The following is a 288358-nucleotide window of genomic DNA, read 5'->3' as shown; positions in this document are numbered from 1 at the left end:
CTCTGATGTTGATTTCCACATTCTTGGGTGTTTTGTCTCCTTTTCTGAAAAATCACCTTTTCTGTCTTTGTTATGTTTATGCGTAGTTCGTGTTCACTGCACCATTTGTGTATTTTCTCAGTTTTTCTGCAGCTACTGTATATCTGTTGAACCTACGGTTATGTCGTCAGCGTATGCATATACGTGTACATCTTCTTCATTTTCTCCAATTCGCAGTACTTCTTCAGTGGCAAGAATGTACAGTAAAGGGCTCATTGGGTCACCCTGTAAGACTCCGTTCGATTGCAGAATGAGGTTCGAAAAAGAGAGGTTGTCTGATATTGTGATTAAGTTGTATTTGAGGATTGACTTTTCTTTCCCATACGCTATCTTCTCCCATTGTGTTTTCCAGTTTTCGGACTATGAGATCTCTTTCCAGTAGGTCAAAGTCTTTGGTAAAGTCTATGAACACTGTGTAGAACATCTGTTTCTTTTGTAGCGCTTCGTCGATGTTGTTTAGAAGAAGCATGACTGCCGTAAGTGTTGATCCTCCAGATCTGAAACCCATTTGTCGTTCTGGGATATGACTGTCGGCACAGGCTTTGATTTTTTGTGTGATTATCTTTGAAAACATTCTGAACTGAGTATTTGCAGGGCTGTGCCTCTGTACTTGTTTGGGTCCGTTGGGTGCCCTCTACCTCTGTAGAGAACTTCTATTGTCGAGTGTCTCCATTGAGTAAGAGTTCTTCCAAGTTCCAGGCATTTGTTGAATAGTTTGATCCATACGTGTTGGAGGGCCTTTTTTGCATCTTTGATATGTTCATTATATATATTATCGGGTCCTGCTGCTTTCTTGTTCTTCAGCGCTTTTATTACTTCTTTTACTTCTTCTTCATTTAGAGGTTCCCATTGTCTTTTCCCTTAGTTTGATGTTGTTTCTCTTTCTTTGGGGGTATTTTGACTCCTAGTTTGTTCAGTATCTTACTGAAGTGGTCTTCCCATTCCTTCATGTCTATATTTGGTGTATGAGACAGGTACTCCATTGTGAATGGCTGTCAGGGTGCTAAACGTTTTACCTATGAACCAACACCTTCCTCATCCGTATTGACTCTACATGGAGATGATAATTAGCCTTTCACCACTTGCACTTACTTTTTATGTTCTGTAGTTACTGCTGTAACTTTCTGCAACAAATAAACATCTTTCAGTTGCAGTATTTACTGTTAGTCAAACATAAATACATCTTAAATCACTGGATCCTTCTATCTGAAACAAAATCCAGAAGAAAATAAATAAAACAGAAAGGGTTGATGCTTGAAGTTTCATCTTTTCAGTTTCTGTCACAGTGTGCAATCGGTGACACGTGAGCAAGTTTTCAGGGTGTTTCACGCGACATAGACCACAGTAGCACAGATATCCAGAGGAAATGTTTCCGATTATACTTCCTGAGCTGTGCTAACCTACAGCAGTAGAATAGAACGACGAATTTGACAGTTCAGTGGAGAGGAGCGGTGTCGTAATCAAGAGTCCATCGGCAGTGGTAGCTAGCGGGATCTGTTTGAGGCGGCTGCCTGAAGGGATCACACAACGGCCGGCTATAAATGGCTATTTCTGTAGCTCTCCAAGCGGCTCGATTGCGTAGCCTACGATCACTTGGCGTGTATGTGTATGTGTGTGTATTAATCCAGGGACCTATAAACGGCGGAGAGGCTTCGTCCCGCCGTAGCCCTAAGTGGTTCACAACCCCACAACAGGCCACAGCAGTCCACCCACCCTAGTGCCACCCCACACCGAACCCAGGGTTCTTGTGCGGTTCGGCCCGCAGTGGAATCCCCCCACCCCCACCCCCTCGGGAACGTCTCATACCAGACGAGTGTACCCCAAATGTTTGCGTAGTAGAGTAACTATGGAATACGCGTACGTTGAGACAGTGTTTGCGCAGCAATCGCTGACATAATGTAACTGAGGCGGAATAAGGGGAACCAGTCCGCATTCGTTGAGGCAGATGGAAAACCACCTAAAAATCATCAACAGGCTGGCCGGCACACCGGACCTCGACACTAATCCGCCGAGCCGATTCGTGCCGGGGACCGGCACGCGTTCCCGCTCGGGAAGCAGCGCGTCATAACGCGCGGCTAGCCGGGCGGGCTTCACTTGGCGTAGTTACTGTCCATTTAGCGGTATAAGGTCTCTGCCGTCGACGTGTTTTCGTCTATCGATAAGACCGCCTGTCCAAAGACGAATGGTCGGATGTCAATGTAACTTCGTATACGTACACACCATCGATGGCTATGTAAATCATTAGCGTTACACTTCTTTGGTAGAAATACCACGAGAGTGCATTAGTTGTTCGTTTTAAGTATTGTTGCAAGGCCTGGTAGAATATATAAGCCGGCCGGTGTGGCCGAGCGGTTCTAGGCGCTTCACTCTGGAACCGCGCGACCGCTACGGTTGCAGGTTCGAATTCTGCCTCGGGCGTGAATGTGTGTGATGTCCTTAGGTTAGTTAGGTTTAACTAGTTCTAATTTCTAGGGGACTGATGACCTCAGCTGTTAAGTCCCATAGTGCTCAGAGCCATTTGAACCATTTTTATAATATATAAGCTGCGTGAACAGCGCCAGATGTTGAGTGATCACTGAGAAGAACAAGGAGCTGCCTCGTGAGACAGAGTTCTCAACACCTCATAGAGTTTGAAAGGGGCCTCGTTGTATCTCTCCATTTGGCCAATGTCTAATCGTGCAAAATCCAGATTTGTGGAGTATTCGGATGAGCCAGTGCCTTGATGCTGGACTGGATGGGAACATGAGGGTAGCCATTCTAGTCTTCAAGTATCCGATCGACCTCGTCATGTTGTGTATCGAGCATATCGTATCTCCTCCACATCTGCACCTGCCATCCGAGAACAAGTATTGGATTCTCTGCAACATTTGGTGTCGCGCAGCCGACTAAGGAGTTAACGTCTAATTCGTTAACACCAAAGCACAAATGGCTGCATTTTGGGTGGTGCTATGAGCGAGAAAAATGGAGTGTTGGTGAAAGATGTCGCATTGCAATCAACGGTGAATCCTGTTGCTGCGCTACCCCGGCTGCGCTCATCGTTGATGACTATGGCGGCGACCTGGAGAGGGGTTCAGTTTTCCAACGTTTTGGAGAGAGACAGCAGTGTTATTCCTGTACCGTTGTCTGAGGAGCCGTCGGGTTTGACTTTAGCTCACGACTGGTAGTGACTGAGTTAGCTCTGACGGTCCAGCGCTACGCCACGGACGTCCTGCGTCCTCTTGTGGTGCCTTTCTCAGACAGTATTAGAGCGTCATTTTTAAACAGGACAATGCTCGCTCAGACATGGCACTTGTCTCTATGAAATGTCTGCGCGATGTCGGGACACTGCCGTGGCAAGCTAGATACTCACTTCCGTCTCCAATACAACATGTGTGGGACCAGCTTGGACGTCTGCCCCAGTGCGACTATCTAGGATATTAAGGACCAGTCACAACAGCTGTGGCCAGAGGCCGGCTGGCCTTAGGAGAAGAGACGGGCGTTATGACACCCTTCCCTTCAGTGCATACATCCAAACAGATGAGATGCTACCTCTTACTGATAAGTGAGCTCGTAATGCTAAGTTCTTTGTAAAATTGACACCATACTGTAATCACTTCACTTACCCTCTCAATCCATTAAGTTTCATTTCGTTTCCTCTTCCCCTTCTCTGTTCTTCGCCTTTGTCAGCCAGTGCATAAGAGACATGACTTTCAGGGAAGCTCACAGTACGTGTTTCAACATAATTCTGCAACACTAAACATACAAGAAGCTCCTTTCCTTCAGCCCCAGTTCTTCTGAATAAAATGTTTTCAGTATTCAAGCTGTTTCTTTTCGGATAAAACTGTCGAATTTTCGACAGCTGCATCGGTCGTCATTTTTAGGAATAAAGAAATAAGCAGAATAGTCGCAGCAGTTTTGTTCATCTGCTCGTATTGTTTAACGTGCACCACGGTAGCTTGCGAGACAGCGAGGACTCGGCTCGAATTCGCGTGGTGAATTAACGAGGATGGTCCGGCGCACTGACCAGCCTCAGTTTGGTTTTTAGGCGGTTTTCCACGCTCGTTTAGGCAAATGCTTGACCCTTCACCTCAGAAAATCCTGCATACACAGCGATAAAATACGTCAACATGCATAACCTATTTACACAATTCACATATAGACGGCGCACACGACTCCCTTCCTTAAGTTCAGTGACGACAGCGGTGACAAGAGGACATCCGGTCAGTGACTTAAATTAAAATTTACCAAATCATGAAAATAGCGGACCACGTACAACTGAATAAACGCTTGAAAAGAGAGAGTGATTCTGAAGCCCATGACGCTTACAGCTGTCGAAAGCTTGACAACTTTATTCGAAACGACACGACCTCAGTGCCGTGAAAGACTGCAAGGAGTAGCGTTATGATAGGCTTAACTAAGATTACGTTCGCGGCTGGTCCCGGTGGAGGTTCGAGTCCTCCCTCGGGCATGGATGTGTGTGTTTGTCCTTAGGATAATTTAGGTTAAGTAGTGCGTAAGCTTCGGGACTGATGACCTTAGCAGTCAAGTAAGAAAAGATTTCACACACATTTGAACAAGATTACGTTCACGGCACGTTTTGGATATTTTATGCGCCTGCTTTGGTTTCCAGGGCTGCTTTTCTGGAATCTGACTCCACGCTTAGTCCAGGAACGATTTAGAAGCATACACTTTTATTATATACATACTAATGATACTAAGAAATGAGCAACAAGTGTATGATTTACATGAAAACGTATTTATAATAATTAATGCTGAAATTGATTTTTAAGAAAAGTATGCACAATATGAGTTATGGGTGGGCAACGCCATAGACGGATACGTGAAATGGAAGCAGAGACTGAATTGTCTACGTCGTCGTGACATTGCCAGTGTGATAATACAAAAGACAGCTGCGTCATAAGTGCAAAAATTCATGAGGTATGCATCACAACAAGAAAATAAATATGAAGCCGAAGGTACAATTGAAAGTAGGGTCCGCCACTCACACACTGCTTTTTGTATCAGTACTTGGACTTACAATTATTAACTCTGCTGTCTTGATCACTAAATTTTTTGACTCTCACGAAGACCTATAAACGAAAGGTTCTGAAAGACTTACTCCTATGTTTTTATGCCTCTGTACGTTTGTGAAGTTCATTAGGTCACGAAAAAACTCCTGGCTCTGTTCGATTATCTTTATGCTTAATACATTCTTTCTCTTTTATCGCAGATCAAATAACGGTGCTACCTAAATGTCATGCATGGATTGTAACAAAAATTTAAAATTTGAAGTTAAAGATGTATCATCTCGTAACTTCCAAAACAATAAGATCGCGAACCTCTACATGGACATTTTTGCTATATCGTAAAGCACTTGAACTGTTCAGTAATTAAGAATTTTTAGCATATTGCAGCCCCGTCATCAACCGTGATAGACTAATATTTTGAAGAATCAGCCTCAGTTGCACAAATTTTCTGGTCTTTACCAGGTTTCTGCTAAATTATTGTAGCCTTCTTCAGAAGCATAAAATTACTATAACATGCCTGAGTGAGGCACAGTTAACATTAAGAGTAAAACCTTTAGTACCGTGGTACCATGTCGAGTTAAGTAGTTTTCATTCGACATGGTATCACGGTACTATAGGTTGTAATTTTATTGTTGACTGTTTCCTTACTCGGACATGTTATAGTAATTTTATGCTTCTGAAGAAGGCTAGATTAATTTAGCCGAAACCTGGTAAAGACTAGAAAATTTGTGGAACTGAGGCTGATTCTTCAAAATATTATTGTTCAGTAACTAGTCAAAAATGGCTCTGAGCACTATGGGACTTAACTGCTGTGGTTATCAGTCCCCTAGAACTTAGAACTACTTAAACCTAACTAACCTAAGGACATCAAACACATCCATGCCCGAGGCAGGATTCGAACCTGCGGCCGTAGCGGTCGCGCGGTTCCAAACTGTAGCGCCTAGAACCGCTCGGCCACTCCGGCCGGCAGTAACTAGTCAATACGCTTCTCAGTTGATTACATCCTTTGGCTCCACCGAAGAGGAAACATACAGGCGTTGGGCAAAAATATGGAAGCAACAAAAACACAACACATTACCATGCTTAATATGGTGTGGAAAACCCGTTGGCGTCCAAAAGTGCTTGCAGCCATTTCGGAATGGGTCGTTACCAGTCCTGTATGTTATTCAATGGAATCTTATACCATTCCGCCTGCAAAGTAGTGTCTAGTCCAGCTGACTATGATGGAGGTGGATAGCGATAACGCACACTTCTCTCCAGCGTAGATCACAAAGGCTAAATAATACTGAGATCTAGTGACGGAATGAAATGTGACATAAAACAAGCCCTGAATGATGTGAGTTGTGTGAACACGGGCCCTGTAGCCTTGGAACACAGCATCACCATTTGGGAACAAACATTGTACCATGGGATGGACCTGATCAGCCGGAATGATCACACAATACTTGACAGTAATACGACCTTGAAGAGTAAGCCATGAGACCCGTGGAATACCGAGATATGGCTGCCCTACTCGTCAACGAACACCCGCCATGTTGCACAATTGGGACGTAAACGCGGTCAGAAGTTCGAAACAATGTGAAACAGGACTCATCCGACCAAACAGTCTTCCATTACGCCATAGTCCAGGTTTTATGGCTTCGGCAACAGATTTTACTGTTATGGGCGTAATTAATGAATGTATTTGGAATTCCAGTTCGTCTTGCAGTTCCCTTCATGTTATTTTGATGCTGCCAGGTTTCGTGATTGCGACATTCAGTTCTGCGGCGACTTTTGCAGCTGTCGTCCTCTTATTTTTCGCCTCAGTTCTCTTTAATGAAATTGTGTCACGATCGCTCATCACTCACCTTCCTCCACGTTGTGAGTTAGCGGATGATGTTTTCCCGCATTCCCTGTACACGGTGTAAATCTTGGATACAGTGCCTCTTAAGACAGCGAACATTTCGGCTCCCTTTGAAACCTGGTTAGTCAAGGGAAGAAAGGATTCGGTTACGATTGTGGACGGGGCCGTAATCAATTGCTATTGGTTGACTTTTACAGTTACCCACATTTATTTTTAAAACAGTAATTCCAGACTCAACGATAAATTAAAAATACCACACGTTATTAATGAAGAAATAAACGACTGCGTAAATAAGTGTTTTCAGTGCGTTACAATTTAGCAAATAAGCATAAAATACAGATACAGATCATGTTTAAAAAAAACAACCTACTGTGATCACGGTTGAAGGCCTTACACGCCAAGAATGGCTATAAATTAAGAATGTTCAAGAACTTGCTGCAATTACAACTTACAGCTATTGAAATATTAAAAGTTAAGTGGCCACAAACACAGTAGAAGGTATCAGACGCTAGGAATGGCAGTAAATAAGGTTTTAAAACTTACTGCTAAAATACAAATACCGAACTATTTTTTCAAAGCAAATGACCACTATCACGGCTGAAGGCCTTGCACACCAGGAGCGGCAATAACATAAAAAATTTAGAAACCTGCTGTAAATAGCAAATACAAGCAAATTTTAATTAAAATGTTAATTAAAATGTTAAAATGTTAATGTTAAATGTTAAAATGTTAATTAAAAATTCACCAAATGGGTGAAATAAGATGATGGTAACTTTGTAACACAACCCTTAGACCGCTAGATTTATTCCAGAAGGCGACCGGAACTGTTAACTAGGCATACATACATAACCTTGAATGTAGGCATTACAAGGTATGGTAATAAATAATAAAATAATAAACACAAGGACCAGTCACAGACGGTGCTACAGCAATCGACCTCTAAGAAGGTTCGACAACAAACACTTTCGCGAGCGCTGAGATAGGCAGCCAAGACTTGCATTCACTTCACCAAATGGTAACTCAGTGGCAATCTAACGAATGACTAATGATAATCTTCCTGAAGATACCTGATGTCCAATAAACCAAATGCGAGAATGGAACAACACGCCAAAGCCGGAACCGGCGGACTCCACTACGCCCCAGAATACTGTGCTTAGAGCGCCCAGAACGAGAAAGGAATCAATACCAACAGAGTAGAAGAATCAGAAACGGCCTACAATCAAGAAAGCTGTCAAAACTACACGCCTTACGGGACATCAGTAGCAAGGCGAGGAAACGTACACTGCCGTTACATACACTAACCCCCAGGGCAGGTAACTGGGGCTTTAGCGGCCACCAGGCAGGAAAAATACCGCCGGTTGAACCTAAAAAATTGTACCAAGCTGAACGCAGTAAATAGTTATAAGAAGTCGAGGAAAGCAAATCAGATCCGCTTTCCCCAAGCACTCTACTCGCTGCTCTTTGCCTCGGCGACACTACGAGCAGCAACACGAACCCAAGTCACTGGAGAATCGCGAGATGTCACAATGGTGGAGGTTACTCTAATTGAATTGAGACGCATTCATCTTAAAGCCTGCAGGATCTGGTTTACGACAAAGTCGTGCACCCTCGTGACCACAGCCATTCCATCCGGCAGTCCATGCACGCCACAAGCGGTCCCAGCGAGTTCGCGCACTGCACGGACCTGCCGCCTCCTAAGGCCCCAACCGAAATGCCACACTCACATGACACGGAAAAATAACGACGTCACCCCAAAGATAGGGCAACAGTTACTACATATGGATGACCGCCGCTGCTGCCACTAGTAGACAGGCAACGATTGCGAAACGAGTGGCGCCAGTCAAGATGAGAAGAAGACAAACAACCGCAACCATGCCAACTGAAGGCTATTGTCTGGCCTCCAACAGAGGGTGGAAACCTACAAACAGCACCAGCGCGGGCCACAGCATGGCTCACCCTTGGTTATGGAATTACGGATGCACCGAACAAAGGAGCGCCAACAATTTTCCGACGTTCGAATTCACTTAATTCTTAATTGCTGGTAAGGCGGGTACCAGGTTGAGATTCATTGGGAGAGTGCTTAGAAAATGTAGTCCATCAACAAAGGAGGTGGCTTACAAAACACTCGTTCGACCTATACTTGAGTATTGCTCATCAGTGTGGGATCCATACCAGATCGGTCTGACGGAGGAGATAGAGAAGATCCAAAGAGGAGCGGCGCGTTTCGTCACAGGGTTATTTGGTAACCGTGATAGCGTTACGGAGATGTTTAATATACTCAAGTGGCAGACTCTGCAAGAGAGGCGCTCTGCATCGCGGTGTAGCTTGCTCGCCAGGTTTCGAGAGGGTGCGTTTTTGGATGAGGTATCGAATATATTGCTTCCCCCTACTTATACCTCCCGAGGAGATCACGAATGTAAAATTAGAGAGATTAGAGCGCGCACGGAGGCTTTCAGACAGTCGTTCTTCCCGCGAACCATACCCGACTGGAACAGGAAAGGGAGGTAATGACAGTGGCACGTGAAGTGCCCTCCGCCACACACCGTTGGGTGGCTTGCGGAGTATAAATGTAGATGTAGATGTAGAACGGACTCACAACTACACAGAACACTGTTGTGACCACGACTTAGAGTTCTAACGTATTGAGGACATAGCGCAGGTACTGATCGGGGTCAAATACAACAGCGCAACCTGAAGATGGGAGATGTGGCTATCATCTGCATTTTTATTAAAGTGTGCATTTCTCGCGGTGTCTCCATGTTTTGTCCAGCCCCTGTACCATCAGTTTCCAACTTAACGTAAACCTCCGACTACATTACAGACAACTTTGGCTCCACAACCAAGATTTCATATTCACATTCGTTGGTTGCGACAACTTACAACTTAGCTATCATATTACAACCCAATCTATAGCCTGGCTGCATATCAGTAACCACAGCGTTAGTTTTTAAAAAATCGAAAAAAAATATTGCTTTTCTGGTCTTCGTTCGCATTCAGAAACGCGGTCAGCGAGACGAAAGCGTATGACAAATCAAACATTTTCCAGAAGAAGTCTTACTGCCCCTGCGTAGATGAATCAGCTGTTTTTTTCGTCAAATATGTGCCCCTTTCCCAACCCGCCACCCGCCCCCCCTCCCCCCCCCTCCCCCCCAGTCCGCTGAAGTCAGTCATTTTTCCTTATGTGATGGTGATTGTTATATCCACAGATCAACACACATTTGCGAACAAAAAATTTTCATTAGGTGGAGCAAGACCACCGCTTAATTTTACAAAAAGATAAACTTCCTTGGAAAACAAAGCTTCTTCTCCTAGCAAAATTTTATAACAAACCAAAGAATTATGCCACCTTATTGAATTGCAATATTTGCAACTGAACTGAATTTACGTTCCTTTGTCGGGTTTCCTCTCGACGCTTTCCGGCGGATGTCGAGGAAGTAGACGGTCGCAGAGTTCGGGTTCGGTGGCCGGCGTAGCGAAGACATGGCACCTGGACGTTCAGGCTGTATTTTCGAAGTATCTTCCGGGCGGCAGTCCGCGGAGGGTCGAAAGACACCTGCTTTTCTTTCTTCCGGCTATTTAACATGGCGGCTCCAGTCTTCCTCCGCTGATTCCGGAGTGATGATTGGCGGCCGTTGGCGATCCCTGATTGGCGGATGGTGATATCACAGTGTGAACACCCGCGCCGGAAAAAGGCCCGTGCGCGTGCGTAATTCGCGGCTGATTAAATGTTTGACGGGAACGCCTCTAGCGTCGGCTGGCGCAACGTGCCGGTACTAAGCTGCAGGCGCCGCTGAACTCTGCCGCGGTAGCCGACCGTTGGAATTTGTGTGGCTGTGCGCGCCACGGTAGTGATCTCCTGTCATTTCGTTCTCAGATTGTCTGTCTGTCCTACACGCTCCTATCCAGGAGCAGCCGATAGCAGAAACTTCCTGAAACTAACTCGAGCCTCCAGAATGAGTTTTTCCTCTGCTTCATGGCGGAAACCTGCGAGCGCTGGACGTGAGTCCTACTTGTGCTCAGTCGGTAGAGCACGTACCCGCCAAGAGAGGCTCCGGTCCAGAACGTATTTTTAGTCTTCCAGGTAGTTTAGAACAACAGCGAAGTAAGTACGGTAGTTGTGCGAGCCTCACGTGAGAGTCACTGGACCTATTCAGCCAGTACTACGAGATTCTAACATAAGCAACCACGTAAAATTGCCAAACTTTCTCCCTCTGACGCCTCCACACTCCCCCCCCCCCCCCCCACTCTCCCTCTCCCCCCTTACCAATACAACACTTACCGCTTCGGAAAGTTGCTGACCGTTAGTTAACCGCAAACAATTTCTTTGACTTCATTTCTTACAGTTGCGAAGTTAATATTTTATGTTATTACCATTATTTGTTACGTGTTGTGTGCTGCTGAAGAATGTCAAAAGCACGGTTGTCAATTGTTATTCAGTGGAAATGGTCAACATCGCTCTGTTGCCCAGGTGACTGGTCGACAGATACTGTTTCCGAGCTACGTCTCTGCACTGTCAACAATTATTGTTCTTAATAACGCGCCGGACTATTGTGTTGTTATTGGCTAAACGTACGTGTATCACGACAAAGCTAAAGGCGGAGACGGTTGATTGGCTTCAGTTTCGCAACATCGAAATAAGTGATATTCCTAAACAAGTGGGTTATCGAATTAATACGCTGAGGAGCCAAATACATTATCATCACTTGTTTAAAAGGTTACTGGATCACGTTTGGAAGGCAATAGAGCGGCGATTCTGTGTGGCATGACGGATCCTACAAGTACTTGGTAGGTTTCTGGATGTTTGAGCCACCAGGTGTATGCACAGGTCACGCAGTACTTGTCAATTACGGGCCAGTGGTATGTGAGCGCGCACCTGGCGTCTCAGATGTGTTCCATGGGGCTGAAATCAGGTGAATTTGGCGGCGAAGACATCGACGTGAGTTCACCTTCATGATCCTCAAGACCACTGTAGTGCGATAATGGCCTTGCGAGACGGACAGTTATTCTGACTGCAGAAAAGTCTTCGAAGGAAGAATTCACGACGTCCAGAAACAAATGGCCCCAGTATGCCTATATCGATAACTTTTGAGAGGTGCATGTGCGGCCTGAAGATGACATATTGGATTGCCGAAATTGGTAGCGAAAATAAAATACACTACTGGCCATTAAAATTGCTACAGCAAGAAGAAATTCAGATGATAAAAGGGTATTCATTGGACAAATATATTATACTAGAACTGACATGTGATTACATTTTCACGCAATTTGGGTGCATAGATCCTGAGAAGTCAGTACCCAGAAAAAACCACCTTTGGCCGTAATAATATGCGGATGACTTAGTTGTGATGGCAGATTCGATTGAAAGTTTGCAAAGTAATATTTCAGAGCTAGATCAGAAATGTAAGGACTATGGTATGAAGATTAGCATCTCCAAAACGAAAGTAATGTCAGTGGGAAAGAAATATAAACGGATTGAGTGCCAAATAGGAGGAACAAAGTCAGAACAGGTGGACGGTTTCAAGTACTTAGGATGCATATTCTCACAGGATGGCAACACAGTGAAAGAACTGGAAGCGAGGTGTAGCAAAGCTAATGCAGTGAGCGCTCAGCTACGATCTAGTCTTTTCTGCAAGAAGGAAGTCAGTACCAAGACTAAGTTATCTGTGCACCGTTCAATCTTTCGACCAACTTTGTTGTATGGGAGCGAAAGCTGGGTGGATTCAGGTTACCTTATCAACAAGGTTGAGGTTACGGATATGAAAGTAGCTAGGATGATTGCAGGTACTAGTAGATGGGAACAATGGCAGGAGGGTGTCCACAATGAGGAAATCAAAGAAAAACTGGGAATGAACTCTATAGATGTAGCAGTCAGGGCGAACAGGCTTAGATGGTGGGGTCATGTTACACGCATGGGAGAAGCAAGGTTACCCAAGAGACTCATGGATTCAGCAGTAGAGGGTAGGAGGAGTCGGGGCAGACCGAGGAGAAGGTACCTGGATTCGGTTAAGAACGATTTTGAAGTAATAGGTTTAACATCAGAAGAGGCAGCAATGTTAGCACTGAATAGGGGATCATGGAGGAACTGTATCAGGGGGGCTATGCTCCAGACTGAACGCTGAAAGGCATAATCAGTCATAAATAATGATGATGATGATGATGATGAACGGCGTTGATACGCCTGGGCATTGAGTCAAACAGAGCTGGGATAGCGTATACAGGTACAGCTGTCCATGCAGCTTTAACACGGTACCACAGTTCATCATGAGTAGTGACTGGCGTATTGTGACGAGCCAGTTGCTCGGCCACCATTGACCAGAGGTTTTCAATTGCTGAGAGATTTGGAGAATGTGCTGGCCAGGGCAGCAGTCGAACATTTTCTGTATCCAGAAAGGCCCGTACAGGACCTGCAACATGCGGTCGTGCATTATCCTGCTGAAATGTAGGGTTTCGCAGGGATCGAATGAAGGGTAGAGACACGGGTCGTTAAACATCTCAAATGTAACGTCCACTGTTCAAAGTGCCGTCGATGCGAACAAGAGGTGACCGAGACGTGTAACCAATGGCACCACATACCAGCCGGGTGACATGACAGTATGGCGATGATGAATACACGCTTCCAATGTGCGTTCACCGCGATGTCGCCAAACACGAATGCGATCATCATGATGCTGTAAATAGAACCTGGATTCATCCGAAAAAATGACGTTTTGCCATTCGCGCACGCAGGTTCGTCGTTGAGTACACCATCGCAGGCGCTCCTGTCTGTGATGCAGCGTCAAGGGTAACCGCAGGCATGCTCTCCGAGCTGATAGTCCATGCTGCTGCAAACGTCGTCGAACTGTTCGTGCAGATGGTTGTTGTCTTGCAAGCGTCCCCATCTGTTGACTCAGGGACCGAGACGTGGCTGCACGATCCGTTACAGCCATGCGGATAAGATGCCTGTCATCTCGACTGCTAGTGGTACGAGGCCGTTGGGATCCAGCACGGCGTACCGTATTACCCTCCTGAGCCCATCGATTCCATATTCTGCTAACAATCATTGGATCTCGACCAACGCGAGCAGCAATGCCGTGATACGATAAATCGCAATCGCGAAGGCTAAAATCCGACCCTTATCAAAGTCGGAAACGTGATGGTACGCATTTCACTACGCATTTCTCCTCCATACACGAGGCATCACAACAACGTTTTACCAGGCAACGCCGGTCAACTGTTGTTTTTGTATGAGAAATGGGTTGGAAACTTTCCTCATGTCAGCACGTTGTAGGTGTCGCCCCCAGCGCCAAGCTTGTGTAAATGCTCTGAAAAGCTACTGATTTGCATATCACAGCACCTTCTTCCTGTCGCTTAAATTTCTCATCTTTAGCACATCATCTTCGCGGTGTAGCAATTTTAATGGCGAGTATTGTATCTTCTCAATTTGACGGCTGTTTGGCGAATTTCTCTGTTAAATTATTCCACATTTGTCTCTGCTCCACTTATGCACTTCCACTGCCGTATAATGTGCCCGCAACGTTACCTTTAACTACTCACTCCGGCTGTGGACAGTGGTCTTAATGTTTTGTTGTTTAATCGAAGGTGGAAACACTTTTCTTAATTTTTGGATTTCATGTCACACGTGTGTTATCACGTATGTACCACCCGCCTGGACGTGTGTGGCATTTCAATTCGTCCATTTTGTGCACTGATGATCTGAGCTGGCCAGACATTTTTGTACATCGACGGTTGATGACACATCGTATTTCGAAACGATCGGGAGGAACAAACGCTTTGGCTGGCTGCGCCGCCGGGCGCCTCTCGGCGCTGTTGAAACTGCACGGGAAGCAGAACACAATGGCGTGCATTGGCCACATCCTGCCCGCCGGCTGCAAGAGCCACTCACACGAGCGCGGCACGCGAGCCGCCTATTACCGCCAGGGCTGATAGCGCGGCTCGCCTGCCATCGTCACATTCCGGCGAATCTCTCAGGCTAATCTCGGCACGGCGTAAGACGGGACACATAACCCGTACGTCACAGCAAACACACGATCTGCTTGCCGTATCACTCCACATCATGCTGCCTGTCTAATTGAACGCCCAACTCTCCGTACTTCAAGTCGATTACACACGGTGTTTGCTGTTCTGCTTCTACTGCAGTAATCTTTCTGCTCCCTGTTCCCAGAGTTTCGTCCACTACTCCGCGATTCGTGGTGCGCGTACCATACATTGCCATTATCATGTCTGTACATGAAGTGGATGTCAGCCATTTCCTCATTTCAAGGTATATGTGGAGCTATGGCTCAAAAATGGTTGAAATGGCTCTAAGCACTATGGGACTTAACTTCTGAGCTCATCAGTCACCTAGAACTTAGAACTAATTAAACCTAACTAACCTAAAGACATGACACACATCCATGCCCGAGGCAGGATTCGACCCTGCGACTGTAGCAGCAGCGCGGTTCCGGACTGAAGCGCCTAGAACCGCTCGGCCACAACGGCCGGCAGAGCAATGGCAACCGCTTCCGATGCTAAACGTGCACATGACGTTTGCTGCTCAATTACTGACTTCCAGACTTACGGTTATTAGGATTATTTGTTTGTCTCATTGTCGTCTATTAGCCCCTGTTGTTGTACCTACAATATAGTAAACGTCCCGTATTGAGTGGCCATAAATGCCCCAGCCACTTCTATTTGAAGTCATTTAGAGATTCCTAGTTTGGTTTCTATCTTTTGGATCTCAGACCATACTCTTTCATGTGTATAGAAGTCACTTCTGACCTTTGCACAATATGCGTGGCATTGCCTAGTTGTTCACTCTAGAGTTCCCCCTAGTAAGAAATCTGACCATCAAAACTGCAAAAGGCAGAAGGGATAGATAACATTCCATCAGAGTGTCTAAAATCATTAGGGTAAGTGGCAACAAAACCACTATTCACGTTCGTGTGAAGAATGTATTAGTCTGGCGATATGCCATCTGACTTTCAGAGAAATATCATCCACACAATTCTCAACACTAAAAGAGCTGACAAGTGCGAGAACTATCGCACAATCAGCTTAACAGCTTATGCATCCAAGTTGCTGACAAGAATAACATACAGAAGAATGGAAAAGAAAATTAAGGGTGTGCTAGATGATGATCAGTTTGGCTTTAAAAGAGGAAAAGATACTAGAGCGGCGATTCTGACGTTGCGGTTGATAATGGAAGCAAGGCTAAAGAAAAATCAAGACACGTTCATAGGATTTGTCGACCTGGAAAAAGTCTTCGACAATGTAAAATGGTGCAAGATGTTCGAAATTCTGAGAAAAATTGGGGTACGTTATAGGGAGAGATGGGTAATATGCAATATGCACAAGAGCCGAAAGGGAATAATAAGAGTGGACGAACAAGAACTAAGTGCTGTTCAATCTGTACATCGAAGAAGCAATGCTGGAAATAAAAGAAACGTTTAGGAATGGACTTCAAGGTGAAAGGATATCAATGATATGATTCGCCGATGACATTGCTATCCTGAGTAAAAGTGAAGAAGAATTACATTATCTGCCACGACGTCCGTCGCCACACAGGCACAACCTCTCGCTTTGCATCGCTGAGCTCCGTGCAGCAGCCTGCTCACAAATCCGGAGCTTTTATTGCTTCTGCGCCGCTTCCTTCAGCGCGTCGCATACGTCTGTCGATAGAGTGGACAGCGGCCACAGGGAGCACTGTCAACCACGAATTACATTGCTTCCGCCTTGTAATGGAGACATAATAATCCTCCCGTAGACAGGAACCAAAACGCGGTACTCCAAAGACAGACAATTACCATTCAGCTGCTTGACCAGTTCAGAGCCTGCAGCCAGCTTAGTATTCCGAGGACTACCTTCCAACTTAGCAATCACCATTTACAGAGTAATTGGACTATGAAGAGTGTCCGCTATCACTGCTATTTCTTGTGACAATGTAATGGACTGCCAAGAGACAAGAAAGTTATGTAGATATTATTATATTAAGTAACAGTACATCCGGTGCCACGCGCCTACTTGTACCAAAGTTAAGTTCAGTTTTGCAACATATTCTTATTAATGTGATTCGTTATTTCTCATTCTGTTGCCACATTTCTATTATAGTATGCCCTGTCAGACAAGTGTTTAATAAACACAACGGGCAATGGTTACCTTTAAGGAACTGTAACAGGGAAATCCTTTCCTGCTACCGTCGACGTTTGAGCTAAATTGATAGCAGCATTCAGTTACTACATTCACAACAAACCCATTAACGTAATAGCTTATCAAGATCGGGGTTCACCATCATGTAAATTTTTTTAAAGCACTTCATATACGCCGTTGACTGTAGAAATTATTTATCTCAGAATAGTAATTTTGGCCTTTGGGAGATTTTCAAGTGGTTCTGGAAAAGGTTTTGCTTTAGCACATGCCACACTTTAAAATCTTCCGACATGTAAACATGACATAGTAAAGGTCATGTAAAATAAATAGTTGTAAAATAAATAATTTCTACAGTCAACGGTGAATATGATGACCTTAATAAATGTCTTAATAATGTCAAAAAAAAATGGCTCTGAGCACTATGGGACTTAACTTCTGAGGTCATCAGTCCCCTAGAACTTAGAACTACTTAAACCTAACTAACCTAAAGATATGACACACATCCATGCCCGAGGCAGGATTCGAGCCTGCGACCGTAGCGGTCGCGCGGTTCTGGACTGTAGCGCCTAGAACCGCTTGGCCACCCCGGCCGGCGAAATTGAAATTAACTTTTTTTCCAGCTTCAATCGGTTCCGCATTAACGCATTAGCAAATCTGCTGAGTTTCGTTGCCATACGATAATTACAGCTCACAATGGACCTCTGAGAGTAGTTGCACTTCATTATAACCACCCGGTATTTCACGCTCTTTAAGATAGACAACCCAGCTCATATCATCCGCAGCTGAGGTGGATAATGAAAGTTGGGTTGCCTGCATTAAGGTCCATGAAATGTTCTCCATACCCTGAATACATAGTGTCTCTCCTAAGAGTCATAATCCGTATTTTCTCTGGTATTTCGGCAGATATTTGCATCTTTGGAATGTGTAGCTGGACTTATCCCAAACAAATCGGCTCATCATGTCTTTCAACCGCCGGCCGGAGTGGCCGTGCGGTTGTAGGCGCTACGGTCTGGAGCCGAGCGACCGCTACGGTCGCAAGGTTCGAATCCTGCCTTGGGCATGGATGTGTGTGATGTCCTTAGGTTAGTTAGGTTAGTTCTAAGTTCTAGGTGACTGATGACCTCAGAAGTTAAGCCGCATATTGCTCAGAGCGATTTGAAGCCATTTGTCTTTCAATCGACGCCCAGAGTCGATGGAAAGCGTAGGTTTGTTTCTCGTCACAAACGAAATGATTCTTAAATCGGAATTTTACGTGCCAATTCGACAGAGCGGTCTCAAATTAGTCTAGTAAAATATTTCTTTTATCGACATGTATTAAGAGGGTCAGTAAAACACGAGGAATAACCAGTGTTCCATCATCCACTAGATAGCGCTGCTGCATGGCGGTTGCAGTTAAGAGCTGGCTAGGGCGGTGCTACCGCTGCTTGATTACTGGTAATGGAAATGCCGTGTGTCTAGGGCCTCCCGAGGGGTACACAGTTCGCCTGGTGCAAGTCTTTCGAGTTGACGCCACTTCGGCGACTTGCGTGTCGATAGGGATGAAATGACGATGATAAGGACAACACCAGTCCCTGAGCGGAGAAAATCTCCGACACAGCCGGGTTTCGAACCCGAGACGTTAGGTATCACATTCCGACGCGCTGACCACTCAGCTATCAGGGGCGGACAGTACTTGCTATTCTCCGTGGTTTACTGTTTATCTGTGTGGTAGCGGGTTTTCGTCCTGCTATCTCGCATGTTGGGCGCCAAACTTGGGGCGTGTGGTGGAGGTAGGACGATGTTGTGAAAACAGTTATAGTATTACCCATCACACGAAGTTCTAAGCATGAAGACTCAGCATCCTCTGAATACCTCTATTCCTTAAAACTATGTCAGTTGTTTCTTGAGACAGGAGACGGGCTGGAGGGGAAGCGGTGCAGTCTGAAATCTGTTCAGTTAGTTAGAATGGGACGGGGCAGCAACAGACTGGTCGAAATATTGACTAGGGCAGCGAATCACCTCAAGTTGCTTTAAACCTCAGCGAAAATTAAGACGGCGGGAGGTTTCTAAGCCGATTCCTTCCGTGAGTGTCCGAGGTTACACAATGGTTGCCGGGCTGTCCAAGAAGCGACCAGTACCTAGCTCGTCTGGGAGTATTTACTCCACGACGAATTTTCCTTCCTATGCGTTCTCTGCATCTCCTTCATAATCCAAATTATCAGTTCGAAGATCGTCGTAAATACTTACTGAAATTCCTGGAATACGTAGTTTCACTTAATGCGGTAAGTTTCCCGAATGTGGTTCAAAGTAAACCTTTCGTTGCATTGGATCTTGTTTCTACAGGGTGAAAAGTATTTAAACCGACAGACTCTGGGAGGTTGTAGGGGACATCAAAACAAATATTTTTCCCTAATGTCATTTTTTCCTACGAGGATTATTTAAACCGTTGGAGGCCGTATTACGCTCTTCAGTTGTTAGAGGCCGTAATACGATCTTCAGTTATTAGAGGACGTATTACGCTCTTCAGTTGTAGGCAACTGCTGTCCACCAGTGTGGTAGTGCATTGTCTCTGTTTACTAAAGGAGCGATACACCTGGAGTGAGTACACTGATATGGTTGGTGCGTACTACATAGCGCACCACAACGGACGAGCTTTACAGCGGGTTTATCAACAACAATATCCTAATCGCCGTATCCCGCATCATATGACCTTTGATGGTGTGTACCAAGGTCATTTAGCAGACTACCTCGACATGGATGCCGTCGCACGGTAAGAACGCTGCAATTTGAGGAAGCTGTCTTGCAGCATGTTGAGCGGGATCCCTCAATCAGCACTCGTGCAATTACACGTCACATGGGGACGAATTAGACGAATGTAAGAACAGTCCTTCGAGAGCAATTCTTACGTCTATTTCACTTACAGCGTGTCCACAACCTGGAACCAGTTGATTATCCGCCCAGACCACAGTTTTCGCAGTGGTACCTGGAACAGTGTGAAATGCATCCTACATTTCCATCCTCTGTGTTGTTTATCGATGTAGCAACGTTCGGGCGTGATGGAGTCTTCAATATGCCACAGTTACTTGCGCTCATCAAGTGCGGTTCTTCGTTAATGTCTGAGTCGGTGTTGTTGGAGACTGTTTAATTGGGTCGTATCTGATACCTAGTTGTTGTCTCTTGGTCATAAAAAAATGTAAAAGTGTTTGTTGGTTTAATTAATTTGCCTCCAGAGAAATCTTCCTCTACCGGTTTAAATACTCCTCATAGGAAAAAATGACATTAGGGAAAAATATTTGTTTTGATGTCCCCTACAACCTCCCAGAGTTTGTCGGTTTAAATACTTTTCACCCTGTATACTTACTCGGCTCTTGATAATTTGAACCTCGATGAATCTAATTTCTCGATTAATCGAAATATATTTACCGATTCACTGAAAAAATCTTGATTATTCAAGGAAATCGCATGTGTTTTGGTAGATTCAGTAAATTGAAGCTATAGTCGTGACACATCGCCCGCAAACACGCAATAATTCGAAGTTAGAGACTATGTAACGCTAGGTAATTCGAATTCCTCCGTCAGTTGGTTCAGTATTTGTTTCGTTATTCCGACCTTTGTGACTTTTTGTTTACTCCAGAGGGTCATATCGAAGGGCGCAGAATCATAGGCAAAACTGACCACAAAAATAACAAAGACGGTTTAAGAATTGACCCGGGGAGGTGAGTGAGTTGCCCTACCCTCGTGTTCCTTTCTTCTGTCTACAAGAACAAACCTTTCCCTCGGTCTTCAGCTCTAATCGCACGCTGTTGTCACACTGTCATCTAGTCCGAATAGCAAAATAAAGAAACCACTACTACCTAACACACATGTATCGCTCACGTGGCTTACGCGGCAACAGTGCACTTGGTTCACACAGCTGTCGCCTACACACGCCGCTCAAGTACATCAGTGGAGTTCTTGGTGCTACTTCATTACGCTACTGTAGGTTCTCGTACATTTGGAACCGGTTGCTGGAGTAAATAAGCTATCTCACTGAAGACTTCAAACTTTTTGCGGTTTCTGCCAGCTAAGGACTACGCGAGGCACTTCCTTGGACTGTAGAGCTTGGAGGAAACAAGCAAAAAACGCGGAGAGGGTACGTAATTGACTTTCGTCTCCAGCTAGTACTTTTGCTGCTCCCAAATCAGTTAGTATGATCTTCTGTGTAGATAAAAGAGAATCCAAGAAAGAACCCTCATTGACTTATAAATAATACAGTGCTTTTTAGTCGTATCTACAGACAGCTATAATCTGTTCACCTAAGTATAAACCCCGTGTAAACAAAGGAAAAGGGACATTTCTCTTAAACCCTTTTTCTTTAGTTCTACGCAGTTAATAACTGATGCACTACTAAAAACTTACCAGCATTAAGTAAAATCTGTTCTTTATTACACATCATAATAAAACTAATGTTCGGTAACTGCTATAAACTACAAGGTATAGATTGTGTTTCACTTACAATTTTTTATAAGTAACATACAAATTCTAAAATTCTTCAGGCTTTCTCGGCGAGACGCTGTCATGTTGAATAATCGGGTTTCTGTCGGTTATTCGCGTCTTTATTGCAGAAAAAAAAACGCGAGTAACTGGCAGAGACCAGATTATTCAACATGACAAATTGTGATTTATTTAGTACAGTAATACATTTAATTTGTTTTGAGGATTATTTTTCACCAATATAGTTCATTTAAGTAATATTTTTCAGTAATTCTTCATTTTTATTACAGGTAAAATTAAAATTATAAAATAAGTGCTGAAAAAGTTGCAGAAAGCTTTATGCAAGGGGGAAGGTGCGGCTCAGTTTTGGCAACACTGCCGAGGGGGGCGGGGGGGGGGGCAGTGTGCAGAACGCCTCTGTTATTCAACAGTGCATTATGTACAACAGTGTATAAATCAGTTGTAAAAATAATCTCACACAAAACCAAGTGTTTGACTCCCCCAGAAAGAAGGTTGTTAAGGCTGTCGAATGTGGAGTAAAAAGGAAGAATTAGCGTAAAGTTTTGCGGTCCTGCCATCCACGCTGTTAACAGTGCTGAATTGGGAAGATCAGCTTGCTGAAAACGGATTGAGGAGAAAGAACAGCTGACAACATTATTTTGAAGAAGGAAGAGCAGAGAGGATTCCATCTCAAACGAGGTTAAGTTGTCAGTGGAAATGTTCCGCGTGTACATCCTTACAATGGAAGCAGACGGAAACGTACAAGATGATTGCGAGTGTAATAAAACTTTCGCTACTTGAGATGGGCCCCCCGTGAAAGTCGGGTGAGTATAGGACAATAAATATTTGTGGAAACATTTGTGAGGACATGCGGAAGACAAATAACGAATAAACCATTGCAAGAAACACATTTTAAATTCCTCATGAAAGGCTAACATTTGTCACGTATACCATGTTTACGTTGCAGATCACAAATGATGCTCAACGGGACGACCATGTGCATCAGAAAGTTATGCGAATACCATGTCATTATTGTTCTGAGCACATTTAGAACAGTGGACCATGGAATGTTCGGCTGTCGTGACACGGCTCGTTCAGTTGCTTGAATATCGCATATTGCATCCAGTATTCACAGCCACGGCAAGAATAACTTCTTAAACAACTATTGGCGCAATTGGCCTTCCATCTCTCCCAGGAGCACTTCCCAAATCGCCAGTTAATTCGAACTTTAGAATCACGCTCTTCAGCCCTTGTGCGGATACAGGACCTCTCGGTATTCCTTTCATGCGTCGATTCTCACAAATAGCAGCAGCACTATTGCTGTTGTTTTGATGACACAGCTTCGCGAGTAATGCCTTTCTCTCCTCGTCCAGATCGTAGTTGCCTGTCTGCAATTACGCTTGCGATTGAACGTTACGTCGCCTTACCAGTTCCATAGCGGTAAGTGATGACGCTAACACTACCAGCAACGGAAATCCTGCAACGCATAGTCTGAACATCATTCCTATAAAGATGGGTACCCGCACGCTAAATAGTTTTCCAACCCGTCCCGGCTCAAGTAGCGAAAATTTAAATATAACTACCTTGTATTTCAGGTTAGTCACTACAGAAAACGCTCTTGATCATGCATCCTGGAGGGCACTGAAGCAGAAAAACTTCATGGATTTCTTGGCAAAGTGAAACTTGACATTTGTTCATTTATTTTAACAAATTTGTAATTACTTTTCGTTTTAAGACAACTAAACATTATTGTGTTGTGGTTGGGCAAGACAGCCAACCCACTATGAGAGGAAGCCGAAAGGCACGCGTTTTAGCTCACGCAGGCTGGCGTAAGGTCTGGAACAGGTCAAGGAAATGAGACTAACAAAAAACGTACGTAGCTACTGGAATACTTAACTTTAATCCATGACTGGTGAACATCGCTCTTGACAGTACATGTTTTACAGCATCAATAGTAACTGGTAATGGCGCCTTGCTAGGTCGTAGCAAATGACGTAGCTGAAGGCTATGCTAACTATCGTCTCGGCAAATGAGAGCGTATTTTGTCAGTGAACCATCGCTAGCAAAGTCGGCTGTACAACTGGGGCGAGTGCTAGGAAGACTCTCTAGACCTGCCGTGTGGCGGCGCTCGGTCTGCAATCACTGATAGTGGCGACACGCGGGTCCGACGTATACTAACGGACCGCGGCCGATTTAAAGGCTACCACCTAGCAAGTGTGGTGTCTGGCGGTGACACCACATATTGAACGGGAAAAAATGAGTTCTAGTTGTTGCTGCGTAAAAAATTACGAATGTTATTGAAAATATATTAATATTTTTTAATATTTGATCTTGCTTGATTCCTCCTTCATCAGTTACACTTTCGTTAAATCGAACTCTCAAATATTCGAACTTTTTTTTTTAGGTCCCTTCAGCTTCTAGTTATCGAGGGTCGACTGTGTTATAGTGCGATGAAGCGCATGCGAATCGGACGTAGTGAAGTAATTCTGCAATGTAACGGGTAACAGACGGAGCATGGAGAACACAGCAGACATACAGCCAGAGAGGACAGACACAAAAATTCACAGGCGAAGGGGGCGCAATTTCCAGCCATTCTGCGCATCCCCCTGTAGGCAGTCAATAACATTTATGTATTCTCTTTCGGAGCGCATAGCGGAGAGTCACGGTTAGACGGCGAAAACTGCTGTCCGTAGCCGACCCTTTTCCCGTACATCGCAACAGTCCATGGAGCAAAATTATTCATTGTGGCTGACTTGTTAGTGACATTTTCTGGGGTATCGGTTTAGCCGTGGAAGTGTGCCTGCAGTGTACAGCGCTAAAGCGACGTGTAAATAAATATATCGGGTGACGTTCATAAAAGTGAAGTACTCCACGAGGAGGCGAGGGGATCATTTGCAGTGTTTTCAAACGTGACTGAGAGAGAGAGAGAGACTCCTCCTGTTGACATTCTGAAGACACACAAACAGACTTCTGAAGCGTTTCGTGTCGGAGAACTGTACAACGAATTGCAAATAAAAGTGTCAAAGTTGTGTAAACGTCGGAAATAATTAGGTTCGTGTCGCCTGGAAGGCATCCAACTTTCTAGAAAGCTGTAACACGAGTGGATGATTTTGAAGAGAATGTTTTACTGCCTTCCCTTTTCGATATTTTGTGAATGGTGAATACCCTACGTTACAAAATCTTGTTTCGATGACGTATGAGAAAATTTACTTTATCGCCAATATAAAGTGTTTTAACAGACATTGGTTCAGTTAAAAGGAACGATGTACGGAACACGTTAATAGAACGAAGTGACGTAGCTGTCCTATAGTACAGGGTCAAAATTTGAGTATCACACAATTCCTCTTGCTTAGGCAAATGGAGCAAATCATCGGTTCTTTTTGTATTTTATATGGTCTACGGTGGAGCTTAAGGAGTTTATGGAGACATCATTAGTTCACGGGTGTTTCCTTAGAAATCATTTTTTACCATTTTCAGTACCAAAACCAAGCAGCAGATTCCAATAAGGCTATGCACAGAAAAAGGGTGAAATTTTTATGACGTATTGCTGAGATCCCGATCTCGAAAAATCTTGAAAATTTTATTGATATGCTCATCCTTTCCGAGATATAGATGGTCAAAGTTACCATACATACACACTTAAAATACGCTCGTGAAATCCGATGTGAGGTGGAAACTAAATAATAAATAACCGCAGCAGATTTCTTAAATTTTAAGTTTATTCTCTACCCATTTGCCCAGAAGTGCCATCTTCCCATTTTCAAAAATCTTAAATTGTAATCGAGAAACATCCCAAAAGCATGGTTTTTGGATACCAAAGCCAAGTAGCAGATTCCAAGACGGCTATGCACAGCAAATTGGTGCAACTTTTGCGATATATATTTCCAAGATACGATCTCGAACAGCCTTGAAAATTTTATTGATATCTCTATCCGTTTCCGTGGTACAGAGGTTCAAAGTTACTCTTCTTGTACCCGTAATATACGCATGTAAAATCCGGTGTGAAGCGAAAATGTTGTTTATAAAGTGACGTAGCACTGATAAATATGCTGTCAAGTGTTTCTGTTTCCGTCAGCAGGGTTCTGAAAACCCCTTCTTGTAGTACTGAAACACATGCAAAATTTTTCTGTACATAAAATCCGGTCTGAGGTGTAAAATTAGTTTTGCATTATTTCAGTATCATTTAAATAAACTATAAAAATTCTACTGACCAATATACTTCTTTCCATATGAGTGAGAGGCCCCGCAGTGGCAGAGAAAAGAAGGTAATCAGCGGGAAAATGCTCCTGTCAAAACAGAAAAAAGGCTAGGAAAAGAGTCATGCAGACCACGTCAATTGAAGAGGAATAAAGAAAACGAGAAAGTGGATGAGAGCCAGTGATATTGAAACATAGAATTTATGACAATGACAATGTGAGAGATAGTGCCAGTGAGAAGAGACAGCAGCAGTGGGAAGGAATGAACAAGATAGACACAGTAAGAGGAATCATGATGGAGACAGTGACAGTAAGAGGAGATAGTAGTGGTAGGACAGAATTATGGAGACTGTTGCTTAGAGACAGAAGACAGTGATTGTTAGAGAGACACACAAAGAAATAATAACAATGAACTGAGCTGAATGGGTAAGTGAGAACAGATCAGGAGGAATGGGTGGGTATAAGCGACTAACAGTGAGGGAGTAGTGGGTGTGAACGAGTTACAGTTAAAGGAGCATGTGGGAGTGAGAGGAGAGTGCGAAGAGCGTGAATATGTTCACATGCCAAACTTTTTGGGAAAATTTTTAACGGTGCTGAGGAAGATGGTCTGAGTCAGCTGATACCTCATTTAAACAGAAGTATATTCGCCTTTGTGCTCCGACAGCAGCATTTGTCCACATTTAGTAGTGTGCACACATCAATGTAGCTAGTGGGCTGCTTATTATGGAGTACAGACATTCAAGTTCATATTGATAATCAGGGACTTTGAAAGCGTTTCGCAGAAATTATAAAATTCAAAATTTGACAAGTAGATTAATACTTATATTTTGTATACATTGCATACCACGACAGAAGCAAGGAATAATTGCATAGATGTCCATTTGCTATGGATAAAAGGACGTCATGGTATGTTTCATAACGAATTAGTGACATCCTAGCAAAGAGGAGCATTTAATAGGTACAATTCCATTGACGCCAATCATACTGTTCAGGACATCGGTTCGCAACTGGAGTTTATTTTTCTCCTGTACACTCTTCTAGCTGCAAACTCAACTGTGGAGGGAAACTTATGTCTGAAACCATCATCCTCAAAGGCAAGGGAGAGTTCCATCTATAGGAAACAAGGCCTTTCTACACAGCAGCAATCTCCATCTTCCCCACTGGCGATCATGGAAATCAGTCGTGATCAGTAAACTACAAACAACCATGGTCCATAAGCCAACAAAGTCACATTTGCTGCAAAAGGTGTGCTCTAGTGGCAGGCGCCGCCCCCTATAACTCTGACGCACTCTACCGTCGTTGGATGACGATTCTGAACACGGCTTCCTATCCTCTGTTCATCAAGACACCCCTTACAACCCCTCGAATTTTGTCAGAATATTTCTGGCAGATCCTGTACATATATTGCCATGTAGAAGAAGGTGTAATTAGATGACTGACGAACCGAACACTAACATCACTTAACGAAGGTTTATTCAGCACTTGCACATAATAGAGCGCAGAGCGAACTGCCTCCAGCCAGAACACATACAGTATATATACAGCTACAGAACATTCCAGTACAATGAGTCTTGACATTTGTGGATACTTCTAGAATGTACTCGAACCGAATATAGAAATTAAAATTGTACAGTCCAGGTGATTTTTGTACTCACGACCCCCATGCAACAGTTTAGTATCATAACCCCTACACCAGACTGCTACTCAGCTTCTTCTGTGACAATATGTATGACATATTGCACGCTAAGATCAGTTTGCAACAAGTGTGGGGCATTGTCAGAAGAGAGTACATGTTCTATGTTTCCTACAGACTCAGTTCTGCTGTGGTATTGATAATACATGCACCACAGAATCCACGTGAAATGTCGTGAGAACTCCAAAGTTAAAGTAAATGGGACAGTACGATTATAGTGACAAAATATCTAAATTTCACACAGATTCACCATGAAATCCTGGCAGTGTATGAACTAAATCCAATGTTGCATCTAGCTGAAGGAAAATGGCGCCAATAATTTGACCATAGTTCCCAGATGTTTACGATGCTGATTGGCAAGTCCAGATCTCATGTCTTGCTATTTCCATGCTTTTGGCAAGCTGAAAGAAACTCTAGAGATAAAAGAAATTTTGCAAAAGTTACATAAAGGGAGAAGTTCTCCAATGGCTCTGTGACCAAGCTGTGGATTTCTATCATTGAGGAACTGTACAATTAGTAGAATGCCCCAGCCATTGTTTACAGAGATATGGACACTCGTCCTCTCATATATATGTGTTAAAAACTTATATTTGGTAGGCAGACTCCTGTCTTGAATAAGATACTATATATGTAACCATTCTAATAACAGGTTTGTGTGTGATAATATATATATATATATATATATATATATATATATATATATATATATATAATTTGTGCCGTATGAGAATCAGCACAGTGGGCGCTAGAAGCTTCTAGCTCTCGTTGGTGCGGTGATACAGGCAAAATATGGTTTCCCTGACATATAGAGTGCCCTATATGACAAGGGTGTTATTCAGGTAGTGTCAGCATGCCTTGCATGGGCTATATGCGTGAATGGGCACAGCTGAGTAGAGAGAGGCAGTAGAAGGAGGAGGATGGTGAGAAAGGTAGGATTATGAAATAGGGGAAGGCGGAGACACGAAGACAGAGAGGTTAGAAACAGAGAGCATGGGGAGATGTAGAGATACTGGTGGGAAGATGAGGTGGTCAGAGAGAAGGGGCACTTAGGAGATTCAGGAACGGGGCAGGAAAAGATACAGAGAAGAAAGGGAATAGCAAAAGATGAGAGGAGGAGATGGGCAGTGGGAGAAGAGAGTCTGAGAGATTGGGGAGGAGGAGTTTCGAATGTTGAGTGGGTAGCAGTAGTTGGGCATAGATAGGTGGGAGGAAGAGGTGAACAGAGAGAGGGGATGGGACGAGGCGTGTGCATATATCTGTCGAACATATATGTGAACGAAGCTGTTGGAGAAAGGATAATCGAATATGATTCGATTTATTTGGTACTGTCCATAATGCTGATTTATTGTGTCAGCTTATTGTAACTCAAAATTTTGTGTTAACTCTACGCCGTTCAATTACCGCTGGAAGTATGGTCATCGTTTCCTGAAGCCAAAACAAAGAAATGAAAAATTAACAACTGTTGCAATGTGCAGTCACAAGGAGCAGTGTACTGTATGACAGTTAGTAGCGTAGTCCTCCCACGTCTTATTGTAGTGTGCACTTTGGCGCGCACGTAGAATATTTAGCGTCGATTTTCATGCTAGTTCAGCTATGGTGGACGTTTTTAGCCTCTGTAATGTTCGTTATGGATGGCATAAAGCAAGAGCAACAAGTATTACATTAAGAAGCGAACTCCACCTTCGTACTTACACACCACTACTAGACAGGGGAAGATAATTTCCTTCGACAGAACAAATTTGTTGTTCCCAAATAGCTTTCAGAAACGTTTAACTGTAGACTGCCCTATGCATATTGGGAGTAGATGGAAATAGTAGAATTTGGCATAAAATGCTATGGACGAATGCCAAAAATTATTTTCGAACTCTAATGCTTATTTTTGGCATGAAGTCAATGAATGAACTTTGCAGCCGCTTCTACATACTTCCAACAAAATACTGCTCCCACAATTCCGCTGCATGACTTCGGCTCACTAAACGTTTTATCAGCGAATGTGGATTAGCATTGTCCACTTCTATGTCTACCATCGTCATAAAGGTCACCTGCCTCGCTCCAATAGACTAAGAAGGATTAATTAGTCTTCAGACATGTTATACGTACTTGAGCGCTGTATATCTATCAGACTCATATATCATGTTGTTACCGACCATTTTTATTAATTGTAGCAGTCTAAATTCTCTTTAAAAGGATTTTTCACTTTTTGTCTTGTTTATCACACATAAAACTATATGTAAATGATGGTCCATTGATAGTGACCGGGCCAAATATCTCACGAAATAAGCATCAAACGAAAAAACTACAAAGAACGAAACTCGTCTAGCTTGAAGGGGGAAACCAGATGGCGCTATGGTTGGCCCGCTGGATGGCGCTGCCATAGGTCAAACGGATATCAACTGCATATTTTAAAATAACAACCCCTATTGTTTATTACATATTCGTGTACTACGTAAAGAAATATTAATGTTTTGGTTGAACCACTTTTTTCGCTTTGTTATAGATTGCGCTGTAATAGTCAAAAACGTATAAGTACGTGGTATCACAGTGCCATCTATCACAAAGCGAAAAAGTGGTCCAACTAAAACATTCATATTTATTTGCGTACTACACGAATATACAATAAAAAATGGGGGTTCCTATTTAAAAAAACGCAGTTGATATCCGTTTGACCTATGGCAACACCATCTAGCGTGCCAACCATAGCGCCATCTGGTTTCCCCCTTCAAGCTAGACACGTTTCCTTCTTTGTAGTTTTTTTCGTTTCACGCTTATTTCATGAGATATTTGGCCCGGTCACGATCAATGGACCACCTTGTATATATATGTTGAGTTGATCTATTTTTGTTATGGTGTGTAGCACTGTGAAATATTCATTTATGTAAATTATTGACGCTGTTTAATCTAATATTTAATTTCAGTGCGTTGTTAAATATGCAATGTAGTTTATGTGCAATGATGTCAAAGTAGGCCATTTTAATTCTGCCAGTTGTTTCTTATTAATGGACTATGAATTACGTATAATAATTTACACTCGTCTTTATTTCATGTGAAGTATTTCACTTGTCGACATGGCAGCGATTTGCAGTTGAATTGTTCATCACTGCAGATTATAGATAAATTTAAGCATAGCGTGCATCAGTTGATAAAAATAATTCAATATGGTATAAAGAACAGAGAAATGTGTAAAACGCACGGAAATGATTTGAGAGTAAAGATAAACGGAAATAGGTAAATAAAAGACGCCATCAGAACAATATTTTTAGTGACTCTAAGCAATTAAGATTATCATCTCAGGGCTCTTCTGTTTAGTGATTTGTGCTGTTTACATCAGAACATTCAACACCTTCAGACCTGTGTTTTAACGGATGAACCTGTTGCTCTGATATTGTTAATCAAGTAAACACAAATTATCTCACTGTGATGGATTCTTCCTTCGTTGCTTAATATGAACAATTTCTCATTTATCCATGACCACTCCAACTGGCAATGTTCTATACTACGGTATTTATTTTGAAAACAATCTTCAGCTCTACAGGCGAAACGATGAGTTTGTAAACCGAAAGCTAGTTCGAATAATTAATGAGTGTTATAGAACAGTCACAGTTTCGATTTTCAATCATAAATAAATGTTATCCGATTTCTTATTTATGAAATACAGGTAGCTAAGTACTGTTTTTGGGCGCCTAGTTAAACTTCCTCTTAGAGATTCTTTCGTCTAGTCAGATCACCAGTTACTACAACCAACACTTCGATTGCTTTTGTTCTAGGAAGGAATCTAGACAGTGTCGCAAAAAAGACATACAGGTTTTGTTAGAATGATTGAATATCATGGTTATAATTTTGCTCTACAGTAACACATGTTAATGGCCCCTTCATATATTCCATTATGCTATTTCATTGATAGAAGTCAGAACCAATTCTAGTTCATTTATGTTTCTAAATTTTGTAAAGGAAGGGGAATATTTTCAGGGCAATAATATCGTAATGAGGTTAAGGACTAAACAGCAGCAAGTTTGAGACTTAACATCGAGACATTTGGCATACAACAATTTTCGAATCGTGAATAGAACAGGTGCTTCACAAACGAGGAATGGGAACAACAATGGAAGAACGGCTTGTTCCAGACGACGATACAAAATTTGTTACGTCCACGACATGTATGTTGGCTCTGCCTGTAATCTCTTTATGGAGTATCACGCAAATATCTTTCTCCGATATCTGAAGTTCATTTTGAAACTTGCTATTACAATGTTCAAGAGCTAGAGTGAAAAAGAGCATTTCCGAAACCAGATCGTATGTCTGCTTTGTCGTGACAATAAGAGAGAGCTTGTGTTGTTTTGATAGTGGCTACAGTATACTGATTAAGCAACTGTTCGCACTGACTAGTAATGGTGACAGAGAAACTAAATCCAAGAAAAATAAAACGAATGTTTATGAATCGATCGAACTGAATAATAATATTTTTGTGTTACAATGAAAAGGAATACATCAAGGAATGAGATTTCTAGTAAGAAGCTCAGTGGCAATAAACAACGTGGTAACATAAGTAACTAAACCAGGATTTCACAGCAATTCTGCCTCCAGTATACCAAAGCGAGCGTGAATCGTATGAGAAAACTGAATACAAATGCTTGTGCAAAGACATATATTCCCTCCATGCGATACAAACCTTGCTGAAATAGAAAAGTTGAAAAGAAGAACGACAGTGGGTTTAAACATAGTTTACTCAACTGAACAATGAACCAAACTCAAACAGAAGAACAAATAATCTGTACAGAGCCATCGTAATGAGAAACGAGAAATTTAAATATTTTATTAGTGTAAGTAATAGGTAGTGAAAGGTAGTTTCACGGTAGATCAGTAGAAATTGTGCTTTAGGCTCAGTTTCGATTCTCATGGATTATTGTCCAATGCAAAACTAGTACGCAAAAAAGAAAGGAAGGTTCCTGTTCCGCGCGGTATTGACGTTCAGACGAAAATACGCTCTAGGTGTCCGAGCGATGAAGCGTAGTGGTTAGCATTCTGGATTCGCGTACGGGAGGACAACGGTTCAAACTAGCGCCCGTCCATCCTGATTTCGTTTTCCGTGATTTCCCTAAATTGCTTAGTGCAAATACCGGGATGGTTCGTTCAAAAGGCAAGGCCGCTTTCCTTCTCCATCCTTTCCTAATCCGTGCTTGTGTTTCGCCTCTAATGACGCCGTTATGGATGGGGCGTTAAACACCACTCCCCTCCTCCAGTCTTTTAGTAGGTCAAGTAAAAATTGTACATATTATGGTATTATGTCCTTCATGCAATTTATACAACGTGTGAAACAAATGTTGTGTACAAATTTCAACGTAGAACCGAAAACTTTTGATCTTTAAAGATGTTGATTGCGATATGGGGATAAAACTGATGGTCAAACGACGCTTTATGACTTTCCTCATTCGTATATTGTTTATCTGGTGTGTCTGTTCGTTGGGTAATAACATTAAAGAGCAGCAGCCATAAGAAAGAATTTTAAGTCGATAAACCCCACATGATATTTGTCCATTTCCATTTTGTACAAGAGCTTTGAAAGGTACAACACAGAAGAATAATTGTGGAGGAAACCTCCTACAAATTTCCATGTACAAGGTTTGTTTAGTTTTATAATTCTGTGCCGAAGAGAATTTCGGTAACACTTTGTAAGTGTACTGTCACACCCACTCGCTCATTATTTGAATGTTTAAGTAGCGCTCCGGCGCTTGAGACATTGTCGCCGAAGCTGTGCTTTGTCTCCAGCACGAACAAGGGTGAGATAGTGTGTGTAGTGACCAACATCCGTAGACACACAGCGCCGCACCGGAACGTAAATAGCGTTATGCGGAACGTGGTAATGGTTCAAATGGCTCAAATGGCTCTGAGCACTATGGGACTTAACATCTGAGGTCACCAGTCCCCTAGAACTTTGAATTACTTAAACCTAACTAACCTAAGGACATCACACACATCCATGCCCGAGGCAGGATTCGAACCTGCGACCGTAGCAGTCGCGCGGTTCCGGACTGAACCGACTAGGAACCGCTCGGCCACCGTGGCCGGCGTGATAATGCTTCTGCTAAAGTAGTAACGTCTAAACTGTAAACAGATTCAGCGTGAAATTCTAGCGGTAAGTGGATGAAATGTAATGTCGCATCGAGCCGTAATGAAATGGTACCAACAATTTGACGCCACTCGGATGTGAGTAATGCTGATCGCGAAGGAAGATCACCGATGTCGACTACCAATAATATCCAGGGATTCGAGGAGCTGATTCGCAGTAATCGCAGAGTGCCTGTCGCGGACATGTCTTTGCAGGTGAGCGTTTCAACAGGCAGTGGTCATTCCATCGTCAGAGACCGTGTGCAGTATCAAAAAACAGTGCTCTCGCTCGGTTCCGTGAGCCTCGGTCCGTGGAAGGCAACGATTTCTTAAGCCGCTGCAGCTGCAATAGCTCCCGGGAACGGATTAAATCATCACGCAACCTAACTGTGGAGTCCCTTTTGAAGACGTATTAATAGAGCAGTTGGCCGCGCTGCAGTCATGGACTGTGCGGCTGGTCCCGGCGGAGGTTCGAGTCCTCCCTCGGGCATGGGTGTGTGTGTTTGTCCTTAGGATAATTTAGGTTAAGTAGTGTGTAAGCTTAGGGACTGATGACCTTAGCTGTTAAGTCCCATAAGATTTCACACACATTTGAACAATAGAGCAGTTACAGTATGACCACGTTTATTCAAGGTGAACCGGAACTTTAAAAAAAATGGTTCAAATGGCTCTAAGCACTATGGGACTTAACATCTGAGGTCATCAGTCCCATAGAACTACTTAAACCTAACTAATCTAAGGACAACACACACATCCATGACCGAGGCAGGATTCGAACCTGCGACCGTAGCAGCGGCGCGTTCCGGACTGAAGCGCCTAGAACCGCTCTTCCACAGCGGCCGGCACCGGAACTTCACCGACAAGCTTTCATAGGTGGTAATATGGATCAAAACAAGAAAAATGAGTCTGGTAAACATGGACACTAAAATACATCCTTGTACTTCAAGAACTATGAGCATTTGTTCAGTGGAAGAGGTTTCACAGCAGCAGAGATGAACAAGTGCTCATAGCTCTTAAGGTATGCTCTTTGGAGCCCATGTTTACTGCATACTTTTTTCCTTGTTTTGGTCCATACCACCGCCATCGAAAGTATGTCGGTGGATTTCTAGTTCACCGTGCACATCGCTAAATTGTGAGCTACTTACGAGTGTTGACAGTTGTAATTACTGCAGTGCAACGATACGCTTTTGTTTCTATTTCACACAATAGATCGATCACTAAAAGTAACTAAGTTTTGTTTTGGGTTGTTTGTGGAGCTGATTTTCACTATCTCATAAACACAAAACTCGAAACAAAAATAACAAACTAACATGTAAAAAAACGAACAAATTTTGTAAATCACTTTGCTTGTAGCTTGAATTTTAAGTCAACACCATTGTTAACAATGACAATATGTATGACGTCCCCTCGTATAAAATGTGTCACATCTGGTAAGGCATTAATGAAAATATAGGTGCACTACGCAGATTTCTTTTCGTAAATTCGCCATGTACAGGTATAGGCAATGCAGTGAAATATTACAACAAATGGTTCAAATGGCTCTGAGCGCTATGGGACTTAACATCTCAGGTCATCAGTCCCCTAGAACTTAAGAACTACTTAAACCTAACTAACCCAAGGACATCACACACATCCATGCCCGAGGCAGGACTCGAACCTGCGACCGCAGCGGTCGCGCGGTTCCAGACTGTAGCGTCTAGAATCGCACGGCCACCCCGGCCGGCAATATTATAACAAAACAACACCGGTACACAACAAGAGGCGCTGTTAAAAGATGAAATTTTCTAAAACTCCATTTTTCACTAAAATAATTCCAGATGGGAAGGGTGCTTGTTTCGCTAAGAAAGTTAATGAGTGCCTGTACTAGGAGAAAAAAACTTGGCGCATCTCTGTTCAGCACTTGGGACATTCTGCAGCTGTTAAAGGCAGACGGCCTGCTTTGCGCTCTCTAGACGGGGCAAGGAGCAGGCGACAGAAGACTGCGCGCGCCACACCGCAGGTATTTTCGTTGTTCCTTCTCCCACTTGTCGCCCCGCCTTGTCTCGTCTCGTCTCTTCTTTACTTGCACTCCATTTCGAGGGTCTAATTACGCGGCCCGAGAGCTGCGCAGGTAGAATGCGGCGACGAGAGAAGCGCTCGAGGCGCGTAATTGGCAGCTGAGTGCGAAACTCCCCTGTCCCGTCTCGTCCTGGCTCAACTCTCGCCTTCTTTCCAGCAGCGACGACACGTCTCAGGAGGCAAGCCGACGTGGGTAAAGGCCGTCGATCAATCTGTGTCACAACAGCAATGCAGAAAACTATTGTTTGTAGCTCAGTGGCACAGTGGTAAAGTTCTGGACTACTGATTCAGCCGTACTGTCTTCGATTCCTGGTCAGATGTAACATTTTTTATGCCACTTATCATTTGTTTCCGCCGTGGCTAACTTTGATGGTGTGGAAAGTGCCGAGCTATGCTGTGGTTCGAAGTTTACGTTAAACTGTAGGTCCTCCTAAAACTGGTTAGAATAAAAAATGGTGTAAGACAGGGGTGCGGCCTTTCGCTCCTTTTGTTCAACCTATACACCGACGAAGCAATGACGGAAATAAAAGAAAGATTCAAGGTGGGATCAAAATTCAGGCTGAAAGATTTTAATGAAAAGATTCGGTTTTGACATTGCTACGATAGGCGTTCAATAGGCAATGCAACTTTTTTTTTTTTCTCAGACAATTTCTGTTGAAAAAAAATGCGGAATTTGTTTTGGGCCATAGTGAAATATTCCCGCTTCAACCATTATAGTTTTATAAGTTCCGATAGGTGGCGGTGCAATATGTGGACTTCAAAATGCCGTCTGTAAAGGATGTGCGTTTCAAGCAGAGAGCTTCAGTTAGTTCCTTTTGGCGGAAAAGCAGAGCATTGTAGAGCTTGCAAATGGCTCTGAGCACTATAGGACTTAACATCTATGGTCATCAGTCCCCTAGAACTTAGAACTACTTAAACCTAACTAACCTAAGGACATCACACAACACCCAGTCATCACGAGGCAGAGAAAATCCCTGACCCCGCCGGGAATCGAACCCGGGAACCCGGGCGCGGGAAGCGAGAACGCTACCGCACGACCACGAGCTGCGGACGTAGAGCTTGCAGAATGTCTATAAAGACCAGATAGTGGCCAAAAGCATGGTGAGTCGTTGGGCGAGGCATCTGTCAACATCGCAACGAGTTAGCGCAAACCTGACTAATCTCTCACGGGCCGGCCGACCGCACCCAGCTGAAATGTTGGAACGTGTGGACACTGTCATTGAAGGTGGTCGACGGATCACAGTCAGACAACCTCACGGCTCAATTGGACGTCTCTGTTGGCGGTGCTGACACAATCATACACCAGTTGGGATACTTAAGGGTGTGTGCCCGCTGGATTCCTTGCTACCTAACTGAAGATCATGAAGAGCAACGAAGGACTATCTGTGCGGAACTGCTTGCACGTTACAACGTTGTTCGTGACAATTTTTTGTCGCACATCATCACAGGCAATGAAAATGGGCTCACCACTTCGAACCGGAAACAATACTGCAATCTATGGAGTGGTGCCACACCAGCTCTCCTTTGAAGAAAAAGTTCAAATCTGTACAATCAGCCGGTAAAGTCATGGCGACTGTTTTCATAGGTGGTAATATGGGTCAAAACAGGAAAAATGAGTCTGGTAAACATGGACACTAAAATGGCTCTGAGCACAATGGGACTTGACATCTTAGGTCATCAGTCCCCTAGAACTTAGAACTACTTAAACCTAACTAACCTAAGGACATCACACACATCCATGCCCCAGGCAGGATTCGAACCTGCAACCGTAGCGGTCGCGCGGTTCCAAACTGAAGCGCCTAGAACCGCTCGGCCACTCCGGCCGGCCTTCTAGGACTCGGAAGGGGTTATTCTGTTTGCTGTGTTCCAAAACGAGCAACTCTAAAGTATACTGTGCTACTCTCAGTAAATTGGAAGAACCGACTTCGAGTTCTTAGGAAGAAAGATGCAAACGAACTTCCCTTCTCAATGCGAACGCAAGGCCTCATACAAGTCTGTGCACCCGAGAGGACCTCACAAACTTCTTTACACTGTCCTTCCTCATTCACCCTACAGCCCGAAATTCTCACCTCCGACTTCCATCTGTTTGACCCAATGAAGGATGCACTCCGTGGGAAGCAGTACGTGAATGGTGGAGAGGTTATTGATGCAACAAGACGATGGCTCAAACGTCGACCAGAAGCGTCGTATCATGCAGACACAATGGTCCTGACAGTGAGGTGGCATAACGCCGTCACATTGAACAGAGATTATGTTCAAAAATATGGTTTTGTAGCCAAAGGAGTGAGGAATAATATGGTGTATTGGAATCCCGAAAAAAAGCACCCTAGCTTCAGGAGAAAACGTGTAGCATTACTTGTTGAACGCCCCTCGTATCTTCAGTGAAAGCGAAAGTGAATTGGGCATACAGAATATTGATTTGTAGTAAACCAAAGAAAGAAGAAAGCAATAAGCTGTAGCAAAAATCAGATTAGCGGTGAACTTAACGTGAACGCGAAGTAGAGCAAGTGAAGGAATTCTGCTACTTTGGAAGCAAAATAAGCGATGATGGACGAAGCAGGGAGGACATATAAAGTAGATAAGCACAGGCAAATACGGCAGTCTTGGCCAAAAGAAGTCTACTTGTACGAAACACAGACTTTAGTTTCAGAAAGAAATTCCTGATAATGTCCTTTTGGAGCACAGTATAGCACGGTAGTGAATCACCGACGGTGCGGAAAACCGGAATAGAAGAGAATCGGAACGCTTGAGATTTGGTGCTACAAATGAATGTTGAAAATTGGGTGGAATGATAAAGAGTAAGGAACTTCTCCATTGAAACGACGAATAAACAGAAACATGGAAAACGTTAACAAGAGGAATGGGCAAGGTGGAATAACATCGATTGTAGAAGGGAAAACTGCGGGCGAAGACAGAGACATATATCCAACAAATAATTGAAGACGTATAGTGTAAGTGCTACCTTTAAATGAAGGTGTTGATGCAGGGGAGGAATTCATGATAGGCTGCAGTAAAGCAGTTAGAAAACTAGTGACCCAAAGTCAGTCAGAATGTCGGAGGCAGGCCCCTTTCTCACCCCATCGACGTATTTTTCAGGAATTGTGTATTTAAATGAACATTTATCACGTTTAATCTTCTTCAGTCTCTTACACATTGTACTCCTGTTCCATCACGTAACACGTTTAAAAGCAGTTCATCATTGTTCATTATAGGTCCTCTAATGGAGTGGATTTTTCTCCGTCCGAATTAACAAAATGCTTTGAAATGTTTCTCTCCCTTCCTATGCGTGGTATGGGAAGACTGCTCGCCGCCTCCATCCTTAGGTTTGAGCATGCAATGCATGCATGGGACTCCCAGTTTTTACGGAATAAACTTTTTTTAACAAACACTTTTTGGCTGCACTGAAATGTCTCGGATTTTAATCTTCTGTAACGTCCCTTCCTTTCTACTCCCAAGCTGTTCACCTGAAGTAGGATGTTTTGTTTCAGAACACTGGACTCATTTCCCTTGCGTTACTCTAGTTATAGCATAAATTTGAATAAAGTATACATGCTGATTCAGCTAAGCTGTCCATGTAAAATATTTTCTGAATTGTATCCATTATTAGAATTCTACTTTCACTCAAATAAATTTTTAAACATGTCTCACTAAATGACTTGTAGTCTCTTCTCTAAGTTATATTAATTACAAAGATAGCGGTATCAATTTCTTTTTCTTTCAATGTGAAACTATAGTAATTCCTACTGTTAGTTTTTTTATTGTAAAAAGAGATATATTCAATGGCGTTTCATTCAAAACGATTAGTAGCTTTGGAAAAATTACAACATTCAGAACTTAGGATTTATCTGATTTGAAGATGAAACCTGTTGCTGTATTATGGAGATGTTCGTGTTGTTATGTGTAACGATCACGTCAGTGAGGTACTCCAGGCTGACTTAGTTAAGAGAGACTACTTACAGAATCACACTTGACTACATGTAATTGGACATGGCGTGTAAAGGTACCTTCACACAGAAAACCAACTCCAAAAAACTCGGTTGAGAATTGTTTTCAACTGTAGCCAACAGTTGTTTGAAGTCGCGACTCTGAACAACTAGCTGAGGGAAGTTTCGTCTCGAGTTTGTAGTTTATGGTCATGAGCGAAAAGACGACAGAGTTGTGTGACTTGCGCATGCGCATTTGCTGTGTCGTCTGCTGTGTGTCTTTCTTCGTGTGCTGTGTTTCTTTCGAGAATGGCAACTCACGAGTCGCCAACAACTGAGTCTTTATTAAAAACTGAAATGAGGAAACCTCTGTAGGATCCTCCTGATTCTGCATATAAAGACAGATATAAAGGGAAAGATTTGTTGAAAGAAGTTTCGGATAAAATTGGTGTACTGCTGGTGGAGAGTGAAAGGAAATGGACAAATATGGGAAAACAGTATAATCGTGAGCATTGCAATGTAAATCGGTAAAAATTAAATGTGGGCCTGTGACACCTGAGATCTACGTTCCGAAATGGATATTTTACGAGCATTTCAAGTATTTGCTAGACTTGAACAAGCCAGGGAGAAAAACATTTACAATCGTAAGTAAAAAGTCATCCACTAGCGTAACTGAAGCTGCAAGAGTTTTGGTCGGAAACTGTATTTTCACCGGAAATTTATTTATTTGTCTTGTCATACCATTTTGTCAACATCTGATAAAAAGTAGTTTGCAAATTAATGGCTTACATTGTTAATAACTAAAGCTATAAGGGTTTGTTCGGAAGTTTTAAATTATATTTGCCTTTTCACTCAATATTTATTTATTCATATTTCTCTTGCCATTTCGCTTCACCAACATCCGATAAAAAGTAGATTGCAAATTCATCCCTTATATTCCTTGCCGTTCTTCCTGCGTTGCCTCCCTTTCTCTGAAGACATTTATTTTGTGCATCATCAAAGAAACTCTCACTATTTCAAGAGAGTTACAACGAATTTACTGTAAGTGACAAGGGGTGCAGTAACATTATTCTAAAATGGTTCAAATGGCTCTGAGCACTATGGGACTTAACATCGAAGGCCATCAGTCGCCTAGAACTTAAAACTACTTAAACCTAACCAACCTAAGAACATCACACACATCCCTGCCCGAGGCAGGATTCGAACCTGCGACCGTAGCGGTCACGCGGTTCCAGGCTGAAGCGCGTAGGACATTATTATAAATTTGAGAATATTATCAGATGTAATTTCTAAATTTGTACAATGTATACAGTGTGGTGTGTCGCAAAGTGTGAAAATTTGTGAGAGTGCCAGTGGGAGAAAAGGCGCAGTAATTGCATTGGATTTAATTTGCACTAAATGCTCAGCTGTGATATCATTTATGAGTTCTTCAAAACCAGATGCAAGTGGCCCTTATGAAATCAATACTAGTTTATGCCTGCGATCCATTGGCAAGGGAATTGCTGCAGGGAGAACATTTTGTTCAGTGATGAACTCACATCAACCACCAAATAAATTTGAAAAACTGACTGCAATATTAAAGCTGTATGTGAGATCATTGAGGAAAGCATGAAACTGGCTGCTAGGGAAGCAGTGGAAGAAAATGTTTGGATATTGCAGTTGCACTTGAAGGAAGTTGGCAAAAAAGAGGACACACTTCTCTGAATGGAGTAGTGACTGCCACGAGTGTAGACACCGGTAAAGTGTTAGATGTGGAAATAATGTGTAAATATTGCAAATGTTATGAAGTCAATGAACATAAAGAACACAACTGTGTGGCTAATTTTAGAGGAACCAGTGGTGTGGAAATTCATGGAGTGCAACAAATATTTCATCGCTCCGTAGAAACAAGAGGCGTACGGTACACCAAATATTTGGGCGATGGTGACAGTAAGGCATACAACAATGTGGTGAACTCTATGGAGATGCCATTATTATCAGAATAGGATGTGTAGGCCATGTTCAAAAACGTTTGGGAACAAGGCTGTGAAAACTAACTTTTGATATGAGAGGAAAAAACTTAGATGGAAAACTGTTGACCGGACAGGGTCGGTTAACTAAAACTGAAATATAAAACTTGCAGGTATACTATGGGCAGGCAACTAGGAAAAATAAAGAAAATCTGGAGGCAATGAAGAGAGCTGTATGGGTCATATTTCTCCATAACCGAGCGAGGTGGCGCAGTGGTTAGCACACTGGACTCGCATTCGGGAGGACGACGGTTCAATCCCGTCTCCGGCCATCTTGATTTAGGTTTTCCGTGATTTCCCTAAATCGCTTCAGGCAAATGCCGGGATGGTTCCTTTGAAAGGGCACGGCCGATTTCCTTCCCCATCCTTCCCTCACCCGAGCTTGCGCTCCGTCTCTAATGACCTCGTTGTCGACGGGACGTTAAACACTAATCTCCTCCTCTCCATAAGTCCTCTACTGATGATAAGGCATGTCATGGATTGCGTCCACCAGGAGAAAATTCGTGGTGCAAATACAATAGGGCTCAGGCAACTGGAGACTCTTATTCTGACCAGCATTTTCTTCTTGCTGCTGTTATTACAGTAATTAAACCTATTTTCAGAGACTTGGCTCATCCTGACCTTCTAAGGAAATGTCTGCGTGGGCAAACACAGAACCCAAATGAATGTTTCAACAGCATAAGTTGGAACCGCCTTCCTAAAACTGTATTTGTGGGCATGCAGACAATGAAACTAGGCGTTCATGATGCTGTTATTACATTCAATTGTGATAATATTGGAAAGTGTTGGGTACTGAAAAATCTGGGAATTTATCCTGGTGAAAATATGATCACTGGGCTGCAACATTGCGATAAAATGAGGATAGCCGATGCAGACAGGTATGCATCTGATATGGCCAAGAAAACAAGACAAACATCCAGGAAGGTGAAAAAGAAGCTGGAAGATCTACTAGAGGCCAAAGAAGGGCCATCATATGCAGCAGGACAGTTTTAATTAACTGTAAGTAACAAATTTCAAAAGATTTTTCTTTAAAGTCAATTTCCTGCAAACTACAATTTTCAGTACATATGCCTCATTATATCAGAAACTATCACAGATAAATGAACGAAATTTTCAAAGACTCTGCGCAACATAACACGCCACCTCTAGTACTACATTCATTAATATTCTCCCATTAGGAAGTACACAAAAAATATTTTTTGCAGGAAAATTCTTAATATTTTTTGTTAATAAATTTAAAGAAGTGTTTCTTAAACCTATAAAATGTATAAAGTAGATTTTAGTACATCTGACTCTATTAGCATCATGTAACATACAGTAAAAATTTTAAGGTCCTGCATCACATAGTTTTTTTTCAGAAATGGGTCAAATACTTGCCTAAATTAACATGGGTTAGATAGGTAGGGTGTGGTCCGCTTAAGAGTGTGGCAACTACTGCTATCTTGCGTCTTCGTTTTTCATATTTTAAGACCATGTTCAACGCAATTTAACCTTTATATTACTGTTCATCCTGTGACTCAGTTATTTTATGGCTGGAAAACATGTTTACTACCTGTCCGCCATACATTTCGTTGACTGTGTGTTTATCTACACGCTGGGAGACCCAATTCAATAGATCTTGACGATGATTTCACTTAACAAGCTCTAATTACATATAAAATGGTTGTACTAGGTAATGGATTGAGGACATAAGCGTGATAGAAATGTAAAAAAAGAAGTTATACAGTCAAATGGCAGAATTATCATTCAAACATAAAACGGATCATTGGTGTCATATTAATGAAACATATGGTTCATCTCAGTATTTAGATGCGGACCATAAATGAATAAACCAAAATATTAATAATAAATGTTGCAAGTTGTCCGTAGCTGACGATTCCTGCTGTGGTTACCATTTTCGTGACTTTCAGTACTAGGCTGTCATTTTATACTAGCTCTCGTTGGAGACGATCGCCGTTGTTTGATGAAGTTCACCATTAACTGCTTGGTGTAAGAATCAAGGGAAGCCTTCCATCAGAGGTAAAAGCGCTCCATTTGAGTGACTTACTGCCTACAAGCTAGACAAACATTCTGCCTGTACTTCGGACCAGTTACTATAAACATAAACCAGTGGCTCGGAGGATACTATGCAAAGAATTGTGGTCTGTGAAATCGTAGTCAATTACTGTTCCAGGAAAGCAATTAAAAATGTTTTGTTCAATACTAGCGTGTCTGTCAGTAGCGTAGACCAAGTGCTTTAGCGTACAGCGTAGAAGTTAACACAAATGAATTTGGTTTGAGACCCTGAACAGCGCGGTTTGAACGCTCACATCCACTTGGGCGAATGCGGGACCACCGTAAAACGAGGCTAAGTGTCTTCATCCTGACCCTAATGGCCCCTTCGTGCAAAGTCTACTCCAGTCCCTATCGCTAGAGACAGAGCGGTAACAGTGCCTCTTCGTGTCCACACCCGTAAAATCACCAACACTCAAGTCCCCTCCCCTCATCGATTATTGCACAGGAAATTCTTCGGAATGCAATAAGTAATTCATTCATCGGAAAGGTAAGTTATTGAACCTAATGGCAGCTGCTGTCAGCTGGTGCGATTCTTTAGCTGAAACCACCGCAGACCCAGTCGTGGTTATATCAAAGACGACCCAGAAACGGTTGACATCGATATTCGTATTGTATTCCGTTGGAAATCAAATGTACTTCCAACATTCATGTCTAGTCTCCTGCACTTAAACGTCAATATTCAGGGATCAGTAGGATACCGAAGAGAGCTTCTCAGATGGATTTAATGTACTGTCTTTTACAAATACTGAACTACATACTGATGATGCAAAGTGGTGTAAACGCTGGATGGCGCACACAGTGGCAGTCCTGCATTCACCAATAGTCCTACAAACACTTTCGTAGTTCTAATTCGTCTTTTTTAATCTGTTATGCGAGAAGATTGATTTTGTAAAAATATATACAAGGAGTCCATGGTATGTATTTTGAACAAACTCTCTAATTTTGGTGACGACCACGCTGAGCTAGGAAAAAATACTGTGTCGAGAGGTGGTACATTAAGGAACAGAGTGAACACAACACGACACGCACTTTATACTGCTCTCTTTTCTGAGACCATTTCTAAAGAATTCAACGTCACGCAGTGGCCAAATTCTGTCTCAAAATGACATTTGTATCGCCAAATTAAACACTAACTGAGGACGTACTGCACTACTTCCCTTTTATTCATTCTCTGAATGCTACTCAAGCTAATGTCACTAATATAAACAGGGTCGGTTCGAAAACATTTTTGCACAAAAGCGACGAAAACTAATATCCCCTCCCCCTTTCATCAGTTTTCCCTTTTACACGTTAACTCAGATTACGCTACTGTGATACGACCTGTACGGAAATCTTACAGCAGTGGCAGCTCTCGCTTTGTGCTTAAACTGGTCCTGAAGATAAGTCCAAACAAGAACTATCTTGGAAAGTCACACACTTCAGTTCGAAGCCATAATTCTTTCTCTAAAAATTGTAGTGGCCTCAGGGACTTTCAGTTTCGTGTTATTGTGCTTACAAGGTAGCAGAATTCCTTAACTTCGTCTACTTCGTGGTCCCCAGTTTTGGTAAGTTTATTGTTAATTTCAGTTCTGCTAGTTTTCATCAATTACGTCTTCCTTCAATTTACTCTGAACACATAGCATGTTCTCCCTAGACTGTTTGTTGATCCACTTAATGCCACTTTTTCACCTTTCTTTTATTACCGCAAACGCTTCTAGGATGTATAGACTGAACAGTAAGGGCGAATTGTTACAGTCCTCTTACACTCATTATAATCCGAGTACTTCATTATTTGTCTTTCATTCCTATTTTCCCTCTAGGTCCTTGTACGTTCTGCATATTTCCAGATTTTCCCTATACATTACTCCTCTTTTCCTGAGAGTATCGAATATTTTTCAGCCGTTTACTTTATCCACTGCTTTTTGTAGGCCGACAAATTCTGTGAAAGTGTTTTTTAATAGTTCGTAAGTCGTGCTTCCATTATCAAGTGCAACGTGAGATACACCTCTCTGTTGTCAAGCTAATTGATAGTCATCTAACAGCTACTTATTTTCCACAGAACTTACCTCTCAATATGCACACATCAAAAAAAGTTTTACATCACCCCGGTTCCCATAACTCCTGAAGACAGACGTTCACTGTGGATACTGTATCACAGACACAGTCGCTTTGTTCAGAGATGTCACTAAACCCACCCAAAGATGCAAACAACCGTGCATGAGTAGCGCCTATTAGACGGGGGTCCGACAATCGATCAGTTCCAGTCATTCCACCAGGAAGGAAGTACACGGTTCGTGTTGTCTGTAGTTCAACCATGCCTAGATGGTCAATACCGCGGTTCGATCGCGTCCGCATTGTTACTTTGTCCCAGGAAGGTCTCCCAACAAGGGAAGTGTCCAGGCGTCTGGGAGTGAACCAAAGCGCTGTTGTTCGGACATGGAGGAGATACAGAGAGGCAGGAACTGACGATGACATGCCTCGCTCAGGCCGCCCAAGGGCTACTATCTGCAGTGGATGACCGCTACCTACGGTTTAAGGCTCGTAGGGACCCTGACAGCTACGCCATCACGTTGAATAATGCTTTTCGTGCTGCCACAGGACTCAAACTGTGCGCAATAGGCTCCCGACGTCCATGGCACCATGACACAATGCAGTGCGGTACAGATGCGCCCAACAACATGCAGAATGGACCGGTCAGGATTGGCGCCAAGTTCTCTTCACCGACGAGACTCGCATATGCCTTCAACCAGACAATCGTCGGAGACGTGTTTGGAGGCGACCCTATCAGGCTGAACGCCTTAGACACACAGTCCAGCGAGTGCAGCAAGGTGGAGGTTCCGTGATGTTTTGTGGTGGCATTATGTGGGGTCGACGTACGCCGCTTGAAGTCGTGGAAGACGCCGTAACGGCTGAACGATAGTGAATGCCATCCTCCGACAGATAGTGCAACCATATTGGCAGCATATTGGCGAGGCATCCGTCTTCATGGACGACAATTCGCGCCTCCATCGTGCATATCTTGTGAATGACTTCCTTCAGAATAACGATATCGCTCGACTAGAGTGGCCAGCATGTTCTCCAGACATGAACCCTATCAAACGTGCCTGGGATAGATTGAAAAGGGCTGCTTACGGACGACGTGACCTACCAATCACTCTGAGGGGGCGGCTTGGGTGGCCGAGCGGTTCTAGGCGCTACAGTCTGTAACCGCGCGACCGCTACGGTTGCAGGTTCGAATTCTGCCTCGGGCGTGGGTGTGTGTGATGTCCTTAGGTTAGTTAGATTTAAGTAGTTCTACGTTCTAGGGGACTGATTACTTCAGAAGTTAAATCCCATAGTACTCAGAGCCATTTGATCCAAATCTGAGGGATCTGCGCCGGATCGCCTTTGAGGAGTGGGACAATCTGCACCAACAGTGCCTTGATGAACTTATGGATAGTATGCCACGACGAATACAGGCATTCATCAATGCAAGACGACGTGTTACTGGGTATTAGAGGTACCGGTGTGTACAGCAATCTGGAGCACCACCTCTGAAGGTCTCGCTGTATGGTGGTACAACATGCAATGTGTGGTTTTCATGAGCAATAAAAAGGGCGGAAACGATATTTGTGTTCATCTCTATTCCAATTTTCTGTACAGGTTCCGGAACTCTCGAAAACAAGGTGATGCAAAACTTTTTTTGATGTGTGTAATATTAACAAGTGACATTTAGGCGCATACAATTCACCTAATGCAAATCTATTTTTCTACAAAATAATTTTTACATATTCTACCAGTTCAGTGGCTTCTGAACACTGTATTCATGATTTTTCTGAATGCATTTTAAGTGAGACGTCAGAAGTGCCTCGCTGGTCTCAACATTTTTTCTAAAAGCTAACTGATTGTCATTTAAAAGCTAGATAGTTTTGTTATCCATACAACTTAATCTTAATGTGGTATTAACAAGTAACATCTAGGCACATGCAACCTTTAAAAGCTATTTTGCCACGGAATAATTTTTGCATATTCTACCAACTCAGTGGCTTATAAGAACTTGATTCATAGTTTTTCCGTAAGCATTTTAATTTGATGTACTTTTAAGACATATAAGAAGGAGCGCTTCTGGACTAGTCTACTTTTGTCAAGTACGGTACATCCATTGGCATACTCAACCTCCAGTGTCGCCACTGTTCAGTCGCAGTTCATCTAGTAGCAACATGGTGGTATCTATCGTATTTCCAGTTCATACAACACGTTCTACGTGGATTGCAAGAAAACATGGCGGCGTCAGTATGTGCCTTATTGAGCAATCGTAAAAGTTAAATCGTTTATCAAATCTCGTGCTTTAATACATCTCTCAAATCACGAGTTGGAAGCTCATCAGCACGAAAATTAATAAACATGCATATTAAACGAAAAAAGATTTCTAAAGTTCTGTAAAAAGAGCCTGGTCTTGTACTGCCATTCTAGTATAGTATTCCTCTGTGTATAATAATGATTAATAGTTGTCATTGGTGACGAATTGTGCAGTGGTTTCTTCAGTCCTCTGCGATCTCGCAGTCTGAAGTCCTGAAACATGTTCAGTGAATATGTGACGTAACAGGAAGTGGTATGGCTGGATTTGCGATGAGTAATCATAATTTTAAATCTTTTATTTAACGATATGGCAGAAATTTTATGTTACAACGTCTTAAAGAAACTTATAAGAGCAATGCCTTTTCAACAAGTGGCTGAATAACAACAAATATGCAGTAACCGAGCAATGCCCTCTGAATCAAGGCAAAATAAAATTACCATTACAATTCACTAAAATCCAAAAGCAGGTAATAAGCCTTATAGATGATACCGATAATATTAGAAACAAATATTAACAAAATTATACTGCAGCGACCCATGGAATGAGAACGATTTAGAGACATATACCACATTCAAAAATGAGTTGTATGCACACTGGCCAGAGCACCAAATACAGTCTTACTATAACAGTGAGAACATATATTTGAATGTTTGCTCTGAATAATCGTCCTCATAGTCTCTACTAAATAACACAGTGATAAGAAATATAACCAGGCACAAGGAATTTCGTTACAATTCAAAACACAAGTTCCAAAGAACTTCTCAAAATATCATTTGGCTGTGTACTCAAAACTGGCGTTATGGGCAACTACATAAACAAGAATATGCAAGGTTCATAACTCATGCGTTGCAAATGGAACCAGAGAGGTCATTACGACAACTCTAGAACGAAGGCACAAAATATACAATGGGTTTGCTTTACTGAGACGTGCTTACGTCGCCTGGAAAATGTTCAACTACATGAGATGGTGGTTGGTTGAGCATTCCTCCACAACTGATCGAAATGATTACAGAGCAAATAACCAGAGTTTGGGCGTAATCTATTACAAAAACGCTTACGAGCCTCGCAATAATAAGTATTTACCACAAACTAAGAACCTATGTACACGCCAGTAACATTGTCTGCTCTCTCCTATAATAAAATCGTTTTGCTCATGCTCGGAGCTCCTTGAGTCGTGTCCAGCTCGCGTTCATGCCGTTTGTTCTTTGACATTTTGTCACATCGGGTGGCTTCTTGTTTCTTCCTACCGTACTGGCGTAACGAAGTTGCTGGCTTGCCTCCTTGAGTGGCAACAACAGCGCTTATAGATACTAGTACTGTCGTACTATCTTTGGTGTGACCGCTGGTATTTCCGGGTGTGGCGGTGTGTGTGGTGGTCAGTCGGTTGGGACGGAGCAGCGAGGAAGTGTCCGCAGCGCGAGGCCAGGCCGGGACTACTGGCGGTGTGCACGCACAGTTGGATCGTGAGGCGCTAGCTGCGAAAGCGACAAAGTTCGTTGCCCACCGAACCTGAACGCTGAAGTTGAATTATCAGTTAACCTGTTATGAAATCTCAACTATTGTGACACCTCTTCGTTCATTTGTAGGTTGTTGCTCCCTGGGCCGTTCGTTCTAGCAGCAACGTATGATGTGTTGGGAGTCAGCGAAATCTTGCAGCCGTCTTCTATATTGTGCTTAATTATTAAATTGACTGTTACTTTCCAGTGAAGTGTACCAGCGGTATTTTCTGCCCTGTGGTCGTTAACGCCCCAGTTACCTGCCCTGGTCGTTAGCGTAGTTTTCCGGCAGTGTGACTTTCCTCGTCGTGTTGATGCTGTCCAGCACGGCGTGTAGTTCGACAGTCTTTTAAGTTGTTTGGTTTATTTTTGCTTAGAGTGGTAATTGTTCCCTTGGCTGTTTTTAGACGCCAATTTATGAAGTTGTAGTGCTGTTCATATCCTAGTCCTCAGCCGATATTTTCCATCGTTGTGCTGTTGGTCGGACGGAAGAGAATTGGTTAAATTGTTGGTTGTTCCTTGGGCCATCCCTAGTTTGGGTAGCCATCCGATTATTTCAACTCTTGGCTGCCTGTCTCACCTCGCCTTACGTTTGAGCTACCTTCTCAGGCTGACCCTTGGAACACTTTTGAGCACCACCTGTTCTCTTTGTTTTAGATTGTGATTTTCATTTTAGTTTGAAGTATTGTGCGAGGCCTTCGGCCGTGTATTAATTCAGTTCTTTTCAAATTGTACATACAGGCCTTCAGCGGTGTTAAATTAAAATTTTGTAGGTTGGTTTTATTTTTTTTTTAATTTTTCCTTAATTTCGTCTATCTGAAATTGTTTGTAATCCAGGCCGTAAGCCGTTAGTTATTCGATGTGTTATGTGTGGCCTTCAGCCGAATATTTACGTGAACCCCTTTTAATAAGGCCTTCAGCAATGTGTATTCTTTAAAGGAAAATGTTTTATAAGAAGGAAGGGGTTTATTTTAAATTGCTTGTCTGACTTGTTGTTGAGGCCTTCAGTGTTGTTTCAAATTTGTTTGTGGCCTTCAGCCATGCAATAAGTTAACATATTTCTTTAATTAGGCTTCTGGCTGTTCTGTTGTAAATTCAAAAAGAAGTTTCTTGGTTGGAAAAATTGTTTATTAATGTGTCTTAATTAAATTTGTCCCTCAGACGTGTAGTGTAGGCCTTCAGCCGCTAATTGTTTTCAATTGCATGTTTTTTTTAATCTTACCTTCTATTTTTGATTGCCTTTGATTTTTAAGCCAGGCCTTCAGCCATTGTTGTTTTTGGTGTGGTTTTGGACCTTCAGCCCAGAAAGAATCTCAACTTCTTTAACTAGGCCTTCAGCCGTATTGTTCACTTGTGATCTTTTAAAGCAATGTGTAAATGAGTAGTTCTTAGAAAAATAAAGTTGTGTGTTTGATTGTGCAACTCACAGTAACTGTTTACGGCCCCATCCACAATCATAATCTTATCCTGTGCGCTCTCTGGGTAGCTACCAACCTAGTTTCATTCCTCTTGACGTTTCCCGTATTTACGATTTAATTTATTTTAATCCGCCTTATGCTAAACTCTATTTCTTTCCATTCATGTAGACATGTATACACACCTATAAGTCATCTTCTGTGGATTGAATTTATTTTTGTAAAGTGTAACACAAAGTTTACAATCGTTTATCTGCTGTAGACCTAAAGCTTATAACACGCCATTTTTTGGTAGCTTTCGATTGCTCACCTGATGGTTGCATTACTAGTGAAAACTCATAATTGCACATTGTTTTTGTGTCTTTTTTATGTCGTTTTGACAGCCTGTCATCTGCAAAGTAGGCACCTGTGTAACCACTACCCACGACAACGTAGGCTTCAAAAATGCACAAATTTTGTTCATAGACTTCAGAAACGTGCAACATCACGACACAGAGCGAGACGTAAAGTAAGAGCATAGACCCTGAACACACTGGAACTTCGTGGCCTAAGCGCATCCGCGTGAGTTCTGCGTGGCTATGCAAGACGCGCGGGAGGCTGTGTTATCAGGCGTTGTCATTCCGATGATCTTCTGCGACTTCCATCAAGCTATGACGCGGATTGGGCACAAGCTTACAGTAGTCTGCTGACCACGTCTTTCTGGTATTCATATGATGATGTGAAGGACGATATCCTGTGATTGCAAAAATAACATGAATTTTGGGAACTTAACAACTCATGAATCCAATTTGGAAACAAGAATAATATATAGAAGGAGGGAAGATAAAATTGAAAACTGGTTAGATAACTATCTACTTCGCTTTACAAAAGGTAAAGGCACGAGGCAATTTTGACATTTTACTGGGTATAGAAGCAAGACAAGATAAAAATCAAACCATAGTTTCATAGAATTTGTCGATCTAGAAAATCCCCCCTACTGTTGAAACTGTGTATCGATCAGCAGTAATTAAAATAAAATAAATGTTCAGTATTCAGATTAAAAAAGAGGGTCAAAGGATATCAGTGATAAGATTTGCTAGCCAAGGAGCATGAGAACTGACGACTAGCCTATGCACAAAAAGTAAACCGAAGCAAACGAGAAGAAATCTAAAACTACAGTCTTCTTGTGAAAATGAATTCTTCTGGAGGCTCTGTTGGAAAGGAGGAGTATTGCGATTTATGCGAAGAAGATCGAATTGATAAAATGAAAGGAAAAACGTGAATTCATGGAAAAAAGTGGAAAAGTTATATTCTGATGCCTGAGAATAATGATGTAAAAACTAAAATATGGAACATTCCTTAAAGCTAAACTAATACATATCTTCAAGCCCAGGAACAAAGTTTGTAAGGATGGTACACTTAATCCACCCACTAGTGGAAACTAGGAAACCACTTGCAGATGTTTAGAAAATTAACTGTGGCTCGGTCTTTTTCTCAGAATGCCCATTATTTATATCATACACCAAGAGGAACATCCTGTAGTTGAGGATGGCATTGTTTAAATAATTTTATAGCTTATTGTTTAGGCTACAATAAACAAAATCTCAAAAGCGGTACAATTTATAATGTATTCAGTTTTTCACACCAGTTATCTTGGTTTCTGTGTATATACCTTCACATCTGTGGAAAAGCCTGTGATATGGAGTCACTTAATCTAACAGAAGAATCCAGTGTCTCGTAGGAGCCTATGTACAAATGAATAAGTACAGTGATGTTGCTGAAGCCATTGTGTTGACAGCTCGACATGGTGTCGTTGTACTGCTCTCCCATTGTACTCAGTGATCCATACAGGAGTCGCGTATCGGCCTATTCTTCGTCAGTAAAACTATCCATCAATGTTAACATACCAGGTAACTATAACTAAGCTGTCAGTGTCCCGAGTGCTGTAGTGCGGGCTGTATACATCACAGTAGCCAAAACGTTGTTACTGTGTTCACCAGTCGGTGCACCCGCGAAGTATGCTGAAAAAATAATAGTTCCACATTCTGCCGCCAGGTGAAGATATGGGAGAGTAAGCATTCAGAATGTGGTGTGGGTGTGGGAAAAGGGGAGGAACGATCAAACACATGATAATGGTGGCTCTGGCACGTCTACTAGGATACGGTCACAAGTCACAAGATGCGTTCCGTATGGTTTCCTGAGACAGCAACATGTTGAATCCGCAACACAGCATGGTCGCCAGTTGCTCGCAGCATATCCGGTATAAGTAGAGCAATATGTAGTCGTATGCTATCCTCCAGTTCACAAAGAGTCCAAATACATCCCTGAAAGTACGATCTTTCAGTTATTCCTACAACCATTATTCACATAGATTTAAGTCAAGGGATATGGAAGTTCTCTAAAGACGATGTAGCCGTTACCGAAGGTTTTCTCAAAGCAAGTCTCTCACCTGGCAAGCGACATGTGGTGTCATCCCATCTTGCACGAAAATAGTTGTGTAGACACAGCTGCGTTCTTGCAAAGTTGGAGACAAGTGTTGCACATGGAGGTCTTTATAACGCGCAGATTTCACTGTAAACAAGAAGAAAAACGGAACGGAATGAGAATTAAGGAGCTTGCGAAACCACAGCACACAGTCACATAATCCGAGCGCAGTACACGTTCCTGTACTACATGTAGCTGTGTACAACCCCGTATGCGACAGTTCTGTGTCTTCACATCACCGCGCATAGTAAAAAGTGCCTCGTCCGTTCAACGAATATTCCCCTGCAAGATGTCACCCATTTCAATGCGTGCCAAGAAAACGAAGGGCAAAGTGACGGCTTTGTAGCCTATCTTGGAGCTTCATTTGGTGCACAATCTGAATCTTGTAAGGATACCAGTGTAAAATGCGCCGAAAAATGTTTTGGACTGTTGAACATTGGAGAGACACTTCCCGTGACGCAGCTCGAGCACTGACTTCAGAATGTGGAGCATGTACTGCAGGTCGGCCCTAGCTATAGCAACGACATCAACAACAGCCGTGGGAATGGGCCGACTCCTTCTCCCTGCTGCACTACTAATTCACCCGTTTCTTCAAATTTCGTGATAGTGTTCTGTAGCCCATCTATTCACATGCAGGCTCTTTGGGGCCGTTTCCGTCGGCGATATTCCCGCAATGCAGCGCTGCTATTCCTGTCGTTCTGATATAATAACTTTACCAGCAGTGACAGTCTTTCATCTCAATAACTATTGTGTTTCGTAGGGAAAAGTTCAACCTTCTTAATCCTTTATACTTCACAAAAGGCATCAACACACGTTACCAAGCGGCAAGCATCATGCTGATATCAGAACAGGAAATATTTCCGATTCTGGCTGCTTACAGTGCCATATTTTTACCTAGTGGCAGAGAGCGGAACTATTATTTTTTCAGCATACTCTACCAGCGTACCAATTAACGAATGTACCTACGATGTTTCAGCGTCCTGCAATGTATACAACCCGCACTGCAGCACTCTGAACGCCTTCAGTTTAATTATAACCACTCAGTACAATTCACACTCGGAAATCCCAACGCGAAACAGAAACGAGCAGTACTGAATACATGCTCGAGGGGGAAGATTAAAGCGGCCACTACAGTTGTTAAAAAAAAGTACCATGATTCAATGTCACAAGTTTGTTTCCAAGAAAAACAAATAGCACATGCTGTCGACGTTTGCCCTGTTGTACTGATATTTTCATTGCAAAACAAAAACGAAGGTAAATGGGGGCATGAAATTTAACGAACTGCAGTTGCTATGTAACGAGCCAGTGGATGCCATGGGTCCCTTATAGCGAAATACTCAGAAAATATTGCTGACAACCTCTGAAAATTTGTCGATGGAATACTTTGTGGGTGACAGTTAGAAGACAGCATCACTATTATAACAGAATTCTCGTTTAGCTACAGAATCCGCTGACGAGCCAGCATATTATGATCACCTTTTTTAATGGCATGCACCGTCCACATTTGGAACACTATACGTCAGCGATTCTGTGCAGCAAGGATTCGGCAAGTCCTTGGTAAGTTTGCAGAGGTATAAGGCTCCAGTTTCTACATATGGGTAACGCTATTGGTTTTTGGCCGTGGAGCTGGTGCGCAACAGAGTGCAGTATGTGTACACGTCAGGTGAAGTTGATGCACAAGACATGAACGCGAGTTCACAATCATACTCCTCAAACAACTGTAGCACTATTCTGGCCTTGTGATACGGCAGTACTGCTGGAAGATGCCATCGACATTGGGGGAATATATCAAGCAATTACACCATAATAATGTTCATGTAGTCCACAGCTGTCATGGTACCTTTGAATAGTTCCACAGATCCTGTGCAACCCTTGGTGAATGTCCTGCATAGCATAATACTGCCCCAATAGGCAGGTTTCTACATATTCCTGATGCAGTCTCGATGATCACGCACCCAAGGAAACCGCAGTTGGCTACGCCATTGGGTCAACAAGGGAACACGTAGGGATCGTCTTCTATGAAGCCTCATTATGAACTTGGTATGCTAAATGGTGTGCTCCGAAACATTTCCGACTGCATCAGCATTGTAACTTGTCGTCAGATCAGCCACATATCACTGCGTAACCTTCTTGACGGAGCTGGAAAGCCCCCGATCTCCATGTCGTGCCTGTTCATGGTTTCACCGTTCTTCATCCACTTTCCATGGATGCTCATGACAGCAGCACGTGAACAACCGACCAGCTTCGTGGCTGTCGAGATGCTCATTCCCAAGTGCCGGCCATAACAATGTCTTTCATGAAAGTTTTTTATGTCAATCGATTTCCCCATTTGCGGCTCTTATTGTCGTTAGAATGAGTCCCCAATCGTCTGTGCTCCACGTGTACAGGTGTTAGGAATATAAGTGGAGGTACTGTGATCACTGGTACTCTAATATGTATCCAGTTCGGTGTATCATTTGTTTTTTCTTTTTGCATCTAACAGTCTTCCCACCAACACATCACATAAGTTTTCTGCAGAGTCCCAACAACATACTAAGTGGACTACAGGTGTCACTATAGACGAACTGTTTCGCGTCTATTCGTCCACACTTCACTACCTGGCCTGCTGCCCATGGGGAAATAACGATTAATGACTTGCTCTTGTCACGTGTACTTGGAGGTACTAACTGACTTAAAAACACACTACTCCTAATAGCTGTAATTATTAGACTGCGAATGAAGGAAATACCGACGTAACATTGTTCAGTATACTGTCCTCAGTCACCAATAAAAATACCCTCACTTACACTCCTAACACGCTGCGTAATTTTCGTACTGTGTCACGTGTCCGCAGTGACTACACTTAATTTCGCGGTGGGCAATGTCCATAATGTCTCGACTCAGCAGTGTATGTGCACGAACTTTCCTGAAGTGACGCTGCACGTCGGTTGCAGGTATTGCTTAATACTTAGAAATTGTAGATATTCTGCTACGTTTGCAAGCCTGGGTTCAGAGACATTCTCCTCCCCCTTACCACTTCAGCTTCGGACTGTGTTGACGACACTTTGTTTTATGTGCAGTCTGTGAAAGATTTCCTTAACACATCCCACGGTCGTTGGATTACCTACCTGCGGTGTACCAGTTGTGAACTTTCTTCTACCGTCGGTTATTGTTTGTAGTCCTAGAATCGAGGGATGAGCAAAAGCGTACAAGAAACACTTGCGTTTTACCGCTTGCTATAGTTCCTATTATTTTTCCGTGGTATATACTTTTATATTTTAAGTTTCACGAATTTTTTGTAACGTTTGCAAGACAAGTTGTCCGAGGTATGAACGATCTGGATGCGTTATTCGCGGGAATAGCCGAGCGGTCTTGGGCACTGCAGTCATGGATCGTGCGGTCGATCCCGGCGGAGGTTCGTGCATTGGTGTGTGTGTTTGTCCTTAGGATAATTTAGGTTAAGTGTTGTGTAAGCTTAGGGACTGATGACCGTAGCAGTTAAGTCCTATAACATTTCACACACATTTGAACACTTTGATGCTTATCAGTTGGGCGACGTACACTATGAGCGTCGTATACATCGTGGAAGTCTAGGTTTCTACCCGCTACAACAGCAGTTCACAGATTGACAAGCTTCAAGCAGACAGGTAAACACACAAAACGTATCTTAGTTACGTGGCAGCTTCCAGTTGGTACAGCAGGACAGACGTTAATTGTAGATCTTCTTCTGGAAGGGCGCCCGCATTTTTGTGGCACTGTTGCCTTGTTACGGCTTGATTAAGTTCCACACATGTTATGTCAATGGCCTCTTCGATGGCTGTCTCGAATACCACATAAGAAATGTATAGCTCAATCAAATAAAAAGACAAATTCATGTCATGAACCGGCAGCTATAAAAATTAAATCCGTGCGCCAAAACTTTTCCACAATGTCCGCTACAACTCTGTGAAACCCTCAACTCCATATACACCGCCGGGAAAAAGTGCTAGACCTTCAATGACGAGGTCGTTTTACCGACAATGAGGTAACAGGCGGATCATCATTGTAGGATTGTCAAATTCAGACAAAATGAAACACAGATGTGACGCCAAAGGGCCCAAACAGTTTTATCAGTACACAGTGCACTCCCAACACAGGCATGTTGTGAGCGTGTGGGGTTGCTATTCTGTCATTCTGCACAATGGATTAATCTGAGATGTACCCTTTACCCTGTGGCTCCTGCAAGCTGCAATTTCCACCCCCACACTACTACAGACGTGAGACAGACGCTCCTAGCGTTATAAAGAGAAATGCCGGAAAAACTTTCAGCAATAAATATCTTCTGGAGTCGTCCGCTGTAAGGAAATGACACAAAAATTCACAAAATTTCTTACGTAACTATTGGGATACTTGGGTACTGGAGTAGTGCTAGTTAGTGTAAGAAAAACATGAAACTAACGAAAATTATTATTTATTTTGCCAAAATTCTGAGAAATCACAATGGCACCTTTAGATATGAACTGAACAATTTCCTGGTTCTTTTCGGAATGTGAAGTTACCTCTCAAGGATAGGATTCGCTTATGAAATTTCTATACAGAGTTTAAGACTGTTATTGACTTTGCAGAATGGCTGAGAACTGCGCCTACTCAACTTGAATAATTATCCGTTAGAATGCTGCTAGGTATGGTCGAGGCTGTCACATGTGAAATGCAGTGCAGTGTACTGTTGTGGAGGAAATATGGGGCTCTCCAGAGCTGTAGCGCACAATACCGTAGGCTGTGATGACTGCTGTCTGCGCCGCTCGCTGCTGACAAATAAGATAACTCTCGTTCTGTCTGGATTGACCTTCGCCAATCAAACTCTCCCTACGTCTTGATGAAGTCAAGGACTCCTGTTCACCCCTAGTCTAACTATTGGTGTGGTGCACTGGTCAGATAATCAGTCCACCGCGATGCCACTCAAAAATTCGCTCGCAGGCGTTTAACTATAACTCTGTCCATTCACACCGCACAATAAGTGTGGTGGCCAACACAGTGAACAACGTTTAATCGAAAGGACTCAATATAGAGTCGCACTCCAATTTGCTCTCGACAGAGGTGCTCTCCCAGTGAAGTACTGAGGAGAGACTTGTTCCTCGCTCTTTGAGTACATTTAGGAGCGCTCGCTCTCGTTACGTGTTCTCGCTCCAAGAGCAACAACGAAACGGCCCCTCTCCACGCCAGACGTGAAGGGGTATATCTTTCTGTCTCTTCCATTACTCCTTCAGCTCAAGGCGTCAGAAATATCGTCCGCCGATCAGCATTGCTCTTCTAAAACAGGAGAATGACGTTTCGTTTAAGACGACCAATCCAGAAATCTGTAGCATCGGCGATTGGCGTTTGCTGTCTCCCTGTGAAAATCTCTGAAACTACGTACTATATTTGTAAAGAATGCGTAGGTTGGGCGCTCCCACACAATGTAGCGGAATTTGCTTTTAAGCCGAACACGGAGTCGTTGCCCCTTTCACTCGGGCACACGCTGTCTGCTCCACAGGCGGTCGCCGGCCGACGTAGATAGCTCCCTGTGAAAATCTCTGAAGGGACCGGCGTCCTGGCATGCGATGTCTGGCTCTCCTGAACTAAAAGCTTTTGTGACTGTCGTGTCCAGAATGTGTGTGTGTATGCCAGCTTCGATTATTTCAACCACGGTGCGCTTACTTATTATTTGCACATCATTTACATGAATTCATACAACATTGACTTTATCTTATCGAGTTTGGGTTCGAATGAAACGTCTTGATGTGTGGAATATAATTGTGAGGGCGGAATATGTAAGCAATGAAGGTCAGGAGACCACGACGTCTTACAATGTTTTCTGGTATGCAAACGCTCTTAAGGGTGCCGAATGGCATCTTGACAAACACTGTCGTAAGCATCTTGCGCCTTTTGTTATAATTCGGCAGTAGTTCTTGTGAGCCCTGGGGAACGAGTAAGTTCCCGCTTCATCATGTCCCGTACGCATTCAGTTGGCGAGAGATTTTGTGATCTTGCTGACCACTAGACTTTTTGCACACAACAAAGAGTAATTGCCGGCCGGTGTGGCTGAGCGGTTCTAGGCGCTTCAGTCTGGAACTGGGCGACTGCTACGTTCGCAGGTTCGAATCCTGCCTCGGGCATGGATGTGTGTGTCGTCCTTAGGTTAGTTAGGTTTAAGTAGTTCTAAGTTCTAGGGAACTGAAGACCTCAGATGTTGAGTCCCATAGTGCTCAGAGCCATTTGAACCAAAGAGTAATTTGCGTTGCAACAGTCGTATATGTACGTGCAATGTCCCTCTGAAAAGTCACATCACCTTCCTGTCGAAGAAATGGCAGCAATAACGGGGATAGCAATCTGCGCGATGTTCTGGTTACTTGGCCCTGCAGAAACACCAAATCTAACTGCGAGTTGTAACTGATGGATTCTCTCAACGCGAAGCCTGGGGTGGAACCTGTATATCGTGGGCGAATGCACTCTGGAATAGATAGCTGACCAGGTCTAAGCCGTACTCGTGTACGATCCTCACTCGCATACAGCTAGTACATACTCTCATAACTATCGACATAGAGAGGCATTCCAATGTCTACTCTTTCGCGACACCAGAATAGCCATGCTTGCGGTGTCGTGGTGTCAGTAGTAATGTGGCCAGCGACACATGTGTTCTTAGTCCTGCTGTAAGCAGATGGTTCCCGGTGACCGCTGAAGATATAGCAGGCGCAACATGTGCTCGGATTTATTCCTTGGTTGATGGTCGGTCGACCACCGCTGAGGGTACATTTGCACTACGCGGACATTCAGAAACTTGTCTACGTGTGTGGGAGTGTTTCACAGACCATTGCTGAAGTTAGCGACAGATCACCGGTTCATTCTCCTCAATATACACAGATTCCGACCATACGTCCATCTAGCTTTCCGCAGGACCACAATACGACCCTGTTCAAATGGTTGAAGTTTTTCAGCACTCGTCGGTGTAGCATAAGTTTTACCCTAAAATAAATGTTGCAAATACTGTTCACACCTAAACTCAGCCCAGTAACCGCCGGAAAAGAGAGGCCATCTGATCGCTGATAACCGTGACAAACGAATCACGCTACAACGTCTCGTATGCACATATTCTCTCCTGATGCCACTGAATATAGTCGTTAATGGCGCTGATATTCTTTACCGGCAGCGTATTTACTCTTTCTCAATAAATTAGTGATGGGCTACCTTAATTGCCTGACCCCCATGTATTTACATATGCTCACACGTATGACTGCTATATCAGAGGCACGAAAAGTCGAGTACTTGACCACAGGTGCGCTCGAACAGCGCGCAAAATGCCAAACAAAACAGAGAGAAGGTAAAGGTCACTGGGGGAACAATACAATCAGCGCGCAAACGGACAGGCAAAGCCACAGGACGCAAACAGCGCGGTGGATAAAACCTCGTAATTAACGCGACAGCCATGAACGCGACGGGTACAAATAAATCCAGCAGCGCGTGGCGAAACGTTACACGGCCCGCGTCCGCGTTTCTCCCCTGTCAAAACTCAGTACCATTTTCGTCGCTCTCTTGCCTACTATCTAAAAACAGTCCAGCGCGAATCAACATCACGTATCCTTACCATGATTTTCAAGCTGGTAGTGGTCGAAATAAAATTTCTTTCGTGTGAATTGTCCGCTGGAACTAATCGTCTTGCTTAAACACCATTCACTTTTAGCAGACTACTGTAGAAGGAAGAAATCAAATTACTGCTTAAAAGAAACTTTATCTATTCGTATTCTGCGGCATGAGGTATTAGCGTGAATCTTTCTTTCTTTTTTAAAAAAAAGGAAGGACTGACTATCGATTTCGATCGTACTGAGGAAGGAAATCGACGGCTGCCTTTTCAACGAAAAGGTATATTTTTTAGATTGTAACTCTTATTCTTTCAACCCTTGCTCCTCGTGAATATAAGCTCATACACTTTTCCAGATAGTCGTGTGCTGCAGAACATTTTTTAGTGTTTACTATGATACAAATAGTGCCGATTCGTTCTATGGGGTATGACTGCGATTCTTTTTTATGTCATCAGTTTTTCGACTACATAAATCTTTCCTGCCTTCTTTTAATATTTTCATATCTACGTAACCATTACTCAAAACCCAGTCTATAATATTTCTTGCGTGTTATAGTATTAGCCTGCTCCTACTATTTTTCCTCTTTACTGCTCCATTCAGCACCAAGTAACTCCACCTAGTCCAAATAACTTAGGGAATGCAGCCGGGTGATGTCGTTGATAACCAGCGGTGTTACGACAGGTAATCACTCTGTCAATGTAAAATTGCAGCACGCAGGCGCTGTGCAAGGGTCTTTAAAGCCTCGATTTGCAGAACAATTCTGGAAAGACGCACACACACTCTGTAAACACTAGAACAACCATTCAGCCAAAATGACCGACGCCAGAAGTTATCCATAGTGAAAATTGCTAAACAATGGTCCATGTGGCATTAACTCTGTCCCTCAGTTTTTTGAAAAATAAGACAGCAAGATTCCACGCAGAATTTAAACAAAAAACTCCATCTCTATTTACAAGGTTAATTTCAACTTCCTTAATAGCATTATCCCAATAGCTAGAAGTGCAGGCCAGAATCTCTGAGTTAAGCCATCCTGAGATCACCTTTCATCAGAATGTATACACTGAAAGACAGACCAAGAGCGTTGCGCTATCTACCAACCGTGCACCAGCTGATGATCCGGAGTTGCACCAAGGTATGCGTCCTTTCTGCTTTACGCAGGCAGCATTTCCAACCAGATGAATCGTATTTCGCGGAAATGTGGCGTGAAATGTGTTTTCCGACCTCCATTTAAAATTAGGATCCTTTTAGGTTCCGTTGTTTTGCGTAATGCGGGTGTCTACCGTATTCCTTGTAGTTGAGGCGTTCTGTTTATTGGTCAGATAATGAGGACAGTGGAAGATCGGTGTACTGAACATAATCGTCACACTCGCATACAACAGCCGAGTACATCGATTATTGCAGAAAACTGTCTTGGCCCCGGCTATTCAACGGAATATTTTAACTCAGCTGAGAGACTCTTAGGGTGTAAAATGACGTGGGCCCTATGAACCAAGGTGCGAAGTACCCCATCACCCTGAGCCGAATGGTGACAACTACCAGCCTGTAGATACAAGTAAGAGTGAGCAAGCTTCATATAAACAGCATGTGCTAACATACCATCAACCTTGCTCCTAACCAACACATCAAGAAAGGAAGGCAGACGTCCTTTTCCACGTGAAACGAATGTTCGGATTGATTGAATTTAGGTGTTCTAAAAATTCGTTCATATCACACTGCCATGAGGCCAAATGACGAAAGAATCGTCTACGTATCTGAAAAAAAAACGCAGGTTTCAAAGCCGTCGTCAACCAGCTACATTCCCGTAAGTTATTTGAAAACTGTATACGCCGGGAGAAACTCAGAAGTCTGAGTTTTTCTTCTTTCAGATCATCAGTCATATGACTGATTTGATGGGATCCGCCACGACTTCCTCTCCTGTGCCAAACTCTTCACCTCACAATAGCACTTACGTCCAACGTCCTCAGTTATTTGTTGGGTATAGTCTAGTATCTGTCTCTCCTCCCTCCACCGCTTTTACCCTCTACGGATCCGTCTAGTACCAAGAAAGTTATGCCCTGATGCCTTAACACATGTTCTAACACCCTGTTCCTTCTTCTTGTCAGTGTTTTCACAAATTTCTTTCCTCTCCGATTCTACGGAGAAGTACCTCATTCCTTATCAGCATTTCTCAACATCCTTCTACAGTGAAATGACCGACACATGAGGAATTGCCAGAATGTCAGCTTAGGTAGAGACGTAAAGTGCCAGCCGCTTTCGTCAGTTCGTTAAGAGGTCATATGTATTGCGAAACCTCTGATTTCACGCTCACTGATTGTGAATTGGAGGTAAAAAGCAACACCCACGTGACGTCCCATCTGTAAGTAAACAGTCCCAAACTTCCTATATGGAGGTCCTCAAAAGCTAAGCGACGCACGATTCAAGAGTTTGAGAGTCCAGCGATCAGAAGATTTCTTTCCTCGGATGATCGACAGCCCGTAGCAGATAACATCTGAGTGATCATTATCTTCAGTTAAGCTTGTACACTAAGAAGCGCTTGCAAAAAGCACGTCTGTAGGTACTTCTGGCCTAGGATTATTGACTTCCGTCGTAAATTTCTCTACATGTGGCTATTTTATGTGTCACTTACATTATGAGGAGTACTTGAACCTAAGAGTTCGATTGAATCTGGCTCTCTCATATTTCAAGGTCTGTAGTGCCAGACGTTGCTGTACATACCGGAATCTTAGTAAAATTATAGACCGGAGTGTCCATTTGTTGTGGCAACCTACTGGAGAATCAAGTAAGCATCTATGCTTTTGTAAACAAATGTATGTGCTCTTCTGCTTGTTCATTGCAAAACACATTAAAATGCATTAAATAGCAGGCCAGTAAACCAACCCCGAGTCTCATTCCTAACATCCCCATATCAACTTCTTAGCCTAACATCCAAGTCTTTCTATACTATCTGCAGCCACATACATCTGCAAAATCTCTGCCTGACCCCATCGCCGTTTCTCTTCCGTACGCAGCGACTTGCGTAGCAAGAACCGGATGACCTTAAATTCTGCGGACCCACTAATATGAGTGTGAGCTTCTAAAGTAAGTATGTCATGGTCCACGTCGAGTTACGACACCAGCAGCATATCTCAAAAGCTCCGATTATCATGTGTTCCCACAGTCCAGGAATCACTACCATACAATGCTATGCTCCAGACATCTAGAAAGGAGCCTTGTACGGAAGTGAAACGTGGACAATAAACAGTTCAGACAAGGAGATAATACTAGAAGCTTTTGGAAGGTGGTATTACAGAATAATGCTGGAAATTAGAGTAATATTTCGAATAAGTAATGAGGAGTACTGAATCGAATTGAAGAAAAAAATTATCATACAATCTACCTTAAAGAAGGGATCGTTTGGTAGAGCACATGCTGAGACATCAAGATACCGTTAGCTTCAGAAAACGGGGTGGGGGGGGGGGGGAGGAGAAGAGTTCAGACCAAATTGTTAGTTTGATAATTTAGAAAACAGGGGGAGGGGGGTTAAGACCAAGGCTTGATTATAGGAAATACGTTCTACGGATGTTGGTTGCCCTAGCTATACAGACATGAACAAGTTTGCACGGGTCAGACTAGAGTGGATTGCTGCCTCAAACCTGTCTTTGAACTGAAGACCGCGACACAGTCTCCCAGTTTAGTCCATTGCACATATAAATATTTGTGTGACATTTGAGCTAAATCAGAAAAGAGGACTCTACGCGTGACATAAACGTGTAAAGGTCTTTCTTTTTTTATTTTTTATCTCAGAAATATTGTCCAGAGTTACCTGTTTAAATTAACTTTCTTACTTTCAACTTGATTATTAATATTGTTGTATTAACTTTCATAATGCCATCTGTGAAGCTGTCATGTTTCTGATGCAAATTTTCTTTTAAAAGTTGTTATTTTTCGATAAATTCTGTTTCTGTGTCCTGGAAATATATGGAAATACGCAGTCACAGCCTGAAACACATAATGGTTCTATTTTTGGACCGCTTTTTAAGAAGTCCTTTGTTAGCTTGCCGTTTGTCGTAGTTCGACCAATCAAGACTTTCGGTTTAATAACTAGTGTAGAGTGTTGGTCACATTTTTTATTTACATGCCACTCGATCTGTGTCATTCAAATCTAGCAGATATCAGTTAATTCCCACTCCTTCGTACTACTAAACCTGATTCATTGTCCATTTCACCTTTGTTAAACTGTGCTCCATTATAAATGAATGTGCCATTTGAAATCTAGCATTCTGTGATTTTACTGTTTTGAATATTTAATAACATGATTCTAAATTATTTACTCTGTTTATATTTGTACCTGTGTACATAATAAAATATTTTCCAGTAACGATGGACAGTGGGCAACCCTAACCCCGGTTGCAAAAATAATAATTTTTTTTTTGACAGATGGTAGTTTATCTCAAATTGCTTCATGTTGGTAATATCTGAGCAGATAAATGATCCCCCTACACCAAATATAGACAGTGTTTCCTACAATTGCTACCCTCCTTCCCTAGAATGTGTAAGATTAGTCAGGTGGTCTGCTTTGATTCATCATGTCACTTGATTAGTATGATATCTGTAATGAGACCTCATCTGCTGCATCACACCGAAGACTCATCTTGCAAACCTCCAACGACTCCACAATAAATGTGCTGTGGAGTGTAAACCTCCCAGCTCATTATGTACGTAAGCAGCTGAAGAAAAACTTGTGTTCCAAAGATTTGGAGAACACACTACGCGGAACCAACAGAATAGTAGGCAATCCTGTCAGGCCCGCTCAGTGAACAGAAAAATGCTGAGAAGACGCTAAAATGGGTAAAATGAAATCTCACTGAAGTAAACAATTTGAAGAACCTTATGATTAACCACCAAGAGCTGCTGATAAATTTCTTCATTGAACAACCACTTTCGGTGCACGGACGTCATCAGGTTCAAAAATCATTCACAAGATCCTACTAGGCGATATAAAATCATTGGTGACAAAAAATAAACTCAAAAAATTCTTTATTGTTGTAAAACTTTAATACAAATTACATCAATTGCCAAAAAAATAATAATCCACGATGCAAATATTATTACGTATTTTTATGCTTCTATAGCAAATTTTTGTACTACTTGCCAACAATTACGAATTCATGTATTTAATTATCTCATGGAAATAATTTTATAATGTAAATGAGTTATGAACCTGATGGTCTCAGGACCCAAACTCGTTGTTCAATAAAGAAATTTTATCAGGAGCTCTTGGAGATAAATCATAATGTTCTTCAAATATTTACGAACTATAGGGCACCAGCTGTTAAAAAAATGTTGAAGTAAACAACGTGGCTACAAGTGCATGAGGTTATGAATAATTTTTCAAGCAGATATAATGTTTTGCGAACTCAGTAGGGGTCTTTTTTAATTTCATTTGTCGATTTTTAAGGCCCAGCGGTACCCGTTCCCCACAACCGACAGCACATTTCCGCTTGAAATGGAACAAACGTCGAGGGGAAAGGGACAGAGAACTAAAGAACAATTTTAAAAAGTGCCGTATAAGACCACCGCACCTTGCGACAGCGGACGCGTACGGAAGCTGGTCCCCACCTGCCCTGCGCCGGCGCCTTCCGCCGCGGCAACCCGCGACTCTGCGGGATTTGCCGCCCCGCCTTGCCGCCACCATCTGGCCCGCCTTCTGTCTCCGTCGTTTTATTTTATTCGGTAGACTCCCAGCACTCACACGCGGCTCGCTGCTATTGTGTCGGGAGCGCCGCGCTCTCCTCGCGCAGATGACAGACGCGCCGGCAGATTGGAAACGTGATAGGGCCCTCAGTCGACGCCCTGTCCCACCCTCTTCTATTCCACTCTGTTCTCTTCGGAAGGAGATGGCGTGTCCGAGTCAGTCCTCGGCGATTGGAGCGTCTGTTCCATTCTACGGTCCTACAGAAATCACATTACGAGGGGCTGCCTGCCTGAGAAGACGCGCAGCAACGCGCTGAACTGTTTACGTTTTTACGACAGTGCTGAAAGCATCGGCGCATACGTGGACACACTCTCGGGCAGCGTGACGTGATGATGACGTACGCCGATCAGTCATCAGTCTTCTATGGACAGGGTGGTCCATTGATAGTGACCGGGCTAAAAACCTCACGAAATAAGCATCAAGCGAAACAACTACAAAGAACGAAACTCGTCTAGCTTCAAAGGGGAAACCAGATGGCGATACGGTTAGCCCGCTAGATGGCGCTGCCATAAGTAAAACAGATATCAACTGCGTCTTCTTTCAATAGGAACCCCCATTTTTTATTACATATTCGTGTAGTACGTAAAGAAATATTAATGTTTTAGTTGGACCACTTTTTTCGCTTTGTCACAAACGTTTAAGATGTGGTATCACGTAACATTCCGCCAGTGCAGACGGTATTTGCTTCGTGATACATTAACAGTGTTAAAATGGACCGTTTACCAATTGCGGAAAAGGTCGATATCGTGTTCATGTATGGCTATTGTGATCAAAATGCCCAACGGGCGTCTGCTATGTATGCTGCTCGGAATGCTGGACGACATCATCCAAGTTTCGGGACCGTTCGCCGGACAGTTACGTTATTTAAGGAAATAGGAAGTCTTCAATCACATGTGAAACGTCAACCACGACCTGCAAGAAACGATGATGCCCAAGTAGGTGTTTTAGCAGCTGTCGCGGCTAATCCGCACATCAGTAGCAGACAAATTGCGCGAGAAACGGGAATCTCAAAAACGTCGGTCTTGAGAATGCTACATCAACATCGATTACACCCGTACCATATTTCTGTGCACCAGCAATTGCATGGCGACGACTTTGAACGTCGTGTACAGTTCTGCCACTGGGCACAAGAGAAATTACGAGACGATCACAGATTTTTTGCGCGCGTTCTATTTAGCGACGAAGCGTCATTCACAAACAGTGGTAACGCAAACCGGCATAATATGCACTAGTGGGCAACGGAAAATCCACGATGGCTGCGACAAGTGGAACATCAGCGTCCTTGGCTGGTTAATGCATGGTGCGGCATTATCGGAGGAAGGGTAATTGGCGTCCATTTTATCGATGGCAATCTAAGTGGTGCAATGTATGCTGATTTCCTACTTAATGTTCTACCGATGTTACTACAAGATGTTTCACTGCATGACAGAATGGCGATGTACTTCCAACATGATGGACGTCCTGCACATAGCTCACGTGCGGTTGAAGCGGTGTTGAATAGCATATTTCATGACAGGTGGATTGGTCGTCGAAGCACCACACCATGGCCCGCACGTTCACCGGATCTGACGTCCCTGGATTTCTTTCTCTGGGGAAAGTTGAAGGATATTTGCTATCGTGATCCACCGACAACGCCTGACAACATGCGTCAGCGCAATGTCAATGCATGTGCGAACATTACACGTATTGAAAATGCATTGAGATCGACGGACATCATTTTGAGCATTTATTGCATTAATGTGGTATTTACAGGTAATCGTGGTGTAACAGCGTGCGTTCTCAGAAATGATAAGATCACAAAGATACATGTATCACATTGGAAGAACCGAAATAAAATGCTGAAACGTACCTACGTTCTGTATTTTAATTTAAAAAACCTACGTGTTACCAACTGTTCGTCTAAAGTTGTGAGTCATATGTTTGTGACTATTACAGCGCCATCTATCACAAACTAAAACATTCAGATTTCTTTACGTACTACACGAATATGTAATAAAAAAGGGGGTTCCTATTTTAAAAAACGCAGTTGATATCCGTTTGCCTTACGGCAACGCCATCTAGTGGGCCATCCATAGCACCATCTGGTTTTCCCCTTCAAGGTAAGCAAGTTTCGTTGATTGTAGTTTTTTCGTTTGACGCTTATTTCGTGAGATATTTGGTCTGGTCACGATCAATGGACCACCCTGTTGGCTGATTCAAATGGCTCTGAGCACTATGCGACTTAACTTCTGAGGTCATCAGTCGCCTAAAACTTAGATCTAATTAAACCTAACTAACCTAAGGACACCACACACATCCATGCCAGAGGAAGGATTCGAACCTGCGACCGTAGCGGTCGCTCGGTTCCAGACTGTAGCGCCTAGAACCTCACGGCCATTGGACCACCCTGTATATGTTCATAATAACAGCAGACACGACAGTAAGTTGTTTCCAGCGAAAACGATGGAGGAGTTAGTCGAAAACTCGAGATTTTAATTAGATCTGACGCGACAAGAAAAAAAGAGGACATTTCAGTAAATGATGTATACAGCCAATCGGCTGCATGAAGTTTAGCGTATATTCTAAGACAAAAAACGAAGGAATTATCCGAATGGGACGGAAATCAGTTGATGTGTAGTACGTGTACAGACAAAAAAATGGTTGCAATTTCTGTAAAATTGGATAATTTATTCAGGAGAAACAGTTTCACAAATTAAACAAATTAATAACGTGTTGGACCACCTCTGGTATTTATGCAAACAGTTATTCGGCTTGGCATATATAGTGTCGTTGGATCTCCTCCTGAGGGATATCGTGCCAAATTCTGTTCAGTTGGCGCATTAGAGCGTTAAAAGCCCGAGCTGGTTCGAAGCTGTATCCATAATCCACCAATCGTTCTTAATTGGGGACGGATCCGGCGATCTTGCTGGCAGATGTAGGGTTTTACGAGCAAGAAGACAAGCAGTAGAAACTTTCAACGCGTGCGGGCGTGCATCATCTTGCTGAATTGTAAGCCCAGGATTGCTTGACATTAAGGACAACAAAACGGGGCGCAGAATATCGTCAACGGGCCGCTGTACTATAAGAGGGCAGCGGATTACAACCAAAGTGGTGCTGCTATGGAAAGGATTTGCACCCTGAACTATCTCTCCTGGTTGTCGGGTCGTACAGAGGTCGATAGCCATGTTGGTAGCCGGCCGCTCTGGCCGAGCGGCTCTAGGCGCTTCAGCCTGGAACCGCGCAACTGCTACGGTCGCAGGTTCGAATCCTGCCTCGGGCATGGATGTGTGTGATGTCCTTAGGTTAGTTAGGTTTAAATAGTTCTAAGTCTAGGGGACTGATGACCTCAGATGTTAAGTCCCATAGTGCTTAGAGCCATTTGAACCATGTTGGTATCTCAGCGTGGTCTTGGACATCACCAGACACGTTTTCCGCCGGGAATCTCATGAGTGGAGTAGAATTGTCTTTAGTGATCAGTCTCGCTTCGAACTGAGCTCCGATGACCAGAGAATACGTGTCTGGAGACGTCCCGGTCAGCGATGGTCGCCATATGGCACATCAGTCAGAAGTGATGGTCTAGAGTGCCATTTATTTTCACAGCAACACCCCTTTGATGTCATCCGTGGTACACTTAACCCACAGCGGTACGTCGATCATATTGTTTTGCTTGTTGCCCTCTACGGTAAGCTACCCTAGGCTTAAATTTCAGCAAGATAATGCCAGACCGCATACGGAGAGACCTTCTACTGCTTCTTTTCGTGATTGCCAAATCCTGTCTTGGCCCGCAAGGTCGCCGCACCTCTCTCCAATTGAGAACGTTTGTAGTGTTATGTAGTGGGCCCACCAATCGTCTCGAGATTTTGACGATCTTCTGCGCCAATTGGACAGAATTTGGCACGATATCCGTCAGATGGACATCCAACAACTCTATCAATCAGTTCCAAGCTGAATAATTGCTTGCATAAGGGTCAGAGGTGGTCCAACGCGGTGTTGACGTTCTGAGTTTGTGAAGCCCTTTCTGTTGAGTAAATCATCCATTTTTTTTTCTAAAACTGTAAATATTTATTTGTCTATATTTGTACACCACATAATTCCCTCGTGGTGCATGGCATTTTTTAAAAGTGTATTTGCAGATTGGACTCCACCCAGGCAGTTGACTAGCTTGGACTGGACTTTGAATCAGGAAAATATAATTTATCCTGTTTGGTCTCTTCCACCAAGTGATATCTCGTTATGTTGCGTATTTTATCCAAACTCTCCACATACTACACGAACTGTAAATGTTGTACCTTGAATAAATGTGGTGACGTATTAATACATTCATTTGTAGCTGTACACTGGCGTGACAAAAGTCGTGGCACAGCGATATGCACACATACAAATGGCGGTAGTATCGCGTACGGTAGGTATAAAATAGCACTGCAATGGCGGATCTACCTGTCGCAGGTGATTCAGGTGAAAAGTTTCCGACGCGATTATGGCCGCACGACGGCAATTGACAGATTTTGAACGCGGAATGGTAGGTGGAAATAGAGGCATGGGACATTCCATTTCGGAAATAGGGAATTCAAGATTCTGAGATCCAACCGTCACCAGCAACAACGAAGTGGCTGACGATCTTCACTTAACGACCGAGAGCAGAGGCGTTTGCTTAGGGCTGTCAGTGCTGACAGACAAACAAAACTGAGTGGAATTACCGAAAAAATCAATGTGGGACGTATGAGCAATGTATCCATTGGGACAATGAAGCGAAATTTGGCGTTAATGGGCTATGAAAGCAGAAGACGGACGCGAGTACCTTTGCTAACAGCACATCACCTGTAGCGCCTCTCGGGCCATGTGACCGTGTCGGTTGGACCCTAGACGACGTGACCTGGTCAGATGAGTCCCGATTTCAGTTGGTAATAACCGATGCCAGGGTTCGAGTGTGGCGCAGACCCAACGAAACCACCGACCCAAGTTCTCAACAAGGCACTGTGCACGCTGATAGTGGCTCCATAATGGTGTGGGCTGTACTTACCTGGAAAGGGCTGGGTCCTCTGATCCAACTAAACCGATCATTGACTGGAAATGATTAGGTCTGGCTGCATTGAAGCCACTCACACACCTCAAGTTCCCAAACAACGAAGGAATTTTTATGGAGGACAATGCGTCGTGTAACCGGACCGCAATTGTTCAGGATTGGTTTGAAGAACATTCTAGACAAATCGAGCGAATGATATGGCCACAGAGATCGTTCGGCATGAATCCCATCGATCATTTATTGGACATAATCGAGAGGTTAGTTCGTGCACAAAATCTTGCACTGGAGAGACTTTTGAACTTTTGGATGGATTTCTGCAGGGGCGCTCCAGCGACTCGTTGAGTCCATGCCACTTCGAGATGCATGGGCAAGGGAGATCCGATACGATATTGGGAGGTATGCCTTACTTTGCCGGCAGCGGTGGAAGAGCGGTTCTTGGCGCTTCAGTCCGGAACCGCGCGACTACTTCGGTCACAGGTTCGAATCCTGCCTCGGGCATGAATGTGTGTGATGTCCTTAGGTTAGTTAGGTTTAAGTAGTTCTAAGTTCTATGGGACTGATGACCTCAGATGTTAAGTCCTATAGTGCTCAGAGCCATTTGAACCATTTTGCCTTACTTTTGACACGTCAGTGCCATGGAGAAAGTGGCATTTAGTTAGTTTAAAAACAGCATTCAGTGACTTGTGTTACAACAGACACAGACAGAATGAAAGCTACACTTCCTCGGTGCCTCTTTCATATCGGTATCGCAGCGGTGCAACACTGCATCCTCATTATCGGACGTTATTTATTTTGGTTATGAAACCTCGAACTTCCGCATAACACAGCTATCGGTTTCACGTTTAAAATAGACAAAATCTTAAGGCGTAAATATTGTAATTTCTTTCAAAAGTATAACAGGACTTTGGAGAATGAAACGCCGTCTCATTTAGAAATACGATACTACCAGCGGAAATTACTACAGTTCCAATTGAGAAAAATAAGTTGCTATCGATATCTGTGGAAGTACTATAGCTTTGACAAGAGAGTGCATGCTGTCTAGTGATGGCTTTCTCACAATTCATCCAGGTGAAAATAGAATTACGATGCCGCAAACGGTTCTGGAAATATTTGAAATGAGCAGCTTAGCTAAATCACCGGGAACATCCCGCAAGTACTTTACAGTCCATGCAGAAAAGATACTTCGGCCCCTTATTAGCATTTTCTATTCTTCTGTAATCGTATATTAAGCAAATAAGAGTGTCCACATGCCTCAGTAAGAACCCTAATGTCTCTTATTCAGTTGCGAGAACTCAAAGAAAACTGGTACTCTGCATGCTGGGATCCCTACGCACCTTTGCGCAGTATGCTGTCTGATCAAAAGCTTCCGGACACCTATTGGTGGACATTAATATGGGTTGTGCGTGTCATACTCCTATACGAGGGCTTGCGCTCTTGCTGGGGACACACTGGACTCGCATTTGGAAGGACGACGGTTCAATCCCGTCTCCGGCCACCCTGATTTAGGTTTTCCGTGATTTCCCTAAATCGCTACAGGCAAATGCCGGGATGGTTCCTTTGAAAGGGCACGGCCGATTTCCTTCCCCATCCTTTCGTAATCCGAGCTTGTGCTCCGTCTCTAATGACCTCGTTGTCGACGGGACGTTAAACACTAATCTCCTCCTCCTCATCTTGCTGGGGACTGTTCTAGCGATGTGCCTGAAAGCCGGTGGAGTGATGAGAGCCCTTTCTTTCTTGAAGGATGCTCGGTTCTGGAGAGAAGTTGACGTTCTAACTCATCATACATCGGGGCTCTGGACAGGCCAGTCCATTTCAGGGATGTAACTCTCCACAAACCATTGCCTCATAGACGATGTTGTAAGACGGGATGCACTGTCATGCCACTGTAAACATCATCGTCTCCAAACTATTCTTCTACTGGACGCAGGGCGAAATGCTGTAAAATTTTTTCATATCCTCCCGCATGTAGCGTTTTCTTAAGCACAGTAAGGGAGCCCCATCCTAACCACGAAACACCCCCCCCCCTCCACTCACTCCGCCCCCCATACCGTAACACCACCTCCTCCGCACTTCACTGTTGACATTACACATGATGCCAGGCAACGTTCTCCAGGTATTCAGCAAACCCAAACCCTTGCCATAGGGCATTGCGTGGTTCATAGCTCCAAATCGCTCTTTTCCAGTCATCCACTCTCCAGTGGCGTCGCTCTTTTCACAGTGTCAGGCCTCGCTGAGCATTGCCTACATAAGTTATGTGGATTATGAGAAGCTGCTCGATCGTTGTATGTCATTCTCTAACTCCTTACGCATGGACACTGTGTTAGTTGCACTGCCAGTAGTACTTTGGAACTGACTAGTAATTCCTTTCTCTGATTACTTGCGATTTTTTTACTACCACGTTCTGGAGCACTCGAATTCCCCTGTCCCTCTTCGCTTCAAAACCACGTGATTTCTACAGTCGCGGAATCTACACTCATGCTGATAAATTAAGGATAATGCTGATACATGGTGAAACAACGCTCTGGTGGGCGGTTTGTAGTTTTAAATCACCTCGGGGTATGACCATGCGGTGCATTTGACCTGCGGTCGTTGTACTGTGGCGCTGTCAGCAGTCCACATACGCAGACTTGTGTTGATGCATGTCAGAGTACGGTGCAGCGAGTAAGTGTGCAGACGTTTTCAGACGTGCTAATGGTGACTGTGTGTTGAAAATGGCTCAAAGAACACATATTGATGACGTTATGAAGGGTAGAATACTAGGGCGACTGTAGGCTGGTCAAACACAGCAGGTCGTAGCATGGGCCCTCCGTGTGCCACAGAGTGTGATCTCAAGATTATGGCAGCGATTCCAGCAGACAGGAAACGTGTCCAGGTGCTACATTACGGGACGCCCACAGTGTTCAAAACCACAAGAAAACCGATACCTCACCATAAGTGCCTAGCTCGGGACCTTACTGCAGCCACTGGAACAATTGTCTCCAGACATACAGTCTACAGACAACTGAACAGACATGGTTTATTCGCCTGGGGAACTGCAAGGTGCATTCCACTGATCCCTGGTCACAGGAGAGCCTGTAAAGTCTGGTGTCGAGAACAAAGTACATGGTCACTGGAACAGTGGTCCCAGGTTATGTTCATGGACGAGTCCAGGTATAGTCTGAACAGTCATTCTCGCCGTGTTTTCATCTGGCGTGAACCAGGAACAAGATACCAACCCCTTAATGTCCTCGGACCTGTATGGAGGTTGTGATTTGATGATGTGTCCGCCTTTTCAGGGGTGCAGTGGGTCCCACCTTCCTCCTGATGGATGATAACGTACTCCCCCACCGAGCTGCCGTCGTGGTGGAGTACCTTGAAACAGAAGATATCACGCGAATGGAGTGGCCTGCCTACTCTCCAGACCTAAACCCCATCGAGCAAGTCTGGGATGCTCTCGGTCGACGTATGCTGCACATCTTCAAACCCCTATGACACTTCAGGAGCACCGACAGGCACTGGTGCAAGAATGAGAGGCTATACCTCAGCAGCTGTTCGACCACCTGATCCAGAGTATGCCAACCCGCTGTGCTGCCTGTGTACGTGTGCATGGTGATCATATCCCTTTTACATGTCGGGGTACATGAGCAGGAAACAGTGACGTTTTGTAGCACATGTATTTCGGGGCGGTTTTCTCAACTTATCACCAATACCGTGGACTTACAGATCTGTGTCGTGTGTGCTCCCTATGTGCCTATGCTATCAGCTCCAGTTTTGTGTAGTGCCACGTTGTGTGGCGCCACATTCTGCAATTATCCTTAATTCATGAGCATGAGTGTAAACGTCACCCCAGCGTTGGCAGGCTGTTGTAAATACTGAAGGAGACTGAATAATTGATTATTTAAATCCGTGATATGTTGTGTTTTTTTTATAAAACTTATGGAAAAACGCTACGAACTTATACACCTGCCCAATAATTTCTCTATGGATAGTATTTTCACATTATAAAATGTAACTTTACAATATTTTGTATATGAGTTTACGTAGTTCATATAACGTAGGTGGTATAAACGAACAGTAAACAGTTAACCAAAGAAAACTCGTAGAATCTCCAGTCTGGAATACTTTTTCAATTTTTATAACATAACCATTACACTGCAGGTTCAAAATATCTGAGCAGTGTGTACTGCTGTCACTTAATGCCATTGTTTCTTGAATAAATTCACCCCCATTTCATTCTGTGGTGTGTGCTTGTGTGTTGCAGAGGAGGCGCCCTATGGGCAGACGGCGGTGCTAGGGGGGGCAGCATGGTCCTGTGGGCCGCGCTGCTCGTTCTGCACGGAGCTGGCTGCGTAGGTGAGTACGCCGCCAGGCAGCCCACCCACTACCTGCTGTTCCTGTCAAAGCACGGCTCTCGTACGGACGATTCAGAATTATTCACATCCTTAGGACAACCAGCCACGACAAAATTATTCCGCCTGGTAGAGCCGGCGCAAATTAACGTGGCCCCTGAGGAGAAAGGCGTTCTCGCAGCGTGCGCTTGGGGAGTCCACCACTCTGCTCCGGAAGGATGGTCGCCTGCTGACTTGCTTCAAGCTTTCTCATTGTTATATCTTCGCTACACCGGATGGCAATGCAGTCTGCACCATAGGTGCCTGTGATGTCATATGCAAAACCATTAAATTTATGAGTGGGACACAAACGAGGAAGCACAAATCTTTAGGATGTACTTGGGAGGGTAACAGGACCCCCTAGACATTCCAGCCGCAAAAATAAAGAGAATAAAGAAAGAAAATTATTCAGTACTTTACGAAATACACGGGAGAAGGAGAAGAAAATTTACAATTAGGTAATACTGACGAACAGTTTGTTAGAAGACTGACTTATAATTGCCGAGTGACACACTATTTTTATTTTACGTTGTGAGTACCATATGAAACTACGTTGTCTGCTACACAGTGTTTTAACTCTTTTTTATGACATTACCTTTTGTCAATGCACTGTCGATCTTGTTTCGCTTTGTTTGATCCTTTGTTTTATTTATTTATTTTATTTACACGTCAAGTTCCGTAGCACCGAATTGAGGAGCACATCTCCGAAGTCATTGAACGTGTCAGTACATGAAATTACAACATAAAAGTAATAACAGATAAAAATAAATGTTTACGAACACGAAAAAGTGACTCCATAATTTTAAGTAAACGCAGTCAACAATACAATAAGAATCAGCTTAATTTTTCAAAGAACTCCTCGACAGAATAGGAGCGACCCATGAGGAAACTCTTCAGTTTCGATTTGAAAGCGCGTGGATTAGTGCTAAGATTTTTCAATTCGAGAGGTAGCTTACTGAAAATGGATGCAGCAGTATACTGCAGACATTTCTGCACAAGAGTTAAGGAAGTCCGATCCAAAGGCAGGTCTGATTTCTGCCGAGTTTTAAATGAATGAAATCTGCGTTTTCTTGGGAATTAGCTAATATTGTCAACAAGAAATGACAGTAACAAATAAATATATTTTGAGAGTCCTATGTCAAAATATCCAAGACTCGTGAAAAGGGGTCAACAAGAGGTTCGTGAACTTACACCACTTAATGCCCGAACTGCCCCTTTCTGAACCAAAAATATCCTCTTAGAATGGGAAGATTTACCCCAAAATATAATACCATAAGACATAAGCGAATGAAAATAAGCAAAGTAGACTAATTTACGTGTCGAACGATCACTAACTTCAGATACCGTTCCAATAGTGAAAATGGCAGCATTAAGTCTTTGAACAACATCCCGAACGTGGGCTATCGACGACAGTTTACTATCTATCTGAACACCTAGAAATCTGAACTGTTCAGTTCCACTAATCATATGTACATTCTGTGAAATCAAAACGTCAGGTTTTGTTGTATTCTGTGTCAGAAGCTGTAAAAACTGAGCCTTACTGTAATTTAGCCTTAGTTTATTTTCTACAAGCCATGATCTTAGGTCGTAAAGTGCACTATTTGAAACCGAGCCAGTGTTGCACACAACATCCCTTACTACCAAGCTATTGTCATAAGCAAACATAAATATTGTAATGTCATTTATATAAATAAGGAACAGAAGTGGCCCCAACACTAATCCCTGCAGCAATCCCCCCCCCCCCTTCACTGTACCCCATTCACACTCCACATCACAGCCATTCTAAACATAGTAAATATTGACATTTTGCTCTCTGTTGCTAAAGTAAGAGGTGACCCAATTGTGAGCTACTCTCTGTATATCATATTGGTCCAACTTTTGGAGCAATATTTTGTGATCAACACAATCTGATTCCTTACTTGAATCAAGAAATATGCCTAGCGTTTGAAGCCTTTTCTTTAGCTCATCCAGTACCTCACAGAGAAAAGAAAATATAGCATTCTCAGTTGTTAAACAGCTTTAAAGCCGAACTGTACATTTGATAGTAAATAGTTTGATATACATACACTGCCTTTTCAGTAACTTTTGCAAACACTGATGGCATAGAAATAGGTCTAAAATTATCTACATTAGCCCTTTCCTCCTTTTTATAACGCGGCTTAACTACTGAGTACTTTAATCGTTCAGGAAACTGACCACTCCGAAAGCAAAAAGTGCAAATATGGTTAAGTACAGGGCTAACAGGTGCAGCACAGTACTTTAATATTCTGCTAGACACTCCATCATAACCATGAGAGTCCTTAGTCTTCAGTGATTTCATTACTGGCTCAATCTCCCTCTTGCTGTATCACAGAGTAGTGATTCAGACATCAATCTCGGAAAGGTATTTGCCAAGAGAGTTATATGATTACCTATAGAAATTAAATTTTTATTTAATTCACCAGCAGTGCTCAGAAAATGATTGTTAAATACTGTGCATATATCTGATTTGTCAGTAACAGAAATATTTTTACTATAAACTGACTTTATACAGTCGACCTTGTGCTGCTGACCAGACACTTCCTTCACAACTGGCCGTATGGATTTAATTTTATCCTGTGAATTAGCTATTCTATTTGCATACCACATACTCTTTGCCTTCGAAATAACATTTTTAAGCACCTTACAATACTGTTTGAAATGGGCTACTGTAGCGTGATTGTGACTACTTCTGATATAATTCCCACTAGTCAGCCACCCAGGTTACCTATTACTGCTAGTACCCGGTTTAGAACGTTCTAATGGAAAGCAACTCTCAAAGAGCATGAGAAATGTGTTAAGTAAAGCATTGTATTTATCATCTATGTTATCGGCACTATAAACATCCTGCCACTCTTGTTCCTTGACGAGGTTTAAAAAACTCTCTGTTGCCATTAGATTAACTTTCCTACATAGTTTGTAATTAAATATGACATTGATTTGAGTGCAAAAGACTTTTAATGTTAAAATTTGTGCATCATGGTCTGAAAGGCCATTCACGCTTTTACTAACAGAATGCCCATCTAGCAATGAAGAAGGGATAAAAATATTGTCTATGGCTGTGCTACTGTTCCGCTGCACCCTAGTTGGAAAAATCACAGATTGCATCAGATCATACGAATTTAGGAGATCTACCAACATCCTTTTTCATACACCATCATATACAAAATTAATATTGAAGTCACTACATACAACTAATTTCTGGTACTTCCTACAAAGTGAATCAAGAACCCCCTCTAGCTTGAGCAGAAATGTCCTGAAGTCAGAGTTAGGGGACCTATAAACAACAGCAATTAGAAGTTTAGTTTCACTAAATTCAACTGCCGCTGCACAACATTCAAATATCTGTTCAGTGCAGTGTCGTGATACATCTATGGACTGAAATGAAATGTTGTTTTTTACATACATAGCCACTTTCCCACCCCGCAGGGAACTCCTTGAGCAACAGCCAGCTAATCTGTATCCTGGTAAAGGAAGCCTCTGAATCGTCAAATTATTTAAGAGTGCTCTGATATACCATTAATTTCAGAGTCTTATATTTTGATGAAATATGCTAATTCCTTCTCTACTTGGAAACATTACATCCTCGGAAGGTGAGCCCTCAGTTAGAGGGACTTCCTTCAAGCAGGTATACCCAAGCGACTATTTCTTTGTCGATACTCTAGTGAAAAACTGTTGACTTTGAACGTCTATATTTGCAGACTCACTAGCTGTATCTTACGAGGGCATTCAATAAGTAATGCAACACATTTTTTTTTTTCTGAAAGGAGGTTGGTTTTATTCAGGATTCAAGTGCACAATATTATTCCCCACTCTTTTGTTACAAAACCTTATTTTTCAACATAATCTCCGTTCAATCCAGCGGCCTTACGTCACCTTACTAGCAGGGCCTCTACGCCCTTATGTTACCACTCTACTGGTCGACGTCCCCGAGCCAATGTGCTTCAATCAATACCATCCCCAGTATCCACCTACTGCTTTACGCAGAGTACATCCTTCATTGTGCCAAACAGATGAATGTCGGAATGGGCGAGGTCCGGGCTGTATGGTGGATGAAGAAAATGAATCCAAAGAAGTTCTCTGAGCCCTCTCTTGTGTGCAAGCTTCTGTGAGGCCTTGCGTTGTCATGGAGAAGAAGTAGTCCGTTTCCATTTTTATGGCAACTAACACGCCGAAGTCGTTTCTTCAATTTCCTGAGAGTACCACAGTACACGTAAGAGTTGATCGTTGCACCATGAGGGAGAACATCAATCAGAATAACCCCTTCAGAGCCCAGAAAACAATCACCATGACTTTACAAGCTGAGAGTGCGGCTTTGTAATTTTTCTTCGGCGGGGCCGTGGTGCGGTGCCACTCCATTGACTGCCGTTCAAAGTCGTAAACCCATGTTTCATCGCCTCTGACGATGTTCGACAAAAAATTGTCACGATTAGCCTCGCAAAGTGCAAGCAATTCTGCACAGACGGTCCTCCAATGTTCTTTATGGTCCCAGTGGGCATACACCTTTTGGTACCCCAACTGGTGGACGAGTGTGTCAGTATTTACCAGCAGAGACATCCAGTTGAGCAGTGAGGTATCTGTCATCCGTCGATCGCCTCTGAGGAGAGTGTCCACACGTTTCAACACTGCTGCAGTCACAACTGTCTGTGGCCGGCCGGCACATAGGAGATACGGTAGGTTTGCGCGACATTGTTGCGATGATGACACACCCTTGCCCAACGACTCTCAATGCTTTTGTTTACTGCCAGTTCTCCTTAGACATTCTCCAAGAGCCTATGAATTTCCGCGGTGTTCTAATTTTCCACCAAAACAAACTCAATGACAACACTGCTCGAAAGCAGCTCCGGCCCAGACGCCATTTTGAACGCTGCGTATAGCGCCGCCAAGTTTTGGAACTTTATGAAACTATAGGAGCTGAAGTGGGAATATTCCGCGATATCCCAGAACAAATTCCGCATTTTTGCAACCAAAAGTGGCTGAGAAAAACTGTATTGAATTACTTATTGAACCCCCCGCCGTACAAGTTATGTGAGATATGACTTTGGTTTGGCTTCAGTTGTCGAACTACATCTTCCCACCTGTCCAGTAGCCCCCCATTACCATTCACCCCTCTGCTATTGCCCCTTCTGTACAGGTGGAGACCAAATTATTTTGTCCATACTGTATGCAAATTATATGAGACAGACGGAAACACCTCAAGAATTCAAGAAGAATTTCAAGCTCTCCATCTACATCAAACGAATTGCTTCGGATAAAAACCCGTTTGTACAGTGTAACTTAAAATTTTAAGTACCATAATAGAAGTTAGTTCTGTTGAAACATAATGTGTGTGTGTGTGTGTGTGTGTGTGTGTGTGTGTGTGTGTGTGTGTTTGCCTTTTATGGGCTCTCAACTCCTGTACGAAAATTACAATGATGTGACTCAACAGACACTTTTCGTCGCGAAGCAAAATTGCTTGAAATTATCCATCACTTTCCTATTCAATCTTTTCAGTTGTATTTACTTTACCAGCTTTCTTCACGTTGTTCAAGTTGTCTGTTTGGTTTCTCTTTAGAAACTACGCCTAGCTTCACCAACATGAGTTGGTAGTTCGAACCAGTTCTTATTTGTAGTGACTTAATAGGTTTTGTGGGGATAGCTTTCACAAAGTAACTCAGCATATCCAGTTTTCTCGGATCAGGATAGATTTAGCATACCAACGAACCACTGCTTTAATATTTTGACCAGTTCCACCACAAACGAAAACGATATACACTACTGGCCATTAAAATTGCTACACCACGAAGATGACGTGCTACAGACGCGAAATCTAACCGACAGGAAGAAGATGCTGTGATATGCAAATGATTAGCTTTTCAGAGCATTCAAACAAGGTTGGCGCCGGTGGCGACACCTACAATGTGCTGACATCAGGAAAGTTTCCAACAGATTCATCATACACAAATAGCAGTTCACCGGCGTTGCCTGGTGAAACGTTGTTGTGATGCCTCGTGTAAGGAGGAGAAATGCGTAGAGAAATGCGTGCCATCACGTTTCCGACTTGATGAAGGTCGGATTGCAGCCTATCGCGATTGCGGTTTATCGTATCGCGGCGACTTTGCTGCTCGCGTTGGTCGAGATCCAATGACTGTTAGCATAATATGGAATCGGTCTGTTCAGGAGGGTAACACGGAACGCCGTGCTGGATCCCAACGGCCTCGTATCACTAGCAGTCGAGATGTTAGCATCTTATAGCATGGCTGTAACGGATCGTGCAGCCACGTCTCGATCCCTGAGTCAACAGATGGGGACGTTTGCAAGACAATAACCATCTGCACGAATAGTTCGACGACGTTTGCAGCAGCATCGACTATCAGCTCGGAGACCATAGCTGCGGTTACCATTGACACAGCATCACAGACAGGAGCGCCTGCGATGGTGTACTCAACGACGAACCTGGGTGCACGAATGGCAAAACGTCATTTTCTCAGATGAATCCAGGTTCTGTTTACAGCATCATGATGGTCGCATTTGTGTTTCGCGACATCGCGGTGAACGTACATCGTCATACTGGCGTACCACCCTGCGTGATGGTATGGGGTGCCATTGGTTACACGTCTCGGTCACCTCTTGTTCGCATTGACGGTACCTTGAACAGTGGACGTTACATTTCAGATGTGTTACGACCCGTGGCTCTACCATTCGTTCGATCCCTGCGAAACCCTACGTTTCAGCAGGATAATGCACGACCGCATGTTACAGGTCCTGTACGGGCTTTTCTGGATCTAGAAAATATTCGACTGTTGCCCTGGCCAGCACATTCTCCAGATCTCATCAATTGAAAACGTCTGGTCAATTATGGTCGAGCAACTGGCTCGTCACAATACGCCAGTCACTACTCTTGATGAACTGTGGTATCGTGTTGAAGCTGCATGGGCAGCTGTACCTCTACACGCGATCCAACCTCTGTTTGACTCAATGCCCAGGCTTATCAAGGCCGTTATTACGGCCAGAGGTGGTTGTTCTGGGTACTGATTTCTCAGGATCTATGCACCCAAATTGCGTGAAACTGTAATCACATGTCAGTTCTAGTATAACATATTTGTCTACTTGGTGTAGCAAATTTTAATGGCCAGTAGTGTACATTTTATCGCCTATCATACACTGTGAAAGTATGAAGAACTATATGAGCTAGTTTTCTGATCGCTACAACAGCATATCACAGACTGTTACGCTTCAAGTGCAGAGGTAAATCCACGAAACGTACTGGAGTTACGGAGCTGCGCGTTTGCTTACATTCGATATAGCAGGGCAGACGTTTCGAGCATGTTCTCCTAACGATGGGACAGTGGTTTGCCGCGATGTTATCTTTTTACTACACTCTAAGAAATAAAATGACTCACCACCAAGGAGTTATGCAAGCAGATATTCACAGAAATATCGACGTAAAGAGCAAAACTGTAATCTTTGGCTGGCGATGGATGAATGTGTGACGCTGCAGCGCAATTTCACGGTCCAGCTGGGAAGGATGGTAAACAGGGGACAATGTCGATACTAGGGCGTAAAGTCTCTGCGAATTTCATTGGTTCAAATGGCTCTGAGCACTATGGGACTTAACTGCTGTGGTCACCAGTCCCCTAGAACTACTGAAACCTAACTAACCTAAGGACATCACACACATACATGCCCGAGGCTGGATTCGAACCTGCGACAGTAGCGGTCGCGCGGTTCCAGACTGTAGAGCCTAGAACCGCTCGGCCACTCCCGACGGCGAATTTCGTTGCTTATACTCAATCGGACAGTAAGTGCCGGCCGAAGTGGCCGCGCGGTTCTGGCGCTGCAGTCTGGAACCGCGAGACCGCTACGGTCGCAGGTTCGAATCCTGCCTCGGGCATGGATGTGTGTGCTGTCCTTAGGTTAGTTAGGTTTAACTAGTTCTAAGTTCTACGGGACTAATGACCTCAGCAGTTGAGTCCCATAGTGCTCAGAGCCATTTGAGCCATTTGACAGTAAGTATGCCTAGTAGATCGGCACATGAACAATATACGTAGATGTCAGCATTCGAAAGAGGACGTGTAGCTGGCCTCAGAGAAGTCGGTTCGAGTAATCGGCTAATCGCTCTGCATTTGAATAGGTGAGATGCCACTATTCGACGATATTGGTAGGAATGGGAGAGCCAAGGCTGAACACAATTGCAAGAAGAAGATGGTCGATCTAAGACGACAGAGCTCGAAGCCCGAACAATCGTCAAGGAAGTACTCAAGAGCCCCGGATTCATCATTATCATCTATCCGACATACAACTAGTCCTCCGATAACCACAAGGTCAATCCATGGGCAGCTCACAGGGAGGGGATTTACAGTGCCCATTGCGCCAACTACCATTGACCTCTGTAGATCAACAAACCCGTCTGCAATGATGTCGGGGACTTTCCGACTGGAATCTCATTGAATGGAGTAGAATGGTCTTCAGTGATGAGTCCCACTTCGAACTGAGCCCGGATGGCCATGGAATACGTGTCTGGAGGCACCCCAGAGATCTGTCGGATACCAACTTGCCATACCGCCCGACAACCAGGAGTGATGGTCTAGGGTACCATTTCTTTTCATAGCAGGAGCCCTTTTGTTGGTCATCCGCGGCACCCTTACAGCACAGTGGTACGTCGACGGTATTCTACGCCCCACGGTGTTGCCCTTTATGGCAAGCCATCCCGGGCTTACGTTTCAGCTAGTTCTTTGTAATCGCCAAGCCTTTCTTTGGCTAGCAATGTCGCCGGATCTGTCCGCAGTTGAGAACGTCTGGCCCTCCAACCACCTCGGGATTCTGACGATTGGGCAGAATTTGGCACGATATCCCTCAGGACATCCAACAACTCTATCATTCAATGCTAAGCCGAATAACTGCTTGTATAAATGCCAGAGTTGGACCAATGTTTTATTGAATTGCACAATTTGTGAAGCTCCTCCGTGGTGCATCGGTTTTTTTCCGGTAGGGTTTTTGATCAAGTGCCATACACGTTATGTCATTGAAGTCGTCAGCAAAGGTTCTAACATCAAAGGAAAAGCGCATTGTCTCTTTTTAACATTTGTAAAGACTCTGTCTGTCCAGTACCAATTTTGCAATTGATTTTAAACTAACTTCCCGATGAACTAGAGGCTTGAAATTTTAAATATAGCTCAAAACGGATGACAATGGAATATTAATTCGTTGTCTTGTCTGTCTGATCCCCGTAGTTCCCACTCGGGTGGGGAACGGACCAAAAAGGTTGGTAACGCCTGACATATCAGCTGATCGGCATGTTGTGTCGGTGGAATGCGTTCCAGGTGGCATACTTGGAATTCGATGATGGGCGCTAGGCGACGCTGCTATATCTGCGAGCATTAGAATCGTCTCTGCAGCGCCGGTCTCAAGCACCACAGGGTACGCACACCTCGCCGCGCTATAAGGCTAGCTATGGCATGACTCTACCTTCAGTTGTCCAATCGCTGTGCTCTGGTATGGTTCTCGTTACAAATCGTTGGTTTGGTCTTAGATTTCGCTATGCCTTAGGTTTTAGCTCTTATTCTTTGGAACTTCTTTATCCTCCCGTGCAGTCTCCATTGTCCGTTTTCGTCTTCTTGTTGTCCTCCTGTTCACTCACAGGTAACTGCTGTTGACCAGTCGGAGAGCTAAAAGGACCAGCGGAGATATACCAAGGTCCTTGTCAGATTCTGGTCACAATTTGTACAGTCATAACATAATCTCATCGAAAAGTTTAAAACTGTTGAGAAATTTCGCACACAGACATACACATAACTATAAAATAGAAAATAATTATTTAAATAAAAGTAAATGTTTAATATAATACACTAATTGCACTAACAAGGCTAAAATAATTTATCCTAGGCCTATATGGATTCCTGACCCATACAGATAGTTCTGAAAACATATGACCGATAGCTATGAAAATATTTGTAAAATTTATAATGAACTAGCGAACCCACATAGCTTCGCAGTTGTAATATATGTGTGGGAGTTGGATATATATCCTTAACTACTCCCCCACCCCCTCCCCCACCCCCTCCCCTACCCCCTCCCCCACCACCACCACAACCAACTTCTTTACTCATCCGCTCCTCACGTCTCTCTTTGTTCTTCACCACCTCCACCATTCTTTATCCTCCACCCCCTGGCGGTGGGGCGGGAGGCAACTTTAAATTTTCAAATGGAAATCCCCATTTTTAATAAAATATTGCGTTTCAGTCTTCGATCGCTATTCTTTATTTTCAATTACCGGTTTCGGGCTAGCTGCCCATCTTCAGAACATATGTTGTAGTTACAGAGTAACTTGTCCGTACAGAACACTCGGTTCGCTGTCATAAGCTGTTCTGTACGGACAAGTTACTCTGTAACTACAATATATGACCTGAAGATGGGCAGCTAGCCCGAAACCGGTAATTGAAAATAAAGAATAGTGATCGAAGACTGAAACGCCATATTTTATTTAATGAACGATCGCGGAATTCCCATTGAGACAATCATGTCTAGTTTTGATCCCCATTTTTATTGCAGAATGACATTCTACATTAAAAACTACGTACTTTTTGTCTTAAACATTTCTTTTGATTCTTGGTAGTTGGCACTGTAATTCAAGAAAATCTATGTTCTCATTTTTGCGTGGAAAATGGTTACGGATAAATAAAAAATACTTATTTACTTCGTAAATTTTGATTCGTTAAAACTAAAACTCTAACTCTCTCCCCATAGGGTGAGAGAGAGGAATTAGAATTTTACAAATGTTGACCCAAATATTAATTTTTTCCGCAGATTCGGATAAGTTTTGTTTGTTTCGTGGTCATGAGGCCACACAACTTTTAATTATCAAACAAATCATCTGACTAGCTAACTAACTAACCAAACGTCCTACTTACTAATGAGTGAACTCATTAACTAAAAAACTAACTGGATTCACAAACCTAATTTTTTATCAGATTCGGAGTAATCACTCTTGTTTGTCGACAAGTCTCACAACTGGGGCGCTTGTCTTTGAGTCTTTTAGTTTCGTGTGGAAAAACGTAGAAAACGACATTCATAAATTTATTGATTTACATCACATTGTTCACACCTTTATTTTATTTCGGAATAACGCGGCTGTTACATCGTTTACATTTTTAGAATTATGTACGATAATTGATATCCCGCTTAGCCCTGATCGATAATCGATGCTCTTATCCAGCCCTTGCTGGAGGGTTTTGCTGCGAAACCGCATCGGGAGAAAAGTGATATAGGTAAGTATCATCGTTAAACTATTTCGTGTGTGTGTTCTAGTGGTGGCGCTTTTGCTCGAATGTGGGCATTCAAAGCTTGAAACAGCGTTAAGCAACAAATGCTTTGTGCTCCCTGGCGAGAGCTCATCATCTCAATGAATAAATCTCCATTTAGTAACGAAAGTTTGAATTAATTTCGTTACTTCAGCTTTATTGTATTGCAGCCACAAACTACATAATGACACACATTTCAATAGTGACATAAATGAAATCATCTTCCACATTCGACAATACATTGCTTCACTGTTCACTATGATTGATACCGACCAGATTTAAATACATTTGTCTTGCCATGGTACTTTTCCAGCATCGTTTATGAAGTAAGCAGCGAAAACATTTCTTCTAGAATTAAGTGAACTTCCTCCTTGGGATGTTGGAACTTCATTACCCAGATCACAAAGGCCCTGGAACGACAGTAGTTGTGAAAGACACAGCAACATTTGATGATGGTAACAGTGAAGTTCAGCTTAACATTGATAGGTCTGTGACATATTCGCCATTAATTCGGAAGAATATCATATGCGCACTCCACATACCTCCGAGCACGACTTAAATGATAGTTAATGGCTCGGAGCGCTATGGGACTTAACTTCTAAGGTCATCAGTCCCCTAGAACTTAGAACTACTTAAACCTATCTAACCTAAGGACATCACACACATCCATGCCCGAGGCAGGATTCGAACCTGCGACCGTAGCGGTCGCGCGGTTCCAGACTGTAGCGCCTAGAACCGCTCGGCCACCCTGGCCGGCAAATGATAGTTAAAGATGCGTTTCTAGTAGGAGAGAAAAGTTCCGGTGTACGGTCTCATTTCGAAATTAATCAGAGAAAACTCTTCATCCCCAATAACGTAAAGGGTACAGAAGGTTCTGTAGTTCCTGGTAGAGGTTGTCCTTTTGGTAGGCTTGCTTGGCCAATCTCTAGTAGTTTATACAGCATAGAGTTTACGAAGATAGTGCTATCCGATTCTATGCCACGAGATCCAACTTCAACATAGTTGAACAAAGAGTTTGCATCTGCAACCACGAGCAGAACTACAGAATGGAATTTCTTTCACTTGTAGAACTGAGAACCACTGAAATCTGGTTTAACTATTCTCACGTGCTTGCCATCAAAGGCACCTAAGCAGTTCGGGAAGTCTGCATGCTTTTCAGATCTCTCGGCATTTTTGAGCCACCTTTCTTCTGTAAATTTTGGTATACACTCTTCACGCAAGACTTCCCACACAGCTTTGCAAGCTTTCCTTACAATTTTACATAGTGTTGTGGACCGATTCTGTATTGATAATGTAGGTCAATTAGATTGCAGCCACTACCCAGGTACCTGCAAAAGATCAATATTAACTTAATAATAATAATAATGTGTCTTTAGTAGCACCCCGTTACACAAAAGTTTGTGTTATGTTACAGGTTCAAAATTCATGAAAAGGTGGAAGGGTATTAAAAATTACTTCATTAAATGTGAAAAGAAACGCACAAAATCAGGGCAATGAGCGATTTCGTCTAGAAGGTATATATACGCCCGTCAACTGTCGTTCCTTGCGAACACAGTAGATCCAGGTCCCACGCAAACTAATGTCGATGATAATGGAGTGGCTGGTAGTGAAACTGCGGATGAATTGACAGCAGAAACACCATCACCTGCACAGAGTGAGCCTTTGAAAAATTTAGATAATGCACCTGCTTCCAAACAACGCAGTATAATTGAAGATTCTTCATTAAAATTCACGAATACTCCAGTACGGTCAGCTTCACTCTAAGCACCGGATGATGGCAATTTATTTTTTGAGTCACCGGTTCCTGCATTTGCCTTTCGACGTTATATTGGAGTTTAGATGCGAGACAATGAAATTATTGCGAAAGTTCAGAAACATGAACGAGGCTTTCTAACTTAGTGCTCCGCAATGTCCTCAACAAAGGCAATCTATTGACCGTTCTGCACACTGCAACAACCAAGCGAGTGTGTTGTCTCGTGATTCGCCTGCCCACACTCACGCACGTGCCAATTCCCAGCAACACCACTACACAACGGCTAGCTCTTCGTCCTACAGCAGTACATTTGTGACAATAGAAAGTGAGGATTCTGTGGACATTTTTGATATCCATACTCAACAAGTGTAGAAAAGAATGGTATTTCTAAGTGTGTTTGTAATTAATTTTCTAAAAAATATTTTGTTTTGAAATGTGTGACTGTTGTTCGACTGCCCTTTACATATTCTTGTATTCCATTGAAGTTTCTGCACAACGTTGTTTAATTACTTTACAACTATTTATGCAAAATATTTCGACTACTCCTAATCTACTGATGTTAGTTATGACGCTTTATATCAAAATACATTAGTAAAATCCCACATTCAGTAATGCGATAATAGAATATCGTTGATATAAGAACACCGTTTACAGTTATAATCCAGTTCACTTTATTTTAGCTTTTGATTAAAAATAATTAACATGGTATGAATACTTTAATATTCTCTACTTATTTCAGAGTCACAGCCAACATTTCTTGAGGTGAAACTGAAAAGCTCATCGCAGAGTCTATGCTTTTGATGAATGACTGCAGTTTCACTGTACAGTCATTCGAAAATAATTAAAGAATTTACTTTCATCTTCTCGCAAATCTGTAAACAGAGTCACGAACGCTCCTTTCAGCAGTCGTGAACAAACGAGCGGGTGAACCCAAATCCTCCTGTTGCATTGCTTGATGCATTTGTAAGCGAAATAAGCAAACACTGCCTGCTTTCTTCTGCGTACGTCCATACTGGTTCGCTCCCAATCTCGTACTGCTGCGGAATAGTGCAGCGCGCAGTCATAGCGTCGAGTATGGCGCGTCGTAATTCGTCGCGGCCACAAGACTCGAGACTGGAAACAGGTACGGCTTTCCTCCCATCATTAAAAACAATTTGGATATCTAAGCTATATTTCTTACGTAGCATTATAAGCCGTAAAATGCACCAAACGCAAACTGGCTATCGACTACATTTTTCACCGCAAACTTTTCAAAATATGCGCAGTGTTGTACTTTGCTTTGAAGTATCACAATAACTACGAGAAATAATGAAAAGAAAACCAGTTCATTGTCAAGCTGAGATTTCTAGCTACAACATACGAAAAAATCATTTCGTTTTACCTAATATTTTTCTCAAAATCTGGTGAAAAAACTGTATGGCGGAGAACGTACGCAGATCTAAAACTGGTTTTTATTTTTTTACTCGAAAAGTAAAAGTTTTATTGAGAAACTAAATACAGATATGGGTGTCGGATGACTTGAAATTCCCCCCCCCCCCTACCGCTTCACCGCGGCACGATCTCGCGAGGACGCGCGGCTGTTTCTCGCCCGTGTGCATCGAGCCGTAGTACTGCTAGGCTGAATTAACGCCGAGCGGGCCGCTTCTCGCTCATAAAAATTCTAACCCTGTCTTTCTCGACGCCCCTTATCTTTTCTCTCTTGAGATTAATAGGTGGCATATGCCATTATGAATGATCTCTCTGTGGAAGAAAAAATTGAGATGGTGTACTTTTATGGAGAAAGTGGGAGAAATTTTGACGATGCAATCGCGCTTTATGCGCAGCGTTTTCCTGGACAAGTACGATCACGTTCCTATTTTGTTCGAATTAATAAACAATTTACAGCGGAAGGTAGTGTGAACCAGAAAAAAACAACCCGTGCAGCGTCTGTTTGTGGAGAAAACAATCAAGTGGCTGTCCTAGCTGCTGTGGCTCAAAATCCACATGCGAGGACAAGAGAAATATCAAGGCAATCAGGAATTTCACACAGGAGTGTTTGGAAAATCCTGAAGCTCCACAAATTTCATCCATACCACGTATCCATGCATCAGGAACTGCATGGTGATGACTTCCAAAACCGTCCTAACCTTTCTTCACTGGGCAGTTCAGCGGATGCAAACAAACCAAAACTTTTTTGCCAGAGTACTTTTCTCCGATGAGGCAACATTCACAAACCACGGCGAAGTTAATCGCCATAACATGCATTACTGGAGTGAACAGAACCCACACTGGATTCGAGAAGTCAACCATCAGCGGCCTTGGTCAGTTAATGTTTGGCCTGTTATAACTTGCGAATAACTGCTCGGTCCATATTTTATTGACGGTAATTTGAATGGCAACAACTATCGAAACCTACTTGAAAATGAACTGCCAGATCTACTAGAGGACCTAAGCATCGAACATCGACAAAACATGTGGTTTCAACATGATGGATGTCCAGCGCATTATTCATTAATAGCGCGCGATGTACAAGATCGACTTTACCATAGTCGCTGGATCGGCAGGGCAGGTCCTGTCAATTGGCCAGCCAGATCGCCTGACCTTCCCTCGCCAGATTTTTTTCTTATGGGGTTATCTAAAAGGTATCGCTTATCCGCAAACGGGTACCACTCGCAAAAACGTGATGCAAAGAATAAGAGATGCTTGCGCTGCAATTACACCATCTTTAGTTAGCGAGTGGGTTAGGCTGCGTTCACACTGCCGGCCGGGCCGGGCCGGGATGACGCATACTGGCTCGGCTCGTGCCTAGGCCGACGTGTAGTGCATTCACATTGCGCGCCGCGCCGAGCCGGGACGGCGAAATGGGGGAAAATCCACTTCTCCGATTTTCATGTTTTAAAAATTCTTAGCGGTATATAAGACTTCGCCACATCGTTTTATGAACTTATTTTTTCCTTAAAAGCGTTACTTACGTCGTGAAAAAAGAAAAAGTCTACTTCTTGTTTCGCGTGATTTCTTAGTTTCGTAACGCTTCCCAATCGATTTTGAAGAAAGTATACGGCTTAAAAATCTGATTATTGTACATGTGGTAGCGTAACATCTTAGCTTCGTATTGAATCATTTATCTTTCCATATTTCTTAACAGTCATTGTGAAATGTTGCTATTTGTCAACGTTGTGCACTTGATTTACAAATCTTGCAGTGAAAAAGTTATGTAGCGGGTAGCTTACTGTTAGATCTGTTTTAGACCATACATTGTTGGGAATGAAATGTAGCTAAAAGTACAAAAAAGTTTTTGAAATGATAATGACACTGATATCTGTCTCTGGTCACAAGTAATGCGAGCTATTCAGTGGCGTCAGTGCCGCGTCCGCAAGCGACGGAGTTCGCGCGGTTACAGCTTGGTTTAGTACATGTACAGGTAGAAGTGTCAGTGACATAGATCTGATAAAATTTGGTGTAAAACTAATCACAAAAACAAACTGGAGATTTGTGATACGTTTACTGCAGAAACTGAAATAATGGAGAGTTAATGAAACTACTGTAGATCGGCACAGATGTGCGTTTCATTGTTCTTCATTGATTTTTTTCTTCCCTGGCGGGCTGCGCTGCACTGTCAAGGTAATCCCCACTCTTTGGCTAAATGGCTGTTAGCTGCCGGAGGACAAATAAATAAATTTTAAAAAAATCCCCACCCTTCGACAGCTGACAAGCAAGTCAGTAGAAAACGCAGCTGCAGTCAACAGTTGCTCGCCTTTAGCTAGTCTGTGCTGTCGTGTAGAACAATGTCTTCACTCTTTTATTGGTATTGTTTTGACTCTGCAGTAACTCGTCGAGTTTTGAAGTACAGAAGAACTAGGAGGTTATGGATTCATCCTATAAATAGCGACAGACATTTAGGAGAGTTTTTCTTTACATGAAGAACTTAAAAACTATCCTGAAAAATTTTATTCGTATTACAGAATGAATCATAATACATTTCAGTATCTGCTGCAGAACATTCAAGACAAAATTTCGAAACAGAACACAAATTTTCGCAGAAGTACAACAGCAGAAGATAAATTGTGTATAACGATAAGGTAAGATTCGTTAGTACACAGTTTTTGGTTTGCAGTAGAACTTTGTACAGCATTCACTACCTCCAATTAATTGTAGTCATGCTTTTGTATTTTAAATTTCACAAACGCTTACCTCTGAGGGGAAGAGAGTTTATAGGACTCCTGAGAATTATTTGTAAGTAATTAGCTTCGTCATTTTGGGTAATGTCTTGCTGTGCCTTCAACGAAGAATCGCAGAAATACTCCTTCATAATTTTCCAACTTTTTTCTTCTTTTTTCTTCATGATGAAGCGCTTGGCAGTGGTGATGGTTCATCATGTGGAGCCACTGATGACCTCACAGAATTCTTTTCACTACCTTGTAAGATAGACAGATTGATAGGCGAAGAGTTTTGATATAATGCCCTTTGACTCAGTGGTTCTATTTCCACTGATAAGGAACTGTACATAGCTCTTGGAACTTAGGAAAATCATATGACAGAACAAAGCCCGAGTGGAATTACATTTTAATATACTATTCCCTGGATCACATGACCTTATTTTGCCAAGTTATACAAGTTATTCTCTGTAACTGTCTCTCAGGTCTTTGCATTTCGATTTCATTATTTTAATTGAAAGAATATAGAAGGGTGCAAGAAAATATCTCTTTAATTATTTATTGTTGTATAACTGTGAAATGACATGGACTAAGTAAATATCTACGGTGCAAACAAAACTGTAAAAACTTCGCCCAACACCACACTTGAGTAACACATTTTTCTCAGGTATCTGTCCACTGGCATCTCCTTTCATGCACTAGCATCGTCATTCCGATTAGGAGTGTCCACCATATCAGTGGTGGTGAAAGACGTTTGTATGGCTATATGGCAGTCACTTTCTCCCATTCATTTACCAACGCCAACTGTTTCTCGATTTAAAGAAATTGCCAGTGAAATGCATACGAGATGGGGATTTCCAAACTGTGTTGGATGTATAGACGGGAAGCACATACGTGTCCAATGTCCTAAACTTTCTGGTAGCATGTTTTACAATTACAAACAGTATTATTCGATTGTACTCCAAGCAGTTGCTGATGCAAATTACAAATTTATAGCTGTAGATGTTGGTGCCTACGGTAAACAGTCTGATGCAGGCGTGTTTAAAGAAAGTATGTTATATAAGAAACTTACAAATGGGGAGCTGTTATTACCGCCACCAACAAGACTTGAAGGAATGTGTCAGGAACTACCGTACGTCATTTTGGGAGATGAAGCTTACCCCTTATTAGAGAATTTTATAAGACCTTTTCCTCGCAGAAATTTGGACAATGAGTAGATTCTATACAATGATATGCATTCCAGAACAAGAAAAGTTGTTGAATGTGCATTTGGTATAATGACCAATAAATGGAGACTACTGAGGGAGGAAATTGAAACATCCATTGACGTAGCTGATCACATAGTCAAGTGCATATGTCTACTTCATAATATTGTCATTGACAGAGAAGGATGCAATGTTGAAGCTGAAAAGTTTTGTAACAATGCTGATATGCAGACAGCTGGTGCCACATTCAACAGAAATTCCACATTAACGTTCGAAAACTGTCAGGAACACTTTTGTTGAATATTTCGCTAAAAATGCAACTTAAAATAATTAAAAAACCTTTCAAAAATAAATTAGCTATTTACTGTATTTTTGTGTATCTCATTTCACTGTAAATAAAACAAATAAAATTATAAAGGAAAATAATTTATATTTGTGCGTACTATCTGAAACACACTCCTTGGTTACTTCGTTCCATAATCTGGAAACTGCATCATTACTGTCATAGTAGCCGAATTTCTGATATCAAATTGATGTACACAAGTTAATGTCATGTATATGCTACTCTGCATTCATTAAAGTAAGAACGTCGCAAAAAGATGTCACAGACAACAGCTTACAGTAACGTGCCACAGCATGACTTTACAATGCATTGTTATCTGGTAGGGACACATTTCCGTCCCACAGTGACACTCATATCTGTCTCCGTTTACAGGTAAATGCGAACTATTCAGTGGCGGCAATGCCGCGATCGCTGGCAAGCTATTGTTGTAAATGCATGTAAATACGGTAGATTAAATAAATGAAATAAAAGTAATTTCACATGTGTCGTTATAATAAACGTAATTTTTCCTCACCGATTGTGAAATGTGAGGTAACATCTTAAAATAAAAGACGTGTGCAGTCACACTTGTGATGAAAGCAGAAGGGAGACGTGTGATGCGTGTACTGCAGAAGCTGTAGTGCTGCTCCACAGGCTCGCGCCTGCGGTCGGCTCGCGCCGGCAATATTAAACACTCGGGATGTCGCCGGCTCGGCTCCGGGAGGCTCAGGCCGTGTCGGCGCGGCCCGGCCGCCAGCGTGAACACCGTAATACAAAACCATATGTTTGATATCAAAGCGGGCGGCGCGGCGGCCCGGCCAGGCTCGGCTCGGCCCTGCCGGCAGTGTGAACGCAGCCTAGTTAGTCTTTAACTTTGTTTACTCTGTTAGTTAATGAATCCACTCGTTAGTAAGTAGGATGTTTGCTTAGTTAGTTAGGTAGTCAGATGATCTGTTTGATAATTAAAAGTTGTGTGGCATCATGACCACGAAACAAACAAAACTTATCGGATTCTGAGAAAGAAATTACTATTTGGGTCAACATTTGTAAAACTCTAATTCTTCTCTCTCAAACCCCACCCTATTGGGAGAGAGGGAGAATTTTAGTTTTAGCGAATCAAAATTTACGAAGTAAATAAGTATTTTTTATTTATCCGTAACCATTTTCCAAGCAAAAATGGATACATGGATTTTCTTGAATTACAGCTCCAACTACCAAGAATCAAAACATATCCTTCAGACAAAATGTACGTAGTTTTTTAAGTAAAATCTGAGAAACGATCACCACGATAAAATAAGGGAAATCAGAGCTCGTACGGAAAGATATAGGTGTTCGTTCTTTTCGTGCGCTACACGAGATTGGAATAATAGGGAACTGAGAAGGTGGTTCGATGAACCCTCTGCCAGGCATTTAAATGTGATTTGCAGAGTGTCCATGTAGATGTAGACTGTGAGAAAGAAATGAAAACCGCAGTTTAATAGCACAGCACAGAATTTTTTTCCTCGTAGTCGGTTTTAACAGAAAACTTGTTGGTGTCATTTTAAAAAAATATATAGCCTATGTCCTTCCGAATGATACAGGAGCAGTGTGTAAAAATCTGAAATAAATTGTTCAGGAATTTTTCGAGATTTTTGGTGAAAAAGTTACCCAGTGAAGACACACAATTCCAGTATAATCGAATAAACAATAATCATCGCTTTGAAACTCGATTTGCTCATTCGAGTTGTGTTGGCTCTCGGTGAAGTTGGACCATTCCAGTGCACGGACTGGCGCTTAGTTTCTGGATCACAGGGGAAAAAACCACGATTCGTCGCATGTGATCATTCCTTCCAAGAATTTAAGATCATTATCAACGGTATTAAAAATGTCAGTAAAAGCGTTTTCACGAGCTTCTTTTTGTTCGAACGTGAACGTGAGAATTTTCGGCTCTGGTTTATCATGTTAAACGGTTATATAACATTGTCTTAAACACTCTTTTCTAATTACTACAGTTTCATCAAAATCGTACTAATACTCAACCGACGGTCGGATCAAATCAGATTACCTACTTTGTCGATATTTTCATCTGTTTTTTATGTTGAAGGGCGACCAGGGCGTGAGTCACTTTTTCTAGTAAAAGACAGGTTTCAGTAGCAGCTTTTCCAAGTTTCACGAAAACACAAAGTGGTCATGACGAAGATTTCTTTAATATAATTCATTTGTTTGAGAACGTGCACGTTCACAGTAAAAATGGTTCAAATGGCTCTAAGCACTATGGGACTTAACATCTCTGGTCATCAGTCCCCTAGACTTAGAACTACTTAAACCTAGCCAACCTAAGGACATCACACACATCCATGCCAGAGGCAGGATTCGAACCTGCGACCGTAGTAGCAGCGCGGTTCCGGACTGAAGCGCCTAGAACCGCTCAGCCAGTTCACAGTAAAGTCATTTCACTCGGTACTATGCCCTCACAATTTATCTGATAGTTCTTATCGGATTGTCAGTTCGAATGTTCACGTAATACAAGGGGCGATCAAAAAGTTTCCGTTCGAAGGCCATACAGCCCAGAATCGGTACGTCCATCAGACAAAATCGCCGTGAGCATTGATTGAATCATCCAACCGACGCACCAAGTTGAAGACATTTGGTAAAACACCGTGGCCTGCTGCGTGAAAAAGTCTGTTAACTGTCTGCTGCACATCTACGTTCGAAAGAAATCGTCAAACCTTCAAGGGACCGAAGACGTATTCGCTTGGGGAGACATTAGGACTGTTGGACAGGTGCTCGAGAGGGTCTCACTTGAGCTGGCGTAACTTCTGCGTTACGACGTTTGTGACTTAGGGAAATGCGTTATCATGAAGCGGCAACATCCCTTAGAGTACCGTTCCACAAATATGGTTTTCGACAGCCATTTTATATTCTCCGATGGATGTCTACCGTTGTTTGTCCCTTGGTAGCCACCAAAAGAGTAACAGCACGTTGGCCCAGGTTTGAGACGCGAATACCACACTAATTCCTTGCAGACATGTCGCTGCTTGTATTCCCGCGACAGAGTCGAGCTACGTTGCGTATACGCTGCAGTAACGCCGTAAAACGGAAACTTTTAGATCGTTCCTTATATAATAACTAGCTATAAACAAAACGTTTAATATCCACATTCCGTTCACACGTTTAGCTCCTTTTCAACAAGATCGTAACAGTTGTTCTTAACATTTAATGCACACTTCTTTCACTCGTCCCGTTACAAGGTCCTTCAGCTGCGAAGCTTCTCGAATTTCACAAACATCGATGTTTGCAAATCGCCCCAGTCTGTGTAGCCTGGCCACCAAGAGCTGTTGCATAGCAATTTGATTCACGGATCCAGTTATATGGCTCCTTCCGTGTATAGCGATTTTACGACTATGACGTGTGGGGCCTGAAGATGGCATCAATGTAATGCCGAAACTGGTAGCACGTAAGAAGTTCATAAAATAAATTTCTACAATACATACGGCTGACGGTAAATCATTGCATCAAGAAATACATGCCAGCCATTGTCCCACAGTTCATAATGGATTAACAAAGATAATGACGTCGCTCGGACACTTTTTCACTTTAATCAACGGAGTACAAATTACATCTTCGCCACTGCTCTGCCCTTTCATACCCTGTGTGTGCAACATACCGCCATCGGTATATAAGCATACCACTATTCCATGACGTTTGTCACCTCAGTGCAAGTCGATATATATGAAAATAATTTATGGTCAAAAAGAAGACAGTTAATTAACCAAGCATATCACATAATCAGAGCGGATGATTTAGGATTAATAAAATTTTTGACTCTAATGTTTTGAGACTATTAAGAACAGCGGATGAAATGTATCAGTCTGGAAACTTCCCATTAGATTAGTAAACCCGGCAATGATTCCAAATTGTTAAATACGCAAGAGAATTGGATATACATCCCAATCTCTCTGTCCGTCACCTCATGCCACCTTTCTCTGTGTATCTCTTTTTTTCCCTTACCGTCTCAAATTTCTCCCATCCTCCTCTGTCGACCTCATCTACCCCCTCCTTCCCGCACACACTCTCTCTCTGGCACTTTTTTATTGTTATTGCAAACGAGCGGCATCGACGGAATAGGAAGAAAATAAAGAAAAGGGATATTAGGATTCCTGTCAGGCAATCTAAACATCCCTGATCCGGGATTCGAACCTAGCTATTGCTTAAATATTAAATAAAAATCGTCAGCATTGGCGGCCGAAGACTTCCAGCATAAGAAGTCAGCCTCTCTCTGCCAACGATCTTGTCAAAGAGGGCGGAGGAGCGGACAGAGTTTCAGGGCACTCTGTTGTCCTGGGGGTGAGAAAATGCCTCTAATAGTAGGAAGAAGCAGCAGTGGTTAACGGCATGAAGGTGCAAAGGCAATGGAAATCACTGCATTAAATACACAGTGTGGATCCACAAACGTGTGACCGACAACTGAAAAAGTATCGTCAGTATCTCTCCACTGCGAAAAGATTCAGGACTAGTCCACCATTCGGATCTCTGTGAGGGGCCTGCCAAAGGGAGGTGATCAGGAGACTGAATAATAACCGAAAGTGTTGCATTATAGGAATCTGGCTGTGGAATGTCAGAAGTTTCAGAAGTTTTAACGGAGGAAGGAAGCTTTTTTTTTAAATTTAGGATCACCAGTCTTCTAACTGGTTTGATGCGCCAGCCACGAATTCCTCTCCTGTGCCAATCTCTTCATCTCTAGCATTTGCGACCTACATCCTATTTGCTGGATGTATTCACATAGCTGTCTTCCTCTACAGTTTTTGTTCTTTATAGCTGCCCCTAGTACCATGGAAGTCATTCACTGATATCTTAACCGATGTCTTTTCCACGTATTGCTTTCCTCTCTGATTCTGCGCAAACCTCCTCATCTCCTACCTTATCAGTCCACCTAATTTTCAACATTCACCTGTAGCATCACATCTCAGATGCTTCAATTTTCTTCTGTCCCGGTTTTCCCACAGTCCATGTTTCACTACCAAACAATGCTGTGCTCCAGACGTACATTCTCAGAAATCTCTGCCTAAAATTAATGCCTATGTTTGATACTAGTAGACTTCTCTTGCCAGAATGCCCTTCTTGTCAGGACTAGTCTGCTTTTGATGTCCTCCATCCTCCGTCCTTCATTGGTTACTTTGCTGCCTAGGAAGGTACAAAATCTAAACGGGAAATGCTGAGGCTCAATCTAGATATAGTGGGAGTCAGTGCAGTTAAATGGAAAGAAGACAAGAATTTCTTGTCAGATGAGAATAGGTTAATATTAATAGCAGCAGAAAATGCTATAACGGTAGTAGGATTCGTTATGAATAGGAAGGTAGGGCAGTTGAGTGATAGGGTTGTCCTTACCAGAATCGATAGCAAACCAACGCCGACAGCAATAGTTCAGGTATATACGCGACATCGCAAGTAGAACATACCGAGCGAGGTGGCGCAGTGGTTAGCACACTGGTCTCGCGTTCGGGAGGACGACGGTTGAATCCCGCGTCCGGCCATCCTGATTTAGGTTTTCTGTTATGTCCCTAGATCACTCCAGGCAAATGCCGGGATGGTTCCTTTGAAAGGGCACGGCCGAATTCCTCCCCCATCCTTCCCTAATCTGAGCTTGCGCTCCGTCTCTAATGACCTCGTTGTCGACGGGACGTTAAACACCAATATCATCAAGTAGAACATGATAACGAGAATGTATATGAAAATACTGAAACGGTAATTCAGTACGTAAAGGGAGATGAAAATCTAGCGATCATGGAATGTGGTTGTAAGGGAAGTAGTAGGAGAATGGGTTATGAGAGAATATGGGCTTGGTACTAGGAGTGAGAGAGGAGAAAGAATAATTGAGAACAGTAGTATATTTCAGCTGGTAATAGCGAATACTCCGTTCAGGAATCATAAAGGGAGGAGGTATACTTGAGAAAGGTCAGAAGATTTCAGTTCGATTACATCTTGGTCATGCAGAGATTCCGAAAACAGATACTGTATTTAAGGCGTATCCAGGAGTCGAAGATAGACTCAGATCACAATTTATTATTTAAGGTTAAGAGACTAGTCAGGAAGAAGCACGGTGCAAAGATCAGCCCTGGTAGCTGAGTGGTCAGCGCGACGGAATTTCATACCTAACGGCCAGGGTTCGATTCCCGGCTGGGTCAGAGATTTTCTCCGCTCAGGGACTGGGTGTTGTGTTGTCCTTATCATCATCATCATTTCATTCCCATCGACATGCAAGTCACCGAAGTGCCGTTAACTCGGAAGACTTGCACCAGGCGGTCTACCCGACGGGAGGCCCTAGCCACACGGCATTTCCATTTTACTGCGCAAAGAAGCGGGATACGGAAGTACCGCGGAATGAAGAGACACGCTTGAAGTTCTCTCAGGTTGTCGATACTGCGATAATGAATAGCTCAGTTGAAGAGGAATGGACATCTCTAAAAATGGCAGTCACAGAAATTGGAAAGAGAAACGTAGGTAATAGGAAGGTAAATGCGAAGAAACGTTGGCTAACAGAAGAAACATTTCAGTTGTTCGATGAAAGTAGGAAGTACAAAAATGTTCAGAGAAATTCAGGGATACAGAAACACAAGTCACTTAGGAACGAAATAAATAGGAAGCGCAGGGAAACTAAGGCCGGCCGTTGTGGCCGAGCGGTTCTAGGCGCTTCAGTCCAGAATCGCGCTGCTGCTACGGTCGCAGGTTCGAATCCTGCCTAGGGCATGGATGTGTGTGATGTCCTTAGGTTAGTTAGGTTTAAGTAGTTCTAAGTCTACGGGACTGATGACCTCAGATGTTAAGTCGCATAGTGCTCAGAGCCATTTGCACCATTCTTTGGAAACTAAGGTAAAATGGCTGAGTGATAAATGTGAAGAAATCGAAAAAGAAACGATTGTCGGAAGGACAGACTCAACATACTCGTATAGAAATGTCAGAACAACCTTCAATGGAAATGAAAGCAAGTGCGGTAACACTAAAAGTAACATTAAGAGTGCGGTGGGAATTCCACTGTTAAATGCAAACGGGAAAGTGGATGGAGGGAAAGAGGGCATTTAAGGCCTCTATGAGAGGAAGAACTTCTCTGACGACATCGTACGAGAACAAACAGGAGTCGACAGGGAATAGGTAAGGAATCAAATCTTAGATTCAGGATTTTAAAGATCTTTGTACGACTTAAGATCATTCTATCGGAATTTCTAAAATCACTGGGGCGAAGTGGCAACAATACAACTTTCATGTTGATATGTAGAACGTATGAGACCAGCGATACACCATCAGAAATTCGGAAAAACGTCATCCTCACAAATCCGAAGAAGACCGACAAGTGCGAGATTTCTCGCATAATTAACTTAACAGCTCACGTATCCAAGTTAATGACAAGGATAACACAGGGAAGAAGGAAAGAAAACTGATGATCTGTTAGATAAAGATTGGTTTGGCTTTAGAAAAGGTACAGGCATCAGAGAGGCTATTTAGACGTTGCGATTGACAATGAAAGCAAGAAGAAAGAAAATCAAGACACGTTCATAGATTTTGTAAATTTGGAAAAAGTTGGTTGGTTCAAATGGCTCTGAGCACTATGCGACTTAACTTCTGAGGTTATCAGTCGCCTAGAACTTAGAACTAATTAAACTTAACTAACCTAAGGACATCACACACATCCATGCCCGAGGCAAGATTCGAACCTGCGACCGTAGCGGTCGCGCGGTTCCAGACTGTAGCGCCTAGAACCGCACGGCCACTCCGGCCGGCTTGGAAAAAGTGTTCAGCAATGTAAAATGGTGCAATATTTTCGAAATTCTGAGAAAACTAGGAGTAAGGTAGAGGGGAAGATGGGTGATATACAATATATAGACAAGAACCAAGGGGGAACAATAGAGTAGGAGACCAAGAACGAAGTGCTCGGATTAATAAGGGTGTAAGACATGGATGTAGTCCTTTTGCCCCCACTGTCAATCTGTACATTCAAGAAGCAATTACAGAAATAAAAAAAAGATTCAAGCGCGGGGTTACAATTAAGAGTGAAAGAATATCAATGATAAGATTCGCTTATGACGTTGCTATCCTCAGTGAAAATGAAGAAGAATTACAGGGTCTGATGAACGGAATGATCACTTTAATGAGTAAAGAATAAGGACTGAGAGTAAATCGAAGAAAGACAGAAGTAATGAGATGTAGTAGAAATAAGGACATCGAGAAACTAAATGGAATGATCACTTTAATGAGTAAAGAATATGGACTGGGAGTAAATCGAAGAAAGACGGAAGTAATGAAGTGTAGTAGAAATAAGGATATCGAGAAACTTAATACCAGAATTGGTGACAATGAAGTAGACGAAGTTAAGGAATCCTGCCACCTAAGCAGCAAAGAACCAATGATGTATGGTGAAGGAAGGACATAAGAAGCAGACTAGCACTGGCAGAAAGGGCATTACTGGCCAATAGAAGTCTACTGGCGTCGAATACAGGCCTTAATTCGAGGAAGAACTTTCTGAAAATGTACGTTTGGAGCACTGCATTGTAAGGTAGTGAAACATGGACTGTGGGGAAACCGGAACAGAAGAAAATCGAAACATTTGAGATGTGGTGGCACAGATGAATATTGAAAATTAGGTTAACCGACAAGATAATGAATGAGGAGGTTTTCCGCAGAATCGCCGGGAAAGAAAAATATGGAAAACGCTGTCAAAAAAAAGTACAGGATGATGGGACATCTGTTAATATTGTGGACTGAGTGCGTCCACTTTGATGATAATCTCGCTGCCGCTGAGAAAGCTAATAAAGGTGTTCTTCAGCAAGCGTGTTGGTTCTAGAGCAGCATACACACACACACACACACACACACACACACACACACAAAATGAAGGTCACACAGAATAGTGAACAGTGAATTACGAGGGCTATGCCAGCCGTAGTGGCCGAGCGGTTCTAGGCGCTTCAGTCTGGAACCGCGCGACCGCTGCATTCGCAGGTTCGAATTCTACCTCGGGGATGGATGTGTGTGATGTCCTTAGGTTAGTTAGGCTTAAGTAGTTCTAAGTTCTAGGGGACTGATGACCTCAGCCGTTAAGTCCCATAGTGCTAAGAGCCATTTTAACCATTTGAACGAGGGCTATTCGGAAAGTAAGGAACGATAGGTCGCGAAATGGAAACCACGGTGAAAATCAAAACTGTTTTATTTGCAACAGTTAGCTACAGTTTCCAGCTACTTATCTCAGTAGTCGCCGATCTGACTTAGACATTTGTCGTAGCGTTGTACTAACTTTCCAATACCCTCGTTATAGATGGCAGCCGCCAGTGCTTTCCGCCATTTCTCTAAGCTGGCCTACAGCTCGTTGTGTGTGCCAAAATGCTGTCTTCATAGCCAGCGGTTCATGTGAACAGAGATGAAACCCAGAGGGAGACAATTACGGGCTGTATTGTGGGTAATCAAACATTTCCAATTGAAAACGATGCAGGAGCATCTTCATTGCCCCTGCAGAATGTGGCTAAGAATTGTCTTGAAGAAGAAAACGCACGACAGTTATGTAATGTTGGCTGCATAGCTTCAGGCGAAATTTTTCACCATGCCCTCGTACTTGGCGGGAGACACTATTGTTCTAGGTATCTTTATGTGCTCCCTGTGTGCTCATAACTAAAAAGAACGACGTAACGCGATCAGCGGGCATACTAGAGACACTGCCCAATACACCGGTGCAAAACGTCATCGGAATTTCACTGTGGTTTCCATTTCGCGACCGATCGTTCCTTACTTTCCGAATAACCCTCGTATATTACTCACTTTTGATAACATTGGTTGCAGCAATTGTAGGATGCAAGTTTAGCCTTTCTGTCCTGCGCTGAATACAGTTCCATGAACACAAACTGAATGATTTTCTCTGAACTAAAGTCGGAAGAAACTAATTTTCTGTCTTGATGTGCTATTCGAAGAGCAGTTCCAAACTAGCAGTACTCAGTTAAATCTCCAGGCCGACAGTCTCCGTCCATACACAATAATTCTATTCACTGTCCTGTTTCTGCTGAAGATTAACCCCTGTCTGTCCATCGGCCACTGTTTGCATCTTGCTCTACGACCTGAAAACACGACGAACGTTCTGCAGGAACTCCCTAGCAAGACTCGGACTGCCTTACTACTGTCTGACCACTTCCGATCGTGCACAGCTAATGTAGTGCGCATCCCTCTTGCTGGTGGTACTGCCGCCCCAGGGGGCGTGATTTTTGCGGGCAGCGTGATTGGATTGTGCGCAGCGATATTTCTCCTGCTGACGGACGTCCACGGTACTTCTGATGCCAACTGTCGCAAGCTCTTCTTGTGCGATATTTCAATAGACGACAGTTAAAACATCAGGTAATAGCTTCCATGGTAGTACAGGGACCTGTAGAGGGTAAAAACTTAGAGAAGGACGGAGACTGGCACACATCAAGGAAATAATTGAGTAGTAAGCTGCATGTGATACTCTGAGGTGAAAGCGATGGCACAGGAGACGAATTCGTGGCGGGCCGCATGAAGCCGATTGGAAAACTGATGACTCAAAAATAAAATTTAAAAAAAATCTTGCCAATCAAATCTAGACTGGAAAGTGAAGTCACCTAAAATGAATAGGTAAATCGGTTGGGACCTTTCCTGTTTCTGCATCTCTGAGGATAGTAGCTTCAATGACAGTATTTTGCGCAGTTTTAGCTAGCAGACTGGTAGGATTACAAAGCTTCGGACGGTTCAGAAATAAAAAATGGCGCTAAGCACTATGGGACTTAATATCTGAAGTCATCAGTCCCTTGGGCCGCATGAAGCGGATTGGAAAACTGATGACTCAAAAATAAAATTTTAAAAAAATCTAGCCAATCAAATCTAGACTGGAAAGTGAAGTCACCTAAAATGAACAGGTAAATCGGTTGGGACCTTTCCTGTTTCTGCATCTCTGAGGATAGTAGCTTCAATGACAGTATTTTGCGCAGTTTTAGCTAGCAGACTGGTAGGATTACAAAGCTTCGGACGGTTCAGAAAAAAAAAATGGCTCTAAGCACTATGGGACTTAACATCTGAAGTCATCAGTCCCCTGGGCTTAGAACTACATAAACCTAACTAACCTAAGGACATCACACACATCCATGACCGAGGCAGGATTCGAACCTGCGACCGTAGCAGCCGCGTGGTTCGGAACTGAAGCGCCTAAAACCGCTCGGGCGCCGCGGCCGGCTGACGATTCAGATTCCGCAGTAGCATTCTAATAGGTGATAAGCTGTAAATACAACTTTCCTGTTTTCTGTTAAAACGGACTGTGAGGAAGAAAACACAACAGCTCTTATATACAGGTGGAGCAGAGGAAACGCATGTTTTTCACTATTGAATGACTGGGACACGGTTCGATAAAAATAATAAAAAGAAGCATTAAGTGATAGATTTTGTAATGCAGTTTTCAAATATACATACTTTAATACGTCCTTCTTACTGGACACAAATTTGGATCGTCTCCCGTAAGTTACGCATGGCTCTCTCCAACATTTCATTCGGCACGGCTTCAATTTCCTAACGAATGGAAGTCTTCATCATCGATTGTGCGAGGCTTGTTCATGTAGACTTTTGGTTTTAAATGTCCTCACAAAAAGACGTCGCATATCGACAAATCGGGTGAGCGAGGGGGCCAGTAAAAATCACCATATCTCGAAATAACATGTCCTGGGAACATTTGTCGAACCACTTCCATGGATTCTCTCGCCGTGTGAGCTGTGGCACCGTGCTGCTGAAACCATCTTTCTCTCATCTTTCTCTCATGTTCACTTGACTCCTGTCAAGTTCTGGACGAAGAAAGTTTTAACGTAGCGCGCTGATGTCATAGCAACTGCAGTTCCTTCCTCTTCAAAAAAATATGGTCCAACAGTCCCCATCTCTGAAATGCAGCACCACACTGTTACTTTTAAACTGTGGAGAGGTCTTTGGTGTAATTCATGTGGGTTCACAGGCGCCCAATACCGACAATTTTGAACATTGGTCTACATGAAAATGTGCTTCATCACTCATGAAGATTGTAGCATCTGCATCTTCCGTAAAAATTTCGTCCTTTACGCGACGAAACTCTCTTCGCTGCACAAAATCCCCTCCACTAAGCTGCTGGACGATCGTTATCTTGTACGAGTGAAACTAAAGATCATCACGTAAGATGCGGTGAAGCGAACGACGTGACATACCCAGTACTACAGCCTGTCGTCTAGCGGATCGTTTCGGACTAGCAAGAAATGCCGTTCTCACTCGGTCTACTTTTTCCGGAGTACGAACTGAATGGGGAAGACCAGGTGGTTTCTTTTTCATTACATATCCAGTACTTCTAAACGCTGCAACCGATCGGAGCACAGTATTTCGATCAGGCACTGCACCTCGACGACCAACTCTAAAATTTTGACAGAAAACACGTTGCACTGTGACTACGAAATAGTTGTTTCTAAAGTACTGCTCGACAACGAACACACGATGCTCTTCACACCAACGCTCCATTTTTTTTTTTTTTTTTTTTTTTGTCATCAGTCTACTGACTGGTTTGATGCGGCCCGCCACGAATTCCTTTCCTGTGCTAACCTCTTCATCTCAGAGTAGCACTTGCAACCTACGTCCTCAATTATTTGCTTGACGTATTCCAATCTCTGTCTTCCTCTACAGTTTTTGCCCTCTACAGTTCCCTCCAGTACCATGGAAGTCATTCCCTCATGTCTTAGCAGATGTCCTATCATCCTGTCCCTTCTCCTTATCAGTGTTTTACACATATTCCTTTCCGCTCCGATTCTGCGTAGAACCTCCTCATTCCTTACCTTATCAGTCCACCTAATTTTCAACATTCGTCTATAGCACCACATCTCAAATGCATCGATTCTCTTCTGTTCCGGTTTTCCCACAGTCCATGTTTCACTACCATACAATGCTGTACTCCAGACATACATCCTCAGAAATTTCTTCCTCAAATTAAGGCCGATATTTGATATTAGTAGACTTCTCTTGGCCAGAAATGTCTTTTTTGCCATGGTGAGTCTGCTTTTGGTGTCCTCCTTGCTCCGTCCGTCATTGGTTATTTTACTGCCTAGGTAGCAGAATTCCTTAACTTCATTGACTTCATGACCATCAATCCTGATGTTAAGTTCCTTGCTGTTCTCATTTCTACTACTTCTCATTACCTTCGTCTTTCTCCGATTTACTCTCAAACCATACTGTGTACTCATTAGACTGTTCATTCCGTTCAGCAGATCATTTAATTCTTCTTCACTTTCACTCAGGATAGCAATGTCATCAGCGAATCGTATCATTGATATCCTTTCACCTTGTATTTTAATTCCACTCCTGAACCTTTCTTTTATTTCCATCATTGCTTCCTCGATGTACAGATTGAAGAGTAGAGGCGAAAGGCTACAGCCTTGTCTTACACCCTTCTTAATACGAGCACTTCGCTCTTGATCGTCCACTCTTATTATTCCCTCTTGGTTGTTGTACATATTGTATATGACCCGTCTCTCCCTATAGCTTACCCCTACTTTTTTCAGAATCTCGAACAGCTTGCACCATTTTATATTGTCGAACGCTTTTTCCAGGTCGACAAATCCTATGAAAGTGTCTTGATTTTTCTTTAGCCTTGCTTCCATTATTAGCCGTAACGTCAGAATTGCCTCTCTCGTACCTTTACTTTTCCTAAAGCCAAACTAATCGTCACCTAGCGCATTCTGAATTTTCTTTTCCATTCTTCTGTATATTATTCTTGTAAGCAGCTTCGATGCATGAGCTGTTAAGCTGACTGTGCGATAATTCTCGCACTTGTCAGCTCTTGCCGTCTTCGGAATTGTGTGGATGATGCTTTTCCGAAAGTCAGATGGTATGTCGCCAGACTCATATATTCTACACACCAACGTGAGTAGTCGTTTTGTTGCCACTTCCCCCAATGATTTTAGAAATTTTGATGGAATGTTATCTATCCCTACTGCCTTATTTGACCGTAAGTCCTCCAAAGCTCTTTTAAATTCCGATTCTAATACTGGATCCCCTATCTCTTCTAAATCGACCCCTGTCTCTTCTTCTATCACATCAGACAAATCTTCACCCTCATAGAGGCTTTCAATGTATTCTTTCCACCTATCTGCTCTCTCCTCTGCATTTAACAGTGGAATTCCCGTTGCACTCTTAATGTTACCACCGTTGCTTTTTCTAATGTCACCAAAGGTTGTTTTGACTTTCCTGTATGCTGAGTCTGTCCTTCCGACGAACATATCTTTTTCGATGTCTTCACATTTTTCCTGCAGCCATTTCGTCTTAGCTTCCCTGCACTTCCTATTTATTTCATTCCTCTGCGACTTGTATTTCTGTATTCCTGATTTTCCCGGAACATGTTTGTACTTTCTCCTTTCATCAATCAACTGAAGTATTTCTTCTGTTACCCATGGTTTCTTCAAAGCTACCTTCTTTGTACCTATGTTTTCCTTCCCAACTTCTGTGATGGCCCTTTTTAGAGATGTCCATTCCTCTTCAGCTGTACTGCCTACTGCGCTATTCCTTATTGCTGTATCCATAGCGTTAGAGAACTTCAAACGTATCTCGTCATTCCTTAGTACTTCCGTATCCCACTTTTTTGCGTATTGATTCTTCCTGACTAATGTCTTGAACTTCAGCCTACTCTTCATCACTACTATATTGTGACCTGAGTCTATATCTGCTCCTGGGTACGCCTTACAATCCAGTATCTGATTTCGGAATCTCTGTCTGACCATGATGTAATCTAATTGAAATATTCCCGTATCTCCCGGCCTTTTCCAAGTATACCTCCTCCTGTTGTGATTCTTGAACAGGGTATTCGCTATTACTAGCTGAAACTTGTTCTCCTCTTTCATTCCTTGTACCAAGCCCATATTCTCCTGTAACCTTTTCTTCTACTCCTTCCCCTACAACTGCATTCCAGTCCCCCATGACTATTAGATTTTCGTCCCCCTTTACATACTGCATTACCCTTTAAATATCCTCATACACTTTCTCTATCTGTTCATATTCTGCTTGCGACGTCGGCATGTATACCTGAACTATCGTTGTCGGTGTTGGTCTGCTGTCGATTCTGATTAGAACAACCCGGTCACTGAACTGTTCACAGTAACACCCCCTCTGCCCTACCTTCCTATTCATAACGAATCCTACACCTGTTATACCATTTTCTGCTACTGTTGATATTACCCGATACACATCTGACCAGAAATCCTTGTCTTCCTTCCACTTCACTTCACTGGCCCCTACTATATCTAGATTGAGCCTTTGCATTTCCCTTTTCAGATTTTCTAGTTTCCCTACCACGTTCAAGCTTCTGACATTCCACGCCCCGACTCATAGAACGTTATCCTTTCGTTGATTGTTCAATCTTTTTCTCATGGTATCCTCCCCCTTGGCAGTCCCCTCCCGGGGACTGAAACTGCATTCTATGGCCAGTCTGTCAACATTCATTCAAGGTCAATACCCCTTCTCGTCGCCGAGTACTAGCGGTTCAAAAACATCGTTTCCTCTGCTACACCCTGTGTATAGGAAACCAATTCTCTGAAGGTTTTACTTTCACGCAGTCGATTTTAACGGACAAAGTGTACACAATTCATTAAAAATACACGTAGCTCATGTCTAGCTCAGCGTTTAGATGATAATCATGTAAAAATTTAAAACAATTTGGTTAAGCACTTACGACAGTGAAACTACGATTTGGCGTTATATAGTAGTATAGATACTGATAATCACCAATGAGGACTTCATCTGGATTGACATACCTGAAGAAAATTGTGGACTTACTTTTTTGTAAAACTGAGGCTATTATCAAGACATACTTCGTCCATTCCTGCTTTGTGGTTCGCACGACTGGGTTCTGTCTGGTTCCACCTCTACTGCAGCTGTAGCCTCCTTGTTTTCCCATTAGTGTCGTCTGAGTCCTTGTTCGTGTCGCACCGTTGTTTGTCTCTATGTCCCGTCAGCAAGAATCGATTTTGACGCGGCATTGCCTTGCGTCGTGATGTCCGTGGCTCCCAAGAACATACCATTGGTCCACTCGTACTTCGCCAGTCGTGCGAGTAGGTTATACCTGGTTCCACCTCTACTGCAGCGCCGCAACAGCTTCTTTGTTTTCCCATTAGTGTTGTGCGAGTTTTTGTGTTGCGTCGTTGTTTGTCTCTTGGTGTCTCGTATTCATGAGTCAATTTTGAGGCGGCTTTGTCTTGATACGTGATGTCCGTGGCTCCCAAGAACTTACCATTGGTCCACTCGTACTTCGCCAGTCGTGCGAGTAGGTTATACCTGGTTTTCACCTCTACTGCAGCGCCACAACAGCTTCTTTGTTTTCCCATTAGTGTTGTGCGAGTTTTTGTGTTGCGTTATTGTCTTGATACGTGATGTCCGTGGCTCCCAAGAACTTACCATTGGTCCACTCGTACTTCGCCGGTCGTGCGAGTAGGTTACACCTGGTTCCACCTCTACTGCAGTGCCGCAACAGCTTCTTTGTTTTCCCATTAGTGTTGTGCGAGTTTTTGTGTTGCGTCGTTGTTTGTCTCTTCGTGTCTCGTATTTGTGAATCAATTTTGAGGCGGCATTGTCTTGCGCCGTGACGTCGGCCGCAACACACAAAAACATTCCATATACGGGAACCGTCAGTTACAGTTTTGACAAATTCACGCGGAATATGCCGCCAGGTTCGTTAGAAATTGATGATTGGCTTTTAGACATAATCAAAGTAACGTCAGAAGAAATTCGTATGCCTTACTTCAATTTTGAATTGTTTGTATTTTATGTCAAGTTTCTAGATCCGCTTCAGGTTGACAGGCGGCTTCTGTGGCATAACAAGTCTCTTTAACTCATCACTATGGTTCTAATAGTATAGTTACTCCGGCAAATACTGCTGTGGAATATACGAACGTCGAGGTTTTTAACCTGCCGCCTGCGTTGTTGACATTTTGCTCAAGACCATTCTGCTTCTCTTTAGGGACATACAGAATTTACGACGGGAACGTTCATCCACTCCAACATCCTTTTCTAATTTGATAGTGGTATTTGACCCGTGGTCGTGGTGGTGTGTGGCTACTGAGTACATATAATTTACACAGGGAAAGAAGGGACCAGTTTTATATGTAATGAGAGTGGATACCTCCACACGAACTTCCCCCGTTGTGTCAAGCTCTTAACATCCAGTTAAGGAGATCGTAAAAGGCTAACTTCAGCGGCCACGTTCCTCTTGTGCCTGACCTAGTTCCTGAGCGGCAACATGAGACATTGCTTGATGGCTCTAGTGAATCTCCGCCGTTAAGCTCACGTAGTGTCTTTGCCGCTGTAGCTCCCGCATCCCTGCCACTTCCAGTTCAAAACAAACGTAGACGGAGGCAAGATGGTGAAAAGATTTCATTGCAGTATGCCTCTCCCCTCACCGAGTTCATCTGCTGTTCAAGAGCTGAAACCGTCCAGCAACCATTTTGATGTGACTCCCGAGATCGAGACTGCCTCTCTGGTATTGTATGAGGATGTACCTGTTCTGGAGCTTCTTAATGTATCGACAGACCTGAGGAGCATCCCTGAGCTTGACACGCATTCCCACCCTTCTTCTGCGCCCGCGAATGGGGAAAGCATGCGATAGGTCACTACTGATTAGATGCAGATCGGCACAAGTGGCCCTGTGGAGCACGTGGTGACGGTAAAAGCCGTACCGTCAACTTACTTCTCGGTAGCCGTCCTGCCTGCCTATGGAGGAGTGGGGTGTACCAACTTATTCTTCTGGACCTGATACTGTATTTCAGCAGGACCCACCACTTTACCGCACGCAGCAGTCCCGTTCCTGCAATGCCGCAACGAACAGCATTTTCAGCCTGAGCATGCGGCGTCTCGACAAAAGAAATAACGCAGAGAGGGTGGAGCAGAGACAGCCAGCACTTCACATCCAGATTCATCCATGGATTTTGATACACGACCTTAAAGGTACTTGTAAGTAATCATCTGAATGTTTTTGCCAACAACTGGATGCAGCGCTACACTTTTCTTACCTTGAATGTAGACATAATTAGTCCTGATCTTTGACTTGCGGCACCGCGACATTTTATTTGCGATCAAGTGCAGGCGTTATATTTTTGCAAGAACTGCTACTTAACCATTTTTCTATTGCCGGCTTTGTACCTTCTAACCCTCCGTCGCTCGCGCGGGTGACACTCGTCATCCACACGACTTTCCCGCTCAATTTTGTCTGACAGAACAGGATTGAGATCGCGCCATTTTCAGTACCTTTCTGCTAACTCTCCAGCAGATAGCTCCAATCATTGTTGGCTTTCAGTTACGAAAGATACACTGTTTATGAAACATTATAATAGTCTGTATCCTCCCCACAAAAAATGAAATGATATTATTTTAAATGTGAATAGTCATTGAGCTAAGTGTAAGCTCCCAGCAATTAAATTTAAAGACAATGACAATTAAATGAAAACTAGCTATCTGACCCAAGTATAAGTTCCTCACAAAAAAAATGAAAGTCAATTCCGTGATAAAAAAATCTCAGTGACAATGAAAACACAAATAGACCGAAATGTCGATCTTAGGCCCTGTTCACTAATTAAACTGTAATTCTTACCTTAGTAAAACTGCATCTGCTCTTATTTTTCGCCATAGCTTGGAGGAAATTCATTGCAAAAATTTTGAATTCAAGGGAAACTTTTCTTTAAGGAATAGCAAGGGAAATATTTCTTTCATTAAAGGATTCTTTGTTAAAAAATTGCTTTGAAAACAAAATTATTATTGGGGCGATTCTTGGACAAATTAGTTACAGTTAATTTACATCATTAGCTGAGCGCAATGCTGCTTCATTACCTTATTTAAAAATAATATACCTCGTCCTGAATCTTGACCAGAATGCTATGTCGACGCCCGCCGACTGCTCACACACAACTGCTAACCCGCAACTGAACTGTGTCGTAACTCGACTGCCACAGAACTGATCTCTCGCGCGATCAAGCGCAGACTAGGAACTCTCTGGTCAAAGATTTTATCATGCCTAACCATCGCTGCTACATAACATACGTGTTTCATAACCCTCCACTGGGGGGGAGGGGGGGGCAAAAATTTGGCTGCGATGGTGAGTCATTTGGACTTGCCATCGCAAGATTTTTTTTTTAACTAAATAACTTTACAATTACAGCATATATACAGATATAGAATATGAAGGAAATATGGTGCACATGCATCAAGTACAAAACATATTAGATAATGACAAAATGTGAGTACAAAACATATTAGCAAATCAGAAAAATGTCTATACAAATTATTTGATAGATAATAAAGTGCACATGCACTGAAAAAATTCTTTAGCATTTTCAGAACAAATAAACAGAATGGCAAAAAATCATGTTGACAAGTGACATAAGTGTACTTGCATTGCAGTTGAGAACATATCAGCAAATGACGAAATGTATATACAATGAGTAACAAATGACATAAGTGAATACGCATTGAAGTAATGAACATATCAGGAAATCATAAAAAGTATACAGAATGAGTACAAATCATATTGAAAAATGAGAAAAGTGCACAGGCACTGAAGTTCAGTAGAAAACATATTAACACATAACATAGGTGCACATGCACTGTATATGACTTTTTCATTTTACAAGAATTAGGGAAGGAATAGGAAGGATTGCGTCATGGTTGTAGCACTTAGGTTGCACGCAGCTGCACTGAAAGTCCATATCTTTCCACAGAAGTACAACACCAAGTGAGACAATTTGCAGTTCTTTTCCCCATAAGTGTTTATCAGCGTAGCCAAGACACTGAAATGTCGTAGTAATATTCCATGTTATCATTTTGGCAGTACATCAGGTACACCAAACAGTGGGACCATAATAACGTCTTCATTGCTCACGGTGGTGGACATCATGTCGTGTCAACACCACGCTCTTTCAAGGCACACCAACGTAGAATTAGTGCAAAAACCAAATATAGTGCTCCATGATCAGGAGGATGTACAGGACAAATGGATATTGCAGTAATTCAGGGTAGTGAAGTCAGAAGGTGAAGGACATTACGTCACATACTAGTCTTCATTAGGAATTACATTAGTAGTTTGCGGCATTCATAGCCTAGTTATTGAACATTTCTGTACCATGTATTTAGTATTACAGAATAATGTTCATAAAATTAAATTGTTGGCGTCATGGGTAATCGTATTACAATAAACAGCGGCAGTCTTTGGCCAGTTACAAAACATATTTAGTATGACAGAATAATGTTCATCAGAAGTCTTCACTGAAAAAGAGAGTCAATTATTGGCCTAGCATTTACATAATACATTGAGTTATACAAATTATTGGCACTCATTGGCCAGTTACCAAAAACATGAAAAGTCATAATTGAAAACGAGCTAATTAATGGCATTATTTATAACATAATTAGTCATAATTCATTTAGTTACATTAATTATTGGCACTCAGTGGCCAGTTAGCAAAACATGAAAAGTCATAATTGAAAACAGGAGATAATTAATGGCGTAATTGATAACATAATTAATTAATAACATAATTCATTTAGTTACATTAATTATTGGCACTCAGTGGCCAGTTACCAAAACATGAAAAGTCATCATTGAAAACAGGAGCTAATTAATGGCAAAATTAATAACATAATTCATTTAGTTATATTAATTATTGGCACTCAGTGCCCAGCAAGTATCGAATAGTATAAAATATTGTTCATCATTCAGTATTATTCAGAATTCATTAAGAAGTCATTATTAAAAATCAGTTAATTACAGTCATACTCATGGGCTTTATAAGTAGTCTCATTACAATAAACAGTGGCAGTTATTAGCCAGTTACAAAGCATTATTTTATATTTTTTTTTTTGTATCACTAAGAAGTCATTACTGAAGTGACATACTATTCAGAGCTGATCAGTATTATTCAGAATTCTCTTAAACTAGTAGCATTATTTGGGACTGGTAATACATTTTTTTTTTTTTGTTTTTGTGCTAGCAATGCATTGCCTTGGGATGAATAATTAATTGCTGAGGCATAACAATATTTGCTTTTGACCTATTGCTGCAAATGAGGATAGGTCACGTCATTCGTCATGAGTCAGCTGTAGCAAGGCTAAGTAACAAGGCAGTATATGTGATCACATTTATAAATTATAGACACAAATGGGTAAAAAATAAAAATGCAAGTACTAGAACACGTATAATAAGTAACAAGTTTAGTAAGTATCATGAAAAGCTTCTCCTAAAAAAAAAATACAAAATGGATTATTGAGCTGAAAGAAGAAACGCAGACTATGGTGAAAAGTAGTGAACTTCGAATTAACAGGTAGTGAAATGTGTATAAAAAAATGTGTTCCATAGCTGTCCTTTCCAAAACCTTCAGTCATCATACCATACGATATAAAACATACTGTCAAAACAAACTGCAACAAATACTTAAATAACTACATAGCATAAATACATAAACTTCAACATCATCCTCATCTGTAAAGAAAAAGTACGAACACACTATTTATCCAGCAAAATAAAAGGTAGGTGCAGTAAATTTGAACTTCTATACGCAGGTCCATATCGGATTCACAGTATTCCTCACCCCAATGTTGTACACGTCGAAACTCTGAGAACCAGAAAATCGAAAGGAAACCACCACTTATCCAACATAAAACCCTTTATTGAGTGAACATACTTTACGATTTATCACACTGTAATGCTATTTACTGATTTTTATGATCATTTCTGCAATTATATTTATGTGACTAATTATTGATGACTATCGTATTTTAGGTAAGGTTAGCAGGTCGCTTTACTTGTCGATACACATCGGACCGTGCACATTTTCCATTTTTTTTGTATGTATGATTGTTTTTTTGTTTTGTTTGTATGCACTGTGAAATAGTAAGGTATAACACACCAGTTGACTTTGACATTTTTTGCCCTATGATATCTCAACATCGTGACTATTTTATATTTTTCTTTTTTTTTTGCTGCTGCATTGTGATATTCTGGGTACACTTTTTGCGTCTGAACACTGTCTATGCTTTTGACATATTACGTTTTCTGTCGTGTTATGCTGTATGCTTAATTATGTCACCATTAACCAGTCATTATTTGGTGGGTATATGATTTAAATGCAAGGCATTAATCTTTGTTCATCAATTTCAGAAAGAAATGATGCGTAAAGGAAATAAATTAAACAGAAATGGGAATTTCAACTACGGAATAGACAAAGAAGATACAAAAACCTTATGAGGAAGAGTAAATGGATCAGAATTAACAAGCATTAACAAGAATATACTATACACATCGTAGAATAGCGGTCTTAACTAATTTTTTCTTTCAGAATACAAGGCGATTGATGCAGGCTGTCAGACAGAACTACACATCTTAGTTTTAGTGATGAAATATGCTAGAGATAAGGAAAGTTGTGTAAAGAGTAATGTCCAATGTGAAAGTCTCGGCGCGTACAAACCTGTTTTTGCTGTCTTCTCCGGCGCTCTGCGGCACCTTTGATGTTGTTCAGCGCAATGTCAATTATTTCGTGGTGCCGTAATCGACGAGATGTAGGAAATGTCACTAATTCTTTAATTTTGTTTGGTGGTTCAACGTTTTTCAGCATAACAGTCGGAGATAGCATAGTGCATTCATTTGGAATGGAATTAATTACATCTTGGAATGAGAATATGTGTGTGTCCCATTCAATATGTCTTTTGTGGCAGTATATTCTACACAGTTTACCAATTTCTTTCATTAATCGTTCACAGAGGTTCGAAGAAGCATGGTACTTGGATATATAAATCGGAGAAATGTTTCTAGCTCGTAACATGCGTGTCCATATAGCAGAACGAAATTGTGATCCATTGCCAGAAATTACTTTTAACACATGCCCTACATGAAATAGAAAATGTTTTACAAATGCTTTCGAAACAGTTTTAGCAGTAGCTTTTCGTAACGGAGTGAAGGTAACAAATTTTGAAGTGAGTTCAACAGCGACAAAGATGTAGCAAAAACCTCTATTAGTTCTCGGAATTGGACCAAAAATGTCTACTGCGGCCATATGTCTTAATTTAACAGGTATAATGGGATATAATGGAGGAATATGTTTCTGGCAAATTTTACATGACGCTAAAACTCGTCGTATACGTTTTTCCATATTGGCAAAATAACAGTTCTGTCTCAGTATAAGAAAACATTTTCTGGCTCCGTAATGTACGTAGCTTAAATGAGTATTCCAGATTAATTTGTTAACTAGTTCGTCAGGAATGCATAATAACCAATTGTTGCTGTCTGGATGAGAGCGGCGAAACAGAATGTCATTGCGTACAGTGTAGTGGTTCCTAATCGTAACATTATCCTTATCTTGCCAGAGGTGTTTAATTTCTTTCCACACATTGTCTTTATTTTGCTCTTTTGCTATGTCCTGTAATGACGACGAAATAAAATTTTCAAATGCAACTTGCTGAATGTACATGACACTGAAATTTGCTTTGCAGAAGTTGGTTGCGACGTCTTGCTGATTGTTGCTGACAGAACGAGAAAGTGCGTCTGCTATAACATTTTGTGTGCCGGGAATGTGAACTATTGTAAAATTAAATTCCTGTAAATAAAGTTTCCATCTGCTTAATCTGTCACGAGTGAATTTAGCCGAAAGTAAGAATTGTATTGCTCTGTGGTCTGTGTAAACGGTGGTGTGTCTGCCATAAAGAAAGTGCCGAAATCTCGTAAAAGCCCATACAACACATAATGTTTCCAATTCTGTAACGGAGTAATTTCGTTCAGCAGGTGACAAAATGCGGCTTGCAAATGCGATGGTTTTAATTACTGTTGAGCCATCTTCTTCAATTTCCTGAAAAATATGTACGCCTAAAGCTGTGTTGGAACTGTCGGTGGCAATGGAAAAATTTCTGGTAAGATCTGGGTGCGATAAAAGTGGAGCATTCAACAAAGCATGTTTCAAGTCCACGAATTCAGAATGTGCTTGCTTATCCCATGACCAAATAGTATTTTTACCTGTTAATTGGCGTAATCTAGGTGTGTCTAAAGCAGAGTGATGAATAAATTTGCGAAAAAAGTTAATTAAGCCCAAAAAACTGCGTAATTGTTTCTTCGTCGTGGGAACAGTAATGTCACGTAGAGCTTGAAGTTTTTTTTTCGGATCAGGTGCAATGCCTTCTGCTGAAATTACGTGTCCAAGAAATTTTATAGAAGTTTTGCCAAAGTGCGATTTACTAAGATTAACTGTAAGTCCTTGTGCATGAAAAGTTTGTAACAGACGTTCAAGAATCATATTGCGTTCAGACCAGTTAGCTTCTGCAATAAGAATGTCGTCTACGTACGTTGTGATAATGTCTTTCATGCAAACGTGTGTCGGATGGCGTCAAAATTAATAACATTTTTGTGAACAAGATTCTGCATGTCAAAATTATTGCTTACGTTACTGGAATATGCAACCTGTACTGTGTCTGGTCAAATTTTATCGTACGTGCTGTTATTTACGGGAGAATGTTGTGGCATATCCACTATATAAACAGCTTTGTTATTTCTTCCTGACGTATTACGCTATAGATGACACCTATTGTCTGGTTCATTCATGATAATATGCTGTTGCTGAAGTTGTTGCTGCTCATAAGATCGACTGTTATTAAATGTACGCTGAAAATTGTGCTCATCATTTTTACGTCTGTGACGATAGTCATTTCTATACGGTGCATTTGCGATAGGAATTGAAATAGTGTGTTTCTATATGTATTCATTTCCTTGCTGCTGTGCGTTACTATTTGTTGTACCTGTGACTATACGTGCATGCGGCGAAACATTAAACTTTGGTTGACCTTTAGACTTCATTGTTGGTTACGTATGCTAAGCGGCTGACTTTGATGCTGTTGATGTGAAAAACATCTATTGTTACAAAAATGTGGTTGCGACGGCTCAAAATTTTGTACATACTGATGATTAAAATTAATTTTATCTGATATTAAAATTACGCTGGTAGTTCTGGAGTGCCTAATGAAAATTGTCACTTTCGGTAAAAATTTGTCTTATCGGGTTTTCTTTAGTCATTTTTCTTAATTCTAGGTAGAGCAATAGTTAAAGAGCTGTTTTGATAGATATAAAGGATAGTAGAAGAGAAAGCAGCAGTGCAGAAAACTAAAGATGAAACAGCACTACTACAGCTCGAGGCCCTATGCACGCTACGGCACATATTCATTAAAGCGTAATGAATCCCCTGAGGTCTATTACGCGCTGCAAATAAATTTTAGCTTTTGCGTTACAGGCAATGACGGTAAAAATTCACAAAGAAATTGCTGTATCCATGTTAATTGTAGTTTCTGCATTACACGAAATGTTGGTAAAAATTCAAGAGCAAATTGTCGTATCCAGTTCAAATCGTGTATCTGTGTTCTGTCACTATTAAATTCCTTAGATTTTCTTACAGATAAAAATTGCTCGTAATCTACGTTCTCGTCACTGAATTTGAGAACACGTTCAGGTTTGTGTGAGAATCTGTTTGTCTGTGTCTGTTCGGAATCTAAGTCCCGTACTCTCTGTAGATTACCCAAATTATACGCGCTGCGTGAGTCTGACAAATGTTCGCAAAGTGGCGTCTGCTGTGATGTGTTACTAACTGAAATACTTTTTATCTCTGCTACCTCTTGCTGTAAACTTGACAATTTTCTATGCAGGGTGTTATTAGACGAATCGATCTCATTAATTGTCTGCTGTAGATTTTGAAATTCAGGTGTTTGATTAAATGAAACCGGTGAAGTATCGTCTGATTTATTGTCATTATTACTTTCAATGACGTCAATACGACTGGCCAGTTCATCACATTTCTCAGTCAGTATTTTTACCTGATCATCGGTTTTAGTGTCAGTGGCATTAATCTGTTTTTGCAATTTACGTGTAGTTTCGATCAGTTTTTTAACGTCAGCTTTGACGACATCGGAATCCTGTGTTAGTTCTAATAGTTCGAGTCTGTCGGTCACTGTTTGAAAATCTACTGTGTGTATATCTGTTTTTGATTTAAGATCAGAAATTTCGTCACGTAATTCTGTGTTCGACTGTTTGATGGTATTAATTTCGTCGGACACTGTGGCAATATTATTGTCTACATACGTTTTTGCCTTCGCAAACATTTTACGTTTGTCTTCTTGTCTCTGGGCAGTGATTGTTTTCATGACTTGACGTTTGACTTTATTTTGATCCTGAATAAATTTGCGGAAACGCGTATCACTGTTTTGTATGTGAAGACTAAGACGTTCGTTAATTTGAGTGTTCTGTTGTTCGAATTTCGCGTCAATCTTTTCATCTATTGTGCGCGAAAGTTCTGCTGTCATTGCTTTAAACTCGTCGCGTAATTGTGTAGCCTTTTCAGAGCATTGTTTAGCGACTGCGCTAATTTCTTCTCTAAGTGTTTCTGTTGTAACTGTTTGCATATCCCTTAATTCCTGAGCAACAGATCTAATTTCTTCGCTACTTTTCTTTGAACAAGCCTCAATTTCCTCGCGTAACTGTTCCTTGGTGTCATGACACTGCGCGGCAACGGCTCTAATTTGTTCACTAAGCTGCCTAGAATTGTTGTCTAATTTTTCATTTAACTGTTTGGAATTGTTGTCTAATTTTTCATTTAAGTGTTTGTTCTGCTCACTAAGTTGTTGTTTGAGATCTTCTTTATTTTCATTAAGTTGTTTACTCATTTGTAGCAAAAATGCCATAATTGGATTCGACACAAAATTATCATTTCTATTCTTCGTGTTGTTTAGTGGTGTACCTTGTCTCGCTTTCCGTAACCATTTGGTTATTCTGAGATTCACAAAAAGGTTTGTCATTCGGATGTACACTCTCAGACATTATTTTGGAATTAAATAAATCCGTCGTACTTTGTGTATCCTGTTCATTTTCATTAGACAAATTTGTGTGTTCGTCACGTGAATTTAGTAAACCGGTTGTGTTAAGCTGGGCAGAGCTCATTACAATAGAGCGCCCCGCGTCATCAATTGTCGTCAAATCAACAGAGGACATAACCGAGATCGTTTGTTCATCATGAAGACAAAAGTCATCATTAGAGGTTGGAACGCACTGATTGTCGGTGAATGCAGGATTGTCATCATTACACTGCGTGTCATAATTACTATCGGTCACGTTGTTTAAGTCGGTAATTTCATTCAAAATACCTCGCGATACACTATTCACAGTCTTTCGCGGCATTTTTACAATAGTCACAATTATCCACAAAAGAAATAAGCACAATGCAAAAACAACACACAAATACAACAGAGCAACGAATTGCCGATGATCTGAGGAAAGAAAATTAGTAAAAGCGTTGCGCCAAATTCTGATTATATTTAAGCAAATAAGAGCAGATATCTGACTGTTTTTCAAAAGATTCTCAACGAAATACGATCCTGGACCGGATGTCGCCAAGTGTATCCTCCCCACAAAAAATGAAATGATATTATTTTAAATGTGAATAGTCATTGAGCTAAGTGTAAGCTCCCAGCAATTAAATTTAAAGACAATGACAATTAAATGAAAACTAGCTATCTGACCCAAGTATAAGTTCCTCACAAAGAAAAATGAAAGTCAATTCAGTGATAAAAAAATCTCAGTGACAATGAAAACACAAATAGACCGAAATGTCGATCTTAGGCCCTGTTCACTAATTAAACTGTAATTCTTACCTTAGTAAAACTGCATCTGCTCTTATTTTTCGCCATAGCTTGGAGGAAATTCATTGCAAAAATTTTGAATTTAAGGGAAACTTTTCTTTAAGGAATAGCAAGGGAAATATTTCTTTCAGTAAAGGATTCTTTGTTAAAAAATTGCTTTGAAAACAAAATTATTATTGGGGCGATTCTTGGACAAATTAGTTACAGTTAATTTACATCATTAGCTGAGCGCAATGCTGCTTCATTACCTTATTTAAAAATAATATACCTCGTCCTGAATCTTGACCAGAATGCCATGTCGACGCCCGCCGACTGCTCACACACAACTGCTAACCCGCAACTGAACTGTCTCGTAACTCGACTGCCACAGAACTGCTCTCTCGCGCGATCAAGCGCAGACTAGGAACTCTCTGGTCAAAGATTTTATCATGCCTCACCATCGCTGCTACATAACATACGTGTTTCAAGTCTGAAGGACACCAGTAATCCGCGCGAGCTCTGCTGCCACAATCTGAAACAAAGCAAGTCTGTATTACGTTATTGCTTTCCTAGATTCAATCGATCTTTCATATGCGTAAATTTGGACTTATTGAAACTAACTGCAGTTACCTTCCGTGTTACCTAGTATTCTCTTTAGTTTTAGATTGTGGATGTCAAAAGCAAAAAAACCTGGGACATAGTAGAGATCCTAAAGTATGGTTGGAATGGTTCAATGAACTGAGTGATGAAGATGCTCACAGTGATAGCGCTGACTCAGACTGAGGACTGTGTTCATGGAAGCGGTCATGATTCAGGAACAGAACAAGAAGTGCCAGAGAACGATGAATATGAGTCACAGGAAGAAGTAACTCAAGAGGATGCATTTCTTTTAGGGAAAGATGGAATAACTAAATGGAGAAAAAATAAATATCCTACCATTGTTAGAAGCAGATCTTTTAAAGTTATTACGCATTTGCCTGGACCAAAAAATCAAGATCGTATAAAAAAGACAGAAATAGAAATTCTGAATTTGTTCTTGGATGAAAACATAATAAGCATTATCGCAACATGCACTAATATATCCATCAGTGAAGTTCATGGTAACTTCTCTAGGGAAAGGGATGCGATAGAGATCAGAGCTTTCATTGGTTTGTTATATCTGTACGGATCTTTGAGATGTTTTAGTAGTAGTATATCGAAATTGTGGGATAACTCAAAGGAAAACGGAGTTGAATCATGTTAATTATACATACGTGAAAACCGATTCAAGTTTCTGTTGGGATATTTGATAATATCCGTGATAGAGGTGTTCGCAGAGAGACTGATAATTGGCCGGCCGAAGTGGCCGTGCGGTTAAAGGCGCTGCAGTCTGGAACCGCAAGACCGCTACGGTCGCAGGTTCGAATCCTGCCTCGGGCATGGATGTTTGTGATGTCCTTAGGTTAGTTAGGTTTAACTAGTTCTAAGTTCTAGGGGACTAATGACCTCAGCAGTTGAGTCCCATAGTGCTCAGAGCCATTTGAACCATTTTTAGACTGATAATTTGGCTCCTATCAGAGAGGTACTTGAACTATTGACGAACAATTGCCAAAAATATTTTTCACCTAGTGAATATCTTACTGTTGACGAATATCTTTTGGCGTTTAGAGGAAACTGCCCATTCCATTCAGGCAATATATCCCTAGCAAACCAGCAAAGTATGGGTTAAAAGTGTTTGCTTTGGTTGATGTAAAAACAGTTTACACTTTGAATTTAGAACCGTACGTCGGCAAGCAACCAGAGGGACCATGTAATGCCAGCAATTCAGCTGAAGATATTGTTCTTCGAATGGTCGAACTGTTTGAAATGTTAGAATATATTATACTGTGTATGAATATTAAATGTATTATATTTATGTTTAATAAAAAATAAAATCAGTCATAAAGAACGTTCAAAGTATACAAATAGACCGCTTGCTTTGTGGATGACACCTGTCATCCGCGCGAGTGACCATGTCACGAATTTTCACGCGAGTAACGGAGGATTTTTGTGGCTCCTGAACTATCTACTGGCATTATGTTATTTTACAGAGAGGGAATACCATTAACCGATTTCGTATTTGTTGATAATGGCGAAGGGATAGGCTGTATTTTTTGTGACCTTACGTCAATTCTTCTTTATGCTCCTTGAGGATCTCAACATTCAACAGATCGAGCGCGTTTTTACAAATAGGATATAGTTTATTCATTTCGTAAAACTCTGTTAGCCGGAGAGTTTAGTTGTGTTTTGCGTGCTGTGGATCAGACCTCCAGGTTTAATTTTATTAAGGAACTAAAAGATTTGGTGCGCTCTTCGCAAATAGGAGGTGCATGGATCTGCCACTGTCCCACTCTCGTCAGGTATACTCATTTTACAACTACTTCTAGAAGCAGACTCGGTCGTTTTTATCTCTCTGGTTCTTTGTTTAGGCAACTGTTAGCTATTAATACGATACCCACTTGTTTCATTGACCTCTGTGCCATAGCTGTAACCTTAAATCATGTGCCGCAACCAGTAAAATTGTACCGGCCCCTTCGACGTTGAACACATCTCTCTTAAACAACCCTACCTCGAGATTATCGTTCGAGAGGTTTAGACCCGGATCGTTATCCTTCTCCTATCTAATGTGGTCAGGGCATGCAAAATCGCTGCTCAGGAAAGCTTTAATGAGTTACGATGTTGACAGGGCGAGGGATCTCCGGCAGCCTTAGAACTTCTGTTATTCTATCTTACGACAACTTCATGAAAGTGCCAAACAAGCTCCCTTACGGGTTATGGATGATCGCCTTGTTAAGGTGAAGTTTCTTCAGTTAATGAGACAACAAATAGAAGGACCCAAGATGCGCTCAAAATCCCAGTCATTCCTAAAGGATGAATTGACCTCCTTATATCATCTCATCCAGTTGTGAGTGCGTCGAAAAAGACCATGTATCGCGTCTTTCACTCACACCAATGGTGACGTACTGACATCCCACCATGACATTTCCAGAGCGATCTATAATTACTTTACCGAGCTTTATGACACCCGTGCTACTGATACGCTTTTCCATGATGTATTTACTCTTCTCGTGAATTGCGTGGTTACTCGTGCATTAAATGATGAATTTGTAAGTGACTACTCGAGATGATTATATCACCTTATTGCTGGTTCACCATCGCATAAATCGCCAGGACTCAACGGTATTCCTAAGGTAATTTATATAGATTTTTGGCCTCTTATAGGTGATATCATTACGTCACTGTTAAATGAGGTAATACGGGGGGGTTTGATTCCTGCCGCATTCAAGGTTGGTAAAATCGTTCTAATTCCAAAGACAACCGGATAACTGACATCGATAAATTCCGTCCGATCACACCCCTTAATTTCGACTACAAAATTATCGCGCGGGCAATTAAAAGCCATTTTTAGATATTGCGAGAGAAAATTCTTGCAGTTTACCAAAGCTGTGTGTCAGGGTGCACTATCCTGACTTCTGTAGTTGAATGCTGGAACGTCGTCTCGGTCGCTGCTGTTACTTCTGTTTCTGGGGCCTTACTTTTTTTTTACTTTAATGACTCGTTTGACCGAGCCAGTCACAGTTTCTTGATGGAGGTGTTCGAGGCGACCGGTCTCTATTATACTGCCTGATAGGTATTATCCAAACTTTTTATGGTATGCAAGCGTCTGTTGTAGTGAATGGACAATTTACGTCCCAGATTACAGACCTACAGGACTAACAGCAGGATGCCCGTTCTCCATGTCACTTTTTGTCTTGTCCGTAGAACCTCTGCTTTGCTATATTGCTGCTTCGTTATGTGGCTGGAAGATGTTGCGAGAAACCTTCTCCGTGCGAGCGTACTTGGATGATGTTATGGTATTGCTACGTCATATCGATGACACATCCTTGCGCAAGGGCATATTGGATTCCTTTTGTTCTCACTCTGGGGCCTGCATTAATGCACGGAAATGCATCCTGTTACCACCGCGGAGTTTTTGTCAAGTTGTCGTTCCATGGGCAACGGTGGTTGCTCGCCATAAATCCGTAAGGATTACAGTAAATCGCTGCATTCAATTGAAGAGAGGTGACAGATCGAATTCACAGGGCGATTGGAGAACACGAGCGCCGTTCCCTTAGCCCTCGTCACGAAGTATGGATATTAGATTCCTACGTTTTTAGAAAAGAGCATCATGTTGCACAAATATTCCCAATCCCTGCGATGATGGTGCGCAAATTGATGCTATCATCAAGACGTTTACTATAGAAAAGTCGTATTTTTAGACTCCGGTATGAAGAGTAAGGTAGGCCCCATCCCCTTCGAGAATAGGGGCTTCTTGATTTCAAAGTAAAGGCTTCAGTATCGTTTATATTGTGAATAACCTTCACATGTACTCGAGCTACTCATTCCACTACATCTCGCCTATTTAGGCGTCTTCGACCGGCCAGTCTGACTCCTCCTGCAGGTGTTAGCCGGATTAACTCTGAACTGTGGCACATACGTGAAGTTTATATTATAATAAATTTTCTAAGTGCTGATATTTCATCAGTGATACGCTTTACCACCAAATCCTTGCTTTCTCGTTGGGGAGTACAATCACCCCTTTCCCCAGTTGAAATGGTCGCGTCATTGGTATCCTGGTTTCACGCTGGTCTTCCTATCCTCCCGATGGAAGTCGCCTCATCGTGGTATAGGGTCATTCACAATCTGATCCCGACCAACGAACTCCTTCATTGCATTGGTCTTCGTCTGACTGGTCTTTGCGGCAAATGTATCGACTTCATATATTACCACACAAGCTTGTCTCTTGCAGACGATAACACTGGCACTGAATTCACCAACAACTGGCTCTCGTTACCTGACCAGCTGAAGCTACTTTCTGGGTTGAACGTCTTCTCTATTCGAACTTTTCTATTTTCTCTCGGTAGAGGACTAATACGATCGTGTGGCTCCGCAGACACTACGCCCACTACGTAGTCGGGTATGACAACAATCCCGATCCCGGGTAGCGTCTTTGATTACTAATAAAAAAGTCCACGGTCCCTGGTTCGAACCTCACCTTGTAATCCGTGACACAGTACTCGTTAAAGCCTGTGCTATGGTAAGTGAGCGGGATTCACCTTATGAGAAAGGATTTTCGTATAGTTATCGACCGCGTATACCTGAATGGTGGCAAATCAGACTTACATCCACTCTGTAATAACAATGGTCCGTCAAGTACGTTTGAAACGCAATTACACGTCAGGATGGATCAAAAGCAATCCAGAATATGCTACCAATTAGATAATTATGCGTTCGCCAGCCTAATTAGGCATTAACTGAGTTTCTTCCCTATACAAGTTGGTATATATTCATGCAAAACAACAAGTTGTAACATTGCATAATATAGTCGAATTTTAGAACCAGAAAATCTATTAAACTGATAGTTTCACGTTCTGTCCTGATACGGATGAATACATAACACTACACTATAATGTATACTACAAAACTTTATTAAACTGATTAAAATCGGGCATAGGTTACCCTAGAAATTGCACTTTCGTGCCACACACAAAATGTCAATTTTGATAAAGATAAAACACTGATAAATTTTGACTTTTATATTGACTTTAACTTTTGCTGGTCAAACCAATTTAGAACACTTCAGAATTCAAATGAATGAGGGGCGACCCTGAAACTGTTATGATCGCTGTATTTAAAAAATTGATTACTGAGTTTATTATGCGTTCAAGACTTCCAGTATATAAGTTACCACTCTTTTCATCTTATTTACTGCTCATTTAAATGCCTTTAAATCTGTCTCGAAACAATAAACTTCATTACTATATCAATATTAAAGTTACCTTTCAACTTCGTTAGACCTTCGTTATTCATTTACTGATTCACTAACAAAACATTTCTTTAAACACCATTCTAACATAGCTAGTTATGCAAATAATTATTATTAACACAAATTTTAATTTTCATTTTGGGACACTCGGATTGCACAACATTTGGAAAGGACCCTGTCTAGGTTAGTTGTGAGGGTAATTAAATGATGGGAAAGTTCTGGTAAAATTTTGGTTATTATTGCACCAAACAAACACAGTTCACTCTCTGATCCACAAGAATACAGTACTAAAAGTTTCAACCTGCTAGTATCGATGCGGCGGTTGGCGGGCGGTGAGATGGCGAGGCACAGAGCACACATACAACCACAGCTATGGCTCTTGATGTATCGGCACTTTAATTCTTCTTAGCGTCGCAATACTTCTCCATTTAGTGCCTATGCAATTTTGCCATGCTGTGTGGGCGTTGGAACAGCATACCCGAGGCTCAGTGAAGCTATGTCTTCCAGGAGAGCCTCCTCGCTCCAGGTGTTGCTCAACCAATGCCAAACTCCAACAACAACTGAGCCCATTGTGCCGTGCAGTGCCCGCGTGCATTTTCCCGCGCTCGCCTGCCTTCGACCTTTTACTGCTCCCTGACAGACCGAGTATTCACCCGAGGTTTTGCATTCTAATTATCCTAACACATTACCTACGTATGGACCAGACGCACAGTTACAGTTTTAAACATCTTACAACAGTTTCAACATTCGTTACATTTCAATTCTATTACAATATTACTTGACATTTGACATGAACATTAATATTCACACTGAAACGTATTTACAGTTTTCTTAAGATAATGGCATGAAACAAAAAGAAATGAAATCAGAACATCAGTTACACAAGTTTATCGTAAATCAGAAGAAAGGAAGTACCTCTATGTACAATAGTACAGAGTCGTTGTTGTTACAACCATTGCTTAAATTTTGAATAAAAATCGTCACCAATGGCGGCATAAGAAGTCACCGTCTCTCTGACAACGACCTTGTCAAAGAGGGTGAAGGAGCGGACAGACGTTCAGTGCCCTGTCTTGTCCTTGGGGGGTCAAACTGCCTCTGAAAGGCGGAAAAATCAGCAATGATCAACGCATGATGGTACAGTATGCAATGGAAACCACTGCATTAAAGACACGCAATAAGGATCCAGAGGACGTGTGACGTGCAGCTGAAAAAGCATCGTCGTGAATTCTACATTGGCAAAATTTTCCAGATTAGTCCCCCATTCGGATTTCCGGGTGGGGACTGCCGGCGGGAGGTGAGCATGAGAAACAGACTGAATAACCACCGGAAGTGTAACGGCCTGGGAACAGCACTGTGCAATGGCAGAAGTTTGAATGTGGAGGGGAAGCCAGAAAATCTAAAAGGGAGGTGCTGGGGTTCAATCTAGACACAGTGGATGTCAGTGAAGTAAAATGAAAAGAAGACAAATATTTCTGGTCATATGAGGGTAGGGTAATATCGACAGCAGCAGAAAATGGTATAAAGGGGGTAGAATTCGTTATGAACGCAAAGGTAGGGTAGAGAATGAGTTACTGTGAACAGTTCAGTGATATAATTGTTCTTATCAAAATCGACAGAAAACCAACACCGACAACAATATTTCAAGTATACATGCCGACGTCGCAAGCAGAACACGAAGAGATCGAGAAAATAGGCCACATGAGGATACTGAACAGGTAATTTAGTACATAAAAGGAGCTGAAAATTTAACAGTCTTGGGGATTGGAATGCGTTTGTATGGGAAGGAGTAGAAGAAAGTGTTACGGAACAATATCAGCTTGGTTACAGGAATGAGAAAGGAGAGGGACTAGTTGAGTTCAGCAATAAATTTCAGTTAGTAACAGCGAATACCCTGTTCAAGAAACACGAGGGGAGGAGGTAAGCTAGGAAAAGGCCGGGAGATACGGGAAGATTTCAGTTAGATTACCTTATGATCAGCAGAGATTCCGAAATCAAATATTGGATTTTATGGCGTACCCAGCAGCAGTTATAAGCTCAGCTCACAATTTAGCAACGACGAAGAGTAGGCTAAAGCTTGGAAGACTAGCCAGGGAGAATCTATGTGCAAAGAACTGGGATACGCAAGTACTAAGGAATGAAGAGACTAGCTTGAAGTTCTCTGAGGCTATATATACAGCGATAATGAATAGCACAGCAAATAGTTCAGTTGAAGACGGTTGGGTATCTCTGAAAAGGGCAGTAACAGAAGTTGGAAAGAGAAGCATGGGCAGATGGAAGGTAAATGCGAAGAAAGCATGGATACCAGATGAAATACTTCAGTCCATTGATGAAAGAAACGAAGAACAAAAATGTTTAGGAATAAACAAATACAGTACAAGTATCTTCGTAACGAAATAAATAGGAAGCGCAGGTAAGCTAAGGCGAAATGGCTGTAAGAAAAATGTGAAGGACTGGCTCAGCATGTAGAAATGTCAAAACAACCTTCGGTGAAACGAAGCTAACGAAAACGTGCAGACTGAAAAACTAACAGCACAATTGCGGCAGTAAACTACAACTATAGCGCCCAAAAATACTTCACAACGTGTGCAGCTGCACAAACGTATACCTCTACATTTCTGCTTCGCAAGATACTGTACTGTACGTGGCAGAATGGCTCTAAGCACTATGGGACTTAACATCTGAGGTCATCAGTCCCCTAGAACTTAGAACTACTTAAACCTAACTAACCTAAGGACATCACACACATCCATGCCAGAGGCAGGATTCGAACCTGCGACCAGACTGAAGCGCCAAGAACCGCTCGGCCACACTGGCCTGCGGTGAAATTAGAAGCAACGGCGGTAACATTAAGAGTGCATTGGTAATTCTGCTGTTAAATCCAGAGGAGAGGGCGGATAGATGGTAAGTCTCTATGAAGGGTAGGAATTGTCTAATGTCGTCATTGAAGGAATCGAAAAGGAACAGATAGGGGATACAGTGTTACAACCCGAATATAAAACATCTTTGGAAGGCTTAAGCTCAAATAAAGCAGAATGGATAGATAACATTCCATCGTAATTTCTAGAACCAATGAGGGAAGTGGCAACAAAACGACTATACACGTTGGTGTGTAGAATGTAGGAATCTGGCGATATACCGTCGGGCTTTGGGAAAAGTATCAACCATGTTTTTCTTTCCAACTTCTGTGACTGCCCATTTTCGACATATCTAGTCCTCTGCAACTGAACTGCCTACTTTGCTATTTATTATCGTAGCATCTATAGCCTCAGAGAACTTCGAACATGTCTCTTCATTCCATAGTGCTTTCGTATCCTACTTCTCTGTGCACTGATTCTTCCAGGCTACTTTTTTAAATTTCATCCTACCCTTCTTCACTACTGAATTGTGAACTGAGGCTGTAACTGTTCCTGGGTTCTCCCTACAATCCAATATCCGATTTCGGAATCTGTGCTGACCATGACGTAATCTAACTGAAATCTGCAAGAACCGACAAGTGCGAGAATTATTGCTCATTGATTCAGGTTGCTTACAGGAATATCATAGAGAAGTAAAGAACAGAAAATTGAGGATCTATTACATGACTATCAGTTTGGCTTCGGCAACGGTTCAGGGACGAGAGTGGCAGTACTGACGTTTCGATTGATAACAGAAGCAAGACTGAAGGTTTTGTCGACCTGGAAAAAGCGTTTGACCGAAATCTGACAAAAATGATTTAATCTGTAGGGAAATATGGATAATATACAATACTAGCTGAGTACCCGTAGTTGTCCAGGTCAGTATTTATTCCAGTCTTCTATTAGTCCATCTCCTGATTTCCAGCTTTCTCTACCCATCCCCACCAACCACTCTGTCTATCCAGCTCCTCCTCCTCCTCCACACACTCTGTCCATCTGCTGCTTCTCTCTCTGTGCATCTGCTCCTTCCCCTTCTGTCCATCTTCTCCTCCCCACTCTAATTCCATCTCCCCCTCTCTTTGTCAACCTCCTCCTCTCCCTCTCCCCTTAGATCTTCACCTGCTGTTCGCTTTGTCCATCTGCTCTTCCCCTGTTTCTCCCTATTCCTTTCTGTGTCCATCTCTCCTTTCTCTCTCTCTCTCTCTCTCTCTCTCTCTCTCTCTCTCTCTCCATCTCTCCATCTCTTCCTATTCCTTTCCTCTATCCATTTCCTCCTCCCTCTATTGATCTCCTCCTCCCATATCTATTCCTTTCCATTTCCTTTTCTTTCCTTTCTCTGTCTATCTCCTCAACCCCTCTGCTATTATGCTCCTCCCCCTTATGCCCATATCCTCGTCCTTCCTCCTCTCTCGACGTTCTCACACTCACCCTAATAGGAGGCTGGTGGTTCCCACACAGTATTTCTCTCGAAGTTGTAATTAACGTGAGTACCAAATTTGATTGAAATCGTTCCAGGGGTTTAGAATGACTTCATATTTCCTGAACTATGAATCGTACAATGATATATTTTTGTAGGTACATTTAGCGACAGATGTGACAACCGTCTGTGAAAAGCGTTGCGAATAGAGGTGTAACAACAAAGCTATAAATTTAAACGTATTGCATGATGCGACAGTTTCTCAGGCTTCCCAGTGTTTATGACGTCATAACTCGTGAGCACTTCCTTAGCTGTGTGTCATACAGTGATATGAATATGCCAGCACATTTAGTGGTACATGTGTATACAGTATGCAAAATATGTTGCGAATGTAGTAAGCAAAAACGAAGTTATATACATTAAAATGTCATGTCTGATGCTGCAGTTTCACGGCATGTACAGTCAAAATGTCGTAAGCGATAACCGATTTTTCTTTTAACATTTTGTGGGGAGTGTCAGCGAGAAAAATTATAGCAGAAGTTTGAAATTATAAATTATTTTATGATTGTTGCCGATCGCTAAGTGGTCTCATCCTGAAATACTGGACGCATGAATGCGGATATTTCCGCGCCGTGCCATATCAATGTTTATGACCATATCTCCTGAATTATATGTCATATTCTTTTTTTGGGGGGGGGGGGCTATAAACCTTCGCGGGTGTACGGAGAGCAACTCATCCAAGTTCTATTGCAGTCGGATCTATAGTTTAGGAACGCATAGAGGACAAACATACAAAGATACATTGCTTAGATGTACAAGAACCAAGAGGGAATAACAAGACTAGTAGATCAAGGACGAAGTGCTCGGAACAAAAAAGGTATAAGGCAGGAATGTAGTCTTTCAGTCTTTTGACCCTTTCAGTCTATAAATCGAAGCTATACATAGAAGAGAGGTTCAAGAGTAGGATTGAAATTCATGGTGAAAGGATATCAATTATGAGATTCGCTGATGACCTTGATATCCTGAGTGAAAGCGAAGAAGAATTACATGATATTCTGAAGGGAATGAACAATATAATGAGTACAGAATATATATGGAGGTATACTGAAGAAAGACAAAAGTAATAAGAAGTTGCAGAAATGAGAACAGTGTGAAGCTTAACATCAGGGCTGATGATGACGAAGTAGATCAAGTTAAGGAATTCTGCTACCTAGGCAGCAAAATAACCAAAGATGGACGGAGCAAGGAGGACATCAAAAGCAGACTAGCCCTGGCAAAAACGGCATTTCTAGCCAAGAGAAGTCTACTAGTATCAAAGGTAGGCGTTAATTTGAGGATGAACTTTCTGAGAATTTACGTCTGGAGCACAGGACTGTATGGTAGTGAAATATGGACTGTGGGAAAATCGGAACAGTAGAGAATGGATGCATTTGAGATGTGGTACTACAGACAAATGCCGAAAATTTGGTGAACTGATAAGGTAAGGAATGCGGAGGTTCTCCGCAGAATCGGCGAGGAAAGGGAAATATACGAAACACTGAGAAGAAGAAGGGTCAGGATAACAGAGCTTCTGTTACGACCTCGGCGAATAACTTCCATGAAACTACGGGGAGTTATGGAGGGTAAAATTGCAGAGGAAGACAGAAATCGAAATACATCCAGCAAGTAATTGGGGACGCAGGTTCCAAGTGCTACACTGAGATGAAGAGGTTGGCACAGTGGCACAGGAGGGAGCTCGTGGCGGACCCCATCGAACCAGCCAAAAACTGACGACTAGCTACAGTTTGTGATTTTGTTAGCGTGATGTCGCCTAGACGTGGCTAAATTTTTGTCAGGTACGCTTATCCTTATTTCAGAGGTTGATAAGGTTAAGAAAGCCAGTCTTTCATTAATTTACGTACTCCTTGTGCCTATTCGTCTATGTGAAAAAAGTTTCACAACTTCTTTAAAGAGGCAAGTAGATACCCTAAATGAAAAATCGTTGCTCACGTCGCAGTCCCAGAGTTCCTCGCGGCCCGGGCCGTCTGCCCCCTTAGTGTGGCTGCAGCGACGCCGCCTTTATCCAGTTTCTACTGGGAGCAGACACAGCAGCGCCCGTGGGCACGCGATTTCTGCGCAGTGCGGCACTCTGTAGCCCCGCCTGCCATCCATCACTCTTTTATTTTAAGCTCTCAGACAATTAACTCCACGGAAAATGTTGTGGCAGAAAACAAAAGCCTAATAACGCCGCCCCGTCACGAAAACTGGGCCGATATTTCTGTCGACTTCCTGGCATAAATTTTAGACGTCAGACGCCCCCGTTTCCTACTGACGGGCCACTGCGAAATATAAACACTGAGTAGTGCTGTTAAAATGACCACTCGTACTCAACAAACCGGACAGTCAGTATCCTGATCACTGTGCTGTGCAACAATAAGGAAGTGCCAACATGAGAAGTATTAAACAGCGTCTTCGTCTGACAGAGAATACAAGTTTTAAGAGAGAACTAATATTTTTTTAAAGGTGTCATATAAATTCGCGTACAGGCTTGCAACCATTCCAGTAAATACGAGGGTGAGTCAAATGAAAACCTTAAATTTGTAGTAACAAATTGAAATTTCGCGCCGTTATCCTCTAAGTTTGTGCTACAAACAGCGTTCAGAATGGCCTGTAGGTGGCAGCATAGTGCAGATGCACACATACTGTCGCAGTATCAGTATAAAGATGGCCGCCCCACTTGCGACTTGTACCAGGGAAGAACAGCGTTCTGTTATTCGGTTTTTTCGTAGTGAAGGTGTGAAACCTATTCAAATTCATCGACGAATGAAGGTTCAGTACGGTGATGCATGTTTGTCACAGCAGCAAAGTCTACGAATGGAGTAGGAAGTTCGCAAATGGTGTGACTTCAGTGGAAGATGCTTCTCGTCCAGGTTAGGCACAACGAGTTGTGACTCCACAGAATATTGCGGCCTACGGTCGCAGGATCGATTCCTGCCTCGGGCATGGATGTGTTATGTCCTTAGGTTCGTTAAGTTTAAGTAGTTCTAAGTTCTAGGGGACTGATGACCTCAGATGTTAAGTCCCTTAGTGCTCAGAGCCATTTGAACCAATATTGCAGCAGTTGAAGCCATAGTGAAGGAAAACCACCGAGCGACACTGAATGACATCGCAGCATGTTTACAGGTTAGTCATGGGTCAGCACACCACAGTGTGCATGATGTGCCGGTTTCACAAAGTGTCTGCAAGATGGACGCCACGGCAGCTAACTCCTGAAATGAGAGAACGACGTGTTGATGCTTGTGAAGAACTCTTCGGCGCTTTTAACGAGAAGGTGATGGCTTCCTTGCACGCAGCGTTACTGGGGACGAAACCTGGGTTTACTTCCACCAACCGGAAACGAAGAGAGCGAGCAAGGAATGGCGCCATTCCTCACCACCAAAACGAAGGTAGTTTCGAACAGAACCATCAGCAGGGAAGGTTATGCTGGCTCTCTTTTGGGACGAAAAAGGCGTCATTTTGGAGCATTACATGCCTAGAGGGATCACTGTCACCATTCCACCATACACAGATCTCCCAAAAAAATCATCTGCGGCGTGCAATCAAATCAAAGCGACGTGGATTGCTGTCAGCGGGTGTCCTTTTGCAACATGACAATGCAAGGCCTCACACTGCCCGTACAACAGTTGCAACAATCACAGATCTGCATTTTGAGTGTCTTCCTCATCTACCATACTCACCAGACCTTGCCTCAAGTGATTGCCATATGTTTGATCCACTCAAAGACGCAATGGGAGGAAAGAAGTTCCGTTCTGATGAAGAGGTACGCCACGCGGTGCATGAGTGGTTGCGTGGACTACCAAAAGAATTTTTTTGTAAAGGAATTTACGCACTTTGTAAGCGCTGGAGGACTTCCATTGAGCGTGGGGGAGATTATGTTCACAAGTGATACATCTTGGTAACAACTTCTGCACAATAAATAATATTTTAAAAAATATTTAAGGTTTTCACTTGACTCACCCTCGCATGAATAGATCTGTAGTTAAGCTGACTAGGTTATATCAAAAGTCATACAGCGGGTGAAGAATGACTTCATTGATCATAAAGTGTTAATGACGCGTTTCGGCGTTATTTGCATCTTCAGAATGCCAAGTATATCGGCAGCGCGAGAACAAGAGCGTTACCAGTTGCAACACGAGATGACAGTCTTGCTCTTATCCCTGTGCTATTGTTGCACTTGGATTTCTGAAGATGGAAATAATTCCGCAACGCATCATGCTTACTTTGTGATGAATAAAGTCATTATTCATCTGTTGTCTGACTTTTAGTGCGACCAAGCCGGCTTAACTACAGAAACACACATATGTATATTTTTTTAATAACTGATCATCCATGTTGTTCATTTATTTATTTATTTATTTATTTATTTATTTATTTGTTTACTAGCGGAGAAACACGACGTTGCGCAGGTATTTATTTATAGCTGTGCATCCACGCCCATACCACGTAGCATCTGGCTTTGGGCTTAATGTTTACGACGTCATATCTCCTGAACTATTTCTCATACGCCGGCCGGTGTGGCCGAGCGGTTCTAGGCGCTTCAGTCTGGAATCGAGCGACCGTTACGGTCGCAGGTTCGAATCCTGCCTCGGGCATGGATATGTGTTATGTCCTTAGGTTAGTTAGGTTTAAGTAGTTATGTTCTAGGGGATTGATGACTTCAGATGTGAAGTCCCATAATGCTCAGTGCCATTTGAACAATTTTTTGTGTCTCGTACAATGATATAATTTTGTAGATTGCATTCAGCGGCATACGTGGCTACTTTCTTCAAAACGTGTTGCGAATGGAGTCAGTAGCGACGAAGTAATCATTTTAAACGCCATGCATGAATCGGCAGTTTTTCACACATCTCACTGCTTATGACGTTATATCTCCTGAAGCTTGGTATATGTGCATACTGTTTGTAAAATGTGTTGTGAATACACTTAGCAGTAAAGAAGTAATAAATTATAACGTCATACCTCATGCGTTACCTTAGTGCACGAACAGCGGGAAATAGTAACTGATAAATATTTTGATTTCCATTATTTTCTAGGGCTTGTCCTCGAAAAAAAGTTTGGTAAAGGTTTTAAATTATGTGCAAAGTTTGTTGCAACTTGCTAAGAGTTTTCATTCATAAATACTGGGCGAATAAAGTCTGACAATTTAAGTGTCGCGGGCTACGCTACCTCTTCACCCCCATCCCTTTCATAGATAGGCGGTTCTTACCCTCATTGCGATTCTCGCGTGGCAGTAAGTCGTATGTGTGTCAGGTTTGGTTGAAATCGATCCAGTGGTTTAGCAAGAGATGTGAATACACACAAACAAACAAACACACATGCGCGCACACCCAGACACACACACACACACACACACACATACACACACACACACACACACACACACATACGCGCGCGCACGCGCACATCTATTTGCTATGTGTTAAATTTTTTATTGCTTTCTACTATTTTCATGTCATCTCCCCCACAACTTTTCGATTTTCTATCGTCCTCTAGCCTCACAACATGTCGTCAAACGCCGTTGACACTTAAAAGGTTACTAAAATTACAACACTGATGAAACCACCTTCTTCTTCACTTCATGTAAAAGTCAAATTGCCTGATATGGTTCTCCATCTCTTGTATGGTCTTTCTACATTTAATCTCCCAGTACACTGTTGATTGAGAGCCTTTACTGGGAGACTCTCAACCCATACGATCCACTTGTTCCTTCCATGTTTTCCTATTTTTTTCTATTTTTTCGTTTAGGTTACATTTCCAAAATCTTTCCTTAAGTCCTCATTTCTTTTACTAGCTTCTCTATTTCTAGGTGTCGTTGGTTTGGTAAAACTTCAGCTGGGTTTCTTTCCTGGCTTTGTTCTGGAAAATTTTAACAGTAGTTCCACATGTGGAAGTAAATTAATTTAATTTTATCTCCACGCCATGGCTATGTTCATGTGTGCTGTCGCATCCTAGGTATTTAAAATGTTCAACTCACTCCAAGATTTTATTATTCAACATTGCTTTTGAGTTTACTGATTGTGTGCCCTCAAATGCCATGCTGTCATTTTACCTGCAGACAATTTTAGGTTCTATTCTGAAGCTGTCTCCGGGAACTTATAGACTCTCGTCTGAAGGTTATCTTTATTACTTTAGGTTGTATTCTGAAGTTGTCTGCTGAAGCTTACAGACCCTGATCTGAAGGTTATGTTTATTACCTGCAATCCCTGATGGGGTCGTCCGCTTACACAAGGTGTAATTAAATTACCTTTACCGACTCTGAGAACTTGTAGTGGGGACCAAGATGGTTAAGTTTAGCACAGGAACTCATGTCTGGAAACATACCGTTTTTCCCACTGCACGTATAATACAACAACGTGCTCGTAAGTTGCTCTCTGACTCCTGTTGCTTATCACCTGGGTCCACTTACGACCACTGACGTCAAAACAGATACGGTAGCTCCGTACCAAGCTCCGCTACGCACGATCATCACCAGTCCCTGACCATCCAGCGCCTGTGCAGGCATAAACCGTGCCTATAGGTCTTTCTCGTATGCCAAAGATCAAGGATTTCATATGGCTCCACAGATAATAGTTTAGCTGGTTGTAGTCGGGAGAACGTACGTGCCAAGCAATCTAAGCACTACGAACTGTCCACAGTTGCTCAAATACTTGTCCCAGATGATCTCGGACCGCACATGAAAAGTGAGGTGGTGCGCCGTCGTGCTGAAACCACATGTTTTGACGCACATGCAGTGGTACCTCTTCCAAGAGCCCATGCAGGAATCGCAAGTACGCGGCGGCACCCGTAAGATGAGGTGGAAGAAGGTATGGCCCTATCACACTTCAGTTGAGGAAGCCTGCCCAAATATTCAGACTGTACCGATCCTGAACCTTTGGGGATGGGGGAGGGGGAGGGGGTATCTGCAGCATACGGACTTTCATCGATCCACACATGACTGTTGTGAGAATTTAGAAAACCTTCCTTGGTGAACTCCATCGGTGAAAAGGATCCGCCGTGGGTTGTCGGACTGGTCTGCACAACGGTACAAGAAACACCTACAAAAGTGGGCTCATGACGAAAAATCCTATGGTCACATTGCCTGTACATTCTAGGGGTGCTACGGGAGAAGCTGCTGCTCATGCAGAACACGCCAGACAGTTTGGTAATCTATGTATGTTTGCAGGTGGGGATATTCAGTTGCCAAATAATTGTTAAAATACATGGTGAAATCTTCAGCTGTCCTTTATTTTGCACAATTCGCTACTAGTTTCGGTCAACGACCATCCCAGCTAAGCTTGATAACGGTCATTGACCGCAACTAGTAGCGAATTGCGCAAAATAAAGGACAGCTGAAGCTTTGACCGAGAATTTTAACAGTTTGGTGATCCACATTTAGTCTTCTTGCTATTTTTCTGGTACTCGTCGTCGCGTGCTCTTGCATTGCATGTAGTACACGGCGTCTACAAATTCGGGTGTGCGGCGCCGCAGTGGAGCGCTACATTATGCCCTGCTGGTGGTGGATATAATCTCTGCGAATGATTACTACTGTAGATTAGTACGGTATCGACGAAGACCACAAGCACAATAGCAGGTAAAAACCCCTCTGGGCAGATCACAAACTCAACGGAACGCCATGTAAACAAACCTATAGTGGGTATAGGACGTAAGGTGATCGGTGAATGATGTACATAATATCCTAGTAAGTGGATGCGGGAGACTTGAACGTGGGCTGTGGTGTTTTACATGAAACGGGAAAACATTACGTTTCAGGACATAAGTTCCTATGCTAAACTTAGTCGTCTTGGCCCTTACTACAAGTCCTGACCATCTGCAAAGGAAATTTTGTTACACCCTGTAGTATTAATGTCAGGATCTAAAAATACTCCTTTTTTATTTATCATTTTCTATTTAATGATCACTTCCTCTATGCTAATATTGAACAGTATCATGGAAATGCAGCATCTTTGTTTTACCTCTTTGCATCGGGTCTTTTGTTTTGTCATTATCTGTGTATGTGGGGAAATGACCATAATACTCCATAGCATTTCTCTGCTGCCATTTTCAAATGTCTTTTCAAAATCTATAAGAGCAATATGGGTTTGCCTAGTGAATTCTTGTCTCCCTTCTATAACTTCTTGTCAACAGTTGATCGTCCGTTTCTAAAACCTGACTATTCTTCAGATATTAATTCCTCCATGATAATTTAGTGTTCTATTCAGGATTCTCGTATATACTTTATAGACTGAATCCAGCAGGCCTATACCCCTACATTCATTACTCGTATTTTTGTCACCCTGTTTAAAGATAGACACAGGGTGTCCCACTTAAACCAGTACGCCTCACGTACCGGTTAATCATCTCTAGTCGAACTGCTTTTGAAGTGGCAACACTGTCTCGAAGAAAGACTTGTCAGTAGAAGCCTCTTGCGCCAGAGGTCTTCGGACTTAACATCACTTGATTTTATTTATGGAATCCACTAAAAAGCAAAGTGTATGCTGACAGTCCTCGCACAATACATTATCTTAAGCGGAACATTGATGGAGAAATTAACATCACTCCAGCAGAATTGCAGCAAGTTGCTGGTAACTTCATCACACGAATTCAGCGATGACTGGACACCCATGTCAGCCACTTCAGCATCGCTTATAAGCAAGTAACCACATGTTTTTTAACGTTACTGTTATCTATTCTTTTGTTATTAGTTCATTGTTACTTGGATGTATGGCGTGAGTCGTGCCGGTTTTATGTAGGACGCACTTTATTACTTTGGCTTTTAGTCAGTCTTTTGGTACCTTCTTACTTCTCCAACTTTTCTTAAAAATATGAAGAAGTGTTAGATGTAGCAATGATACTCCATGTTTTCGAAGAAGTTCCATATTAATACAGTCTAAATCAGTGTCTCTCCTATTATTTGTAGTTTTTAGAGCTTCCAACAGTTCTCTCATATCTGTAGAGTCCAGGTCTTTTATGTTATTTAGTGCAGGTGAAACTATTTTTAATGAATTTTATATGCGAAAATAAAACAAGGACTACTATAAACACTGAAATGACCAATTATTAATCACAGCGTCTGTATTAAAGATCATTAGCCATGGATTTAGGTGGCCTCCCGAATGGACAAAAATTTCAATAGTTCGCAAGTTGTATAGCCATCGTTATTCAACGCTAAAGAATCTATCAGTGCAGAGCACTAGAAAAAAAATGTTTGTGTTCATGGGAGGTCAAACCACAGACTTTTGGGTCCCTAATCCAGCACGTAACCATTGGTCCACAGAGTCACAGTGATATCTGCTTACTGGCTAACGTACATGCCATTGTTGATTAGGCTACATACGCTTACCGCTCCGGTTCATCGATGTGTAAGCAGCTGCCTTCACAGTTTAGGCACGACATGGGCGTTCAATAGTTAAATCACCGTCCTTCTATGAACACTGACTGGAGTAGTATTCAATGTGAATTGCGTAGTTACTACTATTCAAGCGCGGAGAGCAGTTTTGTAAGAGATGTTCGGGCTTTATTGGTCGTTATAGAATTCCATAGTTAATAAGTCTGCAGGTTTTCTGGAACTTTGTCATTGATGCCAAGGTGAATTCCGATCGTACTCCTTTTAAAACATCTTCGGGCGATTCAGTCCTACCGCTGGGATTGCACGGTGTCCCTGGATGTACGAACACTGTCGAAAAACCGTGCTCGCAATCTTCACTTATTGTATAGGGATAGTGCATTGCTTACCTGCGAGTATTGACTGCTACTTTATCTGGACAGTTTTCTGGGTACTTCGTGGGTTTAACATGCCTATTGGGTGCGTTTGGTGTTCGACAAATGAGTTGTCTCCTGATAGTTTTATTTATCTATCACACGAGGCTATTAGCCAATTACAGCGATATCGGTTGTCATTTCTTCTCCTGTGTTGCTGTATTAATTGGTTGTCTGGTCTCCTGGACTTTCAGCAGAGTTTCTTTGCACTCTTCTGAAATCGGACCAGTACTTGCGCTTCTTCCGCGGCTTCATGCAAAAGTTTTGCTCGGAAGTTGGCTGGGATGCTGTAGCACCTTCTTCTTCATTGTTTAGGGTTAATGGAGACGCGATATGGCCACATTTCCACATACAGTTGAGGCGTAATACGTTATTGGGCGGTAGAAGAGCCTGCAGATCAGTAGCAGAAAAGAATTAGGCTCAAAAGCCGTGTCATGGCTCGCGTGCCATAGCACTCGCCCCATCGCCACGCTAGTCCGTCTGAGCTTGAAGAGGAAAAAGAGGGGGAATCTGCGAACAAACTACTGCATACGACTTAGTTTCATATTTCTCAACAACATACGCCAGAACTTCCACCTAAACACGGCATAGCGGTATTCCTTCTATGAGAAAGTTTGCCGTCAAAGTCTACGCTCTCCCCCAGTAGACTTTGCGCAGAGAAATGCACGTGCATTCAACACCTGCAGCAGAAAATGCTCTCCTTCCCAGAGAAAATCATAAAACTCTGTCGGTCGCCCACCCGAGGTGGACAACGCGCCTCTGCAATGCAGTCCACTGGCCATTGTCCTGCTGAAGACCGGACCGCCGTCGTGGGCCGACTTTATGGCGAACGGTCACGCTTTTGTAGATCCCCGGACACATTCCTGGAAGAGCCTGTTTCTTTCACTTCTGCCACCCTGGCCACGTCTCCTTGCCGTCCTCACCGACACAGAAATAATCTAGTGCCACAACTATTATTGCTATCGGCAAACAAACTCTGTTATTCCCTGTCATATCTATAATTACTCGTCCTGATAGCTCGTTACTTAGCTAAGATGGCTGCAACGTCACTGCAGGGACACCGTAATTAACAATGGGCGGCATGTCCAAAGAGTCGCTACCTTTCAGTGTCACCGATGCAGGATTTTGAGTACGAAATGACCTCTCGATTATCTCCCATAAATGTATGATGGAATTCATGTTGGGCAATCTGGGCAGCCAAATCATTCGCTTGAATTGTCCAGACCGTTTTTCTAACTAGTCACGAACAATTTCCCAATGTCTGGGAAAAGAAGTCCATGTATAACTGCAAATGGTTTACAACTAGCCGAACATAGCCATTTCCGGTCAATGATAGGTTCAGATGGACCGGAGAACCCAGTTATTTCCATGTAAATACAGCCCACACCATTAAGGATATGTTGATAGAAATACTGTAGCACAATGGCAATCTCATTATGGAGACAGCTTGGGTCCTTGGCTTGCGGGCGCTGGGCCACACTCGAACCCTACCCCCGCTCCCGCCAACTGTAATCGGGACTTATCTGACCAGGCCACGATTTTCTAGTCGACTAACGTCCAATCGATACGGCCCCGAACCCAGGAGAGGCGCTGCAGGCACCGTCTCACATGAATCATCTGATTGCAAATGACAGTTCCACCAGTCCACTGCCGTTTCGTACCTTGTGTACGCGATAATAGTGACATCTGTATATGTGCATATCGCTGTCCCTTGATAGCAATACTGTAGCAAATTTGCAATCTCTTTATGGAGACGTGGCACCTCTCACTGAGTAAAATAATTTAGACGTGCTGGGCAGTTTTAAGGTAAAAGGGTTTGACTTTAAAACTGGAATTACATTGCAGATAAATCAGTCCCCGCTGCATATACACAGGAACGCTTTCAACTGAAACGACAAACGATCTCGAAAACTGTTCGAAAACAGACGTAAGACTGTCAGTTTCTTCAAAAGCGTTAGAAAACTACCCTCGTAATTCTTTGAAAGTCACAATGAATTCATCAAACTCGGGTTTTCTTTAACGCCAATGAGTTTAGCTAAGTGAACTGTTTTTTGTCAGAATTTGTCCCTTCTACAATGCGATTTTATTTCTAAATGCATCCATATCAAACCACAAATAAGTTGTTTCTCATCTTGTAATGTCTTACTGTGGGCAGTATGCAGTCACTTAAAATGCGACGATTGAAATCCATTCCAGATTTTCTAATTTTCGTTCCTGCTCTCAGTTTTCCTCCATAAATTCAACAATAGCGGGTTTTAAGTCGGAAAATCAACCAATATACTTTGCTATGAATAGAATTGGGGAAAGGAGAAATTTGTGGCACGACTGGAAGAAGGGATTGGTTGATAGGAGATGTTCTGAGGCATCAAGGTATTGGAGGGCAGTGTGGAGGGTAAGTATCGTAGAGGGAGACCAAGAGATGAATACACTAAGCAGATCTAGAAGGATGTAGATTGCAGTAGGTACTGGGAGATGGAGAAGCTTGCACAGGATAGAGTAGCATGAAGAGCTGCATCAAACCAGTCTCTGGACAGAAGACCACAACAACGACGACAACAACAACAACATGAAGCCTCCACTTTCTTCGTACAATTACATCGAAAACTGTTGTAATTGACCGTGGAATAATGCACGCAATTTCAGAAATGTTGTGCCACCCGTTCCTTCACGTGCCCCATGCCTAAACATTTAGCACGAAGTGCTTCTTGATATCAGAATAATGTATCCCATCTATCGATCGTTGGAAGTTTACGTTCTTTCATTGTCAATTAAATCTGTAAATTGTTTCTGGACGGTGTTGTATTGTCGTTTCATAGCAAACCGTTCCTATCCGTCGTTTATGTGAGAGTCACTCATTTTTATATTCTTCTGATGACAGATAGCTAGACTGCCTCTTTCTGTGCAATGTCTTTCGTACCACGAATAAATAGCGAAGGGTAAACAGCACTGACACCACGGTTCTGCCGAACGCAAGAGTGTCGCGCCGATCGAAAAATACCGCAACGCAATACTTAACGAAAAGTGGCGCTGTATCGACTACTTCCGAAAAGGATCGAGCAAAGATGAAACAGGCCGAGACTCGGTCGCAAGCGGGCCACACATCCGGCTAGTGTGCGGTTTTGCACGCTGTGGGCAGCCCTGCTGTAGTTCTTTAAGCTGTATTCAATAGATAGTGCCCAGTTTTGATGAGCGGAGATGCACAAGTCCTAGTGCGGTAAACTGATGCGACCTCAGTTTTCTGTCCAGTATGACTCCAAGGCATCAGGAATATAGAGTCCATTCGCTCGCCGAGCTGTTCTAGGAGCTTCAGTCCGGAACCGCGTTACTGCTCCGGTCGCAGGTTCGAATCCTGCCTCGTGCATTGATGTGTATGTTGTCCTTAGGTTAGTTAGGTTTAAGTAGTTCTAAGTTCTAGGTGACTTATGACCTCGGATGTAAAGTCCCATAGTGCTCAGAGCCATTTGAACCATTTCCATCCTGTCGGTACCGAAAGAGCTAGACAGTTTGTAATGCTGGCTTGCGGCGTTCAGCGAGCAGTAGTCCTTGGCTTTTAGCTGCGTTAAATCCAGTCTGCCCCCGAACCGCCCAAGCTTAAGTATTAGTTCTAGCCTCTGAGGCCATCTGTTTCTGGTGTTCGAAAAATGGTTCAAATGGCTCTGAGCACTATGGGACTTAATTTCTAAGGTCATCAGTCCTAGAACTTAGAACTACTTAAACCTAACTAACCTAAAGACATCACACACATCCATGCCCGAGGCACGATTCGAACCTGCGACCGTAGCAGTCACGCGGTTCCAGACTGTAGCGCCTAGAACCGCTCGGCCACCACGGCCGGCTCTGATGTTCATGGCAATGTCATCTATGTGAGTATTTCTGCAGAGTCTTGGCGTTGTTATCAGGTCTGATGTGTAAATAGAGCACAGTACAGGGTCCAGCACCGGCCTCTTGATTTGTGTGATTCATATTGTGTGTATGTGATACAGAAAGGGGCAAAAATCTCGAAAAGTTCTCAACCAGTTTACTTCAGATATTTATAGGATACTCTAATGAACATTCTGATGGACATAGGCTATATATTTTTAATGGATACCCTGTATGAGTATGCAAGTAATAGAGTAATTGGAAATGGTGTCACCAAAAGTGTCGAAAACTTCTTGACCAATTTACTTTAAATTTTTACACAACAGTGTAAGGTCCATTTGGACGGACGTAGTCTATATACAGGGCTAGTACAAATGATTGAAGCGATTTCATAAATTCACTGTAGCTCCATTCATTGACATATGGTCACGACACACTACAGATACGTAGAAAAACTCATAAAGTTTTGTTCGGCTGAAGCCGCACTTCAGGTTTCTGCCGCCAGAGCGCTCGAGAGCGCAGTGAGACAAAATGGCGACAGGAGCCGAGAAAGCGTATGTCGTGCTTGAAATGCACTCACATCAGTCAGTCATAACAGTGCAACGACACTTCAGGACGAAGTTCAACAAAGATCCACCAACTGCTAACTCCATTGGGCGATGGTATGCGCAGTTTAAAGCTTCTGGATGCCTCTGTAAGGGGAAATCAACGGGTTGGCCTGCAGTGAGCGAAGAAACGGTTGAACGCGTGCGGGCAAGTTTCACGCATAGTGATGTGAAAGATTCAGTGTTTAAACCTCCTCTACCAAGAAACGTGCCAGAACTGCGAGCTCGCATCAACAGTGCTTTCGAACTCATTGATGGGGACGTGCTGTTCCGAGTGTGGGAGGAACTAGATTATCGGCTTGATGTCTGCCGAATCACTAAAGGGGCACATATCGATCATTTGTGAATGCCTAAAAAAACTTTTTGAGTTTTTGTATGTGTGTGCAAAGCATTGTGAAACTATCTCAAATAATAAAGGTATTGTAGAGCTGTGAAATCGCTTCATCATTTGTAATAACCCTGTATACTTTTTAATATATGAATATACATGTAATACATAAAGGGGAAACGCTATTGCCAAAATTATCGAAATGTTCTTTTTACATACTCTAACTGAAATTCGGACAGACATGGGCTACATATTTGTTAAACAACACTGTATAAACTTGAAGTTCATCGTGAAATACTTCTTCTTCTTCTTCTTCTTCTTCTTCGTTTCACCCAACTTTGGGGTACGTTGAATCAATCACTTCTGTGTGTTCTGTGCCTTTCTTTTCGCCCAGTACTGCTTCATTCTTTCTGATCTTGCTTTTCTTTCCTCATCAGAGATGACAATCGTTCTTTTCTTTCTATTTTGGAGCTGGAATCCCTCTTTTCTGTCTTTGCTTATCATTTTTGCGGTCCTGTCTGTGAGCATTTTTTCTGTGATGTGTAGTTCTCTTAAGTCTTTCTCTGTTTGGATAAACCAATTTGGTTTGGATTTTTTATTCCTGAAGTAGTCAAACATTCTTTTTGTAAGTCTATTTGGGTTCATTCTGAGAATGTGCCCATAAAACTCAATTTCTTCTTTTCCTCATTGTATCCGAAAGTTTTTCTGTGGTTTTGTAGAGTGTTTCATTTTTGGTATGAATTAGTTTGTCGTTATGAAATTTGGGGCCTAAAATTTTTCTCAATATTTTTCTTTCTTTGATCTCTAGCCTTTCAATTGGGCCATGGTTAGTGATAGATAATGTCTCAGCTGCATATAGTGCTTCTGGTTTAATGACAGTGTTGTAATGTTTTATTTTTGAATTCCATGAGAGGGACTTTTTATTATAAGTATTTTTAGTAAGCTGAAAGGCTAGTTCAACTTTGTTTCTTCTTAATTCTATTGCTTTTTTCTCAAGGGCGTTCCAGCTAATCCATTCACCAAGATATTTGAATTCTTTAACAATTTCGATCTTTTGGTCTCTTACTTTAAGATATTTCATTGGCTTTTTTATATCTGTGATTATTTTGGTTTTTTCAAAAGAAATTTTAAGGCCTATTTTCTCTGCTTGTTTCTGTAATTCGAGGATCTGTTCTTTGGCTTCTTCTCATGTTTCAGCTAGTAGGGCCATATCATCTGCAAATGCTAGGCAATTAACCTTGATGCCTTTGTTTTTTGTTCCTAGTCGGATTCCACTATTGATTTTCTTGTTCCATTCTCTTACTATTTTTTCTAGGGCACAGTTAAATAACAATGGAGAGAGTCCATCACCTTGTCGTACTCCAGTTTTTATCTCAAATAGGTCTGAGAGTTCTCCCATAAATTTAATTTTGGAGTATGTGTTGGTGATGGTTTCTCTAATTAGGTTTGTAGTTTTATTGTCTAGGTTCAATTCTTTTAATATGGAGATTAGAGATTCCCTGTCTATGGAGTCGTACGCCTTTTGAAAGTCAATGAATGTGATGACATACGCTTTTGCTCTCGATTTTTGGTAGGCCATAAGATTTTTGAGGTTTAGAATTTGTTCTGGGCAGGATCTTCCCTTTCTGAAGCCTGCCTGGTATTCTCCAAGTTGACAATCTAGCTGGGGTTCTGCTCTGTTCAAAAGGACTTTAGACAGTATTTTGTATGTTACGTCAAGGAGCGAAATCCCTCTGTAATTGTTGGGGTCTGTTCTGGATTCCCTCTTATGAATTGGGTGAATGAGGGCCATCTTCCATTCATCCGGAATTCTTTCTGTTTTCCATATTTCTTCAAATATGTTTTGGAGAGATTCTATGGCATTTCTATTGACATTTTTCCACAGTTCAGCTGTAATTTGGTTCTCTCCCGAAGCCTTATAGTTTTTGAGATTCAAAATGATTGATTGTAGTTCCTCGACGGTGGGTGGTTCTGAGTTAGGACTTGTTGAAGTTGAGTTGCTGAAATCCATTTTTTCAATTGGTTCTTTACAGTTGAGAAGGTTTCTGAAAAATTCCCTCAAAATTTTGCAATTATCCCTGTTGTTGTGTGCAATATTACCATTTTTATCTTGTAATTGGAGTGTCGGTGGGCTGTACTTGGTTATTTTTTGTTTAAAAGTTCTGTAAAAGCTCCTAGTCTTGTTTTTGTTGAAGTCTTCGTTGATCTGCAAAAGAAGTTGATCTTCTTGTGCTTTTTTAATTCTTTTGAGGTTTTTACTCACTAGTTTTCTCACATTCAGGAAATTTTGCCTATTATATTCATTTTTCTGAGATTGCATCTGTTGCCATGCTTTCTTTCTTTGCTCAATAAGTTTGTCACATTCCTCTGTCCACCATGCGTGTTTTTTGATTTTGGTTATAGGTGCTATTTGTTCAGCTTTGGTTAGTAGGCTTTCCTTCATTTGATCCCAATTTTGGTTCCTTATATCTTGAGTCGTGAGGGGAAACTCCTTTGAATTCATTATCTTTTCTGGATCGTATCTTCTGCTTTTGGGTTTACTGTTTCTATCTTTCCTTTTGGGGATAATTTTGAGTTTTATTTTAGAAAGATAGTGATCAGAATCCAAGTTTGCTCCTCTGAGTACTTTGACATTTTGTATTTCTGTATGGTGTTTCCATTTTATCGCCACATGATCAAGTTGAAATTCACCCAAGTGTGGGTTTGGTGAGGTCCATGTCTTCTGTTTTCTGGGTAGTCTCTTAAAGGCTGTGGATTTCAGGATCAAGCCATGCACTTGGCAGAGTTCTACTAATCTGACTCCATTTTGGTTAGTTCTATTGTGCGCTGGGTAGTTTCCAACAATATTTTTGTATTTCTTCTCTTTTCCTACTTGAGCATTGAAGTCCCCCGTAAGTATGATGTTGTGTTTGTCTGGGATCTTTTGTACCACGTCATCTAGTTGTTCCCAAAAACGTTCGACCTTTTCCTTATTTTTCCTATTGTCTTCATTTATGGGGGCATGTGCATTCACAATTGTGTATACTCTATTAGCAGATTTAAAAGAGAGTGTGGAGAGTCTTTCCGATTGTGATTGAAAGCTGATAATGGAGTCTAAAATACTTTTATCTATTATAAAGCCCGTTCCGAGGTGGGGTGTGTTTTTCATTATTCTTTTGCCTACCTTTCCTTTGTATATTCTGAAACCTCCGGAATCAAAATTGTTTTCATCTATGTATCGAGTTTCTTGTAGTGATGTTATGAGTATTCTATGATGTTTGAGGGTATCTGTAAGATGTTTTAATTTTCCTGTTTTTAAAAGAGAGTTTACATTGAAAGTAGCTATGTAACTTGTTTTTTTACATTTCAATTTGCTTGATGTCTTATCATGTCCCGATTCATCTCTGTGCAATGCTGCAGACTCCCCAGAATCCAATAGTCTGCTTGCGCACCTTGGTGCGGTGGATTGTCCACCTGGGGTAATTTGTTTCACATTACACTCTTCCATGATTGATAGTATTATGTAAGGGGTGACTCTTCGAGCCACGAATTTACAACCACGGTTGTTAGCCCTGGAGGTTTTTCCCAGCCGCCCCTAACCTGGGGAACAGACGCTGACCAAAGACCGCCCAATGTGAGACAGTCGCCTTTGGATTTCTGGTCCTGTGTTGGTCCACGGGTGGTATTTTGTTTCCCACCTACCCTACATATCTGTAGAGCTTTCCCCTATCCGCCACCTGGGGACGCGCCCGGTAGGGGAACAGGTTCCCCCTCGGGGTGAAATACTTCACTCCATTGTTTTTTTTTGTTTTTTTCTTCTTTTTTTTCACGGTCCAGGCAGCTGCTTCTTCCGAGGTTCAAGTCCTCCCTCGGGCATGGGTGTGTGTGTCGTCCTTAGCGTTAGTTAGTTTAAGTTACATTAAGTACTGCGTAAGCTTAGGGACCGATGACCTCAATAGTTTGGTCCAATAAGACCTTACCACAAATTTCCAAGTCTGTGCACGAGTGCATATGTTGTTAAATAAAGTACTTCAAAAATTGTTTAACTGAATATTGGAGTAGTTTGTTAAAAAACGCATTTTGTAATCGTTTAACATCGTATTAACATAAATCTTAGGGCAGAGATGTGGGTGTTTGAGAATTGGTAAAATTGCAACAAATTACATAAAACTTGTAGATAGGAATTAATTATGAGAGGAAGGGGTGTGTGTGTATTGTTTATTGATCCGGGGACGTAGAAACGGCGGAGAGGCTTCGTCCCTGCCGTAGCCCTCAGTGGTTCACAACCCCACAACAGTCTACAGCAGTCCACTCGCCCCACCGCCGCCCCACACTGAACCCAGGCTTATTGTACGGTCCGGCCCCCAGTGGAGCCCCCGCCCCTCCCCCTCCAGGAGCGTCTCATACGAGACGAGTGTAGCCCCAAATGTTTGTGTGGTAGAGTAACTATGGTGTACACGTACGTGGAGACAGGCACACCGGACCTCGACACTAATCCGCCGGGCGGATTCGTGCCGGGGACAGGCACGCCTTCCCGCTCGGGAAGCAGTGCGTTAGACCGCGCAACCAGCCGAGCGGGCAAAGGAATGGGTACTTACAAGCCTTCTTATTCATTTTATTCTGCTCGATGCAGTGCCTTCTCTCTGCTTGCACTTCATGAATATCCTTTATAGCTGGCAGAACAAGAAAGGCAAGCGCTACGCAATTGCTCTAGTAATAAAAGGGATGGGAAGTTTGATGCCTATTGGTCCAGAGATATACGGCGAAGGGGAAGGGGGGCCTTGACTGTACCATACAGGTTGAAAAGTATTTAAACTGACAAACTCTGTGAGGTTGTAGGGGACATCAAAACAAGTATTTTTCGCTAATGTCATTTTTCCTGTGAGGATTATTTAAACCGGTGGAGGCCGTATTATGCTCTTCAGTTGTTAGAGGCCGTATTACGATCTTCAGTTGTTAGAGGCCGTATTACGATCTTCAGTTGTTAGAGGGCGTATTACGATCTTCAGTTGTAGACAACTGCTGTCCACCAGTGTGTTAGTGCATTGTCTCTGTTTACTAATGGAGCGATACACCTGGAGTGAGTACACTGATACAGTTGGTGCGTACTACGTAGCGCACGACAACGCGCGAGCTGCACAGCGGGTTTACCAACAACAATATCCTAATCGCCGTATCCCTCATCATACGACCTTTGATGGTGTGTACCAACATCTGCGTGAGACCAGGTCATTTGGCAGACTACCTCGACAGGGATGCCGTCGCACGGTAAGAACGCTGCAATTTGAGGAAGCTGTCTTGCAGCATGTGGAGAGGGATCCTTCAATCAGCATTCGTGCAATTGCACGTAACATGGGGACGAATCAGACGAATGTAAGAACAGTCCTTCGAGAGCAGTTGTTACGTCCATTTCACTTACAGCGTGTCCACAACCTGGAACCAGTTGATTATCCACCCAGAGCACAGTTCCTGGAACAGTGTGAAATGCATCCTACATTTCCATCCTCTCTGTTGTTTACCGATGAAGCAACGTTCGGGCGTGATGGAGCCTTCAACATGCACAATTAACATGTTTGGACTGAGGACAACCCACAGGCCACAATTACTAGCGCTCATCAAGTGCGCCTCTTCGTTAATGTGTGGGTCGGTGTTGTTGGGGACTGTTTAATTGGGCCGTATCTGCTACCTAGGCCATTAAATGGCAGGCACTATTATAATTTTCTCGCCAGAGCATTGCCAGAATTGCTGTAAGATGTCCCGCTCCCTACAAGACAACGCATGTGGTTCCAACTTGACGGGGCACCGGCACATTTCAGTCGTCGTGTGCGTCGATTCCTGGACCGACGGTTCCCAGAAACGTGGATTGGCAGAGGTGGTCCCGTACCATGGCCCAGATATGTCCCCTCTGGACTTTTCTGTGTGGGTAGAGATGCACAACCTTGTTTACGCAACTCCTGTTGCATCAGAAGAGGATCTGGTTACCCGGATAGTAGCAGCAGCAGGAACAGTTCAGAATACTCCTGGGGTTGTTATCCGTGTCAGACAGAACATGATCCGACGGTATAACCTTTGTTTACGTGTCAATGGAGGCATTTTTGAAAATCTACTGTAATTGAAGTTGGGTTGTGTTAATGTGTGACCTCTTGGTCATAAAAAATGGAAAAGTGTTTGTTGGTTTAAGTAATTTGCCGCCAGAGAAATCTTCCTCTACCGGTTTAAAAACTCCTCATAGGAAAAAATGACATTAGGGAAAAATGTTTGTTTTGATGTCCCCTACAACCTCCCAGAGTTTGTCGGTTTTAATGCTTTTCACCCTGTATAAAGTTGCCTTGGGTGCGTGGGCTGTACAGCGAGTCACCAGGGGGACGGGATGGATTTCGTAACCTTAGAGGTAACAAGTCCAATTGCCACGGATGTAAAATCACATCAAAAGTGACCTGGAAATAAGATCTTTATCTGGCCCATTATGACAACTGCCATACTCTTAGATATCCTTTAAAGAACTTATCAACAAATTTATTGGCAACAGCAAAGATCATTACGAGAATTTGTAATAAACATGCTGGCTAGCTCTAAAATACTTGATGCCTCAGTGAGCTTCAAATTGCAGTTTCTGGACTCACATGCCAGCTACCTACGCGTTGTGAGTGAGGAACAGGGAGAAAGGTTCTACCAGAATGTAAAAGGAATTGAACAGGGGTGCCAGCACGATAGCAGACTACTGCTGGATGCTGCACACCGAGTGTCTTTAGTCAGTGCACAGAGATTTGAGGGGAAAAAGGAGAAACATTAACATTTATGCCTCTGTATTAGACCTAAATAAAATAATATTTCATTATAATAATAGGAGTCTCTTATTTTGTCATTTTGTTTTCTTAATCAAATTATTCTGAATGTATGTGTTTTGTATGCATTTTATGAATTTCAGCAACATTTTGTCGACAACTCAAATGTGATAGAGGGAAATATAACATTTCTAAACTCTGCATTTAAAAAAAATTAGGATCACCTAAAATCACTAAGAAACAATAATGAAGTATAAATTTTTAGACCTGTGTGATTACATAAAATACTGAAAATTAAATTTTGTAGCCTCTGGAAGCCGTTAGATAGACAAAATGCAATTGGAACTATGCACCGTTATAGCTGTTCAGAGAGTCTTTTTTGTCGCTAACTCATAACACGACATAAGGTAGAGGAAGGTCTGTTCCTAATTAGAGTTGTGCTCTACCAAAACTACAATTCGGTAGTTATGGTACACTACACACATGATGAAGTATTACTCGTAGTATTGGTAGCACTGCTTAAGAGATAAACTTGTAGCTAACGATTCCTCTTTATTCTTTTATTTGTTTGGTTGTTTGACTTGCACATAATTCTAACAGCCCACCATTGAGTGTTAGTCCATTGTGTGTTTTATGTAACTACAGGATATAAACTGCATTTTATAACTACTAAAAATTAGTTGATCATGGAACTTCTGTGCTTTTACGTAAACAAAGCAATTACTATTGATATATATAGGCAAGAGTTTTCTGTTATTACTGATAAAGATACAAGTTCGACGAAGTACTGAAACGATGAAGCGATGTTTTATATAGTTTATTCCACCTTTTTGTTGAGGGAATTACCTTTTCTAGCCCTATATGACTAATTTGTATCGTTTTATTTATTTTACTACAACATCCCTCTGTTGTACGTTGCTAATCAACAGTTTTTGAATAAAACCGAATTAAACATTGGTAATTCGATTTGCCATAAATGCTGTTTATTTTCAAGTAATAGACAATAGCAACACAAAAATGTTCCCTAAGATACGCAACCCCTGTAAATTCAATGATAATAACTGAATTGCCTTTGCAATCTTCTGTATAATGTCCTCTTTTTCAATTGGAATAATTTCTTTTGGGTAACTACAAAGCTCCTGCAAGTATTGTTTCCATATTCTCATCTTATTTTCTGTTTCCATGACCCAGTAACCCTTCTCGCATCCAATCAACGCGCTTCTTGGTCACGGTCACCAAAATGACTTTTATTGGAGTGTTTGCAGTATTTACGATATTTTGTTTCTATTTCTAGCTAACAACCAACCGATGTTGTTCTTGTTTCTGTTAAACTTTTTTCACGTTTTCGTCAGTCCTTTCTTAATTTCAGTATTCACTATGTGTGGCTGCCCCTGTTTGCCTTTTCCAATCCTAGTCCCTTTTCTGCTTATTTCATTCCTAGTACCTTTCTGTTGCATTTGCTACTCTCTTTAAAGGCTGTCCCTTCGGTTTTCCGCACCAGTAACTCCGTGAAGCAGTTTGTCACATTCTATGGTATCAACATATAATTAAATGAAACGTGTACCTATGTTCTGTAATTCTCGGAGAAGGCATCTATTCCGAAGAATTTTGTACCAGCAGACTGCGAACAAACGTTCAGTTGAAAGTTATTATGCCAACAAAACACGTTGTTGTGACTTCTGACATTTTCCCGGCGTATTTCTTCTTCTAATAATTTCCGGGTATGCAGCCGGATCCCGTCGACATTCTGCCACGATATTTCGGCCCAGAGACGTCCGGCCATCATCAGGTGAGTACACAACTACTGAAGAGCCCAGGTGCAGTCGCGGTATTTATGCCGAATCTCGCGCATGTGAAATGTACTGGCATCCTACAGCGCATGCGTCAGGTGTTGACATGCGCAGCATAGCCGAGTTGTACGTGCTGCCCTCGGTGGTGGAAATAAAGGTTCATCTAGTCATTGAGTATCGAATGACACTGTCGATTCCGCGACTGCACCTGGGCTCTTCAGTAGTTGTGTACTCACCTGATGATGGCCGGACGTCTCTGGGCCGAAATATCGTGGCAGAATGTCGACGGGATCCGGCTGCATACCCGGAAATTATTAGAAGAAAACACGTTGTGCTAATAACGATCGAAATTAGAAAAATGTATATTTGTGTCAATTTCTTTTCCGTAGATAACGAGAATTTTAGTAATTATGAGTTGAAATTCAACGAAACTGAGGGCAGCACGTACAACTCGGCTATGCTGCGCATGTCAACACCTGACGCATGCGCTGTAGGATGCCAGTACATTTCACATGCGCGAGATTCGGCATAAATACCGCGACTGCACCTGGGCTCTTCAGTAGTTGTGTACTCACCTGATGATGGCCGGACGTCTCTGGGCCGAAATATCGTGGCAGAATGTCGACGGGATCCGGCTGCATACCCGGAAATTATTAGAAGAAAACACGTTGTGCTAATAACGATGGAAATTAGAAAAATGTATATTTGTGTCAATTTCTTTTCCGTAGATAACGAGAATTTTAGTAATTATGAGTTGAAATTCAACGAAACTGAAGTTAATGAATGAAACAATGCGGTCGGCAGCTCGTGTTTGAACAGCAGTTATAAAAGTAGTTATGTTAAATACAAATGTGAATCTACGTAAAAAGTACCGAAATTTTTGTGAACATTGACGCTCAGTTCAAGAAAGGGAGCTCGGTTAAAAATTCAAAAGCCTTGTAAACTGTCTGAAAGTTGATTTGCATTACACTGAACACTTTTCAATAATTCAAACTCGATTCATATATTAATTGTGACACATAACGCAGTAATGATTGAGATGAGTTACTTCGCTATAACGCTTGCTATCTATAGTATTCACTAATATTTCTTTTCAATAAACAAAACTCATTATCAGAAATATTACTTATAACTGAACACTGAATCAGTCACAATCACCAGCAATGGAAACACGCAAGAAACACGCAGCATACAGATAAGCGCTTAAAGTTACACAACACTATTGAAATACATTATGTTTTATTATTTTGCCAAAAAACTGGGTTAAATGATTCATGAATATGTGTTTTTTGTCAAAAAGGTAACGAAAGCAATTAAATTTGCAAAAAGTTAATCAACAGTGGCAGATAAATTGTCATGTCTCACTTTTCACTGAACTAACAAATTCCAAGATTTACTGTCTAGTTCTTTCATAAATTTAAACTGCAAGTCTTTTCTTTTAAGTTACGCCCCGTTAATTTATGGTGGGAATAGGATCTTCCTATTAGTAATAATTATTTGGGATAATTACTAACACTAACAAAAACTGAAGTTAACGAAATATCTGTCACGTTCAGTTGCTGATTCTAATACACTGGCAAGTCTTTTACACCTCTAAATTTCTGAAATGGCACAGTCTTACTTGGACGTGGAATTGCTGCAGGTAGGGTCTACTGAAGCAGGGGATACAACCCGCCGGCTTTGAACAATGACGTCATTCCTTAGTCATAGATAGTAATGTCTTCACTTCGAGGCATAGATAATAAAGCAGTTCTGTGTTCTAATAAGCGCTACCATTAAAATAATTGAACGTGAATCTAAAAGCGATCGTTTATCTATATTTCACTATTTTACCATATTTCACTTTCTAATTCCACCAATATCCTTCAGTAGCTGATAAGTGTTTTTTGGCGTCTTAAAAAAAAAATCTCACGAGATAGAATAAACTGATCCTAAGATACAGATGCTTCAGTAGCTGATAAGTGTTTTTTGGCTTTTTAAAAAATAAATCTCACGAGATAGAATAAACTGATCCTACTTCATTAAGCAATCAATAAACAAACTAAACTAAAACATAACAGCAAAAGCTGTTATGTTTTAGTTTAGTTTTTTTATTGATTGCTTAATAAAGTAGGATCAGTTTATTCTATCTCGTGAGATTTTTTTTTAAAGCCAAAAAACACTTATCAGCTACTGAAGGGAGCTACAACACTAAGAAGAATCGCTTCTCGGCTTTTGACAAGATCAATGTTTATCTCTCTCGCATTCCTTTGTTTCTCAACATTCTCCTCAGCTCTTTCATCTTTGTAATACATGCTCTCTGGCGACTTGTGACGTCATTGTTCAAAGCCGACGGGTTGTATCCTGCTACACTAGACCCTGCAGGTACGGCGTGATGATTTGATGACGACGGTTGTTAGACAACAGGCTCTTCCTTTCACTTACGAGCAGAATTAAGTGCATTTAGCCAAACTCTACTCTTCCTCCATTAATATTTTTGAAACTCTTCTCAAGTAATTGCTGTACCGTGACTCATACCACTGCTTGTTGCATTCATAATGTCTTGCCCAACATTTTATGCCCACGAAATTCACATGCTTTTGTCCTTGTACACATTCAGTCTCTCTCACTGTCTACTTTGCCGAGTTTATCTTTGGTTAGAGACTGTTATTACCATGGAGGTAAAAAAAGAAGGTCGGTGGCATTACAGAATTACACTGTACGTTGTTTTGAAGTTAGAGTGGGCGCCATTTTAAGTAGCCCAAAACATAGCAGACTGCTGTTTACAAATGCTTCTTGTTCATTATTTCTGTCGTGTGCACGCAATAACTGTTTTAAATACTAACATAGTGCCAGGAAGGCAATTTCGAAAGTTTTTATGTTCTTGAATGCGTGTTTACTCTAATAATAGGACACAGCCAGAGTGACGTCACTGGGAAGTGTCACCCAGGTAACTATAGGGTATGGGTGCGGTTAACCAAAGTTTTTGACTAGTTAAGATGGCGGACATCTGCTTCCAGTTTGTGACGTAATGCCACCTCCCCTCTTTCTTTTACATCCATGGTTATTGCACATAGCAAAAACTCTGACTTTGCCATCGTTTTTACTACATTCTTTTACAAAAGTATTTTTAAATGATTTACAATAAATTTGCGTTACAATATTCTACAGAACTGTTACTGACAATAGAATGGCAAAATATGTACACTTATAATATGAAATTATTATTAAAATTGTGAAAATAAAAAACATGAAAGATATGAGGTATTGCGTTGTAGTGTTACAACATGTTCTTAGAAGTCTGAATTTTTGGTTGCTTCGACTCCTCCACGATTCAACGTTGAAGCTGCCTTCTCTATAATTTCCTAAATTTCAGTTAGCATTTCATTAGTACTGGGTTATCATCACCATCAATATGAGCACACCTAAATCTTTATTTCACGAAAATATAGTCAGCCTGATTTTTTTTAATCCTCTACTATCACCTCCTCAAGTGATTATCGAAAAGTGTTTTCGCATGACTAACCCCTGCTTAGCACAGAATTCTGTTAAATTTTTTCGCCCCTCATTTCCCTTGCTAAGTTTAAAATGTCCCATTGTTTTCCATTCCGTACATCCCCACCAACGAATGCTTACCGAGCTCCCATTATAATTAAATTCTCAGCTCCCTTGGCATATTTTACGAGTTAATTAATATTAACACACGCTTCTCCAATTTAGCTGTCATCCGCACCTGTGGTTGATACATATTTGGCTGTGGTTAAAATTTCTGTACGAAATTCATTCTGTTTCACTATGATGTCCACTATGTTTGCTACCAGTAACCCATTACTCTACTGCCTGTTTCCTTAGTCATTATCATTCCCGCTTCTGCTCCACTGCTATCTGATATAATATCGATGATCTTGTTATGTCCACTCTATAGTTCCCACTCATACGGTTATCTCACATTTTTGATTCCTAAAATATCTATCTGCATCCTTTCCATCTCTACCTTTGACTTACCTAGTGTTCCCCACCCTTTTAGCCTTCCTATAAGCGTTGTGCTTACCCTAATCACGGTTCTGATTTTGTCTGACTGATCCTCCAGGACAGTCCCTACCCGACGTTACACGTGGGGTAAACTTCACTTCTGGAATGTTTTACTCAGGGGGAAAACATTATGAAATTATTAACAGAGAACTGCATGTACGCGTGGAGATATAATATGGTAGTTTTCAGTTATTGCTACACCCAGCTTTACGATAAATTTTGCACGAGACTGGTGATGTACCTTTGCAGTTTTAATTCACAATTAAGAACGGCTCATCTCTTGTACCGCAGGTTCGATGCCCGGAGCCAGCATGGTGCCCGAGAACATCACGGTGATGTTCCTCAGCCCTACCACCATCAAAGTGTCGTGGGCCACCACGAGTGACGTCATGGCCGACAAGTTCGACGTCATGTACAAGCCGACTGACGCCAGGTGAGTGTAGGTCCAGCTGCCCGCTTCTCTGCATTTTAATATTTTCGTAGACTATTAAGCGACCATTACGTTTCGAACGTGCAGCAGCAGTCGCCGATAAAATTTCTACATTATCATACAGAGTACAGCAGCAAGTGTCGATTCTGGGACTCAGTAGTGTGGGAAGCACTGGAAATTCGTTTGACGAGCGGTTTAATTAAAAGAGATAGCGGATTTATTCTGGATAACGCACGTAATTCGGTACTTTCTTTGATCAATTTGCAAAGATGTCACTACAGAGTAGCTTAGGGTGTCCATTCGTCCCGTTTTTCCCGGGACAGTCCCGTTTTTTACCAAAATGTCCCGCTGTCCCGAAAGTTTTTTTGGGGACGCTCAAATGTCCCCCTTTTTATGATTCCGCTTGGCTAGAGTATTTTACGCTACTGGTTGTTTGACTTGCTATTAACTGCGCAATTATTTACGCTAGGAAGCGTGTGATGACTTTCAGCATACTCCAAACACATACCGAACTAGAATGAAATTTTCACTCTACAGTGGAGTGTGCGCTGATATGAAACTTCCTGGCAAATTAAAACTGTGTGCCGGACCGAGACTCGAACTCAGAACCGAGTTCGAGTCTCGGTCCGGCATACAGTTTTAATCTGCCAGGAAGTTTCATATCAGCGCACACTCCGCTGTAGAGTGAAAATTTCATTCTAGAAACAACCACAAGGCTGTGGCTAAGCCATGTCTCCGCAATATCCTTTCTTCCAGGAGTGCTAGTTCTGCAGGGTTCGCAGGAGAGCTTCTGTGAAGTTTGGAAGGTAGGAGGCGAGGTACTGGCAGAATTAAAGCTGTGAGGACGGGGCGTGAGTCGTGCTTGGGTAGCTCAGTCGATAGAGCACTTGCCCGCGAAAGGCAAAAGGTCCGGAGTTCGAGTCTCGGTCCGGCACACAGTTTTAATCTGCCAGGAAGTTTTATGTACCGAACTGTCAAATATCGCAAGTAATTTTAAACGCACTATAGGTTACGAATAACAACGAAGATTCTTCTCTTCTAAATCGATCCACTGAGTCAGTCCTTTCGGTCCAGAGATACTCTACACCACTGACACTTGCTCTCTGGCTTTCGTCACCACACTGTTAATGTTTTGCACTGTGCAATCACTGTTTCATTACGCCAAAACGAAAGTGTAATTTTAACAGCAATATAAAAAGCGACTTTCCTCCACTGGTAGTGGAAAAACTGTAGAATGTACGTTGTGCAGATCAAAATTTGCTATTGGTCGTGGTGGAAGGTCTGACATTGTGAATCACATTAAGACGAAGAAACATCGCATGAGTGATCAAACGAAAAGAGCAAATAAATGCGTGAGTGACTACTATGTAAACTATTTCTCACACCTTTTAAAGCATTTGACTGGCTTAATACTGAAAAGGAGCAGCTACATTGGAAGGATATTCAGGACTGTTGTGTTTTTGTTAAAAGTATTGTACCAAATTTTCCTGTTGATGAAGACGAACTGTTCGATGGATTTTCATGTGCACAGAACTTCATAAAAAGTGAAGAAGGAGACAAAGAAAGTTTTAGTGCAACGTGGTGTAAAATATTTGCTCATTTCAAAAGTAAAAACATTAGCATGAAAAAGATTCATTTGTGGGTCAAATGCTGCTGTGGAACGTGTGTTCTCGTTAGTGAACTCTTTGTGGTCAGACGAAAAAAAAACAGAATGACAGTTGAAACAGTGAGGGCCTTGCTCATTGTCGAAACACACTTTAATGGTGTAAATTTTCGTTTGAAATTGTATCATAAAAGTCAGTACTTTTATGATACAATTTCAAACGAAAATTTACTTCTTGATAAAGTACATAAAAGTGAAAAGTACGGTGATAGTGTGGCAGAATAATTGTAAAAAGTGATTTGGGATCATCTGAGTGCACGTTGTAAAGGTAAACTTGTATGTGTATTAAATTTAGTCAATACAATATTTATGTCCCGTTTTTTTTCTTCATTGTCCTAGGTTTTTCTCTAATTTATTTTAAATGTCTCCTTTTTCAATTATAATGAAATGGACGCCCTAGACTAGCTCCTAGTGATGCATCGATATCCCACCATGAATCGAGTGTCTAGCCCCTGATTCAGTTCCTACAAAACTCTTTGCCACGGAACAACATCTCTGGCCAAGTGACAAAGCTGTCGTGTTTAAAATAACAGATGCGAGTGCTGTAGCTTCATTCTGTCAGTACACTTGGAAGAAGGCGGGAAGATATAAGGCCGAAATATCAGTTGGAGAAATATGGGGTCTCAGCTCCCAAATATTAGATCAGTATTCGCACAGTCCAAGCAGACATTCGGTGCGGTGGCAGATGGGAGCTACCGTAAATGCTTTTCCATTTTTACAGTCTCTCCCATCAGCCACCGCGCCGAGTGTCGGCTTGGACGGTCGAACAGCACCTGCTCCTGACTTGTGCTTGCCGCCAACTGTCAGCGCTTTAGTAGCATTTCGTACGAAACGGCACGATGGTCAGTTACGTGCTCCACACGGAACGAAAACAAAACATTTCCCTATTTATTGATAAAGGAAATGAATTTCCTGAATAGGTCTGTGATAAATCTGCATATTGTGTGAATAAAGCCGTCTAGATCACTTAATATATTTCTTTATTAATAATTTTTTTTTGCTGCTCCCACTATCAGCTCTAAAGATTAACGGAATGTAAGGATAAGAGGTATTTGCCACACAATTAATTTTGTAACCTCTTAGTTTTTCGTATTTTGCAGCCTGCTATGAAGATGGCAGTAGCCGAAACGATTTTATAAACAAAGAAATATATAGAGCGTGACCTGGACGGCTTTCTTCCCGAAAAATTTCCGTTACGGAAGTACTGGGAGAGCAATAACTAATGTTCCTATGTAACGCTTAGGAAGAGAGAGCCGGCCGCAGTGGCCGAGCGGCTCTAGGCGCTTCAGTCTGGAAACGCGCGACCGCACACGGTCGCAGGTTCGAATCCTGCCTCGGGCATGGATGTGTGTGATGTCCTTAGGTTAGATAGGTTTAAGTAGTTCTAAGTTCTAGGGGACTGATGACCTCAGATGTTAAGTCCCATAGTGCTCAGAGCCATTTTTTAGGAAGAGAGAGAAAGAAAGACAAAGAGAGAGAGAGAGCGATTTTATCAATATGGATCTCTACTAAAAGTTAGTATCTACATCTGTAGTTTGTTGACAATATCCTGAACGAGGGATCCTCATTTCTGGATCGTCTGAAACTTTGCCACCACCTCGAAAGCGAGCTGACTTCGGGTTACGAGTATTCTGTGGCTGCCTCTGTCAACATTGGCGATCTAATAGTACAGTACTTATGCGTACCGCAGCGAGGCCCTTGTAGAACTACTTGACCTGGCTGCTTGAACGGACAATGGACATGACGTCATAGCCGGAGGCCGGCCAGAGATCGTTTACGTAGTTCGAAGTGTTTGTTATCTGTTGTTTGTGGACTATTGTATGTAATGGATCCTTATTCAGTTTATTGTGCAATCTATAGTACATCACGAGTAACAATTAACTGGTGTTTAACATGAAGAAGCTAAGAGTATTTCCTGCAGCAAATTAATTACTCTTCTCATTAGCATCTGTGAAGCTATTGCCGTAAACCGTGTGTACATTTTGGTTGCACATATCTGAAGAACACGTTAATTTTTTTTGCAAAATTCTTCAAATGGCAACTAATTGCTGTGTGCCTTACTACACTCCCAATTATAGATCGAAGAAATAGTGTTATCTCGTTCGTTTCCTGTAAGGAGGATTTTCTGTGAGCTAAATGGAATTTTCTTCACGTAACAGGCTAGTTTCTGAAGCAGAAGTTCGCCTAAAGCATTTACCGGAAAACGATATTGTTCGAGAACACAGCATGATGAGCGACGACGGCAGTCAACTTACGTCACCTCGAAAACCGCCGGTGTTAGCACCATTTCAGCCATCCTACCTGTGAGTCCGCAGCTCGTGGTCTAGTGGCTAGCGCTGCTGCCTCTGGATCACAGGGTCCCGGATCTGATTCCCGGACATTTGAGGATTTTCTCTGGCCAGGGACTGTGTGTTTGTGTTGTCCTCATCATTTCGTCATCATCATCCGTAACAGTCGCTAGATTGGATTGATAAAAAATTGGACTGTGTAAAAATTGGGACTCTGTATGGGCGCTGATGACCGCGCAGTTGAGCGCCCCACAATCCAAACATCATCATCATCATCATCCTATTTGAGTGTCAAGCTGCCAAGAAAAGGAAATGCTCTGATGTGTGTAGCAGGAATTAGAGCAATGTGATGAATTACAGTTCAGTCAGTGGTGCGACGAAATAAAAACATTCACAGGTTTCAGGAATATTCGTTATGGCTTTACTTTTTTGTTGCTGTGCAGTAAGCTGACAAAATGTTTGGAAGCATATGGATTTGACTGTCAATTCTCTTGTTACAACAGTGACTATAGTTTTATTTTTGATTTGTCTAGCTTGTGTGGCATGGACCAGACTAGTCTTCATACAAGTTTGACACATCAGAACTACTCCATTGTAAGACAGCTCAGTGATGGCTTTGAACTGTAATTACACGCATTCAGCTCTTAAAATGTCACAGTTACGTGAGTAAAATGCTCCCCTCTTACCTTAAGCAGACTGTGGAAGGAAGCAGGAATGAATAACTGAATTAGTTCATATGAAACGTAAACTAACTCACAGTGAAAAACAGTCTTCGAATTACTATCCGTTAACACAAGCATACATGTTAAATAATCACAAATTCGGGAAAGATGTATATCCAGCTAAACCAGGCAGACTTCACGTACTGAGAGACAGTAACTGTCGAACATTGTGGAACGTGGCAGTAAAAAATGGATGTTCGGATATTGCAGTTGCACTGGACGGAAGTTGGCAGAAAAGAGGACATACTTCTCTGAATGGAGTAGTGACTGCCACGAGTGTAGACACCAGTAAAGTGTTAGATGTGGAGATAATGTCAGATAATGTCTAAATATTGCAAATATTGTAAAGTCAATTAACATAAAGAAGACAACTGAGTGGCTAATTTTAGAGGAACAAGTGGTGGTATGGAAGTTCATGGGGTACAAAAAATATTTCATCGCTCTGTAGAAACAAGAGGCGTATGGTACACCAAATAGTTGGACGATGGTGGCAGTAAGGCATACAACAATGTGGTGAACTCTAAGCCATATGGAGATGCCGTTATAAGCAAAATAGAATGCTCAAAAACGTTTGAGAACAAGGCTGAGAAAACTAACTGTTGATATGAGAGGAAAAATATTAGAAGATGGAAAATTGTTGACCGGACAGGGTCGGATAATTAAAACTGAAATAGAAAACTTGCAGGTATATTATGGGCAGGCAATTAGGAGAAATAAAGAAAATCTGGAGGCAATGAAGAGAGATGTTTGAGCCATATGCTTCCTTAAGTCCTCTCTCGATGATAAGCCATGTCATAGATTGTGTCGATCAGGAGAAAATTCGTGGTGCAAAGACAATAGGGCTCAGGCGACTGGAGAATCTTTTCTCACCAGCATTCTCTTCCTGCTTCTGTTACTACAGCAATTAAACCTATTTTCAGAGACTTGGCTCATCCTGACCTTCTAAGGAAACGTCTGCATGGGCATACACAGAACCCAAATGAATGTTTCAACAGCATAATTTGAAACAGCTTACTAAAACTGTATTTGTAGGCATGCATACAATGAAACTAGGAGTTTATGATCCTGTTATTACATTCACTTGTGGTAATGTTGGAAAGTGTTGGGTACTGAAGAAGCTGGGAATTAATCCTGGTGAAAATGTGATCACTGGGCTGCAACATTGCGATAAAATGAGGATAGCCGAAGCAGACAGATCTGCATCTAGTATGACCAAGAAAGCAAGACAAACATCCAGGAAGGTGAAAAAGAAGCTGTAAGACCTGCTAGAGGCCAAAGAAGGGCAACTATATGCAACAGGACAGTTTTAATTAACTGCAAGTAACAAATGTCAAAAGATTTTCTTTACAGTCAGTTTCCCGCAAACCAAAATTTTCAATACATATACCCCATTACATAAGAAAATATCATAGATAAATGAATGAAATTTTCAGAGACTCTACATAACATAAAAAGCCACCTCTGGTACTACATTCATTAATATTCCCCAGTTAGGAAGTACACAACAAATATTGTCTGCAGAAAAAACTTAATATTTTTGTTGATAAATTAAAAATAGTATTTCTTAAAAATTATAAAATGGATGAAGTAGATTTTAGTACAGTTGACTCTATTAATATCATGTAACAAGCAGTAAAAATATTAAGGTCCTGAATCAAACAGTTTTTTTCAGAAATGGATCAAATACTTGCCTAAATTAACATGGATTAGATAGGCAGGGTGTGGTACCCTTAAATGCGGAAGGATTGAACATATTTTACAACGTTGTATACTGTTTACATATAGCAGAGGAAGAGTTAAAGTCTGTGAAAAGTCTGAGGACGATAACATTCTCGTAATCGACAGGCCTGTCCAAAGTCCCAGAACCTCGAATTACTGGAATCAGTTACAAAGTCGACTTCCCTGCAGACCCCAGCGTCCAACATCACTACCTTCTGTGGTTTTTTGTCTCTGGGAACAGTAGGCTGCCATTCTTCTACAGACATTTAGACTCGTCATTGAAAGTGTCTCCAGCAGAGTTCAAACCGTCATAAAGACGAAGGTTGGGCGCACCCTATATTGAAGTCCACCAACAGGTGTCCGGAAGCATTCGTTCAATAGTGTACCTTTTTGTTGACATCAATATCTTACCCCTTACACCAAATACAGCGCGAGCGCTTTAATGTAACGGCGTGCCGCGAGCATAAACAAACGAGAAGTTAGACAGCTCAATGGGAGAGAAGGTTGGTTGGTTGATTTGAGATAGTGGGCCAAATAGTGAGGTCATCAGTCCCATCGGATTATGGAGGGATGGGGAAGGAAGTCGGCTGTGCCCTTTCAAAGGAACTATCCCGGCGTTTGCCTGATTTGGGAAATCACAGAAAACCTAAATCAAGATGGCCTGACGCGGGTTTGAACCGTTGTCCTCCCAAGTGGGAGTCCAGTGTGCTAACCACAGCGCCACCTCGCTCGGTAAGGGAGAGGAGGGCTGTGGGTTGTTTCCCCAGGCTGGCTACCAATATGAGTGACTTCTGTGTCCTCTGGTGTCGGTGGGAGGCGTACTCCAACCCAGTGATGGACTAGGATTGGTCTCTTCAGTCATTTCAAAATTATATACGACAACAAAGAGCAAAGCCAGCACAACGCAAAGTGGAGTATACAAATCACACGGTAACGGCTGCAGTGCAATTGCTTTCCAAGGTTGGCAGTATCGTCCACTCTGGCCGCTACCGGTATTTTCCACCATCATAGTTGAAAACATTGGTCCCTCCCCCGCCCCCCCCCCCCACCCCCCACCTCCACCGCGTAAAACTACCACGTTAAAGAGCCTCCACAATAAAATAAGTTTATAGCAGCTGCTCAAAGTGACGGACTGCCAGTCTAACTGCATGCATTACAACGGCGCCTAACATTTTACCGCACTTTCGCAAGCAGTCCTTATCATTGTAAAACATGTTACATAGCACTGATATATTTTGTTAGCTGGTTTCCAGCTTAATAGGCCATAACCAGACTTGAACTGACTAAAATCGTCAAAGAGGGTGCAATATTCGTAAACAACATCGAAAAAGACGTTAAACAGCAAGGAGGACAGCGTTATAGTCATTGACTGAGGAAATAAATTTTACAGCGTACAGCTCTGCTTTGTAATTATGTTTAGACGAGGAAACAATACTGGCAGAAAAAACCGCGACACCAACACGGACTTATGCAACATAAAGGATAGTTATTAGGCGTTTTTCTACATCTGAAAGATGATATCTACCCAAATCTCGCGCCAGTCGCATAAGAATGGCGCCAGTAGCGCCACTATGAGGGTGCAAATCAGGTTTGCTTTAAACACACACACTGTAAATGTCGTGAACCTTAGTTACATTTGAGATTGGACGTGGTGAGTTGATGTCGGCAAGAATGCCTTTAAGGCGACAAGGAGGCCATTATCAACACCTGATTGATCTGTAACGAGGTCATATAATTGGGTTACGAGAACCTGGAAGTTCTTCTGTGATATTTCAGAAAGACTTGGCTGGAATAATAGCCACTGTACATGACCGCTGGCAGAGGTGGTCACGAGAGTGGACGGACGCAAGAAGAGCGGGCTCCGAACGCCCACGTGGCCCTACCGAGAGGAAAGACCATCGTGTTCGGCCAATGACTGGAGCATCGTACTGCATCTGCAGCAGCAATATGAGTAGCAGTTGAGACCACAGTGTCACAACGAACTGTTACAAAGCGGTTACTTCAGTTGGCTAGAAGGCAGCTAGGAGGAGGAGGTATTTAGTTGTACTTTGCATGTATGCAATGGATTTGACCAGTTGTCAGAGATGAGTGGAGAGGAGCCTCTTGTAGCCGTAAGTATAGGAAACATGCAGCAGTCCTCAGCAGTTAGAAGGCCTAAGTCAGTTGCGAAGACTAACAGAAAGAAGAAGGTTCTGCTGCTAGGTAGTTCAGACGCTAGAGGTGTGGGCCAGCAGTCGCAGAAAGTGTTGGGGAGTGAGTAGGTCACTAGCATTTTGAAGCCTAGTGCAGGGTTGGCTCACGTGACTGACAGCGTAGGGCAGTTCTGTAAGAACTTTGCGAAGGAGGATCAGGCAGTGATAGTGGATGGAACAGGGAACAAGAATGTGATGTAGGTGGTGACCTGGTAAAAGTAGCTACTTCAACTGGTAGCACTAATGTGCATTTCGTGCAACTGTTTCAGCCTCATGATCGGCCTCATCTTAAAGCGGTTGTTAGGCGTGTTAACTTGAGGCTGGAGAAGGCACTGATGGCAGAGGGCATGGGTCACATTGCAGTGGTGCCAGTTGAGTCTGTCAGTAGATCGGGTTTCACTAGACATGGCCTGCACCTCAGTAGGTACGGGAAGAGGAGGCTGACAAAGCTTATAGCGGACAGTGTAGCGTGTGGTGGTGGGAACACACACAGAAAAATTCCTGTAGTAGTTGGTGTTAGAGCTGCACTTTTTTTATATTTAAGTCAGCTGAGTGGTATACCTGCTTAAAGGAAGTCCCTCTAATTAAGGAATTACCTTCAGAGGACGTCATGTTTCCAAGTAGAGAAAGATCTAACATATTTCACCAAAATATAAGACGTATTAGAGATAAAGTTAGTGAACTGCTTATAGAAGCTGACTCTGAAATTATTGGTATATCGGAGCACCACTTAAATAATTTGGCAATGCAGAGGCTTCCTTTACCTGGATACAGATTAGCTGGCTGTTTTTCAAGGAGTTCCTTGCGGAGGGTGAGAATGCCCATGTACGTAAGAAAATAGTATTCCGTTTGAGTACATAGGCGTATCACGACGCTGCACTGAACACACATTAAAATATTGTGTAGGTGCAGCTGAATTTAGTGAAACAAAACTTCTAATTTTTGTTGTTTATAGGTCCCCTAACTCACTTCAGAGCATTTCTGCTCAAGCCAGAGAGGGTTCTTGATTCACTTTATAGGAAATACCAGAAATTAGTTATATGTGGTGACTTCAATAGTAATTTTGTATATGTCTGTGCAAGAAAAACGATGCTGGTAGATCTCCTAAATTCATATGATCTGATGCAGACTGTGTTTTTTTCCAACTAGGGTGCAGGGGAACAGTAATACAGCAATACACAATATTTTTATTCATTCTTCATTTCTAGATGGGCATTCTGTTAGACAAGGCTAAAAGGCTTTCCAGACTATGATGCACAAATTTTAACACTAAAAGGCTTTTGTACTCGAACAACTGTCACATATAATTACAAATTATGTAGCAAAGTTAATCCAACGGCAATAGAAAGCTGCAGGATGTTTATATTCCCGATAACATAGAAGACAAATATAATGCTTTCCTTAGCACATTTCTCATTCTGTTTGAGAGATGCTTTCCATTAGAATGTTCTAAACAGGGTACTAGCAGTAAAAGGCAGCCTGGGTGGCTGATTAGTGGGATAAGCATATCACGTAGAACAAAGCGGGAATTATATCAAAATGTTAGAAGTAGTCACAAACAAGCTACAGTAGCCCACTACAAACAGTATTGTAAGGTGCTTAAAAATGTTTTTAGGAAGGCAAAGTGTATGTGGTACGCAAATATAATAGCTAATTAACAGGATAAAATTAAAACCATATGGTCAGTTGTGAAGGAAGTGTCTAGTCACAGGCACAAGGTCGACGACATAAAGTCAGTTCGTAGTAAAAATGTTTCTGTTACTGATAAATCAGATGTATGTAGAGTATTTAACAACCATTTTATGACCATTGATGGTTATTTAAATAAAAATTTAGTTTCTACAGGGAATCATATAACTCTCTTGGCAAACGCCTTCCCGAGATTGATGTCTGAAATATTCCTCTGTGATACACACAAGGGGGAGATTGAGTCAATAATTAAATCACTGAAGACTAAGGACTCTCATGGATATGATGGAGTGCCTAAGAGAAGTTTGCATATCAATCTCCTTCACTAAGAACGTGTCAGCACAGAGCTGCACTAACACAAGAAGTCTCTCCCAAGGTACGTAGGAAAATGTCTCTTCATCTACATTTCTCATATTCGAATGATGCCCATGCCTTAATGCACGAGCCTCCGCCGAGCTCTCATTGGCCGAGACTTTGCTCGCCAAAGAAAGTGTCCCAGATCTCCCTTCACAACTGGCCAAAGACAACCCTCACTGCAAAAATCGCTCACTGTACACAGAATACGTTAGCAATGTGCTCACAAGTTAGAAAGCCAGGTAAATGATAAAGGCTGAAAGTAGTCATTTGAGACGAGCAACTTTAAAACTTCAACAGGACATCTGACCCACAAACACTATAAAAGAAAATATATAGGGGTTGTGCAGAAAAATGTAGACGCCGCTAGAAATGCATGCTTGGTCAGAAATGCAGATGCAAGCCAAGCCTGCAGGTTGCGCTGTTGTTTTTAACCACGAACGGCACCTCTGCAATGTCTTTGTGGTCTGAATATGATCTGTGTAGGTGTATTGTTGGTGCTCACACGGTGGGCGCTTCCGTAACCATGGTAGCCGAACTGTTCCGTATGTTAAGTGCTCGTGACAGACCTTCGTTGAAGATAATTGTGACGAAAAATAAGAGTCCAACAGCTGAAGAAGTCACTGCAGAACTGAATGTCGCACTAGCTATTCCTGTTAGCTCCAGAACAACGCTTAGGGAACACCACAAGCTGGGAACTTCAGGGCGGGCTGGGAATCCGGAACCACTCATCAGTGACGCAAATGCGCATAACAGGAGAACGTGGCGGCGAAGCCATAAACCCGGTCTCTGGAGCAATAGAAGAAATTCGTTTGGTCGGGTGAGTCTCGTTTACACTCTTTCCAATTTCGGGCCGAATTTACGTCCCAAGAGTGAAACATGGCGGTGATTCAGTGATGCTTTGGAGAGCTATATCATTGGTACTTTATGGACTCCAAAATAGCGATTTTAATAGTGAAAAGGCTATATCTGATTTATTCGAGATAATTATCGTAATTAGTTAGTGGCTATCGACAGTTCCCTAGCCTGGTACTCTTGTCAAGTCTAACTCAATAGAGCTAATTAAATACGGACTAAGATCATTAAATTGCAGTTCATTGAAGTTCGTTATATAGATCTGTTCGAGTTGCTATAGTGAATTGAGAAAACAGTAATTAAAGAAATAGATCTTCTTTGATAGCACTTTGTGTTTGTTGGACATGGTGGTCGGTATCTCGTAGAGCTGAAAATATTAACAAGACGGTCGCCGTAGAATCCTTCATGTTCCACGCCGCTACAGTGCCCAAGGATCAGTTCTCTCACCAGTACTGTTCAATCTATATCTATCTGATCTACCTGACACTTCGTCCAGAAAATTCTGCTATGCCGGTGACCTGGCTCTACCTGTACAACACCAGGAAATGAAGACAACAGAAGAGATTCTAACCAATGACCTGTCTGCACTAGATAATTACTTCAAGTCTGGAGACTCCAACCTAGTGTGAGTAAAACAGAAGTGTGTTGGTTCCATTTAAATAATCGGTTAGCGAACGTAAAACTGGAAGTATGTTTCAGAGGCAGAATTCTTCGTCATTATTGGAACCCAAAATATCATCCTAGGCCGTACACTGTGCTTCAAACAACACCTTCTTAACTTAGATCAAAAGTTGAGGACTCGAAACAACACCCTCCTTAAGCTATGCGGAACTACCTGGGGATCTTCAGCAACCACCCTGCGATCTTCAGCTCTGGGCTTGGTATACTCAAGTGCTGAGTATTGTGCACCTGTTTGGATGAACAGTCATCATACAATTGTTGACACCCAGCTGAATACGACAATGAGCGTAATATCTGGCGCAATCAGATCTACTCCAATTTATTGCCTTCCACTGTTAATCGGTATAATGCCTCCTGATCTAAGCAGATGTACTGTCCTTATGAGGGAATTCCACAAGATCTCCAGGAATTCTAACCTCCCCGTGCATAGCGACCTGCCACTTTTAAATTGTAAGAGACTGAAATCACGCCACCCAACTCTGTGCGATGCTGCTGACATGGTTGCTGAGGATTTACGGTCGGTGGGAAGTAGTGACGGATGTGCGCCTGCACAACATCTTCTCAGGTGCTAAACTTCCAAGTGGACTCGACCTACCACGCAAGACCTGGACTGCTTTCAACAGAATCCGTACCGGCCGTGGCCGATGCAGGGATGCTCTCTTTAAGTGGGAAAAGCTGTTTAATCCGGCCTGTGACTTCGGGGCTCCATACCAGACTGTTCACCACATCGTCAGTGAATGCAGCATTCGAGCCTATCACCGTGCTGAAGAGGACTTCCTGCTAGCAACTCCGGATACAGTACGCTGGATTGAAGGACTGGATATTCAGACGTAAAGACAAACCTAAGATTCTTGTACGTAAATATGAACATACGTACATGTAATTTAATTTTATGATATGTCTGTATTAGCCATAATATAAATAAAATAACGGTTGCTATTTCTTGTGACGCTGGAAGTTGAAAAAGAATTCATGGGAGCACTTAAGACACATTGGAGACTACCATGCAATGTAGCTCTCTCCACGAAGTATTGATCATTGGTATCCAAAAGTCGAAAATTTGTATATGCTGCAACGACTTAAACAGAGCAAATTCTTTCATATATAGAGCCAGACCACAAGCAGGCTCGAACCCACTATCATTCCTCAAGGATCCCAAGTGTTATAATCCTGTCTGTCTGTAGCAGTAATTATCTCAGTAGGTTTTGTCTAAGAAAAGTTGTTAAATATCTTGGATTTATTCACAGAAAATAGCTTGCTGGCTAACTGAACACTTTTACGCCTATAGAATGCCGTAGCCTGATCCACAACAAAAGTAAAATCATAAGTAATCCTCTCGTTGCATATGATGATACACAGATAACTTAGCATTCGCGAGGAATGCAGAACTCATAAGAATTTATATTATTATTATTATTATTATTATTACAGGAGCTTGCGACAACACGTGTTCACTTATGAGAAATTAATACACGCACATGCCGCCATTATATTTGATCCGTTATAGCTCCATGATTACTCTACAAGGTCGCGTTACTGGCAAGAATTATGTGACCATTTGGGATGGTCAGTTCCATCTCATGATACAGTGTTTGTTCCCCAGTGGTGACGCTCTGTTCCAAGACGACAGGGCCCCTGTTCACAAGATCCGCATCGGACAGGACGGATATCGCGAGCACTAGGATCAATTTGGCCACCACAGTCACCAGATATTAATATTGTGGAGCCTTTGTGGTCTACTTTGGAGAGAAGGATGTGTGATCGCTATCCACCTTCATCACCGTTCCCTGTGCTGTAAGCCGGTCGGAGTGGTCGAGTGGTTCCAGGCGCTTCAGTCCGCAACTGCGCTGCAGCTACGTCGCAGGTTCGAATCCTGCCTCGGGCATGGATGCGTGTGATGTCCTTAGGTTAGTTAGGTTTAAGTAGTTCTGAGTCTAGGGCACTGATGACCTCAGATGGTAAGTCCCGTTGTGATTAGAGCCATTTGAACCATTTGAGGTTTGGACCTCAAACGTAGTGTGTCCCAACAGTTGCATGCTGACAATCCCGTTCTTTCGCCGTGTCCAAATACTTGCGCAAATACATTGTCATGCAGCTTAAATTTTTGCGACTGCTCTGTATATGGTAGGTTGCCGTATTCCACCGGTATGAAATAGACAGTGGAGTCGACCATGTAGTTTCTCAGCTGGACATTTATCTGCTATCCGCCTCTATAGCTCGGTACTGAGCGTGTGAGGCTGCTGTGCGGAGGAGCCAATTCCCAGCACTACCAGGGATTTTTCCTTGAGGAGATGTTTGGTGCGGGGTGCACTCAGCCTCGTGAAGCCAATTAAGGAGCGGCGGCTTCCAGGTCAATAAACCGCAACCAATGACACAATTGGCAGAGGATGACACGGCGGTCAGTCGGTCCAGATTGACCCACCACTCACAACGCCGATCTTTGCATTGCTTGCTTAAATTTGTATTCATGAGGTGTGTTGCGATGTGTAGAGAACATAGTTAAGGCATCAGCTTGATTATATTTATGAATTAACTTGGTCATTTGCGCGTTGAAAGTTCTCGCGAACGTTTCCGCCTAACCATTTGATATGAGATAAAATGGTCTTGATCTACCATGTGTGACGCCGTTTGCTGTACAATGTTTCTCAGATTCTTCTGTAAATTAAAGTTGTAAGCAGCCCTTCTGTTGCAAATATTCTCGATATTACTAAACGGATCCATGACAATGAGCATTTCGGCACCTAAATTGGTCCCGCAAATTCGAACTGTATGCTGGTCCAAGACTGAAAGGGTTGTGGCCAAGGAAAATGTTTTCTAGGCTGTGCTGCTCGGTAGCGTTGAAATATTGTACAATTTTCTAAGGTTAGCTCAATATCTTTGTCGATCCCTCTCCAAAAAACCTGTTCACAGGATATCCTTATAGTGTAAACAATGCTCCAACGACCCTGGTGCAGCAAACTAAGTACCATCTTCTGAATGTTACAGTTCTTGTTATTTCCGTGTTGCTACGAAAATTGGAGAGAAATTCCGCCTTATGCAAGACAACTTTGTAGTTTCGTTTTCACCCATACATGTTTCAGCACTTTCTGTACTATCTTCAGTGGGTTTATTAACTTATTTTCCTTCTCACATGGGTGTTTATGCTGGTAGCTTTAAGTATACTACGCAATCTAACACCTTGTCATAGTTTTTGATGTTGTGGTGGTTTTAGTTTGTGTGTATTGAGATATCACTCTTATGTGTTTCGCTTTTGTCGTTACATATGTATTTTCTGCTATTCGTTCGCCAAACACAGAGGCGGCGAAAATTCTGTGATTTGCAGACAAATCCTAGAAAGTGCACGTGTAACGACAAAAGCGAAAGAAATAAGCGTTTTACCTCGACACAAACAAATTAAAAACACCACAACATCAAAAAATATGACAAGGTGTTAGAGTGCGTACTAGACCTAGAGCTGCTTGCATGAACATCCAATAGCTTCATGTGAGAAGGAAAATAGAGCAATAAAACCACTGACTATAGTACAAAAAGTGCTGCAACATGTCTGGGCGAAAACAGAACTACAACGGTGTCTTGCATAAGGCGAAATTCCTCTATAAACTAAGTGCCTTGGTTGTAGGGGCTCTAGGTATGATGACTCCAGTTTTGTCATTTTCAGGATCTACAAGGAGAACTCTATAAAATGTAGTTACTTCATTTCTTCTGTTCCATTACGTATTGCGAAGCAGTTTTTAATCGACAAACCAATGTGTTGCGTCGAAAAGAATCCCTGACAAGTTTGTTTATGAAAGTAGGAATGTTACTTCTCTCATAGAATACCGAGAGCAAATATTTGTGATCATTTAACAGACTAGATCTTTACACACCAGATTACCTTAAACTAAAAATTTTAACAACCCACACAAACACAAACTATGCACCCTGTAGGAGGGATGGAAATGGTACAAAACACTCACATTAAGAAAAATTACTTGCCACCGAAAGTGCAACTTGTTTATAAAAGAAAACTCTCACGGTGGAAGGGTGGCAACTTTATAAACTAAAATGACCATTTAAATAAAAACCCATGAAATGCAGTCTTACATAAAATATACAAACATGCTCTACATTACACATATAACATATTTCAGGAATTCGGCCGTTACACTTCGAGCAATAAATTCGTTGACAGCGAATCCGACAAACATGACAGAGGCAGCTATTAACGTACGGCAGACCGACAGACAGACAGACGGACACTAACTGCCTAACAAATGCGGACGAGAGACAGACGAGCAAGCTGGAGACGAGAGACTGACCAAGAACACAAACAGAACTGAACAAGTAACTGAAACAACATATCACGAATCACTTAACTTCTAATAAACTGCGATGTCTGGCGAAGACCTGGCGGAGCACCCCCAAAACGCTCTCCCGAACCGTCCTCTGCCAGCCGCTTCAACGGACGCAGGAAGTCGCGCCGATCTCCCGTCTCACGGCGTCGCAGCTCGCGCCGGCGAGACCGATGTCGTAGGTTGGCTCCTGTTGCTCTCGTGTCGGCCGCGAAGCCACTACTACTCGCTATACGGCGCGGCCCACTGGACTGACGTGGCGACCTCACATGCGCCGACGCTCAAGACGGACAAGTCATCTTGCGTCCCAGTGCGCGACCGACCAACCGATCGATCCAACCGCCAGTGACCATTGCCTGAACAAACTCAAGCAGACTAGAGGCCTAACACATACTAGCACTCCGCCCCACACTGACGCGGCTCACCAACTGACCAGACTAGCCGCCTAGCGAGCTCATAGCGCCCCTTAAATGCACGTGAACAGGCTACCTTTCCCCTTTCCCACCAGAGGGAGACACCTAAGCTGAGACTGCCACAGCGGCGCCACCGCCAGAAACGGAGGGCGACTGCTTCACACTACGCGATGCGGCGCGCTCTTTAAAACAGCAATTTTTACCACGGCTCAGCCTACATACTAAAGCTTAGGTGTCAGCTTCGCAAACGAAATTTTGCTGCATGAGATGAAGATTTTCTGGATCGTGTAGTCTTTAGTGGTGAATCGACATTTCAAAATGGTTCAAATGGCTCTGAGCACTATGGGACTTAACTTCTGAGGTCATCAGTCCCCTAGAACTTAGAACTCCTTAAACCTAACCAACCTAAGGACATCACACACATCCATGCCCGAGGCAGGATTCGAACCTGCGACCGTAGTGGTCGCACGGCTCCAGACTGTAGCGCCTAGAACCGCTCGGCCGCTCCGTCCGGCGATCGACATTTCACCTTAATGGAAATGTGAACACACGTAATGTGTGTATCTGGAGGTAAACAAATCCCCGCGAGGTGGTACAGTTGCAACGAGACTCCTCTCGACTTCTTCGGTGAAGCAACTGTTACTGGTGTTTCTCAGCAGCAAGATGGTGCGCCATCTCACTGGCATAACTCAGCTCGCGACTGGTTAAACGACGTTGTACCCGACCGCTGGATTGGCCGCAAGGCGCTGGATGACAGAGCTAGTTTTATATGATCTTCATGTTCGCACACGGTCTGACCCCATGCGATCTTTGCCTTTGAGGGTTCATAAAGGATGATGTGTGTATGTCTCCGCTACCAGGTGATCTCTCCGACTTCAGAAACAGCACTGTTGCAACAATTACTATAGACATAGTGATCAAGGCTTTGGAAAAATTCGCCTATCGACTCGATGTGTGACGATGGTGCTCGCATTGAACAATTTTAGGAAAAACTGTTGTAGTTGCTCTTTCATTTTATGTATTATTTATAATTGTAAGTTAAATGTAATAAATGCTACAAAGCCTTAAAACCCGTATATTCATTTTGAAACACCCTGTATATACCGCAAAACTTTCAGGACTGTTGACTGTGGGACAGAATTATTTTGTGATACTGCGCGAGCACTAGCACCACGCGGAGCACGTACTGCATGTTCAGTTACAACAACAAAATCCTCGTCAATAGAAGTTCGCTGAATGGTTATGTGTTACTGAGCTTGAAATCATCGTCTTCAGTGATACGTTGGAAGCATTAAAGACTGTTTTGTCTGCTAGTTGAGGTTAGTAGCGGCCGGAAAGCATTCAGTACGAGTCAGCGTATTTCGATTTCTATCGATTCAGCTGCACCCATCAACCACGTCGTCGAGTATGTTCTTTGACTGTAGAGATGGGTCGAACTCGTTCATTCCCGTGAACTACTTCACTCATTTCACTCTTTGCCGTGAAGCGTTCAAATGAAATAGTTCATTCCTGAAGTACGGAAGCCTGGCGAAGTTGCCCAGTTCGCCGCTCAGCCGCGGCTACGCTGGCATCGCCTCGCTCGTACAATAAAGCTTTGTAATACTTCATAAGTTTACCAACAGATGGCCGAACTATGCAGTAACGTGCACGCAACGTTTTACATACAGCGTCTGAATTAACTTAAACAGAGCATGGTCGAAGGGGACAAAGGAAAGATAAACAGAGAAGCCTGTCACATATGAAGAAGGTATTACGTTTAATGAAGCTCGACATTTTCTCACGAAGCGCCCAAAAAAGTCCTTATCTGCCAAGTGAAACCCTATTTGTTGTATTCATGGACTGAAAACTACAAAATAGAATGAGTATGTTTACCACTGTCACAAAGTCTATATACCTACGTTAAGTAATTATTCAGACGTTTTCCTGTAGATTTTATTTTTGTTGAGAGTAATAACCCTCAAAATTCAAAACGTAAACTGTCACCTGTAGTCATTGGTACTATTTCAGGTAAAATCCCTCTTTATTTCATTCGGAAAGCAGCTTTTGTGTTTATTCACGCTTATACAATGGCTAGCAACTCGCGATCGCTTAAAAGTAGTGAAATTTGGGGTTTCGTCGCCGATTTAGGTGATGGGAAAGCAAAGTGCAACTGTTGTTCTAAGAGTATTTCGCCGCGCGATTCGTCGACAGGCAGTAGAGGGAGGACTGAAGTGAAGGGAGAATGAGTGACGCAGCGCCGATGTAGTGGGAGAGGGAGAGGGGAAGAGAGTGGGTGAACTAGAAAAAAGTGTGGAGTGTGCTATCTGTGAAGAGTTTGAAGTACCAGTTCATTGAAATTGAGTGGTTACTCCACACTTCACTGGAGTGAAGCGTTCATTTGAACGACTCATTCACGAGCTCCTCATCACTATTTGACTGCTCTTATTGTGTCTCTGTCGTATTTAACTGAACAAGCATTAGTAGCTACAGCCTATCTTCTTCTCGCATATAGCGACAGATCTCTTATGAAAGCCCCACTAGGCGTTGTTTAAACAGCAACAGAGAATTCTGGTCGTCTCGTTGCAACTGTATCACCTCGTGAGGATTTGTTTACCTCCAGATACATTACGTGTGTTCACATTTTAGCACGCTTCTCAGATACCTTCGCGAAAAGTTCCTTACTAACTTAATTATGTATATACACAGTTCATCCCTCCTAGGAATCGAGAATCTCGACGATTTTTGCCTGTTGTCGACAATGGTACCGGAAACATATCGGTCCCGAGAATTCCAATACTTTCAAGAACGTTTTAATTTTAAAGTCGAATTCGTTATTAAATAACAAAAAAATATTCTTTCGTATTATGTAATTACAAATTAACACTTTGCGGTTTTTTCACTTACTTGTGCTGTTCAACCTTGCTTCTTGCCTAATTTCATGATTCTAGGTCAATGGAAGTACCCTATAGGTTTTACTTAGAAGGTTACGTTTTTTGCTCGACCAACAGACCGTAACCTTAGTCTGTGATATAAATTTCAACGTGATACGTCTACCCATTACTAGAAAAAGGGTCTTAACAGACGAATGGACAGGCAGTCTGTCGGATAACAAATGAAAAAAAGATTTTTTCGTGTGATGTAATAACAAATTCACAAATTTCCGATTCTTTTTTTTCCCTTGTGCTGTGAAACCTTGCTTCTTGTCAAATTTCATGATTTTACGCCAACGGTAAGGACACAATAGTTTTTGATGAGTCAGTTTTCGAGTATTAAAATACGTGACATAAATGGCCATATCTTTTGATTGCACTGACTTAGAAGCGTCAATTCTTTACACCGTCAAGGGACAGTAGACCTTAATATATGTCGTAAGTTTCAACTGGATACCTGTAATTGTTCTAGAGAAAAAGGGGTCTTAACAGACGGAGCGACAGACTTACAGCCGGATGACAAACGACAGAAAAATTTTTTTTCGTGTCATGTAATTGCAAATTAACACTTTTCGGATATTTTTTCTCTTAGTTGTGCTTGCGAAACCTTGCTTCTTGTCAAATTTCATGATCTGACTCAACGGGGGTAAGTTTAGTTGAGTGAATTCTCGATTCTCTTCATTGACTTAGAAGCTTACATTTTTTACACTGGACCATATGCCTTTGTACATGGTACAAAATTCAATGTGATACATCTACCCGTTATCGGTGAGACAGACGGACGTTTTTATTGATTAAGGTACGGAACCCTAAAACGTATTTTCTAAAGTACCTCAGCTGTCACAAGAGTTAATATCATTTACTATTTAGGTAGACTACGAGCCCCTCTGCGTATTTTTTATTTGGCATCATTCGAATAACTAGAGCTACTGGCGACCAAGACAACTTCGTTTTTGCTCCCTCCATATCTCCTTCGCACCCCTCCCAGCATTCTACTGACACCTTCCCAGTTTTCCTTCACCCCCATCGCTGATATCCGGTTTATCCGTTTATCGACATCAATACTACTTTATAATGAGGAAAAGGGTACACAATTCAGCAATTCAATTTTGAATAATACAACTTCAACACGGAACAACAAAGGGTTCAAAGTCACATTTCTGGCAACAACAACGAGATGCCTTTTCATTGTTTCGTTGCTGATGAAGAGGTAACAAAAAAACAACAAACGCCATGTTTCATCCCTTCGCCTTCGGTGCGTCGGCTCATTTGGTACGAAAGTGACTCCCTCTTGTAGCAGAAAGCAAGCGTATCCGTGTCAAGAAGAGGTGATATTAAGGAACAGTTGCTCAACGTAGGCTAATCCGAACCTCCCCGCGCCTTCCTTTCATCTCCTCCACCCCTTCCCATTATAATACCCTCCAATTCTTACCCTATTTCTATTTCGTCCTTCGCCTTCCCTCTTCCCATTTCTTTTCGCCCTTCTTCGTGTGTCTCGCCAAACCGAGGCAAGTTTCGATATCTTGAACAGTTTACAAAGTAAATGGAAGGGAGATAACGGCTTGGCGGCCCCTTCGAAGACGGTCATAGAGACAGAGCTTAGGATCGGATTGTGGAAGCGAAACAGCCGTTCCCCTTCAAAGGAACCATACCAGCATTTGCCTTCAGCGATGCAGGAATATTACGGAAAACCTAAATCTGGATTGCCGGACGGGGATTTGAACTCCCGTGCTCACGAATATGAGTACGGTCTTTTACCACTGTGTTATCTCGTTCGGTAAAACGAAAGGGGTGTTACGTCTTAAGATTGGTTTATGCCGGAGACAAAACATGCGAACGAGTATTCTGTCAGATGCGAGTGCGAGCAAACCGCATTCGGTCGATTCCGATTCGCATTCGCCGTTGCTCGCTCGTGTTCTGCTGTTTGTCGTCCTTCAGGGAACCATTAAAGGAAGCTCATGTGTTCCTCGTTTTAACGCTTGCATCGTAAAGACTCCTTATCTCTCTATCATGTCTCTAATGGGCACGAATTACTTTTTTTTACGGAGCGTTAGTTGCCTGAGCGATAGTGTGCTCGGAATTTGACACGGCTCGTAGTTAAATGCTCTGAGGCAGAGCTGTTCCGAAACATACAAAGGCTATTTGGAAAGTAAGATCCCATCAGTCGCGAAATGGAGACCACTGAGAAAATCAAGTGTTTTATTTGCAACAGTTAGCTACACTTTCCAGCTACTTCTCTACATAGTCGCTGCTCCCATTGAGACATTTGTCGTGGCTTTTTCCAAAACCCTCCTTATTGAAAGCAACCGCCTACGCTTTCCGCCAATTCTCTGCGCTGGCCTACAGGTCGCTGTCTGTGCTAAAACATTGTCTTTATAGCCAGCGGTTCATGTGAGCAGATACGAAACTCAGTGGGAGCCAATGGTGTGCTGTATTGCGGGTGATCCAACACTTCTCATCGAAAACGCCACAGGAGCATCTTCAGTGCCCCGAGAATTGTCATGAAGAAAGAAACGCATGACAGCTATGTTATGTTGGTCGCATGACCTCAGGTTGGTTGGTTGGTTGGTTGGTTGGTTGTTGAAGGGAGGGTACCAAACAGCAAGGTCATCGTCCCATCGGAGTAGGGAAGGAAGTCGGCTGTTCCCCTTCAAAGGAACCATCTCGGCATTTGCTGAAGCGATTTAGGGAAATCACGGAAAACCTAAATGAGAATGGCCGGACGTGGGCTTGAACCGTCGTCTTCCCGAATGCGAGTCCAGTGTGTTAACCATTGCACCACCTCGCTCGGTTTGACATCAGGTGAAATCTCTCACCAGGCCCTCATATTTGGCGGGAGAGCCAATCTTCTAGGCATGCTTAGGTGCTCACTGTGCACTCACAACGTGATGCGATCGACGAGTATACTAGGGACACTTCCCAACACGTCTGTCCGAAGTTTCATCAGATTTTTCCCTGTGGTTTCCATTCTGCTCCTGATCAGACCCTACTTTCAGAACAGCCCTCGTACATTAAAATATATTTTACCAATAATGGCTCACAGAATTTAAATTATCAGGACGCATTTTGAATATTTCCCACACACATTTAAATAATGACTTTCAACATATTTGAAACTGTTGATACTGATCGATGTTTTTCGAATAGGAAGTCTTAAGGCTGTACCTTGAAATACTGGTTAGCTCAGTTGTAGTCAGGGCCGGTGTTAAGGCTCAAGCGACACAACTGGCCGCTTGTTCGCACAATGGGAGTATCATAATCAACTACGAAAACAAGTAATTTCTACGGTTACTATATTTTGATTTATTTTTAAATGTCTTACCAGATTTATTTTTAAACGTCTTACCAGATCCTAAGGAATGGCAAGTAACGTAGTAATGAGGGACAACGTGAATTTGTGTGTGTGTGTGTGTGTGTGTGTGTGTGTGTGTGTGTGTGTGTGTGAAAGGGTGGGGGGGGGGGAGGGGGTGGTGATGGGGACAAATGATACGTCGACGTCGCTTGTGTGTAAAATAGGGGACCACCAAATTATATGTCGCTTGTGTGAAAAGATTTTCTCGAACCGGTCATGGACGTAGCAGAGATCTGCATATCAGGGATCCGATAGTTTGTTGATGGGTTTGTGGCATTAGACGTCTACGCACAGGTCATGTAATTTGCGTAAATAACGTAGTGATGGCTCCCGATAGCGACCCAGATAGGCTCCACAGGATTTACAACAGGCAAATTTGTTCGCTGAGACATCAACGTGAGTTCACTATAATGCTCCCCAAACTACTGTAGTACGGTTGTGGCTGCGAGATACGGACTATTATACTGCTGAAAGATGACGTCGCCATCGGGGAAGACATTAAGCAGGAAAGGGTGCGGGTGGTTCGCATGTGTCAGCCATATCTTCGATTACTACCAGAGGTACCATGCAAGCGCAGAAGAATTTCTCCCATAGCATAATACTGCTCCCACCAGCCTGCATCCTCGGCGCGCCGCCGTCCACCTCGATGACGGCGTTTGTGAAGACGACCGACGACGTGGTGTGTCAAAAACGTGATTCATACGAAGAGCCGACACGTTTCCATCGATCGACGGTCGAATCCCGAAGGTCCCATGCCCACTGCAATCGTAATTGATGATGTCGTTGGATCAACATGTGAACACGTAGGGGTGGTCTGCTGCTGAGCTCCATGTTCAACTGCGTACGATGAATGGTGTGCTCCAGAGCGTTTGTACTGCGCCAACATTGTGCACTTTCGCCAGAAATGCCACAGGTCACCATCTATCCCACTTTACAGAGCAGACAAGCCTCCAAACCCCCCGTCCTGTGAAGAGTTGTGGCGGTCCAACCCTTTAGCGCCTGTTGGTAGGTAGTTTCACTGTCCTTCTACCTCTTTCTGTGGATGTTCACGACAGTAACACGGATGTTCACGACAGTAACACGTGAACATTCGACCAGCATTGTCGTTTTCGAGATACTCGTTCACAGACTCTACGTAATAATAATCTGCCATTTGTCAAAGTCGCATATCTCAATGGATTTCCCGATTTGCAGCCCGTATCTTCGCTAAGGTGATCTCTCGTCCTTGTCTCCTCCGTTTACATACTTTTGTTACCGCATCACGTGCTTGCAAAGTCACCAGGCGGCATCCAACATCGCGGTAGGCAGTGGTCGTAATGTTTTGGCTCGTTAATGTCTATCTCTATTGTAAGTTGCTGTGTCATGAATCAATGTATAATATTAACATTTTTATAGTACTACAGATAACTTTTTTATTTCTAGTGCTGACAGTTCAGTCAATCGTAAATTTCTTGACAGAGTACACTAGAATACGTTAACATAAGCGGCTCTGCCTAGCGAGAGTATGACTAATAATTAGAGTAAATAAACCCGCGAAACGTGTCCCGTTACCTTTTGTTGCTAAGAATTTCCTTTCTTGCTGACGGTGTTTACGGGATAAAGTACGCTGTTAGCAAATTTCTTTGTGTGAATGTATTGTGCCTGTGGTCTTGTGATTTTTCCATTTTCTTCTAAATAACCTCAGAATACCGCGAGTCTGGAAACAGCACAACAGGAATTCAGTCTGCAATTTAGTAGGTAAAAATTTGAAGCGTGTTCTTAGGGTGAACGTAAAGGAGCTTGGTGCACCCGGACCCGATCTAACATCAGTCAAGCAGGAAAACAAGGCAAATCCAGGCAAATGTAAACACATAACTTCGAAGGAGTTATGTAAGGTAAGCGTGTTTAGCCACTGACGTCTCATTTTCGGATGCTTTAACGTAAGGAACTGTGGTGTGCGTACTGTAAGACCTTCAGTACACACGCCATCAGATTATTAGACTTGTCGCTCTAACGAAGTAGGCGAGTGTCAGCAATATGTCTCGTTGTCTTGTCGTGGCGTGTTTATGGTTCAAATGGCTCTGAGCCCTATGGGACTTAACATCTATGGTCATCAGTCCCCTAGAACTTAGAACTACTTAAACCTAACTAAACTAAGGACATCACACAACACCCAGTCATCACGAGGCAGAGAAAATCCCTGACCCCGCCGGAAATCGAACCTGGGAACCCGGGCGTGGGAAGCGAGAACGCTACCACACGACCACGAGCTGCGTACGTGGCGTGTTTATCTTCTGCCGTTAGGTCAGACGATAGAAATGCCACTTGCACGCTTAGAGTAGCAGATTGACAGTGACCAACTTTAAACAGAACTTGATTAATTTTCACACGCATTTATTAAAATAATAACAAGCATAAAAATTACTTAACTTGGTTCTGGATGCTATTTACAATTGACAATCTGAAGTTCCTTTGGTAGTGGTACATTGATATTATTCTCACATATATCTCTGATACTTGACAAAAGTGTCTATACATTTATCTTCATGGCTATGTACAATAATATGGCAATCTTATTAGGTGCAGACTGAAACTTGACTATAGACTTGTGCAGACTGTTGCAGACAAATGTAGATTGACTAATCGGAGGTCTGTACACTCGTTATAATACCTCACGCGTTCATGTATCACTGCGTGAGTGTGATCTGCGAGGAGAAAAGGTTCTACGTAAGCAGCAATCTCATTGGCTGTGTTACATATTAATACGCAGATCGGCGGAAGCAGAATTTGGTCCGTCTCTATGGCAGCGCCATCTCGTAGTGCGGAGACGGACGAGCGCTGTGCCTGCGCTGTTGTGCTTAGCGGGGCGTGCTCTAGTGGGAAAGTCGTGTACGCGCTGACTACGCGGAACTATGTACACAACAGCAATCGTACCAAAAATGACTTGTTTTGGAGAGATCTTTAATGTAGTGTATCACTTAAAATGCATATTTTTGTAATACGTAAGTATGAATACGACAACCAAAAAATGCGGTTTCTTAGCTTCGCAAACACATAAATCAGCATTGGGGCTGCTCTGTTTGCTTGTCAGCCAGTCGCAACACAGGACCAGTGACGTCATGGAACATAACTTTCGTCGCACGAACCCATAAACGCTGTGGGCTGGGCAGACACGAAAAACATTAAACTTCTCAAACTCGGAACTGAGAACACGAAAAAGATCAAGCATGCATCAAAGCTAAAATGCACCGCGTTAAGGACCTTTCCAAAATGCGTCATTTTTAGTGCGATTTGTTGTGACAAACTGTCTGGAAACGTTAAATCAGCTGTTAAATATTCTACCTATATATTTTATCTTCGAGTTAGTTTTTGGTGTTACTGTATTCAGTATCTGATTATGAAAAGGAAGAGAGATACAGACTTCTTGGAGAACCCTGGCACTATATTGCTATCAATAAATGTCGCAACATTGTCCAATATGGAAACCACGAACTACGCCTGGGTCAGAATGTAATGTGTGTAATACATCATTGGTGTTTAATTACTTAGTTACGTGTTCCGTAGGTAATTCGAACGATTCTTTTATCGAAATGATGTGGAACGGGTTAGTTTACAGGATATGTATACATGAATAGTGTTAATATTAATTCTACCAAAAGATCCACAGCACAAAACCCTGAACGAAAAGAAATATGCTAGGTATAAAAGTGCCGAGGCAGTCAAAGGTCTACCTGCAGATGAGAAAAAGACACTAAGTTCATTACTTGCTTCCATCAGGTGGGAACGGGAAGCAAAGACACAAGCTTTCTTATTTCTTTTTATTGCAAGTGTACAGTACAAAGAATTTCCTTGAAAGTAAACAAATATATATTTATTAATGTAAAATTTAAAGAATATACGGAAGACCTGTTCATTCTCCTGGATTACTTTCAATGTAGTTGTAATTACGTCACAGATGTATCAAAGTTATTTCATAAGCTTTTTATTTAATAATCGAATAAATAAAAATGGTGTCTCCCTCGATCACGGTTTCTTGCCTCTAACAGACTACTTATTGGTAGCAGAAATCAATGCATATTTTACATTATCTTAAGCGTAATTTATCATATATCTGCCTTACACATATTTTAAAAAAAAGTTCAGTGTTTCACGTATGTCGCTGCAGGGACTATATCACGTATATCAGCTTTGAAATGCGAAATAATTACTAAAGTAAATGTCTGCACTTGCTAAGAACCAGAGTGTAAATGGTAGATCTTTCCTCGTAGATAAACATCTGAATACTAATAATTTCGTCTAAATACTAATATGAAACATGGCCTCATATCCAAAACTTAGAACGTAATGGTGGATTACAGTTTCCATTAATTAAATTAGTGCTAATTACGTCTTATTTGTTTGGATGATGCACTAAAACCACAATCTATCATAAGTCGTAATACTGTCGTCTTCTTTTTTATAACCCACTGCGATTGCAGCGCGCCAAGCGGTCAGGAAGTTATATTGTTGAGGTTGGCGAGAGTTGGTGAAAGTGAAAGCGAATCGTAATTGCTTGTATTAGTTTGAAGAATGGTTTTCACAAAGGTGAGCGTATGTTGCACAGTAATACGCAGCAACAAAAAGGAGACACCACATTTCTCTTTTTAAGGTTTCCTAACTACTCCAGGAAGTGTGAGCCGCTACATTACAGAACAGTTTATTAACGATTTACTTGTAAGCTACAGATATTTACTTGAAAATGTTGTTTTCCTTAAGAAGAAAAATTGCAAATGAACAGATCCGAGCTTTTGAGGAAAGGCATCATGTGGAACATAAGAATCGTGTATGGAAAGCGTTACCTACATTGTTTAACGTAGCAGATAAACTACCACAATTATAGTTGAAGGAAAAACCAGATAGACGTGATAATAAAGGAACAAGAACAATAAAACTGTTTCCCAAGACAGAAGAAACCAGTTCCACAACTATTGCTGCGTCTGAGCCACAAACGCCAAGCATCGTCAACGCATTCACTTCTGAAGCGGAAGTAATCATATTTACAAAAATATATAAGTATTAGAAAGTCGTGTGAACTCTAAGAGCGAGCGAAACATGAGGCTCCCTACAAAGTTGTTACGTGTCAAGGAAAATGCTTGTTATAATAAGAACAGCCAATGCAAGAAATATATTCTTCTCATGCATGAAATATGCGTTTATATTCTCTTGTTTTCAGAGGAGAAAGTTGCAGTTAAACACGTAACCGGAAGTATTTCTTTATCACTAAGTCGTAGCTTATGTCACTGAATTAGGGAGCTGCAACTGTTCTTACATGTATTTCGTGATCATTCAATTCTTTTGAAAATTTGCTAACGTTTGAAAGCAAAATTTAATAATTATTTCGCTAATTAAACAGAAAAATTATTTTAATTTTACGGCTGCTTTCTCGCCGCTTGGGGCGCTAGTGTCGCACCAGGTGTCAGATGGTAACAATTTTCACAGCATTGAGTGTCGCGAGTCTAGAACTAACCATCTTTGTCGATTGTCTCCGTCATCGTAAAGAGGGATAGAAAAAAAGGAATCCACAGATGAATAATAATAGTAATAATAATAATTATTATTGTTATTATTATCATTATCTGTGACATACGTAATCGTAGGACATATTTAGTCATTGCTAATAGTTTGATTTACTTCAAAATAACTGATTTGATTCATAATCACGTTGGAGACGGAAAACACAGATATATTACATGGTAGCATTTCGTCAACTTGTGTTGCTTAATAATTAGTACCCTGATTTAAAATTTCACCCTCAGTGAAATTAGAAGCCAGCGAAAAGCGACAAACGACATACGTGCATGGTTTTAGGATAATACCAAGCAAAGTTGCAGCTGCAATCCGGTTATAGACGCGCTAACTCAACACGTACCCATAAAAAGTGCCAATTATTACAGCAGAACGAGGCACCGTTCAAAGGATTAACTCGCTATGCATGTTCTCTCGTTTTATCTTTCGTTCTCCCCAGTGAAAACCACTAGTTCACAGCAAAAAGCGAATGGTAGTGAAAACTGCGCATTGATTGTAAATGTTCGCTCGCTTGTTTTCGCTTTCATTCGCTCCGGTGTAAATGGGACTCGACGTAACTCATCCTACAAGTACATACTGAACGTCAGATGCGGTTTATACGTACAGCACATGTCACGAGCCCCGCGCTGTCAGGGGTCCCGGGGGAAATTAACCGTTAGCAGTTCTAGATTGCAGTTTTGAATAACATTGCTTAGGTTTCTGTGTAGTTCTTTTTAAACCAGTGGGAATAACACATCAGTGACCCAACGTTGAATGTGTTTTCGAAGATTTTGAAGAATACATTCCATTAAATCTCATTCTACGTATTTCATATTCTGTTCCATTATGTTCTGCCGTGCACTATTATGAACTTGCAGCACAATATTGTTAATAGTTATTGTTTGCTTTACATTGTTAACGAAGCTTTCCTAAAAATCGATGTTAATACTGCAGCCGACACACATTCGCGCCACAGGACGCTGCTCAGCGAAACAGTCGGAAAACAGAAATACCTCCAAATTCCGACAGCGATCCGTTTAAGTCAAGGTAACCGGTAGTGGTAATCGGGCTCACTTATTGCTGTTTGTGCGATCCTATTTTGCATTCATTTCACTAATGTTATTCAGTAACAAAACTGGGTGTCTTTAAGGTATGTTTGTCTGTCGTGTTGCAACGTAATATTTCATCCATTCAAAAAATTGTTCAAATGGCTCTGAGCACTACGGGACTTAACATCTGAGGTCATCAGTCCCCTAGAACTTAGAACTACTTGAACCTAACTTACTGGAGGACATCACACACATCCATGCCCAAGGCAGGATACGAACCTGCGACCGTAGCAGTCGCGCGGTTCCGGACTGAAGCGCCTAGAACAGCTCGGTCACTGCGGCCGGCTTTTCACCCATTCAGATAGACGTGTGCACATTCTCTCCCACCGGTTGTCGTAGCGTTATACGGGGCGTGTTTTTTAAGTACCGTTTTGAAATTAAAAAAAGACGTGCTAAGATATCTCAATAATTTTATTTTTGGATGAAATCCTGTACCTTAATCTACTTTTCTACATAATTTCCTTCAACATTTAGGCACTTGTCTCACCAGTTTTTGAATACCCTCGTCATAGAAGTCTTCCGCCTGACTTGTTAACCACTGCATCACCACTGTTTTGACTTTGTCATCGTCTTGAAGACGCTGACCGCCCAGGTGTTTCTTCAAGTGCAGGACAACACTGGGCGCAAGATCGTGGCTGTAAGGAGGATGTTCTAGAGTTTCCCATCGAAAAGATGTGATGAGATCTTTGGTCTGATTCACCACATGCGGACGGGCATTGTCTTGCAGCAAAACGATGCCCTTGCTCAACTTCCACGGACTGTTGCTCTGATTCTGGTGTGACGTAGGCCACCCATGTTTCATCACCCGTAACAGTTTGACGTAAGAAATCATCACCGTCGTTGTGTTACCGCTCAAGGAAAGTCAATGCACTGTCTAAACGTTTGGTTTTGTGCACATCCGTCAACATTTTCGGTTCCCAACGTGCGCAAAATTTTCGGTAATTCAAGTGCTCGGTCACAATGCCATACAAAACACTACAAGAAACATTAGGAAAGTCGTCCCGCAAGGAGGAAATCGTAAAACGTCTGTTTTCTCTCACCTTATTGTCCACTTCCTGCACCAAACTTTCATTAACGACCTAAGGACGCCCGTTCCGTTGTTCATCATACACATCTGTGCGGCCATCTTTAAATGCTCTCACCCACTTTCTTACCACTCCATCACTCATAATGTTTTCTTCATACACTGCACAGATCTCACGATGAATATTGATCGCTTTTATCACTAAGAAATGTTATAACAGCCCGTTCTTCACAGTCGGCAGGACTCACGATTATCGGAGGCATCTTAAACAATCAGTACACAACATAAACAAGGAAGAATCAGACTTTAATGGCGTCAGTGCATAGATTAAGGTACAGGCTTTCATGTAAAAATAAAATTATTGAGATATCTTAGCACGTCTTTTTTAATTTCAAAACGGTACTTACGTGGTGAGACGGGTTACTGATTGGCGCAGAACTAAGTAGTGTGCCACGAAATTTTGTTCTTTCTGGAGTTGTAATCTTCGTAACTGTACAATATAAAACATTTTACTTTTTAACCTGAGTTGCAGCACTTCATAATCTAATATAGAGACAGTCTGCAGAGTCTAGCACCTGCAATGGTTGGTAATGCGAGCGATGCTGAAAAAGAATCAACAGTGGTTACGGTACCCACCTAGTGAAAGCAACAGTAATATCACTTGGTCAGCTTTAGTTTATACGAAGCCGAATTATTAGTCGTTCGCACTAAGAAGACTCGGCGCGGAGGCTGGCGGGAGAGTTGTTTTCATAGACATCAGAAGACGGTGTATGACTTCCGGATCAGTGAGCTCGATACAAAACTGGAGAGTTAATCAAAGGTGTCCTTGTTTACGGGTTTGCCACACTGCGCGACAGCTACTTCCTAACTGCTACGGTATACGTGCTACAATGCCAGATCGCCAACGCTGGCAGCAGGTTGACAGAAAACATTAGCGAGCCACAATCGACAGACTTCTGCCAACCCATAACGAGGATGCCCACTTTCAGAAAGTTGTGAGCAAACTAAAGTATTTGCGCCTGCCATTTAATTCAGTGAACTACAAACTAAACCTAGAAAGTGTCACGTATTATCGATAAACAATAATTTTATTTCTTCTGCTTAGCAGACCAGTTTGACAGCTTCCACCGGCCTATCATAGCGACTGTGATGTCATGCGTCATTGCTTGGCTTCGCCGAGTAGTTCACTACCTTTTTTATCGAGTTCACTGTTTCGGACCGGTATTCGCTTCGTTTCTAGTTGCTGCCTACCTTAGCTTTCAACGCTGTGTGCAAAGTCACCATTGAATAAATCAATACATTTAAATCGTGCTTCAATTATATTTAATATTTTTGTGATTTTTAACCCCACGCATAATGTCTCCTAACATTTAAGGGTACGTAGATGCACTGAGTGAAATGTTGTCTGCTAGCTAAACTTGACTAGGTAGGCTGAGCTGATGAACTGTCGGTGCCGACTGAGGACATTCGACGTCTATTACTACAGCTAGCCCATTCAGCATTCGACTCGCAAGTCTTCTGAGAGTGAACAATTATTAGGCTATACTCCAAAAATGTTTTCCAGTTTTATGATGGACAAACGTGTTATTGGTAAAAATGGCAAAAGTGCAGTTACGGTATACATGACTCTTCTGTTTCGCGCTGCAGTTGGTAACGATGTAGTGATTGATGAGAAGTGAACAGCATACGAATTGTCAGTCGTTTGTCGATAGCCTTTTTTTTCATTTTTTTTCTTTATTGTATTTCAATTCCCCATCGGGGCGGGCTGGCAGCAGCATATGCGCTGCTCTTCAGCCGAAAGACACAGAACAAACAACAGAAGGCATTTAAAAAGAACAAAGGAGAGAATATGGTGAACATAGATATAAAAAAGGGGGAACATCATGGAAGGCAATAGACAAAAAACGGGGTGATCGTAAAATGGAGATAAAAAAACTGTTAAAACTGTTTAAAAGTAGCACACACAAAAAGCCACACACTGTGACAATTAAAAGAACACAAGACACAGTATGACTGGAGCATAAAAGGTATCGACAGATGGCGTAGCACATAACAAACACCGATGGCGAACCTCAAGGCAGTACATGATTAAAATCACACTTCTTGACATACAGGAGAAACAGCACTAAACACAACACTGATGTGGCACACTGACGATGATCAAAACAGAGGATCTGCCAGGCGCAAGGAGATGAGGGAGACTGGTAGCAGGGAGGGAGGGGAAGAGATGGGGGAGATGAGCGGGTGGCGCGCTGAAGAGGGCCAGGTAGGGAGGGATGTGGGAAGGAAGGAGGATAGTATGGGGTGCAGGGTCTCAGGGGAGGGGGGGAAGGAGGAAAATCCGCTCTGGGAGAAGGAGGGAAGAGGAAAAAAGGGAGCCCTGGGGAGGGGGGCAGGGAACAAGGCCAGGTTATAGTTGGAAGGAAGGGTAGATGTCGCCTCGAAGTTCGTTATCCAGGAGGGGGAGACATTGGAAATTGCCCTGATGAAGGAGATAGAGGGTGTGGAGGTGGAGAGAGGGAGGGATACAGCGATAGAGGCGCGGCAATGGGCGGGGGGTGGAGAGGAAGGAGGAAACCAGAAGGTGGGGGGGATCAAGCTTGCGGACAATGTAAAGGATGCGGAGATGTTGGAGGAACAGGAGGAGGTGGGGGAAGGGGATCAGTTCATACAGGAGCTGTGTGGGGGAAGGAAGGCAGATACGCAAGGCAAGGCAGAGTGCATGGCGTTCAAGGATTTGGAGGGCCTTGTAAAAGCGGGTGGGGGCAGAGATCCAGGTAACGCTGGCATAACAGAGGATAGGACGGATGAGGGATTTGTAGGTGTGGAGGATGGTAGAAGGATGCAATCCCCATGTCCAGCCAGACAGGAGTTTCAGAAGGCGGAGGCGGGAATGGGCTTTCTGCTGGACGGTCTGGAGATGAGAGGTCCAGGTGAGGTGTCGGTCGAGGGTGAGGCCAAGGTATTTCAGGGTGGGGGTGAGCTGGATGGGACGACCATAAAGGGTGAGGTAGAAATCATGGAGGCGAAAGGAGCGAGTGGTGCGGCCTATGATGATTGCCTGGGTTTTGGAGGGGTTGAGAAGGAGGAACCACTGGTTACACCAAGTGGTGAACTGGTTAAGGTGGGTTTGGAGGGTACGTTGAGACCATTGAAGGGTAGGATAGAGAGCCAGGAAGGCGGTGTCATCAGCACACTGGAGAAGGTGTACTGGTGGGGGTGGCTTGGGCATATCAGCTGTATACAAGAGATAAAGGAGAGGGGAGAGGACAGAACCCTGGGGGACGCCAGCCGTGGGATAAAAGATACGGGAGTTGGCGTTGTGGAGGGTGACATAGGAAGGACGGTGTGAGAGGAAGGAAGCAACCAGACAGACAAAATTGATAGGCAGGGTGTAGGTTTGGAGTTTAAAGGGGAGACCGGGATGCCGGGATGCCATACACGGTCATAGGCATTTTGGAGGTCAAGGGAAACAAAAATGGCGGAGCGATGGGAGTTGAGCTGGAGGGACAGAAGGTGAACAAGGTTGAGGAGTTGGTCTTCAGCAGAGAAGGAGGGTCAGAAGCCACACTGAGTAAGGGAGAGGAGGTGGTGTTGAGCAAGGTGCTGATGGATACGGTGAGAGAGGATGGATTCAAGGACCTTACTGAAGACGGAGGTGAGGCAGATGGGACGATAGGAAAAGGTGGCAGAAGGGGGTTTGTTGGGTTTGAGGAATAAGAGGACGGGGCAGGTCTTCCACAGGTCAGGGTAGAAGCCAGTAGAGAGGATGACATTATAGAGATGGGCGAGGACAGTCAGGAAGGAACAGGGGCTTTCTCGAAGGTGACGGTAGGTGACACATTCGTGACCAGGGGCCGTGTTGTGTTTGGACCGGAGGATAAGTTTAATGTCTTGTGCTGTGATGGGAGTGTTTATGTGGGAGGGGGGCAACTGCCCCAAGTACTGGAGACTAGGAGCAAGTGGAGCGACCAAGGTATCGGCACGTTCCATGACGGTGGGGAAAAGAGAATAATCAAAGTGGGAATCATCGGGGATGGAGAAGACCTCGGAATGGTGGGAAGCGAAGTGGTTGGCCTTACTGAGGTTGTCAGGAAGGGGGCGATTGTTATGGAGAAGGGGGTAGTGGGGAGTGGAAAGGGAACCAGTAAGGTGATGGAAGGCGGACCAGTACTTGGAGGAGTTGATAGAGAGGGTGGCGTTGAGTTGTGTGCGGGTCTGGTGCCAGTCTCGGCGTTTCGTTGCTGTAATAAGGTTCTGTACGTGTCGCTGTATTTCCCGTTGGCTTTGGAGTGTATCCCTGTCACGAGCCCGCAGGAAGGAGCGATAGAGGCGGCGGGATTCACGGAGGAGGGGGACAGCCCGCGGAGGGAGAGTGGGACGGTGTGGGTGGATGGTTATAGTAGGAACATGGGCCTCCACAGCGACAGTAATTACCTTCTGAAGGAAGGACGAGGCGTGGATGATGTCGTCAGGATGGCGATAGGTAAGAGGGTGGCTTTCAACCTGGGTGGAGATGGAGTCCCGGTGGGCATCCCAGTTGGCACGGTGATAGTCATGGACGACCTTGGGAGGGGGTGCAGGGTGCGGAGCCGGAGGGGGCCGGTGAGCAGACGTTATGGTGAGAAGGACAGGGAGGTGATCGCTACCTGTGGGGTCAAGGACAGCGACAGCGATACGCCCGAGGAGGTTGGCGGAGGCAATGACAACATCTGGGGTGGTGGCACTTTCGGGTCGGGTGTGCTGGGCAAGGGTAACAAGGTCACCTTGGATTGTGGAGAGGAACTGATGCCACCGCTGAAGGGCAGCAGGAGTGCGGCTATGGATGTTGATGTCGGTGGCAATCACATAGGTGGAGAAGGTGCAGTCAATGTGTGAGATAAAGTCATAAGGAAGAGGAGCAGTGCAGCGGACATAGATGGTGGGACGTAATGGTGAGGGAGGGGAAGAAGACGCTAAGGATAAGGTGTTCAGTGGTGTCATTGAGGAGAGGTTGTGGCCGGACGGGGATATGCTTAAGGTGGACAATCACGACTCCACCCTGTGCACGAGGACCAGGAGCATCAGTGCGGTGGAGGATATAGGGAGAGGTGCGGATAGAATGGTGGGGCTGGAGAAAGGTTTCGTTCAAGAGGAAGGTGTCGACCTGGTGGTGGGAGAGGGTGTGCATGAGGAGGTATTTGTTGGAGCGGAAGCGGCGAATGTTCTGGAAGAGGATGCGATACTCGTGCCGCGCCATGGCGGGAAGGAGGGGGAGAAGAGAGGGAAGGGAAGAGACTTAAACTAGGATGTCGAGGTGGGTGAAGGTGAAGTGGGCTTGGTTGTGGGAGTAGGTGGAGAAAGTGTTCAGGTGGAAAACAGAGCAAGCGGCAAGGGAGATTTGTTGGAAGGTGTGGGGGCGCTGAAAAGGGTAAATGTTTTGGAGTACAACGGTAAGGAACCGGATGATGTCCTCGGCCGTGGGGGGTGGACGGAGGGAATTGTTGGGATGGACAGGGGGATCGACAGGACGAACTGGGACTGTAAGCTCAGGGGTGACCGGAGGGGATTTAGCTTTACACTTAAGTCGATATCCAACAGAATGCTCATTTGTAATTTCCCATTGTTCGTAAATGAAGTTATATTTTATTTCATTTTGCTAGGATATAATTTAACTATATAGTCGGAATTTTCTGAAAAATCTGAAATAATTCTTGCAAGTAGGCCATTGCAATGACGAACATACAGGGTGGTCCACTGATCGTGACCAGGCCAAATATCTCACGAAATAAGCGTCAAACGAAAAAACTACAAAGAACGAAACTCGTCTAGCTTGAAGGGGGAAATCAGACGGCGTTATGGTTGGCCCGCTAGATGGCGCTGTCATAGGTGAAACGGATATCAAGTGCGTTTTTTTTTAAATAGGAACCCCCATTTTTATTACATATTCGTGTAGTACGTAAAGAAATATGAATGTTTTAGTTGGATCACTTTTTTTCACATTGTGATAGATGGCGCTGTAATAGTCACAAACATATGGCTCACAATTTTAGACGAACAGTTGGTAACAGGTGGGTTTTTTAAATTAAAATACAGAACGTAGGTACGTTTGAACATTTTATTTCGGTTGTTCCAATGTGATACATGTACCTTTGTGAACTTATCATTTCCGAGAACGCATGCTGTTACAGCGTGATTACCTGTAAATACCACATTAATGCGATAAATGCTCAAAATGATTGTCTGTCAACCTCAGTGCATTTGGCAATACGTGTAACGACATTCCTCTAAACAGCGACTAGTTCGTATCGTAAAGTTCGCACATGCATTGACAATGCGCTGACGCATGTTGTCAGGCGTTGTCAGTGGATCACGATAGCAAATATCCTTCAACTTTCCCCACAGAAAGGAATCCGGGGACGTCAGATCTGGTGAACGTGCGGGCCATGGTATGGTGCTTCGACGACCAATCCACCTGTCACGAAATATGCTATTCAATACCGCTTCAACTGCACGCGAGCTATGTGCCGGACATCCATCACGTTAGAAGTACATCGCCATTCTGTCACGCAGTGAAACATCTTGTAGTAACATCGGTAGAACATTAGGTAGGAAATCATCATACATTGCACAATTTTGACTGCCATCAATAAAACGGGGGTCAATTATCTTTCCTCCCACAATGCCTCACCATACATTAACCCGCCACACATTGTCGCAGCCATCGTGGATTTTCCGTTGCCCAATAGTGCATATTATTGCCGGTTTACGTTACCGCTGTTGGTGAATGACGCTTCGTCGCTAAATAGAAAGCATGCAAAAAATCTCTCATCGTCCCGTAATTTCTCTTGTGCCCAGTGACAGAACTGTAACGACGTTCAAAGTCGTCGCCATGCAATTCCTGGTGCATAGAAATATGGTACGGGTGCAATCGATGTTGATGTAGCGTACTCAACACCGACGTTTTTGAGATTCCCCATACTCGCGCAATTTGTCTGCTACTGATGTGCGGATTGGCCGCGACAGCAGCTAAAACACGTACTTGGGCATCCTCATTTGTTGCAGGTCGTGGTTGACGTTTCACATATGGCTGAACACTTACTGTTTCCTTAAATAACGTAACTATCCGGCGAACGGTCCAGACACTTGGATGATGTCGTCCAGGATACCGCGCAGCATACATAGCACACAATAGCCTTACATCATATCAACACGATATCGACCTTTTCCGCAATTGGTAAACGGTTCATTTTAACACAGATAATGTATCACGAAGCAAATACCGTCCGCACAGGCGGAATGTTTTTTTTTTTTTTTTGTGGTGGTGCTGAAGTCTGATCAACGTCGTTGATTTTTACTTCTGTAGGGAATCGAAAAGGTAAAAATTTTCGCTTTGTTTATTTATTCTGCTTTCAGCTTTAGTTTGGGCACACAGAAGGGTCCTTTAACTCGCTGCTTTTGGTGTGTGTTTGAAAACATGGTTGTAGAAGTGCTAAAGGACTTTACGTCCTTAAATTATGGAGAATTAAGTAGGGATAACATTTACGGAGGCTCAAATACTATCGCCTTCGGTAGTTTATATTTGTGGTTGCGTAAGGGTTCTACCATACCTACTGTGGTGCGTTGTGGTGTACTGTCACGTATCATGTCCAACTTCCTTGTCTGAGGGATAAGATTCGCTTAAGGCGCGATGAATATCATGATTCCTGATCCACCATTGGGCTCCAGTGATCCATCGTAGGCATCTGCTTTGTATAACCTGTAACTTCTTGTAGTTAGTGGCACACGTAGTACCCTAAGAGGTCGATCCACACAAAATAGATGGTTCGACTGTGGCTTGGTACAACTGGAGTTCCGTGCGTTGGCTGAGGCACGAGCTCTTCAGAAATGGGAGGAGAGCTCCCAGCGTTTTGAGGCCAGACGTCTTCTTCTCCATAATGTGATGACTATACAGCAGTTTGGCGTCCAGATGCACTCCAAGGTATTTTACAGTTGTTGCCCAGGGGAGTGGCTGGTCTGATATCCATAGGCGTTCATTGACGATGGGTCTCCGACGTGTGAAGACAATAACTTTGGTTTTCTCTGCATTGACCGTTATTTTGTTCATGTGTGTTCAGTGGTCCACTAAATCTAGTTGGCGCTGCATCCGTGTGACGAGGTGGTCCATTCTGGTGCCTGCAGTCAGGAGCGATGTGTCGTCGGCATAGAAACTGGCAGTAACATGTGGCACGGTGGAATGTTACGTGATACCACGTACTTATACGTTTGTGGCTATTATAGCGCCATCTATCACAAAGCGAAAAAAGTGGTCCAACTAAAACATTCATATTTCTTTATGTACTACACGAATATGTAATAAAAAACGGGGATTCCTATTTTAAAAAAAACGCAGTTGATATCCGTTTGACCTATGGCAGCGCGATCTAGCGGGCCAACCATAGCGCCATCTGGTTTTCCCCTTCAAGCTAGACGAGTTTCGTTATTTGTAGTTTTCGTCTGACGCTTATTTCGTGAGATATTTGGCCCGGTCACTATCAATGGACCACCCTGTATCTCTCAGGCTACGTTACACATCACTCTATTACGGCAATCGTTGGCTTCGCCCACTCACAACGGAATTATCACGTTCCAAACTAACCTCGGCCTTGAGCTTTGCTACGGGTTAGTCTTTCAGCACATCTAGTTTTCTTCCTGCTCTTCATATCGAAAACAAATGTAATCAGTTTCATTGCTCCGCTGAAAGAAATAATTACATTTAATGATTCTCATTAACCACCGACAATTGACTCACTTCATCATGCTGTTACCAACTGCAGCTCGCAATGGATGATCCGGATATATCGTAACTGCACTTTTATCAGTTTTGGTATCTTTGAGTAGTTTTGAGTATATCATTAAAAAAATAATTCAAATATCAAGGTTCATAGCATCTGCTGGTGCTTAAGGTAGTGAAATAAAATTTTATTAGAAGTACCGCCAAATCTTACGCGGAAGTAACGAAATACTTGTTCAAACAAATTTCGGGCTTGCAGCCGGTCGTCGTTCAATACTTCGAACGATATTTCATCTTCAGGTGAGCCGTCGCAGACTGGCGAAAACTTCTTTTTTTTTTTTCTTTATTGTCATTTTGAAACCAGTATACAGGCAGGCCTGCAGCAGCATACTACGCCGCTCTGTGGCCGCAGAGAAACACAAAGATACAATGAAGACAATTAGAGAAAAAAGATGGTGGACATATAAACGGAGACAAACACTTTTTAAAATACAAGGTGCCGTTCACGGGCGTAGAGTCCAAGATAAAATTATTCAGACATTTGGACACAGACTGAAGCGAAAATTGTCACACGTGAACGTAGGTGCACAAAACGAATAACACTGAACCACTTAAGCACAAAACGACGGCACACACAGAACAAGAGGCATTGATCTCTGGCGCGCGAATGTTCACTAACCGTGTACGAGTCCAGGGACCTGCCAAGAGAGGAGGAGGGGGCGGGGGGGTGGGAGAGGGAGAGGGGAGATCAGATTCCATGGGCAGGGGAGACAGGGGGAAGGGAGGAAGGGGGAGGGGAAGCCCGTGGGAAGAGGGGTGGAGGGAGGGGAAGGGGGAGAAGGAAAAGGAAGGGAGGGAGGGTGACTAAAGGAAAGGACACAGGAAGTGGGGGGGGAGGATCAAAGTTGATAGGAGGGGTAGATGGAGGGGAGGAGGACATCATCAGGGAGGGGGAGCTGGCGGAAGCCACCTTTGGAGAGGGTAAGGAGGGTGGAGAGATGGAAACTGGGTGGGACGTGGGAATACAGGTGCGGCAGTGGGCGGGGGTGGGAGAGGATGGGTGAGACAAGCGGGTGAGGAGGATCGGGTTTGCGGGAGGTGTACAGGATCCGTATCCTTTCAAGGAAAAGGAGGAGGTGGGGGAAGGGGATGAGATCATACAGGATCCGCATGGGGGAGGGGAGACGGATGCAATAGGCGAGGCGGAGAGCATGGCGTTCAAGGATTTGGAGGGATTTATAAAAGGTAGGGGGGGGGGGGGCGGAGATCCAGGCTGGATGGGCGTAACAAAGGATAGGGCGGATGAGGGATTTATAGGTGTGGAGGATGGTGGAGGGGTCCAGACGCCGCGTACGGCCGGAAAGGAGCTTGAGGAGACGGAGTCGGGAGTGTGCCTTGGCTTGGATTGTCCAGAGATGGGGAGTCCAGGAGAGGCGACCGTCGAGGGTGACGCCAAGGTACTTAAGGGTGGGAGTGAGGGCGATAGGACGGCCATAGATGGTGACGCGAAAGCGTCCTCCGTTCCGCAATATATAGTGTACTGTAACTATTCTGCGCATGCGTCGAAAACTTGATAGTTGAACCACACTGCCCGCCGGCAGCGCCCTCGCTGGTGGAATAGCGGAACTCAGTCGCCCTCTGCGGTGCTGTTTGCCACGGCCGTCGACGCACTCTGTCGTCTTCGATTTGAGCAAATCGTGGAGATGATGGGATTCCATGCACTGTCCAGCTGGTAGCCGCTGTCACGGTTTAACAGATTTTCCGCCCGTCGTATTTCTACGGATTCTTTAATAATGGAGTCCCAGAAAGACGTTGCTGTGGACAAAATCATTGTTTTCTCATACTCCATTGAATGTCCAGTAGAAATACAATGTTCAGCAATGCGGACTTGCTTGGCTGCAAAAGGCGGGTGTAACGTTGATGTTCAGTGCAGTGTTCTTTCACGGTGCGTGTGGTTTGACCTTGCCACATTGGCAAGGTATCTTGTAAATTCCGGCCTTTCGTAGTAACAGATTGTCCTTAACTGATCCCACAAGGTCCGCAATCTTCGATGGTGGGCGGAAAACCACTTTTACCTGAAATTTTCGGAGGATTCTTGTTATTTTAAACGAAGTGTTGCCAACGAAAGGAAGAAAAGCTAAAGATTGTTCTGGCATGTTCTCCTCTTTATTCACTTCCTGCTTCTTAGTTTTAACTGTTAGTGCCCTGTTAATCTGCCGGATGGAATACCCTTTTTCACTGAATACTGTCTTTAGATAGGCGAGAGTGCGTCGATGGCCGTGGCAAACAGCAACGGAGAGGGCGACTGAGTTCCGCTATTCCACCAGCGAGGGCGCTCCCGGCGGGCAGTGTGGTTCAACTATCAAGTTTTCGATGCATGCGCAGAATAGTTACAGTACGCTATATATTGCGGAATGGAGGATGTTTTCGCGAGACCATGTATGGCATCCCAGTCTCCTCTTATAACTCCAAACCTATGCCCTGCCTATCAATTTTGTCCGTCTGGTTGCTTCCTTCCTCTCGCACTGTCCTTCCTATGTCACCCTCCACAACACCAACTCCCGTATCTTTTATCCCACGGCTGGCGTCCCCCAGGGTTCTGTCCTCTCCCCTCTCCTTTATCTCTTGTACAAGTTTTCGACACATGCGCAGAATAGTTACAGTACGCTATATATTGCGGAACAGAGGACGTTTTCGCGAGACCATGTATGGCATCCCAGTCTCCTCTTATAACTCCAAACCTATGCCCTGCCTATCAATTTTGTCCGTCTGGTTGCTTCCTTCCTCTCGCACTGTCCTTCCTATGTCACCCTCCACAACACCAACTCCCGTATCTTTTATCCCACGGCTGGCGTCCCCCAGGGTTCTGTCCTCTCCCCTCTCCTTTATCTCTTGTACACAGCTGATATGCCCAAGCCACCCCCACCAGTCCACCTTCTCCAGTATGCTGATGACACCGCCTTCCTGGCTCTCTACCCTACCCTTCAACGGTCTCAACGTACCCTCCAAACCCACCTTAACCAGTTCACCACTTGGTGTAACCAGTGGTTCCTCCGTCTCAACCCCTCCAAAACCCAGGCAATCATCATAGGCCGCACCACTCGCTCCTTTCGCCTCCATGATTTCTACCTCACCCTTTATGGTCGTCCCATTCAGCTCACCCCCACCCTGAAATACCTTGGCCTCACCCTAGACCGACACCTCACCTGGACCCCTCATCTCCAGACCGTCCAGCAGAAAGCCCATTCCCGCCTCCGTCTTCTGAAACTCCTGTCTGGCCGGACATGGGGATTGCATCCTTCTACCATCCTCCACACCTACAAATCCCTCATCCGTCCTATCCTCTGTTATGACAGCATTGCCTGGATCTCTGCCCCCACCCACTTTTACAAGGCCCTCCAAATCCTTGAACGCCATGCGCTCCGCCTTGCCTTCCGTATCCGCCTTCCTTCCCCCACACGGCTCCTGTATGAACTGATCCCCTTCCCCCACCTTCTCCTGTTCCTCCAACATCTCCGCATCCTTTACATTGTCCGCAGGCTTGATCCCCCCCACCCTCTGGTTTCCTCCTTCCTCTCCACCCCACACCCGTTGCCTCGCCTCTGTCGCTGTATCCCTCCCTCTCTCCACCTCCACACCCTCCGTCTCCTTCATCACGGCAATTTCCAACGCCTCCGCCTCCTGGATGACGAACTTCGCCGTGACATTTACCCTTCCTTCCAACTATAACCTGGCCTTGTCCCCCCCCTCTCCCCAGGGCTCCCTTTTTTCCTCTTCCCTCCTTCTCCCAGAGCGGATTTTCCTCCTTCCCCCCCTCCCCTGAGACCCTGCACCCCATACTATCCTCCTTCCTTCCCACATCCCTCCCTACCTGGCCCTCTTCAGTGCGCCACCCGCTCATCTCCCCCATCTCTTCCCCTCCCTCCCTTCTTCCAGTCTCCCTCATCTCCTTGCGCCTATCAGATCCTCTGTTTTGATCATCATCAATGTGCCACATCAGTGTTGTGTTCAGTGGTGTATCTCCTGTGCGTGTGATTTTAATTGTGTACTGCCTTGAGGTTCACCGTCAGTGTTTGTTATGTGCTACACCATCCGTCGATACCTTTCATGCTCCAGTCATACCGTGCCTTGTGTTCTTTTAATTGTCGCAGTGTGTGGCTTTTTGTGTGTGCTACTTTTAAACAGTTTTAACAGTTTTTTTATCTCCATTTTACGGTCACCGCGTTTTTTGTCTATTGCCTTCCATGATGTTCCCCCTTTTTTATATCTATGTTCATCATATTCTCTCCTTTGTTCTTTTTAAATGTCTTCTATTGTTTGTTCTATGTCTTTCTGCTGAAGAGCAGCGCATATGCTGCTGCCAGCCTGCCCCGATGGGGAATTGAAATACAATAAAGAAAAAAAAAGAAAACGTTTTCGCCAGTCTGCGACGGCTCACCTGAAGATGACTGGCAGGTGCCCAGTTGAAATATCGTGCGAAGTATTCAACGACGACCGGCTGCAAGCCCGAAATTTGTTTGAACAGTCAATTCGCCGGGAAAATTTTAAAATTCACAACGAAATACTTTTAAAAAAAATAATGAGTATGTACTGATGAATAGTAGCCCTACAGTTCGTTAGTAGTATTATGGGCACCGCACATGCTTAAACTAGACCTGTTGTGTATATATGCAGAAATTAGACGAAACAACCTGGCACATGTGCAGAAACGCATTCCCATCCTAACCGCTGTGTGAGTCTATTCCTTAGATTTCTGTCGCCTGCTGAGTGGTGTGTGAAGTGTTGGCAGAAGAGCCAACACCGTGTTACTAGTGGAGGCCGAAATGCATGCGTTTTAGCTCACGCAGGCTGGCGTAAGGAGGGAAGAACTATACTGACGTGAGGTCTGGAACACGACAAGGAATTAGAATTCAGAAAGCAGACGTAGTTAGTTTCATACTTAACTTTAATCCATTAATGATGAACGTCGCTCTTGACGGTACATGATTCGCAATATTGTCTGTTCAGAATTCTTTCTAATTACTGAATATGACGCCTTGCTAGGTCGTAGCAAATGACGTAGCTGAAGGCTATGCTAAACTGTCGTCTCTGCAAATGAAAGCGTATGTATACAGTGAGCCATCGCTAGCAAAGTCGGCTGTACAACTGGGGCGAGTGCTAGGGAGTCTCTCTAGACCAGACCTGCCGCGTGGCGGCGCTCGGTCTGTAATCACTGATAGTGGCGACACGCGGGTCCGACGTATACTAACGGACCGCGGCCGATTTAAAGGCTACCACCTAGCAAGTGTGGTGTCTGGGGGTGACACCACAGTGAGCATCGTTCATTGGTAGGGCGTTTTGCTGTTGCTTGTATAAAGGTTTTTTATTTTACTCGTTGCTATCGACAGAGACTACTGACGTAGCAAGTTAACGGTCATAATGGCATGACATGTCAATACGTTAGTTTGCAAGCTGACTGGTTGTGGCTTAGAAGTTATGCTTGTGAATAGGCTTCAGCTGTTGAACTGCACATTTTCTACTGCACAGTATCCACACACATCAGAACCCACACCACTACCATTGTCCCTTCTCCGTGCCATAATGTCTGTGCAGATACAGGTCTAGTTATTTTCTGCGCACTCTATTGGAAACTATTTATTCACAACATCCTGATTTCTCAGCGAGGATTGGAGGAAGCAAACTCCTTCCACCAGAAACCGAGACGTTTACAGCCAAGGGCAGAGGCACTGGCGCATGCATGTACCGTGGCTTCAGGGGCTGTGCTTTTTGTGTGTTGCAGCTACCGCGTGGTGACAGTGGTGGCGGGCAACTCAAGGTCTGTGGCGCTGGATGACCTCAAGGCGGACACGCAGTACCAGCTGACGGTGACTGCAGTGCGCTCCGGCCGCAAGTTCCGCAGCAGGGCCATCGTCTTCCGCACCCTCGGTGAGTCCAAAAGGGGCAGGTGGAGAATGCCACAAAGGGCGCGACATTACTGTTTGATGGTCCGTCATTGCTTAGGTCATTAAACCCGAGGTGGAACACAGGCTTAGATAGAATGAGGATAGAGAAGGGAATATTTCAACAGTTGCTTCCAGTGATTCGTGAAAAACCAGAATATATAAATAGGAACCCCCATTTTTATTACATATTCGTGTAGTACGTAAAGAAATATTAATGTTTTAGTTGGACCACTTCTTTCGGTTTGTGATAGATAGCGCTGTAATAGTCACAATTTTAGACGAACAGTTGGTAACAGGTAGGTTTTAAAATTAAAATACAGAACGTAGGTACGTTTGAACATTTTATTTCGGTTGTTCCAATGTGATACACGTACCTTTGTGGACTTATCATTTCTGAGAACGCATGCTGTTACATCTTGATTCCCTGTAAATACCACATTAATGTAATAAATGCTGTAAATGATGTCCATCAACCTCAGTGCATTTGGCAGTACGTGTAACGACAGTCCTCTCAACAGCGAGTAGTTCGTCTTCCGTAATGTTCGCACATGCATTGACAATGCACTGACGCATGTTATCAGTCGTTGTCGGTAGACGTCAGATCTGGTGAAAGTGCGGGTCATGGTATGGTGCTTCGACGACCAATCCACCTGTCATGAAATATGCTATTCAATACCGTTTCAACCGCACGCGAGCTATGTGCTGGACATCCATCATGTTGGAAGTACATCGCCATTCTGTCATGCAGTGAAACATCTTTTAGTAACATCGGTAGAACATTACGTAGAAAATCAGCATACATTGCACAATTTTGACTGCCATCAATAAAACGGGGGTCAATTATCTTTCCTCCCATAATGCCTCGCCATACATTAACCCGCCACACATTGTCGCACCCATCGTGGATTTTCCGTTGCCCAGTAGTGCACATTATGCCAGTTTACGTTACCGCTGTTGGTGAATGATTTTCGTTGCTAAATAGAACGCATGCAAAAAATCTGTCATTGTCCCGTAGTTTCTCTTGTGCCCAGTGGCAGAACTGTACACGACGTTCAAAGTCGTCGCCATGCAATTCCTGGTGCATAGAAATATGGTACGGCTGCAATCGATGTTGATGTAACACTCTCAACACTGACCTTTTTTGAGAATCCCGATTCTCGTGCAATTTGTCTGCTACTGATGTGCGGATTAGCCGCAACAGCATCATCATTTGTTGCAGGTCGTAGTTGACGTTTCACATTTGGCTGAACACTTCCCGTTTCCTTAAATAACGTAACTATCCAGCGAACGGTCCGGACACTTGGATGATGTCGTCCAGGATACCGAGCAGCATACATAGAACATGCCTGTTGGGCATTTTGATCACTATATCCATACATCAATACGATATTGACCGTTCCCGTAATTGCTAAACGGTCCATTTTAACACGGGTAATGTATCACGAAGCAAATACCGTCCCCACTAGCGGAGTTACGTGATACCACGTACTTTTACGTTTGTGACTATTACAGCGCCATCTGTCACAAAGCGAAAAAAGTGTTCCAACTAAAACATTTATATTTCGTTCCATACTATACGAATATGTAATAAAAAATGGCGGTTCCTATTTTAAAAAACACAGCTGATATCCGTTTGACCTATGGCAGCACCACCCAGCTCACGCTTATTTCGTGAGATATTTGGGCCCTCACGGTCAGTGGACCACCCTATATATATATATATATATATATATATATATATATATATATATATATAATAGAGGGAAACATTCCACGTAGGAAAAATATATCTAAAAACAAAGATGATGTGACTTACCAAATGAAAGTGCTGGCAGGTCGACAGACACACAAACATACACACAAAATTCAAGCTTTCGCAACAAACTGTTGCCTCATCAGGAAAGAGGGAAGGAGAGGGAAAGGCGAAAGGATGTGGGTTTTAAGGGAGAGGGTAAGGAGTCATTCCAATCCCGGGAGCGGAAAGACTTACCTTAAGGGGAAAAAAGGACGGGTATACACTCGCACGCACACACACATCCATCCCCACATATACAGAGACAAGCAGACATATTTAAAGACCGAATATGTATTTTAGACACACACACACACTCCATACTTCCACTCTTCCTAAGCCTGGAAGTCCATAGGTTCCTTGACATCTGCCACCCATTCTCTAGACTTATCTCTGGGATCCACTTTCATAATTTGTTTGGCCATCTATTATCATCTATTCATTCAAAATGGCATACCATAATAACCTCTCCTTCTCAATTGCTTCCATTATGTGATGCACAAGGTAATGTACACTGAAGGGCTAAAGAAACTGGTATAGGCATGAGTATTCAAATACAGAGATATGTAAACAGGCAGAATACAGCGCTGCTGTCAGCAATGCCTATATGAGACAATAAGAGTCTGGGACAGTTGTTAGATTGGTTACTGCTGCTACAGTGGCAGGTTATCAATATTTCAGTGAGTTTGAACATGGTGTTATAGCTGGCACATTGGCAATGGGACACAGCATCTCCGAGGTAGCAATGAAGTGGGGATTTTCCCACATGCTCATTTCTTGAGTGTACTGTGAATATCAGGAAACCAGTAAAACATCAAATCTCTGACAATGCTGCAGTCGGAAAAAGATCCTGCAAGAATAGGACCAACAATGACTGAAGACAATCCTTCAACATGACAAAAGTACAACCCTTCTGCAATTTGCTGCAGATTTCAATGCTGGGCCATCAACAAGTGCCAGCATGTGAACCATTCAATGAAACATCACCGATAGGGGCCTTTGGAGCCAAAGGCCCACTTGTATACCCTTGATGACTGCATGACACAAATCTTTACTCCTGAATGAAATTTTCACTCTGCAGCGGAGTGTGCACTGATATGAAACTTCCTGGCAGATTAAAACTGTGTGCCAGACCGAGACTTGAACTCGGGACCTTACCCTTTCGTGGGCATGTGCTCTACCAACTGAGCAACCCGAGCACAACTCACGCCCCGTCCTCACAGCTTTACTTCTGCCAGTACCTTGTCTCCTACCTTCCAAACTTAACAGAAGCTCTCCTGCGAACCTTGCAGAACTAGCACTCCTGAAAGAAAGGAAGTATCATATTAGCGCACACTCTGCTGCAGAGTGAAAATCTCATTCTGGAAACATCCCCCAGGCTGTGGCTAAGCGATGTCTCCGCAATATCCTTTCTTTCAGGAGTGCTAGTTCTGCAAGGTTCGCAGGAGAGCTTCTGTTAAGTTTGGAAGGTAGGCGACGAGGTACTGGCAGAAGTAAAGCTGTGAGGACGGGGCGTGAGTCGTGCTCGGGTAGTTCAGTTGGTAGAGCACTTGCCCGCGAAAGGCAAAGGTCCCGAGTTCAAGTCTCGGTCTGGCACACAGTTTTAATCTGCCAGAAAGTTTCAGCATTACTCCTGTTAACACCGACATTGGACTGTTGATGACTGGAAACAACATCATGAATCCGTGGACCATGCATGTCAGCAGGAGGTTCTGTAATGGAGTGGGGCATGTGCAGTTGGAGTGATATGGGATCTCTGATATGTCTAGATATGATACCAATAGACGAATGTATGTAAGCATCCTATCTGATTACATGCATCCATTCATGTTCATTGCGCATTCCGTCGGACTTGGACAATTCCAGCAGGGCAATGCGAAACCCCACAAGGCCAGAACTGCAGGGTGGCTTCAGGAACACTTCTGAGTTTAAACACTTCTGGTGGCCACCAAACTCTGCAGACATGAACGTTATTGAACATATTTGGGATGCCTTGCAACGTGCTGTTCAGAAGAGATCTCCATCCCCTTGTACTCTTACCGCTTTATGGACAGCCCTGCATGATTTGATTCATGGTGTCAATTCCCTCCAGCACTACTTCAGACAATATTCGAGTCCATGCCATGTTGTGTTGTAGCACTTATGCATGCTCATGGGGAACCTGCACATATCAGGCAGATGTACCAATTTCTTTGGCTCTTCAGTGTAGATCAGGGTTCAGACAAGATCAAAGCAAGTATTGAAGCAGCAGCTCAAGATGCTCTAGGTACACTAGATATAAAGCATAAAAGGAAAACAAAGAGAACACCATGGTTTTGCAAAGAGATTAAAGAAATGTGTAAAAAAACAAGGTGTGCCTGTATGAAATATAAAACATAAGAATTTTATGAAGATTACAAAGGAACTCATAATGAGACAAAATCACTAGAAATAATTTTAAGAAGGAATCATTGGGATATCATTTATAAAAATATAGAACATGACTTCTACATGCTGCAGAAACAAATTTGAAGAATGACAGGACAACAGAGGTAAGAATTAAATGAAATCTTGAAAATTAATGACACAAATGAGGAGTCATGGGTTAAATATCAAACAGGGTCGTCTAAAGGTAAACAATTACCAGAAAAAAAGAAATTTTGTGTCAGCTACTGAGGGAGTCAGCACCAACTCAAACAAGGAAGGAGGGAAGATGTAAAGGCTGGTGGCAGGAATCGAAAATGATCTGTACATAACACTATCAAATTAACGGAACTCTTTATTTCTAAAAAGGAAAGAAACATAACTGAACTTCAAACACAACTGAACTTCTTGTTATGAGGTGGCTTGAGGTGCTTCTTGTGCCTCCTGTGTGCAATTACATTTGTATGCTATTACTACTTGCAGAAGACAGGCTAAGTATTGTCTTCCTATTATTCAGTGCTGATGCTCTCAAAGTCTATGACTGGAGGTGATCAGCAAGGGGCAGCTGGTTGAGTCAGCGTTGACAGGGGGCACTTGACGCAGAGGTAGAAGAAGCTGTAAGTCTGCTAAAAATGGGATGCTTCCTGGGAAAGATAGGATTTCCAATTAATTACTGAAGTGTGGAGGATATCCACTAACTGAAGAATTAACCAAGTTACTTAACAATATTAAAACTCGTAATAAAATTTAAAATGAACGGAGAACTTGTGTCACATTTTTCATGCTCAAGAAAGAAGGCAAGAAAGACCTGTCCTTTTACAGAGGAATAATTCTAATCAGTCCAGCTCTCAAATTCATAACAAAAATAATAGAAAAAATAAAAAAACATTATAATCCTTGGAGATCTGCAGTATGGTTTTAGGTCCAGTAGGTTATGCACAGATGCAGTATTCGTGATTATACAGGTTGTAGACAAGAAACTTCCTGGCAGATCAAAACTGTGTGCCGGACCGAGACCCGAACTAGGGACCTTTGCCTTTCGCGGGCAAGTGCTCTACCAACTGAGGTACCTAAGCACGACTCATGCCCCGTCCTCACAGCTTTACGTCCGCCAGTATCTCGTCTCCTACCTTCCAAACTTCCACACTCCACTGCAGAGTGAAAATCTCATTTGGGTTGTAGACAATCCGACATGTACTAGAGACAGCTAATATTTGTCTTACTGACTAACAGAAGGCTTTTGATAGGCTTCAGTTCACAGATATGGTAAACCTGCTTTACAATCAGAACATTCCTTTCAACTTATTAAAAACAACTGCACACATTTATTTCAACATTTACGTCCAGACGAAAATTGGTTCCAGGTTAACTAGCTGTATACCGTTAACAGTGGCATTAAACAAGGTGGCTTTTTGAGCACATTGCTTTTTACTGTATTCATGTATGAAGTGATAAAGAAGGTATTGGCTGATAGTGGTTATAGAATGGGGTATTAAGAAATAAAAATCATTTGTTCCACTGAGGAGGTAGTTCTGCTGACAAACAGTGAAAACAACCTGCAAAAACTTTTACATTTATTTAACACGGCAACCAAATACTTAAAAATGATCATATCCATTTAAAAAACTCACTGTGTGGCCATATCTGTAGAACCAATTAGTACATAAATGGAAAAATAATTTAACAGATAATGACATTTAAATACCTAGGTGCTGAATTATCCATCAGTGGAAATGACAAAAGGAGGTTAGAGAACAAGTAGCAAAAGCAAACAGAGTGGCATGGTGTTTAAATTATTTACAAAAACAAACATCCAGGAAAGATGCAAAGACAAGGATATATAAAACAATAGTGAGATCAGTTGTGACATATAGGACTGAGACGAGACCTAAAACATCAAAAACTAGAAAACTTTGGTAACCACCGAAATGAGAGTTCTACAGAGGATTGCAGGAAATGCACCGAGAGATATAGAGAGAAGTGAAAGCATGGGAAAAGAATGCAGTTTGGACTCCATTAATGAGTGGGTACATAAGAGCAAACAAGAACAGAACAAACACATAGACAGGATGGACGAACAGAAGACTGTAAAAACCATAAGAAATAGATCACCACCTGCAAATGAAATGTAGGCCGCCCAAGAAAAATAAGGGGTGAAAACCTCAAGGTAGACTGAGGCATAGTGAAGGAAACTGGCTTTAGCTGAGGAAGAAGAAGGAGAAGAAGAATATGTTTCCTTCCACTTACATCATATTTCTGATTTCCACATTTCTAAGGTGGTCTAATTTTGAGATTCCTACGCATTGTTTGCAGTAATCCATTCCCACAAATAGTAACTGATCTATTTTTCTCTTCATAATTTCCCAAATGTTTGATCCATGTGTACGTATACTGTGTACTAATTTTTGTATGTATTCATTTTTGTTTAGTTTGTGATCTCATTAAGATAAATGTAGCCTGATAGGAATATCAGTGGAGGATGACTTGCTGCAGTCTCTCCAGTTTGTTGATGACTGGGTGATAAGTGCTGAAGTAGTGAAGCTATATGTTGAGGATGCTCTTTGATGAATATGACAAGTGGGGTTTAGAAAACAAGCACAAAGAAAACTGAGCATATGATAGTGAGTAGAGAAAATGCTGGGAATTTTAATATCAAATGTGCTTCTTGTAATCCACCGCTGTAGCCATGGTACAAAGATACACTTGCACTGTAGCACTCAACCCAGAGGAAAGCTAGTTCAGATTCTAGTGGTGGAAAACTTTTGCTACCAGAATTTGACTGGCAAGGGAAGTAGACGGGTTGGCGAAAGCCCCTATCAACAGTCTTTGCTCCAGTGCCCTGAGTTCAATGCCAAACTTCTCTACAGTGCCTCATCATATGAGGGCAAGAGGCATAGTTGATAGTGATCCATTTATCAGATGCGGATGTTATGCTTGGTGGCCTCCTTGGCACTATTCATGAGGAGTAGGCTGGACTTCATCCTCTCCCTTCCCTTCAGCCATAATAATGCAAACCCAACATTATGCTGTACAAGCATTCATGACAGTCATGTAGGTGTATATAATACCTGTGTGTGGAAAGAAATAAGATTGGGACAAAGGAAATGTGTTATTTAACAATTAAATTTGATTCTTTAGAGTAATAAAACTGTAAAAGTTCTTAACCAGAATATGGAGCACAGTAAAGAGGGATATAATAACATAATTGATGTGTCTCACAATGTTTTCCTCTTTTGAGCCAACCTCTTCATCTCAGAGCAACATCTGCACCTGCATCAATACTTATTTCTTCTGTACATTCCATATTCCCAGATGTCCCTTCCCTTACTCATTGTTTCTTGCATATCCCTCTCCTCCACAGCTCTACAGAATTCTTCTTGTGTATTATCTTATCAGTCCACTTAATTCTCAGCATCCTTCTGTACTATGATAGAACTTCTTTTCTTTGTAGTAGCAGTTAGTCAGCCCTGTATAGAGCATCCTACTAGGCTGCACAAATTACTCTAATGTTTGTAAAAATATCAGTGCCCAAAAGGTTTTGTTTGACAGAAGAGAAATGTATATCAAATATTAGACATGTTGCAATGTACAAGTTATAAAAATGATGTATCTGTGAATATCTATGAAATGAAACTCTCTTATAAACTCAAACAAAAACCTTGACATGTCGTGACACGTAATGAGAAAGGATATGTCCTTGGACATCTCTCTCCTTACAGTTTGTACACAAATCCACAAAAATATAAACAGTACTTACCAAGAACCATACTCAATGATTTGTAGACCACACTAATCTTGGACACATTCAATGGATGATTTATTAAGTGAACTTGCACACCGCAGAAGCTGTGATCCCTATACTTTGAAGAGGCCTTCCAAGTACTACACTTATATGACCAGGAGTTGTCATGCTGAAATGTAGTCAGTGGGCCTACCTGGAAGAGGGGAAGGAGCACAGACCCTATTACTTCCACTTCTACTACAAGTTTTTCATCCAGTATAATATTTAGTGTATGAAAATTTCTCATAAACTGTTTTCATTACACTAGCTGCAGTAAGTTTAGATACTTATAACAGATTTGTAACAGTCATCAAAGTTGCTCACAGAGCAAAATAGTGTGGTGTTTAGGCACTAGATTTGCATGGTACTTGACTGAGCCTCTAATCCCTATCTGGCTATCCTGATTTAGATTTTCTGTGATTTCTCTAAGTTATTTAAGACAAATGATTGATTTTTTCCTTTGAAAAGAATGTAGCCAATTCCCTTCCCAAGTCTTGTCCAGTCTGAGCATGTGCTCCAGCTCTGATAATTCCAACAATCATATATTGAACAATAATATTCTTTCCTTCCTTCCTTCCTTCCTTCCTTCCTTCCTTCCTTCCTTCAAGCAAAGGAGCATCAACTTGGTGCATGGCTGAAAGACTTTATCATAGATCTACCTCCATGCTTCACATTAGAAATAAAAAAATCATATAGTATCCTTAACAATACTATTTTGTAATATTTGCAGTATTAAGCAGTTCAGACAATTTCTGAATTTATACTAGACATGGTGGCTCAGAGGTTTAATCACAGGACTTGCATTTCATGCAGAGTTTAAATCCCCCTCCAGCTGTCTGGATTATAGGTTAGTGTGTTATCCTAAATTACTTAGGGCCTAAATACAGGGTGTCCCACTCAAACCTCCCTGATTTCAAGGACCCAGGAAGGGAAAACCACAGTAGATATGACAATGAAAAATCCACCACATTGTAGAGCATCTCAAAGAATTTATATTCCCACATCAGAAGTGCCAAGTGTCGTCGCCAAAGTGCAGCATGGTCGCATGAAGTGAAAATGGCGACTCCACAGCAGTGCGTGCAAGCAGTAGTGTGCTTTGCAGAAACAAAATCGCTGATTACTGTGCAAAGAAATTATCATCATGTGTATCAGTGTGATCCACCTGATGTGAAAACAATGAAGGAATGGTATAGGAAGTTTCTGGCAACAGGAAGTGTTCTGAAACATTCTGGCGGTGCACATTACAGAGTTTCAGAAGAGACAATGAGTGGAGGACATCAGACAAACATTTCTCAGAAACCCACGTAAGTCAATTCGTCAAGCATCTAGGAACTTGATGTACCTCAATCAACATTGCATCATGTAGTTCACCAGCATCTTTGTATGTGTACTTACAAAGTGCAACTTCTGCAACATCTGATGCCAAATTACAAACCATGGCGACAACAAATTGCTGTGGATATGCTGCAGCACATTGATATGGATGTTAGCATCCTGGAAAGATGTTTATTCTCAGATGAGGCAACCTTCATTTATAAGGAAGGGTTAATAGGCGTAATGTTCGTATTTGAGGTTCGCAAAATCTGCATGTTGTCATTGAACACGTTCGCAATAGCCCTGAACCAAACATCAGGTACAGGCTAATCCACAACAGGATTGTTGAACTGTTCTTTGCAGAACAAACAGTGAATGGGTCAGTGTATCTGGACATGTTGGAGCAGTTTGTGTACCCTCAGATACAAGACTTGCAGCCCAACATCATTTTTCAACAAGATGGAGCTCTGCTGCATTGGTCAACGGCTCTTCACAAGTTTCTGGACAGGAAATTTCCCAATAATTGGATCGGACAAGGAGGACCCAATGCCTGGCCATGACTTTCACCTGACATTATGCCACTTGTTTTCTTCATGTGGGGATTCGTGAAGGACCGTGTGTATGCGACCAAAGTGCACGATATTCCTACATTGTGACATTGTATCACTAATGTGATTGCAACAATAACAGTGGAAATGTTACAAACAACTTGGCAAGAAATTGAATATAGACTCGATATTCTTTGTGCTACAAGTGGTTCACATGTAGAGGTGCATTGATGATAAATAAATAAATTCTTTGAGATTCTCTGCAATGTGGTGCATTTTTCATTGCCATTTCTACTGCATTTTTTTCCCCCTGGGTCTTTGAAATCAGGGAGATCTGAGTGGTACACCCTGTAGTTTCTTTGAAATAATACACACAATTCCATTCCTCATCCTTCACCTATGCAAGCTTGTATTTTATCTCTAATGACTTGTTTTTTGATGGAGCGTTAAACACTAAGCTTCATTCCTTAATGTCTTAAATTATTCAGTTTTTATTGAAATGTATATAAACAAACTGTTGAATTTATCCATTGAGCACTGCTGTCATTACTCAGCAACAGTTAAATGAAATGTGTGGATAAAAATCCTAAAGTCTGCCCTCAGTGTGTGAGTTGTACTTGTGTGTATGGGTGTGTTTTCTACTTTAGAAGTAGTATATATTGTCAAAAGGTCAAATGTATAGCAAACTTTTTGTTGAACCTGTGAGCAACTCAATGTCCCGTCTGTATGGTGAGAAATATTATCATTCTCATTGAACATTTGTTACGTTTAGTCAAAAGGAGAGGAGCTAGTTTGCTAGCTGATCTGCTCTCTATTTAGGAAGACAATGAGATTAATGTAATATGACTTTTAAAATTTTGTGTAATTTTTTACTTATTCTATAAACTATTATGGAGAAGGTGTTTTAATCACATTTATTGCAGAATATTAGCTAGGGTTCTAACAACCTCACTGTTGAGTACCTAAATTCACACATGCACCTAACATGGAATAAAATTTCCTGATGCTACTAGGAACTTTGTCTCCAACTTCTGTATCACTAAGACTATGCTCACTGGTGGACTCTCATAGCAAATTACAAATTGTGGAAATTTATGGGAAAAACAGACGATGTACACTACTGTTAAAGTCATAAACTAAATGGATCATGGTATGACAGTCATAACAGTCAGAAACATGATATTATGCCACAACAATTGACTTCATAAGACCTATGCTTCCATTGCAGCTTTCAAACACTTCCTTATAACAAACTAGTCAATGAGCTAAGAATATGTGATGAAGGCAGTCCTCGCCCTCTTGTGCATTCACTCACATAGAACACTAAACAAAACAGGGAGGTGGGCAACAGTTAACTTTCACTCTTTTTCAATTTGTTCATTGACTCAGAAGTAAATTAAAAATATCAGAATATTTTTCGGAGGAATTTTCATTTCAGCTCATTAACATAGTTTCCCATTGTTTCTAAATTGCATGTATGTGGAGTCGATTGTAAAGGACAACCCTATGGGACATGGGACATATTGGGGAGTTCTGACTATCAGGAAATACTCTTTGTATTGCTTAAATCACAAGAATCAGTTGCTCTTGCTGGATGTGGTAACAACAAAAAATAATCTCCTATTCTGTTGATTGGAAACTACTCTCTTTTAAGTTGTTGCATTAAGTTGTAAGCACACACCGCTGCACTACTGCTACAGGTATTAAATGATCTTAAATATGTTATAAATGTGAAAGTTGTGTGTGTATGTGTGTGTCTTACTACTTTGTCCTGAAACAGCTAGACAGATTTGGATGAAATTTATAATGGAGATAGCCTGTATCCTGAATTTGCACATAGGTTATCATATATGTACCTACCTATCAAAGGAATGTGGGTGGGGGTGGAAAATAAATGTAGCACATAATGTATGGATGCCCATACTTTATTCATCCAGTATTTGAGAATGAGATCAGGACTTGAAACAAAATTTAGACACAATATCAAACCTTTACAAAACTTTTTCTCTCTGACAAACCACAAAAAATGACGAAAGGAATAAAGTTAATTGATAACTACATTTCCTCTGTTCATGCTGTAAAACTGTTGCATGAAGCCTGATGTTTTAATTTACTACTTCTCTACTACTAACTGTATTTGTAACACACTTTCCAGAAAGTATTCACGTGTACCATTGAGTGTACCATGAAAATTATGTCACTGAGTGACAAGGGCATCCGTACGATAGTTTGTAAGGGGGTGCCTAGACCAAGAGGTATGGAGTGCTTTTAATATTTTAAAAGGTAAATGGTAACTTGTAAGCAGGTGTAAGAAAGTTCCAGTTCCAGTGCTGTTAAAAATCTGTGTAAACTGACTTTTAAATCATTTTCTTGAAAGAAATACCCCTGACACACAACTTTTTTTTTCCTTTCCTTGAGAGCTAGGACAGGCCATGGCCCATCCCTTGCTGCCGAATATGGATGCCCTTGTTGCATGACACACGGTTCAGGACATGTGTTGCCATAAACACTGAGATGTGTGAAAAATAGCCTCATCATCTGTGATTTTTTAATTTATTATATCATTATCACTAACTCTATTTGCAACACATTTTGCAGACACTATCCATTTACACAACTGAATGGACCTAGAAAAATATATCATTTGACAACACATAGCTGAGGAGATATGATGTCATAAACACTGCCACATCATGAATGATGCTGAAATTTATTACTTCTTCACTGCTACACAGTCCAGTTACATTAATGTGACCACCGCCTATGTTCCATGTCAATGTGCAGTCACCTTTCCAGATGGCAGTTGCCAGCACTAGCAGTAGAAGATATATAAAATGTTGTGAAGGACGTGGGAAACAGGTTAAGTAATTAGGACCATTCTCTGTCCTGATTGAGCATGACATTTAATACCACACATCATGAGGCTCATGGATCAATACCAACCAAGTTACTTTCAGGTTATCAGGTGGTAGCTTGTGCAACTTGTGGGCAATTGCTTGGAGAGCCAGTCACTGTCATGATGTGAAAATAAAGCAAGTTATCTGACATCCAAAAGGGCATGATCATTGGTTTTTGGTCCAAGCATGGAAGCATTTCCAAAACAGCTAAGTCTGTAAACTGCTTGTGTGCTGCTGTGGTTGAAATATACTATTGTAACACAAAGGTGGATGTAAAGGCGCAGAGCAGCTGGTTGAGTGTGAGTTGGGGTACAATTTTGAAATACATTTATATACCATCCTGAGACAATCTTAAGAAAACAGCAATAAAATACCACATTTTTTAAATACAGACTAAACTCAAACAGACTGATACATCAGAATGAATACTGAAGCCAAAATAAAAACAAATCAGCCAGGGCTAACGCACGCTTCCAAGTACAACCATCACACATAGTTCTTGGAGCTGTGTCACCAAACCACCAGGACTGATAGACTGCTTGGGCATGTGATTTCAGAGACCAACAACATGGACACACTGCACAATCCACAGTCTGCACAAGTTTGCTGTCACATTGTAACTGTCCACCCCATCCCGGCTGTAACTCTCCACAGTTTGTTGCACGCGCTGGCATCACACAACCCAATCACGGCATCGAGGAGTGCAGACCATGAACTCCATCCTTACAGAAGGAGGAACATAGAAAATAGGTGCCACCAGTGGCAACATAGCATTCTGAATTCCTAAAGAGATACACATGGCTCTACTGTGGATGTTTTGTGTAAGTAAGTGAGTCATAAGTGCTTCATTGTCAGATTGTTCATGAAAATGCAGTGCTCTAAGATTAACATCATTATTTGTGGGTTCATATATTTTGTTTTTTCCAGAATCATGGCATCCTCTTAGGACACATTTCTGTCTTTCATGTGGAAGAATTGTTTCCACAATAGCTTTCAGTCTTTTTTTTGTTCTCTTTAGCAGTTTTATTATTTTATTGATGGACCCCGCAACATCAAGTGCTTTGCCTTCCTACAAAATATGCTGCCTGCTTGACAATGAATTTATGATATTTTGTATCTGTATGGTGATCAAAGCTTTATAAAGCATTGTTCCAGTTAGTAAATGGCTTCCAACAAAAGTTCTAAGTTCTTGATGACCACGACTACCTTGTGTTTTTCCAAGTAACACACATATTTTACAAAATGCTCCTTACATGAGGTATGAATCCACAAGCCACAAGTGTCTGGTAGTCCAGTGATGTTGAAAACAGTAGTTCTTCTTGTCAGTAACTGGAAACTTGAAAGTATCCAATGGGGTCCAAGGCTCTTTTATGCTCTCAGCTTTTCTTCATCATTGGAGGATGACCAACATATCTCCCAATATTATGAACCACGGAGTTTGCCTAACACATATCCACCCTGGCTGTAAAAGAAAGAAAAGAATGAAAGTCAGGCACTGCAACAATGCACATCTGTTTTAGCTAGTGAACAGGTTCATGGGGATGGTCAACAAATCACAACCTGCTACTTTTTTACAAATATTATTTTTACATGGATATGTCTGTGAAGCACCTCCTGAAATACATGTAACTCTTTCAAGACAGACTATTAATGTGACAGTCGTACAGGCCCTCAATTAACATCCAGCAGTAGTACATTGTCTGTTTTATTGAGAAGAGAATCCAAAATAACCTTCACAGAATTGATAATACTTAAAGCTATATTGCTCTTCTTAAGGAAATGACGATGGCATTACTACAATAAATGTGTTAAACGACATTTTTATCCAGTTTGTATTTATTTTTCTTTACAATGCTCTAAATAATTAGTTTAAATGAGTGTTGTGAATAGTTTATAATTTACCATTCAGTACAGAGAAAGTCTGTTGTCTTTCTTGTGTACAAGGATTTCAACAAGGTTATGTAAAAGGGCTACAGAAATTTTTTAACATTGTCTTAAACATTTTTAATATCTGACCTCTATACAGTGTGAAGTCAATCAAAATCAAAGTTTTGTATTGTTTACAGAAAAGATATTTTAATTTTCACAACTTCATCCTACCAAAGCCATAAGTTACTGTACATCTAAACATGTATTTTAGAGAGAACATGGTTGGAGAACCAATGTGAAATCTATGTGATTTCTTTCTGTCTTGTTTAAGGTTAAACTGTGTTGAATATGGTGGTATCATTGACAAGTAATATGGCTGACACATAATCTGTCCAACTTTTCTTGAAGTCTGAGCCCCATAATACCAGTTGGAACTCATCGATAGAATTCGGAAGTTTTCGTGAGAAGTACTGCTCCTGCCAATTTGCACTGAGGTGACAAGAGTAATAGGGTAGCGATATCCACACATACGGATGGCTGTGGTATCATGCACACAAGGTGTAAAAGTGTAGTGCGTTGCTGGAGCTGTCATTTGTATTCAGATGATTTATATGAAAAGGTTTCCAACGAGATTATGAGCACATGACAGGAGTTAACAACTTTGAATGTGGAATGATACATTGTATTTTGGAAATCATTAGGGAATTCCATATTCCAAGACCCACAGTGTCAAGAGTGTCCCAAGAATACAGATTCCAGGCATTATCTCTCATCATGGTTGACGCAGTGGCTGACGGCCTTCACTTAACAACCGAGAGCAGCAGCATTTGAGTAGAGTTATCAGTTCTAAAAGAAAAACAGTTCAAGAAATAGCCACAGAAAACAGTGTTGGATGTACAATGAACATATCCATCAGGACAGGACAGCAAAATTTGGTGTTAATGGGCTACGGCAGCAGACAACCAACATGAGTGACTTTGTCAACAGCACGACATTGCCTGTGGCACCTCTCCTGGGCCCATCAGAAGAATTGTGATTTTGGTTGGTAAGAGCTGATGATAGGGTTTAAGCATGGTGCAGACTCTATGAAGCCATGGATCCAAGTTGTCAACAAGGCACTGTGAAAGTCATAGTGGCTCCATAATGGTGTAGGCTGTGTTTACATGGAATGGACTGGGTCCTATGGTCCAATTGAACCAATCATTCACAGGATATGGTTATGGGTGGCTACTTGGAGCCATTTGCAGTTATTCAAAAATAAACCGTGTCACCAGGCCACAACTGTTCACAGTTTGAAGAACATTCTGGACAATTTGAGCAAATGGTGTGGCCAACCAGATTGCCAACATGAATCCCATCAGACATTTATGTGACAGTCAATTCGTTCATGAAATCCTGCACCAGCAACACTTTTGCTGTTATGGATGGCATAGCTCAATATTTCTGCAGGGGACTTCCCATGACTTGTTGAGTCCCTGCCATGTTGAGTTGCTGCACTACACCAGGCCAAAGGAGGTCCAACACGATATTAAGAGCTATTGCAAGAGTTTTGTCAACTCAGCATGAACTTAGCAGCACTGCAGAATTCATTACTCAGTGAAATGCTTATTTATTTGACCATGTGCTGTCGCCATAATTTAATTACATTTCAGGTTTTATATTCATTGAAGTAATTATGATGTGTGAACATGAATGCTGTTGTAACACACTGTCACGAAACCTTGTCATTTTGGTGCATCATTTCTATTACAGCAAGTGGTCAGAATGTATCACCAACTGGAAATGCTATCAACACTAAGCCCAAGCTCCAAAACTGCTCACCGCTTCCTGGCAACTTACTACACAGCCCATGTCTCAAAAAAAAGTTGGACTGACTATAACTTAACTTGACTGTAAAATTTGTCACAGATACTTTTCAGCCAATGAACAGTCAGCATTTTGGTGTAGCATCTCCACCACAGAAAAGTTACTTCAACATAGTCCAACATTCATACAACCACTCTTCAGTATTACTCCCCATAAAATCAGTATCACACTGAACAGTCTCAGTGGTTGTAGTTACAGATTATCATCAAAAAAGCTTCAGAACAAACCTGTGCTTTCTTTTGTACATTTGTATTGGGTTGAGAAAAAGTTACTTTAGAAAAGTTATAAAAACCATTTCTGAGTGATTGAAAAATTCCGTATGTTGAGATTTACACTATCAATACCAATGGTTTTAACTTATTAAAGTTTCATTAATGTCAGACTAATATGTTTCAAGAGATTTAAAGGGAGCAGTTCCTAGTAAGGACACTCAGAATCCAGACGATTCATACTATAATCATAAATAAAAATTGTTTTTGAACATTAAAACCAAATTTCTCTTATAGCCTAAGAAATTAAACAAGAAAAATTTTGTTATAAGCCTATTGGTTCATTACTTCACTTCTAATTAAACCCTAAAGTTGATATCAATATAACAGAGGGAAAAATTCCACGTGGGAAAAATATATCTAAAAACAAAGATGATGTGACTTACCGAACAAAAGCGCTGGCAGGTCGATAGACACACAAACAAACACAAACACACACACAAAATTCTAGCTTTCGCAACCAATGGTTGCCTCGTCAGGAACGAGGGAAGGAGAGGGAAAGGCGAAAGGATTTGGGTTTTAAGGGAGAGGGTAAGGAGTCATTCCAATCCCGGGAACGGAAAGACTTACCTTAGGGGGAAAAAAGGATGGGTATACACTCGCACACACACACATATCCATCCACACATATACAGGCACAAGCAGACATGTTTAAAGACAAAGAGTTTGGGCAGAGATGGCAGTCGAGGCGGAAGTGAAGAGGCAAAGATGACGTTGAATGTCAGGTGAGGTACGAGTGGCGCCAACTTGAAATTAGCGGAGATTGAGGCCTGGTGGGTAACGGGAAGAGAGGATATATTGAAGAGCAAGTTCCCATCTCCGGAGTTTGGATAGGTTGGTGTTGGTGGGAAGTATCCAGATAACCCGGACGGTGTAACACTGTGCCAAGATGTGCTGGCCGTGCACCAAGGCATGTTTAGCCACAGGGTGATCCTCATTACCAACAAACACTGTCTGCCTGTGTCCATTCATGTGAATGGACAGTTTGTTGCTGGTCATTCCCACATAGAATGCATCACAGTGTAGGCAGGTCAGGTGGTAAATCACGTGGGTGCTTTCACATGTGGCTCTGCCTTTGATCGTGTACACCTTCCGGGTTACAGGACTGGAGTAGGTGGTGGTGGGAGGGTGCATGGGACAGGTTTTACACCGGGGGCGGTTACAAGGATAGGAGCCAGAGGGTAGGGAAGGTGGTTTGGGGATTTCATAGGGATGAACTAACAGGTTACGAAGGTTAGGTGTACGGCGGAAAGACACTCTTGGTGGAGTGGGGAGGATTTCGTGAAGGATGGATCTCATTTCAGGGCAGGATTTGAGGAAGTCGTATCCCTGCTGGAGAGCCACATTCAGAGTCTGGTCCAGTCCCGGAAAGTATCCTGTCACAAGTGGGGCACTTTTGTGGTTCTTCTGTGGGGGATTCTGGGTTCGAGGGGATGAGGAAGTGGCTCTGGTTAGTTGCTTCTGTACCAGGTCGGGAGGGTAGTTGCGGGATGCGAAAGCTGTTGTCAGGTTGTTGGTGTAATGGTTCACGGATTCCGGACTGGAGCAGATTCGTTTGCCACAAAGACCTAGGCTGTAGGGAAGGGACCGTTTGATGTGGAATGGGTGGCAGCTGTCGTAATGGAGGTACTGTTGCTTGTTGGTGGGTTTGATGTGGACGGACGTGTGAAGCTGGCCATTGGACAGGTGGAGGTCAACGTCAAGGAAAGTGGCATGGGACTTGGCGTAGGACCAGGTGAATCTGATGGAGCCAAAGGAGTTGAGGTTGGAGAGGAAATTCTGGAGTTCTTCTTCACTGTGAGTCCAGATCATGAAGATGTCATCAATAAATCTGTACCAAACTTTGGGTTGGCAGGCCTGGGTAACCAAGAAGGCTTCCTCTAAGCGACCCATGAATAGGTTGGCGTATGAGGGGGCCATCCTGGTACCCATGGCTGTTCCCTTTAATTGTTGGTATGTCTGGCCTTCAAAAGTGAAGAAGTTGTGGGTCAGGATGAAGCTGGCTAAGGTGATGAGGAAAGAGGTTTTAGGTAGGGTGGCAGGTGTCGGCATGAAAGGAAATGCTCCATCGCAGCGAGGCCCTGGACGTGCGGAATATTTGTGTATAAGGAAGTGGCATCAATGGTTACAAGGATGGTTTCCGGGGGTAACAGATTGGGTAAGGATTCCTATCCTTGTAACCGCCCCCGGTGTAAAACCTGTCCCATGCACCCTCCCACCACCACCTACTCCAGTCCTGTAACCCGGAAGGTGTACACGATCAAAGGCAGAGCCACATGTGAAAGCACCCACGTGATTTACCACCTGACCTGCCTACACTGTGATGCATTCTATGTGGGAATGACCAGCAACAAACTGTCCATTCGCATGAATGGACACAGGCAGACAGTGTTTGTTGGTAATGAGGATCACCCTGTGGCTAAACATGCCTTGGTGCACGGCCAGCACATCTTGGCACAGCGTTACACCGTCCGGGTTATCTGGATACTTCCCACCAACACCAACCTATCCAAACTCCGGAGATGGGAACTTGCTCTTCAAAATATCCTCTCTTCCCGTTACCCACCAGGCCTCAATCTTCACTAATTTCAAGTTGCCGCCACTCGTACCTCACCTGTCATTCAACATCATCTTTGCCTCTTCACTTCTGCCTCGACTGACATCTCTGCCCAAACTCTTTGTCTTTAAATATGTCTGCTTGTGTCTGTATATGTGTGGATGGATATGTGTGTGTGTGCGAGTGTATACCCGTCCTTTTTTCCCCCTAAGGTAAGTTTTTCCGCTCCCGGGATTGGAATGACTCCTTACCCTCTCCCTTAAAACGCAAATCCTTTCGTCTTTCCCTCTCCTTCCCTCTTTCCTGACGAGGCAACCGTTGGTTGCGAAAGCTAGAATTTTGTGTGTGTGTTTGTGTTTGTTTGTGTGTCTATCGACCTGCCAGCGCTTTCGTTCGGTAAGTCACATCATCTTTGTTTTTAGATATATTAAACCCTAAAGTTGAGTGTCCATATCCATAATACAAAAACCAAACAGTAGGCATCAATGCTGCTTCTTTCTGCAACCAAACTACAAACTTGAAACAAGCAAAACTATTACAATTCTGCACAATATTCCAAAAAGTGGTCATTACAACTGGGAAAACCTGTAGACTACAGATCAGGTGAAAAGATAATGGAGAAATAAGCTTATTTTCACAACATTATACTTCATAATCCAATAAGCCTTTTCACTATGCAAGTAAGACACTTAGTCTTCTTTGCTTCATCCTCAGTTTTTATCGATGGGGCTGCTCTCACTACTTCCTTGTGGTGACATCCCACAACACATGGAGCCATGCCATTGCCTTTTAAAACAAGTTCATGATTGTTCAGTCTCTTTCTTAGCAAAGAAAACCAAAGAGACTACTGACTTGTCCATTTCATAGTTTTTTCAAATGCAGTTTTTAACAATTACACACACGCAATTTAAGCTCACTTAAGACACAATGCCTGAATCTTTTGTTGTTACATATTGTTGGCTGTCCAAAGCAAAGCAACACATCAGACTGGCTTGTCTCTGTTGTGTGCATAGTGGGGGTGGGGAGAAGACCCACTTCAGAAAACAGCTACTGACTACTACTTTGTGGCATAGGGTTTCAAAAATTGAGTATTTGGTTGATATTCACTTTTTTGTATAAGACACCCTACATCCATGTACATAATAAATATAACCACTACCCAAGTTAAATTTTAATAAAATACAAAAACAGTTTTCATGAAAATACATATTTTATGTAGTAATACAACTTTCCTGAATTCAGAAAAAAGCATTAAAAATTAATTAATTACAACACAAGACACAAAAAGTTAATTTGAAGGAAGTACATAGTTGTGAGTATCCTTGTTAAAATACAAGTTGCTAATGAAGTGTATACTTAGTGACCCATATTTACTAAAATGGTTTTTTTCCTTTCTTGTATCTGTAAAATGGTGTATTATCCTACAAGAATAAATATTTATGTAGAAGTAAGTAGATTTTTAAAATTTATTTTTAGCTTGGAGAAAGAATGCTCACATTTTGCAACAATCTCAGGTACCATGAGATACAGTAGATCTGGGGTGCATATATCAAGGTAACACTATGTTTTTGAGCTAAAAAACTATCATTTCTGCTGAGTCTTGTATACCATATAGTTTGCCTTTTATGCTTTAAATGAATTTCTTATCAACAAAGTTGTGCTAGAAACAGAAGAGGAATATCACCAGGAAATGACAAAATAAATTAAGTGCTTTATTTCTTAAGATCTTCTTCACAGACAGTAGATCTGAATGAATGAATGTAACATTGCTCTGTACCATTCTCTTCATAGTTTGTATATTCCACTTTCTCAGGTAAGTTACAGAAGTATTTAAGGCTGGTAGACAGAGGTTCCCTCTCTAGGTAATAATTTTAATCAAAAAAGAGGGGTATGAGAAGCTTTGTGATACTTGTTGTTTGGTTATGAAGAGCATGCAGAGAGAAACATGGTACTATTGCCCCCAGTACAAGGTCCCATTGTGCCAGTTATCTGTCTTCCACACTGGACCATATAAGTACTGTTGACAACAACTTAAAGAAATTTTATTGGCATCATATCTCTATGCTGAAGTACATGGTAGCAAATGTTTACTTAAAAAGACAGGACGGGAATCAGATGCTTATCCAAGTCAGAGACCTCCTCAAAATGTCATCCACATGTGGGGAAGAAACACTGGGTTTCTCAAAAAAATCCAGGGAACCACTGCATAATTGCATGGAGGTTTTAATAAAAGTAACAGTTCCAGCTGTAGAAGTTTTCACATTAGATGTTTTTTCTCTAAGTACTCCCAGTTTTATGCTGTTTTGTTATTTGTGATATATTACTTACATGAAACCATCATAAAAACAGTGCACATATCATTTACTGACATTACTCGAGCCGGTTAGACATTAATTTAATGAAACACTATGTTCATATGGCTGCTGCCAATTCCCATTGCTCTTCCCCCCCCCCCCCCTCTGTTTCTTCTCTTTCTCCATCTCATCTGTGTATGTATGTGTGTGTGTGTGTGTGTGTGTGTGTGTGTGTGTGTGTGTGTGTGTAGGTGGGTGCACATGCGCATGTGGGCACGCACGCGTGTACTCGGGATAGACTGTTGTTCTGAGATAACTCGGGATTCAGATTTTCTCACATTCATGCAACACCACCCCAATTATACTCATAGTAGTTCCTTCTGCCGCCACTAGTTAACACCAGAAACCAGTTATAGTCATTGTTGTTCTTTCTGCTGCTACTAATTGGCGTTTTTCGTGTTTTGCTTTGGTGTATTGCTGCTGGGTGTTGCTCTTGAAGCCTTTAGGAGACTTGGGAGTTGAGGGATATTTTCCAACTAGATTATACTCACATCAGTAGCGTTTCTATTGTCATTGCATCAATTCTGCAATCTTTATTAGCATTTTGGTGCAGTTGTCGCAGTATTACACCTGTTTGGAGTCGTTTAAAATGAATAGTGATTATTCCAGTGAAGAAGAGCAATGGGAAGACATATCTGTTTTGGAACCTGGTGATGACTCTTTCCTCAAGTAAAGAAGAATGTAAGGAAGACACAGATAGAGATTCGTCTCAGTGAGAGTGTGGCATGTTGTCAATCCAAATACTGATTGAGCTCCTCCAAGATTTCTGTTTTGTGCCAATTCTGGTTGTATGATTCCTTTTACTGATGATGAACTTCAAATATTTGAACACTTTTTTGATAGGGGTTTGCTGGAAATGATACAGATGGAAATGCTAACTATATCAGCCAATGTATTTCAGCCACTGGCTGTAACATTTTGTCCCCGTCATGTAAAGAACTTTGAATTTTCTTTGCTCTAATTATTTTACAAAGTTTTGTACAGAAACCTGAACTGCAGATGTACTGGTCATGGTGAGCAAGCATATCAACTCCATTTTTCAGTGACGTAATGTCCTATAAGAGGTTTTGCCAAATAAAAAAGTGTCTTCACATTTCTGACAATGAAGTATATGATGCCACAAATCATTCAAATCGTAAGTCGAACAAAATTTGGCCAGTTTACCAGCACCTTGAAAATAAATTTAAAAGCTCTTATGTTCCAGAACAGGACATTACAGTGGATGAAATTTTACTTTTGTACAAGGACAGATTGGGTTGGGTACAGTATATCCCACTGAACTGGGTGAGATTTATAATAAAATTCTACATGCTGTGTGAATCGGCTAGCAGATATATGTGATCCCTGATTATTTATACAGGGAAAGGGACAAAGCTGGATGCAAACTTCATGGACTTTCCAATGTCGTCACAAGTTGTCTTTGTATACTTCTTCACTTCCAAAACCACTCCTGAAGCAAGGTTACTGTCTAATGACAGATAACTTTTACACATCTCCACAGTTAGCAGATTTCCTGATTTTGAAGTCCACTGATAGTTATGGAACAGTAAAAATGACCAGGAAAGAAATGTCACAATCTCTCCAAAATCTAAAATTACAAAAAGGGAAAATTGCAGCTGAAAGACGAGAAAAAATACTAGCTTTGCGTTGGAAGAACAAGAAGGACGTGGTACTTCTTTCAACTATCCACACTGTGGATATGGTGGAGACTCAGAAAAAGTCAAAGATAATAATAAAGCCAAAGTTTGTGTTTGACTACAACTGTACAATGGGAGGAATGGATAGCGCCAATCAAAGAATGGCATCATATCCAGTACCCAGGAAGCAAGGCAAGAAGTGCTACAAGAAAATATTTTTTCATTATCTGGAAATTTCTGTGTGGAATTCGTTTATTTTGCATGAAAAATCTGAAGGGAAAAAGGACTCACTGGAATTTATGTTGACCCTCTCTGAAAAAATAATTCAGAAGTAGAAAGGAAGCATCATTTCTCCTAAACCAGGCTGACCAGGATGAATGCCCCACCCTCTTCAGTTGATGGAAAGACATTTCCCAGAAGTCATCAAGCCAACAGAGAGTTAGAGCAATCCAACATGAGTGTGCACAGTTTGTTCCAAAAAGTAGAATGTACATGGGAAGAGCATCCAGAGAGAAACATGGTACTATTACCCCCAGTACAAGGTCCCATTGTGCGTCACACCATGCTTCAGAATCTACCATACACAAAAGGATTTTTAATGGGATTGTAGTGTGTGATTCTCATTTTGTATATCTTATCTAACTTCTTATTTTGTATACTTTTTCATCTGTGTGATAAATAACATATTTTAACAAGTATTTGCAGAGATTTTTGCTGACCTCCAGTTGTCTCAGGATAATACTGTTTAGCTACTCCCAACTGAAATATCTCCTTTGATTTCAAGATAAACATAAAAATGAATTGTTGATGCAATGCATTTCAATAGAGCATAGAAGTATGTAGAAAAAAAAGTAGGAAAAATTTGGAAGTTTTGGGTCATAAATAGGTTCATTAAGAGGTTAGTGTGTTGTTGATTTAGGTATTATTAAGTCTGTGTCCATGTATGTTGAGTAATGGTTGAGGACCATTAAATATAAAATGTAGAATTTGATCTGCTGTTTTTTAAATCATAATTCAGAGCCCAAATTGCAATTGTGGTTCCACATCAGCTGTAAAATATTTAAAAACAAATGAAAATTTGTGCTGGACTGGGAATCAAACCCAGATTTCCAGCTTGTTGCAAGCAGTCACTTCAACCACTTCAGTTATCTGAGCACACTTCCAGGAGCAGCCCAAATCTCCATTTGTCCTGTTGTCTACTCTGATGCAGAACTATAATCATAATTTGCGAAGTTCATTCTTAATCGAATGCAGCTATTGACCATCAACCCTGTGTCTCAGACACCACACCACAGTCTTGTTAGTCTATTTATGTAGATCAGACCCATAGAAACCTTGAAACAAGATATCTGAGTACCTCTGAGCCCTAACGAGCAACAGTACCAGGTTCCACATATGCTTAATGATTCAAATACAGCTGTTGTTGTTATTTCTGCTGTTGTTTGTTGTCTTCAGTATGAATACTGCTTTGTTGCAGCTCTCCATGCTAGTCCATCCCATGTAGGACTCTTCACCTCTGCATAACTACTGCAACCTACACACACTTGAGCCTGCTTATTGCAGTCAGTTGTTGGACTCCCTCTACCAGTTTTAGACCCCACACTTCCCTGCTTTACTAAAGTGACAATTCCTTCATTTATCAGAATGTGTCCTTACCAGCCAGTCCCTTGTTTTAGTCAAGTTGTGTCATAAGTACATATTCTCCCCAATTCCATTCAGCATCTTCTCATTAGTTATCTGATCTACCCTTGTAATCTTCACCATTCTTCCTGAGTGCCAGATTTTAGAAACTTCTATTCTCTTGTAGCCTAAGCTGTTCATCAATCATGTTTCAAATCTGTAAAAAGCTACTTTTCAGACAAGTATTTTCAGACATTCAAATTTATATTAGGTGTTAAAAGTTTAACTTTTTGGGGAGTGCTTTTCTTACCATTTCTAGTATGCATTTTACATCCTCTCTTCTTTGCTGCCATAACAACAAAACTCACCTACTACTTTTAGTTTCTCATTCCCTAATCCACTATCCTTGTTTTACAATTACTGATTTTCAACTTATAATGTCTTTTCAAGATGTTATCCATGCCACTCGTTTGCTCTATCAAGTCCTTTGCCATCTCTGGCAGAATTACAGTGTCACTGGATACCCTCAAATTTTTGAATTATTCTCTCTAAACTCTAACCCCCATTTCAATTTTTCCTTTGATTTCCTTTACTGCTTGCTGAATGTACAGACTGAATAGCATCAGGGATTGGCTAAAAACCTGTCTCACTCTCTTTTCAACTACTGCTTCTCTCTTATGTCCTACATCTGTTATGATTGCTTTCCACTTTCTGTAAAAGTTGTAAATAACCTTGTGCTCCCTGCATTTTATCCCTACAACTTAAGTCCATCCACTTCCTATACTGAAAACTTGTCGTTGAAGAAAATATGCATATAAAGAGAGCTGCAGCAGGAAGGGAACAGATTATAAATTACACTATGTAAAAATTGACCACTCAAAGCATTACCAAACTGTCAGAAAAGAAAGCACAGACAGATGAAAAAGAGAACAAAGAGAGAAAAGTGTACAGAAAACACACACACGCACAATTAAAGGCAAAAATAATGAGAGAGAGAGATGTTTAAATTTCTCTTTAGGCACAGAATGGAAACAGTCATTAAATACATCAGCCACATGCATTCTATGAACATAAATATTATGTTTTATAAAAGCAGAGCCTAATGAAGTAGAGTGTCATTTATAAATGACAAGTGCACTGCTCCTGTGACTATGTTTTCATAGGAAAGACATCTGCATGAAGAGAAGAGCATCAAAAAAACTGAGTACCCACTGAGAAACAAAATTTCCCACAACACATACAGTTTGTGATTATTGTTAGCTTTGCCGAGAAACCACCAACACCAATGACTATTCTACAAACCATATAATCTAATGATTAAGGTAAAAGAATCACAGTTACAACAAGAAAAACTTTTAGGCCTAATTTTCCATCATTATTTTTTCCCAATATTTCAGAGAGTTTAGATGTGCGAAGACAACACATTTTGGGGGAAACTGAAAAATAAATACTGTTTTGCAAAAAAGAACACAGAACCCATACCAGTAAAGAATTGATTATTTGCTAATACAGTATCTGAACATTGAACTAAGGCTTTGGAATATGTAAGACCATGAAGAGTGTCAAAATTATCTGAGGATCATGATGAAATAACATTTTAATTGAAGCACTCATACCAAGGGAAAGGTCAGTGATGCAAACAGGTGGATCACCTTCCTAAGTTAATGCAGGTATGTTGGAAAACTGCAGGGTTTACTCTTGTTTCAACAAACTACATAGGCAATCCAGTGCTGCCAGATGATGATGGGAAATCATGCATTGTTCTCAGACAAACTATATTATTTCTTTTTTGTTCTTAAATGTCTTATTGTTTGTGTAATTGTGAGGTTTTTAAAATGTGATAGAGAGACTGAAAATGTATCTCCTAGTGCAATAATTAATCCAACAACATCACCTATTCAGAGCCTGTGTCCACTGTACCTCACAAACATTATGAAAAGTGTAATATGTGAACTATATACTTACATTAAGTCAGAGTACAGATTAAACAAGGAGTACACAAGTGACTTGCAGGGCTAATTTCATTTTACACTCTGTTTAGCGTAACCCAATTGTATATACACAATTTAACTAAAATTGATAAACTCCTTTAAATACAGTAGGAGTCCATTGTTTCTTCTTTTATTATTTTGTTTTTAACAGGGTGCACATTTGTAGTAGCACAACAATAAAAATAATCCTCATCTGTGGGCATAATAATATTTATCTTTGAGTCATCCTTTTCTGTTGATTGATTAAGCCATGCTGATAACAAGGAAACATTTTTCTTTTTCTTTCTTCTGTGCTTCTCTCCATATTTTACACACTGCTTTGGCATGTTATTTTTCACAGTTGTTAAATATATTCAATGGCTATAGTAAAATTCAGTGTTAGGAAATATCATTAATAATCTAATGTATCTGAGTAAAATGTCACAATATTACTGTTCCAGTTTCTGGGAACCTCTCAGAGCAGAAGGGCTTGTCCTATATAAGCAAACTCTACATGATAACGTATGGAACACAGTTGCAGCAGATGCAGAGTATGATGAAAATACAGTTTACTTACAGCACGTACATGTGCCGCACTTACTACACAGGAATGAAATAACTTCTGTTTCGAGTCTATGACACCAACTGCAATATAAACAGCTGGAGACATTAAGTTGGTCACAGAATTTATGTGATACTTCTTCCATCCATCCACACTATTATGATTGCACTTCCCCCACATGTACCTACTTTACAACAAATTCCTTGTGGCACCAGGTCATGCTTCTTTTCAGGCAAACTTCAACAGATTTGTGCTCAACATATCCTACTTGTTTTCCTTCAACAAACATGGAGAGCTAGAGATCTTTGCTTGAGTGGTGCACTGGTAGAAGTCATATACCTGTCAGATGTCTGTGAGCTATCAGCTCCAAAATCTGCTTAGTTTGCATTCAAAAAACTAGCTCCAGAACAACTGTTGACCATCAGTGTGCAATAGACATTTGTGAATATTCAGCAATGCATTTTGTATCTTCTATTTTTCCAATTTTCCTACCCATTTTAATTTTTCCTTATTTATTTATATTCTTTTTCTATGGTGTCAGGAAGCTTCTTTTCATTGGGACACCTAGGTACACCCCTGAAACTGAGACTAAGCAATTGCCCAGTCTGGGTTGAATCATTTGTGAGATTGTTCACATAATCATTTAGTTAGAGATTAGAGAGAGGGGGGGGGCAGTAATTGATGTAATTGATCCACATTTTCTTAATAGTTTATTTCTTTATGGGTGTTCAGCACTTTTGTGACCCAAAGCTTCTCTGCTAACTACTTAATAATAAGATTTAGTTCAGCTGTTTGCTTACATTTGTCGAAACTAAACAAAGGTGCTTCAGCTCAGATTTGTTGGCTGTGTCTCCAGTGTTTTCTACATTCAGAATCAGGTAGGTTTTCAGCTTTTACATACACTGGTGTCATTATTTAATCTCTTACATATAAAAATCTGGCTTCTTTTTATGAAAGTAATGTTTAAATCATTTCAATGAACTTATCGTGCAATTTCTGTATCGAACAACTGTCATTAAATTCTTACTGAAATGAAGTTTATCCAGTAACTCCCATTTAAATCGCTGAAGAAGTTGTGAAGCTGATGCAGCAGCTGTTTTGGATGGTTCTACAATCATCTTTATTATCAAGACTGTCAACGGTTAGTCTAAACATACTGAAAACTATTCATTCATCACAAATATTGGTTGTTTTGGACTATTTTCCATCTAAGGTCCTCTTCCTTTGAGAGCTTCTATGTGACAGTTATGGAACAGTTGTATATCTTATTTATGAAGAACCATTATCATATTTTCAGACAATGGGAAGCCCTGGATGGAATACAACAACATGAGATAGGTTAAATTCCTACTCATTCTTAGAGGAGGCATTGAGTTACAGACAGGCACATTGAAAGAAGACTGCTTGATATAATCAATTATCAGGCTAAGTCCTTTATTGGATGTAGCCAAAACACACACACACACACACACACACACACACACACACACACACACACACATTCACATATACTTAACTGACACACACATGTCCCCTGTCATCTCCAGGCTGACTGCAGTCAGGCCATATCAGCCAAAGATGACAGTGGCATGTATGTGTCAGTTATTCATATGTGGATGTGTGTATTTTGTCTATATCTGATGAAGCACTTAGTTTGGTAGTTGATATCAAGCTGTCTTCTTTCAATATGCTTGTTTGCCACTTAGTGCCTCCTTTATGTGGTGAATAACAATCTATCCTATTTCATATTGTTATCATTATTATATTTAGAGAGCCAGTCTAAGGCATTGAACAAATAGTAAAAAATGTTTCTAGCTGAACTAGCTCTGTAGTGTTGTTACATGCGAGATGTGCTCAGTGTAACATTCAATACAGATATCAATTGTTGGGATTATATTTGAATTTCACCTTCTCCTCAGCTCTACAACCATTTAATTGGAACTGCTGGATAATTACTGAAAAATAATATGACTTATCTATGAGCACTGTTATGTTCTGAGGGACAATGCTGGATGAATATGAAGAAAAGTTTGTAGCCACGTGTTGCCGGCTGCAAGATGTACATAGTATTACATTTTTGTACTTAGCAATGTTGGACTTCCTATTCTTCTCATTCAAGTCTCATTTTAAATGAAGTCTACAACAGCTTTGTCTTAACAGTCTGTGAATTTATGTGAGAAGATATTGCACAATTATCACTGCAGGAACCAGGACTCCAATTTATTTCACCAGATGTCCATTCAAATTAATTTAAAACATTTCTTCACTTTCACAATTTAGTTACAATAAAAGAAGAATTACGAGGAAAAGAGAAGAAAATAATGTTTATATGTGCAATTGCCAATTCTACAGTTGTAATAACTATTTGGAAACATTGTAGTGCTGTTATGAGCAATGAGAGAAACCACATTTCTAGCTATTTACATATATATTTCCAATCTGATATTGGGCATTTCTCGGTGTTTTAAAGCTTTCTGGTTGTTGGTCTGCCAGTTTATTAAGATAATAGAAATCAATGTGCTCATGATTAAATAACACAAACATGCTTACATAATGAAATGCAGATGTGTGCCAAAGCCAAAGGATAAGAGAACTGTCAACTCTCAGTAGCGAGGCAATATTTCCATCTGCATGTTTTGTAAGAGGCATCATGTGACCCACATTTTCCAAATAGTTTGCATGGATTACCTAAATTCTGGCAGTACAGGCAAAATTTTACAAGTATCTTATAATGAATAATCTCAAATATGAGCTAAACTCAACAGACATTATTACAGTAATTAAATAATAAGTTTAAAAGCAAAATGTTAAAAGCCAGTATATAAAAGATTCAGTGAACAATTTTTGCATGGTAGCACTTGCTTTCAGAACAATTTGAATGTAGCACAGTAATATATGAGAGTTGATCCAGAAGTAAGGTTCCCTTCATTTTTACAAATGGACAACACTGTTTTTCTCATAGAAATTTACATCATTGGAAATAAGAAACTTAGTTCTATTTTTCTACATAATCACCATCTTTATCTATGCATTTTCATAGATGGTGCTCCAGTTTCTGTATCCTCATGTCGTAGAACTCTACCGACAAGCTGTTGAGGAAGTGTTACACCTCTTCTTTGACATCATCATTGCTCCAGAGGCATTGGTCACCCAAGTGTTCCTTTAACCTGGGGAACAAGTGATAATCATTGGGTGCAAGATCTGGACTGTAACGTGAGTGGGGTGTGACACTCCAAACAAAGTTTGTCAAAAGTTCCTGGGTTTGGCAGGAGGCATGATGTCGGGCTTTATTGTGAAGCAGCATTACAGCTTCTGTCCGTGTCCTCTCCGGAGGTTATGGATAGCTCATCTGAGTTTTTGTAGTGTTTCACGATAATTGTCTGAGTTGATTGTCATCCCAGGTTCCATGAAACTTATCACCAGTATCACCTTATGATCCCAAAACACAGTGACCATGACTTTGCCAGCAGTAGGGGTTTGTTTTAACTTCTTTGTGACTGGTGACACTGGGTGATGCCATTGTTTGGATTTTTCTTTTGTTTCAGGAGTGAAATGATAACACACTCATTTCGTCTCCCATAACAATGGAGTTCAATAATTCTTCCCTATCTTCCTGACACTTTTGAAGAAATTGGTGAGCAAGTCAAGGCGTTTCTCTTTGTGTTCCAATGTCAGTATACATGGTACCCATTGAGCACAACACTTGTGATACCCAAATTTTTCCATAAAAGCTCTTTCAGCTGTACCGTAAGAGCTCCCAGGAATCTGAGAAACTAGTTCATGGACGTGATCCTCATGTTTTGAAGCACTTCACATTAGACCATCCTGATAGCCACCTCTGAAACTGAAGGTTGTCCACTCCACTCTTTATCGAGGACCTCCTTCTGACTGGCACTAACCTTCCTACACCATTTTTGGACATGTTGAACAGACATACGCTTGTTGCCATACACTTGTGTCAACTAATGATGAATATACATGGGTGGAGTCCCTTTCATGTGCAAAAACCAAATTATGGAGCAAATCTCACACTTGCTGGGATCAACAATGGGCACTTCAATTGTGGATAGATGCTGAGCCAATACTGAGTGGAGCAGCAAAGCATGGCTGGGTGGATTCGACAATAGGTGAACAGCAGTGCACAGTGCTGTTGACAGGCTTTGCACAGCACCTTCCTGTGTGGCTGGAGCGCTTTGGGAACCTTCCTGTCTGGATCAATTCTCATACCACCACATCTAAGTATATCTCTTTAGTCTTCCCCTATAATAGTTTCAAGTACATTGCATGAGAATAGAATGCTACATCATGAATGAAACTTTATAAAAGCATTAAATGTGTGTCATATTTGATGAAATATTACAATATAAATAAAACTGGTTTTCAAAACCAGTTATAAAATCACCACAACTTGCAGTATAATCATTTACATCTTTTAGCCCTGAATAATGATGTAGATGGATGCCTGGAGTAGTATCTACAGCATTGTTCCAGTATTAGTCCACAGTTTGTTGATACTTACAGTTGGAAGACAATTATGAATAAATTTTTGACTAAGTATAAAGTATATTCATTCACTGGTTCATTTGAGTGTTAATCTGGCATAGTAGGAAGTAGTACTGACTGTCATCCTATGTAAAATACCTGGAAACCTCAGAAAGCATCCATGCTTCACAGCATATGGAGTAATCAGTAATAGCAAACAGCATAGTGGTATGTATTGTGCATCAGAATCCAGTACAATGTCTACTTAGGCTGCACTGGGCGAGTAGTACGTCCAAACACAGATTTTAGATGTCATAGTTTAACATTTGTAATGAATTGGGACACAATTATCAAAAGTGACATTTCTCATTACAAACTATAAGATGGCTCAATACCAACTGCTTATTAAGTAATGGGAAGTTATAGAGGTTAAAACCATATCCTTCCATGAGCATAGTCACTAAGCTAACTTTCAGTAATACAGCACAAAAATCATGGCATGTTACTGAATGACACTATATACAGTTTTATTCTAACCAACTGCGATATCACTATATCTTCATAAAGATCAATGAATTGTGGACTTACATTAGAGCTGAAAGATTGTTTCAGTTTGAATTACTGATTTGCTTGGTTAGCTTCTAACTGAAATCTCAGGTTAATAATCATGTATGACATACATTACAAATTTTCATTTCGCTATTTTGTGATGATTGTGATTTTTCATTACCAGGATGTATATTATAAATAATCTAAAATTTATTGTAGCATTATAAGCAAAGTACGTCTTCCTTCATACTAAATCTTTGTTTATTGTTACTAAGCTTTACACGTTGCTTGTTTTCAAGTATCAGTTATCCACCAGATACTTGTAGAACACTGACTGTAATAGCTTTTCTTTATTTTCCTTGATTCAATTTCAGGATTCAAACAAGAAACTACTACAATTGTCCAAAAGCCTTCTGATGAAATTCTTCCTATTTCCATCACCACCCAGACTACAACAGGTTAGTAAGTGGGCTGGATATGTGTGGAATTTTACCTCATTAATTCCTGTGTGCCGTATATCCATCACTATAAAACTCAACATCTGTTCTCAGTCTGTGCTGCTGAAATATTGATAAACAACTTAAACTCCATGGAGATAAAATCTGAAACTCTTAAACAATTCTGAAAAATAAAACAAAAAGGCTATGTAACTAATGGTCATTCATCAAATTGTTGCAGTTTTGCAATTTTCATTGCATGCTTTTTTTAACTAATGACATCCTCATTTATGAAGATAATTCAGCCTATAGACATGTAGTTGAGTGAGATATTATTTTCTTCTGCCAGTAACAGAACGATTACATCTTTGTGCTATTTTCTGATTTCTTGGATACATCCAATTAATTATTAATTTGTCTTGTATTATATATCACAGTGTGTAGTCAGCAGGTCACCTTGAGCAGAGCAGACATGTGTGTTCTAGATATTCAAATGCAACATTTAGAGAAAAGACAGATTTAAATGATGAAAAATAAAAATATAAATTAAATACTTTTTTATACATAAAACCTATTTTAGGCTCAGTACTTATAGCAGCTGATAAACACAAAATGTTCAGCTCAATAAAAGATGCATTGAGCGGCAGACAGGAACTTAAGAATAGAATGATAGCTATCTGATCTTTTGGAAAGAGTCCTTCCAATAAATAAAACTGTAGCCACTGATCACTCCCAACACTGCAATTCTTTGAGGTAATACCTTGTGTGCTGCTGTATATGTGAGAAAGTGAGTGAATAATTTTGTGTGTGTTTCTTATGTTTTTACAAAAATTGAGTGCAGTGAATGAACTAACATTATTGGATGCAAGAGCCACAGATGGTGATGACTGATGTTTCATTGGAAGCACATATTTTGCTTCCACCTTCCCAAAAACATTCCCACTCCCAGTTTGAATACATCTATGACTCTCTTTAAAAATAAAAACTACTGAAAATAAAAAGTTTTTTTCAATTCTGCTTGTTTTCACTTGTGCTTTCAACAATTGTTAGTGTGCCCACAAATGTAGGTATTGCAGTTTACAGGCATGGATGAGTCCACCCTGGTCAGAGTAATATTCTCACAAAATTTTCAAAGTATAAGTTCTCAGGTGAGGAGCTGATGTTCTCAACAAGCTCCATGATATTTTGTTGGATAACTACATCCACCAATGTTGCATATTATTGATGTTCAAAGGTCTTCTCATTGAATCACAGCTATTTATGTTGTGGCTTAACCTGTTCACTTTTATGTCCAGTAACCTTTGCAATTTTTGTAGGTATTAGTTCTGGGCTTGAAGTGGTCAGTGGCACTGTTAAGTCTCATGCATCTCTGCTACATTGATGACGGTGTAATAATTATTGACCAAAATGTCGTGGAGCTTCAGTGCCTCAGGTTTACTTATAATGTAGCTGAGGGTATATTAGTACATGAAGTGTTTCACAGTGTAGTACTTTCCTATGTAAAATATATGTATTTTGTGGTAATGGTAGTCTTCATCTTTTGCTGTTGCTTTAAAAAATAACTATCAACAGAAAGTACCCACAAAATACAATTTTTAACATAATGTGCTACCAACTACATGGCCTTTTGTGTTAGTATTCTAATTTTGCATGTTTACCATTATGGCTGCACCCTGTGCTGCAACATATAAGTAACTACATCTGAGAAATTTTTATACTCTGTTTCACCATTGTGCCTAACTGACAAAAGTTTCATTGTAATTTTGTTGTGCCTACATTTTTAGTTAGCCTCTAAAATTGAAAATATAGATATGAGTCTCTTTCTTCCTTCTTTTACATATCAAACCCAGTAAAACAGACTAGCTTAATCCAGTACAACAGACTAGCTTTAATCTTGCTTGGAAGAACACATCTACAAGTATTGTAGTGGACTGAGATTTAACATTATTAAAAATTGGTTAATAAATATGCAAAAATGCTTTATACTAAAAACAAAACAATGATATACAGAAGATTCATACCACTAACAATAACAAGAAATATTTATTTTGCAATGATAAAAAAGAAAGTATTTGCTCTAAAAAGTAAACAATATGAAAATTGTGTGAAGTGTATAACCTCTCATTTTTCAGAGGCCTTGTGAAAGATCTTTAAATTGTTATACTCTCTTGATAGTATTCATTTAAAAATTCTTAGAAAATTTGCTGATAATTAATAAGAAAAATCAATTTCAGGATATCAGCAGTTTATGCAATCACTAACAAGTCGCAAAAATATTATCTCCACAGGCTTTGCAATGGAATATAGAACAACAGCTGTTTCTTGTAATAGACAAGAACTTAAAACTCCCAGTAGGCTCATAAGAAAACTGAAAACATATTTTATTAGCCATTCCTTTTACAAATTAGAAGAATAATAGAGTCCAGGGACAGCACATCTCCAATAGTAACATGGCAAGTGACTATGTACATTCTAAATAGGCTTCCATTCTTATAAAATTTGGGTATCTATAACACCTCATCAGTTACCAATATATTATTGTAAACAATATTAATATTGTAGGTGATAAAGATAACACTTTTGTGTTATACATGACAAGCTTAATCAGCAGCAGTGTTTTCCAAAGCAGTAGTTCTTTTGGACAGATAGAGTTTAACAGATTATTTGTCAGTAATTTTTAATGCAGTCAACAGAAGTAGATTGTAACAGCAGATAGTGCTGTGTATTAGTCATGTAGTAGTCTTGACTCATTCCATGTTCTTGAAAGCTGTCCTTGATGCCAAGGTCTACCAAAGGATCATCTATCAGAAATTAATTTTGAAGCAGCAAAAACAATCACGACTGGACAGGAGGGGGAGAAGGATGACAAAAAAAAGGTGCTTTAAGAATAATGAAATTTACTTTATTTGACAAATAACAATTATATTGGGAAACAGCTGTAGGGAGGAAAAAAACTTACATGTCTTGGATGTGGGTTACATTGTGCACAAAAAATAGTGACCTGCTCAAAGAGTAAGGGTCAACTGAAAAAAGTGTGGGTAAATTAACAGGTGTAAGGTATAAAGAAGCCTGTAAGAGAGCAACCCTAAAAGAATAGCAAGGAACATAATAGAAAGAGAAGAATGTGGAGGGACATCATCAGAAGACAATAGAAATTAGATGGAGTTAGAATGAAAATACTGCATAATCTCTAGAAATGATAGAACGTGGAAACATGTGTGAATCATGCAATGGAGCACTTAATCAGAAAGGAAAGGTTAACATTTTAAGATAGTAAAACTGGGCACTTTAGATGGCAAATCCTTATCACTAGTTTCAAGAACAAAAGATGAAGGCTGTTGTGGACTGGCAAGACAGCCAATCCACAGTGACGGGTAACCGAAAGGCACGCGCTTAATCTCACGCAGGCTGGCGTGAGGTCTGAAACAGGATACGTAATGAATGCTATAAAGAAAAGTACGTAGCTGCTGGAATACTTAACTTTAAGCCACAATTGGTGAACATTGGTCTTGTTACTGTACATGCTTCATTAGATACATAGCATAGGATAAATGGCGCCTTGCTAGGTTGTAGCAATTGACTTAGCTGAAGGCTATGCTAACTATCATCTCGGCAATTGAGAGCGTAATTCTCAGTGAACCATGGTTAGCAACGTCGGCTGTACAACTGGGGCGAGTGCTAGTAAGTCTCTCTAGACCTGCCGTGTGGCGGCGCTCGGTCTGCAATCATTGATAGTGGCGACACGCGGGTCCGACATATACTAGCGGACTGCAGCCGATTTAAAAGCTACCACCTAGCAAGTGTGGTGTCTGGCGGTGACACCACAAAGGCACTGTAAAAAATATAAAAATCTCTCTTCTGCATACACTTTTTTATGTGATGTATTGTTAAACAGCACAATATGTTATTCACTTTGCTCATTTTGTATCTTTTTTAATGGTCCTAAAAGTGTGTAAAATTAAAATTGAGCGGATTCTGTGTGTGTTACAATAGTAAAATTGCTCTCTGCTTGCTATTTAAAAAAATATAAAATGAATTTATCTGCAGCAGTAAAATTCTTGATATCAATATGGTAACAACTCTTTTCTCCCTTTCCCTTTATATGACATACTTTCAGCAGATCCAGGATGTAGACAAACTGTACAGACACAACATGAAAAACTTATTGCATTGCTTATATTCTAGTATGCCTCACTTATTTAAAAAATGATTTATAAAGAGCAGCTGAGTTGTATTTAAAATATGAGTGGTATGAAATTTTTACCACGATAAGTATAATTACTACATACTCGTTTTGTGGTGAATGGTCACGCACAGATACAAAACAGAGATGATTATTCTAGCCCAGCTAGAACTCATAATGACGCTAAAATAAAAGTAGCAACAGAGAATATGTGGTACAAGACACGCTTCAGTAGCAAACTATACAGTACATTAGCAAGGAATACACATTTGTATGAGAATAGAGCTTTTGCATTCAGCAATATGATTACAAATGGAACTAGACTGTGCCAAATTGTTATCTGGATGGTTCTTCTGAGCCTTACTTCAAGCAACCACTATGACAAATACAGAAGACTATGTTGCCAAGTAATTATGGACAGCCAACAAAAAACATTTAAATTAAAAAAAAAAAAAGCAAATTGAGAGAAATTTAAGAGATAAGTGGGGTTACAAATTTACAGGGGACTCTAGAGAATGAAGTCTATGAGCTTATATTGGCAACATATCAAGTGCAAGATAAAGCACTTCTTCAGATATGAGAACAGCGTAAAATGCTCTGAGCATTGAAGCCAGACCACTTGCTGAGCTGAATGAGTGTTGCCAGGAATGTGTCTCGAAGAACCATTATTACCACCTGCCATTAAATACAGCTAACATGTATACAACTTTTAAAGAAAAATACAAACTAGCTCTTCTAAAGCAAGAATAAAACTATAAAATAGGTTTTTGGGGAGTCAAGTACAAAAATGAATTTGGAGTTCATCCTATAAATTGCTAACTGGGCAAGAAAATATTCCAGTGAGCATAGCCATGATATGATTGTGTGACATCACAATGGCCTGGGTTTGGAGCAGTGTTGCCAGCTTTACAGTGAGTATTGAGCACACTGACTGTGCTTTGGACAAGGCAGGACAACTATGTGTTGAGGGCAGGAGGGTATTCTCATGAGACAATTAGGGGCATTCAGCATCACTGCAGATTGACTATATATGGCACTTGGGATATATCTGATAGACATCACTGTTAGAAACCACGCAGCCACATATTGTCTTAAATATCAGATATCTGAAATAACCCAGTAGACATCTGAAATAAGACTCATTAACAAACTCTAATTGAAACACTTGAGGGTGAATACCTACGAGAGTCAATAGGATACCATGGATAAAATACAATGAGTGTATTTTTATCCAAGGAATGCTTAAGGTTGCAATCTGTTGACCTCAGTTGGGTCTTAACTTCATTAATTTTGACATACCCAAAAAGTTCTTTAATTCAGACTACAGAGAACCTGTTGATGTTGAGGTACTGTAACCACAAGAATATGTAAGTCTACAATGTAATGTATGTAGCTCTGACAGACTACTACAGATCTATAAATGACATTACGGCACTTGGACCACAGTAAACATAACTGCCAATTAGATCTCTGCAATAGGAGTGATGTCACGGAAGACTGTAAGTAAACAGTAAACTATTGCATTGTTGCCCCATTGCACAAAACGCACTTTGCAGCATTGGTTATGGACCTGATCTGGGCAGTAGATCAAAACTGATTATTACAGTAAGTGATCCAGATGATATTTTCTCTATTATTATTATTATTATTATTATTATTATTATTGTTATATTATTATACTAATTGTGGTCACAGTCTTCCTATGACCTTTCAATTTTTCTCTAAATATTTCCAAATGTAGAGACTGTTTTACGGTGAATCTTTGAGCTACCGGTTCTGTTTATACATTTTATTTAAGGTTTCTTGGATGCAATATGTAAGTATATCACTAGGATGTAGAATGAGTAGGTGTTCACAGTGAGATGCATATGTTGCTAGTTTTAAAGCACATGGTGTAAATCATATATCAACAATTACAAGTATGGAATGTAACAATGTTGTGAAAGGGAAAGTTGCTACTCACCATATAGCAGAGATGCTGAGTCGCAGATAGGCACTACAAAGGCACTCTGCTATATGGTGAGTAGCAACTTTCCCTTTCACAGTATTGTTACAATTGCAAGTGTGGTGAGGTAAAAGTGCTGAAGTATAATATTTTGGTTTTTCTTTCACAATATCACTACACAGTTCATTATTAATTATTATACAATCAAAATGCTCATGTGAAGAGTATGAAGAGTGCCTCAAAGGTTATTGTTGTAGATTTGTTGTAAGATTGTTGGTAATGTTTGTGACTTGATCTGTTAATGCATTATTTACCTCTGTAGAAGAACAATATTCTCCTCTGTGACTGTGCTTCTGCTTTCTTCATATAAATCTTGTCTATCTCTTGTACTATGATCATAACACACTCCTTATTTTGTAAACTGTGTAATTCTTACTACAGAAGCCTATAAGTGAATGTATTAACATGGAAAACTCAGGATCCACAGCTGTCTGAATAAGTATCTTCTAGATCATATGGGATGACACTACTCAAGATTTTGATGTCTCTCTTTTGTATGATAAAATCTTTATTTTTTGACATTCATTCGCCCACAATATTTCCCCATTACTTAATGGAAATATGTTAAACATACAGCTCTGATTGTATCCACCACAAAAATTAATGTTATAGCAGAAATAGCAAATTCTGCCAAAATATATCACACCTAGATCATAAGTATGAGCTGACCAGTTGAAACTGCTACTGATATAGGTGCAGGAATATGAAAGGTTCCACTCCCAGTGTTTCTATTTATCTATATTTTATGTTCATAACATTCTGTATTTTGTGCTGCTGTCTAAAACTGAATAAATAGCAAGTAAGTGAGACTGAGTTTTAGTCCATATAAAGTGTAGCTGCACAGAAATTCCCCAAGGTAATAACCATGGCTTTCTCTAGTCTGCAGTGGGATAGTTGATCAGTCTTAATGTTTATGTCATCTATAAATAGAGCAAAGTATGTTTTCCAGATTGCACAAACTGGAAGCTTATTTATAAAAACCAGTAACAGCAAATGGTGCATAACAGAATCATTTGGAACCTCACAGTTCACTGCACCTGAGTCAGAGGAAGCAGGTGTCAGATCTGAATTGTTCAGCACCCCTGTGCTTTTGTTGTCTAAATATGATGAGAACCATATCCCTACTTCCCATTTTAACTGTGAAATCCTGCATTCCTGGGTAACACACTATGGTCCCCACAATCAAAATACTCAAATGGATCAGAGAAGATAGCAACTGGTGACATTTTATTGTTTATAGATTCTTGGAGTTGGTTTACTAATCTAGCACTCGCTCCCTAACTACTTAAACAATACAAAAAGAATGCCTACCTAACATAAAATAACAGTTCAAGTTATAAAAAATGGACAGGAAAGGATTACAGGAAATTGGTGCTTTTAGGGACTGCAGAGAAATTTATCCTGGATGCCTAGTGGATGAGCATAACAACAAAGTATGAAACAGAAATTAGCAATGAATGTCAACAACAGATGAAAAATGAAAATGATAAATTAGAAGTGTCAGAGAGAGAGCATTCAGCTAGGCAAGAGATCTTTAAAGAGAATCACATGGCCCAGGCATATTGAAGTGACCACTGCCTATGTTCAACATCAACATGCCATAACCACTCACAGATAGCAAGTGGCAGCTCTACCTGTGCCGTGTATGTAAAGTGTGGTGAGGGAAACAGAAAACAGAGTAGTCGTTATCATAATGTGACAATGGAGCAATTTATCTGATATCCAAAAGGTCATGATCATTGGCTTTTGGGCCAAGAGTGGAAACATTTCCAAAATGGCTAAATTTGTAAACTGTTTTCATGCCACTGTGGTTAAAGTTTACCGCGTATGGGAAATGGCGTATCCAAAACCAGTGCTGAGACAAATGTGATGCACCAAAGGCCATATATAACAGATGAGGACAATAGCTGTGGAAATGAGTAAGTGTGGAAAGACATGCAACTGTTGAGTAACTGGCTGCCCAGATGATCCAAGGGGTACTAACAGTGTCTTGTCGATGACTAGTTCAGCGAATGTTGCTGTGTATGGGTTCTGCAGCAGATGCCTGGTTCAGGCACCCATGCTGATTGCTGTTCATCAGTGAAAAGGCTGTAATTTGCACACCGGTACTGGAACCAGATGGCCACAGTGGCAACAAGTGGACTTTTCAGATTAATCATCGATTTGTATGGAATGAAACATCTAAAAGCAAACACACTGCAAGGATCATCAGAAGGCTTCAGGCCAGAGGAGGGAGCATTATGGTCTGTGGAATGTTTTCATGGTGTTCAATGTGTGATATCATCATTTTGGAAGGCACAATGGAACAACAATAGTACAGAGTGCATTCCATAAGTAGTGTAACCCATTTTTTTCTTATGCAACGATACACCACGGCGTGTTGTAACTGGCTGGGCTAAGTGGAGGGGGGTGTTAGCTTCGAAACACTCTTTGTCTCATTCAGCTGCGAGCTGCTGGAGAGCCAGGATGTGTGTTTCCGTCAACCCCATTTTGAGTCTATGTAACACGGTACAATGGACCATTCTGTAGAACAACGGTACGCTATCAAATTTTGTGTTCAACTTGGGAAGTCCAACACCAAAACGTTTCCATTACTTCAGCATGCCTTTGGGACTGATTGCTTGCCCAAATCACAAGTTTTCTGATGGCACAAGTCATTCATGGAGGGCTGAGAGGAGATCACCAATGAACCTCGCAGTGGACGGCCATCAACCACATGAGTCGAAGAAAATGTGACACGTGTGCGTGATTGTTTGAACTCTTACAGACGGCTGGGCTTCAATTGATAGCACAAACTCTAAACATGTCAAAAACAACCGTTTTTCACATTGTGATCGAAGATTTGAACATGAGAAAGGTGTGTGCCAAACTCGTCCCAAAAGTGTTGACTGACAAACACAAGCACATGCGAGTGCTTTGGTGCTGAGAAATGTTGGAAGTGTGTGAAAATGATCCCAATTTTTTAAAAATCGGTTATCACTGGTGATGAGTCATGGATTTTTGAGTACAACCCTGAGACAAAAAGGCAGAGTTCAGAGTGGCACACCCCATCATCGCCCTGTCCCAAGAAGGAATGCATGACCAAGTACAGGATCAAAACCATGCTCATTGTCTTCTTTGACGTCAGAGCCATTGTCCACCATGAATTTGTACCTACCAGGACTACAGTGAACTCAGATTTCTACTTGGAAGTGTTCAAAAGACTGAAAAGGATGTCTCGTGCTGCCGAAGCGACATCAAGGACACGTGGAAAGGTCACCACAACAATGCGCTGAGTCACAGCGTCTTCACTGTCAATGAATTCCTGGCCAGGACCAAGACCCCATTGGTTCCCCAGCCTCCCTACAGTCCTGACCTGGCTCCTGTTAACTTTTTTTTGTTTCCTCGGTGAAAAGGAGTCATGGAAGGAAAACATTGGGACACGATTGAAAGCATCCAGGCGCATGTTACATCAGCTCTAAAGGACATTCCGGAAAAGGCATTCCAGGATGCCTACCAGGCATGGGAACACCGCCACCAGAAGTGTATCGATGCAAGAGGGTGCTATTTTGAAAAATTTTGATTATTTGTATGAATATATTCAATAAATGATTTTTTATGAATTTGGTCACATTACTTATGGAACGCACCTTGTATACATCTACTATGGGGGACCATGTCCACCCCTACATGCAGTTTGTTTCTCCTCAGTACAGTGGCATCTACCAACAGGACAATGCAACATATCACACATCTCACAGTGTACATTCATGGTTTGAAAGCACCAAGATAATGTTACTGTATTCCTCGGCCACCAAATGTCAATCAAGAAGCTGGGACCACCTCAGTCTGGCTATGAGCACTAGGAATTCTCAACCAAGAAATGTAGCACAGCTGGTCACAGCACTCTAGTTGGAATGGCTCCATATCATTCTCAGTACCTCATTGACTCTCTTCCTGCACACCTTGCAGCAACCCGCACTGCAAAAGGTGGTCATTCAGGCTTTCAACAGGTGGTCTCATTAATGTGATTGGGCTGTGTATATGTAATTGAGACAAAGGGCAGAGATGCTGAAAAATGAAAGAAGGAAAAACTAGTGGAGGGCAATAACAGAGAAGAAACAAAGGAAAAACAGCAGTAATTGAATACTATATATATATAGAGGGAAACATTCCATGTGGGAAAAATTATATATAAAAACAAAGATGAGGTGACTTACCGAATGAAGGCGCTGGCAGGTCGAGAGACACACAAACAAACACAAACATACACACAAAATTCAAGCTTTCGCAACAAACTGTTGCCTCATCAGGAAAGAGGGAAGGAGAGGGAAAGACGAAAGGATGTGGGTTTTAAGGGAGAGGGTAAGGAGTCATTCCAATCCCGGAAGCGGAAAGACTTACCTTAGGGGGAAAAAAGGACGGGTATACACTCACACGCACACACACATCCATCCCCACATATACAGACACAAGCAGACATATTTAAAGACCGAATATGTATTTTAAATATGTCTGCTTGTGTCTGTATATGTGTGGATGGATGTGTGTGTGTGTGCGAGTGTATACCCGTCCTTTTTTCCCCCTAAGGTAAGTCTTTCCGCTCCCAGGATTGGAATGACTCCTTACCCTCTCCCTTAAAACCCACATCCTTTCGTCTTTCCCTCTCCTTCCCTCTTTCCTGATGAGGCAACAGTTTGTTGCGAAAGCTTGAATTTTGTGTGTATGTTTGTGTTTGTTTGTGTGTCTGTTGACCTGCCAGCACTTTCATTTGGTAAGTCACATCATCTTTGTTTTTTTTTATATATCTGTATCTGTGTGTGTGTGTGTGAGAGAGAGAGAGATCTCACTTTGAAAGTTTGAAGCTTTGATACTGGTTGCAGAAATCTCAATTACCCAATGCCAAAACAATTATAGATTGTCTGTTTGTGTCAAATTTTTCTTAGTAAGAGATTTGTAATCACCATGTAGTTATTGAAACATTGTCTGTGAAAGCTTTTCTACTGTCTGCTGCCATACTAATTCCGATGTCAGTGATTGCAAAAAGCCCAAAATGAACCACAATTGAACAAAAAACAACTATCTTTTATATATATACACGTTGTTACAAAAAGGTACAGCCAAACTTTCAGGAAACATTCCTCACACACAAATAAAGAAAAGATGTTACGTGAACATGTGTCCGGAAATGCTTAATTTCCATGTTAGATCTCATTTTAGTTTCGTCAGTATGTACTATAATTCCTAGATTCACCACCAGTTGGCCCAATTGAAGGAAGCTAATGTTGAGTTCGGTGCTTGTGTTGACATGCGACTCATTGCTCTACAGTACTAGCATCAAGCACATCAGTACGTAGCATCAACAGGTTAGTGTTCATCACGAATGTGGTTTTGCAGTCAGTGCAATGTTTACAAATGCGGAGTTGGCAGATGCCCATTTGATGTATGAATTAGCACGGGGCAATAGCTGTGGCGCGGTACATTTGTATCGAGACAGATTTCCAGAACGAAGGTGTCCCGACAGGAAGACGTTTGAAGCAATTGATCAGCATCTTAGGGAGCACGGAACATTCCAGCGTATGACTTGTGACTGGGGAAGACCTAGAACGACAAGGACACCTGCAATGGACGAGCCATTTTTTGTGCAGTTGACGATAACCCTAATGTCAGCGTCAGAGAAGTTGCTACTGTACAAGGTAACATTGACCACGTCACTGTATGGAGAGTGCTACGGGAGAACCAGTTGTTTCCGTACCATGTACAGCATGTGCAGGCACTATCAGCAGCTGATTAGCCTCCACGGGTACACTTCTGCGAATGGTTCATCCAACAATGTGTCAATCCTCATTTCAGTGCAAATGTTCTCTTTACAGATGAGGCTTCATTCCAACGTGATCAAATTGTAAATTTTCACAATCAACATGTGTGGGCTGACAAGAATCCGCATGCAATTGTGCAATCACGTTATCAACACAGATTGATGTCAAATGTGTGTGGTGGCCACATTAATGTATTTGGAGCGTATACACAGGAACCTGGCAGGTGTGCTCCTTGCGAGAAGTGGCATCTGCATAGTGGCACCACAGCAGTTGTCAGTAACGTTTCATCAGCTACTTACTTTCCATACTGGCTTTAGGTGGTGCCACTATAACCTCATAAAAAATCTATTCAGTAACTTTCAAATCTGTTTTTCTGTTATGATGCTAGGGACAGCCTACAGTTCACTAAACAGGAGCCATTAAAGTAATGTTAAGTTCCCATTCTGGAAACATCCCCCAGGCTGTGGCTAAGCCATGTCACCGCAATATCCTTTCTTTCAGGAGTGCTAGTTCTGAAAGGTTCACAGGAGAGCTTCTGTTAAGTTTGGAAGGTAGGAGACAAGGTACTGGCAGAAGTAAGGCTGTGAGGACGGGGTGTGAGTCGTGCTTGGGTAGCCCAGTCGGTAGAGCACTTTCCCGCGAAAGGCAAAGGTCCCGAGTTCGAGTCTCGATCTAGCACACAGTTTTAATCTGCCAGGAAGTTTAATGTTAAGTTGATTATAAGCTGTATGGAGTCTACAGGAGTCAATCTTTCCATGTGCAATGTGTAAAATGAATGGAAGAAATGTCAGTATACTTAATTTAATAGTGATTTGCAGGTATACAGTGTAGGTATAGATTGCGCACTGTTCACAAACTTTATTATGAATATCGGCCAGCTACACTACTCTTTAAATGGTTTTTATTTTATAAATCACTCACAATGAGCCCATTTTGTCCTATTGCTATCATCAGGCGCTCTTACATACAATATCACTGCTGCCATGTCCTGCCATATCACTGATCCTCTTTCATCCAAGCTCTCATGAGAGAAACAGCAGCTATAAAAACCAACTAAGTCAGTTACATATCTCCAACATACATCAAAGGAAAAACTAATAATTCTACAAAAAAGACAGGACATGGCAGCAATGATATTACATGTAAGAGCACCTGATAATGGCAATATGCCGAAATGGGCTCACTGTGAGTGATTTATAAAAATAAAAACCATCTAAAGAGCAGTGTAGCTAGCTGATATTCATAATAATCCTGTCACTGGAGGACATATTTTGCACTGTGGGCCTCAAAGAACAAAAGTCACAAACTTGTCCAATACCCAACTTTAGAAAGCTTCACCGAGGAGAAGTAACACAGAGATTATTATCAGATTAAATGTTTCAAACTTTCTCCCAAAAGATTATCACAGCGTATGGTATTAACAGTTTACTTGTTGCACCAGGAGAAGATTCCAGTTAATGTACAGTCTTTTAGCTGTTGAAAGGAGCCTTTTCTCTAGATAATTACATTTTTTTTTTTTTTTCAAGAGACATTCTATAATCAGTTTAGGTTGCATATTTTGAAGTTAAATGAAGCACACAGTGCTTAATAAGCAAAAATCATTGTGGGAGATTAGGGATTATTGGGAAAACTGAATAGCTGTCACTCCTGGAAGTTTTACTACATAACTTTTTAAAACCTGAAGTTGCTCCAGTGATGGAAGGTACACTAATATGATCTTTATTTTTCTAAACTTACTTTCTCAGTGGTTAATGTATGTGTGGCATCATAAATTGCTGGTGATCATACCAGGAGTCAGTTACACTGGTCACTATTTCCAATGCCAGGTGTGCCTTATTAGTAGTCTCTAATAGAAAGTCTCTGTAGCAGCCTAGAGTACAACAGTGTTACGTTTGCTTCCATATTTTGCTGATTATCCTTTGTGCAGCAGTGTTCAGTGGTGTTTGGATATGTTAGTGATAGCTATTAAAAGGTTAAGTTAAATAACAACAGTAAACATCAAATGATCACTGTCATTTCTGCTCACCTATGTGGCTCTGAGTTCAGAATTGTTTCCTGGGTGATTGTTATCCCAAAAGAGAAATTAATTTTAACTGAACTTTAAATTATACTCAACAGAAGTGCTTTGATTCCTGTAAGATTATGCACATTTCAGAATTTGCATGTGTGAGACTATGTTTGTCTGTGTGAATGAACATTAAATAATGAAATACCTAACATTTCTGATCTACAAGTATACTTAGTCATTTTATAGTTTGAAAACACCCACAGTCAGACATGTAGTAATTACAGATGTAGATGAAAGATCATTAATAAAATCATATACTCATGTTTCGTGGGAATAGTAGACATATCAACAGGAGTGCTTACAGAAAGTATCAATAGCAAAGTTTTAGAAATGTTTCAGTGGAAGAGAGGGGTTCTCTAAAAGAGGTCAAAAAGACTCCCTTTTGTCCTATGTCTTCATGAAAGATAATGTTAAGTACACAATGGGGTGGATGAAGTACATATTCTGCAGGATGCTGGAACAGATGAAGTCACATAATACATATGATTTTTTTTTTTCACATTATTGAACATTAGCATCTTCAGACAAAATTCTTTCCTCCTGAATTCCAAACTGTAGTCCATCATAAAAAATCATTTTGTTAAACTTATTGACCTTTTTCATTTATATATGCTTAAAGCATTGTTATGTGAAGTGTTTCTGTGATGCCTGGCATAAGGGCTAGTGTATTAATGGATGGACTGATGGATTGATTGATGAACAGATGTATACATGAGGTCAGAATTAATCATTGATAACAATTCATTATGAAGTACTTAATTGTGTCATACTGGCTTTCTGCAGATTTTTTTTTTTTTTTTTTTTAAAAAAAAAGCTTTCTAAACTGGAAAAGCACATGTATAAAATTTTACAAATTCCTAATAAGCATAAAGTTTTCTGAAGAATTATGTTTGATATTTTCTAGAAATACCACGCACATCACCTCAGAAAGAGGGATCCATGGCTACGCCTGTAACTGAAGGTGGTCTGCAGACGGAGGAGATAATAGGAGGTCCTCCAGATGATGATATGCATACACCTCCATACATACAAGTGCGAGGTGTAGAAGTAGGAATAGTTCTGCTTGTACTTGTTGTCTGGGCTGGAGCAATTGCACTCTTCTTCAATCGATGGGGGAAGATTCGAATGCTTCTACCATATCAGCCTGACTACAAGGAGCAGCTTAAAGTTCCTGGTCCTCCTGTGGGTAGTGGTTGCTCACAAGGTCATGGTACAAGCCAGGCTTGTCCGCAGGTGAGTTCCATTCTCATTATCACCCACTATCTTCTGGCGCCAGCACTGTATTGAAGTCACAGTCTACAAACAGTCCAATAAGTATAAGAGAAAAGAGAATATTTCCATTACCACCTTCATTGCTGATTCTCCCCTTTGTATACTTTGTGTTTTTTTCCAGTTATCTAATGCAAAATAAGGAATTTTAGTCTCTTATAAAAAGTATATTTACAGAAAATACTCATCAGTGATCTGTTTGTTCAGAAAACGACCTACCAAGATTCCTTTTCACTTCCTGTATCTTTTGCATCTTCTTAAATAGAATGATAGTGGCACATTGTCGATCAATAGTAGACCTATATCTGAATACTTCATCATTTCATTAAAAAAAGATTTTTTAACTCAAGTTATAAGGAGGTCAGTCTAAACAATAAAGAAACATTTAACTCAAAGAACAAACTGTCAATGCAGAAGATTCCCGTATTGTGGTGTCTTTTTTCTGTTACCCCACCAATATCTAAACTGGAAAGAAACATAGAATTTAAATCTAACTGTTCTCAGATGCTGTTATTTCAATAAGCATGTGCTAAGTTAGTAAAATGTCTGTTCACAACTTGAGATTCACATAATGATCAGTGTGTCTGATTCTGTTTGTAATTGACCCCAAAATGAACATTTCACATCATAGTTTACTTTTTTTGGCTATAGCTTCTTGTCCCTTAACACAATTATATTTTCTTGTTTCCTGGACCTAAAGGCTTTCCATTATTCTAGTCATTTTATCATATTTGTCACCTTCCATAACTTTCTAAAAGAAATCTTTACTTATTCCCTTCTTTCTAACTTGTGAAAATTTAACTTTTCTTCCCTCATTGGACATTTAATGACACATGACAGAGCTTGGAGTAAAAGAGCTTGGAGTAAAAGAGCTTGGAGTGAAAGAAAGAAAGATTTGTATAGCATTGTTGGATGGCAGACCCTGAGGGGCCTAATCAGAAAGAGTTTTCTTCTTCCACTCATGATGTCCCCTTTCTGCACAGGTCAGTGTATGAGAATTGAGTCTTGGAAGTGTGTCTGTTAAGTGCAAGTAACTGTAATGGATGTGTGTTGTGTGGTGTCATGTTTGTGTTGTATGGGAGAGGGTGAAATCATATCTGACACACAGCCTACTCATCTTGAATAACATCAAGGGAATTGTCAGCTAAACAACCACATCCTGTGGGAGGATCACCATCAATAGTATCATCTGTCCCCATTCCATGGGATATGGCAGAGAGAGATTTGGAAGTTACTTTAGGACACTGGAACAAAGTCTAGCGGTCAGGAACTTTACACCACCATCTCTCCTAACCTTGTCGGCCAAGTACTTGTAGAGAAAATTTCCTCCACAATCAAAATTCCAAATGGCAACCCCCAAGTACAGCACTACCACACAGGCTTGCATTAGCAGTCTTGGCTACAGAGCTGAGTTAAGCCCAGGATGAATGCTATACATACACTCTAAAACAACTCTTGGCAAAGTGGCTGACAGGAGTAGCTGCATCGATAGAAATCAGTTGCTGTTGATCAATATTGACTGCTTTCCAGTTACTACCATTTTAGCTAATAGGCAACATTTCATTTAATGCAGTTCACATATCAATAACAGATGATTTAAAACCCAACATCATACAACATTTCAAAAATCTTTAACTGTACAGTCACATAGACATAGACTGAACGAACACAGTAGTGTCTGTTGGGAAAAGCTGCAGAGAACATAAAGCAGTCAATACTGATCAAGGTCACTCTACTTCCGTGAATTCAGCTACTTCCTTCAGCTATCAAGAGTCTTCTTAGAGTGAGTCTATTGTACAAAACACTAAATCAGTAGCATATTCCTGTTGGGGTGGAAGCACTGAGCATTAGATATGCACATAAATAAGAACATGAACTTAGTGAATAGCTTGTTATATAATTCCTTACAATTTTTTTAGATGCAGTCATAGTAATATGCTAGAACTGTGTAGTAAATGTCAAACATGTTTTTCATGGACAGAATGTCATTATTCCTTAAAAAATGTGTGTTTTTCTCTTCAGAGCCCCGATATGCATACTGTCCTGGCAGTGTTGTTGTCAGTATTGCTCTCTCTCTCTCTCTCTCTTGTGTGTGTGTGTGTGTGTGTGTGTGTGTGTGTGTGTGTGTGTGTGTGTGTTTTTGTTTGTTTTGTAAAGTCAAATGCAAGTGTGTAAGCTCAGTTACTATCTTCAGGTCCTTGTTTGCGTTGCTGTCCACTTCTCAACAGATGATGCAATGTATGCAATGTTACTAGTAATTCATTAACGAGAAAACACTTACCTTCATTTGTTTGCTTTTGCAGAACTGTTGTTATTAACATCTGCTGTATCAGATATGGCTCATAGTTTTGTTCTTTATCAGTTGACTCCTGGTGTCAATTTCTATCTCTGATCATATTTTTTCTGAGTTCAAGAGCATAATTCCTGCTTTTCACACAGTCACTTCTGTATTTGTGCACACAATATATGTCTGCTGTTAAGAACAGAGTTTGATATCATTATGTAAATGAAATATGCATTTTAACACTGCTCTGCACATGACTGCATCTCATATTCATCTCTGACAATCAATACATATGAATTTGTTGTGTCTAAGTAATCCTTTACAACACAACAGTTATAGAAACTCCAGTAGCATCTGAGAAAGAATCAGATGATTTTTATTGTTTCATGTTTTCTCTCCACACTGTTCATGTGTGAATTCTTCGTCTTATTCTTCTAATTTTAATTCATTGGTGTTTTTTATATTCATACATTACATCTTAATTTACAGCAAAAATGGAGAAGTCAGACAATATAATAGAATAATAGCTGAAAAATGACTGAAGATCACACCAAGAGATTTATCATCATGATTTTCTCTGTGTATGATATTTTTTTATCTCTGTTTCATTTTTTCATCTCTATTTCGGTATCAGTCTCCTACTGTTGTCAGCTCACTTCTAGTGTTTTGTAGACTGTAGTATTGAAAGCAGTTTCATTTCATTAAATCTGGCTATCAGTTCATATTAGACTTTCATACAGTCTAGCTTTGTTATGATTTTCCTGCTTCCATTAGATGATATAGACATAACTCCCAAAGGAATCATATGTCCTCAATAACATTTCTATATCTGAGACACTTTTAAAAACAGAAAAAGATTTCTGCTCAGCCGCATAGCATATCTTAAACCAAGTTTCCTCATGCTCTGGAACTGTAAGTCCTACAGAGAAGAAAACAAAATGCAATCACTTCAATGTGCAGCTAACCCTCCTAATAATGCATTTTTCCACTGAAGGTTCCCTGTAAGCCTAGCGGATGTGACTAAGTCTGGAAATTTCACATTGATACTCTTCAGTTTCCTGGCTAAGACTCATGGGCACAGTGACATGTTCAGACAGAGGAACTTTAATTATTGATGAAAAGTGTATACTTGACAAGAATTAACTAATATCTGCCCCCCCCCCCCCCTCCTCCCCCACCCAGAAAAAAGCTGACATCATTGTGCAAATCATATGGATTGATAATAACTCTGTTTATAAGGTTCTGTCACAAAAAAGTAATTTTTTAAGTCAGAGAAGCCAACCAGGCAACATGATAACAAGCACTATGTGGAGTTTGTTCTACGTACATCACTACATTGAAGCATGGTAGCAGTCTTATACATACCAGATTGTTCAGTTGATAGGTTAATTCCTGTAATTTTTGTAAACAGCAGCAGGTCTTAGGACAGACAACAGAATCCATCACAAAAAATCATTTCAGCAAATGTTATGATACTGCTAATCCTTTGATGTGGTAAAGACAGCCATTCCTGATCCTTCCAGAAGTGTTTTGTAGGAGAGTCGGTATTTAATATGGAATTTTTCATGTGTGTGTGTGTGTGTGTGTGTGTGTGTGTGTGTGTGTGTGTGTGTGTTTTATTGTGTGTGTGTGTATGTGTAAAGGGAAACCAGGTCTGAGAGATTGATTGAGGGCATAAAGAACAGTCACCACCTCAGCAGAAAAGTCTACAGTACAGCAACCTGTATTAGTTTCAGTTTCACATACTTTTACCGATTCCATGTGAAATGTTGGCACTAGCTGATTTACCTACACATAAAAGGAAAATGTACCTCCCTACTATATAGAAGTGCCACAACACCCAGTCTACTTTACTTCTATACTTTTCCAGTTTAATTACATATACAGCATAATGCCATTTGGTGAATGATTATTGTTTAATTCTATGAACTTACACAAACTGCTACCTGTTCAGTACATAACTGCCCCCCATATTCATGATAAGATGTTTCTTTAGGTATAATAAAAATATCTAAGTTTTGGAAATAATTCTCTTTTTTGGTTATGTGCAGAAAGTCAAAATGAATTTCTTAATGAACAGTAACATTGAACATCTCCATTTTTACAAATATTGTAAAGACTCTTTGTGGACTTTTATTAGCCCATTAAAGGTGCAGGTGCTGGTACCAGAAGACTGTGGTGTTGTGCATAAGTGGGCTTAATCCTCTAAATGCATTTTTAATAGCCAACACCTGGGAAGCTGAACTGTTAAACTGAATTTGTTGTGTACCATGAAATGAAATTAATTATTGGATATGATCTTAATGGTACATATCATGTCACATCTTAAGAGAATTATAATTATGTATGAAAACATTGTTCTTTCTAATTCTTATTAGGCTGATAATTAAAGACATAATTTTGTACTCAATATGGAAGAGGATTGATTTTAAGATACTTGTTGCCCATGACTGAACAATAGGGTAAATCGTTAGAAAATTTCTCTGTAAATAAATTTTATACTGTACATTTTTACATAAAGAGACTCAAGATTAGCTGAAAAAGGATTTTAATTAGGGCACAGTTTTGATTTTGCCTAAGGCAATACAAGAAGCATCAGTTTTTATCTGAAATAAGTAGAACTGATACCTTGTCACTTGAAAGTATCCACCCAGTACTTTCAATAATAAAAAAGGTGGTTTATGCAGGCTCTTTATATCTACATCTATTTCCATATTTTGCAGAACATTGTGAAGTGCTTGGCGGAGGGTACATCCCATTTTCCCAGTTATTAGAGCTTTTTTTTCCATTCCATTCATGTATCGAGCATGATCAGAATGATAGCTTAAATGCCCCTGTGCACACTGTAATTAACAAAATCTTGTCTTCATGATATTTATGGGAGTGACTCATGAGGGTTGTGATGTATTCCTAGATTCATCACTTAAAGTTGGTTCTAGAAACTTTCTAAGTAATTTTTGTGGGATAGTTAGTGATTGTCCTCAAGCATCTGCCAGTACAGTCCTTTCAGCACCTTCATGACACTGGCCCATGGGTCGTACAAACCTGTGACCATTCATGTTGTGTTCTCTGTATCTGTTGAATATCCCCTTAGCCCTATTTGATATGAGCCTCGCACACTTGAGCAATATTCTAGGATGGATGGCACAAGTGTTTCATATGCATCATCCTTTGTAGACTGGTTCCATTTCATATACCTACAAATCATTAAACCTAGTTGACCAATTCCAACTGTTGGTATTGATATTACAGTCATAGGATACTTTATTTTTGCATTTTGTGTAGTGTGCAATTTTCCTTTATGAACATTTAAAGCAAGTTGCCAGTCTTTGTACAGCTTCGAAATCTTATCAAGACCTGACTGAATAGTTGTGTAGCTTCCTTCAGACAGTAGTTCATTGTAGATAACTGCATCATCTGTGAAAAGTATGAGGTTACTCTTAATATTGTTCACAAAGCCATTAATGTACAACATCAATAGCAAGGATCAGAACTACTTACCTAGGGCACTTCAGAAGCTGTTTCTCCACCTTTTGATAGCAATCCATTGTAGATAAAATGCTACATCCTCCTTACCAAAAAAGGCTTCACCAATCATAGATTTCACTTGATGTACCATACAGTCATATTTTCAATAATAAGCATAGATGTGGTACTCAATCAAATACTTTTCAGAAATGGAAAAAGACTGCATCTACTTGAGTGCCTTGATATAAAATTCTCAGTGTGTCACATGAGTAAAGTGGGAGCTGGGTTTCACATAATTATGTTTTTGGAACCCATGCTGTTTGGAGGTCGTTCTGTTCCAGCTACCTCATTCAGTTTGAGTTCATAATATGTTCTAAGATCCCATAACAAATGGATGTTAAAAATATTAGATGCTGACTTTGTGGATATTTTCTGCTATCCTTCTTGTAGGTTGCTGTGACCAGTGCTTTCTTCCAATTACTGTGCACAATTTTTTGTTCTGAGGATCTTCAATAGATTATAGTTAAAAGAGTGGCTCATTCAGCTGCAAATTCGATATAGAATCTGACAGGGATTCCATCGGACCCTGGAGATTTGTTCAGTTTTTACAATTTCAGCTGTTTCTTAATGCCATTGACACTAATATCAATTTCACTCATCTTTTCAGTGGTATGAGAACTAAATCAGATCAATACTCCTGGGTTTTCCTTTGTAAAGGAATTTTTGAAAATGAAGTTAAGCATTTCTGCTTTTTCTTTGCCTTCTTCAGTTTCAATTCCTGCCTGATCCACGAGCGAGTGGATACTTATTTTGGTGCCTGTAACCACCTTTAGATATGACCAGAATTTCTTATGGTTGTGTGAAAGATCTTTCAACAATATTCTTCTACAGTAATCACTGAAGGCTTTCCACATTGTTCTCTTGACAGTGTCTCACTATCAACAGTCCTATCCTTTGTTTTACATTTATTATGCAGTAGTCACTGTTTCTTTAGGAGTTTCTTTCAGTTTCTGTATACCATGCAGGGTCCATCCCATCACAACCTGTTCTGCTGGGTATCTATCCAGTGCATGGTCAACAATATTAGGAAAGGGAGAGATCACTACTCATCAGAAAAATGACACTTTGAGTTGCAGACAAGCATAATGAAGAGCCTGTTACACATTAAGCTTTTAGCCAATGCCTTCTTCAAAAAATAAAACACACACACACACACACACACATTCACACAAGTAAGCACACCTCGCACACACATGTCCATCATCTCTGGCAGCTTAGACTGGAACGCAGCTGTCACATTGAGTCGCAGTCTGGAGAAGGGCAGGGAAGGGGGAGGGATATCAGGGTATGGGGAGTGGAGTGGAGGGGGAGGAGGGGAGAAGAGTACTGTCTGATGATGCATGCAGGGACTAGATTGAGACGTAAGACTGCCAGATGCAGTGTTGTGAGGCTGAGAGAACTGAGAGGTGGGGGGAGGGGGGGGGGCACCAGTAAAGGAGAGGAACAGCGAAGGGAAAAGACTGGTGGTTGAAATTACAGAGAGTAACACTCAATGAGGGTGAGGGGACATGAATAGGGAGCAGGTGATAGCACACAGAGAGCGGGAACTGTTGCACCGAGAGTGTGGGGACATTACTTGACCGTACATTGAGGCCGGAATAATTTTGGAAATGGAGAATGTGTTGTGTAGCTATTTCCCACCTTCACAGTTCAGAAAAGCTTGTGGTGCAGGAGAGGATCCAAATCACCCAGGTTGCAAAGTAGCTGTTGAAATCAAACATGTTATGTTTAGCTCCTTGTTGTGCCACAGGGTGGTATACCAAGCTCTTAGCCAGAGTTTGACAGTGGCCATTCATCCTGGTGGACAGCTGATTGGTAGTCAAACCAATATAAAAATCTTTGCAGTGATTGCAGCAGAACTGGTATATGACATGGCTACTTTCACAGGTGGCCCAGCCTCTGCTGGGGTATGATAAGCCTGTAAGAAGACTGGAATAGGAGGTGCTGGGTGGGTGGATTGGGAGGTCTTGCACCTGAATCTTTCACAAGAGTATGATCCCTGTGGCAAGGACTTGTGACTGGAAATGGCATAGGGAAGGACTAGGATGTTGTAAAGGCTGAGTGGGTGACAGAACATCACTTTAGAAAGGGTAGAAAGAATCGTGACTAGGATGTCCCTCATTTCAGGACATGATGGTGGGTAACTAAAACCCTGGAAAAGGATGTGGTTCTGTTGTTCCAGTCCAGTGTAGTGTTGGGTGACAAAGTGGGTGGTGGGAGGATTGGAGGTATGAGGGAAAGGGCTCAGGAGATCTGTTTGTGGACTACGTCTGGGGTATATTACCTGTCTGTGAAGGTATTGGTGAGATCTTATGCATATTAGGCAATGGAGTTTTTGTCACAGAAGACTGACTGGGTGGTCAGGCTGTATGGGAGGGATTTTTTGGTGTGGAAGGAATGATAGCTGTCGAAAAACAGGTACTGTTGGTGGTTGGTGGGTTTAATGTGGACAGAGGTGTGGATAAGCCATTAGAGGACAGGAGGTCAACATCCAGGAAGGTGGAACACTGTGTTGGGGAGGACCAGGTGAAGTGAATGGAAGAGAAGGTCTTGAGGTTGTCAGGGAATGAAGGTACGTTGTCTTGTCCCTGACTTCAAATCTTGAAGATATCATGAACGAACCTCAACCAGGCAAGGGGTTTGGGGTTTTGGGAGACTAAGAAAGTTTCGTCTAGGTGACCAATGAACAGGTTAGCATAGGAGGGTGTCATTCATGTGCCCGTGGCTGTGCCACAGAATTGTTTGTATACCTTCCCTACAGAAGAGAAGTAGTTGTAGTTTAGGATAAAGTTAGTAAGATGTATGAGGAATAGGGATCCAGCTGGTAGAGGGGAGAGGATGGTGGAGAGTTGATGGAGGAAGTGGTTGGTATTTTTGACATGGGAGGATAGATTATGGGCAATTAGTTGTAGGTGTTGGTCAGTGAGGGCTGAAATTCCTTCAGTGGGGGCACAATTACCAGCCACAATGGGGCCTCCAGGAGTGTTGGGTTTGTAGATTTTGGGGAGCATATAGAAGGTGGGTGTGTGGTGTGTGGTAGGGGTGAGGAGGGAGATGGATTCAGGGGAGAGGTTCTGTGAAGGGTCTAAGGCTTTAAGCAGGGACTGGAGGTCATATTGGACTCCTCGGATTAGATCAATCTGGCAGAGTCTATAGATGAAGGAGTCACATAATTGACAGAGGCCTTCCACCATGTAGTCACTGTGATTCATAACAAAGTTGAATGTCTCTGGCAGTTACCTGACTCCCCCAACTATAAACTCTGCCAGAGTGCTCCCATCACTGCCTAAAGCCTTAGACCCTTGCTGGAACCTCTCCCCTGAATCCATTCCGCTCTTCATCCCCGTGACACTCCGTGCATTCACCTTCTACATGCTCCCCAAAATCCACAAACCCAACACGTAATAAACTGAAACACCTGCAGTCATTCTTTTTACATTATTTTATTATATGGCAACCAGTGTCAGTGACTCAATACGCTGTCTTCAGGTCTCAGCTGGTGCTGAGAGGTTGAACACCAATCATATACATGATCCCATCAGTGGCCAACACCTACGAACTGGCTTCTGTCGAATACTGTAACAGCAAAATCATGTCTGCAACCATCAACTACCAATGATCAGAGTTCACAGACTCAGCGTCAGTTAAGACCCAGAAGATCAAAGACCACAACTGGTTGCCATACAATAAAATAACATCAAAACAAAGGATGCAGGTGTTTTGTTTTATTACATAAGTGAACAAAGTCCCAAAAACCATTAGTCACAAGGATTAACATACAAAAATGAACCCAACAGTCATGAAAGAAAAATTGTAGCTGGTTATTGTGTCCCCGTGAAAGAATTTTGGCCCTCTTTGATCAACGCATCCAACCAATTGCCGAAATCTGCCCTTCCATGTCAAGGATACCAACCACTTCCTTCGCTGACCCTCCACCATTTCCACTGTTTACCTCCTGGATTACTGTTGACTGAAATTCCCTATACACTAACATCCCTCATGTCCATGGACTTGCAACTACTGAACACTACCTTTCAAAGCATCCTTCACACTCTAAACCCACTATCTCAGCCCTCATACATGTTACTAGCTTTATCCTAAAACACAACTACTTCTCCTTTGAAGGTAAGCTGTACAAACATATTTGGCGCCTAACCATGGGCACCCATATGGCACACTCCAATACCAACCTATTTGTGGCTATCTAGAGGAAACATTCACAGCTTCCCAAAATTCCAAAACCCTGGTCTGGTACAGGTTTATTGATGATATCATTATGATCTGGACTCAGGGTCGAGACATCGTACCTTAATTCCTTGAAAATCATAACACCTCTACTCCAATTCACTTCACCTGGTCCTTCTCAACATAGCTTGCCACCTTCCTGAATGTTGACCTCCTCCTCTCTGATGGCTCATCCACACCTCTGTCCACATTAAATCCACCAACCACCAACAGTAGCTGCTTTTCAACAGCTGCCATCCCTTCCGCACCAAAAAATCCCTCACATTCAGTCTTAAATCCCAGGGACGGAGTATCGGCAGTGACAAGAACTCCCTTGCCCAGTATGCTCAAGGTCTCACCAAGGCCTTCAAAGACAGATACTATCCCCCAGATGTAGTCCGCAAACAGATCTCCCATGACACTTCCCCATACACATCCGATTCTCCGAACGCCCCTAAGAACCAGCTGCAAAGGAGCAGTCCCTTAACCATCCAATATCACCCTGGACTAGAAGAAATGAATCACATCCTTCACCATGGCTTTGATTACCTATCATCAGGCACTAAAATTAGCAGTGTCCTATCCAAATTTCTTCACCACCCATCCTAAAGTGATGTTCCATCAAACAGCCAGCATCCTAGTCCATACCTATGCCACTTTCAATCCCAACCCCTTGGCACAGGGATCACATCTCTGTGGAAGATACAGATGCAAGACCTGCCCAATCCACTCTCCCACCACTTCCTATTCCAGTCCAGTTCACAAGCTTATCCTACCCCATCAGAGGCTAGGCCACCCGTGAATGTGGATATGTCATACACCAGATCTGCTGCAATCTTTTCACAGCTTTTTATGTTGATATGACTATCAACCAGCTGTCCACCAAGATAAATGGCCACTGCCAAACTGTGTCCCTGAGCATGGTAGACCACCCTTTGGCACAACATGCACCTGAACATGATATGTTTGACTTCAAAGGCTTCTTTGCAATCCAGTCCATTTGGATCCTTCCCTCCATCACCAGCTCTACTGAACTGCACAAACAGGAGTTAGGCCTACAACATGTTCTCTGCTCCCAAAACTATCCCAGTTCAAGCTACAGTAAATCTACTATCCCCACACCCTTCACACTAACATTTTCCACCCCCTCTGTCCCATCACCACCTCCCTATTCACATCCCCTCACCGTCACTGTGTGCTGCCCTCTGCTATCACACCTGGCCATGTTTGCTTTTCCCTGCTCCTCTCCTCTTCTAATTCTTCCCCCTCCCCAGCTCCCTGCTCCTCAGTCTCCTGACCCTGTACCTGTCAGTTTTGTCATGACTCCATCTAGTCCCTCCATGCTCTGCCAGATAGTGCTTTTTTCTCCCCCCCCCCCCCCCCCTCTCCTTTTGTACCCTGCTGTCCCAGCCTCTTCCCTGCCCCACTCCAGATTATCTTACAGCCTGACAATTCAATTCTGGTCCAAGTTGCCAGAGATTGCAGTCATGTGTACATGAGGCGTGCTTGCTTGTGTGAATGTGTTGTGACTTTTCTATTCTGAGGAAGGCTTTGGCCAAAAGCTAAATGTGTCACAGTCCTTTTGTTATGCCTGCCTACAATTCAGTGTGTCCTCTTCATGATGAGTGGCAGTCTATCCTTTTCCTAATATTGTTAACATTCCAACCTAGAGTGTCCAGTGTGTGTCCAACTATTCTTCTAAACTTGAGCCTCTACATGCTCCTGACCTGAGCTAAAAGTTTCAAGTTCCTCATTGAGCTATGACCCTACTACTTCTTCATCTTACTTACTGAACATCTAATTTTTTTCTACTTATTTTAGTTTAGTCTAGTCTTCTCCACACTGCCCTCAATAAAGTAGCACTAGCAGTGGTATGTTTGTAGTTAAGGCTATATTTATGACTGATTGCAGCTATGCTGTTTTTATGTAGTCTCTCTGTACTTCTAGGTTATTACTCAGTCTCATTAAGAATATTAATAGATTTATGACGCACAACAATGAAAGCAGTTTCCTCTTTGATTGATGTGCATGTAGAAAGAAGAATCTGGACACATTAGTATAGCATGTATCTTTATAACTCTCGTATTATGATTTATTGCCCCTTTTAGAATATTGTTGAATTTGCATGATCTTTGCTCATAATCAGTTGAGATGATACGTAATTGCAGGGTTATATTACAGTATATTAGCCTTATTTCAGTGTGCAAGTTTCCCAGTTGCCTGAGGCAGATTGTGATGTGAACATTTCTTTTAACTATATTCAGATCAACGTAATTGTGATTGTGAGGTGCAAGAGTGCAGTGATGTACCCTCAGCTAAGTTTCAGAACTGACCAGCAGTCACTGTCAGGGAAATGGTCAGTAACTGCTTTATATGTGATTTCTAGGAACTCTGCTCAGTGGTCATACTCACACCAAAATGGACGATAACATATAAAATGCCAAAATAATGAATTCATTCTTTCAAAATTGATTAACTACAGTCTGCCATAATACAGTTACTCCTTTCAATCATCACAAAAATGGCAGATATAGAGATAGATGATCATGGACTAGAAAATCAACTACACTTATTCAGCAAAGGACAGGTCTTGAATGGATACTTGTATGAGTATATATGTTGATAAGTCAAAACATTATAACCACCTGCTTAATAGTGTTGGTCCCAATTTGAATTAGAAAATCAACTGCAGTTAGTCAACAGAGGATAGGAGTTGAATGGATACTTTTATGAGTATGTACATCAATATGTCAAAACACTATAACTACTTAACTTAATAGTGTGCTGTTCGAGTTTTGGAACATTGATTCAATGCATCCTTGGCAGATTACTAGCATACATGGCACTTCATGTCTATGCAAGGATTGCCCAACAACCATAAACTGTGTGCCAGTATAAAACTTCCTGACAGATTAAAACTGTGTACCGGACTGAGACTTGAACTTCTACCTCCCAAACTTCACAGAAGCTCTCCTGCAAGGAGAAAGGCAAAGGTCCCGAGTTCAAGTCTCAGTCTGACATTCAGTTTTAATCTACCAGGAAGTTTCATATCAGCACACACTCTGCTGCAGAGTGAAAATCTCATTCTGGAAACATCCCCCAGGCTGTGGCTAAGCCATGTCTCCGCAATATCCTTTTCTTCCAGGAGTGCTAGTTCTGCAAGGTTTGCAGGAGAGCTTCTGTGAAGTTTGGAAGGTAAGAGATGAGATAGTGTCAGAAGTAAAGCTGTGAGGATGGGGCGTGAGTCATGCTTGAATAGCTCAGACAGTAGAGCACTTGGCCATGAAAGGCAAAGGTCCCGAGTTTGAGTCTTGGTGCGGCACACAGTTTTAAGCCACCAGGAAGTTTCATATCAGCACACACTCCAATGCAGAGTGAAAAATCTCAATCTATGTGCCAGAATTTTGTAGACACAGGGCTAGAACCTGATAGCATCCCACATATATTATCTTGGGTTCAGATTAGATGAATTTGGTAGCAAAGACATCAACATACAGGGTGGTTCTAATTACACTTTCACTACCTGAGAGGACCCCCGTGAAAAACAAGTGGTCGTAGGACAATGTAATTTTGTGGAAACTTTCATAAGGACATGCAGATTGAAGGAATCACAATTTAAGTTCCACACGAGAGGGTAAAATTTATTAATTGTGTGCCACATTTACACTCCCAAGTTACACAAATTGCTCAATGTGATGACCATCTGCATCCACGACAGCCTGGAACCACACTAGAGATACCATTTCACAATCGTTCGCAGCACTTTTCGAATGGCAAACTATGGAAAATTTTGCTGTTATGACACAGCTTGCACACTGCTTGAAGATCACACAATGTATCCAGTCCAGCATACTCAGCCATGACAATGGTAACTTCTTCAACAATTTTTGATGCAATTAGCTGTCAGCCTCTCTCTCAGGAGCAATTGCAAAATCACCAGTTGATTCAAACTGCAAAACATGTTTTTTAACTTGGTGCAGAAAGATGACATCTTTAGATTCCTTTATGCATCAATACAATGCAACCCTACATTCTCATACCAGAACTGGTGCATAATGGGAAATCATGTCACTAACACTACTAACAACACAAACTGTGCAGTTCACAGTCTGAATATCAGTTGTATGAAGTTGGGTATCCATATAGTAAATAGTTTTCCATCTACACTAACTAAAGTAACAAAAGTACAATTAGAACCACTCTATATGTTTACTGTCCTGCACCCAAAAACAGCTGTAGCATTATTCTGGCCCTCTGACGTGGGCAGTTATCCTACTGTGATATGCCATCATTGTTGTGGAAGACATCAAATGTGAAGGAATGCAAGTGGTCCAGGCCTACAACTGTCTCAGGGTGCCTTTGACCACTACCACAGGTACCACGGAAGCCTAGATGAAAATCTCTCATAGCATAATACTGCACCCACCACATGTGGCACAGTGCATGTTTTGAGCTGCCATTAGTCCGGATGATGGTATATCAAGAAGCAACCAGGACCTAGAGTAACAAGAATAATGATTTACATGGCCAGATGACACATTCTCACTGATTTATGGTTCAGTCTGAATAACGTAGTTGGGTCAACACTGGAATATTCAAGTGCTATCTGCTGCAGAGTCCCTTGTTCAGCAATGTGTGCTAAATGGTGTGCCCCAAAACACTAGTGCCTGTACCAGCATTGTACTTAGAATAGACTAAAGTATCTACATATACATCTACATCTATACTCTGCCAACCACTGTGAAACCAAGCAAAGTGGTGGAGTGGTTAGCAGGCTGGACTCACGTCCAGGAGAATGATGGTTCATACCTGCATCTGGCCATCCTGATTTAGGTTTTCTGTGATTTCCCTAGGTCACTTCAGGCAAATGCCGGGATGGTTCCTTTGAAAGGGCACAACCGACTTCCTTCCCCATCTTTTCCTAATCTCATGGGACCAATGACCTCACAGTTTGGTCCCCTCCCCCAAATCAACTAACCAACCAACCAATCACTGTGAAGTGCATGGCAGAGGATTTTTGGTCATCAGATCTGCAAACATATTGCAGCCTATACTACTTTACACAGCAGGCAAGTCTCCAATCTCCATGTTTCATGCAATGAAGCATGGAAATCCAACATTTTGTCACCTACTTATTGTTTCAGAGTCATTCAACCACCTTCCATATGGTTAAGGACAGTAACTCTGAAGAGTCAACCAACTTCGCCATTTTTGAGATGCTCAGTCACAGACATTGGGCCATAACAATCTACCCTTTGTCAAAAATCACTTATGACAAGTGAGATGTGAAGTCAAGTAAGAAGTACTCACCCATTTTTACATAAATTGAAGGTTGCATCAGTGCTATTACAGACACTATAAAAAACAAATGGAAGTCATGAGTTTTGTAGTGAGCGCTTTCTTTATTACGTGTTTCAGTTTATACATCATTAGATTAATCTGAAAAAAAATCCATAAAGAACCACAAATGATACATAGTGCATAACAGTAGTTACTGACCTCTGAAAAGAAACAGGAAATATATCAAAGTGAAATGTGAAAACATACCTAGGTTTGGGTCAACAAGTTGTACATGGGTATGTAGTCATCAATCTTATCTGTAAGACAATGCAAAACTGAACCATTACAGTACTTGCACGATTCAGGAAGACAACTATGCCACCAGTGGTAGTAATGGTGAGCATTAATATTTGAGACTTAAATATGACCATTATAATCCCATGAAAATGGCAAAGAAGCAATCCAGAGGACTTGTATAATTACAAAGCAAATATACATCATATCAAGTACTGTAAAATAATGACCGTATTAGACACTAATTTTATCTCAAGTTGTAGGGGAGGGGAGCCAGTAAGGGAGGGCCAGGTAAAGGCAGAAGGGATCAATCCATGTGTCAGTGCAAATAAAATAAATGTCTTATAACAAAACACTTATGATTAAAATAAATTGATTAATGTATCATTCATTTTATGACATTGCTACTGTATGCCATATAATAACTCATTTCATTCTAATGTTGTCATTTTCCACAATTGACCAATGTTGCCTATGAAGCCTATGTGGTATTATTTTTATGTAATTATTGAAATCAATGGTCTTTATGCCATGGGGTTACTTCCTGTACATGAAATCATGGTCATGTTTCTGAAATTGAACTTACATATGTTACCACCTTTAGGTTTTATTTTATTTCTGTCATTTGTTAACTTCCTTCAATGTTTTTTAAGTTTAGGTTACTTGGCTAACAGTGGATTGAAAAAGAAAAAAATATTTATTTTGCATGATGTATACAGGCAGTTAATGTAGGTGTGTTGTTTTAATACATCTGCTTTAATCATAAGTGTTTTGTAATAAAAGGTTTATTTACCATGCTGACCCATAGATTGGTCCCTTCTGCCTTTACCTGGTTCTCCCCTAATGGCTCCCATCCCTTACAACATGAAATTTGATTTTGTGTGTAATAGAGTTGTTATGTTATGGTGTTTAATATGATGTATTTTTCTTTTTTAATTATACACAAACTACAGGTCGTATCTTCATTGTTTACATGGGATTATAATAATTGTATTTAAGTCTTAAACATTAACGCTCACCAGTAGTGCCACCTGGTGACCTAGTTATCTTCCTGAATGTCACAACTGCCGTAATGATCCAGCTGTGCATTGTCTTATGGATAAGATAAATGACTTCATACCTATGAATGATGCATTCGCCCAAAGCTCTGTATGTTTTCACATTGAACATTGGTGTATTTCCTGTTTGTTTTTAGTGGTCAGTAACTACTGTTAAGTACTATGAGGGTAGTTTGAAAAGTTCTCAGAATCACCATGAGAGGTCAGCGCTAGTGCAACGAGTTGTTCACATGATAGTCATTGGACTGTTGCCTGTAAACATGTGCCATGTCAGTGCTCTTTGAAGAGAGCTGTGGCAGTGACATGGTTCTGTTGTTGTTTCTGCATAATGATTTGTGAAGATGGAAAAAATTGAGATTCAAGCAGTGATTTAGTACTTCATAAAGAAAGGTATGAAAGCAAAGGACATTGATGCCAATTTGCAGAATACATTGGGGGACTCTGCTCCTTCATATTCAACTGTTGCCAAGTGGACAAATGAATTTAAATTTGTTCAGGAGAGCTTAGATGACGATTCACACAGTGGTCGGCCAAGATGTGTCACTACTCCAGAAATCATTGCAAAAGTGCATGAAATGGTCATGGAGGATCGCCATTTGAAAGTGCACTAAATTGCTCACGCTTGCCAGATGTCATCTGAAAGGATATATCACACTTTAACTGAAGAATTAGAAATGAAAAAATTATCTACAATATGGGTGCTGCGACTCTTGAGCGTGTGTTGTCGCCATGGCAAAATTACACAAACTAAGGTACAATTGTTGCCACGTCTTTTTCCAAAACTGAAAATTTTTCATGGTGGACGAAGATTCTCTTCAAATGAAGAATTGATAGCCAGAGTCGACAACTATTATGCAGGCCTGGAGGAAACTCATTTTCAAGATGGAATCAAGGTAGTGGAACATCATTGGACCAAGTGCATTAATCTACAAGGAGACTAGATTCAAAAATAAAAAAAAGTTTCAGTGATGTAAGTACTTTTTCTATTCCATTCTTAAAACTTGTCAAACCACCCTCATATATATTATTTGTGGTTCTTGACAGATTTTTTCAGATTAATCTGATGACATACATCAGAACATATAATGTGAGGAACTAGTGACTACACAGCCTGTGACTGCCACATTTTTATTGCATCATAATAGCACTGATACGACTTCCAAAAGTCACTTATGTCAGTATGTTTCCTCTGTTCCAGCCCATGTCACAGCTAGAATAATTCCAAACTGGTCTTTGTTTAACTGGTATACTTTATTTACCATGTCATGTAACCGCAGTGCCTGTAGACAGAGATTATAATATTTCAATTCATAAGTGTCTATTCCAAAGCAATGGAAAATGGCACAAATCTTTCCTGTTTTCCTAACAGGGGGCATTCAATCTTGTGGTGGGCATTGGGCATATTGTTTTGACTCATCAGGGTAGGGAAGTCACTTCGCAAAAAAAGTTAGCAGATTACAGAGAGACTTGCAACAGGCTGATGCTTGATGCAGGCACTGCAAGTTGTCTTTCATTGCAAAAAAGATTAAATTTACTGCACTTAGTTATTTTTGGAAACATCCATACATAACATATATGTATGCTTGGTGGCATTATGACATTACAGTGATGATGCATAACAGTATCCGAGCCCTTGCAGGAATGAAGTTAGGCTGCGAGCAAGTGGATCAATGGATAGGGGTGCTACACTGTAGTGTGCAGCATATGGAGATTTGTATTGGGTGGAGAACCTGCTTGGATAGTCAAGGCAGTTAAGGTGACTGCTTGCATAAAGCAGGAAATGTCAGTTCAACTCCTGGTCTGGCACAAATTTTCGTCTGGTGCTGTTGGGTTAACTCAACACACCACTGCATTTTGTCACGATCCATTATTGTTTGATCATATCATCTGTGATCAATCACTAGAAACATTCAAACTATAATATTTCAAGAAATATTTGTATGGCAGAACTTAAGGTAAAAAAGATTGTTTATGAATACTTGCTTGGCTGATTTTTAAATACTCCTAATTAGTCTGGAACCTTGGACAGGATTAGTAAAGGAGATAGTCAAGGTCCAAGAAGGAGCCATATGACTCACCATGGGTTTGTTTCATCGGAGTGTTATGGAGATGAATGTCAAATGGCAGTGGCAGAAGCTATAAAAGAAGTTTCGGGTGCCACGCAGTGGCTTAATAATAACATTTTGAAAGCACATAATCCAAGAAAAGTCAAACAGAATATTAAGTCCTCCAACACACATCTCAGGAAACGAGCATGACAGTGTAATCAGAGAAAATGATTTCATACAGAGACGCAGTGACAGTTGTTCTATCTGCCCATTATTTGTAGGTTAAACAGTAGGAGAGAAAAATCATGGTGGTACAGTTCCCTCAGTCACATATTGTAGGGATGAGTGTAGTTGGACATGAGAAAGGCCACCAAACAATAATGCATATTCCAGTGCCATAGTTAAACCATGCTTAAGAGAAACTACATTCCTCAGTTGAGTACAATAGCAATCTTGTTAATCATGCTCTCTTACCCCTCCAAATATCAGTTCCTCTCAGCAGTATAGATTGAAACCATTTTGAAGCACATTTTATGATCCGACAATCCCCCTGGCCTGAGCCTCGATTAATCTCTGTCCCCTTTACAGTTCCTTCATCATTACCTTCAATTTTTGTTGATGTTCTATCCTGTCTCCTTATTTGCTGTGTAATTCCCAATTTAATGGCTATTGAAACATGGTAATGGAAAGTTGTGACAGAATGTAAATAATTACAAGTAAAGCTAACTACTCACCAAACAAAAAATGGTTACCTCTGATCCTAAATTACTTAACTGCTATTACATCTTTCATCATTTTTGGCCTCTGAGATAAGACTATTGCAGAAACTTATGGAATGCACACAGAGTCCAGCCCTCAACTCATTCTGACCATTTAAGCAAGCTGAACATATCTTCCTGAAGAACATACCTAACTCAAATGAAACAGTCATCAATTGTTAATACGAGAAGTAAGAGGAACACTGATCATTGGAGACAATATGAGATTCTCTCACTGCACCTGTGGTGGAGGCACTTACCACTGCCAATCTTTGACTTGTATAGTTGCTACATTGATAACATAGATTAGTGTTTGTTTGATGGATGAATATAGAATGAAACTAAGAGGGGGAGGGAGCCCCATGTGAGAAAAGGTTCTCTGTCACTCTACTAACAAAAAGGAGGCCATCAAGCTCAGCTTTCCCCGCCAACACATGTATCATCACTTGAGGTATTACATGTCCCCCCTTGCTGATACAATGAGATCAACGCAGAACATTGATAATAGATTAGTGGTCCGAAACCTTATGCTACAACCCCTCCAGTCACTGATAGCTTTGGAAGGGGCCATTTTCTGTGATCAGTAGGATTTGAGACAGCCACCTCTTGAGTTCATTGCCAGTGCGTTAACATTTTAGTGATTTTACCTGTTGAGGTGGTGCATAATCCAGTACCATTTTAATTACTTAAGTGACTATGACATTACATTTACATTTGCATTACCGTGGTTTAAATCCCTGACCAACAATACCGATATAGATTTCCTACGGTTCACTTAAATAGCTTTGGACAGATGTCAGGATGGTTCCTTTGAGAATGACAGAACCAGTTTCCTTTCTCATATGCTTCATGTTTAATTTCATGCTCTGTCTCTAATAATCTCATTGTTGACAGAACATCAAGCACTAATCTTTCCTTCTTTCATAGTGACAATATTATTAGAAGGACAGATCGCTACTCACCATACAGTGAAGATGTTGAGTCGCAGACAGGCACAACAAAAAGACTGCTAAACAAGTAAGTTTTCACCCAGAAAGCCTTCTTCTGAATTAGACAACACACACACACATGCATTCACGCAAACACAACTTATACAGACATGATCACTGTCTCTGGCTGCTGAGGCCACACTCAGACAAGTGACAGTGGTCAAGTGTGCTGCATTTGCATGGATATGTGAGTGTATGTCATCTAATTCAGAAGCAAGCCTTTTGGCCAAAAGCTTACATGCTTCGCAGTCTTTTTGTTGTGCCTAGCTGTGACCCAGCAGCTCCACTATATGGTGATAGCAATCTTTCCTTTTCATAATATTGTCATTATTCCGTACTGAATTTTCCATTGTTTTCTTTCTTAAAAATAATACGAAAAGAATAAATTGCTACTCATCACATAGAGGAGTGTTGACTGACAGACAGGTGCACTGAAAAAGACTACTATATATTATTCATCTATCTGACTTAATCTTTCAACAGACATGGATAAAATAAAACTCATATATATAAATACATGCACAACTCCTGCACACTTGGCCACTGTTGTCTCCAAGTGCTAAAGCCTGACTGCCCTCAGAGAATATAGTAGCCAAGTGTATTTGAGTTGTGCATACATGAATTAGGGTCAATTTTGTTTTGTCTAAATTTGACAAAGGATTAAGTCTGATGACTGAATAATATCTAGCAGTCTTTCCCAGTGTGCCTGTCTGCCACTCAATACTTCATCTATGTTGTGAGTAACAGTCTACCCTCTTCATTTTCAATTGTTTGATTTTCCTTTTTTAATAGTTAAATATAGACAAGAAAAACTAAAATGTGTGAATAATAATTTTTGTACTGCAATGAAAAGCTTATGGGATGGATGTGTAAAAAAAAGAAGGGCACTGAAAGGGGAAAAAGAAGTGGGAGACATTGACATGCAGGATCAGAAAACAATAACATCTCTGACTGCATGTTCTTGGTTTTCCAGCCAGTGGAAGATTCCACTTTGTGCACAAAATGCAGTTGTCTGCTTGGCTACAAACGGGGAGGCAAATCATCATTCAGACAAACTGTAAAAACTTAATAAATTACAACATCCCCCTCTTCTCCTGTTGGGACATTTTATGAACAATGTTAACAGGTCTTCAACATCTTCTGGAGCATAATGGGTCATGTGCTAGCTTATACAATGTGAAAGTAATCTGTAACATTTCATATCGAGGTGTCCCACAAGCATTAATTGACCTGGGAAATCAATAAGTCTACACCCCATATGGTCTAGGCATAGTGCAGGCTGGTTACATGTCTCTGCCTCAGAAGCACACCACATAAATAGTTGAAGCACTTGGAACAAAATGTGCGTGACTCACAGACGTAGAACACACAACTTTTCAGCCCTCTTCATTGGGGGGAGGGGGGTGGGGGGGGGGATGATGGGGGAGGGTAATTTGAAGGGCGGGCAGCCAGTAATAGGAATAAAGTAATGGTAAACCCAGAATGAATAGAGATAATAGCTCTGAAAAAGACACAGAATCCTTTAAACCTATTTTCTCATTGGTAACTGCAATTTATGTTCTTTACATGAGAAATTGTGTTACGGATTATCATAATTATGCATTAATTTCCATTAGAAACCATAAACTATATTCTAAGTCACAATATCTATATAAACAGTGAACTGAATTTTTAAAACATAATTTGGTGCCACTAACTATGTATACAATAACTTTTGTCTGAAATAACATCGATATACTATTGACACTATCATGATACACTAAGAAAAAAACATAATGCTATGCTTCTGCTGTTGTTGAAAATATTTTTAATAAGCTAATTCACTTTTTTAATTCACTGTTAAATAGGAACTAGAATAAAACATGTCTTATTAGCAGTTAATAATTGTTCTTCTGTTGAAATAATTTATCCTAATACTGACCAGATTAAAAAAAAAAGTCTTGCATAGTAATATTGCATGTTCTAGCAGTACAAACGGATTCCAGGGAGTAACTGTCCAAATAAAGTGAAGTAGACAGGAGTAGACAAGATGAAAATGACTGAACAGTTATAAGGAATCAAGGGGTGAGAAAATGTAAAAGTCAGTTTCAGATCTGATTTAGAAGGCATTTACTGTTGTCCTTTAAGCTGACGTAGATAACCCTTCCTAAATTGTTGCTGTCATATATTGTCATCACTTTTTAGGCAAATTCCACATCAAGCAGCTACTTTGTTACTGCCTATAAACTCACTTCATATTATGTGTTGTCTTTACTGCCAGATAGCAACATTCAAGCATTGTCAAAGCTACTCTTAGATATTTCAATTGATAGTGAAATGTGGCATACACTTAAGGCTGGTAAAAAAAACCTTAGGCATTTTTCTAAATTTACTTCCAGGTTTACATAACAATTTCACATTTCACAATCAATATGAACTGAGCTTCACATAGCTTTGTCAGATGAACACTAGCTAGCTGACATATATCTCAAACACATCCATGTAGCTTTTGTGATGTTAGCTCATGCCTCTCCAGAATGCCTATGTATCATGGAAGCAATGAACTGAAGCTCTGCCAAAATTACATTCTGTGGCTGAGGAACTGATATAAAAACATTAAAAATAAACACAGAACTCAGACTTAAATGATAACAAGATGCATTCTTTTTTTTCATCACTGTCACACAAATAGTAAGAGGGTAATGCAAATCTTTTTATTTGTATGCCTAATCTAAGAGAAACAGATATAGGTACATGGTTTTGTGGGGGTTGACTAGAGCCTTGTTGCCCGTGTTTGTCAGGGGTGCTGCGTTCTGGATCACTGTTTCAACTATCCGCGCCCTCAGCCACCCAGAGACTGTGGATGTCGTTTCGCACTCTTGCATCGTGCAGACACCTAGCAGTAAGTCTCTGTGACTGCCATCGAGGAATCACAAACTTGCCTACGAGACACTCCAGTAACATAAGGGCAATTACAAAATTTCTGAGTCAATATATAGCTTTCATTGTTAGTTAGCTGGTTGTTTTGTTGGGCACACCTAAGCAAGAAGTGTTTGAACTATGTTATTATAGCTCTTGTGCTTTAAAATTGCACCAAATAGAACCAATACTGAGTGTTGCACAGCTTTGCAGTCAGATGCTAATAGGCTTGCTTAAATCCAATGTGCCTGATTAGTCTTATAGTTGTGTAGTAGCAGTTGATGTTTGTTGCTATTGATGTGTGTTAAATGTACTTGTGATGTCTAGTGCCATGTCTGCCTGTAGAATATGTGTTTATTAATTTAATATTTAACATGTAATGGCTATTGCAACGAATGGAAATAAATAATTATCAACAAGACAATTCCAGTCTCACTGAAATATGTATATTAAATATTTCCTTTCTGTCTACAGCATCTGCATTGGTCAACACACCAACGTTTTGATATGGATCCATGGATTGGCCGTTCAAGGCCAAGGGTTAACTCAGCTATATTTATTAGCTCTGGTGTACGTGATTCTGAATTTGTTCAGCATCAACCATTTCATTCAGAAATGGGGCGTCGAACACGTAGTGCTGAAAACATTCCAATGAGTGGAATGCGAGAAGGACTTCCCATACTTTCAGTTTCAGCCCCACCCCCACAAGAAAACAATCAAAACATTCAATGTGATGAAACCTTGTGACAGTGAGTGTGTTTTTTTAAATATCTCTAGGGTTGCTGCCAATAATTATGTGACGTGCTTCTCTATAAACCAGTTTGTCTTACTATCAATAAATGACTTGAAATTTGAAAAGCATACTGTGGCAATAATTGCCTGAGTGTTGTGACTACTGATAGTGCTATGACACTGTTTGAATAATGGTATTGAAGTAAGCCTGCACAAACCTAAAATTGGCGTATTTTTGATTATAACATATTTTTATAAATCTACTGCAACTCTCATAGTATGTAGCAGTTAATTATTACTACATTTTAAAGAAAATATTTGTGACTCTTTATACTCAGAAGGTGATATATCAATTATTCTTACCAGAACATGTAACAGATTGTTCTACATTCATTCTCACTCATTTGTAATCACCATTTTATAATTTCTGATTACTTTCTGGCCTTTGGCATATCACAATATATCCTTAGTGAAATATTGTGTTTCTTTTGAGTCATCCAAATGCAATTTGTTCATTTTGTTATGTGTAAGTGAACAACATGTTAAAGAGAGAATAGTCTGCAATGTGATAAACATTTTTCTGTACATGCAATGAAATATTAACATATATTAATTACCAGTACCTAAATTATAAATATTATTGTTTTTCAGTGTTCACATATTTAATAATGTCATGGAATTTTGTAATGAAAGCCTATGTGTACGTGTGTATTATTATTATTACTTTGTGTGGAGTTAAACCTCATATAAAATGAAAGTAAGGCCACAAAAAAGTAGAAGCAGGAAGTGCATCAATACCTAACTGAAAAATAAAATTTGCGGATTTCAGTATTTTAGGATCAGATCTGTAAAGAAAACCAAAATGAAAAACAAGTTAGAAGGAATTTGGAAAGATGTAGATTTAAACTTCAAATATAAGGGATTCATTATACAGAAAGAGAAAATATTGAACCTAAAAGAGAAATTGGATTTTTCTCTCTCTCTTTACAGTCATCTAGATTACACTTCATTCTATTTTTCTTTCTTTTCTGTGTAGGAAGCCAGTGAACCCTGAACAAAAGCTTGAAAATCTTTGATTTGATGCTGTCAGGCAGGTCAATTGTTTTGAACACTGCAGTGGTTTAATAGGCATGGCCCCATTGGAGGTTAAATGTCCTTGCCTTCCTCTCACCTTTAAACTGATTTACTCAGCCAGTTACAGGGAAGTTACAATTTATCACAGACTCTAAATCGCAGTGCAACTTAACATTTTTAACATTAACAAATTGTCAAAGGTGTAATAAAGGAAAAGCAACAGAAAAAATTCTAAAGTTGACCAATGACGAAACCCCGGACCTTTAAGTGAGTAAGTGTTAACTTAAACACTTACTCACTTAACCATAAAGTCACTCTCCTTTACCTTTAATAGTTGAAGAATTTACAGATAAGTTGATGTGAACAGAAGGATAAGTGCCTCACTCAAGACAAACGGAAATCTATACAAAATAAATTTAATTTCCTTTCAATCTATAAACTAAAGTTATGTATTGAACAAGTAAAAATAAGCAGTCTTCTTGGGGAATCAAGTGTTTACTATTAAACTCAATTTGGTACATTTCCAAGCAGCATGGTTTATTGCTAAGTAAAATCCACTTAAATTTTTGTATAAAACGTAAGTAATACAGCATTATTCTAAATTTTACTTACAACATTGTAAAATTTCATTTTACATTAATACAAGCTGAATGAAACTTACTCCTAATCAGTAAATTGCACATGTCCTATAAACTAAGCAACTATGAAATTCAGCCAAAGATTTTAACTTACTGAAGCAAACTACACCATCGTGCATAATAGTTTCTATGTACAAAATTTCTTTATTTAAGTCTTTGAGCACACAAAATGAAATAACTCACGTGTCATGTGTAAAAGAACAGTAAAGTGTGACAGAGATTCTTCCTCCAGCTTATGACAATACAATTGCACAATATTTTCATGTGTCATTGTTATTAATATTTAGCTGTAATTGGTACAAAATATTTGACACCTTTCAGAAACATCACCGAAGTGATTAGGAAGATCACACCATATCAACTCCTAACAGCCATAACTTTAATTCTTGTTGATCTAGACCAATACAGACAATATTCTCTATACTAAAAATAAATCTGGTGTCTTTTTAGAGCAAAGGATCATGAACAGATAGTATTGATTTCTTCATATAACATCCATCATGATAATGTCAGTTTAACAGTGCTAAAAACTGGGAGACATATCTAATGTCCATGAATCTATATCCACTGTTGGTCAGCATTAACAGTGTGTACACAATGGCTAAATACTGTGAAAAAATGATATCTGATGACTAGAGAAAGTGGCAAATCACTCAATAAGCTGAAGAAGTGAAACTGAATAATTCAAGTATACAAATGCAGTAGGGGAGGCGTGCAACTTCTGAGTACATGAATGTTCAAATGAGCATGGAGGAAGAAAATAATAGTGAAGACATAACCTGATATACAGTTTACCTGGATCTTGTGCCACTTTCAGACAGAGAGAAACAATGAATATCCTAAATCACTGCCCAGTATAGGGTCCTAGTTGACTCAATTCTAATTTATATGGGAAAAAGTGGGTGGAGGAAATGATGTTTATGAAGTGTTATGTACTAACAAATAGGTATATCAGCATAAAGCTATGACCATTTATGACTGGTTGACTGATTGATTAATGAGATGAGATAAGAAAAATGTATTAAAAGTAACAAAGTAAAAAATAATTAGAAAATATAAAAAGAGATGTTTTGAAATGAAGAGGGAATTACATAATAAGGGAAAAAGGCCATCTTATGAATAATAAATATTCAAGCAAGAGGTTGTGGCTGAAGAAGGTTACATAAATAAGCTGATACAGAGATATAAAATCCTTAAGTGCCATTGAAAAAATGTCAGAAAACATTCTGTAGTTGATCTTTCCCTAATTTCTGCTACTGTGATTATAATTCTTTAACTTTACATATTAAGTTGCTGACAGGTGCAACTAAAAGATCTTACACATAAGCTCTTAGCCACAGCTTTAGTCAGAAAAGGAAATACACACACATTCATTCACACAAGCAAGCACACTCATGCATACGAACACCATCTCCAGCAGCTCGCGCCAGAATGCCTTCCTGCCTGAGCCACCACAGATGATGGTCATGTGTGTGTGAGATGTGGTTGCTTGTATGAATTTGTGTGTGTGTTTCCTCTTCTGACTAAGGCTGTGGCCAAAGCTACTGTGTAAATGCCTTTTAGTTGTGCCTGTCTGCAACCTAACGTGTCATCTTTATAGTAAGTACCAATATATCTTTTCCTCATTGTTGATATTCCAACCTGGGGTTTCCATTTTTTTAATTTAATTTTACATAATTACACTGAAGTCTCTTTTATGTGATAGTTGTAAATTGGATAAGATACCAAAAATATAATCTTAAATGATAACCAAGATATGAATCAGAGCCTACTGATCTCTGACAAAGAGAGCATTTAAAACTTAAGTCCTATTTCCATTAATAAAACCAAAGATTCAACATTCACACTGATAGACTACACTAAGTACCCAAGAAAAATGTTTATATTTCGTATTATATTTAAAATTCTTTAATTGGTTTTAAAAACTCTGCTCACAAAGAGGCAGCAGAACACACACTTAAAAGATTTTTGTGATTGGCAAGCTTTTGGAGCCAGTGGCTCTTTTTTCAGGCAGAAAGGTTGAAGGGGAAGGCAGAGGGGTGAAGGAAAAGGACTGGAGAGGTATAGGAAAAGAGGTAGATTTTGGGAAAGTCACCCAGAACCACGGGTCAGGGGAGACTTAACATATGGGATGAGAAGGAAAGACTGATTGTTGGGGACTGCATCGGATGACTTATTCAGTCTTTCCTTCTCATCCTGTATGATAAGCTTCCCCTGACCTGCAGTTCTGGGTGACTTTCCCAAAATCTACCCCTTTTCCTAGATCTCTCCAGCCTTTTCCTTCACCCTTCTGCCTTCCCCTTGAACCCTTCTGCCTGAAGAAGGAGCCACTGGCTCTTGAAAGCTTGCCACTCACAACAGTCTTTTACGTGTGTGTTCTGCCACCACTTGGTGAGTAGATATTTTATCTATCCAATTAAAGAATTTTATAAATAATTGATTTTTTTCGTTTTTATATTATATTTAAAGCATCATTGCTCATCGCTTAAGCCTGACACTCCACTATGGAAGGAATGAATACCTGAAGGATGCATGTATAAAGCAGTAAGACAAATCATCTAAGTTGTTGTAAACCTCAGTTTGTTCAACACTCTACTGTGAGAACAGAATCAGAGCATTCTTTATTCAGATTTCGGTACATTTTAATGAATACTCTGTTCCTTAACAGTTCCTATGGTTAACACATGCAACTGAGGTAAAAATATTAGGTTGATGATTAACCATAAAATATTTCTTCATTCTCAATTTTAATGTGCTTTCAAATGATACCTGCATATTTGTCAGTAAATATTATACACCATTATACAGAAAATGTAGCTTTATAGTATTTTATTAAACAAACAAAAATTGAAAGAACTTTGCCTTTAAATTAAGCAATAAAATTTTACAATCTAAACACAGTAACTGAAAATGCCTAGATGACTATGGACCTTTGTAAGGACATAAACACCAAGCACCTTTAGAATTTGCAAAAATGTTCTCATAAGAAGAAAAAAAAAAGTTTTATTTTTTTCCCAAAAAATTTCATGAACAGTTACTTGGCAGCCCTAGAACTTTTTGATACAATTATGTAGAGAAAATACTTTTAAAGAATTATGCTGTGGTATGCAAACATCATCAGTCTTTATATGTAGCTAGAAACTATTTTAAAATTTGGATATATGCTGTGAAATTTAATGATGTTCTTCTCCAAAGAAAATACTCAAAAGCTATAATTTTTATACTGTGGAATGTTGTAATTGTCATTAACAGGCCAGGGTAAAATGGTCCAATGAAGCTCTGTCCTAACATTTAAGCATTTGCAAAGATCTGTATATATACATGTCACCTTCTCTGTTATTTTTACTTTTATACATATATATTGATAAAATGCTATTTCTTGTAAAACTTGGAAACTAAATATTCCTATAATGGCCTTTCTTGATCAGTGAAATGTCCACATGAAATGTGACAGATGCTTTATCATATTATTCTAAACCTTTTGCTTCAGATTCTTCCATACATATAATGAAAAGTATATTTCTTACCTGATAGTCACCATTGTGAGGTCTGAATGTCAGTCTGTTGCCTTAGGGACTTATTTTTCTCACTATGAAATGTTCAAAAACTATGCAATATTAGAAAATAAAATATTTGTGATAGACAATATTTATGATGTGTTTCACATCCACTGCTGAGAGATGACATCATACTGTTGTAAATAAGTGGCTAGTACATTATTTATGCTTTATCAAATAAAATACTTTTTTAAGAAACAAATATTGGATATTTTTTTTTTACTTCCTAATCCCTTGAAACTGTGCTTTGGATGAAAATATGCAGTGAAAAATAGCTCATTATTCTAAATGATTTTCAACTTTGCTTTATTTCATTGTTTTCTGTTAGAGCCCTCAATTTGGAGGCTTGAGAAGTTGCTTTCAAAATATTTTTCTATGATTTATAATGTCCTTATTCACACTGTTAAAAAAAGACAGTTCTTTGTTTAACTGATTAGGGAGGTCTTTAAAACAACTGTTCTTTTACTACTCATTTTTAAGGGAATGTAAATAGTTGCTTGTATAAGCAATACATACAATAAGTGTAATGTATATACAGTAAGCAAAATTTTTGATATGAAATGGAAATGAACAACAATCTCTACTGCTGCACATGTGTAGTTCCCATCCCCCCACTCTTCCTTTCTGCTCTGCTTCAATGCATGGAAGTGCCTTGCTTGGTGACGTGGGTTATATGTGTGACTAATGGTAAAGGTAAGTTCAAAAATTAATGTTAATCATAATACTTACTGCAAAAAAGCATGTTAAGTTGCACAGGTACAATTAAAAGCCACTTATACAGAGCTTTTGGCCAAATCCTTCACTGGCAAAAGAGAAACACACACCATTCACACACACACAAAATCAAACACACCTCACGCACACAATGGAAACTCCAGATATAAATATCAACAATGTTGGAAAGAATAGATTACTACTTACCATAAATAAGACATGTTAAGTTGCAGACAGGCACAATTAAAAGACACTTACACAGAGCTTTCAGCCACAATCTTCATCAGCAAGAGGGAACCACACACTATTCACGCACACTTCATACACACATGGTTGACGGTCGTGTGCGCATGAGGTATTCTTGCTTCTGTATATGACTGGTGTGTTTTTCTCTTTTACTGGTGAAGGCTGTGGCTGAAAGCTTTGTGTAAGTGTCTTTTTAATTGTGCCTATCTCCAACTTAAAGTGTCTTCTTTTCGGAAAGTAGCAATCTATCTTTTCATATATTGTTGATATTCCTACCTGGAGTTTACATTGTTTGTTAGTCAGAATATGTATTAGAAACACACATTGGCATAAATAAAGCTAAACAAGGTGTGCTTGATTGCTGTATTTCTTCAAGTAATACTACATTTAACTATCTGCAGGCACCTACTGAACAGTAGACTCGAAGATGTCATGCCTCATACCTCATATCCTGGAGCCCTATTAAGAAAGTGTGATGGCACATTGATCACTGTTTGGACATTCTGTCTATTTGTAGAAACCTACTTCATGAGTCATGCGGCAAGCAAAACATTCCTGTATTCACCATATTGCCTATACTGTTGTGAAAGTCTGGATACCTTGAAGGAATCCATCTATTAACACTTTTTAACCCATATGCCCCTGCCACTGCCTCCATTATAACCCAAAAGAGTAATGGAGCCATGTCCAGTACGATCTTTACCCCAGCAATGGGAACTGCTGTGTGAGGATTAGAGCTGAGTTGGTGACACATTGCTCCCAGCTCCAGGCTGTGATGGCTTCGGCTACACAGCTTGAGGCTGGAGTGGATGGGCATCGCTGTGATGATCCATTGAATGTCCAATACAGCTCCCACGAGTCAGATGATTGGTCTGAACCAGTGGTCAGACCAGTTACTGCTGGTACTGAGGTTGATCCTTCGCCTATGGTAAAGTGGGAGGTCTCCTCAGGATGTGGCAGGTGGTGAAAGGCTTCCCAGGAGGCCAAACATAAGCCCTCCCTGTTTAGTGTGACAAACAGGTTCCAGGTGCTGACCGTGGCTGACACTGCCCTTCAGCCAGATGCAGTCACTTATCCTGTTTCAGAGGAAACCTCTCAGCCTGCAAGCTCTGGGCAATCACAGAGGCTGGATTTACTGGTTGTTGGGAGCTCTACTGCTAGGTGTATTATGGAGGCTTTAGGGATATGGCTGCCAAGGAGGGAAAGAAAGTCAATGTGCACTCAATGTGCATAGCAAATGGAGTCATTCCAGGCATGGAACGGGTCCTTCCGGATGTCTTTAAGAGCTCAAGGTGCAGCCAACTACAGGTGGTGGCTCACGTCAGTACCAATGATGTGTGTCACTTTGGAATAGAAGAGATTCTCTCTGGTTTTGAGCCGCTATTAGAAATAGTAAAGGCTGCCAGTCTTCCTTCTCAGATGAAAGTAGAGCTCACAATTTGCAGCATTATCGACAGGACCAATTGCAGATCACTGGTACAGAGCCCACTGCAGGGTCTGAATCAGATGCTCAGACAGTTCTGCAACCTTGTAGGTTGCAGACTATTCAACTTGCACCATAGGGTGGTGGGGTTTTGGGCTCTTCTAAATAAGTCAGGAGTTTCTTACTCGCAGGAGGAGGAGAGAAATGTTTAACATCCTGCAGGTGGGAGGCTGTTACATGGGTAGCAGAGGCTGTGTGGCATGGACTGGGTGGTATTTTATGTTAGAGAGTCTTGGGGTAACAAAAAAAAAAAAGGGCTTCAGTCTTGAAGGGCATGGGTTGGGCATAGGAAGAATATAGATTTAGTTACCATCAGTATAACAGTTGCAAATTGTCTTCCATAGCTATGTTGGGAAAGTACAGAGCTCCAAGTGATAATAGAAATCACTGATGCTGAAATCATTATACACACTGAAAACTGGATAAAGCCAGACATAAGTTCAACTCAAATTTTTGTGAAGAACCTAACAGTGTTCAGAAAAGATAGGTACACACAGTTGCCAGTTTGTTGCCAATAGAAGTAGTTTATCTTGTAGCAAAAATGAAGTAGATAATTCCTCTGAGTTAGTATTGGTGGATATCATTCTTCGCAACCAGAATAAAATAATAGTTTGATCCTTTTACTGATCTCCCAAATCAGATGATAAAATTGCTGAAAGCTTCAAAGAAAACTTGAGTCTAATTTCAAACACGTACCTGACTCACACAAGTATAGTAAGTGGTACCTTCAATTTAACCCCAATATGTTAGCAAAAATACAAGTTTAAACCCAGATGTATGCATATGTGAAATAGTGCTAAACACATTCTCGAAAAAGTATTTCGAGCAGTTGGTTCATTAACCCATTCGAATAGTGAATGATTGTGAAAACACGAGTGACCTCTTAGCAACAAATAATCCTGAGCTCATAACAAACATCAGCTACAGTTATTAGTGGACACTGGGTTGTCATATGGGTCTGAATACTGCAACTCCCAAACCCTCCAAAAATAAATGAAAATTATACCTCTTTAAAAAGGCAGATAAAAATTTGCTTGATGCCTTCCTGAAAGACAATCTCTGCTCCTTGCAAATTAACAATGTAAACATAAATTAGATATGGCTTGAATTTAAAGGAATAGTATCAGTAGAAATTGAGAGATTAATACTAAATAAATTAACTAATGACGGAGCTGATTCCACATGGTATACGAAAAAGGTCAGAACGCTGTTGCAGAAACAATGAAAAAAGCATACCAAATTTAAACGAACACAAAATTCCCCAAGACCAGTGATATTTTACAGAAGCTTGAAATTCAGTTCAGACTTCAAAGCGAGATGCTTATAATGATTTCCACAATTAAACTTGTCACAAAACATGGCAGAAAATCCAAAGAGATTCTAGTTGTTTGTGAAGTATATTAGCACGAAGACACAGTCAACAAGACAATCAATGCCTTATCTGCACAACAGCAGTGGAAATAATACTAATAATAGTACTGCTACTGCAGAGTTACTAAACATAGCCATTCAAAATACCTTCATCAAAGAAGATGAAGTAAATATTCCAGAATTTGAATCAAGAACAGCTGCCAAAATGAGTAACTCGGAAGTAAATCAGAGTAGTGAAGCAAATTAATAAAATCAAGTCCTGAGTCCACACTGTATGCTAGTTAGGTTCCTTTCAGAGTATGCTGATGCAATAGCTCCATACTTAACAATAATATACAACCACTTGCTCAATGAACGATCTGTACCCAAAGACTGGAAAGCTGCACTGGTCACGCCAATATTCCAGAAAGGCAATAGGAGTAATCCACCAAATTACAGGCCCATATAATTAACATTCATATACACCAGGATTTTGGAGCATATATTGTGCACAAACATTATGAATTACCTTGAAAAGAATTGCATATTAGCTCACAGTCAACACAGATTTAGAAAACATTGTTTTTGTGAAACAAAAGTAGCTCTTCACTCACATAATGAGCTGAGTGTCACTGAAAAGGGATTTCAAATTGACTCCATATTTTTAGATTTCCAGAAGGCTTTTGACACTACTTCACAAGCAGCTAGTAATTAAATTGTGTGCGTATGGTATTGTCTCAATTATGTGAATGGATTCATACTTTCCTGTCAGAGAGGTCACAGTTTTTAGTAACTGATGGAAAGTCATCAAGTAAAACAGAAGTGATTTCTGACATTCCCCCAGGTAGTGTTATAGGCCTTCTGCCGTTCCTTATCTATGAGGGTTGGAACGTAAATAATGGCAACTATTTTTTCACAACTGATACAAAAGAGTTACATGTTTGCACCTCTTACTGTCCTTCAAAGTAGTCACCAGTATTGTGTAGAATCCATTGCCAGCGATGTGGAAGGCACAGTATACCATTAGCTGAGCCTATTCTGTTGATGGTGTGAATGGAGCGGTCTAAAGTTATGGTGATTCTCATCTACAACTCTGATGGTGCTACCCTAACGCATTACATTCCTCCATGGCAGACCAGCAATGCACAGTATTACTGTTTGTTTTTGGAGCATCACTTGAGACCACCTTTGCAAAAGAAATGGCAACCCACCTATCAATTTGTATGACAATGCGTGGGTGCATACAGCGCAAGCTGTGGCTGCTCTGTTCAGTCAGTGGTGTTGGGAAGTACTGTACCATCCACCATACTCCCTGTACTTAAGTCCTTGTGACTTTGATTTGATTCCAAAGATGAAGGAATTACTTTATGGCATTCGCTTCAGAACTGTTCCAGAGATTCGACAGGCAGTAGACCACTCCATTCTCACCATCAACAGAACAGGCTCTGATAACGGTGTACTACACCTTCCACATCACTGGCAACGAGTTCTACACAATGTTGATGACTACTTTGAAGGACAATAACAAGTGAAAACAT

The 288358-nt window shown here is 41.5% G+C and overlaps 1 protein-coding gene across 1 annotated transcript; it reads left to right on the top strand.

The window, feature by feature from the left end:
• The first annotated feature begins 75747 nt into the window (after nucleotides 1-75747).
• On the top strand, nucleotides 75748-277982 carry LOC124789914. The gene is made up of 6 exons (XM_047257432.1): nucleotides 75748-75835; nucleotides 159779-159920; nucleotides 205273-205418; nucleotides 238280-238363; nucleotides 253301-253629; nucleotides 277501-277982. The coding sequence occupies exons 1-6, from the start codon at nucleotides 75787-75789 to the stop codon at nucleotides 277771-277773; spliced, it is 1023 nt and encodes a 340-aa protein (XP_047113388.1). The 5' UTR covers nucleotides 75748-75786; the 3' UTR covers nucleotides 277774-277982.
• Nucleotides 277983-288358: the final 10376 nt, after the last annotated feature.

This window comes from Schistocerca piceifrons, chromosome 3 (genome assembly GCF_021461385.2).
Source record: "Schistocerca piceifrons isolate TAMUIC-IGC-003096 chromosome 3, iqSchPice1.1, whole genome shotgun sequence".
Taxonomy (NCBI): Eukaryota; Metazoa; Arthropoda; class Insecta; order Orthoptera; family Acrididae; genus Schistocerca; species Schistocerca piceifrons.
Note: the sequence above shows the minus strand (reverse complement) of the source record. Positions and strands in the feature narration are given on the sequence as shown.

What these genes read in the sequence shown, in the direction of transcription:
- LOC124789914 (XM_047257432.1), top strand. Translation starts at nt 75,787, where the DNA reads ATGGTCCTGTGGGCCGCGCTGCTCGTTCTGCACGGAGCTGGCTGCGTA. An exon ending in TACAAGCCGACTGACGCCAG is followed by an intron (nt 159,921 to 205,272) that starts GTGAGTGTAGGT and finishes TGTGTGTTGCAG; the next exon opens with CTACCGCGTGGTGACAGTGG. An exon ending in CAAGCCAGGCTTGTCCGCAG is followed by an intron (nt 253,630 to 277,500) that starts GTGAGTTCCATT and finishes TTCTGTCTACAG; the next exon opens with CATCTGCATTGGTCAACACA.